We start from the raw sequence: 288,358 nt of genomic DNA, 5'->3' as shown, positions 1-288,358 counted from the left end.
CTTCTGGTCTTCGCCAAGACTTAGGGGTATGGATTACGCTTTCTTCTGAGCCGCTATAACGGAGTTTCCTTTTTTAGCAAAGTTCCTTTGGGAGCTGCAGGATAGTTTTCAAGTCTGTTACACCGGATGCACAGCTGGCTCGGAGTAGGGCTTCTGAGTATTTCATTTCTCAGGGCCATGGTGCAGGGTGTGCAGAGTGGCCATACCAGCGTGGTCTCTTCAGACCACCCGAATTTTTGAGGGACATGACTTTCCTGGAGTTGTTCCCTCTGGTGGCGGCGGTTCACATCTGGAAGGATGTGTTTTCGCTGCACCATGCAAGTTAAGTTCTGGTGTGACAAATCCAGGCTGTGGTCAGGGTGGTAAATCGCGGCAGTCCAGCCGGGTCAGGAAGCGGGTGCGATGCAGCTAGTAAGGGAATTTGTAATGGTTTGCCTGATTAATAACATCTCCTTTAAAGCTGTTTTCTTGCCAGGTATAACTAACAATACAGCTGACGCTTTTGTCGTCAGTTGCCAGGTCAGCCGCCGCTTTGGCTCACTAGCTCCTCAAGCCAGCCAATTTCCGGGAGAGGTGTCCTGATCTCATCTGTGGCTTCTTCTTTGGAGGCAGTCAATAACCGTAAGGTGTCTTATGTCACTGGCTCCAGCTACCGTCACACAGCGCGATGAAGGGGCCCTGGAGCACCTTCTTTGCTTCAGCGGCTTCCATCGGGCGCAGCCTGTTCGCACTGACAGCAGGGTTTGCTAAAGGATTTGGTGCTCCGTATTTGGTCCATTGACTTGGAGTGGACCGCCAATTGGCTGCTGCAGGACGCATTCAAGGTCCATTTAGCGGCCATTTCCTTTTTCAGCCAGGCCCCTGGGGATCACTTAGGACCACTCAATGCTGCTTAAGCTAGAAGAGCAGTGATGGCCGGTGTGGCAGCGTGCTTCCCCCCAGACCGCGAAGATAGTAAGGCGCCCCATCACCATGAGCTCTCTGGGAACTTTACTTAACGCCATTGCAGACTCAGTCTGGCTGACTCTGCCCTATGAGCTCTATTAACCGTTCCAAGCCTTGTTTACCTTTGGCTTTCTATGGGGCCTTTCGGCGTAGTGAGGCTAGCGGTCTCGGCCCACCACATCATTGGCTCCTTTGCTGCTTTTCCCAAGGGTCAGCGATGTGTCCATAGGGCTTCGATGCGGGAACTCTTTACTCATATGGTTGGCATGCGGTCCACAAGACTGGACCAGGCTGCCCAGGAATGAGAGTGACATTGGCCCCTCCCACCAGGGGCACCCTGTACCCTGTCCGTCTAGCTAGGGATAGTTGCGTTTTTTAGCTGTCCGCCTCTGAAGGGGCAGGGTCCCCTGTTTATCCTACAAATCGATGGGAGCATCAGTGTCCAGATTTCTACCCACGGCTGTGTTACGGCTGTGCTGGTTACAATTCTCTAGGACTTTAACCAGAGCAGTTCGGTTCCTAATTCGCTTCCGGGGATTTGGGGCAGGGCCTACTACGGGCCTCTCAAGAGGGCCACTCGGCAACTGGAATTCAGGCTTTAGGCCGCTGGTGATCTTTTGGCTTACCGTATTTATGTCCCGCCTCACCTTTCCTTGTAACTTTGTTCTCTTTATAGTTCCGCCGGTGGCCTGTCGTTACCTTTGTTTGGATGGATTTGGCTACAGTATTGCATCTGTTTTACTGGCTAGCGCGAGGCTATCTGCCAGTCGGGCTAGGGACAACACCTTTGGGACTGGATTAACCTCCCTGGACATTCCCTGGCTACAGGCCGAGTAATGGTGGCATGCGGTGGTCTTCTCTGCTCTTCTCGAAGTTGCAGAACTTCCGGGTGCTTCTAAAGTTTGACTTCCCAGACGTAATAGTTCTTTCATAGCCAGTGGGGGGAAAATGGACATTCAAGCTTTCAACGGAGTGGTAGCGCTGTAGAACGCCATGAGGGAAGACTTAAAAGTTGCCATTCACGCAAGATGCCGAAATCCAAGCTGTTCTGGTCATGCTTGCTGGGCCCGAGCGAGGACTTGGAGGAACGCTGTCAGGCTTCGGCCAGAGCAATAACAAAGTCCAGGTCCAAGGTTTGTTCGGTCCAGTCAGAAAGTCCGGCTGGTGAAAGTTCGAGCATGGGGAGGGGATGTTATTCCCCATGTTGGGATTTTTTTTGTCTCATGCTCTGCCAGCGGATTGTTGTTCTTGCCCGGCATCGGAGTCCACTTTATCGGATTGTGGCCAGGGACATCTGGTTGCATCGATAAGTCCGCCCATGTTCTTGCTGGAGCGGCTTCACGTCCGCAGAGATTGAGCTGGTTGAAATCTTCAGCCTCCTGCTCTTGTTGCAGTGACTTAAGCGGCGCGCACTGAGCTGAATGAGACTCTGGTCAGTTGAAGGCTGGGGCGGAGCTGCTTGGAGTGACAGCTACCGGTGGCGGTAGAGGCATAAGATAGCACATCCCTATTTGGGGGGAAGGCAGAAGCTTGCATGCCGGACCTTTCCCACCTCGGGGGCCTCCATATGAGGTCCGGCATGGGTGGCGAGTAGAGCTCTCTCAAAGCTACAGGCCTGGGGGGCTGGCGCTGAGAGCTTCAGCTACTGCCCGGGCAGGGGAGGGTGTCACAAATTGGGTTTCGCCTACAAAATGGCGCCTAGTAACTTCCTGTTTCCGTTCCCTCGGGGGGATGTGCCGGACAGGGGTTCTTCCAGTCCCGGAAGGGCTTCTAAGGGGTCAGCTGGCAGGCTGCCCTATGAACCAGGGTTCAGCGGTTTGCTACTCTGGGGGCCAGAGATGTGCTCGTGTAGTATGCTCTTCAGCTTCAAGGGCGCGGTTTTGGCTGCGTGTTATTGGATAGAATTTTGGAGCTCGCGTCGATTTCTATTCCCAACAAGTTGTGGTGTTAGTGTTCTTTTGACTCAAATGAGTCTCCAATAATATCCTTACGTAAATCAAGTACCATTGCAGGTTACAGCTCCTGGCGGCGCCAAGCAGCAGGGGAGGACGAGTGTAGTGTAGAGTTTTTCCTCCTACGGCGAGCAGGGCCGTCAACGAAAAATAAGCCACGGTCGGCCGGTGCCCGCATCGCGACAGGGCCTCTAGCAGCCTTTAAAAGGCTGGATGTCGGCAAGAGCGGGCCGGGCCTCTTTCAAGGCCAGCTCGCGGAAAAGGCCCTCCCTCCCCGCCTCCCAATTTGGAAGGAAGGGTTTTTTCGAGGGCTGTTCTATATTGTTATGTTTGTGCTTGAAGTTCACTGGAAGCGGTAGGTGCATAAGAGCACATCCCTATTTGGGAAGGCAGAAGCTTGCATGCTTCTGACCTTCTACCACCTCCTCGGGGCCTCCATATGAGGTCCGTGGTGGCGAGTAGGAGCTCTCGAAGAAGCCAAGCCTGGGGCTGCGCTTCGAGAGCTCGCTTGCCCAGCAGGGAGGTGCGGGGTGTCACAAACTGGGTTTCGCTTTCATGCTTGGCACCTAGTAACCTCACATTCCTGTTCTTGCCTCGGCTCGGGATGTGTCGACAGGGGTTCAACCAAGCGGCCTATAATCAGCTTGGGCTGCCCTATAACCAGGTTCAGCGGTTTGCTACCTGGGGGCCAGGATGTGCTCTGGTATGCTCGCCCAGCTTCAAGGGTTTTGGTTATGTGTTATAATAAATTTTGGGCTGCGGCCGATTTCTTTTCCAACAAGTTGTGTTAGTGTTCTTTTTGACGAAATGAGTCTCCACACATCCCCATGCAACTTTATCATACCGACTTCCAGGCTCCAAAAAAACTATCATCTGTACCCAGTTTTCAATAGCAAAACACTTTGGGATGATTACCTAATAGGCAGTGTTTCTTGAAACACTTTTAATAGACCCTTTTTATCACATGCAAAAGGATTTCAATGCTAGCTCAGTCTCCGGGTTCACCCTGCCATGAATCAATTTGTAGAGACATTTAGAAGTCAATAATCCACTGCAGCTTTGATGACAGGTGATTAATTTCTACATTTTAGAGACATAATAAGATTTAGCAATAAAAAGGCCTTGAAGTAACCTACCAAACAGCTTTAATCTCAGCCTTGGGACTGTTACTAAATACGAATGCTGGTACACAAATGTGGATGATTTAAGTTAGCAGTTTTTATTACGGGACTTTTCGTTTTTTCCATATTAATCAGGTTAGCCATGCAGTCTGTTTAGGCTGAGTATTTTTCCCCCATTCACAGAATATTTGGAGGAGGTGGGTCACAATATTTACCCAGAAGGCTCATATTCTACTAAAAATTTACTTTCCCAAGGTGTGATGTGGCTAGTTTTACACAGTCGGGTAAAGTAAAGTAAAGTTTCCCCTTCAGTCATATCCAACCCTGGGGTACCACTGCAAGCAGTGATTTTATAGGCAAGTCATTTTTGTGGGGTAGTTTGCCATTGCTTTCCTCAGCTATTTACCCCCTAGCTATGAGCTAGGTACTCATTTACCGACCAAGGAATGGATGGATGGCTGAATTTACCATGAGCCAGCTGCCAGGATATCTGACCCACAGGGGACTCAAACTCCTGACCATGTGAGTGGCAGTGCAAGCACTTAACCACTATGCCATGCACCACAAAGTTGGGTACAGACTGCAATACAGCTTAAATGGTAGATGGTATTCAAAAGACATGAACGGCCAGGTTTAGGGTTGCCAGATCCCAGGGTTTGAAGCCTGAGGAGGCCATGGACCCCAGTGGTGTACAATGCCATGGAATCCACCCTCCAAAGCATCCATTTTCTACAGAAGAACTGTTCTCTGTAGTCTGGAACTGAGCTGTAATTCCACGGGATCCCCAGATCCCACTTGGAGGCTGGCATTCCAAAGTTCTTCATCAATTGTACTCATTTCATCTGATTCCCAAGAGGCTTTCACCCTTTGGGAGAGGAGCAAAGATCTAACAAATAAAATAAACACAAGTACTTATTTAATGGGCAAGTCATTAAATGGTGGAATTTACTAACAAAGGACATAGCTCTGGCCAAGAGCAGAGACAGCTTTGAAGAGGGAATTAGATTCCAGGAGGAGAAATCCTTTGATGGCTGCTACTCACAGTGTCTGAAGAAAACATCTGTAGGCAAAGGCAGGAAAGCTCTGAATATTTGTGCTAAGAGATAACGTCAAGGGAGGCCTTGGCCTCTCCATGCCTTGTTTGTTGGCCCTGCAGAGCAACTAGTTGGCTGTTGTGTGAAACTGGAGACTGATTTAGATGTACTACTGGTCCAGCAGGGCTTACGTTCAGTTATACCTTTCCAGGGCCAGTACCTGGCCCATCCTCAGGCAAGGCACCCTGGCTTAGATATTGGCTCAAGCCAAAGGAGTGTGGTCAGAGGTGAGGGTGAGGCTAATTGATAGGGGCAGGGAGGAAATGTAAATAGCAGCACTATAACCAGGCCCATGATAGATTAGCATGGTCAGATCAACCAAGTCCAAAGAGTCTCATGGACAACATTATATATGACTCATACATAAGGTACAAGTGCTAGAATTTCTCCAGTTTCTCCAACCTGCTTTTCTAATAGAAGGCTGGGTCTAGAAGCACCCTGAAACTCTTCACCTGGTGCTGAATACAACCTATCATTTCCACTAATGGACATAACTTCTGTTAACAGAATGGAGCCTCCGTGCCTCCCCTCACTGCAGCCCACTCATCTCCCCAACCCCGAACCCCAGGAACATCATGGAGGGGTGGTCGAAGGTCAGCCTGCAGTTTGACATGGAATCAATGAAACCCCCTTCCTTTATTCATGGAAATGATTGGTGAGGTCCAACCCATTCTCTGCACGACATGGCTGGCAGATCACTTATTTGCGAAACATCATAATAAATTCCAAAACACTCGGGCTATTTATGCACTTGGGGGTCTGTCCTGCAGTGAGCGTACATTCCCTTCAAGTCAGATTCTCAATTGCACACACAAGTCCCTTGCTTCTGAACTCACCACGCCACAGATCAGAGAAGTGTGATTTTTCCCCCTGAGAAAGAGATGGTCATGTGTTACTTTCTCTTTTGTTTTTCTCACTACTATTCCCACCTCATTCTGCCATCTCTGATTGATTGGTAGAGATTTTTTAATAAAATTTTTTGTTGTCTAAAGATCTATCAACGGAGCAATCAACCCTTCCAGAGAAGTAACGCTGGCAAACCAAGCCAAACCAAACCAACAAAAAAGGCAGCAGGCAACAGAAACAAGGACGTGGTAGAGGGGCAGTAGTTCTGCCAGTTTCACTATAACATTACAGAATGTTCTGAAGGACACTTTTTTTTACATTAGAGGTGAAGATCTATCTCTGGAGCAATGGATCCTTTAAACCCAGCAAGAAAACACTAGGCCAAAGATGGGAGTCCAAAAAAAGTGCCAAAAAGGAGGTTGCAAAAAAACAAGGAAAATAGTGGTGGGGGGACAAAATGGCGGCTCAGCTCAGTTCGGTACCCTTCACAGCAGGGTAATCAATTCTAAACAGAAAGCTGAGGAGAAGCCCCACTGCAAAGCAAACAGCCACAGGGAAATCTGTGGATGCATAAATGGTCTCAGGCAAAAATGTTTTCCAGTCCATTGCTTTTTGTCTCCATGCCCACTTTTGAGCCAGAAATGGGGCATGAGTGCAATCTTCTCCAAACCCAAAGTTTCTTGTGTACACCCTCCTTTGAAAAACTGTTGCTCAAGAAAATGAATAAAGGTAGGAGACTGGACTCCAGAGGTGGAAAAGACAGATTAGTTGACAAACGCTGGGTGAACTACAGCCTAGGAACTGTCCATACCACAGCAAAGAGATGAGTTACAATACTGGTGCATTTCCATATCTAAGGTTGGGGGGAAATCAAATTATTCCTCTTCCTGGGCTCCAAATGCATCTAATCCAGACCTGCCAAGACAGAGCAGATATATTTTCAGATTGTCAAAGAGGAGGAGCGCAGGGCACCTTTAAATCTATTTGCTGTATTAATACCCAAGTGAAGTTTGGCTACTTGTGAATTCAAGGGTTATTACAACAGATAAATTGTGTCAAGTGCCCTTAAGTTATATTTGCCAATGGAAAAGAAAGTTTGCTCTTCTGTAAGCTACTGTTTCAGACCTCCAGGAGATCGCTTATGTGAATGAGAACACAAAGGGCTGGATCCCGCCAGCATTTCCACTGGTAAAAACAGGTGGAGGGTATCTCCAATCAATCAACCCACCTTTATTGGCATATTATACAAAGCATGAAAGGAAAAAGAAATATTCATAAAACACACTCAATAAAAGCCTGCATCCAACCACTGTTTATACACGCATCTTGATGACATATGGTAAGAATTTGGCCCTTATCTCAGTTACGTTACAGTTATAATTATTCAACAAATATACAATTTTTTGTTGGTCTCAACAGCCTTTTTCGCTGTCTGGGATAGGATGTAATAACTTGGTTCTAAGCATCATGTAACTGAGACAATACTATTCATGCTGAATACACAGACTCTTTCTTGATATGTCTGCTGTCCCCCAGTAATAACCTTCCCCCAACCTGGTTGGTGTATCAAAACTGAACATCGGGAAAAAGCTGCTCTATCTCCTTATCTCTGCCTTCTTAAAAAAAATTAAAGAAAAAAGGGTGTTATCACCAGTGTTTTAGGTCAGGAAAGGACCTAGTGATAGATCTGAAAGCCCATGTGGTGTAGTGGTTAGAGAGCTAGATTAGGATCTGATGAATTCAGGTTCAAGCCCCATAACTGTCAGCACATTCCCACAGCTCACCAACCCAGGTCAGGCAAGACGACACAAGGAAGAGACAGAGACCGTTGTTTTCTTTCCAGCAGGAAGGCTTTTTTATCTTCTTGTTGTATGGAAGCTTTCTGGTTGACATCAGCCAGCTTCATGCTCTTAGCTTAACTTACTTCACAGTATCATTGTGAAGATAAAACAGAGGAGAGGAGAATGATGTAAATTGAGAGCCAGCATGGTGTAGTGGTTAAGAGCAGGTGCACTCTAATTTGGAGAAACGGGTTTGATTTCCCGCTCTGCCACTTGAGCTGTGGAGGCTTATCTGGTGAACCAGATTAGCTTGTGCACTCCAGCACATGCCAGCTGTGTGACCTTGGGCTAATCACAGTTCTTCAGAACTCTCTCAACCCCCACCTACCTCACAAGGTGTTTGTTGTGAGGGGTAAAGGGAACGGAGACTGTAAGCCCCTTTGAGTCTCCTTACAGGAGAGAAAGGGGAGTTATAAATCCAAACCCTCCTCTTTCTTCTTCTTCTTCTTCTTCTTCTTCTTCTTCTTCTTCTTCTTCTTCTTCTTCTTCTTCTTCTTCTTCTTCTTCTTCTTGCTTTGGATTACCATCAGAAAGAAAAGTGGAATATAAATTAAAAATAAAATAAAATCTGCTGAAGGTTAGGAAGTTCTGCCAACTAAACATTTTAATGATCAGTCATCGGAGTTATGTGTGAGAGAGATTCACCACCTGGAGAAACCTGACAGGAAAGAGTTGTAGCAACTGTTGAATGGTATGGAGATGGACCTTCATGAGGAAAAGTCTTCCTATTTTTGGAAAAGCCAGAACCTTTCCCCATATGAAATACATGACATTGACTGCTCAACAAACATACAAATGCAAGAACGTTTTCCTGTTTCTGGTGAACTGAGGCATTGTTAATAAATCTGCATGATCAGATGCTCCTGCTTGCTTGGTCATTAGCTGAAACATTCACACATAAGATTATTTTTAACTTTACATTATTCAGGTTCTCTGCAGTACCTTCTGCCGTGTACATACAACTGCAGCAGCTTCTATTTGTTGGTGTATATGTATCTACCTCACTGTGTTTTACATTGTCCTCTAAATTATTATGGATTTGATCAAGCTGATTATAATTCCTCTTGGGAACAGGCTGATTTGTTCTGAAAATCAATGCTTTATTGGGAGGAAACAATGGAGTAATACTCAAGAGAGTAACCTGTTTTGCAGTTAAGACTGGGTTGGGATTTGTTAAAAGAAACATGGCCACTTGGGTTCTTTGTAGGGGAAAAATGCAAGATTGCATTATAATGTTTGATACACCTTTGAAGATAAACCACGCGTGATGCTGGGTGTTCTGTGAATGAAGCAGTCATTACACTATGGATGTGAGTGTGTCTCGTGGGGCTAAGGACTACCTTCATAAACAATAAAGGGAGAGATCAGGTTATTTTTCCTGAACTGAAATGACCCCATGTCATTATGATCTGCTGTGCAGGGGAAACATACAGATACTAAGACAGGTACCCATATTGTTGAAGGCTTTCACGGCCGGAATCACTGGGGTGCTGTGTGGTTTCCGGGTTGTATGGCCGTGTTCTAGCAGCATTCTCTCCTGACGTTTCACCTGCATCTGTGGCTGTCATCTCAACCTGCATCCAGAGATCCTCTGAAGATGCCAGCCCCAGATGCAGGCGAAATGTCAGGAGAGAATGCTGCTAGAACACGGTCATACAGCCCAAAAACCACACAGCACCCCAGGTACCCGTATGTTTGCTCCAGTGGCAAAAGCAGCAGTTCTGTAGAATAGTTTCAGGGTAGGAAAAGTCATGCAGAGGAAGGTTTAAACCCCACCTTCCTTCATACCATGGGCCTGATCCAAACTGGGCCCTATGTGCACCAGCTATTGTTCAAAAAAATAATGCTGGGCACTCTACTCTCAGATCTCCCAATGTCCCATTGTGCCTTGATGGAGGAAGTCCAGTTTTGGGGATGCACAACCTCCTGGCATCCTGGTACTTTGCCTGGCACCCACCAGCAGGAAGAAATGGGAGCTGAAATGGGGGGGGGGGGCACAATAGCAGTGCACTGGCTCTCTGACATCCAAGAAAAACTGAATGTGACATGGAATCACTGTAGAATTTACAAAAAGCTATGGTAAATTCTATGGTATAACTATAGAAGGGAGCCAGCACAGTGTAGTGTTTAAGAGCAAGTGGATTCTAATCTGGAGAACTGGGTTTGATTCCTTACTTCTCCACCTGAGTGGCAGGGGCTTATCTGGTGAACCAGATGTGTTTCTGCACTCCTATACTCCTATTGGGTGACCTTGGGCTTGTCACAGTTCTTTCAGAACTCTCTCAGCCCCACCTACCTCACAAGGTGTCTGTTGTGGGGAGAGGAAGGGAAAGGAGCTTGTAAGCCACCTTGAGTCTCCTATAGGAGAGAAAGGGGTATATAAATCCAAACTCCTCCTCCTCCTCCTCCTCCTCCTCCTCCTCCTCTTCTTCTTCTTCTTCTTCTTCTTCTTCTTCTTCTTCTTCTTCTTCTTCTTCTTCTGTCACTTCTAGTTTCTATTGGAAATGATGTCAACATTGCTGGTGCAATCTGCAAGTCAGGCCTGATGTCAACATTGCTGGTGCAATCTGCAAGTCAGGCCTGCCCCCAGTTGCTCCCAAAGGTGCCAGCTGATACCTGGCAACCCCAGTCCAACTTTCTGTACTCATGAACCTCCTCAGAGGGATGCTCACACTTGACAGTACAGTTGGAGTCATTTCACAATAAGAACTGTGCCATTACACATGGAAAATATGTGCCCCCATTCTCTCTCCCATTTCACAGTGGAGCACAAGGTCTCTAAGTTATTTGTATTCTCAAAGCAAAGATTACCACATCTGCTACCTTCTCTCCACCGAGCTCCTGCATAAAGCTCTTCCTCAGGTGCTTCACATTTAGCCAACCATAACAGATTTTTTTAAAGGCTGATGAATAGAGTCTTTTGTCTCACACGTTGCAATTTGAACTCATTCAGCCAAGTGAATAGGATCTGAGTAGCTATCCTGGCGTTTTATGTCTATGTGTGTACATTTAAATAAAGCCACACAGACCGTCAGGGGAAGAAATCCTTTTGGACACCCTCATTCCATTCAGGTCTAACTTGTATGACATTTATCTATTTCTTCCCCAAATAGGGATCTTTAAGTGGCTTACACAGTTCTCCTCTCCTCCATTGTACCCTCATAACAACCCCAGGAGGCTGTGAGAGCCAGCATAGTGCAGTGGTTAAGAGCAGATGGGCTCTGATCTGGAGAACTGGGTTTGATCCCCAGCTCCTCCACATGAGCAGCGGACTTTTATCTGGTGAACCGGATTTGTCTCCCCACTCCTAGATTCCTGCTGGGTGACCTTGGGCTAGTAACAGTTCTGTGAGAACTCTCTTAGTGTCGCTTACCTCACAGATTGTCTGCTGTGGGTAGAAGAAGGGAAAGAAGTTTATAAACCATCTTGAGTCTCCTTGCAGGAGAGAAAGGTGGGGTATAAATCCAAATTCCTCCTCCTCTTCTTCTTCCTCTCCTGAGTGACAGGCATGAGGTCCTTCAGTGAGTTTCCTTGGCAAAGGAAGGATTCAGACCTCAATCTCCCAGATCCTATTCTGACACTCTAACCACTACACCCCACAGCTCTCAAACTTGAGTTGCCAAGTCTAGATTGAGAACTTCTTGGAGATTCAGGGGTGGAATCTCATAAAGGAAGGATTTGGGAGGGGAAAGATTTCAGCAGTAGTGTAGTGGTTAAGAGCAGCAGTGACGTAGTGGTTAAGAGCAGGTGTACTCTAATCTGGAGGAACCAGGTTTGATTCCCCGCTCTGCCGCCTGAGCTGTGGAGGCTTATCTGGGGAATTCAGATAAGCCTGTGCACTCCAACACATGCCAGCTGGTTGACCTTGAGCTAATCACATTTCTTCTGAGCTCTCTCAGCTCCATCTACCTCACAGGGTCTTTGTTGTGAGGGGGGAAGGGAAAGGAGTTTATAAGCCCCTTTGAGTCTCCTATAGGAGAGAAAGGGGGGATATAAATCCAACTTTTCTTCAGTGGGGTATAATGCCATAGAGTCCTCTCTCCAGAGCAGCCAGTTTCTCCAAGGGAATTAATCTCAGTAGTCTGGAAATCAGTTGGAATTCTGGGGGCTCTCCAAACCCCACCAAGAGGTTGGCAACTCTATGGTCCCCCTGTACAATCAGGGTTCCTGGAATAGCGTGCCTAGTCCCTTCATTGGGTGTGGGGCGGGGGAGGTTCTATGTTAAAATTATGGATTCTTGCTTACAATTTATCAACATTTTCCACCTTTGCTTTATGAAAGAATGTGTGTCCAAACTTTCTGCCGCAGCTGTCACTTAAAATTTGAATGGGCTGCCTGATTCTTGATAAAATAACTTTGGGAGCACATCTGTTTCCTGGTATCTGCCATCTTCCTTATGGGCGATATTGGGGATAATAAACAGTAGCCTTTGTCCATATTCAAGTCAAATCTGGAGCTTTAAAAAAATATAATATACTTCACTTGCGTTTCTTTTCCTTCTTCTCAATCTCAAACAGCTTTAAAAACTCAGTTTATGTCCATAGTTTAATAAGCACTGAAATTCCTAGCGGGGAAAAATCACTAGGGGGGTGAACAGGGAGACAGCAGACGGCAACATGTTGTACATTCATCTCATTAATAGGCAAGAAGCAAACTGTTAAAAACTTTTTCCAAGCTTTATCCCCCTAAGCAAGCACCAAAAGAATGTTAATGTTCAACATGCTGCATTAACAGACTGCCAAAGCCTCTGGTTGCTACCACGGAAGTTCCTCGTTGAAGAAGGAGTTGCTTGAAGTTGAACAAATGGTACGCATGAAAAAAAAAACACCTTTCATATGTACATCTGCTGCTGAAGCCAGACACCACATTCTCCACAGGCCCAGTTTGAAAATGCTAATGTGCACAAGATGTTCCTGGCTAAAAAAAAATGCACTGGGGTCGTGCATCCTATTTAAAGTCAGTATTTTTTTGAAAAAAAAAACAACCCTGCTTGCTTAAAACATTTACCTTGACACTGTCAATTGTGTTTAATGGCAGAGCCACTTCTTGCAAAGTCAACCTCTATTTGAAACAGCGGCATCTGATGCCCGATTGATTTTTTTTGTTTTAATTTGCACAAAAATATGAAGCAAAATCAAATTTCGGCCCATTTGAAATTTATGCTTGCTGAGACAACCTTTGGCAAGATGCAATATTAGATGTGTGCAATATTACAAGGAGAGACCTTATAGGTATCTACCTAGTTTAGAGTCCTTCATCAGATATCCTTAGACCTCGCTTGTGCTTTTCATTCAAATTAGCTTGGCTTTTTAAAAAGTCTCCTTGCTGCATCTTCTAAAGTGAATTGATGTTTTCTGTATTAGCCTCATGTCAGCTTTATTTATATATATACTTTATATATACTCGTATGTCAAAAGTCTATTTTTTAAAAAATTCAGACTTCATTGCAGAATAATATATAGTCCTCATATCAATTGCATAATATACAATGGGGTTTCAACAGAACATTGTACAGTAATATCTGGTACATCATACTGTTTCTATGTAAAGTGGTATACAATCACAAATTCCATCCAAAGTCGTATGTTCTGTTTATCTGAGAATAAATATTTTATTTTGCATATACATGATTTACAGGTCTTCTACGTAGCTGGGGTGAACTTTGTGATTGGTTTGGTGATTCAAAGTATAGCATGCTACCAGAAAGGCAGGAATTGAAAGGCCTCTACCTAAGACCCTAGAAAGCTGTCGCCAGTCACAATATACAGTTCTGATCTTGTCAGATCCATGGTCTTATGAAGGCTGTTTCCCATCTCACCTTTTGTTGCGCAGTACTTGCAGCAAATAATCCTGGGGCCTGCTGCATTCCCCACTACCTAAGCAGCGTTCCCCACTACTGCATTCCCCACTACAACGCAGCGACTCCGATTCTGCCACTCTCCTTCCTCCTTTGCGTGCGTTATTTCGGTTCCTGTATCGTCGAGCACCTTTTTAAAAACCCCGCAGCGTATTTCGGTTCCTGTATCATCGAGCACCTTTTTAAAAACCCCGTGCGGGGGAGTGGGGAAGCGTGGGTGGTGACTCCATGTTTAAGTTTCCCGCCATTGCTGGTGATGTACAGCCATCCATCCAATTAGGCAACGGCAGGGTGTGCGCGATGCGCTCACAGCCTGGGTTTTAATTTTTTTTAATTTTTAAGGCATAAAATCCACGTCTCCACGTCGTTCTGAGCGCACATGGGCATAGACCCGTATTGTGTCTGTCCAAATAGATGTGGATTCCTCGGCACAGCGTGGGGACGTGGATTCATCCTTTTGAACATTAAAAAATATTCCCGCCCCAGAACAGCGCAGCAGCCAATCAGGACAGCCCCTGAGCGGATCGTGGGTAGTCCTGCATAGCAGCTGCGCGGCTGCAGCATTCATTTGGCCAAGGGGAGGAAGCTGCGATGGGGACCATGAGCTCGTGCTCAAAAGGTCCTGCAGCAAAGGAAACCGCAGCGTATCGACCACCTCAGTTTAATGCAGTTTAATATGTATACCTTGACCTAAATAGCCCAGGCTAGCCTGATCTCATTAGATCCCAGAAGTTAAGCAGGGTTGACCCTAAGCAGGATCAACCATGGCAAGGATTTGGTTTGGCAACCTCCAAGGAATACCAGGGTTGTGATATGGAGGAAGGATATGGCAACCCACTTCTGAAACAGGGGTCACCATTTGTCAGATGCGACGATGGTAAAACAATAAAAATGTGAATCCCCCCAAAGAGTTTGTTTCTGAGGCAAATAGCATTTGTATGGGTTAGGAGCCACAAAGTCATCTGTCCCTCGTGGCCTGGAGCTTCTGACTTACCTTTGTAGCTCTGAAGCTCGCTAACAGAGCTTCAATAAACACACTGCATCTTTCGTCCCTCGCTGCAAGTGATGTCTCAGGGTGACTGAGTGATAACCAGATAGCAAGAATGATGCCTGTTCCTGTAGCCCTGCTCACAACATCTTAGAAGAACCTTGAAAAGGGTTATGGATTAGCCTTTGTGTTATTTTCCATACTGGCTGTAAAATTTATCATAAGGCCTTTAATTATCTCATTTTCTTATTTTTTTATTATCTCTGCCAGGCCTGTGTTCTCAAATAATTCACACCGCGTCTCTCTTCAAACAGCACTACAGGAACCCAAGTAGTTTGCAAAGAGCCGTTTCTGTTTAGACAGCCAAGCTTGTAAAAACAGAATCGACACAGCCGCATCTCTGTTAACAAAAAGAAAGGGTGATAAGGAAGTCTGTTATAAAGTTCTCAGGCACCGGCTCATCTATTGTACTTTGATAAATTTGTGCTATAACACAAGGCCACTTGACTGGAAAACTCCACAACTGTCAAGAGATGGGCCGATATTTCTTAGCCCTGTATTCATGATATGACAGAGAACGAGAAGATTGTATACTATGACAAATGCTTAATGCATCCAGCTTGCCTGTTATTTTCTCAGTAATCCTCCCCGTCCAAAATAAGAAATAGTACTGATGCTGCCTGGGAGGTCGAGATGGAAAATGAGTCATGAATGTCAGAAGAAGCTATCCATGTAGTGCGAAAAATAGAGCCTTCGCTCTTTGGTGCAACCTTCATTATCGCCTTCAGGATTCCAAGGGCTTGCATGCTCAGATGATCAGTTGTTCCCTGAATTCTCTGAGAATTCTGAAATAGTCCCAGTTCAGGCAGTAATGGGACCCCAGTTTGCTTAGAATAATTGGAGTGAACCTTGTTTGGGGGATTCTGATAGAAACAAGCTCAACAAGGGCCATCATCGCTCTTATTGGGTTTGCATGTCAACCTAAAGACCCCGTTTTGCGGGCTAAAAGGAGGGATATGCTTTTTAAATCAGGTGAGAATTTTTCCTCTGTGTGAGGGTTTTTTCTGTTGGCCACTCCTCTCAGTAAGTCCACTGTGAAACAGAAGGGGCTTAGGTAGGCCTCAGAATGGAAAAGGGAGGGGTTTAACCACCTTACTCCTCCCTAAGGTTGTCAGTCATCCAAGTACCCCTTCATCCCTTTCTTGCTGTTGCTTAAAATGGAAGATAGGGAAAAAATAAAAATGGGAGATGGTGCAATGTCACTTCTGGGGGAAACCCAGAAATTGGGTCACACCTTTCTAGGAATTGCCAGAAACTCCATGATAAAAACCATAGAGTGGAGTTCCAAAAGTAATGACCACCCCCTTTCCCCACCCTCTTGTTTCCTGCTAGTGGTCAGGCCAAGCCTGACCCAGGAAAACACCTCCTGAGCCTGGGGAGTATCTGCATCCTCCTTTTCTGGCCTGTCAGAACAGCCCCCTTTTATTCCTCCCCCAAAAGACCTAACAGGCCTCTGATTCCTCACAAGCAGTTCTAGGACCACAAGAAAGTGAGGAGAACAGGCCCCTCTCATGGTCCTCACCCAGTCCCACCCCTCCCTTCCAAGCACTTATTCTTCATTGCAGCTGTGGCTTTTAAGGGGCCAGCCTCTCCTGAATTAGCTTTGCTAACCAACTGCCTGACATTTAGCTGCCCTATCTCTGTGTCTGGTTCGATTTTAACCTCAGCCAGGGCAACTGTGAGGGAGCAGACACCATTGAAGAAGTGGGTAAATCCAGGTTTACATTCTGAGCTGGACTTCTAGCAATCAAAGTTATGATAAACGTTATCCACAAGTTTACAAACTGTGCAAAAATTTCAGTGTACAGTTAAACAATGGGGTTGTGACTGTCTGCCCTTTCTCCCTCTTTCTCAATCTCTGCACTGGACAGAGTATCTGCTGAGACTTACTGCATGTTCATTCCACTTTGGTCAAGCATCGTATGCAGTAGTGGGATTCAGCAGGTTCACACCACTTTGGCAGAATCAGTTGTTAAAATGGTGCTTATAAACAACCAGTTGTTAAATTATTTGAATCCCACCACTGATTGTAACATACTCCTTACCCTTCAAGCCTATGTGGGTAGGGGTCAAAGCTTATATTGGGTTGGATCCCACCAATCATTTCCACATGTGAAAGGAGGTGATTTTAGATACTACAAGGAAAAAAGAACCAAGATTTACAAATGTATCCTTACACACAAGTATCTAGGCACTGTCCGCAGTCCCACTATCTAGTCCAGGGGTGTCCAACTCTGGCACTTCAGATGTTCATGGACTGCAATTCTCATCAGTCCCTGCTGGCACACACGGCCTCCCACCATCTGATGCTTATGGTCCCTCCATCCAGCCTGAGGTGCCCGCTCTGGGTTGGGGACTTCCTGGAGATTTGGGAGCTGGAATCTGAGGAGGGGAAGGACTCAGTGGGGTATACTCAGTGGCGGGATTCAAATAATGTAACAACCGTTTGTTTACAAGCACCATTTTAACAACTGGTTCTGCCAAACTGGTGCGAACCTGCTGAATCCCACCACTGGGTATACTGCCATGGAGTCCACCTTCCGAAGTGGCCATTTTCTCCACATGAATTGATCTCTGTGACCTGGAGATCAGTTGTAATCCCAGGAGATCTCCAGCCTCTGCCTGGGGGCTTCATCCATCCATCCATCCATCCATCCATCCATCCATCCATCCATCCATCCATCCATCCATCCATCCATCCATCATATAAATTAATGAAAGAAATTTCTTAGTTCCTAATCTTTAGTTCTTGTGTTTCCATAGCCTCTCTTTTGAACTTCCAGTGAAATAGTGTGGCTGAGCCAGCTTCAGTAGATATTCTGAAAGCCCACCTCATGTCATCACTGTCATGAGCACTAAAGCATGTACCTCTGTAGGATGGATTTTTGAGGCAGTTCAGCGAATGTGCATGTCTCATAATTCTGCTTAATTATTCTGCCTGAATATAGAGTTCTGAGCCCATTTCACTGTGATTGATATGCTTCTTCCATCTAAATTACCAGCATTTGCAATGTTATGCCTTTTATTAGCAATCCTACAAGTTTAACAAGTCGGCATGGCTCACCAAGTTATGAAGTTAGATCAAAAGACAGATGTTCCAATCTGTTTCTTACCCCCCAGAGATGGAATCATTTTTGTGTTTGCAATTCAAGAGGAAGATGCTCTATGCATCAAAAAAGAGACTGAAGAGTGCATTAAGAATGAATTTCACTCTCTTGGGTAGGAAGAAAAGGTACATATTAGCACATAGCATCAACTCAAATGGAAGGTTCTACAATTAACCACCAGGACAGCATTTTGACATCTACTGTGTATGAAAAATGGCACTGCCATTTAACAACTGGTACTACCTATTATTGTTAGTCAAATGGGATGAAAAATACATGTCGTAATTGCCCGAAAGTGTGGGAAGTATGTGACAAGGGTGGATTAGAGTCACTGCAGTATGTAACGAATGATTCCCAGCAGAGACTCTTATCAGCCTTCCTGGGTGCTTTTATTTCATCAGAGAGACTCCTTTGGGCAACTCGACATATAATTCAGATCTCAGTGGAAAGTATATTGGACTTTTGTAAGTAGAAAACAAAGCAAGAACTCTGATTGGCTAAGTCTATAACTCTTCTAGCCACCTAGTCCAAAGGTGTTTCATTAAGAGGAAGACCATTGTTCCTTTATCTATTGAAAAAATGCCAGAAGTAAGTCAAAAATAGATGTAAGATCTTGGGAGAACATCTGCCCTTCATCGTGAGTACAGCAACCAGGGGCTGGTTCTGGCATCCATGAACAGAAATGTTCAGGAGTTCATTTTTATAAAGGGATTAGAAGCTCATAGTTGAACAGCTCAGGAGATAGTTTCTCCACAGATAGCACTGTTGTCTATTGTTATGTTTATTGTGTCTATCATGTCCCTTTCTGCTGTAGTAGCTTCTGCCTTTGTAGCTCACATTCTGTATTAAGGTATGTCACTTGCTTGCCATTTGCTTCCTTTTTAGTTCTGTAATCCTAGTCTTCTGTGTGGTTGGTGTGTGTGTGTGTGTGTGTGTGTGTGCGTGTGTGTGTGTGTGTGTAGCGTGTGTTAAGTGCCATCAAGTTGCTTCCAACTTTTGGCAATGCTATGAATTAATGACCTCCCAAACATCTTGTTGTTAATACCCTTGCAAACAGAGGGCCATGTCTTCCTTGATTGAATCAATCCATTTCATGTTGGGTTTTCCTTTTTTCCTGCCTTTTCTACCGAGTATTGTCTTTTCATAATGTGCCCAAAGTATGATAATCTCAGTTTAGCCATTTCAGCTTCCATGGAGAGTCCAGGTTTGGTTTGATCTAGAACCCACATGGACCTTGTGCACTCTTTATTGGAGGTCTCTCCCATCTACCAGTACTTGAATTGTTTTTCATATTTTGTCCCAGTGAGAAAAGTACATGGAGAAAGGTACATGGAGAAACAACAATGTGCATGACTTGGGTTTTTATTTTTGCAGCTGATTGTTACTGTACATACAAAAATAGGCTGCCGCCCATATGAACCAACTTCAGTGAAAAAATTGTGTTTGAAATCATGTGAGATGATCTGACAGTTCTGTTGTGGGGTCCTACTGATGAAGACTCATTCAGACATGACTTAGTTTTAGCAGCAGGTGAAAAGCACATGTGAACCTACACACACATGATCGACCCAGATTTGAAGAATAACGTGTAGTCACAATTTTAAATAAAAGCTGCAGTATACAACGCATGCTATTTGGAATGTTTTTAAGTTTAGTTTCCTTAGTTGCTTCTTGTAAATGCTGCTAGTGCAGAGCAGAAAATAGAAGAGAGCCAAATTCAAACCTGATGTCCATTCTAATCAATGTGCCATTTATGTTCAAATTATACAGATGAGAAATGCAAAAAAAACAGCTAACAGTGCTATCCTAAACAGAGTCATTCCAGTCTAAACCCACTGAAATGAATGGGCTTAGAGTGAATAAACTCTCTTTAGAATGCCATTGTAAGAGCCACTTGTAAAAATGGCCTAAAATTTAATGAATCAAGTCAAGATAATGGCCATGGTCAAAATCATTTGTTTTGTCAATTTGTAGTGCTGAATCTATACTAAGTCTTTAGTCCTGAGAAAACAAGTCATGGTTGAGTCCCATTGGCACACATGGATGTAAGCTGGTTACTTGTCCCACTGATCCAATGGGACTCTGTCAAGAAACTGCCCTTCTTTAGCTGTTTCTTAGCCTTTCAAATGTTTGGCTCCAGCTTTTGGGCCTAGTTAAGTTACTGAAGGCTCCTCTTCAGGGAATTCATGGCCCTTTCCACACAGACACTTTGAAACATTTTCAGGCAGGAAATAAAATATTTCTTCCAATGAGTTCCACATAGTGTTTATCCCCAAATGCTTTATTTCCAACCAGGAAAAGTTTTAAATGCATCCTTGATTTTAGTGTTTTTTTGCTGAAAAGGTTTTTAAAACATTTTTACTTGCTCTGTGATCTCTTTCAGATGGTTGCCATGTCTCTCTGCAGTTCCCAGACTTCCTCCTAGGTACCATTTCCTGAGCTCGCCCCATCATTTCATCTGTTTATTTTAATCAGTTCTTTTTTTATTATTTTGATGGTTAAATCTTCAAAGCTTCGAGTGCATGACTTCTGGAGAATCACAGCACACGGCTTTCGAGCACTGAAGGTACAAATCCACCGAGAATCCCTAGGCAGCTAATTCCACTGTTGTACTGTAAAAATGTCTCCTAATATCCAGTCAGATCCTTTCTCTCACTAATTTATACTCACTGTTGTGAGTCCTAGCCTCTGCTGCCAAAAGAAACAGTTCCCTGTCCTCTTCTAGGTGACTGCTCTTCCAATACTTAGACAGAGCAATCATGTGCCCCCTAAATCCCTCTTCACCAGACTAAACATTCCCAAGTCCCTTTCCTCACAAGGCATGGTCTCCAGGCCCCTGATCATTCTTGTATTAGGCCGTTTCTGCACTTGCGGCAGAAGGCAGAAGTGGCTGGCCACCTCCGGTCTGTGTTGTTTGCTTACCTTTTCATCCCTCCAAGGCTCTGGAGAGAGGGAGGGAGGGACACGCCCACACTGCCTTCTGACCCCTGGGGGTCAGAGTGCAGCATGGGCATGTCCCTTCTCCCTCCAGAGCCTTGGACGGAAGAAAAGGTAAGCAAACAACACAAACAGGCAGCGCCTAAAAGCGGCGCCCTCACGCTGTTCATTGAGCAAGTTAGGGAAAGGAGTGTTTTCCTGCCGTTTTTTTTTGGGGGGGAAGCATAGCGCTGGGCAGCTGTATGAACAGTGCCCCGGGGACAGTGTTTTTACCATTCCTAGGGCACTCTTTTTGGCCCGTGCAGAAACAGCCTTACATTTCTTATAGTAAAGTAAATATTGATTATACTGTTTTGGTGTTATTTTGGTTTGGGGCTTCAATATGAACCTGGTACCTTGGCCTATTATGGTTACAGATATCAAGTGATTGGTAAGACTTGCAAGTGTTTGACTGACTTCTTGATTAACATCTGGTTAGGCCAGAGACTTGGTTCCTTCTGTCTCTCACCTGAGGGTTAGCTTAGAAAGACTTGTGGTGGCTTGTTAACCTGGGTACTGAAAATTCACTACCCAGTATTGTTCATTTTGGTCTTCACCTTCAGCCAAAGCCTTCTTGTGGGACAAGGGGAGCTTTGACAGATGTGAGCACAAGTCAACATTTCCTAGATTTGAACTTAATGAAAAACAATGAACTTAAAGAAATTTAAATACGTCTAATAACAGGTAGATTAACTTTAGCAGTTCTAAAGTCCTGCTGGTCTACGTGGGGATGTCAAGGAGACATTGAATTCCTGCCACCGGTGAAAATCACAGAGGCACAAAAATGCTGGCTTTAGATTAAATTGTGCCTTTTATTAGTAATTTAAAAACATGTATTTATTTTGTTTATTAAAAAACAAACAAAAACATGAAAAAATTACATGAAATCATAAAGGATAGTGAAGCAGCGTTGTCAACTTCGGGTTTAGAGAGAGTCAGTGTGGTGTAGTGGTTCAGAGCAGGTGGATTCTAATCTGAAGAACCAGGTTTGATTTTCCACTCCTCCACCTGAGTGGCTGAGGCTTATCTGGTGAACTAGATGTGGTTCCGCATGCCTACATCTCTTGGGCTAATCACAGTTCTTCGGAACTCTCTCAGCCCCACTTACCTCACAAGGTGTCTGTTGTGGGGAGAGGAAGAGAAGGAGTTTGTAAGCCACTTTGAAACTCTTTACAGGATAGAAGGGGGGGGGTATAAATCCAAACTATTACTACTCCTCTTCTTCTCTTTCTGGAATACCTGGAGATTTTGGAGGGTAGAACCTGGGGAGGTCAGGGTTGAGGGAAGGAAGGGAGGGAGGGACATCAGCAGGGCATATTGCCATAGAGTCAGTGGTGGGATTCAGCAGGTTTGCATCACTTCGGCAGAACCGGTTGTTAAAATGGTGCTTGTAAACAACCAGTTGTTAAATTATTTGAATCCCACCACTGCATAGAGTCCACCCCCGATAGCAACCTTTTTCTCCAGGAGAACTGATCTATGTTGTCTGGAAATCGTAATTCCAGGAGATATCCAGAACCACCTAGAGGTCAACAATCCTACATAAAAGTATGGAACATGCCAGTATATTGACCCTTTGCGCTGTGACGATTTCCCAACTTTGAAATGACTCCTTGGATTGAACAAGTAACAAAGGCTTTTTTTGACTGCTTAAAAACAAGGCTTCATAGTGAGATAATGACACAAACTGAGATTAAAACTTCAAAAGACAAGTGAAAATGGGTTGCAGTTGCCATGCACATGAGTCTTTTTGGGAGCATCCTTCCACACTTTCAGACCTAAATATCTGAGCGCTGCATTTTCTTCCAAATGGAAAACTTGGCCCACGTTCCATCATGCTAAAGAGACATTGCTTCGGCGTTATCACTTTGCAGACATTTCCTTCTTTCTTCTAACACTTCATTTGCGCTCCAAACCAAACTCTTTTACATATTGTGTGACAGCCCTCTAACGGGAAAAGCATCTAAGCAGTTCCCCCCTTTCCCTTTACAAAACAAAATGCATCAACTCGGTTTCTCTGACTGACACACAATGCTCAAGATAAAGGGTTTGTTTAATGAATAATTGACTTTGATACGCTAACGACGGAGGAAGAACACAAGGAAAACAGGTTCTGCTCAACTTTTATAGCCAAAAATTGCAGATCCGTTTGATTTGATATTCTCAAGAGAAGAACACAAATGAAGCACAAATGTCAAAGCATCCTCATGACTTTACGGGCATGTTTTCTGCTGACTGTTTTAGCATTGTGCTTTCATTTGTTCTATAATTCTGCTGACATCTTTATTGGTTTCTGTATGCATCTGGGGAAAGCATGCGGAGTACGGTGAGATCATAAGAACATGCTGGATCAGACCAAAGGCCCATCGAGTCCCACATCTTGTTCACACAGTGACTGACCAGGTGCCTCTTGGAAACTCACAAGCGGAATGATTGCAATGTAAAGTTGCCAGCTCACAGGTCCCTTCCGCACATGCAGAATAATGCACTTTCAATCCACTTTCACAACTGTTTGAAGTTTGATTTTGCTATTCCGCACAGTTAAATACAGCTTCAAAGTGCATTGAAAGTGGACTGAAAGTGCATTATCCTGCATGTGCGGAAGGGGCCCGAGTTAGGAAATTTCTGGAGATTTGGGGTGAAGCCTAGGGAAGTCAGGGTTTGGGGAGGGGGATTACCTCAATGGACTAGAATGCATAGAGCCCACCCTCTAGAGCAGTCTTTTTTTCCCAGAGGAACTGGTGCCTTTTCTGGAGATTCCAGATCTCCTGTCTCCACCAGGATGTTGGCAACTACTGGAACCACATCCTCCTGTTTGGGCAAATTCACTAAATTCAGGGCACCAGCTCCATTTTGAGGAAGCAAAGTATTTGATAACCCCAGCGCCGGATATAGATTTTTGAAGGGGGAATGAAGTACAAAATCATGCCTCATACATACATATTTTTCTTTACATATATTGATACAATTAATGCATATAATCAGCAACTCTTTGAAATGACAGAATAAATTACATTGATCTTGATGAATTGTTAATGAATAATTACACTTTTGCATCATGTTTGTCAAGGGCTCCCCAGCACCAAGCCAGGATTCTTCAGATGAGGAATATTGGCATGATGACCCGGCTCCATCAGAGCCTCAGTTGGCTGAATCTCCAGAGCCACAGTTGGTTGAGTCCTGTGAGCAGCCAGAAGTCACATAGGTGGAGGACAGTGCTGGCCCAAGTCACAGGGCAGACTGCCCCCCCCCCCGGCTCACCTGGTTCCATGAGGCAGCTCAGACAGCAGGGCCATCAGGCACTCCATGGGCATTTCCCCACTCACCGTGATCCTCCCTATGCCACGTGCTGCTCTCAGCGCGCGGCATCCCAGGCATGCGCCTGGGCGTCCCCACGACCCTGCGCTCTGTGCGGGGTCATCAAAAGGCGCCCTTTGCAAGAGCACCAGGGATGCCATGCGCCGAGGGGGTGCAACAGCGGCAGCGTCGGGATGGCTGCGCTGTCGCCGCCCCTCTCGTGGGGAGTGCCGGGGGACCCCGCGCTACTCTCCTCAAGTAGCACAGGGCTTAAGGTAAGTGGGGAAAGGCCCCATGCTAAAAGACACAGCATCCATTCGGAGGCCCAGGGACGCTGAAGGGATGGAAGTCAGCTCAGAATTCAGACTGAGCAGGAAGGTAGGTTTATAAGAGGCAGCTGTGAACAGCAAGAGTTGCAGGAGCAACTCTGTGAAACAGCCTGATAGTTTCTGCAGCACCTGCTCTCAGACTGAACGTTTGGTTTCATGGACCCAGACTGGATTGATTGACCTATCTTTGCTTAGTGTGTATGGCTTGCACTGAACTGCTCTTCCCCAGGAGTGTAAGTAAGCTATTTCCACTCACTGCCTGTTTCCATTGACCGGCTGTAACTTGAAACTCCTGTGTGGCCAGCCAACTGTAACAATGTTATTTATCTATAACATTTGAATATTCCCTCAATCTCTCTGCACATATAAAAACCCAACCTAAGGAGAAAGATTTTCAGCTTAGTCTTTTCCTACACATTTTTTAATGCACCAGACATAATTTTGATATGGGAGACACCAAACACATCCCACACTCTTTTGCAGCCTGATAGGGAAGCCCAAGAAAAGTTTTATTTGGTAACTATGCTGCTAGAATGACTAAAATGACTAAAGTGAAGCTACTGTACGTTAGTTACTGGAGAAGACTCACTGGAAAAGGAGGAGTCAAAGATCTATTACCTACAGCCAGCTCTTGCCCCGCTCTAATGTGAAAAGTCATGCTAGAAGTGATCTCACTTTCTGTAGGGAAAGCGAGAAGCATCGATGGGACAAGAGGAAGTATGTTGGGACAAAAAAACTTGCCCCGGGTGGATTTCGCACTCACAATTAAATGCGTGCTCATCACTCCAAATATCCAGCTTTCATGCAAAACTCCCCACTACACCAGTGCCGAAAACGCATTTGCCCTGTTTCTGCCGCTCCCCACATCCCGCTCAGGGCACATCTTTTCAGAACCTGAAAGTAAGTAGACCTTTTAAAAAAACATGCGGCAAATGTGGAGCAGTGGGGAGGAGCGGGGGGTGAATCCAGATTCAAACTACCTGCCCTTGCGAGTGACATGGAGCCTCCCATCCAATCAAAATGCAGCGGGCTGTGCGCAATGCGCGCGCAGCCATTTTAAAAAAATTTCTTGGAACAAAGATCCAAGTTGATCTGATGGGATGTGGGGACATCTTTCTGAGTAATGAAATACCCAGCAAAAGGCAGCAGTACACCTAGCATTTTGTATTTGAGGGGAGAGGGGTGGGGGAGTGTGTGCTTGTGTCCTTGCATTCACTTAAACAGTCATAGACGAAGGCACATGGAAATGGCGCTTTATTTCAATCGCCCGTTTTCCGTCCTTATGCAGTCCTTCCGTGCATGCTCGCGGAGACGTGGAGATGTGGATTCATCCGTTCAAAGATTTTTTAAAAAAATTTCCCACCCCAGCACAACACAGCAGCCAATCAGGAAAGCCCATGAGCGGATCGCGCATTTTATCCGCTGACAGTGGGGGATCCTGCATGGCTGCCATGTTTCTAGGAGCAAAGAGATAGAAGCTGCAGTGGGGAGAATGAATCCATGCTGAAAAGTCCTGATTCTTACCAAACCGGTTTGAATTGGGTTCCATTTTTGAAGTGAGGAATCAACCTCAGTGTACTTCCTCTCTCAGCACGCAGCAGGGAGGAAATGCGTCAGGGCAAGAAATCTTGCCTTGATGTGCTTCAGCTCCCAGTCTGTTCCTGGAGCCCCCTAGAGCCCCATCCATGATTAGCCAAGATGTATTTACTGAAAGCACAATTATTATGTGCTTTCATCTGTACATTAAGGGTAAGGGTATTAATTGCCAGTCAGGGTTGAAAATAACCCCAGCCCCCTTCTATGTTATTAGAAGTGCTTCAGTGACCCGTGTGTGGAAAGAGTAGGGGATTCTTCTATGCTAGAAACACTGAGCCTGATGTGAGAGAATGCCAGCAAGATCCTCAGTAAGGTCTGCTGTGGTTTGAGGCTAGCAGCTCCAATTCATATTTTTTATGGAATTTATATTTACTATCAACTGTCCGGAAACTTCAATTGATAATTTTAAGTAATGTTAAATTTGTGTCGATCTTCATCTTTCCGATATATAGAGAGACTGATTGGATCTAATTCACGATACTAGAAATAATCCACCATTTTGTTTTGGAAAAACTAAAGACGAACGTAAATTAATTAAGTTTGAAAAGGAGAAATCTCAAAATATTGTGGAAACAAATTCAGGCAGGTTGCCAATATTGGACATCTGTTGTACAATTTTCAATGAGAGAGGACATTTTCAAGGGCCGAGAATGGAGCAGTTGTGATTTTTTTTAAGAACGTGTCCTCTGTTATATCTGCACTGGGATTACAAAATATTTTTATTCCATTATTAAGAAAACATAATAAGCAAAATAAATATTGACTTTGGACTGTTCTCTGATTAAACTCTGATCTGAACTGTTTATCTGATTAAAACTAACCAGATTATTTGGTTTTTTTGAACATCTTTGTAACTTTTACTTTGTAACTTTTAAGTTAACAAAGAAAAAAGAAGAAACAAGTGAAAGGAATGTTTTTTATCTTTATTTTTTCATGTCATTTTTGCTTTAAAAAATTGGACTATTTTTTAAAAAAAGGATGCCTTTTTTCTGATTTTCTTTTAAAAGACGATCAGTGCAATTCATAAGAGGAGGCAAAAGTTTTGTGGAGCGTGTGTGACCCTAGCACTGGCATATGTGCCATTTGCACTTGCATAAGGGGTGTCTGCAATAGCACTTGGGCATTAACACTAGTGCCAGGGAGGGGCGCAAGTAGTGCCACGCACGGGGGCCAGTGAAGCCATGGCAAAAGCACATACTGATGCATCACCGGAGGAGGGGTTTGTGCTGGCACCAAAGAGTGGCATGCTCAGGGTTGGTATGGCATTAGTCAGCTCCCTGAGTCCTTTCAGCATGGTAACGCCCACATTTGCCAGCATGAGTTTACACCAGCAAAAATGTAAGTGCAGCCTATGGATCTGCATACAGCAGATTCATGGGGTTCAAGGGAGTGTCCCTGCCAAGTGGCTGTACTGAGGTTGTTTGTAGCTACCATCCCTCTGGATTGTGCAGTAAACCAAGACTATGGGCCTTTCCCTACTTACCTTAAGCCCCACACTACCCTCCTCAAGTAGCACGAGGTCCCCCGGCACTCCCAACGACAGGGGCGGTGACAGTGCAGCCGCCCCGACGCTGCCGCTGTTGCACCCTCTCAGCGCGCAGCATCCCTGGCGCTCTTGTAAATGGCGCCTTTTGATGACCCCGCGCAGACACGGGGTCGTGGGGATGCCCGGGCGCGCACCAGGGATGCCGTGCGCTGAGAGCAGCGCACGGCATAGGGGGTATCCTGGTGAGTGGGGAAATGCCCTAAGAAAATCTTTGTTGCCATCTGCTGTTTTTTCCTTGGTTTTACATTTTTTTCCCTTTCTCACTTTTGGTAAAAAGAACAGGAAAAAGTTTTGTTTTAATTGATTGCCAACTGTTAATTGATAGACAATACTATACATTTTTTTAATTTTTACTTTATCAACAGTTAGCTATATGACACATTGTGGGTTTTTGTGATTTTATATCTATTTTTAACAAACTATATCATGTATCTTCTATAACTGTATTTTATATCTTACAGGCTTAGATAATAGAATAATATTATATATCAATATTTATAACTATTAAGTTTGCAATTAAGGTTGAGGTTATTTATATAAAAGTAAGGCTGATTGTATGGTTTTATGCAAAAGTTGCATAAAGCATTTAAGCAGAGGAAAAAACAACTGAGAAAATTGAGAAAGATGGCATCAGGAACCAGAGGGGCAAAGAGAGAATTCAGCTCAGAAGATGATATAAATATAATAACTGAGAATGTCATCTGACTCACTAAAAAAGTAAAGCCCTTTCAACAGATTTAAAACTGTTGAATAAAAACATTTAACTCAATTACAGCAAACCGACAAAAGAACACAAGATATTATTGATGAAATAAAACAAGAAAATAAAAACCTCTTAACTCCATCAAACAGACAAAAGAACACAAGAGAATATTGTTGAAGTAAAAGAGGACACCAAAAACAAAAACTAAGATAGCATCTGGACTGCAGGAAATAAGCCAAAAAAACCACTAGAAAATAAGTTAGGTAAGAGATCAAAGACAAACAAAAATAAATCTATATATATAAAAATGGAACCATGTTTTTTTCTTGCTTCGAGAATAACCCCGCACCTGCTGGCCCAAACGTTCTGAAAATTTCACAGACACTTACTCATTCCCCCGATTGTGTTCTTATGTACCTCCCACTGTCAGACAACACACCTGGGCCAGGTAAAACATCTTTTTCCTGGTGCACCAGGCCATGAAGCTGCCTGTGTGTAACTGTCACCCTTAGAATATTCGTGCCCTTAGCATGTTCGCTCAGATGGCCAGATATGAGCAGTGAAAACAGTACATAGGCAATAACTCGAGTGGACGTGAAACACATACACACGCTACCATGTGAGACGTCAGGTGGGGCCCCCTGTCACACACCGGTACCTTTCACTCTCTCTGCCTCACCCACTACTCCCACACAACACACCTACTCTCATACACATTCAGCAGAGGGAGAGGGAAGGGACTGAGGGAGAGGCATGCAAGGGAAGAGAAGTGAGGGAGGGGACAGAGAGTGAGGGGTGGCATGCAAGGGAAGAGAGGGTGGGAGAGGGAAGGGATGGAGGGGGAGGCATGCAAGGGAAGAGAAGTTAGAAAGGGGAGAGAGTGAGGGTGGCATGCAAGAGAGGGGAGGGAGGGGGCACAGCATCTGGATATGATCCACTCACTCTAGCAAAGGGAAAGGGGAGGGAGGGAAGGGGGGGTGCCATGCAAGGGAAGTGAAGTGAAGGAGGATGCGGTCACACACATCAATGACATTGCACAGTATCAGCCTGCACGTTTCCATGAGCACGTACTACTGGCCTCTGCAATTGATTTGCTGCTACTGTTCCTTTCCCATTTCACCACAATAAGCCACAGCAACATGTGGCTGGGCCCCGCTAGTTAAAGATAAAAAGAAATTGACAATACAAGATCTACAAAAAGTAGTTTAATAGAAGCAAATCAAAGGATTGAAGTCTTGGAATTGAAACTCAGAAGCAATCATTTACATTTTTATGGAATCACAGAAGACTTTGAAGAGTTGGATTTAGAGAAAGGGCTTCAAAATTAATATAAAATTTTGGAAGGTGCAAAGTAACTTCCCAAAAATTTAACATTTGTTTTGGAATCAATTCAAAGTATGCAACACAGAATAAGTTACCATGTGATATTAGTCAGCTTTACTCATTAAAAATGAAGGCAAACTTAATACAACATAGAAAAAAGCAGCTCACAACTGAGGGACAAGAAATGCAGGTATTATAAGATTTATCTCTTTGCATAAGGGGGCAGGAGGGGATTTGGAAACCAGAAGCAACTGCTGCAAGAGAAAAAAATAGTATATTGTTGGAAATCCTCTTTGCTTTAACATTTTTTTTTACAAAATAAAGAAAAAAATAACATCAAATGAGCTCAACTAGCTTATTAGAAAAAATTATAAAATGTTATTGCAATATGATACTGAAACAGCAAATAGAAGAATGCATGATAAAATGGATGCAAAGGTTTAGAGGAACATACATATGAGTCAATGGGAAAATATTTGGACTAAAGAAATTAAGTTTACGGAACATCAAATATTAAGAAAGAATTGATATAAAATGTTCTTCAAATAGTGTTTCACACCTGAAACTATAGCAAGAGCTAACAAAGATTATAATGGGAAATGTGAGAACACAGAGGCAACATTCTATCGTATGTGATAGACATGTCAGAAGGCAAAAAAAATACTGGATAGAGATACATTATGAAATATAAGATATTAAAACTTGTTTGAGGCAAATGTGAAAAATATGAATATGTGATTATGGTAAAACAAACATCCCTTACACATAATAGATCGATTCCCGAATTTCAAGAAAAAGTGCCTTTTTTAATTACAAAGTTGAAAATTAAGAAAAAAGTTAAATCAAGTTAAACCTAAACAGAATAAGAAAAATTTACATAATAAGTTGACAATATGTTATTAGATATGAAGGTCTATTGAAAAGAGTAATATAACTCAAGAAAGTAAATGTAGATGGTACATTCCATACAAATTGTATGAATATGAAACTCTATGTTTTGTTTGTTTTGTGCATCAGAATAAAACATTTAGAACTCAAAAAAGAGGTCATTCTAGAAAATATTAAAGACAGCAGGAAAAGATGAAGAGCCATCTTGAGATGGACTGATTTAATAAAGGAAGCCATGACTCTCAGTTTGCATGACCTGAGCAAGGTAGTTAATGGCAGGACAGTTTGGAGGTCATTAATTCATAGTCATCCTAAGTTGGAAGCAACTTGACAGCACTTAACACATACATATAGAGAGGACTAGATTACATAACTGAAAAACAAAGTAAATGGCATACCATCTCTGCTGGGCAATCCCCTCCCTCATAGCAGCAGTCTAATTAGGGGAACAGCCATGCGCTGCAGAACAACAACAAGAAGAAGAGTTTGGATTTATATCCCCCCTTTCTCAAAGGGGCTTACAATCTCCTTGCCCTTCCCCCTCACAACAAACACCTTGTGAGGTGGGTGGGGCTGAGAGAGCTCCGAGAAGCTGTGACTAGCCCAAGGTCACCCAGCTGGCGTGTGTGGGAGTGTACAGGCTAATCTGAATTCCCCAGATAAGCCTCCACAGTTCGTGTGGCAGAGCTGGGAATCAAACCTGATTCCTCCAGATTAGATACATGAGCTCTTAACCTCCTATGCCACTGCTGCAAGCCATCTCTGCAGGTCAGGTCAGCCTCCCCAACGTCCTGCTGCTGCCCCCTCGCAGCCTGCTTCCTGGGGCACTTGCCCCCCTCATCCCCCCTAGATCTAGTTCTGGATAACGCACAGACTCAGATCTGGTTTTGAACTTCAAGGAACAACCAAAAATGGAAGACTGATCAAGCTGCTATGCATGGCTGGTGAGTTGCATAGGTTTACTGACCACAAGGACAGTTCTCCAGAAACAACAACTGCTTTCAAGACTACAGAGAGCTTGGGCTAAAGGGCAGTTTCAGAGAACGGACTCTATGGCAGCAGATCCCTATTGAGGGCTCCATTCCCTCCCAACATTCTGCTATCCCAGGGTACTACTTAGGGTTTCTAGCCAGTTACCAGTGGGAGTTGGGGAGCAGGAACCAGAGGGCTGTTGATGGTATGATGGTGTTACATCACTTCTGGGAAAGGGGGGGGCAGAAGCCATGTCTCTAGGAATGTCCATAAACTCAATGGTAAAACCACAGAGTTTTCAATTATTTATAGAGTGCAGTGACATCACTTCTGAGTTATCTCCAGAACTGCCAAAATGCTGTCAGGCCAAAGACAATATTTAAATTTATTTTTGTCCCCTCAACCAACAGGGCGGCAGCTGGCAACTCCCCAGAAATTTCCCACGCCACAATTGGCAACCTTAGAGCTGCATTCAACTTGTGGGTCACCAGTTGGGCAGGTCTGGTTTGCATGTTGTTTATTTCACCTTTACAAAATGACTGTGTCAACACACACATATCCTCAAAGCAAGTGTTAAAATATTAATGGTGCTTTACATTCCAAATGGAAACATTCCTTACATTAAATGTTCAAAGCAAGAAATGTGACACCCAACATTTTATGCAAAAGTGGTTTTCAGCTTCAAAGACAAACAATTATAATAAAAAAGTTATCTCAATTTAATCTGCAAAAATAAATACATTTGATTTTAATTGCTCCATTAATGACCAAGCAAGTGCATCAGGCTCATCTGAGGCCCAAACAATGCGTCCAAGAATAGACAGATAAAGAGAGTCTCTAAAGAGGACTCTGTTAATGAAAGTCATTCTTTTGCAAATGACTCTTCTTCTGAAGGCTGGCCTGAAGATGCTGGAAACAGAACGATGTGAGTAGAAATGGAATTAATCAATATGAAGATGAAGTACAGCAATCTATCACTGACGAGCCCTTTGATAATAATGAAATGGAACAAACAGTGAGGCATGCAGAAACAAAGGAAAGTGGATAAAATGTCAATGATAATAATGAATCTGGAGTTTTATATATAGAGATATACATGTGATAGTCAAGCAGTGTATCAGAAAACACCCAGATGCTGCTTGGCGGAACAGGCTACGCGGCTGCAGCAAAAATAAGAGAACTCTGTGGCATCCATGATTTTTCTTTAAAAGGTGGGTGGTTTAAGTTTTAAGTTAAGTTATAGAGACGGTTTAAGTTATAGAGATCCTCAAGTTCACAAAGAGATCTCATAAGCCACCTGGTTTATCAGCATGCTACAGAAATGGGTGGAACATTTACGTAGTGGATTAGCAAAGGATAAGAAAATGAGAGATGTGTCATCAGGGGGGCTGCAAATAGGGCTGTCAGGCCTAAGGTTGTAGCTGGCAACCCCCTTAGGGATTAAGGATTGGCAAGCCACTGTCATGTTAGCACACTGACATCACATTTGGTGAAAGCGGGAAGTGACATCATGGGATGTTCTAGGTTTGCCAAACATCTATTGTACTAACATAGAGCTTTATAAATCCTCTCATATCCCATGATGTCGCTTCTATTTTTCACCAGAAGTGACTTCAGTATGCAAACATGATTTTGGCTCATCCCCATTTTCCCCTTCCACCCTATAATCCAATCCCAACATATATTTTAGTGAGGGTTTTTTTTGTATGTGTGAAGCACGATATGACCAGGAAAAGTTGGTTTAAAAAAAAACCCCTCCCATGCCAATTCAGTGGCTTACCAGTGATGCCCCACAGAGCCTGGCTTGCACGTTGGGGGAGAGGATGGAAGATGGTGGGGGGAGGGGGCTTCTCCCATACCCTGTGTGGCATTGGTAGCTTACCATAGGACCTGGCTTGGTCGTTGAGGGGATGGGAGACTAGCAAGTGGGAGCAGAGGGCTTCTCCCAGGCTCTGTGATGCCCCGCAGGGCCTGGCTTGGGCCTTGGGAGTGTGGGAGATAGTGGGCTCCTGGATTGGGGGAAGGTGGGCAGTGGGACAGGTTGGAATGTGAATTGTGGACTGACTTATAACCAATGGGCATGCAGGACTGGGAGTCCAGTGTGCCCATTGGTGAAAGTGCATCATCATCACACATGTCAATTCATAGGCAATTATGTCTCAGGATACCCCAGGCAGCTGTCATTAGAGTGGATTCTCTAACAGGTGGCCTCCAAGTTGTGTCAGTGGATTCTCGGGTGGGGGATTCCCAGCTATGTGGTTCACAGGGAAACACTGTGGTTTTTTTGTGTAAATCATACCACCTCCTGCTGCCAGGATCCCACTGATCCCAGCTGGTCCCTGAACCCGCTGTGCAATGGCGCCACAGGCATCACCGGTTCATGTAACCAGTTATTGTTGCCTGTGCAGAATCAGCCTAAGTTTCTGAGATCTGACATGATCAAGCTAGCCTGGGCCATCCAGATCAAATCATTACAATCATAACATTGGCTTTATGATGCCCCCTAATAGAATCCTAGCAAATGTACTTCAGTGCCAATGCTGAAAAAGAAGGGCTCATTTCCAGGACTGTTTCCCCCAAATCTGCCCCTGGATCCAAGAATGCTTTGTCTCTTGAGGATCTGTGTATCAGTGGTATTCATCACTACCGTTAGCCTAATTTCCTCAAAATAAGAACTATTTTCCAATAGCAGCAAAATGTGGAAATGGGTTTTTCTAAAATGAAAGTTGTTTTTCAAAAGTGAAAAGGCATTTCCCCCCTAGAACACAAGAAAAGCGTTTCTTGTCCTTTGCAAATATATCTGTGAAAAGTAAGCGTCGCTGAATTTCCAGATACCGTCAAATGATTTTACTGTATGTGGAAGACAAGTAAAAACCGGTCTTGTAACTCAAACTAGTTACAGGTTTTACTAGGAAGAGTCTAGCTTCTTTCCATAATTACTGCTTCAAATGGGATATGAGCTGTCAAGCTCAGAATGAATGCTCATGTTTAAAGGAGGAAAGAAATAAACAAGATCAAAGAACACCCAAGAATTAGGAGCATGCCATTTTAATCCCTGAAAATTGCACTACATATCAAAGGCAAAGCCACATTAAAATGAATAATACAGAAGTGCGATACATAAAGTTTGAACACCATCTAGAGGGTCTTGATGACATCATTAAAATAATCTCTGGCAACATCTTAAATTCTCCCTTTGGGTTTTTTTGTTTTATATAATATTGAACAATAATGAGCTGCGGGTTCTCTGAATAATTTGACCCCCAAGCTAGTAGTGCAATCTTATGTTGAGTAACCCCATCCTAGCCTACTGAAATCAGTACATTTTGACTGGAGTAAATCTGTCCCAGATTTCAGTGTAAGTAAGTTACTGAAATGACTGTTGTGTGTTTTCCAGGCACTGGTACACCACGGCCACAAAGCCGAGAAAGCCCACCACAGTGAGCTGATTCTGGCTATGAAAGCCTTCCACAGTATATCCTCCAAAATGAATGGAATAAATGAGTAATGACTAACAATTCCTTTTTCATTCAGTGGGGCTTAGTTATGCATATCTTCAGATGGAATAGAACCTTGGAATCCTTTGACATTAACCATGAAAATGTGTATGGTAATTGTAGGGTGTTAGGTCTTGAACCTTAAGCCAATAAATGGACTCTGTGTTGTTGATCAGTAGTGTTTATTGATGAGGCATCAAAGCACCAAAGTTTGGCAAAGCCAGTTCTGACAAACCTGGCATTTGCTATCCCCTTTATCCCCATAGTGAGTCCCACCTCCCGTTTTTCCAAGAAGTTGTGAAAAACAGCCTCTGGAACGAAGGCACCCCAAGATCGGCAGCAGATAGTATGAAAGAGCCACCTGGCTTCCTGCCCCGACGAGATAAAAGATGTTTCTCATGGGACCAGGGTGTCAGGGGAAGCCTATTTATCTACAAAGTGTGTGAAGCCATAAAGTAAAGATCAAGGGAAGAATGTTCCAAATGGCAGTGGTTACATATAGCAGGTTGGTTACATTGAATAGTTGTTTCAAGCAGTTGCATGAAGGTAGGAATGCATCTCAATCCCATAGATACTATCCTCCTGACATAGGGCTAACACTGAAGGAGAGAAAACTTGTGGATCCTGGATTCATTTGTAGCTATGGTAAAATGACTTAGGTGGGTGTGGTGGACCAAAAGTGCAATCTGATGCATAATTATGTATTTATGAGCCATTAAGTAACAACAAACTCATGGCGACTTCCACCAAGGCAAGTGAGAAGCAGAGGCGGTTTGCCACTGCCTTCCTCTACAGAGCCTTCCTTGATGGTCTTCCATCCAAATATGGACTCCTGCTTAGCTTTTCAATCTGACAAGACTTGGCTATACCATACCATTCCACGTCCTTATGCAGAGTTAGGTCAGTCTGAAAGAATTAAACCAGCATGGTGTGGTGGTTAATAACAGCTGGAGTCTAATCTGGAGAATTGTGTTTGATTCCCTTCTCCTCCACATGACTGGTGGTCTCTTATATGGTGAACTGGATTTGTTTCCCTGCTCGTGCAATGAAGCCTGCTGGGTGACCTTGGGCTAGTCACAGTTCTCTCAGAACTCTCTCAGCCTCACATACTTCACAAGGTGTCTGTTGAGGGGAGAGGAAAGGGAGGAGTTTGTAAGCCACTTTGAGACTCCTTACGATTGAGAAAAGCGGGGTAGAAATTTAAACTCTTCTTAATTTTCATGGGCTTAGATAACGTTTAGGACTGCTCCTCAAATCTGCTCCAGTTTTATATTCTAACAACAACAAAAACCATCCTGTCCAGCTTCTACCTGTATTTAAGCTGCAAAAAGGCACATTTATACATATTTAATGAAATATGAAAAAGATATTGGCAGGATATTGTTAAAAGTATCAAAGAAATTTTATTATGAAGTTCCAATTAATTCTGTTGGGGCATCTGAAATGCAGTATTGTGAATAAACACAGAATACTCTTTGGGAATATATTAACTGCAGCTAGATCCGCTCTTGCAAAACAACTCGCAAAACAAATCAATTATTGTAATAGAAGAGCAGAGGATACAAATGAAAACACTTACTCTTTTTAGACATGTGGGAAGGGCAGAATACTTTCTAGCATGTTTTCCCCCTGAAAACAGAATCAAAACAATAAAATCAAACACAAACAAAAACTCATGACAAAAAAAGTATTATCAAGAGCGTTGACGCTGAAATATGTGGTGACATTATGGTATACATCATTCATCAAGCGCATGCTAAATATTGTATCCTGAAATTATTTAAATGAATCAGAAATATTGCTCCTAATGCTCTTATCTGGCAGAGTCTTTTCTTGGAAAGGCAGGTGACATTTTACAACCATTTCAGCAGATGTTTTCCTTTTCAGGTCCTTTGTCTCTGTAGTCCATAACAGAAAGAGCCCCTTTGGTATCTGTCGGTGCTTTGGAGCCGAAGACAGAGTGCTTTGAAAATTCTGATAAGGAGCTTGGCTCCTGTTGTATTTTCAGGATAATATGCATGTGGCATGGGCGCAGAACAACTGCATTTTGAAGGCGATGTCAGGAAGAAGCTGCCACTCCAACACTGAGCAAACAGCTGGTCACCTGCTGAGTCTGATGTTAGTCTAAAGTTTTCTGTCATTTAAAAGAAACCTTCTGGCTTGAAACATGACATCAAGATGCATCCTTGAAGAATCACAAGCCTGCAGCAAGGTTTTAAATCCAACTGTCAAGCTCAGGGGACAATGACGGTGAGGACTTGAGACCTTACTGAACAAGAGTGACAAATGGGAGATAATCTGACGACAGGGCCACCTCCAGGTTTGGTGAGTCCCCATAATCAAAATGTACAAGAAGAGGAGGAGGAGGAGCTTGGATTTATACCCCCCCCCCCCACTTTCAGCTGTAAGGAGACTCAAGGCAGCTTACAAACACCTTTTTCTTCCTCTCCCCACAATGGACATCTTGTGAGGTAGGTGGAGCTGAGAGATGTGTGAGAGAACTGGGACTGGCCCAAGGTCATCCAGCGGTCTTCATACAGAAGTTCTCCAGATTAGAGCCCACCACTGTTAATTACTACACCATGCTGGCTCTCAACTATATGTATTGCAGCAGAAGTATCCACTAATTTGGCTTATTTTTTCTTAGTAAGCATTTTAGTTCTTATATAAATTGTTTTTGGTATTGTGCTTGTTTTTGTGCTGGTCTTTGACGATAATAAATAATTGATGGATTGACTCTGTTCTCTGAGGTGTAACATTCTAGCAAAGGATGAGTTGGCAGACCCTTGGTTGTTCCTCAGGCCCATCGTTTGCATAACTAAGAGCTTGAGGACTCCGTGTTTGGGGGATGGATGAGTCATTCCTGGTTCTTGTCCTCTCTGCCAGCTACATACAGATTTGCAGAGGGGCTCCTATGACCTTGACCGAATTCCCACTGAAAATTTAATCTAGATACAACCAAGTTTCAAAAGAATCGGCACCTTTTCATCCAGGTTCCAACATCCTCACTGCAGCATGTTTTTAGTGAAGACATCTAGGCCTGCCCCTTGTGTGTGTCGGGGGGCAGGGGGGTGCCTGCTGTCAGGGGTGCAATTGCTAAGCTAGTGTAACCCCCATGCCCAGAATGGGTTGGCCCAGAATGGGTTGACCCAGTAAGGGGGTGGAGACTCGGAGCAGCAGAGAGGCTGCAAGAGCTCTTTTGCAGAAGAAGCAAGGCTACCAGACTTGGACCTTGATTTCTATAAGCCCTTAACACCTTGTTAAGGTAATTTCAATATTGTTGGGAACTACTGGGAAGGTAGTTGTTGTTTTGCTATGTTGTAAATGTTGGAGTTTATTGTTTCAGGGTTTTCTTGTGTGGTTGTAATGGGTGAGAGTTCTCCTGGAAACCTTCATCATGTTGCAACCTGTTCATCAAGCCCTTGGAGTCTTCAAAACCAACCACCAGCAAAGAAGAATTTGGACTTGGCAATATCAGTAGACTGTAAATAGAAGGACTTGAAATGCAACCTGAACAGGACCTTGAATTGTAACGTTAAATGTTGATGTTTTACAAGTGTTAATTGTAAAGAAAAGTAAACCATTTTGTTGTTTAAAAATTGGTTCTTTGCAACTCCTTCCAAGTACTGCCCCACAGAACCCACAAGCTGAGGTTACACTAGCAGCACCAAAATTTCAGAGTAACTTTAGGAGCCCCTCCTGATGATACCACCCAGGTTTGGTGAAGTAGATATAATGTCACCTAATGGTTGAATTATTGGGGTGAGTTCTAGGGTGCAGGGCATTTCTCCACAGCTTGTAAGGATTCTGAACAGAAACGTTGGCAATATTCTGTTTGTTTCTCAGAACAATCAGCTGTTTTGGAGACAGGAGAACCAACATGGCATAGTGGTGAAGAGTAGTAGACACTAATCCAGAGAAATGGGTTTGATTCCCCACTCTTCCACATGAGCGGCAGACTCTTACCTGATGAACTGGCTTTGTTTCCCTGCTCCTACACATGAAGCCTGCTGGGTGACCTTGGACTAGTGACCATTCTCTCTGAACTCTCTGAGCCCCCCTCCCCCCCCCCCGCACCTCACAAGATGTCTGTTGTGGGGAGAGGAAGGATTTGTAAGCTGCTTGGAGACTCCTTAACAGTTGAGAAAAGTGTGATATAAATCCAAACCATATCTCTCCTCCCCATCATCTTAGTTAGTTAAAGAATGGCTAAAATCAAATTTAGTACACAAAACAGGAACTCCACATAGGAAATACACAATTAATAAAACAGTAAAGTTAGAATTCACAAAAAAATACCATAAGTCTTTTGCCTTGTTAAACATCTCAAAGCACAAAATCTTGCTACCTTAAAGATAGTTTCATTGAAACAGTTGGCAAGAAAAAAAGAGATATATGAGGACAGAGTCAAGGACATCCAAATGGTTACAAAGATTCTCTTTCTCTTGAGGCAGGAATATCAGAATGATAGATGCCTTGGAAATATTATAAGTTCTGAAATCATGGGGAAGAAACTATCTTACCTTATAGCTTCTGACCAAAAAGGCATAATCCATGTAGAGCTAAGTTTTTACCTTGCCAAGAGATGAACGACAATGGGAAGAAAGATAATGATTTTAAAAAAATATTACAGTTTCTAGAAATACTAGCCTATCCTGTTTAAACAACATTTTGGATAAGCACGAAGGGTGAGAATATCATGTATTTTCACTTTGTTTTTGTATCCTTTCTCAGTCTGATGTTTGAACAGACCATGTATACCAGTGATGGCGAACCTTTTTGAGACCGAGTGCCCAAACTGCAACCCAAAACCTACTTATTTATCGCAAAGTGCCAACACTGCAATTTAACCTGAATACTGATGTTTTAGTTTAGAAAAAATGGTTGGCTCAGAGGTGTGCGTTACTCGGGAGTAAGCTTGGTGGTAGTTGTTGGCTTTGCTTTGAAGCAACCATGCAACTCTTCAAACGGGTGAATCACGACCCTAGGAGGGTTTACTCAGAAGCAAGCCACATTGCCAGCAACTGAGCTTACTCCCAGGTAAAGGATTGCGCTTTAGTTCTTTGCATGAAAATCAGTGGGGTTTAACAGCGCTTAACAGGGTTACCTACACTGCTTCCCCAAAACTGGGTCTTAGGTTTAATGCTAATAATCGAGCCCAGCAGCCCAGGCCAGCCTAGGTGTGTGTGTGTGGGGGGGGGGGTGATTCCCCCCCGCCCAAATTATGAACTCTGTTTGTGTGTGCCCACAGAGAGGGCTCTGAGTGCCACCTCTGGCACCCATGCCATAGATTCGCCATCACTGATGTATACTCTTTGTGGTGTGTTTATTAAACTTTATCGTATTTTTCAATATTTTATTTATTCATTTTTTAAAAATTATATAAGATACAGATATTACTTGAAATAAATATTTCATAGGATATAGATAATAGATATACATCAGTTAACTACATTAATCCATATTTCACAGAACTTAATCCATGCACTATTATTTATATTGGTACAGTTTTATATTCAAATATATTCAAACTTTTGAATGCTTTTAAGAGTATCTGTACACACACCGTACCTACATAGCCTTGCTACCTAAAGAGTCATAAAGTGGAGGAGCAGCAGATGTGCTCAGCATCCCTTGAACATGATAACTCAGAATTGCTAAAGTGTGATAGACTGTCCCAGTGGTGGGATCCCAAAATTTTAGTAACAGGTTCCCATGGTGGTGGGATTCAAACAGTGGCATAGCACCAATGGGGCTGAGCGGGGCACAACGGGGGCGTGGCCGGGCATTCCGGGGGCAGGGCATTGCTGGGCGGGGCTGTGGCAAGGACACAGCCGCTGCGCCGGTCCTTGGGCGGGAAACGAATGCACGCAGGCGCAGGCTGCCGCGCACGCTGGTGCACATCCTGATAGACTGTTTTAAGTTCTGCGTGCTACTGCTGAGGAGCAGAAGAGGGGCGTAACTAAGGCACAAATCACGTGGCAAAATCACCAATTAGTAACCCCCTCTCGGCACACACAAATAATTAGTAACCTACTCTCAGGAACCTATGAGAACCTGCTGGATCCCACCTCTGGACTGTCCTCATGTTTGCTAAGCAGGAGATGCAGCAACTAGGTGGAGCCTATAAATGGCAATGTAAACAGCTATTGTTGGCATGCTGCAGTGTCTGCCAATGCAAATTTCAAAGGCAAAGGAGCTTGCTTTCAAAAGAAGTTACCAATCTCATTCCTCTGCCTTGTTTCCAGAACTCCATTTCCAACAAACATTTGGATTATGTCACAGCCTGGTGTATCTGTCTATTAATAGCAGAAAAGGATATGTCCCTACACTTTGCTTGTTCTAATCTCAACTGTGGGAATTCTCACAGGAAGGGGGTCCTGTCTGAACAGTTATGTTCCCGCAATGGGAGGATACGGCCTCTAGGGATGGGCCTGCGGATTCCTAAGTCTCCAAGTATGATAACACAGTGAGAGGGTAAAGAACAAGAGGTCATGGAGTAGCCATGGATCAGTGGTAGACCATCTGCCTTGCATGCAGAAGGTCCTACGTTCAATTGCTAGGATCTCCAGTTAAAAAGGATCATATAATACAATGGTTCCCAACCTTTTTTCACGCATGTGATTCTAGTCATGTGACTTCAGCAGTTAACTCTCGCTTGACTGAATGAAGCAGGCACTTGTAAAATCCTAACAGCTGCTCTAGGACTCACTCATGTACCCCCCTTGGCAGCCCATTTCCCTAAAACTGTACCCCCATATTAGCAAATCCAATATGTAACTTTTTCCACTTACCCCCAAACCACTGACATAGTAGGTGATATGAAAATTCTCTACTGGAGACCATGGAGAATCACTAGCCCTGTGCAGATGACCCATCTGTGTGTTCACTTACCATGGGGAGGCAGAGGAAATACAATTGCGCTGTCTCCGCCCTCCACCTCTGCATGATTGCCAAGTAGTCAGCACAGGATGAACACACATGGAGGAAGTACCTGCACATATGCCCTCTCCCTGTGATAAGTAATATTCCAAAACATTGTCAGTTATCAGAGAGTTGGAGTGTATATACGGGCACATCCTCCATTTGCTTGTGCAGACCATTCACTGATCAAGTGGAGGTAGGGGGAGGGGCCAGTGGACTCACGCCACCTTTATTTCCCCGCATGGCGAATGAAGACAGGCAGGTTGTCTGTGAAGGCCTAGTGTCAGAGCGGGCAATACATGTTAGACCAGCAAAAGGCAGTTTGTAGCACTGTGAAATTACAATATTTTATCAGGCTTACATCCCAAGTGTGTCACATGCACCATGAAGAGGCTGTTGTTATCAGTTTCCATCTTGAGGTAACTAATTATGCTTGCTGGATCTGTAGCATGAAGTGCTGGCCACAATGTCATGCCAGATTTTTCATACCTGTCACCTGTTTTCAGAAGTGGCTGTAGGGTCACATGCACAGCCTCAGCAAGTTCTGGGAGAATTTGAGGACAGTACCTGAGAAGACTACAGTTTTTTTGGGGGGGATGCATCACCTTTGGATGACACTCTAGGAATTTCTCCCAATCTCTATGGTAAAGAATCCTAGAGCAGCTGTTAGGATTTTACAAGTGCCTGCTTCATTCAGTCACACAAGAGTTAACTGCTGAAGTCACATAACTAGAATCACATGAGTTTCTGGAAAGATCTTGTTTCTTTTTCCAGCAAAAGAGGAGAGGCAGATATACAGGCATAGATAGACTGAACCCAGACTGAATGTTTGCATAGATAGAGTTTGCTGTTCTTATATTTAGTGTAACTTCATTTGCTATCCAGCAAAGTTCTACAAAACAACTCACTTGCAACTCTACTATATTATTTGCTCTGCTAATTCATTGCAATCTAACAGCAGCACTATGAAGACCATCCCCTACAAAATGTCTCCCACTCCTCCATTTCTCAAGTGTGGGGGACTGAGGCCTAGGGTGTAGGTTTTCCTATCCAAACAGGCAAATGGGAAGCCTGAGTGGTTGCCCTGAAGCAGAATATCACGATGCTGGGCACAGGAATGATGAGATGACCAGTGCCAAATGCTATGGCTATAGTGAACACTTTGAGGCTGCATACAACATTCTGTGTAATGCAAGGGACACATCTCCAGTTTATGGAAGTCAGCAACTGAAGAGTCACATATAGTGTACCCTGCATGTATGTGAGGTTTCTGGCTTTTCCTGGAAGTAATTTCCTGGAAGTAAGTCCCATTGAGTATCATGGCACTTGCTTGAGCAGATCTGTTTAGACTCGTTCTCTTAGCTCCTTACATGTGGTGGTGGAAAGAGATGTCAAGTCACAACTGACTTATGGCAAACACACAGGGTTTGCAAGGCAAAAGATGTTCCAAGGTAGTTTGCCATTGCCTCTGTGTGGGCTAAGAAAATTCTGAGAGAACTGTGATTGGTCCAAAGTCACCCCGTAGGTGTGCTGAAGGCAGGCAGGGCATGGTCAGGTCCAATATCACAGGACAGAACAGGCGGCTGACAAGAGCGTAGTCAGAAGACTGTCCAATTGGTCAAGGCAGGTGGCAGGCGAAGGTGTAGTCACGGGTCAGTAGGCTTCATATGGAGTAGTGGGGAATTGAACCCCCCAGATTAGAATCCGCTGCTGTTAACCACTACAGCACACTGGCTCTGAGTGTTCAGAACACGATAAATAGCAGTGTGAGTGTTTAACTCTATTTTTCCTTCCTGTTACATGTTTTTTAAAAATTGAGTTCACGCTAAACTAAATTCAAGAACTAAAGTAAATTAGCTCTAACATCACAGGAGCCAGCGTTTCAATGGAAACAAGGATCAGGTAATAAATAGCTCTTCTTTGATCATTGTTTTTAAAATCTCTCAAATCGTATTTTGATTAGTTCTATTTAATATTTAACATCTGGCGAGTCAATTGGCACGGCATACTGCTGGCAAAAAAATGCTGTGCTGACTAAATACATTTATAAAGCTACAAAGCTGAAGTGTAATTGATTTTAGTTTCCATAAAAGGATTATGTTAACTTTCCTTAATCCACATATTAGTGTTTTGTGAAGTCCACTGCATTCACAACAGGAAGGCTGTGTTTATTCCTTATCAATATTTTATGTGAAAATGATAAGATTATCTTGTAGACTAAGTATCAATTACTGAGAGGAGGATCACCTCCTGCTGAAAAGTAAGTACCGGATGAGAAAACCTTAAATAGCATCAATGGGGTAATCCAATAAAGGGTCATTTGATATACTTATTTTTCACTTGACTCTAAAATTATGTAGGATCTGAAGCTAAGTGCATCTTTGTTCTGTTTTCACTCTTATACCACTATCCTAAAAGCTCAGGGCCAAACCAAGGGAGGGAGGGGGGAGAAGATACATTTAACTACTTCTCTACTTGCTGTTTCACTGCCCTCTGGGCTTCATCCATATGTTATTAGAAAGTATATTACAGCAATAATTCACAATGGGATTATCTTGTGTGGGCAAGCCAATCCAGTTGCAAATTGTTACTAGAGCACAACAATAGTGCAATATCCAGCAATGTGTGGAGGCAGTCTATAGGAGAGGTCCAGATCCCACTCAGGTTTCTTCGAAGTGTGTAGGAAGCATTCCACTTTCACCATTGCTTTCCTGATCCTGTTGACTTCTCCACAAGTGGAGCTTCCAGGTAGAGAAATATCATATGCCTCTGAGTGCAATAGCTTGCTTCTGATTCTGATGATTCCTCCCCAAGTGGAGCTTCCAGGTGGAGTAATATCATGTGACTCTGGGTTCAATAGCTTGATTCTGACCCTGATGACTTCTCCACAAGTGGAGCTTCCAGGTGGAGTAATATCATGTGATTCTGTGTTCAATAGCTTGATTCTGATCTTGATTACTCCTCTACAAGTGGAGCTTCCAGGTGGAGAAATATTTATTAATTTATTATTATATCATGTGCCTTAGTGTGCAATAGGAATGTTCTTTTGGCATGCTTGCCCCTTGAGGATCTTCTGGCACCATTTTTTTTCTGTCTTTTAGCCAACAGGCCAAAATACATCCAGGCTATTAATTGAAAGTTTTATCTTACCAGCTTTTTTAATGGTCTGCTTCTAGCCTGTGGTCTGTTGTATGGATAGTTTTTACATGGTTTTTGTCCAATGTATTAATTTTAATAGCTTGTGGCTTTATATTGTTATAATATTTTTAATCATAAGCCACCTCAAGCTGGACTGTGAAGAGACAACATAGACATAAATAAATAATTATCTCATAAAAACAATATTGCAGAATGTAGGATGAAATGTGCAAATCAAGATGAGGATGAGGATGAGGATGATGGATTCGCAAAATAAAGACACCGAAGTTAAACCATTTCCATGCCTATCAATTTTAGTGTAAAGTTGTTAAGGTCCTTAATTTTCAGCCATAGAAATCAATGAGACTTAAAAGTACTTAAAATGCGTTGGCAAATTAAACTAAGTTGACCCAAACAACAGTCTAATCAACTTCTGCTGGCTACAAACATAAGGTGATTGCAAATCATTGATCTGGGAAGCTGGCAATGGACCAAAGCCCTTAACTTGCCGAAGCAAGAAAATTTGAGATTTCTCCTTCTTCATTCTATACCTTGAAAGAACTATGTTATCAATAATGGGACAGTGCTATCATTTGATTCATTTGTTTCACTGTCCAGATGGATTACCTTTGCTCTTCATTCCTTGAAAACCACTGACAGAAAGTTGAGGTTTATCAATCATTTAAATAAATAAGCAGAGAATATGTAGGTCATTCTGTTGTTTATATCAACTTTTCTGCTTTTGGGAAGTCTTTCCATCAGTGATTTGTGTGATGAAATATCTGTTAATTGCTACTACGTCCTTTGTTCTGGAAGGTTCTGAGAAGTTTTCTGAGATACATGTAGAATATTACTGAGACTGTGGGTTAACTGAAGTGCTACATATCTCATGGGAAGAATGGTAAGAGACTAGGTGCCTTCCTTGGTCATGGAACTGACCAGGAACCTCAGAAGAACTTCAGAATTCTTTGCCACACAAGACTGTAAATCCCTGATTTATAGCAATAACAATTTAGAGTGTAAAACTGAGTGCTTCGGGCTACAAGATGCTCAGGAGAACCACTTTGAGCTACAAGATGCTCAGGAGAAAGGCGGGCATGTAGATATTTTAAATAAATTAAGTAAAAACAAATGTGAAGGTTTTCCTGAACTAAACTATATGTGGTCTGAAACCTGGGTGGCGGTGATTGGCAACTGTCCTTCTCATTAAAGAAAGGAGCAACACAACCTGAGATGGGAAATGGTGTTCACAAACTCTAGATTTATTTTTAAAGTGTTGAGGCTTCATCCATGTAGTTGGGGAAAAAATTGACCCTGAAATGACAGAAGAACCTTGGGTGGAAGATTACATCTTAAGTGAGTGGTCAGTTAAACGCCTGCAGAGGTAAAAAGGACAGAAAGCATATTTTGTATGCTAATGTAAACCTATTTACTGGAGAAAGTGACAAAAGCATCAATCATATCAGAAGAGGCTATTAAGGACTGTTAACTCCCCTTCAGATGAGCAATGATTTCTGTGGGGATGTAAATAAATATTCATGACAGAGACCAGTGCGGGAGGGGGGGGATCTGCAAAGTTACATGATTTCTAGAAGAAATCTAATCTCCAGAGTCTTTGGAGGAAATGTTGATTTGTGGAGCTCCAGAAAGGGAGTTTGTTTTGTTCTGAAACTCAGAGTGAGGGCAGTTATCAGTAACATAAATGGGGGCAAATATCCCATGAAATGAGGCTGAGGGAAACTTTCAAGCATTCACTGCTTCATTGCTTTGCAAGACAAATAGTTTGTCATAACCACGGAACTATTTCCAGATGTTCTGGAGAAAGAAATTGGGTAGCGGAACTCTTGGCCTTTATTTATAATCACACAAGACCTATGGGGGTATTTTAAATGGCGGACCAGTTGTGGGTCAATGGTAGAACATTTGCTCGGTATGTAGGAGGTCCTAGGTTCAATCCCCAACATCTCCAGTTTAAAAGGACCACGTGGAAAGTGATGCGAAAGAAATCTACCCAAGACTCTGGAGATCTGTTGCTCATCTGAGTAGATGGATCAAAAAGGTATTACTCAATATAAGTCAGCTTCATGTGTTCATGAATAAAATTGGTAATGCTGCCTGGTCTCACAGCCCAGAATTGTAGCAATGGCAAGAATTGGTTAGTTTTGCAGTTTCCGTATAAACAATGAAAAAGAGACATGTTCCCTTTCAAAAGATACAACACTGTGAATGCACTGGGTTGGATCTAGCGCAGGGCCAGGCCAGGCCCAGTAGAAGCCACTGCTGGACGCCCCCACCCGGCCCAGTCCTGCCCCACCAGCCAGGTCCTGCGGCCTGGAGCAACCTGGCGGGGCTGGGCCATGGGGCTAAGCAGCAGCCCAGCTAGGCTGCTTTTTCAGCAGGCTGCTCTTTGTAGCCGACTGAACTAAGGTAAGTTGTGGGGGCGGGGGGCACAGAAGAGCAGGGACCCGTGGGGGGGGGCTGGGGAGGCACCTCCCATGCCCCCTCCACCCCCACCCTTCCTCACTTATCTTAGTTCAGTCAGCCTAGGCGCCATTCTCCCCCACGCCATTGCTGCAACCATATTATTACATTAGCTCTAGAAATGTTCTGCTCTGCTATGACTCCCCACCTTGTGGTTAAAAAGGACCTAATCTATACATGCAGGAAGTGAAGTGGTCAACCTCTGACCTCTTTGTTCTACCAGTTTATTTTCACTTGCTGTTGTATGCAGAGCCAGGCTTTTCATCTGTGTCTAAAAAGAACCAGAGCTTAAACTTACATCTGTACCACAGAAGCTAGTACTGAACCTTTACATTAGAGGAAGTGAAAGAGTTGCTTTTTGCTGAACAAATGAAATGCTAACTGGAAGGCAGGTTTAGACACCAATGAAATCCTTCTTACATCTCATCATATAACATTTCCTATTCCTTGTGTGCAGCTGTTGAAATCAGGCAGGAAACAAATGAACAAAAAAGAATTGTCTTACATGCCTCAGATTTGTTGTTTTGGCACCTTCAGAGCAAGCTTTCATGTTACTAGAAATACAAATGGTAACGTGAGTTTTATGCCCTGCTTAATGAAAACAGGCACCTTTGTCATTTCTGGTTTTGTTGCATTATTGAAATCAGGCTTTCTGAACATGCCTTCCAAAAGAAATAAAATCAAAGCATGATAACAAGGAAAACAATCACAAATGTTTAGGAACCAACAATGAAGGACATGATTGAAGCCCATTTTGAGATGTTATTCCAGAGGGTCCCTGGGTCCCACCTACAGACTGGAATACAGCCTGGTGTGTGCCCCAAAAAATATTGACATGGAGGTTGAATCAGTACCTGAGACCACTTCCATGTGGCATTCTTGGGCTGTGTACAGAGCTACCAAAACCACATTAGAAACTCCTATGCCCTCACCTGGTTTTGGCAGAAAACTCAGAGTCTGCCCCAGGCTCCTTTTCCCTAGCTATGCCCCTGTGGAACTGACTTTGTGTTTAACACAGCGGCTAGCCAATCAGTGCTTCAGCTGCCAACCAAAAGGACAGGTTTTCCCCTGAGCTTAATCTAGGGGCAAAAATCTACCTTTATCCAAATGTACCCATAACTCAGTAAAGGAATTTCCACAGTGAGCTCAAGGCTAAAATTATGTTTGTCTGGATGAACCCTAAATCGCCAGTGTTTGCATCCAAAGTATGATAGCATCTTTCAGAATAATCAGTACAAGCATACATCATATCGCCATGACAATGTCACATTACTCATTTGTTTGAATTCCCTGAGCTTGTTCTTACCGAGCACATTGCTCATCTTACAAGCCGCTCGTCTTTCTGGACTTCATAATCAATATGAACTGGATGTCCTGCTCCGTGACACTCCGATTAACCTTTTAGCCAGGTGTCGTATGCCATAAGACATCTTTGTTGACCCATAAAGGTCTGCACCAACCGGACTCTGCCTCTGAAAAAGAAAGGCGCCCCGAGTTGCTTTTCAAACCGTGCGAAAATTCCCAAGCCAAACACTGTCCCTAATAAGCAAAGAAGAGAAACATTTGCATAGATTAACATCACCAGTTCTTGTTTGTACAAATCCCACTATTGTTGCAAAATTAGCTCTCAGCTCACCGTTAATTGGCCGCATGATATTCAGGAGCATACTTTGTCAAAACAGATTTGCCCACGTCTTATCACTGCGATTACACTGAATCGGAATTTTCTGGCAATTCTGGGCACAACGTGGATGCTCCCCGTGCTTCTCCAAAAGGGTGGCGTGTACCGGACAGCGATGAATGTTTGCCAGAGGACAACGGCTTGCATCCTGCTCTGCGAGTGCAATTCAGTCCTGAGACTTTTCTCCGTGTGAGTTCATGAACCAGGATGAGCCCGGCTCAGATGTAGAGTGCCTGCCTGCCATGGAGAAGGTCCCAGGTTCAATCCCCAACATTTCCATTTGAAAAGACCAGGCAGTAGGTGATGTGAAAGACCCCTGTCTCAGACCCTGGAGAGCTGCTGCCAGTGGGGTCTGCAACCTGCAGCTCTCCAGATGTTCATGAACTACAATTCTCCTCCCTTGTATGTCACCCCTCCCTCCCTCCCCTTGCATGTCACCCCTCCCCCTCCTCACTTCTACACATGAAGCCTGCTGGGTGACCTTGGGCCCGTCACAATTCTCGCAGAACTCTCTCAGCCCCACCTACCTCACATGGTGTCTGCTGTGCTGAGAGGAAGGGAACTTTGCAAGTTGCTTTGAGACTCCTTACAGTTGTGAAAAGAGGGGTATAAATCTAAACTCTTGTTTTCTTCAGAAGTCACTAGTTGTTTTTGTAGCCCAGATCTAAGCCTTATTGAGATGTTGCCCCCGTGGTGCAGAGTGGTAAGCTATAATATAGTACTGCAGTCAAAATTTCACTCATAACCTGAGTTCAATCCCAGCAGAAGACAGGTTCAGGTAGCCAGCTCAAAGTTGTCTCAGCCTTCCAACCTTCTGATGTTGGTAAATGGAATACCCAGCTCGCTGGGGGTAAAGTGTAGATGGCTGTGGAAGGCAATAGCAAACCACCCCATTAACATAGTCTGCCTGTACCTTGTCTCGCTGAAAGAAAGAACCTCATTGCTGAATAAATCCACAGTCACTTCCTGGACCATTATGCAGTGGAATGCTCCATTGTGGTCCTAGTGCCTGCCCAATCCTTCCCCCCAACCTGGCTCTGTGCTGACTCAAAATGGCGGGTGCAACAGGCAAGCTCTACCAATAGTCTCTAGTGGTACTAAAAATGCTATTTTATCAAGGTAGCAATCTTAATAGCATGCAGAATAAAGGTTCTGACACAAGTGGTGCTTAAAATAACTTTTTAAAACCTACCAGAGAATCAGGACTTCTTTAAATGGTGGAAAGACCTGCCGCCACGACCACATTTTTATCTTTTGCTGAGACAAGGAATAGTAGACGTCGTGATGTGACATCACCGCATGGACCAGTAATGACCTGGTGCTTGCACAAGGGACTACCTTTACCTACCAGAAGGCTTGCAACCACATCTATTGAAAAGCATGCTCTTCCTGAAATGCATGGTCACCATGTCATCTGACAAGGAGCACCATGGGTATTTTGCATGTTTACATAGCTTTGGTAGGCATGAACCAAATTCTTGGAAATTTGCTGGTCAGCTCATATACACTGCAGCTGTGTGTGCATGCAAAAAATGAAGTTGTGTCCCAACTGAGACTCGACTAGGAGGAACGCACTAATAATTCTTGCAGTCGCCGGCCTCCCAGTTCGCACGATGGTAACATCTGGAAACAAGAAGAATGGCTGCTGCCACATTGCTAGGTGATAACATTGGGCAGGAATACAAGGCAGCATTTCTGTGATTTTCTCATCCATGGATTACCTTCTATAAATTGTTAGCCGCTGGACAAGAGACAGGATCTCAAATGCACACACATATATATACCTCCGCTATTAGGAAGTCTAAACCAAGTTGTGATAAACAGGGACGATTGTTGCCGAGATATATTTTGTGAGGCAGCTGGAAGGGCAGCGTGAAAAGATGTATCATTTTTAATCTCCTAGCTTCGGCTACTGCCAACACTAGATACAGCATCATATCACAATAATTCAGAAACCTCTCTATTAGTTTCCCTCCGCTCTTAAAAGTAAATGAAGCTGTTGAAACAGGACACATTAGAAGTGTTCTCTAATTGTCCTCCAGGCTGAGACCCAAACATATTTCATGGAAGAGCTCAAAATGAGTTCTTTCACTAAATGGCATTAGTCTTTTTTTTAAAAGCTATTGCTGGTCCTTAGCACCTCTAGTGATTTCTCCCCACTAATAAATAAAGCTGCTGATCTTAGGAAACAGGAATTGCTATGACCATAATAGTTAGGGGAACCTTCATCTTCAGAAGTAGTGGATTTGTGAACACCAAGGAAAGGGAGTCGAATTTCTCTGCTTGACAGCTTCAGATGTGTATCTGGCTGGCCACCATTGGACTCAGTAGGTTGGGAAAAATGGACAACCCCTGCCCAGAGCTGGTATGGTGTAGTGGTTAAGAGCAATGGATTCTAATCTGGAGAACCAGGTTTGATTCCCTACACCTCCACATGAAGCCTGCTGAGTGACTTTCAACCAGTCACAGTTGAGTGACTTTCAGCCAGTCACAGTTCTCTCAGAGTTTGAATCAAGGTGACTGTTGTGGAGAGTGGAGGAGAAGGAATTTGTAAGCTGCCTAGCCATAAATATTCATCCACATTGGGAGCATCTCTGTACAATGCTATTTCCTCCTCGTTAGCTTCTGCTTGGGGTCGTTAGACTAATGTTTATATTTTGCTTTAGGGTTGGAGGGGACCCCCCCCCCCATGACTTACAATTATGAAATAACCTAAATGCATTGTGAAGTCCTCGTAAAATAAATAACAACCCAATAGAATGAGACAGGACAATGGAAATGCACGTAGCTGTCATGACATCATGCCTCTGCACCCCATGTGATTACAGTGGTGGAAAGTGCGGTCAAGTCACTGTTGACTTATGCCAACCTCATAAGGTTTTCAACGCAAGATACATTTGGAGGTGGTTTGCCACTGCCTACCTCCATGTGGGCTGAGAGAGTTCTAAAAAAACTGTGACTGGTCCACGGTCACCCAGCATGTGGAAGAGTGGGGGATCAAACCTTGTTCACCAGATTAGAGCCTGCAGCTCTTAACCAGTATACCACACTGACTTTGGATCAAGAGATTAGACATAGCAGAATTACCTCATCCGCGGAAGTTTGCCAATTGCCACTGTTAACCGAAGTCTCAACCTGGACTGGTGTCTTTCCCACCTGGAGGCCTCATTCAAACAATTACATCTCACAAGAAAGATACAATCCTAGGAGAAGAAGAAGAAGAGTTTAGATTTATATCCCCCCTTTCTCTCCTGCAGGAGACTTAAAGGGGCTTACAATCTCCTTGCCCTTCCCCCCTCACAACAAACACCCTGTGAGGTGGGTGGGGCTGAGAGAGCTCCGAGAAGCTGTGACTAGCCCAAGGTCACCCAGCTGGCGTTTGTGGGAGTGCCCAGGCTAATCTGAATTCCCCAGATAAGCCTCCACAGCTCAGGCGGCAGAGCTGGGAATCAAACCCGGTTCCTCCAGGTTAGATACATGAGCTCTTAACCTCCTACGCCACTGCTGCACTGATTTGCACTGCAAATCTTTTGGGGGTTCAAGTGTGAATCGTGTTCCCCTTTTTAATGAAAAGAAAAGGTGTGCCTAAGCTCAGAACTGATGAATGTATGTGTAGGGGGATAGAACTAAGGTTACTAAATTTAGAGGGCCTGGGTTGCTCTGGGGGTCTAGAAAGCAGAACAAATGCCTCTGTGTAAGAGTAGCTAGTGAGTAGAGAGGGAGAGACAGGAAGGTCGACAGCACAGCAAATGTGTTTCTTTTTTCTTTTTTAATGATATGTTTATTCCATAAATTTCCATAATATTTACAAAAGTTAATTTAACATGTGTTATTACAACTGTAGAAATAGTGAATTATATAGTAAGAGATACGATATTAGAGAAAGAGTATATTAAAAGTGCATAAGACAGAAAAAGTGCTGTTACAAATCTATGGTGACTCCCCCCCATCTGTCTAATACATATCAATGTTCTATACTAAAAAGAACAGGTAAGTAGATTAATATAGACTCATTTCAAATAGATATATTAATTACGATAATTCATTAAGCAAAGAAATCATATTTCTCCCATTCTCTTACGATTTTTCATATATTGTATCTACATTTTATATATTTATTTCAAGTCTCCCATTTTACTTCGTGAGAGTTTGATTCGGTTGATTCTTTGCTATTAGTATATAGGTGGAAACATGTTTCTAATTTGGCCCTAACATCTTACTGAGATGACCTAAGATGATTTTGGATGGACTTGGGGTGATTTCTGTATTTTCATGAAAGAACAAGAAATAGATGAGATGGACTGAATACAATGTCCCAGAGAACACCACCCCAGCAATGAAAAAGAAGAAAAAAAGGAGTTTGGATTTATACCCCAATTTTCTCAACTGTAAGAGTCCCAAAGCGACTTACGAATGCCTTCCCTGCCTCTCCCCACAACAGGCACCTTGTGAGGTAGGTGGGGATGTGAGAGTTCTGAGAGAACTGTGACTAGTCCAAGGTCACCCAGCAGGCTTCATGTGGAGGAGGGGAAAAACAAACCAGGTATTCCAGATTGCAGCCCACGGCTATTAACCATTATACCACACTGGCTCTTGCTAGTGTTAAAAAATTATGCTTTCACTGCTTGCATCTCACAGAGGGTGTGTGCGGGGTCAGAAATGGTCTTAAAGTCAAGGCAGGAAAAAATTGCTTGCCATCCTTCTACGTTTTTAAAATTTGCAACATTCGGCCTGATGAAGACTTCTGATGTGCTTGGAAAATTCGCACAGTATATCTCAATAGCTTTCAGCAGCCCCTACTCCACGATCAGAAGTTTGGGAAACGGATTCTGGGACCTATCAAAACTTAAGGGAACAGGAACTGTATTTGCAATGACTTTTTAAAAAGTCACTTGCTTTTTGCAAGCATCAACCAGCTGAATCATCAAGAACCTTTCCGAAAGAACAGCGCCGAACAGAAATCATTAAGGGTCGGAAGCGAAACAGCACCACGCTTCCCTCGGCATTGTTTGGCCTTCTGTCCGCATTACCAATCTCTCCACGCAGTTCTTATCGGTGACCTTGAGAAGGACTGCAGCTTTATCAGCTCTTCCTTGAAGATCAGAGATGACCTTCAGCCGATATCAGCGGCCCCGACTTGCCGTGCCGTGATCCACTCACGTAGGGTACATATGCTGAACAGCCAGGGGGAGTGTGCAAGAGAGAGTTGGAGGGGTAAGTGAATTATTTACAAAAATTTGAGTTGACACCTTTTATCAAATGTGGAAAGATGAAGACAAAACAGCTGCTATTGCTGTCGTAAGCAATCTGCTGGTGATTGAATAAAAGTGTCAAGAAAATGGCTGCTTGATAGCCTTTTGTTCTCTCTCATCCAGCTTGATGTTAGTTTGAGCTGTCAGTTAGGAATCACGGCAGTGTGATTTATCAATACGCTAAAATGACCTTCTATGTCAGCCAACAATAGAGTATGGGGACAGCGCCCTCCAGTGGGCAAGCGTTGCGCTTTTACAAAGACTGGCAGTTTATACATCTTTACCTTGCTGCCGTTTAACCATTTCTCTTCTTTTTCTTTTAATGATTTCTTAATGTCAAAGCTAGTTTGTTGGTCAGTCTGCCTGCCTTTCTACCCATTAATCTGTTTATCCATCAGTTATTGCGATTTTAAAAAATCAGTTTCATATTGTAACGTATTGTGGATCCTGAGATGTTCAACGTATACATATATATGTATATGTGTATGTATGGAGCCAGGGTGATGTAAATGGTTAAGGTGTCACACTATAACTTGGAAAACCCAGGTTTGAATCCCCATTCACATCATGGAAGTTTTCTGGGTGACCTTGGTTCAGCCAAACACTCTCAGTCATGACCCTGGCAAGTATTTGGATGGGAAACCTCCAAGGAATACCAGGGGCATGACGTAGAGGCAGACAATGGCAAACTACCTCTCAACCTCTCTTGTCTTGAAAACCCCATGGGGTTGTCATAACTCAGCCGTGAAATTATTATTGTTACTTTTAATTAAATTTCTATACAGAATCAGGGCAGCTCACAACATAATAACGGCATAGCTTGACAACAACCCGCACGCATACATACAAACACGTATATGGATATCCTTTATTCCTTCGTTCCTTCATTCTACCAGCTTGAGGCACATGTATCACTCCTTTGCATTTCAATCTAACGACAACTCTGAGAGGAAGTTTAAAATGGGTCAGGGTACCTGGATATTGGCAGAGATGCAGGTGGAGCTCAGAATTTGCTGATGAGATATGGTAGAAAAGAATGATGTGCTCATCCCCTTTAGCCTGCTGCTTTCCCCCTACAATGTCTCCCCCTTCTAATTTCTTCTCTCTTGCCTTGGTTCTAGAGGTGTATGTTTTGATGGTAAAAATGACTTGGAGAACGGGAGAGGACTGCAAGCGGCGAATACCCAGCAGGGAAGTGTTAAGGATTCCCCCTCAGACTCCACTTTTTTGGGCTAAGCCGCCCCACCTTCCTGCCACTGCTCTGCTGATATTTGGCAAAGACATGGATTGCCTCTAAAAGTATAAATCCAGCTCATAATAATACCTACAGCGCTGTCTCACCTTAATCCAGTTGTAAGTAGAGTTCCTCTGTGACAGCGGCTAGGACAGCCTCCATCCCATGACCAGTGCGGGAGTCAGACTGGAAGGGATCCCACACTCAGAGGCATAGCTGGGCCAAATTGCGCCCGGTGCACATTCCACATTTTCTCCCCCCATGCCCCCCCCCTTTGCGGCACCCCCCCATCCCCCGTCCCCCGTCCCCCTTCCCATATTTACCTTAGTTCCTTTTTCAGGCTTCAAAAGGCCTTGTTCTCAGTAAAAAAAAAGGCCTGATGGGAACTATACTTCCCAGGAGACCTTGTGAGCCCCAAGGTCTCCTGGGAACTGTAGTTTCTCAGGCCATTTTTACTGAGAACAAGGCCTTTTGAAGCCTGAAAAAAGAACTAAGGTAAGTATGGGAAGGGGGTGGGGGGCGCCACGAGGAAGCGTGGGGGGCACGGGGGGCGCCGCAGGGGGGCACCGTGGGGGGAAGGGGGAGGGTCCTGGGGCGATTTTTGCACCCTCAGACGTGCGCCCGGTGCACTACGCACCCCCTTGCCCCCTTGTGGCTTTGCCACTGCCCACACTGATGCGTCATCCAGAAAGATTTGCAGCTGCTCCACCACTGCTCTCTTAGTTACCTTGCCCAGAAATGAAAGATTTGAGACTGGGCAGTAATTTGCCAGATCACTAGGATCTAAAGACGGTCTTTTAAAAAGCAGGCAGACCACTACCTCCTTCAGCTGACCCGGGAACACTCCTTGCTCAAGGGAGTGGTTGACAATAACCAACAGGTGGCTGCTCACCTTATCGTTACTGGCCTTCATCAGCCAGGATGTAGGAGGCAAGTAGTAGGCCTAACCCAGTTGACATTGTCTGGAAAGTGCAGGGAGAAGTAGTCTAAAAATAGACCGGAAGACAGCAAGGAAGCCTCCAGTTCAAAAGTGGGAGGAAGGTCATGGCGGACGAGACTTTATCTGCAAAAAGGTTGCAAATGCCTCACAGCTAAAGGCCAGTTTCTCATGTTTTGAGCTTGATGAATTGTGGATGTGAAGAAGTCCCTCTTCGCATCCTTTGTTGCCATCTCATAAGCCTCCATAAAGGTCCTATAAGATGTTCTTGCACCTTCATCATGAGATTTCCGCCACATTTGCTCAAGTCGTCTCAGTTCCCCCTTCATTCCTTGCTACGTTTCAGTATACCAAGGGGCGAGACAAGAGTGAGGTCAGAGAGGATGCTGGGGAGCAATCCTGTCAATCCATATCTGGGGAACAATCCTATCAATCCATATCTAGGATGGTGGCAATTTCCAGCTCCCTCATCTAGGCATAGGAGAACCCCCTAAAAGGTGTTGTTTCTCACCACTAGTAACATCACAAAATATGCCCTGGTACCCAAACCGGCTCATACTGGCTGTGTGGAGAAGGGATGGTGTCTGCCCTACAGAAATCCTTTTGTGTGAAAACCAGAGTAGTCAATCGCCAGGTGTTGGCTGCAGGTTTACCTCTATTACAACTGGCAACAGTTTCCCTGGAGAAAACTGCTGCTTTGGAATGTAGATGCTATGGCATTAAACCCCACTGAAGTCCTCCCCTTCCTAAACCATGCCCTCCACAGGCCCCACCCCCCAAATCTCCACAGGCCTCACCCCCCACATTTCACAAATCAGATTTCTCAATCTAAGCCGGGCAACTGATGCCCTATCTGTCCCGCCTTGTCCTAGACACAGTGATCCAAGCAACGGTCACCTTCGGACATAGCTACTTGAGCTCCCTTGAGTCTACACCAGAAATTGCAACTGGTCCAGAAAGTGGTGGCATGGGTCCTTAAAAAGCACAAGTACAACCAGTGCTCCACCAGCTAAACTGGCTCCAGACTGAATTCTGGATTTGGTTCAAGGCTTTAACATTGAGTCTTAAAGCCCTAGACATTCTGGGATCATCGTATCTGTGGCACCGCCTCCTCCATTATGCCCCCTCAAGAATTCTGCGCTCAACCAGAACCAACCTGTTGGTGATCCCTGGCCCAAAATATGTCCAGCTGTCCTTGACCAGGGCCAAGGCCTTTTCAGCCTTGACTCTGGCCAGTGGAACTCTCTGTCAAGGGAGAGCTGGACCCTGTGGGACTTGGCTCAGTTTTGTAGGGCCTACAAGACAGAGCTGTTCCACCAGGCCTAAGGCTGAGGATAGTGACAGTCATTCTTTAGTTGGCTCCCTTGCTGGACCCTATGAGGATCTGTATTCCCTGTTGTTTCCTCTTCTTCCTCTTTTTTGGTGCCATCTATTAAGTTAAGGTTTTAATGGTTTTATTTTAGGTTATGTTTCAATACTCTTATTTAATCAGTGTCCATATTTTGATGTTAGCCACCCTGAGCCTGACCCTCATTGGGGAAGAGGGGGAATGAAATAAAATAAAATAACTAGATGTTGGAAAATCCAGTCAACAGCCATAACTCCTTTGTATCCAGGTTCCCTATTTTTGAACTCCTTGAAAGCCAAAAAGAATGCAGTGTAAGGAAGAGCAAAAGTAAGCATTGCCAGAAGACAGGAGGTTGCCTCCATCTTGCATTTCGCCTATGCACCTCCTAAACAGCAACTAAGTAAAAAGCACGTTGGGTTGGCCCATTATTCATTCAGCTCCTGCAGCACAGCTGGGAGATTCAAAATGGAGTTTTGCCGCTACTTTCTGGGCAAACAGGGATCCGCACAGCTCTGCCCCCCACTTCCTGATTCTCTCCCTGCCGGAGTTCCTGCTGTTTTGTGGCTAAGAATAGCTGGGGAGAGTAAGAAGACTCGCAGAGAGCAGAACGTACAGCAGAGTTCATTTCAGAAACTGTGAAGGGAGAGTCAACATCGCCCCATCAGAGGCGGGGTTAGCACGAGAAAGCTTAATGAGTGTGTGTGCAGGGGAATCCGTGCATGTATAATGTGTCATCATGTTGTCCCATTCAGTGTCCCTGAATGTGTTTGCATTACATGCCATCAAGTCACTTCCTACCTATGGCAACCCTATGTATTAACAACTCCCAAATGTCCTACCATTGCTCAGGTCTTGCAAGCTGAAACCCATGGCTTCCTTAATTGAGTCAATCCATTTCATGTTGGGTCTTCCTCTTTTCCTACCACCTCCAACTTTCCTAGCATTATTGTCTTTTCCTACTTGGGTGGGAAACCCCCAAGGAAGACCCTACTGATGAAAGGCAATGGGGAACAGCCTCTGCTTCTCATGTGGAAGCGGCTTGAGATTTGAAAGCCCCTTACTGGTTCACCATAAGTCAGTTGTGATATAAGTAGGTGCTCATTGCTTGGAGGGGGAACAGGGATATAGCCAAAAAGAGACGAGGTTCCTTTAAGGGATGAACATGTCCTCCCATGTTGGTACAGTACCATAGTCTGTCTCTGGTCGTTTTCCCACTTACCATCTGCTGTGCGCTACTCTACCAAAGTAGCACGGGGTCCCCTGGCACTCCCCACTACAGGGGCGGCAACAACGCAGCCGCCCCGACGCTACCGCTCTCGCGCCCCCTCAGTGCGCGTCATTCCTGGCGCTCCTCAAAATGGCGCCTTTTGATGACCCCGCGTAGAGCGCGGGGTCGTGGGGAAGCCCGAGAGCATGCCAGAAATGACGCACGCTGAGAGTAGCGTGCAGCAAAGCGTGGTCATGGTAAGTGGGGAAACTACCTCAGAAAAAGATGCTAGTAGGGTTGTATATTCATCCAGCACAGACCTCAGAACGACAGACCTTTTTTGTTGTAGAATGCTCCACCTGGGTCCTAGTGCCTGCCTAGCTCTGCTGGGCAAGTATTGGTGATAGTCATTCAATGAACTATAAATGCTCTTGTATCAAAGTGCCATGTTCAATAATGCACAAAATAATGGTTGCGACAAAAGCAGCACATGACAATGAATGATAATTCTCATATTCATTGGGGACTATATTCTAATGCAGAAACATACAATTTTCTTAACCGCTGCACTTCAACAGACAGTACTAACATCTTTCTCGGAGACAGAGTATATCACGTTCAGCTCCCTGCTGTAGCACTAAACACGTGAAGCTGCCTTCTACTGAGTCAGGCTATTGGTCTGTCCAGGCGAGTCTTGTCTGTTCTTACTGGCAGCAGCTCTCTACCATCTCAATGGAGGTCTTTCCCAACCTTTGTTCACTTGAACCTTTTCTGAAACTGGAGGTTCCGGGGTTTGAACCTTGGACCTTGCGCTTGGAAAGCAGGTCTTCTACCACTGGGCCACGGCTCCTCCATTAAATGCTGTTTGGAGATATTTAAATTGAACAAGCACGTACCTCCCTCCCTCCCTGAGGCCCTGAGGTCAAAAGTCCACAGACGCCTAATTAGTTTCTAATGAGACAGTGTAAATAGCAATCTGTAGCATTTCTTAATTAATGGAAAGGCAATATACAGGAAAAAGCTGTTTCCTTCCTCCAGCTGACTTTTCAGAAGCCTTCTGAAGTCCAATGCAAACTTCATTCCTGAGAATATTGATTTCAAGGGGTCAAAGTGGTCCCCCCCCCTCCCACCGCCCTGAGTTTATTCTTTCAGGCAGTTTTCGTTCTTCACGGGCAGAGCTACTTTTTCCTATCCCGAAACCCAGGTATGTCCACACCATGATTTCTTCCTAAAAGGTCTGCAGGAATGTTAAATAATATGTAAATTTTTATGTTGTAATGAATTGGGTCCTAAGATCTTTAAAGGTCAGGCACCGGATATAATACATCATGTTCTTTAATATCAAACTACAAAATAACCGTAATAAATTTTGCGGCGGCCGCCATCGCACGTCCTCACACACTGTTACCCACAAGGAAGCACCGGAGGGAATATCTCATTTGTCAAAACATGCTGGGGGAAAGTGGCATGTGTACAAGAAACTTTGAAAGTACGGCTAAGGTTAAGGCTGTGAATAATCTGTATATATTAGGAAGTCTACCTCCCAGAGAGGCACAGCTCTCAGCCAGAACCACTCGAGGAATTAAGAGCTACAATGCTGCAATTAATACAATTAATAAAGGCAAATGATGATGATCTCCAGCAAGAGTGGACATGAAGTGGCCTTACACTGTCAGGTTCTGGGTCCATCAAGGGCACTATTGACTACGAAGACTGGCAGCAGACCTCCAGGCTTCCAGGAAGAGATCTTTTGCATTAACTGCAGCCTGGTCCTAAACTGGGAATTGAATCTGGGACCTTCTGCGTGCATCTTGCCCTGGTGTGGTGGGAGCGAGGGTGGGGGCGTTCTGGTGGCATTCCATGGTGGGGCAGGGGTGGGTGGGGGCATGATAGGGGCACAGGGCACACACATGCCTCAGTCGCAGTTCCCCCTCGCTACTGGTCTGGTTAAGAGTGATGGATTCTAATCTGGAGAACCAGGCTTTATTCTCCACACTTCCACATGAGCAGTGGCCTCTAATCTGGTGAACGGGGTTTATTTTCCCTGCTCCTGTACATGAAGCCTGCTGAGAGACTTCAGGCCAATCACATTTGTCTCAGAACTCTCTCAGCCTCACCTACCTCACAAGGTGTCTGTTGAGGGGAGGGGAAAGGATTGTACGCTGCTTTGAGTCTCTTTTAGAGAAAAGTCATGTATAAAAACCAACTTTTCTTCTGGAAAAGAGGAAAGAGAAACAGGTCAGAGGGTTGGTTTGAAAGAAATAGAGGACACAGCAGGACACAGAGCAGTACAGAAGGAGGATTAATCATACCAAATTATCCTACGCTCAAGAGAGGAGTGTGTTTTTAAGCACTTCCAGAGTGACACAAAATAATAGATCTCATCCACTTTTTAAGCTTTTCTGCAATAATGACTCTACTTTTTAAAAATGTAAAGGAAATGGCACTGTATATACAGGAGATTAAAGAACGGAATAAATTAAGTGTGCCAAAAAAAAAAAAAATCAGACATAACCCAGATACAGAAAGATACAAAAAGAACTCAACCTTGAGAGTTCCTGGTAAATATGCATATTTGTATTGTGATACAGCTGTACTTCGCAAACTTCCTCTCTCAAAGTTGGTCTGCCAAGGAACGCTGAATATTGTTGAGGATTATGGGAGATGTTCTGAGGTGTATCCTCAATTTGATGTCCATGAACTGAGAGTGAATTCGGAATTGACCCACCACTGCCCGCTTCTGCCCATGGACAGGAAAGTTGAGTTGTGGTGACCATGATGCCTTTGAAGAGATTTTGCTCACCTTTGCAGATCATCTCACTGGGGACAGCCAGGTAACTTTCTGTAGAACCCCATATATCCAAGGAACATAATTTGCAAAACGTGAGTTTATAAACATGGATGGATTCACAACCTGCGTATGTAATGATGACCATAAGCACGTGTGTGTATGCGCTTGCCATCAAGTCACACCTGACTTATGGCAACCTCTTAGGGTTTTTAAGGCAAGAGACATTCAGAGATGGTTTGGGGAAGGGAGGGATCTTGGCAGTCACGCCACTGGCTGCCACAAAATGGTTGCCACAGGAGGCGGAGCCAGTCACAAAATGGCTATGGCGTCGTACCTTCAGTTGCACAGTGGTGATCCTTGTGGTGTGATGGCAGCTGTTGCCAAAGCAAAATAAAAAAAACACTGTACAGCCCATAAAATTTCCAGTGTCCAATCAGAAGCTTTCTGGACAAAAGCACCACCCGCTTTCTAAAAACACTTGGTGGGTGCAAGGAAAGGTTTTGTGGCACCCACCAGCACAATATTGGGGGCCCTTCATCTTGAGTTAGGTATCCACAATACTGCCAAGAGCTGCATCTTATTCCTGAGAGGGGCTGGAGTGACACAGGTCAAGCAGCCAGTGGTGCATTTCGTTTTCAAGCTTTGGCTCTGTTCCTGGGGTTTAAGGGGAGACACTAAAGATGCAGGAAATGGACAGCTCTGCTCAGAGGTTTCCTGGTCCAGTGAACCATTTCTGGCACATGTAACATTTTGGGCATAGCATTAACAAGCACCAGGTGGAAGCTGGAGCTCTCCTGGAGTTACAACTGATCTCCAGACTGAAAAGATTAGTTTCCCTAAAGGGCATGCTCAGAAGAGGAAATCTATTTCTATCATTTGTTAATATCTATTGGTATTAATAATGTTAATAATGTTCAATTGTATTATAATGGTAGCTTCCCTGTACTACAAAATATGCTACTAATCTTTGCTTATTTTTTATTTCTTTTCAGATAAGAAACTACTAATAAACGTCGACAAAGTATTGAGATGTTAAGATTTTATTTCTATTAAATATTATAACAAGGTTTAGTTTTATAACAACAATTAATTAAAAGATAGCTGCTCTCTAGGGGAAGTTGTCATGTGTGGGGGAGGGTGTCAGGGAGAGGGGAAAGAGGTTAGATAAGTGGGCAGATTGTTTGGTCCCCTTACTCCTTGTTTTTAACCTTAATAGCCGTCTTCTATTTCCTTACTTTAGTTTAGTTGGGGAAATGGTATAGTTAGGGAAGTACATTTAATAACTAATAATATTGTGATAATTAACTGACGTAAGGAGTTTTGTACTATGCTATTTTCTACCAAATTGTGTGAACTAGATGAATTGCTTCATAATAGCAACTAACATGTTGTTCTATGTTATGAAACTTAATAAAAATATTTTTTAAAAAAAGATGAATTCCACAGCATCATGTCTTCACTGAGGCCTTTTCCGCACAAAACAGGAAAAGCAGGTTGAAGGGAAAATAAAGGAACCCGCTCTCCCTCTTGCCCCATTTGCAGGCAGCGCCCGGAGCCCTCAGAGGCAATAGAGGCTGCTGTTGTGCCTTCGAACACAGGCACCGGTTTTTGTAAAGATACTCACCTCCCATGCTGGGTAGTCATGAGGGAGGGCAGGCATGGCCCCCTCAGCCATGCTGACATCTCACGCTGCCATGAGACATCCCTGCAACCAGAGGTGGGATCCAGCAGGTTCTCACAGGTTCCCAAGAGGAGGTTACTAATTATTTGTGTGTGCCGAGAGGGGGTTACTAATTGGTGATTTTGCCGCATGATTTTTGCCTTAGTTACGCCCCTCCTCTCAGCAGTAGCGCCCAGAACTTGAAGCAGTCTAGCAGGAGGTGCACCGGCGTGTGTGGCAGCCTGTGCCTGCGTGCATTCATTTCCCGCCCAAGGACCGGCGCAGCAGCTGCGTCCTTGCCACAGCCCCGCCCAGGAATGCCCCGCCCCTGGAATGCCTGGCCATGCCCCCATTGTGCCTCGCTCAGTCCCACTGGCGCTACGCCACAGTTTGAATCCCACCACCATGGGAACCTGTTACTAAAATTTTTGGATCCCACCACTGCCTGCAACCCCATGTGGTTATGCAGCTATGAGGCAAAACATTTAAAAACCGGGAAGTGTGACCAAGTAAAGTGTTTCCCAGGGCAGCCGTTCACTCATGAGTGGCTGCAAAATACAGTGAAACAGAAGAAACGTGAATAGCGTGATTCTCAAATATCCCATTGGCGGCGGGGGGGACGGGGACTGGCAGCATCACTTTAGGGGTGGGAGCTGTGCAAAGTCCCCACCCCCAACAGGTTTTTGACCATAAGAAAACTGAAAGAAAGTGAAATGCATACTGATTCCTTTCACTTTCCCTGCAAAGTTGGGAGAAAAGTCATGCTTCACTAAATTTTGAAAACCTTGACAAACAAGGGTGTACTGCCTATGGGGAGATGGGCTATCCCATGTCCCTGAGCACATGCCATTTGGTCACGTGGGGGGAGGCACCAGCCGTAGGCTGGGTTCTTGCATCCAGCCTCTCCTGCAGAGCGGTGACCTGCCCGGTGCCTGGCAGCTCCTTCCATGCTGGGGCACTCCTTGCTAACAGAGTTATTTGCCACAGCCCATGGAGTCCGGGGAGGGCAGGAGCCGGCCTGCCACCACAGCGCCTGCCTGAGCTGCCCACCTGAGCCACCCGCCACCAGGCCCTACCCTCCCTGCTGGCTACCGTAAGTGGGGCATGGGGGGCAAAAGGAGTCATAAGGGGGCAACGAGGAGTCGGGCGTGGGGAGAGGGTGTGAGGAGTCAGCCATGCCCTGGGCACCATTTTCACCCAGTACGCCTCTGCTGACAAGAGTCTGATCTGAGGTGTGGGGAATTCTGAAGAGGCTAAAATATGTGCGTTAGAAAGAATTAATCCCGAAGGGAATGAATGCTTGCTGCGAAACAGACCACTAGTTTATAAACTGCCTTTGCCATATCATAAGAAACATCAAGCAGAACACTATCCCCAAATGGGGATCAACACCCCAAATTTAACAGCTGTCCACTAAAGAACTCTGGGAATCATAGTTCTATAACAAGGAAGTCATTTTTTAAAAGTCTCAGTGTCCTTATAAAACTATGATCCCCAAAGCTCCTGAGGGAAGACGTGACAGTCAAACAGGTTTTGAAATTATTGGTTCAGATTTTAAGGGTGCATATACCCCACTTTCCATTTGGTGGTAAAATTTCATTTTCCTGTGCAATTCGACTGGCCCAAGCTCAACTAGCAAGCATCCGTGGCTCTTCATGCTCTTCCACTTAACATAAAGCTTGCTCCTGGGCTGTTTTAACATCCCAATCCATCCTTGGCTCCTTATTTGTTAATTTGCGTCTCACCCTTCCTCCAATGAGGATCCAAAGAGACTTACATGATTGTTCTCTCCTCTATTTTATCCCCACAATAATTCAGATGGTGCTCAGAATATGTGACTGGCCCATGGTCAATCAGCAGTGGCAGAGCAGAAATTCATTCCTGGGTCTTCCAGCTCTCCGTCCAACACTCAAGCCAATAGACCACGGTTGGTCTCTCTGGAGACCTTCTGTCAAACATCACACTGACCCAAGTTGCCAAAGTCAGCTGCAACGAAGTAATTGTTTTGGGATTGGCCCTGCACTTTGTCCAGATGAGATATAACTCATTTTTAAAAATTCTTCTTCCACCTCTGATGCCAGCAAAGGGAGTCATTCTGCATAAAAAGGGAAGACGAACCTTCCATTAGTGCCAAGCAAATGTGTGGAGCTTGTACTGAAAGGTGACCATTTAATTCTGCCATTTCATAAAGAACTCATCATTCATAAATGTTAATGACACAGAGGAATAACAGCATTTCCTCCTGAGAAGGATTAGACTTTACACCAGACTGTATATTTGTTGGACATAGTTGGCCTCTGGTTTTATTATACTCCCCCCTTCTCTCTCACACATACACACATTTAATGAGTTTTTAAAGGTGATTAACTCCTTTTGTGGCAAACATTTTCCTTTGCGGAAGCAATCTGGGTTTACATCATTCAGCCGCCTTATCTATAATTTCATTTCTTAATTTGTCACAACTAAATGGATAATCCAATGAAACGTGATTATATCTTAATCACAAAAAAGTTGTGTGTAATATGATTATGTTGAATTGAATTAAAACCTTTTGTGGCATTTCAAAAAGTAGTACACAATAGGTTTAGGAATACAAAAATTAAAAACATTCAATAAAACTGTTTAAAAATTAAGAATTTTGTTTAACAAATGGAGAACGTTCGGTGACAAATATGATTATATTACAGTAATTTCTCATTTTAAAAAAATACACATCTATCCTATTTTCTACCTCTGAAATCCAGCATCTGGCTGATCACCTCAGACCACCTTGTTTGAAGATCACTACCAGCTTGAGACTCCTCGTGCATCCTTCTCCCATTAGTTGATTTTAAATATTTGTTCATCGTCCCACGATGATTCCAGGAACTGAGATGATTCACAGGTTCTCCAGTTGACACAGCTATTGAACAGGGTGACTTTAAAGACAACTTATAACCTAAAGTGTGCTTTTCCACGAGATGAGTAATGTAGCTTATCAAAACCAGCAGTTCCATAGACAAAATAACTCTGATTATTAGATTCATATTTTAACTGCTATGGCTTTTCAGAAACTGATTGTGTTGGCTCCAGTAGAATTGTCGGCAGAAGGACATAGCTGTCAGCTACATTCCCCTTTCCCCAGCAACAGAACTGCCACTGAGAAATACCTGGAGATTTTGAAGGTGGGGCCTAGGGTTTGGGAAGGGGAGTGACCTCAACAGGGCATAATGCCGTAAAGTCCGCCTTCCAAAGCAGCCATTTTCTCCAGGTGAGGTCAGCTGTAAATCATAACAGATGCTTAGATCCAGTAGAGTTTGACAACTCTACTTGGGGGAAGCTTTATCCCTGGGTCATATGACTCTGTGAACTAACAGTCCTGCAGGTAAAGGGCTGCAGTGAAGATAGCATTATCAGCTCTGGGTTGAGAAATATCTGGAGATTTTGAGGGTGGACACTGAGAAAGGGGGGATTTGGAAGGGGAGGGACTTCAGTGGGATGCAATGCCACAGAGTCCACCTTCCAAAGTGGCCATTTTCTCCAGGAGAACTGATCTCTGTCTCCTGGAGATCAGTTGTAATCCCAGGAGAACTCCAGTTACCACCTGGAAGTTGACAACTCTATAAGAACAGGGGGAAAGAAATGGAATCACGATCGTCCCCCTCCATATTCTGTCAGTGGAACTGTGCTTGAAGAACAGGGGGCAGAGACAACTTTACATGTGTCACTGCAACCCTGTGACTTTACAGAGTGTTTTGTCCATGCGTGTCATTCTGGTGACATATTGATGACTCAATGAAATGTCAGTGACACCCAAAGTGAATTCAGATGAAAATTTGCATTTGCTCTGATTTTGCAGTGAACACTCATGTTCCATATTCAGCTCGAGCCTCTGAGTAGGAAGTACTCATTTTATTGGAAGGTACTGCAGAGAAGAACTGAAGAACATTGATCACACCAGTGGTTCATTCAGTGTTCTGCCTCATATAACCAGTCATTCAGGAAGGCCAATAACAGGGCATAGTTGTCTCCTGACAGGTATGACTATCACAACTCAGGTGAATGTGTGTGTTATGTTGCATGCCATTAAGTTGCTTTAAGCTTATGGCCATGGCTTCCTTTTTTGAGTCAATCTATTGCATGTTGGGTCTTCCACTTTGTTTATGTTCACCTTCAACTTTTCCTAGCATTATTGTCTTTTCCAGTGAGTTGACTCTGCTCTTGACAAAATGAAGGATAAAATGACGTACAACAGTCTTATTTGAAAATGGTCCCTTGTCTAGGTTCCGCCATTTTGAAATATGGCATCTTTGAAATTTATTCTATCTATAAAGGCTTATGAGCACATTGATATGATGGAACCACTCCAGAGAGAGGAAGCCAATGGATTTAGCTAAGAACCCAGACTAGGAACTTGTAGCAAAGTCCAAACATTCACTGGAAACCATCTTCGGGTCGCAGGACTTCTCTTTATCAGTCTGACTATGGATACTGAAGAAAGTAAGACACAAATAGTGAAAGTCAGAAGGTGAAGCAGATGGACCGTAAACAAGAACAAACATCACTTAATGGGAAATGGCTCTTCTCATATACTCTTTTAACACTGTAGAAAGTGTCAGTGGCAAATACTTTCACTCCTACGTTGCTCTAACACATACACTCCTAAAATATTTTTCAGCATTTAGAATTAATTCCAGTTATAGGTTTATCAGTTCCTTGTTATGGTCCAGAACTTATATTAAATTCTGTGATCCATAAACTTTTTTTTTTCTTTTTGAATGACATATAGTTTAGTTTTTCATTTAGAGGCTATTAAAGTGTTCACAAAAGTTATGCTGGGAAAAAAAATGATTGAAAGCACTAAAACACGGTACAGAATATAAAACCCTTTCATAGGTCTTTTATGACACATGAAACACAAGTCTTAAAGGTTTAATGTTACTGACTTTTATACAGGGCTTTTTAATTCTTGATTCCAGTTATGGTTCTGCAAATGAACTGTGACATTAAAAAAAGAAGCAGGCTGGAACGGCCAGCTCGGCTTTCGAGAGGTGCCTGGACTGGTCATAAAGGAGTCATACGCCAGGCTCCAGCTTCAACTCCGGTAGGCCATATTACAGATCTGGGCTTTAGTCACCCAATCAGGTTGACCCAAAAACCTATTAAGGAGTAATTGTCTCACAACAACTGCATGTGTTTATCTGAGCATTTAATCCAGCATTTTAAGAGGTCACATCACTTATATTTCCATTTTCGCATCAAGTAATGTCAACTGTGTGATTCAAGAGGAGAGCACTCGCTGTGCTTGCAGAAGGTCTCTGAGCTTTTACGCACATTTGTTGTTCTTCTAATTGAGTGTACATTCCTTTTGGGTTTGATTCTCAATTATGCACACATTTTGACCTCTTCGTCAGTCACCCTGCCCTCAGATCAGAGAATCCCCACGGTTTCCAAAGCCTGTTTAAGTGTGACTTTTTCTTTCCCTTCACAGGGAAAGTAAAGAAGTTCCATGTAGTGGTTAGGAGTGGTAGACTCTAATCTGGAGAACTGGGTTTGATTCCCCACTCTGCCACTTGAGCTATGGAGGATTATCTGGGGAGCGTGTGCACTCCAACACACACCAGCTGGGTGACCTTGGGCTAGTCACAGCTCTTTGGAGTTCTCTCAGCCCCACCCACCTCACAGGGTGTTTGTTGTGGGGGGAAGGGAAAGGAGATTGTGAGCCTCTTTGAGTCTCTTTACAGGAGAGAAAGGGGGATATAAATCAAAACTCTTCTTCTTCATTTAGACTTCTACTGACAGAATGAAAAACTCCTACGTGTCAAGCCTCCTGGGTGACGTTGGTCTAATAATAGTTCTTTCACAACTCTCTTAGCCTCACCCACCTCATCAGGCGTTTGTTATGGGTAGAGGAAGGAAAGGAGTTTGTAAGCCACTTTAACACTCCTTCTGATTGAGAAATTGGGATATTAATCCATCTCCTTCTTCATTAGTTGTACTTCAGGTTTTCTCATTTTTCCTGGTCTTCCCCCACCCCAGCACAACAATTATATCCACTCTTTGGACCACCATTTCAAAACAATCAGAAGGACTTTTTATTTTAACAGTGAAGGTCAATCGCCGCAGCTATAAACCTTGTGAAACTTACATGAAATTGACATGGCCTAACAAAGTATTGCTAGACCAAAGACAGCATGCGTGCACACACACACACAACAACAGGCAACCTAACCCGTTGGAGGTTGCACAGAAAGAACAAGGAAGCAACGGGTGGGCAAAATGACAAATCAGATCAGCTAGAGATACTTTGCAGCAGGAGAATCCCTATGTAAACAAAAAGCCGTGGGGAAACCCCCTGCGAAGTTAATAACAATGAAGTAAGTAGAGCATGCATAAATCGCCTCGTCAAGTTCTATCCTTGATGTCTCCAGTTAAAAGATCTGTGCTGAGAAAGACCTTTGCCCGAGGTCCTGGAAAACCACTTCCAATTATAGAAGACTATATTAAGATGGGCCAAAGACCTGACTCACGAGAAGGTAGCTGCATATGTGACTAAAAACAGCCATCCAGTGCCTTGCACAAATGGAGCAGGGTGATATGCAACCTCTGGTAAGGTCCAATGCTGCTTCCAGTTCTACTGGCTATTCTATGGTAGTGATGTTCATGGAAGCCATGGTGGCCAGTGATGCGTTTCCTGACATCTACCTTGCAGAGTGTCCCCTGGGCACGCTGTTTGATCTGCTGCTCTGCTGTTTCCCCAAGCCTTTCTGAGAGCTGTAGCCAACCAGTCCAACACCTCCTGTTCGGTCCTCTGCTGGCTGGGGGCTGCCATCCGACTGCTTTCCCTTGTTTCTCTCATTCTTCCTTCACTTCTGTCTTTTCTTCTTCCTCTGTTCTCTTTCTTCCTCACCTGCCTGCTTCCCTTTTATACCTTACTGGTTCATCTCCCTCTCTCCCTCAATCCCTTCTCCAGCTGCCAGCTGATTCAGCTCATTTGTGCAGCCCCCTTTCCCATTCCCCCAGAGGCCCTTTAGCTGTCAGTCAGGCTTTTCCCAGGCCCAGACTGGCTGGCTGTAGCTTGTCTGCCTCCTCTTTTAAACAGCAGGGAGGGAGGGAGGCAGGGAGGGAGGGGTAATTGCTGCCCATGCCTCTCCCCTCCCAGTTGAGGTCTGTTTAACTGGACCGCATAGCCCCTGAAGCTTCAGTGGCTGCTGGAGTTCAAGCAGCCTCGGGACTGCTGTGGAGATGCCAGCTGACCTTGGAAGCTGCTGCCTGGGCAGGAGCTGTGTTTGAATCACCCATGAAGGGCCTGGGGTCACCAGAACTTCCCTGATGTCAGCCATATTGCTGGGACCCATGACATCTTTTCCAGTTTCTGCTGCCTTGGAGAAGGTCTGGGGCCACTTCCTGGTGAGTTGGGCCCCCAATATACATCTGAGGAGTCTGGAAGGGTTGAACCTGGACACACCTGCTTCTTTCCCAAAGCAGTTCTTCTTCAAAACAGACTCAAAAGTGGCTTTCCTCCATTGCAGCAGGAAGAGGCATTACCTGTGTGCCCACTCAGAAAACACCTGCTTCCATCTTCAGAGGATGCTTGGCTTGAAACATTTTGCAGAACCTTCCGACATTCTGTGACGGCATTCAGACTCCATGGCAACCATTCTGTGATTGATTTAACCCCATGGCAATCATTTTGCTAAGGTGCCAACTACTTATTCTGAAAAGTCATAGAGTGTTCACCGGTTGGGGCCTCTGCCATAAGGTCTGGCATGGAACAATCAAGAGTCAAAGTTATGGACCTTCAAAAGGTTATGGACCCCCATCTACTATTAGCTCCCATTGAAAATAATGGGGAATGGGGGCACCCCCTTGGGGGTCCATACTTTTGGACCCCCTGAACCAAACTTCACCAAACCTGGCTGGTATCATCAGGAGTGTCGTCTGAAGGTAGCCTGAAATGTTGGTTCCGCTAGCCTAAAAACTGCACCTCCTGCTGGCCAACAAAGTAAAAACACACAAAAAAGTTTTAAAATAGATTTTAGATTTTGGCACCCCCTGCAGGTGTGCGCCCGGTGCATCGCGCACGCCCCCGTCCACTGGTAGTTTTGCCTCTGGGGTGGGTTTTCCTCAGAGAAAACTACTAAGTCACCTGTATAATACTGTGATATGGTTAACTCCAGGACCTTGGCACAGATTCCCTAGCTTAAACCTAGACCCTTAATCAGAGTAGCATAGCTCACTTTGAACTGGCCCTCAGTTACCAGAGAATGAAGCTACAACAGAACAACTGTTCACTCTGGCTGTCAATACAGTTCACATATCAAAACTCTCTGTCCTCTGGTTATAGAATGCTGTGCAGTTCTCTCAGCTAATCATGTGGAGTTCTAGATTGACCCCTTGAGCTCTAAACATTCTACTGCCTGAATGTGCTTATGTGTCTGTAGATGTTACAAGCAGCAATAGCGGTTTTCAAGTCTGCCAAGGAGCTTTTCATCCTCTATGCTCCCCATGCCACCTGAAACCCCTTAAGAGAACAGCAGTGGCGCTGTTCCTGGCCTCCATGGAATTTACAGTGCCCCTCCCCCACCATGGATTGCACTGCAAGAATGTCTTCTGACTCATTCCTTACCTCTGCCTTTGTGATCCAGGCACAAGTGAGAACATGGAATATTCAGGAGGCTGATAAGAAAAACTCTTAGTGCCAATAAACTTGTAAAATTGAACTGGGATATTACCAGAGACCCTATATTTAATTTTAGTGCTTTGACGAACAATCCTAATAGCTTAATAGCTCGATGCTGCTGTTGCTAATGTTTTCAGCTCTCTTGGCTTCCAAGCATATCAATGGTTCCTCTTATGTATCCGCTAAAGCTGTATGGTTTCAGATTACTGCCTTGAAACTAGATGTAATCCCTAATGGGGAAGAATGGTTCTAGTGAGCAAAGTCCCTGAAGTCAGCAGAAACAGCCCAGACCCCCCAACTTGTCACTGTAAAAAGGGGGAGTAAATAAGTTGGATTTAGTCCATAAATAACACACCTGGGATAATAAGCAACAATGCAAATAATCCATTTTTTGTAATTAAATCTCAGCTAAGCCATCATTTGGTCACAATACGAATTAAAACAAGGAAAGGGGCCATAAATAGTGTCCAGGGATTTGTACAGAAAATTGCCTCAAAGCATTTTTGCAAAAAAAAAAAGAGAAAGAAAAAAGAAATGGACGCATATCCAATATTGATCTTGATTTGTGTATGTTAAATCGTTGCTTCTTGGGTAAAAAATATTCTCCCAAAGAAGTCAATAATGGGCTATAATTTCACGTGACACTAATAAAATAACGCAAATGAAAATTCATTTTGTTTACTTGTCTCCTCCTTAAAAGATTGATATATTTCTTTAAAAAAAACTAGAAACAAGAACACTGTGCATGCAAAGCAAATTTATAAAACAATTCTGATTGATTTTGGAGTCACTTAAAACATACACACGCTATCGATCGCTGGAATTTGTTCCCCAAATGGACCTCTGTAGTCAACTGATAACTGCAGTGATGCTAAGAAAAGGAATAATGTTTAGTACTTAAGCTGCAAGGAAGACACAGATGGACAAACATTCTCATTTTATTGAAACCGAAGGTTATCTTGGTGTTCTTCTCACAGCTGGGAGAACTGTATTATATACTGTTTCCTCACAACCAGCTGATGTCCATCCTATGGATTCTAGCCTTTGGAAATGTGTGCTTAAGGTACACTGAAGGACCCAACATTACCTGCAAAGGATTTTCCCATTGGCTCAAGGAACCTATAACAAAAGGGATCGAAAGACCGAAGAATCTGATTCAAATTTTATTATTAACACATCTCTCTTACGGAAGGGAAGACTCTCCAGAACAGTGCCAGAAGCTGAGGCCATGGTGTTTAGGCTTTGTTCTTCAATGGAATGACGGTTTCGTGAGGATTCATCTCAGCATACACAGTTCAAGAATATGAGCAAGCTCCATTGGATGTCAACCAGTTGCTTCTTCGAACACTTCACAGCTAAAAATATTCGCGCTGATTAGTTCTTTCCCATTGCTAGAAGGAAGAGGATCTGAGAGGACTTAAAGGAGGGAAGGAGCCCTGTGATGAAAGAGAGACTTGGGGAGGAGAGTGTGAGTTACGGTCAGCAGAGTTAAAAGCCAAAGTATGACCTGGCTGAAAAGAAAATCAGTTTGTGAGAAGAGCAAGAGAAAAGCGGTCCAAAACGATGGAAACAAATTTGGTAAATATTTCCATCTTTGATTCTGCCCATCACTAAAATTCACCATCATAGGGAGATGTGTTTAGTCTTACCAAATGAAGACTGGGTTTATTATTATTATTTTCCTTTGCTTGATGTTGTTAGACAATTTTGCTTCATTTTTTTCTTTGAAGAAAAGGTTTGACTGTATCTGTCTATATCCATATCTGTCTATCTGTACACACACACACATATACATCTTTTATGAAATTGTTATAGTGGTCTGTCTGCACCCATAAGATATCTAATTATATAAACACATACCAAGATCCAAAATGAAGTGGGGAGATCCCTACAAATGACATTCCCCAAACTTCCCATGTGTCCAATATACTTTGGAAGAGGTAACCAGGAAATGCCTGCAGTTCTTTGACACGTTTATTTGGAAGCAAATTTTTATTTTTTTACATTTTTTCTATCACCACCACTAATGATGGAATCCAGTAATGTATGTAAGCGATAGAGAAATGCCCGCCACTGTGATTCTGCAATTCTGCTAAAGTTTTACTACATGGTATGGGGCGGGGTGTGATGCGGCTGCTGGTTTCCGTGACCCATCCATGTTTATTGTGATGTCTAGTTTCTGTTTGAAAATGTATTTATTGCAAGATTGTCAAAGCTCACTTTGACAAGCAGTATGGATCTGGTAGATTCCAGTGTCATCACAAATAAAAGCCAATCATGCGGGCCTGTGAAATCAAGAGAACGAAAGTTCTGTGGGTCATTGACCAAGATGTGATGCCAAATGCAAACTGGTTGCTTGAAATGTGTGCCATGATGATGTCATTTTATTGTGTTTTTCCTTAGCTGCCAACAATGCATAGGGAAATGCATTATACCATGACATCACAGTCTATATTTTGGGGATTTAATGTGATAGGAGAAGAATAAAACAACGGGGTACAGGTTTGCCCCTTCTGAAGGCATTCCTGCATTGGGCATCCCATTTGATGCTGCTCCGTGTTGACCCAGAATTACATTTGCCACACATTTTTTCCAAGCACTGTCAAACTGCATTCTTGAGGAAGATTCAAAGGTATTTCAGAAGGCAGCCACTTCAGAAACCTGATCACCTGTATTAACATTCCACCCAGCTGGATTTTTTGCGTTTCTTCGTTGCCTGAACATCTCCACTCATCTCAGGATTCTACAAATTCCGTCCTGGATCAGTCACGTTCATTAAAATACCCTCACTGTCTATTTCGTTATTTGACATCGTCCACCTGAAACAAAGGGGCGGATTGTCTGCTACAAAGCACACCTGTGGAAAGGTGCAGCACACACAAAGACTGAGATTGAAAAGAGTCCCTGGTGTAGGCAACGAGCAATTACTTTTGCTCATGAGAGCAGACTGTCAGCTTTCAGGCCTAGACATTCCTGAAGAAGATTAGTCCAAATTATATTTTATTGCAGCGGCCTCCTCGGCTGGCTTAAACTGCATCTAGGTCTTAGCTGCATGGAACTCAATCAAGGGTATTCATATATTGTTTATGATATTGTTGGGTTGCTTGTGTTATCGGCGACAGGTCTACAAGACGGGCTCCCAACGGTATCCTATTACTGTGAGCTGGGTTCTGGAGGTTGTACAGCAAAGGGATTTTGATCATCTTGGTGAGCTAATGGTGGTGACTTAAATTAAAGCGTCCAAAGAAAGCTTGCCCATGTCAGCCTGTTGACTTAAGTAATGGAACTGTTTTAAGTTGTACTACCCTATTTTTAAAATTGCTTTATCATCTGCTTTTCTTGTTGAGATTCAAGGCAAATTACAGTTACCAAAAAATAAAACTGAATTATAACATTAGAGGAGAACTTTAGAGGGGTAAAAGCTTGTATGGAGGTGGAGGTGTGTGCAGTAGGAGGTGGAAGAGAAAAGGAAATGGCTTTCAGATGTCCACAGATGAAACTATGACCCTATTTCCAATACAAAAAGTGCCCTCATGAAAGTTATGTGAAATCAAGAAAATTGACAATTAGAGGATCAAATGTTACCTAATTCAGTGCTTCAAAAAAGATATGAACATAAGTCATTGACAACCTATCTTCAAGCACATAATACTCCTTATAGGTGGGGAAATGTCATGTAAATTGATAGTTAAAAGTGAACTAAAGTCCGCTCTGGGAATCACTGAAAACTCTATGGTTATACCACAGAGTTTCTGGCAATTCCTGTTGTCATGCCCCCAGAGAAGCTACTATTATTTTCCTTATTAAGCAACAGTCATCCCTATCGTTATAATGATTTAGTTCTCTGTATAGTGTTCTAAGGGAGGGAATTTTAGTTAGACCCTGTCCCTTTTAAGAAATTTCCCTAGAGGCAGTCTTCCTTTAATTACCCAGCAATGCCATTTAGTTCAGTCAGTTTAAGGTGCCTAGGGAGTTGGAAGGCTGCAAAAATCTGTTACGTCTATGGTGCATAGACTAAAGTGTATATAGTCTAGAGAACATAAAGTTAAGGTGTCAACAGAAATTAGAATCCAGATAAAAGACTGAGAGAACCAAGAGGAAGCAAGGCCAGTGGACTTTCTTGAGAGGAGTCAAGAAAGAATAAAAGTCTACAGCTTCAAGTTTGTTAACCAGTCAAGCAAGTACCTTATCTTAGACCCTGGGAGGAGTTAGGGTCTTAATTATTCTAAGCAATAAACCTTGTTTTTGAACTGTTACACCTTGCTTGTGTGTCTCCCGCTCTGTTCCACCCAACAGGGTACCTTTAGATTGTTTTACTTGGGGAACAGAACAGGTGTGATGTCACTTCCAGGTTTTTAAAATTCTTGTCCAGGCTTTTAAAATTCTTTCTGTCATTAGTCTGTTGAGTGCTGAGGACCACTTAACAATCCTATCAAGAGTTCTAACTAAGCTTTCTCCCTTGGAAAATAATGAAGGGTTGGATCCAGCAAAATATTTCGACATGCACTAAGACTCTTCTACAATTTATGGCTACCAATCTTGATCCTCTTTGATCTGAGATTGCAAATGCCTTAACAGACCAGGTGCTCGGGAGCAACAGCCGCAGAAGGCCAATGCTTTCACATCCTGCACGTGAGCTCCCAAAAGCACCTGGTGGGCCACTGCGAGTAGCAGAGAGCTGGACTAGATGGACTCTGGTCTGATCCAGCTGGCTTGTTCTTATGTTCTTATGTTCTTAAGTAGAAACTGAAACAAAAAAACACGGAATCCACTTTAACTAAAACTTAAATCCCACCTGTGCTTCCGCAAGATGTTATGTCATCAATTTTTGTGCTCTATAACATCAGCCATTGTAAAACATCAAAAGTGTGGCCTCTTGGGGGATTTATTTGAGAAATTAATATTTCCTTCCAAACTCTTTGGCATAAATATTTTGAGGCCACTTCCTAACACAAACCAAATCACACACACAAATCCACACTCATTTTCAATGCTGTAAACAGCTCACGCTGTTACCATGATAATAGACAGGTTCTTAATCCGTGCTGCTACAATTGAGCTGTCTGCAAAACTGGTAACCATAAAGGACCGGCCATTTGCAAAACACTTGAGGCAAGTCCTAGCTCTACCATTTCGTAAAGAATAGATGAAAAAGTTCACATTTTAATTAAAGGCTGGAAGTCATAAAAAAAAAAAAAACCAGAGAGAAGCCGAGTTGCATCCATTCCAGCACCCCGATGTCTCCATTCACCAGCATGTGAGTGGAGATGCATTAATTACAGCTTTGGGCAAATTCTTTTTAAATACCGGAGAGTTTCAAGTATATAAAGGAGGCTTCATAATATAATGCAAACATCTTGCTAATGGTTTTGGTAGAAATCCAGGGGCTATTTTTTTCCCTCCCTGCCACATCTTACGGAAACAAATGCTGCTTGCATTTCATTTGTAAAAAGCATGGTTTTTCTTCTTTAGCTCAAAGAAGGCAGGATTGATCAGGCTGGAAAATAGAAGTGCACGGGTCTGCCTATAAGAAGTCAGAAATAGACCTGAATTACAGGGTTGGATCTTGGAGGCTGAGTTGGTGGGTTGGTGGGGCAGATCTTTCTCTACCTCATCAGCCAGCTGCTTTCCTTCAAAATCCTTTCTAAGAACTAGGAGGCCTTGGGGAATAAAATGCACCACAACGCAAATGCACCACAACAGCAAGCAAGAGAGATCCACATCCCACTTCCACTGGCAGCCTGTGGAACAGATCCATTCTGCAGTCTTTTTTTGACCAGCTTTTTTGCAGGATCCAACATAGGGCCTTTCCCCACTTACCTTAAGCCCCGTGCTACTTGAGGAGAGTAGCGCAGGGTCCCTCGGCACTCCCCACGACAGGGGCGGCGACAGCGCAGCTGCCACGCCCCCTCAGCGCGCGGCATCCCAGGCGCTCTTCTTAAGGGCACCTTTTGATGACCCCGCGCAGAGGGTGGGGTTGTGGGGACGCCTGGGCGCGCGCCTGGAATGTTGCGCGCTAAGAGCAGTGCGCGGCATAGGGGGGATGGAAAAGAGTGGGGAAAGGCCCATACTGGCAGATACCAATTTTTTAGAGTATGAGTGGGCCATTTTGAACAAAACTGTTCTTACAGTCCCTGTCTAAGGTTGCCAGCCTTAGATTCCCCTGGAGAAAATGGCTGCTTTGGATGGCGGACTCCACGGCATTGCACAAGTACGACAGAGTTTGTTGTCTAAGGCTGTTAGAATCAAATAGTCTCATTGGGGGACTCCACACAGCATAAATATTTCATTTCAATTATATTTGTACCCCGCCCTATCCCCAAAGGACTCAGAGCGGCTAACAACATGATAAACAATACATTAACAATATAACAATAACAAACAGTAACAGTAATAAAATACATAAGACTAAATAGAACCAATTTCAGATGGCGACTAAGCCTTTCAGGATATACAACTTATAAGAACAAAAACAGCAGCATGAACAGACAATTCAAATATCAACTAAATCCATACAATATCTAATACATTAGTATAAATCAATACATTAGCAACATCAGAGTAGCAATATAATGTCTTTAGGATGTTATAAAAAGACCCTTTTTGGAATTCTATGTTCCTGCAGTGTGGGAGAACACAGATGCTCCAGCCAAAACAGATATTTTTTTCCATCTGCTGCACGGAGCTCTTGTCAGTTTCATAGTGCGCCCACCATTTTGATGAAGTTTGTTCCCTTTTGTGTGCGTTTTGAGGGGGATGCTTGCGAAGCTACGGCAACATGAACATTCACATATTGCAGCTTCTCTAATTATATTGCTGTAGCTTTGCAAACATCCCCCTCAAAACAAAAATAAGGAAAAACGACATGGGATTGCTAGGCCAAATAAACTTTATTCATCTACTTTTTACAGCGAAATAGCTAATGTATGAGCTGCAAGGAGAGGAAACCTCAGTGGGGAATCTCCATGGAGAATCTACTGCAGCACACAAAATGGTGGGCACGAGCGGCGGAAATGAAAGTAAGAGGTTTGGGTGGGAGAAATTAAGTGTTTCCTGCCTGCTGACATTTGCTCAGCAGGCAGGAATCGTCTTCAGTCTGGGTTGAGGGGGAAAGATTGCTAGTTTAGCAATTTTTGAAAAACATGGGTTTAGAGCAAGATAAGGGACTAAACTCATTTTGGAGAAAAGAGCCGTGCAGAGTTCTTTCCCAAAATGTTATTTATAACATCCGAAAGATGTTATATTTGTGCTCTGCGGAATCCACCAATGACCAACAGTGAAATCAAATACAGGTATGGCCCAAATTAGATTAGATACAGTTCTGACTGGAATTTTCTTAGCCTGCTATTGCAACTCATCGCACCTGAAGAAAATGGCTGCTTTGGAAGACGGACTCTGTGGCATTGTAACATGTTGAGGTCCCTCCCCAAACCCCACTCTCCCCTGGCTCTACCCCCCGCCCCCCCCCCCCAATCTCTGGGTATTTACAACCCAGAGCTGGCAACCTTAGTAGAAACCTAGAAACAGCTTGCCATTCCCTCGTCTAGACAGCTTCTCCCATTGACTGTGAGGGCTTCGTCTCCCATATTCTAGAACAGTCACCAGAGGAAGTGAACAAAATCTCAATCTCTAGACTCGAGCTGGCGGGGTGTAGTGGTTAAGAGCAGATGGACTCAAATCTGAAGAGCCAGGTTTGATTCCCCACTCCTCCACATGAATGGAGGAGTTTTATCTGGTGAACTGGATTTGCCTTCCCACTTCTACACATGAAGGCTGCTGGATGAAGTTGGGCTAGTCACAGTTCTTTGGAACTGGGACTCTCTCAGCCCCACCTACCTCATAAGGTGTCCGTTGTGGGGAAAGGAAGGGAAAGTTGTTTGTAAGACCCTTTCAGTCTCCTTCTAGGAGAGAAAGGGGGATATAAATCGAAACTCTTCTTCATCATCATCTTCCAGAATTGCAGCTGATCTCCAGGCAACAGAGACCAGTTCCCCAAGAGTAGGTAGGCTGTATGGAATCATATATCCCTGCTGAGCTCCCTTCCCGCCCAAAAATTTGCCTTTCCCAGGCTCTGCCCCCAAATCTCTAGAAATTTCCTGAGCCACAGATGGCAACCTGACAGACCGGTTTGGTTCTGCTGGGCATAAGTAACAACTTGATTGTAGTTCCACTGACTTAGGTTGACTGTGTAGTTTCAATTAGGGCTGGTGTCAACGTAAGAGCCCACTGTTGTCAACCCCGCACTCACATTTGCTAGCACTACATCATGCTCCCAGACACATGTACTGCCCAGTGCCAGTGGGAAAGAGCTGCAGGTGGCTGGGTGCACAGGCAGTGGAAGAGCCCACCTGTGGCCAAAGAAAAGCCAAGCAGGTGATGGGTGTGCAGGTGGGAGGGAGGGCATATTCAGGGGTCTGGTGTGTAGAAGAGGGGAAGGGATCAAAGGAACTCGCTGCCTGGGGATCCTCCAAACCTGGAAATTTAAAAAATGAACATACTGTTAAAAATATGCTACCACATAGCACACAGCTTTCCTTCAATCACACAATAAAAATCCTTGCACTATGTAGCTAGCTGCTGACAAAAGGGGATTTTTTAAAAATGTGGTCAGCCAATCAGATCTCCAGTGGCCAGTCTCACGTGGCCTTACCCCTTTACTAATCACGTGGAGGGCACCTTGTTGGGACCCAGAACGAGACTGTAAACTAAGAGTTGTCACAACAAAACAAAACAAAACAAAGCTCCCAGAAGATACCAGTGTTTACAAGGAACTGCTCCTGGAATGTCCTACTGTTCCAGAAAATAATGGTGTCAGAAGTAACGGAGGGGATTTTTATTGGCTACCACCACTCTGGTATGGGCCCAACTCAGGAGGGGACAGAGCACGTCCCTGCTCCCAAATACCTTTTAGGTGACCAAGTGTGATGACCCAGGCAGAATACGAAACAGGTCTAATAACAACAACAATTCAAATCACGTATAGGATGAGATCAGTAAAGGCTAGTAAACAAAATAGTAAAAACCCTAACTACCTGACCATCTATCTTACCTCCCTGGCTGTTATGGATCAGTTCAACGGCACTTTCACCATAACTTGTAACACAAGTGTTGTATTATGGCTGGTGTCAGACTGGGATCTGAGAGGCTCTTGTTCAAATCCCCAATCTGCCATGGAAGCTCGCTGGGTGACCTTGGGCCAGTCACATGCTCTCAGCCTAACCTACCTCCCAGGGTTGTTGTGAGGATACAGTGTAGGAGAGAATGATGCAAGTTGCTTTTGGTCTTCCTTGGGGTGTAAAGGGGGGGGGATAAGCAAAGTAAATAAATAAATGCATTCTACAAAACTTCATACTAATATTCACTCCCAGCGAGAAGTTTTAGAAGAATTCCCACAACTTGGTTAATGTTTGATTGCCACCTAGTGGAATAATGCCACCAACACATTCTATTTACTGGCCTTTTCTGTTCAGCATAATTAAATAATAATTCCATCATTTTCTTGGCATTTCTGTATGTTTTTCAAGGTGTCACCTTTTCCACCTGCCTCCCTACTTTTCCTTTTTTCACCTCTTGGAGTCTGGGGATTGTGAATGCTAAGCTTTTTCAGTCTCTCTTGCAACAATGCTTTTGTCTCTTCTGCCACTAAGCCCCATTAACTATTGTCAGAAGTCTCTTTCTTAGCCCTCTGCTTACACCCCCTTCTTTTTGTCATCTCTCTCTTACCCCCCGGGGCTCTTTGCCCCATCTGCTCCTCTGTCCTCAGGTTTTAGCCTAAAGTGTGAGAGGTTTTCATCTCAGCCGGACAGGTTGCATTCCAATGTATCGTGGAGGGCTTTCATGGCCAGAATCAACAGGCTGTTGTGGGTTTTTTGAGCTGTGTGGCCGTGGTCTGGTGGTTTTAGCTGTTAATATTTCACCCGCATTTGTGGCTGACATCTTCTGAGGCATGTTACGCTAAGATGTGAGAGCCAACATGGTGTAGTGGTTAAGAGCAGGTACACTCTAATCTAGAGAACCGGGTTTGATTCCCCATTCTGCCACTTGAGCTGTGGAGGCTTATCTGGGGAACCAGATTCGCTTGTGCACTCCAGCACATGACAGCTGGGTGACCTTGGGCTAGTCACAGTTCTTCGGAGCTCTCTCAGCCCCACCCATCTCACAGGGTGTTTGTTGTGGGGGGGGGGGGAGGAGAGGGAAGGGAAAGGAGACTGTAAATCCCTTTGCGTCTCCTTGCAGGAGAGAAAGGGGGGATATACATCCAAACTCTTCTCTTCTTCTCCATGGCTTTCCTCTTCAACAAACAAACTCGATTGCGAATCTTGAACTGAACATTCCAGTCACAACAACTTGGCTGAACTGCCGAAGAAACTTGCTCATAAGAGCAGAATGATATCATAAGAGCAGAATGATATTGGTATTTTACCATGTCTTGTATTTCATAGTGGTTATTGGGTTTTTTAATATCTTCTTGCATATAATGACAATTCACTCATTGCATATGAAGAAGTAGATACCAGTTCCCAAAATCTTAAAGCTGAATAAAGTTTTGTTAATCTCTTTATTTTTGCTATCCTGAACACAGCAAGTTAAATGTCTCATTAAGAGCACAACGAATGCCTTAAATGCACTACCAATCTCAATCTCTTAATCTCAATACAAGCTTTATCAGTTGCATTTACTTATTGGAAACAGGATCTTATTACGTAATTTTTGCACCGCTTAATGTGTTGTGTGAATACTTGTGCTATGTTTCAGTTTTCCTTGGCTGGTTCCAGACTCCTACAGTCCTATGGATTGCTTCTTGGATGTCCTGTTATACTGGCTGAACTGATCCACTATGCATAATCTACCTTGAGTTGCTATGATAAAGGCGGACTGTAAAGAAATATTTATTATAAAACAATACCCTAACAGTGTAATCCGGGGGGGGGGGGGGGCGGCGGCAAAGCCCCTCAGGACACGAAGTGACCCTGACCCTGGCGTAAATCGCGCCTGTGCCAGCGTAAGGGGAATTTACTCCAGCACTGAGACACGCTGGGGAGCTGCGTGGGAGCTCGGTGCTTGAGCACCAGCACCATGGTGCCAGCACTCCTCCAGTACAAAAGCATGTGTTAGTGTCAAAAGGGGTATTCTTGGGGGTGGGGCTGGCTTTGATCAATTCCCTGAACCCTTTCGGCTGAGGAATGCCCCCATTTTTCTGGCAAATAGACACAGCCCACGGAATTGCACTGAGCAGTTCCACAGGGATTCAGGGAGAGTCAGGGTTGGCTTGTCGGCCACAGCAAAGCAAGGTTCTTTGGGGGCAGCGCGGCTGTGCTGGGGCTGCCCCATCCCTGGCCAAACCACAAATACCGCCTCCCCATAGGATTGCATTGTCCAACACTGAAGGCAATAAATTAGGATACTAAGAATAGTTTCCAAGATCTCTACTGTGAAAATACTATGATAGAAACACTAAGGTTGTTTTATTTTTTGCCTTTCTGCAACCTAAAGCTAACTATGTTCTCGTTGCTATAATTGTTAGAAGTGGCTCTGAGCCTACTTTGGCAGGAAGAATGGGGGGGGGGGGATCCAATAAATAAATAAAATGCAATAAATAAAAGGATCTTTATTCATTACATAAACATCAGACGAGCCATCTCTATAAATACTCAGAGCAGAAATGGTGAGGAACCCCACACTCAAGGATCAAGCGAAACATGAGAAACGAGAATGGAAAAGTACAAAATGCACAAATAATTCTTCAAGGAAGCATTTTTATCACTAAACGTAAAAAAAATGTTCTTTAGATGACCACAACTAGTACATTTCACACATTTTCTACCCCTGATTTATGTGCAATCTTTCCACTGTCATTAAATGAGCATTCCACAATGAAACAGAAGGATCGCAACCTACCCCCATAAATAAAAACATAATTTGATCTTCCCCAGCTAAGTCTGATAACCTTTTCAAGGGCCAATCATGTTCCATTATCATTGTGAAACAACAAAACAGAAAGAGAGGACATGGAAGTTATACCGAGTACAAGCTAGATTTCAGCAGAACAAACTAAAGCTCATCCCCATCCCCAAATAAACAGCAGCAAAAGTACACTATATAGCTGAATACCTCATACATTAGAAAACAACATCACAACAAATGACATCTCTCAACAAATATCCAAGATATTGTGCATAAGGAGTAAAGATTGTGTTCTTAATTTTTCCCAAATAACAACTTATTCATGCGATTACCAGCTGCTACATCAATTTTGAGTTTCTTTGTAGAGTTTAAGCACAGATGAAGCACTCCTGTCCTTCAGTGCAATCCCAAACAGAGTTAACCTCTACCAAGTTCATTGACAAGATTAGGAGGGTGTAACTGTGCTTAGGTTTGGTTTGTTAATTCTCCTCGTAATCTAAGATTTGTACAGTACAACCAAATCAGTTTCATATTACATTTTTTTTTTGGGGGGGGGGGGGGGGGGGAAGGAAGAATACATTATAACCTGATCTTTACCCAAAACAAATTAGGTAAAACCAATATGTTTTCAAAAGTAGAACGCTGTATGATTTCATTTTTGTAGATCGGAAAGACCGCTAATTGTACTACAAAGGACACATAAACATAATTACAACACTTTCCAGCTTTTGTATCTCGTGAAAAGGAGGCTCGACAGATTGTCAGTTAATAAGCATACAACAATTCTCGGCATGCTTTTGTGTTTCTTCTTTAGCTGACATTTGAGAAAATGCTTGGAAATGGACACGTACAATTAACAGTGCTGTAATTCTCAACAGACATCCACAGTTAACAGTGCAGCAAGTAAGTCTTCCCATCAAGTGCCAACCTTCCGCTTTGAGCGCGATCCCCGTCCCAAATTCTTCTGGCACAGAATCAGCTTGTCATGTTTTCGGCTGCCTAGGAAGAATAGCTGATTATAGCGGAGACACCCAAAATGAACACATAAGATTAATATAATCATTATGGACTCTGGGCCGGATCTCAACCAGCTTTTCTACTGGTGAAAAAGGGGGAAGATTCCCTCTTGCTACCCAAAAGACCTTGCTGGGGATCACTGGGAAAAAGCTGTGGGGAATGGGGGAGGATGAAGTAAGGAAAATGGAACAAGGTTTATACAAAGAAAAAGATGGCTAGATCCAATTCAATTGTCGCCTCTAGTTTTAGCAATGTAAAATGATTAGGGCAGAAGATGGCCCTAAATACAGAAAAGATCAGCAAAAATTTGAACCAGAGTTGTATCTAATTTGGGCCATACCTGTATTCACCTGGGCAGGTACACCTAACTCCTTCCTACTCCTTACAAGCAAACAGTACAGTCCAGGACTGCTGGAGAGAATCCAGGCCACGCCCTTTTGAACATGCAGACACTTGTGGAACTCTGGCACAAGGCAACGGGCACAATCTCAAAATGGATGCTACAGGTGGTGGAGCCAACCACAAAATATCAAGGAACAATGTTACGCATAACTCTAACAGAACCTCTTCAGCATTTGAGGATGCCTTTCAAAAGGAATATCTTGCTTTAAATTTTCTTGCATACACTCAGCTTATCTTCAGACATACGGCGAAGTTCTATGTGCTGTGGCTGCTCCCAAAGCAACTTCTTTAAAACCTGCAGAGCCACAGACTTCTGGTGGTCAATTAGAAGCCCTGCTGGGCAAAATCTCCACCTGGCCCCACTCAGTTTCTACAGATACTTGGTAGGCATCAAGAATGGTGTCAGTGGGGGACTAAGCTGGGGAACCCCGCCTTAGGGTCAGAAACTGGTATGTGTTTGTTAAGCAAAAAGGAACTGTTGATGCTGTTTACATCATAATGTCCTTGAGCTCTGGATGGGTTTTCCACAAACCTGCCTTACCTTTAGGGCTTCCGTGGCCTTGCGGAGCTCTTTGATAACTGCCGACAGAGCCTCGGGGTTTATTCCTTGCTCACACAGCCTCACGCAGATAGAGAGTGTCTCCATATCCAGGCCGGTGTTCAGTATTCTGGATATCTCAAACAGAACTGCAAAAAAGTTTTCCAAGCAAAAGTTGTTTGAACTGGACTACCAACCGTCTCTGGTGTGCAATAACTCAGTCCCCGTCCCCCCCATCAACAGGAGTAAGAAGTACTTTTTCACTGTGCCAAATTTCCTAATTGTTATTTTTTAAAAAAAACCTCAGCCAGGTAATTTATACATATGAATCACCGAATTGTACCCAGAGCTACCTAAGGTGACACTGTGGCAGTTTTCACAGAACCCCAGAAAGAAAATAATCACAGCGGTCAGTAAACCCACTCTATGTAAATATTTTCTGGTCCTGCAATTTATTTTTGTGCTGTCTATGACAATCGTAAACAATTTATTCATACTGCATGCACTCGCTGTTCTGCTTATTTAAACAAATATTTTAGCCAGACAGACAAAGGCAGCAGGGCTTCAAAGTGGTCAGAGTTGTCATCTTGATGGAAATCCCATAGGGCGTAAAACTGGAGTGTCATTTATAATGCTGGTAGCTCACTCCAGAGAGGGACTAAAACAAAAGTGCCTCTGAGCATGCATAGAAAGTTCCCGCTCCTCCTCATATCTTCATAACATTACCCCAGGTATTTTATTCAAAAATAGTTTGGCAAGAAAAAGACTTTGCACATCTAAATTTTCATGGCAGGCCGGAAATAAGACTCAAATCAAATTTCCCACCTCTTGGGAAATCTGGAAGTCACAGGGGACTGGATCTTGCCAACTTCCTTAGGTCAATCTCACTTCTTCCTCTTCTTACAACTGCACAGGATACATCAATGAGCAGGTTCCTTGATAATCTGCTTGGGTGGTGAAAAGAAGATCCTTTCTCCCTTTACCACCTAGGAAAAAACCGGCTGGATCCAACCTAGTATTTTCAGGGCAATCAGGGGGAAACAATCTTTATTCGTCTAGGAGCATTGGCTGTAATAGGATGTGGTAACAGATACTGGCTTAGATGGCTTTAAAAGTAGACTAAATGAATTCATGGAGGAAAGATCGATCAACCCCTGGCTGAAACAGCCAAACTAAACCTTCACATTCAGGCTGTGGACGTTCCAGAAGAGAGACAATAAAGGAACTTCTCGGAAGCATCAAAGTGGCTAACATGAAAGAGGATATTTGGGTGGATAATTTAATCATAATAATTGAATAATTAATGATCTAATTTAATAATGAAACATTTAATGATATTTGGATGGATCATGGATAACACATAGCTTTTAACAATACAAATTTCCAGTGGTCCATCAGAAGTCTTGCTGGGCAAATGCCTGGCCACCCCCACTGCCAGAAAAGGTGCCAGCAGACACAACGGCACCCACGGGCACCTTCTTCACGGGCACGGGCACCACAGTGTGACCCAGCAGCTCTTCTGAATATGTCAGTTGGCTTAGTGGAAGCAAAGGTGTCCTCAGGCACAAACTCTCATAGACCTCATTGCCCCCTCAAAGCAGAGATAACCAATGGCCTATATAGCCTCAAAGCAGAATAGGAGCCGCGCACTGGCTCAGCAGCCAGCAGTGTTAGCCATGATGGCTCAATAAAACCTCCAGCGCCAAGGGCAGTGTATCTTTGGGTTCCAAGGATGGGGAGGCCGAGGGGCGACCTTCAGCCCACCTAGACAAAGGGCAACACAACAACCAGACTCCACTCACCCTCCATGGTCTCCCTGACCGCGTTTAAATTGGCAGCGGGATTCGCCATGACGGAAAAGGGCAACGGCGGGGATTCAAAAAGGGCTACTTCCATCACCGGATGTGGAAGTCGACTCGGCTCCTCCTCTTTTATTACAAAGCGGCTACAGCTCCACTATAGCACCTATGAACACTTCAGGGGCTGCAACGATAGACTCCATTGCTAAAGATATAGAATCAGCCTCGTGAGTGGCTGAGTGTCAATTCAGAAACCGGAAGTGTTGTGTCCTTACTGCGCGACTCGCTTTTTTATTTCTTTAGCTGTCCCCGCCTTTCTTGAGACGCACATGCGCAGCCGTCACCGGGCACACTTCACCACGCTTCTTTCTCGGCGCTTCCTCGCTCGATAAGCTCCGCCTTCTAATCCCTCTCACTCCCGTTACAACCAATGAAACTGCGATTTGTTTGACATGACGCCACGCCCCCTGCCTTCTCCCAACCGATGTTCAAATGTGGGGAAAGGGGAAGGAAAAAAAAGAAAAAAGAAATTCCCGCTCTGAGCCCTGATTGGCCGTGCTGGGGAATGTCGCGCATGCTGATTGGCTAATTTAAAGATGGAAACTTTTAAGGAGTTAAAGAGCTTTAAGAACTGGGCAGAGCTTTGAGAAAGAGCTTTAAGAACTGGGCAGAGGCGCTAGGAAGGGTGAGTTTGAATGAAGGGGGCGGTGTAACCCCGCCCCCCCCCCCGGAAAATGGTATTATTTATTTTACTATATTTATTGATTTTATTATACTTTATTTGATTATTGTTTTACTATACTTTACGATTGCTTTACTATACTTTGTTTATTTTACTATATTTATATTTACGTAGATTTTAACCAGAATGTCTCTACAGATGTCGCCTTTGTGATCCTTCAGGGATTTTTTAAAAATGCATTTCCTTCTCTGGGTGGCTTTGAAGCACATGGGCAAAAGTTTCCATCAGCAGGGCTCTTCCAGTTCAGTTCTTAGGATGGTACTCCAGAGATAACAATGAAGCAGATGTCCAAAAGTGCTTTATTTCTTCAAGGCATCAGCTTTTGTGAGTCAGGGAGGTTGTGAATTTGAGGACTCAAAGATCTAAGCCTGAGTTGAAGTTGTGAATCTCTAAAAGGCCATGGCTTTCCAGTTCTTGGGACATCTGTCAGTCTGTTTTTAAAAAATACTGTTCTCCATCCCAAGGCGCTGAGAGTGATGGGTGCAGTTCCTTGGTCTTCCTTATTACCCTAACAACAACCCTGTGGCGGGTGGAGAGTTCAGTATCTAGAAGATCAAGACATTGTTTAAGGGGTTGCTGAATATAAAATTACTAAATATATTGAAATGTATTTATTACAAATTAAAATAATCTAGTAGTCGCAAACATTATACATTCAATACCGCAATCGCAATACAGAGAATGGCCTTAGGGGACACTTTTTGACCCTTAAAAACAAACACGTTTCGAAAAACTGGCTTCCTCAGTGGTGTAAAGTAATACATTGTTTAGCTACCAGACTACAAATTGCAATTACAACTCTTTTTTATGACTGAAACCAATTGTTGAAGAGTTCTAGTGCTCTTAACCTCTCCTGCTTCCCTTTTTAAAAAACGGCTGCACTGTTTGAGTGGTGGTGTTGGGAGGGGTATGTCAGAGTGTACTGTTAATTCCCGCAAGGAAAGAAAAAGAATATGCCCCAAAATCATTTGAAAGAAGAAGAGCCATAACAGTGGGATGAGTTTCCTGAAGGTAGGAAGTTTGAAAATCTCTGCTGTGAAAGGGCCCAACAAAAATCTCCCCCCTTTCTTCTTTGAAGGTGCAACTTGCTATTATGAGCAGTGCAGAAGAAATGAAAACGCAGATTACTCCAGAGACCCCAGGACGTCTCTCGCTGCAAAACCCCTTTGAAAGCCCAAGTGACTATAGCCATCTGCAGGAACCAACCTTGTCAAGCCCTTCTTTTCTTAAGTCCTCGCAGTTCTCTCTGGTAAGGTGGATGGTTTGCTACGGGTTGGGTTCTAAGAGTTTGAATTTAGCGGTCCTGAGACCCCAGTTTGTTCATTCCTCATGGCAATGAGTCTGTTACAGTTATGTTTCCTATGGCATTTGCAGAACTCCTGGTGGCTTACCAGAGCAACAAAAAGATTGGCATTCACTCTCTACATTCTGCCAAATTTTATGATATGAGTCCAGTTCTGAACTCCCATTTTAAAACGGCATGTAGTGCCAGATGAATGGATTTCTGTACCACCCTCTCAGCGATTCAAGAGAAACATTTTCTTTTTGTCGCCGGATGGTAATTCTTTAACCTGTGTAAGCTAAGCATCCAGGATATAAAAGAAAAGTGTGTTTTACTTTTCATGGGAAAATAGTGACTGCGGAGGGTGGGGGGTGTTAAGTATAAATATGTAAAATCCCATTATTCTCATAACACTAGCATTGCTGAGTGTTGGTCAAGTAACCCCAGAGGTTAATTGAAAAACAAACCTGGATTCTATTTGCTCCACCACCATAGAATGACTGTCCCCAAGTCTCCATGACTACGTAGGGCTTTGAAATTCTGTCAGTGGCATATCTGCCTAGGGACGGGGGATACCCTCCTAAAAGCTGTTGGAACAAAATGTGTTCAGATTTCTGTTTGTGTCCTCCTTTATCCCTCTCCGCCTTTTAAAATGGAAAGCTGGTTGCCACTTGAGTTGACTGTGATGTTCTCATCTCTTTTCAGACTCCAGGACAATTTGGGTGGTCTATAGAGGAGCTTGCTTCAACAAACCCAGTGGAAATTGACTCTGAAGACGTACGCCGGCAAGCCCTGTATTTAAGCCATTCCAGGTCAGTTGGGTTCCGTTGTGTAAACCAAACGTCACAACAAAATGTGAAAATGGACTTCTGATGCAGTGAACCAACAACACCTTTGTTTGTTCCCACTTCACAGGATAGATAAAGAAGCGGAAGAGAAGAGACAGAAAGCCATTGAAGAGGTGACTTTCCTTTCTGTGGTTTTCACCTTAGATAGTGTAATTTTACTTGGGATAAAGTAAATAACAGTGGACTCTATATAACTGGAACACAATCCTAAAATATGGGGGTTAGCAACCAAAGGAATACCAGGGGTGGGAGCCTGAAACGACAAACCACCCTTGAACATCTCTTGCTTTGAAAACCTTATGGGGTTGCCACAAATCAATTGTGACTTGATGGCAAACACATACACACATCCTGTATGCAGATTGCACACGTGTTCACTGCAACTTGCAACTTGCGACTAGTGTTATCGCAGCCTGGTTGCTAAACATTTGTTGTGGTCCAGGGCCCCAAAATATCTCTCACTGGTTTTTTTTTTCTTTGCCAGTCCCTCTCCTATGAATTGTCATCTGCAATCTTAAAACTTCTGCAAGATCAGGGCTTGGTTTTTGGACTAATATGCGGCATTGGCTAATGTTACGATCAAACCAAACACTGAAGGTGTTTCACTCAGAAGGAATGCCTATAATGTTGCTTAGGTATACACTGTTGACAGAACACTCAGCTATCTAAACTTTCCTTTTAGTTCTTCACCAAAAGCCTCATTGTTCCATCCCCTTGGACCGATCACAACAGAAAGCAGGACTTTCCATTTAATTCGACTCGGTGTAAGTGTTTTGCCTTCCATGATGAAATGGGCAGTGGCTGCTTCTCTACCACCCTTTCTGACAGATACTCTTGAGCTGTCCTGGCCTCCCTAGTTGTCGTGTGACCTCTGAAGAGGTTGGTGGGATTTGCTGTTTTTTTTTAATGAATGTATTTGTTTTGGCTTATGGCCAAACGGAATCTTCTTAATATCTTGCAGGCGTTGAACTGAGCAGCGCCTCACCCGTCAGCAGAGAAATAGGCGGCCATCTTGGGAAAACTAACGGTTGGTATGAGACAAAAGAGGGAAATGTGTCCAGTAGCCTAAGGTTTTGATTGTAAGCAAAGAAATGCCCCCCAGAGTTCTTATTTCACTTGGGAGTGGGGTAATAAAGCTGTTTCTGTAGAGTGGGGAGGGACTAGGGTTTTCCCTGAGCTCCCTATGCTAAGGTAGAACTCTCTCTCGGGTATTATTTTTCCCCTTATTTTTAGAGAAGGATTCAGCCAAGTGATCCTTTACCGCCAGTCCGAAGTACTGCGGTTCAAGGCTGCACCTGCTCTCTCTCATTTGCCGTTTTACAGTTGCTGACTCTGGTGTCTCCCAGCAAAGCTCTTTTGCTTTTAAGGCTGAGCTTTCTCCCAGACTAGCCTCACCAGAGCTCAGAAGGGCCCTTCCTTGAGTGGGAGACAACCAAGGTAAACTGGGGCTGCTCTGAAAAGGAAGGCAATGGCGAGCCGCCTCTTCTCATCTCTTGCCTTGAGAATCCCATGGAGCAGCAGTTCATGGTGTTGCCGTGAGCAGGTTGCAACCAGGCGACCCTCTTCAGCTTTTGAGGGAACCCGCTGTATCCTGCAATAAAGGGAGAAGCTCAGCTGGACACGTTTATGTTAATTTCTGTGCCACATAATCATAGGCAGCTGCAGGAACATTTGTTATGGGGGGAGGTTTGGTGCATCAGAACCATCCGTTTCTGGGTGAGCATGTGGCAAAGCGCACAGTGGGAGAAATATGGGTGATCTTGTGGATTCCCTGAGCAAAAAACTCTGAGTGTCTACATTCCTTCATGTTCTGGCAAAGAGAAGGTTCACCGTGCACTATGTGGGCCTGCAACAGCCCTCTTCATGAAATATGGACCTGGGGAGGAAGAATACTCGTCTTCCCTTCTCATACGTGAGCTTCTCATTCCTTAACGTTCTGCAGCGATGAGCATCTCATGTAGCTTCTGCATTTTGACCAACTCATAATTGTGTGGGGGTTTTTTTTTCTTTCTTTTGGCACACATTTGACCCCAGCGACTAATTTTATGTTTTGTTCATTGCAGCCTCTTGCCAGACAGTATTATCTCTGCCGATAGATTTTGACTTGGAAGCACTATTAGGTACGTCACATGAAAGGATGAATGTCTATACAGGATTTATGGCTATGACGGTAGCACCAGAAGAATAAATGAGTCTGAGTGATTGTCAGGGCTGCACTAGATAACAGTGTGCCCCTGAGTCTGCCACAAAGACTTTTCCAAATGCTGCTGGAGCCCAGCCCTGCTAGTGATCACAGCACAGGGAGGCGAGGAGTTTATGCCCCTCTCCACAGTTTTCAAGAGCCCTGAGTCAAACTGTGGATCAATCAAGATATGTATTTTCTAATCTGTCTAGAAATATGAAAGCATGGAACTGTAAAGGGGGAAGAAACATTTTTTAAAGACTCTTCCTCCTTCTCCTCCCGCCCCCCAGTTTTCACATGTGGCATTTTGGTTAGTACTGGAAAAAACCTAATGGTGTCAGTGGGGGAAGAAGAAGAAGAATTTGGATTTATATCCCCCCTTTCTCTCCTGCAGGAGACTCAAAGGGGATTACAATCTCCTTACCCTTCCCCCCTCACAACAAACACCCTGTGAGGTAGGTGGGGCTGAGAGAGCTCCAAGAAGCTGTGACAAGCCCAAGGTCACCCAGCTGGCGTGTGTGGGAGCGTACAGGCTAATCTGAATTCCCCAGATAAGCCTCCACAGCTCAGGCAGCAGAGCTGGGAATCAAACCCGGTTCCTCCAGATTAGATACACGAGCTCTTAACCCCCTACGCCACTGCTGCTCCCTCTGAGGCAAGTGGGCTGAAGAATATTCCCTTTCTCCCTCTGACTCTCCGTTGATCTTTAAACCCCAACTTTCCCATGATCAAATAAAAAAGGAGACACAAGCTTTGATCCAAAGGCTAATAGCATGTGAACTTTGTGTTCCCTAAAAACTTCTTATTTGGGAACCTGCTAGACCAGTGGTGGCGCTTTGGCATTCCAGATGTTATGGACTACAATTCCCATCAGCCCCTGCCAGCATGGCCAATTGGAGGAAGGCTGGGGAATGCCAAAGGTTCGCCACCACGGTGCTACACCAAGACTGCAGTTATTTATGAGGTAAGTAGACGCTGCTTTTCCATAAATATTTGACTAACAGGCAACACAGATATTTGGAAACTGGACTGAAAGTGATCCAATAAGTTTGCTTCATCCAGGAAACGCTGGAGCTGATCCGCCACCGCTCACTCAATGACCTTACCCAGAAATGGTAGATTTAAACTGGCCGGTAATTGGCCAGCTAAGTGCGGTCTTTTTTAGGAGCGGGCGGACCACTGCCTCTTTAAGCCTACCCAGGAAAACCCCTTGCTCAAGGGAGCTGTTTATAATTTCCAACAGGTGGCTCCGAAGCTCCTCCCGCTAGCTTTCACCAGCCAGGAAGGGCACGGGTTGAAACAAAAAGCGTGAAAAAAATCTGATGAAATCGCTCAGGAAAAATGGAAAATGTAGGGGAGCACTGAAAAACACTCTGAAATATGTACTCCCCGCCCCTTGAAATTACTGCGTTCTGTCTCCTTCATGTTTTTGTATTGGTTATATTTGCCATTTTACTGGTAGAAAACTAAGGCATCCATACTTTTAAATTCTGCAAATATGCCACTTACTATCATCTTTGTTGCAAAAGTAGCTAAATAGGTTTAGATTTGATAAGAAAGCAAGTATGGTATACTCAGAATGTTACCCCAGACTTTCTCCCGGGAAAGAATGTGAGTCTCTCCCTGCCTTCCCCCCGTCCCATCAACTTGGCTTCAAAATTTCCAGACCTTTTACATCTCAGACATTGGCTGACAACAGTTTTTCAGGGTCTCGGGCAGTGGTCTTTGGCATCATCTGCTGTTTGATCCTTTTAACTGGAGATTCTGGGAACTGGACCTGGGACTTTCAGCATGCCCAGCAGATGTTCTAACCACTGAGCCACAATCCCATCACCATCCATTGATGACAATGGAGCCAGTGTTACTTGGCATTCATGTATCACTTTGAAAGACCTGAAAGTGCTTCTCTATACCTGATCTTGGAGATCCTTGCAAGAATGTTATTTTCACCGGCCAGATGCGAGTCTGGGGATGAGAAGTAGTAGGCTGCGTCGCAGGTGTGCAAAAGCAAAGGAAATTGTTTGACGGGAGCTCAATAAACCAGTGACTGGTTTTGCAAACAGCCTTTTACTCATATTTGGTTTGCTGAAGCAAGATAAAAACAACCTAACTTGTGTTGGCATGCACGCAGATCCCTTGACCCTCTTGATTTCCCCCACCCCCCCTTGCTCTTGTTTAGGTGCGTATTTTAAACCAGATGAATTGGCTGATCAGTCGCAGGAAAGCCTCAGCGCTTCCTCCCTGAGAAGGAAGCTGTTTCTCGACGAGAACGGAAGCCTGTCTGAGAACTCATTGCCTTCCCCTCAAAGCTCGCACGACGTTCCTGCCTCACTTGGAGAGCTGTGTTCCACGTACATCTCCCCGGTCCGCTGCAGAAGCCCTCTGAATAGATCCAGTTCGGTAAGCAGCTCGATCCAGAGCCCTTGGGCACATGTGCTGGTGCAACACACCTGGCCATACGGACGATTGGTGGCGTTGCTGATATTGTAGCGTTGGGGGAGCATCCATTTTCAAAAGGGAGGTGGGTTGGCTTTATGATGGAGGATCCTCTTTTTTTGTGAGCTGCCTTGATTTGTTACCTGTTACTGCTTCAAGACCAGGGCCAAAGATGTGACCAGCTGTGACTTTGGCCAGCGTTTGCAGTAGACAAGGTATATGGGCTCCTGTCAGAATACCTGATCCGGGATTATTGCAGCTTCCCTCATTTGATTCTTCTGTCCATATGTCAGAGGAATTGTATCTAGGTGATTGAGATGCATTCCTACCTCGTTGTAACTGCTGAACGCTATGAATCAAATGCTTCTAAAAGATATATGTAACTATATGTTACCACTGCCATCTGGGGCATTCTTTTCTTGATATTTATGGCTTCACATGCTTTGTAGATAACAAGGCTTTCCCCTGTCACCCTGATCCCAAGAGAAACAGAGTTGTATCCGTTATCTCGTGGGGGCAGGAAACCAGGGGGCTTTCTCTTACTATCTGCCGGCAACCATGGGGCGCCTCAACTCTGGGGACTGTTGTTCACAATTTCTTGGGAATTTAGGGAGGGGACTTGCAGGGGACAAAGGGGGTGGCAAAAGCCAGGTTTGTCAGAACTGGCTTTACCAAACTTTGGTACTCTGACGCTTCTCAATAAACACTACTAATCAACTATACAGAGTCTGTTTATTGGCTTAAGGTTCGAGACCTAAGGCGACCATGGGATTCATTGCCATTCATTGCCTAGTGCCCATTGCACATTTCTGTTTGTGGGCAAAAGTCTAAAATTGAGTGGCTTAAGAGTGTCAGATTTTGGTGTTATTGAAAACAGATTTGTCTGTCTTTCCCTGATGAAGAGTTTATTTTTATATCCTGCTTTTCTCTAAGGAGGCTCAAAGAGGCTTGCAATTGCCTTTCCATCCCTTCTGAAGTAGGTGGGAGAGTTCTGTCTAGCCCAAGATCACTCAGCAGGCTTCATGAGGAGTGGGGGGGGGGGGGAGCAAACGAGGTCCACCAAACCTGGTCCACCAGATTAGAGCCCACCTGCTCTTAACCACTACGCCACACTGATGGATGAGACTCTTCTGCTAGCGATGTACCATGTATCCTGTCAGATGCTTCCAGTTCTGCATAAGTGGAAGTGAGAAGCATACTTAAACAATGTTGAATTTAGACTTGGAAGAGAAATGGAGGCCTCATTAAATTTGTAAACCCTGGGCTGTTTCTGCTGCCGAATTGTGACAACATGAGTACACCTTACGATGAACATCAACAGTGGCTTTCCTTGTATCTTGACAGGGCCAATTTTCTTCCAGCCCAGTTAAGGATGATACAAGACCACAAAGCCTGGGGAGCTTAACCACTCCCCCATTTTTTGAGAGGAGTCCTGCAAACATTTCTTCAGCCGTCTCTCCAATTGGTGTTCAGATAAGAAAGACACCACTTTCAGGTATGCATGAGAGTGCGTTGGACTGAGGTAGTTTACCAAGTGTCCTGTTCTATTTTTTAAAAAGCAAAACACAATGATTTTTGTGCCTTCTTCTGTTTGGTGCTTGTATTATTATATGTGTGTGTGTTTTGATGGTGCTAGGGCCTCTTGCTCTTTCGGGGCCGCTACTGAAAGCTGAAAGTCTTGACAACTGGAAACTGCGTGCCCATGAGCCACGTTCCTTCCACCTTTCTCTGTGCTCTTGTGGCATTGCTGCAGGCACATATCCCTATTTGCAGGCTCTGCACGAAACATGTCTGTCGGTTTGATGAAGAAGAAGAGTTGAATTTATATCCACCTTTTCTCTCCTGTAAGGAGACTCAAAGGGGCTTACAACTCCTTTCCCTTCCCCCCTCACAACAGACACCCTGTGAGGTAGGTGGGGCTGAGGGAGCTCAGAAGAATTGTGACTAGCCGAAGGTCACCCAGCTGGCATGTGCTGGAGTGCACAAGCAAGTCTAGTTTCCCAGATAAGCCTCCACAGCTCAAGTGGCAGAGCGAGGAATCAAACCCGGTTCTCCAGATTAGAGCGCACTTGCTCTTCACCACTACATTACTGCTGGCTCTCTTTGGCTCTCCTTGGCTTGGCTCTCCTTGGCTTGGGTGCCATAAAACCTGAAATCAAACATGATAAGGTTCCTTTTGACTTGTTTTCTACACCTGAAAATATTTGCACAACCTATTTAGGAAAACGTGTTACCCGGATACAATAGATCCCTCTAAGGCAGTGATGGCGAACCTATGGCACGGGTGCCAGAGGTGGCACTCGGAGCCCTCTCTGTGGGCACGCGCACACAGAGTTCGTCATGTGGAGGGCGAAAAATCACACACACACACACACACACACACATCTAGGGTGGCCTGGGCCACTGAGCACAACATGCGCGCACCGCGGTGAGCAGGGAGGACTCGGCTGGCGGGCCTGGTGTCTGTGCTCCAGGTAGCTGCTGCCCGAGGGGGGGGGGCACAGAGGAGGCAGAGATGCTAGAGAGGCGCAGAGCGGTGCGCGCGGGACTTGCTGGAGGCTAGAGCAGGCTGGCCCCTGCTCGAGCGGGTGGGGCAGAGGGGAAGAGGGAGCCAACTGGTTTTTCTAAACTAAAACCTCAGCATTCAGGTTAAATGGCCGTGTTGGCACTTTGCGATAAATAAGTGGGGTTTGGGTTGCAATTTGGGCACTCGGTCTCAAAAAGGTTCACCATCACTGCTCTAAGGCTTCTTGTTCACTGCATGGAAGTTCGTTCTCGCTGGCCGGAACTGAGCCACTAGTGAGAGCTCCCCCTGCTGGGCGGTCACCCAACCTGCACAGAACCAACATGTATCTCCATCTGGCGGATGATTTGATTTATTATGTGTGTCTCCCCTCATCTTCTCCCAAACTCAGGACGGTTTACTTTTCGCTCGCCGGACATTCCTTCCTCATCAAACCCCCGTCGCCCAACTCCTCCCACCAGAAGTCCTTTCATGGAATGTTCACCATTGAAGAATTGTTCCCCCCTGAGGCGGGTGGCTTGCCGCGGGGTCACTGCCTACCAGACCTCCTTTGTCCACCTGCCTTCCACCCCCGAGAGTTTCGACGAAGAGCAGGAAGAAGAAACCAAGGCTTCCTCTGCAGACATCTCCCTGCCAAAAGTCAGTCTGCACCAACTGAAAGGACGCAACTTTGCCCACGGCCAACGTTTGATGGCTGCTGGAGTGTCTTTATCGCCAGACCATCCTGGAATCGACGCGGAAGGATTAACCTTGTTCCACAGTCCCAATAGCTTGAACGACAACCACATGCCGGATATGGCGGATGCAGAGGAAATGGTGGACGTCAACTCGGTGAAGGGGTCAGCGGAGAACAGCAACCTGCCGGTAGCAGGCTTGAACATAGAAGGGTCTTGCATGTGCCTCTCGCCACTGGCCGAAAGCAGCGCCACTCCCTGTGAGGGCAGTAGCATCCAGGTGAGGCCTGTACTTTAGTGATAGGCCAGTGTGGCTTAAGCCCATGAGGATTGCGGCTACCTGAGAAGTGCCCCAGGCCCATCAACTTAGATGCTCTCTTATGTTAGTTACACATTGTTTGGAAACCATGAGAGTATGTATCATTACAACATGAGCACAGGTCAAAAAGAACCACAGAGCTGTAGCATCTGTGGACTGCCAAACAGACCGCAGTCCAGGATGTCTAAATGAGACATTGTCCCCTTTGAGGTCTGGGACCAAGGCCTTTCTCTCTTTGAAAGGGACTTGGGGGAGCTGAATGGGGTATGGGAATATATATTCACTATTTCATTGACTATGGAGCTGAATATCTACCAGGTGTCTTGAAGTTTTGACGAGGGCAGTCATTTATCTGGATTCCAACCAGCTCTATGGTTCTTTTTGACCTATGTATGCTTCAGAGTCTATATGTTGATTCATGTTTGTGTGACTGCTTATGGAGGATTCATTGATGTACTGATGCTGTTCAGGTACATACTCTCACAACACTGCATGGTTTCCAAACCATTTGTAAATATAAGACCAGAGAGTGTACGTTAAAACATTTACTTTCGTGTTTTGAGTTATGCACCTTTCGCACTACTAGCCACTTTCAGTTTAATTAGCGTATACAGTCGTGGTACCCTGACCTTCCAATTGATTGCTGCTATGCTAGGTCCATCGATGACAATTATCCAAAATAGTTCAGTAGAGCCTCTGTAGGACGTTGCTCTTCGATTTGTCATGTTCAGCTTGTAAGCTTCTTGGCGCCATCTGGGAACGCCAGACTGGATGGGGTTTTTCCTGGTTCAAGTGAGCTATTCTTGGGTCCCTTCTAGAGATTTGTCACAGCACTGAGGGACCTTTGTTACCTTGAGATGGGCACATGGTTGCCTGAATGTGCTTTACCCTTGCCCCAGAAGACTATATTAGGTGGTTATGAACCTTGAGGATTCCATTCTGGCCGAGTCCTGGTTAGCTAAAGCACCACTGGAGAGTTAATGTGTTGCAGTAGCTAGAACATTGGCTTAGGCCGTGATGGCAAACCTATGACACACGTGTCATAGGTTTGCCAGCAACGCACCTAATGGACTATTGGAGTTTTGACTGGGTGTGCAGATTTTTTAGAAACGTTACATTGGGCAGCAGCTGCCCCCAAAGCACAAGGATCAGCCCTGTTTTACTGTAGCAAAACTGTGGCAATCATTTTGTGACTGGCTCTGCCTCCCACAGCAGCCATTTTGTTGCTGTGCCCAGAATTCCAAATGTGCTCAATAAAGGTTGGGGCCCTTTCTCCAACGGCTTAATAACATCTCAGTTTCTAAATATTTGGCTACTTTTTCTGTTCCTGAAATAGAAGGATGCCCTGGCTCTCTGGGATGAAGGGAGAGGAACTGCCCAGTATTTCCAGCCCTGACTGGGTGATGGAGAGTTCTCTAATGGACCTCTTACAGAGCCATTCTAAGCAGACCCTACACCCTTCCAAGTCCATTGACTTCGGTGGACTTAGAAGGTAATTAACTCTGCTTAGGACTGCACTGTTAGTTCCCTGCCATGGAGGAAGTTTAAGAAGGATTTCTGCTGCAGTACATCCTAGAATCATAAGAATTGGAAGAGGCCATACAGGCCACCTAGTCCAACCCCCTGCTAATAGCAGGATCAAGCATCCCAGACAAGTGGTTGTCCATCCCCTGCTTAAAGACTGCTGGTGTGGGAGAGCTCACCACCTCTCTAGACAGCTGATTCCACTGTTGCACAACTCTTGCTGTGCAATTCCCCCCCCCCCCCAACATACAGTTGGTACCTTTCTCCCGGTAATCGACATCCATTGTTACAAGTCCTATCCCCTGCTGCCAAGAGGAACAGCTCCCTGCCCTCCTGTCAAGTGACAGCCCTTCAGGTACTTAAAGAGAGCAATCCTATCCCTCCTCAATCTCTTTACCAGACTAAACATTCCCAAGTCCCTCAGCCTTTCCTCACAGGGCTTGGTCTCCAGGACCCTGATCATTCTTCTTGTTCTCCTCTGCACCTACTCCGTTCTGTTCACGTCCTTCTCAAAGCGAGGCCTCCAGAACTGCACACAGTATCCCCCCAGTGTGGCCCTGTGTAGCGGGACCATATTTTGTAGTTTAGATGTGATGCCTCTGTGGAGACACCCGAAGATTGTATTGGTCATACCTATCCATGTGTTTCATGTTGGCTCCAATCTTACGGCAGGAGGTGTCAAGGGCATAGAAGGAATCCTTCCCACCTTTCCTTTCTATCTCTGACCCTCTCTGCCACCTCAAAACTGCTCCTGAATGTTTTCTTCCACCAATATCCAGCTGGAACCTTTCCGCCCATAATTTAACCGCATGACGCTTACATGATACTGTTGTCTTTTCTGGCCACTTGTAATGTGGTATTTCTGACTTCCAACTGCTGATACAAACTGTTCATCTTCTCTTGCCGTTTTTCTCCACCAGGTGGACAGTGGTTACAATACCCAGACGTGTACCAGCAGCCTCTTGGATGCAGTGGAAGTCTGTGGTCGGGAGACTGATTCTCACGTTTGCGAGACTCAGAACAAATACAGTCTCTTCAGAGCAAAGGTAAGATGCTCAGGGCTCCTCTGTAAATGTGCGTTAGCTCAGGAAAAGCATAGGGTGGATATGCTCTGCTTAATTCTTTATCAATAACTATGAATATGCAATAAAGAAAAAACTACCAGCTACTGTATGGCTTGAAAGATACTTTTTCCAAGCCAGGCCCTGGTTTCCAAAATATAAAAAGGCGTGTGGTGGTGGTGGGGGTTGCTGTGGGGGGAGAGGGGGGGGAGATTAGGGAAGGCTAGTCCCCAAGGAATGTTTAGTGGCTTGGCAATCCAAATTTTGGATCTTGACCAACAGGTTGGGAAATATAGTTGTGTGGGATGCAGAGAAAAAGAGCAGCCTGCAGTTGCCAAAGCTGTGGGATGAAGGAAGAGCTGAGAGGGGGAAATGTTGAGATGCAAAGGTAAATGGACTTGGAAAATGAAAGAAGGCGATCCTTAAGAAATGGGGTGAAAGAAAGGCTCATCAGCAGGAAAAGTAACCAAATGCAGTATGATGATGCGCTCTTCAACCTTAATTTTAATAAAGCTTTTTAAAAGCTGTTCACCTTCCCCATTCCTGCTGTCGCAATTTTTTGTGCGGCTTTTTCATCGACCTCTCTGATCCATGAGGCTTCCGCTGAAAAGGCCACCACGAGCTAGAGGTTTTCTTTACTTGAGGGGATCCAGAGCTGTTCATAAAGATGTGAGAGCCTTGCTGCATCAGGCCAGCAGTTCACTATTTTGTCTTAGTGTCCAGTTGGTTCCTCCGGAGAGCACAGAACAGAGACTGAGGCCGTCCCCAATGGTGCCTTCTGGTGCTGGTATTTGGTGGTTTCCTGCTTCTGTGGAGACTGCCTTTAGTCACCATGAGCCGTACCCATGACAGACACACTCCTTCAACAATCTGGCCAGTCTAAGCATCAAAATAATTTCATTCCTGGTTCTAATAAATCAGGAGTGTCAAACTGGTGCTTCAGATGTTCATGGATTAAAATTCCCATCAGCCCCTGCTGGCATGACCAGTTGTGGCCCTGTGTAGTGGGACCGTATTGGCCATGCCAGCAGGGGCTGATGGGAACTGTAGTCCATGAACATCTGAAGCGCCTGTAATAAATCGTTGGAATTATGACAGTGTGTATTTTTCTCTGTGTGTCTTCAGCAAGGAAAACCCATCCCGGGATACTGGACTGAATCTGAGCCTGTCAATCAACCTAGCTGCTGCCTTATGGAAAATCCTTGGTCAAAATGAATATGCGTCGTCATACCTTTTGTTGCGGTTGTTTGCCCTGGACCTGAAGCATTGTTCTTGAGAAGCTTGTGGAAATCTGGAATCGGCCAAATTGCTCCCTTTTTGGAAGGATGGTTATTAAAGCAGGTAATAGAGGAGTTGGCTTGTGCCCAAGACCTGCCTTCACAGCTTGGGTTTGATTCTGACCACGCGGTGGCTCCGTTGGGAATGTGTACCCACGGTGGCAAGACTCGAATCCATGCATGCGTACTCAAAAGGGAGAACAGATCGCAGCTGTGTTAGCAACTATTGGGCTTTTTCCCTTGTGCTTGGGCAGAGTGAGAGATCCACAAAGACCTGCGCCTGTGTGGAAATTATTGTTCTTATTGTTCTTGCAAAAGGTGCCCTCTTCAAATACCGCTGAGTGCAAGACTTCAAGGGCATTAAGTGTGAGAGTTGTCACTGATCTGACCAGGGCAGCAGATGCACAAGTAACTATGCAGTAAAACATAAGAGGGATTATTTTGATCATCTGAATAGTATTTATACTATTTAAAAATAGTATTTATAGTCAACAAATGCAATTATTCTCTCCTGTCATCGTTGGGAGATTGCATGGAAGCATCTCTCGACATTTACAACTTTGGTAGTGTTCATGATGTCCTTCCTGATTCATTTTCTTTTTTAAATGAACTGTTACCATTTTAGGCACATGTATTTCTTAAAGAAAACTGCACTGGACCTTGAAATTACCACAGAAGATACAGAGCATCCCACTGCTCTTTTACTTTTTTAATACAAGCAGCCACCCTTGGACACTAACCGTTTCATAGTTGCTTTAACTTGATTTTTTTAAAAGATGTACACAATAAAGATGTCACATCTGAACTAAACTGAGTCTGCAAAATTTCAAAATGATTGGTAAAATTCTGAAGATATTGCATTGATAGAATTGAAGATATTCACCAATGTTTTTCAAAGGTGGTTTAAGAAGTATGGGCAAGAAGAGGAGCTTGGATTTATACCCTGATTTCCCCAACTGTAAGGAATCTCAAAGTGGCTTACAAACTCCTCTCCCCACAACAGACACTTTGTGAGGTTGGTGGGGTTGAGAGAGTTCAGAGAGAACTGTGACTGGCCCAAGGTCACTGAGCAGGCTTCTTGTGGAGAAGGGAAACAAATTCAGCTCACCAGATAAGTGGCTGTCACTCATGTGGAGGAGTGGGGAATCAAACCTGGTTCTCCGGATTAGAGTCCACCTCTCTTAACCACTACACCACAGTAGCCCAGAGAATCAGGGGTGCTACTCACACCCATCCAGTTAATGTAAAACCAGAAGCTTCTCAGTTTTCCAGGAATTTGGGCAGGAAAGAAGATTTATCAGGTGTCTTCCTCTTTTAAAGGGTGAGCATTTGCATGAATGCTAGAAGTTATCTAGCTTCATGGTTACCAGCAGGCACCTAGTCAGAAGAAAAACAAACTGGTTGCTCAGAATCTATAGTTCAATTCTAGGGCCATTGTTGGGATGAGTGGTACAAAGCAGGTACAGCTGTAATACAGGTACCATCAGTATTTGCTGTATAAAACAGAACTGGGTTTCACTCTTGTTTTTTCCATGGAAAGGATGCCATTGAAGAGAGAGATGCCATTCTGCATCCATAAACAGTAATAGCCAACAGTGGCTTTCCACTGAGTATGTGATATGCAGATTTTGTGTAACAGTAGATTCTCCCCATGAGTGGCTCTGAAAAACCTTCCACGTCTCTCACCTGTCCCCACTGATCCAGCCTCTGGCTAGATATTAACTGAGAAAGAAGGTTGCTGTCTCAAAGAGGACCATCAGGAATTACCCACCATTTGGGCTAGCAGAAAATTAAATCTGGATTCAACCCTGGATGTAGTGTTTTAGCCCAAGTCGTTGTTCCAATCTAAGGTGGTCCTAAAATAACACTGCTATCATTGGCTATGTTTGTTTAGAGGAGGGTGATGGGAAATTGCAAGAGGGGACAGGTAGAACAGGGGAAACAGAAACACACACGCAATAGAAAAAGGGACTCGGAAGCAAGTCCCATGTTGCTGACTGAGGTTAACTGTGGATCTAAGCTTTGAGAAGTATTGTAGACTGACCACATCAAAAGTACTAAGTAGCAGCTTTTAAGGACAGACGATTCTTGATCAAGAAAACACCTGCTCTGTACACACATCCACAGATTTCAAGATGTTTATCTATTGGAAATCACAACAGTTTTAAAAATTATGATTTACCAGGCAACAGTATTTTAAAAAACCATTTAAATAAAGCATTTAACATATATCTCTAAAACTATAAAACTGCTTGTACAATTGGTCTCAAACAATGACGTTCATGTTTGAGTATCGTAGTGGAATGAAGTGGAGCTATTCCCCCAGTTTCTTCTTCTTCTTCTTCTTCTTCTCGGGTTCATTATTACTGCTCGGTTGAATGGCTTTGCCAGGAACGCTGTGGCCTGTGATCTATCAAAAGAAAGATTTAAGAACAATTGTCAATCAGTAAGATTTTTTTGCAATCCAATATGTTGCAAAACTTCAAAGAAATTTCTCTGAGAAGAATTAGGGGAAACAGAGGCTGTGAGATCGCTTTCAAGAGCATCTGTCCATCCTACCTAAAACAGCTCCTCCTTTGGGAACCACTACACTATGCTGTTCCTGAGTGCCTGATGATCCCCAGCAATTAAATTGGAGAGGGCTAAGTGGGCTACAGCAGAAGACCTGTTCAACTAACACCATGGATGGTAAGAGGTCCTCTAGGGGTCCTTCCAAAGGTCCTCCATCTGCACACATTCCACAGCCATTGTGAGAGACAATCTCCTAAGGAAAAGCCAAGTGACCTTCATTCTCCTTCATACCCACACAAACGCCATTACATAGCTCTTTTCTGTTTTGTCAAGGTTACAGGAGAAACCCCAGGCCAAATGGGAGAAGTTTAGTCTATGATACCTCTGCCTAGAAACTGGAAGCAGTGCTGTTATAGAGCCACGCTGAGCGAGCACAAGTTCTTCACACATGGGATTTATACCCTGCTATCTCCACCATCATTGAGTCTCAAAGCAGCTTACAGCTTCCCCTTCCTCCTCACCATAGAAACTTTGTGAGGTAGGTGGGGCTGAGAGAATTCTGAGAGAACTGTGATGAGCCCAAGGTCACACCATCAGGCTTCATGTGTAGGAGCAGGGCAACAAATCTGTTTCTCCAGATTAGAGTCAACCTGCTCTCGACCATAGAATCACACTTGAAGAGAACATTAGTGGAATGGCACAACAAAACAGCTCAGCTTTCAGTCCAACAAAACACACACATGCTGCAATATTTTAACTTTGCTACATGTTCTATTTTATTCTACTGCACTGGTTTTACGCTCAAGACCTTTGGGTGAATAAGCTTATGAATGAAAAAGAAGGCTTCCAACTCATGAAGGATCAAGATGTGCATACAGAGGAATAGCTGGGCCAAACTGCGCCCCGTGCGCAGTGTGTTTTTTCCGCGCCCCCCCCCCCAGCCCCCCTGCCCCACCTTGGCACTTCCCCCTTTCCACACTTACCTTAGTTCCTTTTCTTTTTCTAGTACTTTTTCAGGCTGAAAAAAGCAGCCTCTTCACAGTTCAGGCTAAAAACTGCCTGAGGAACTATACTTCCCAGGAGACCTTGTGGCGAAAGGAGCCCCAAGGGATGCTCCTGGGAGACTGTCAGTTCACCTCAGACCGCTTAGTTCTGAGCCTGGAACTGTAAAACAGGCTTCGTTTTTTTCCAGCCTGGTAAGAAAGTAGTAGAAAAAAGAAAGGAGTCAAATCTCAAGGTATGGGAAGGAGGAAGGGGGGGGGTGCCCGTGAGAGGAGCTTTCTGTGCATGGGCTGGGGAGGGTTGCAAGGAAAAGGGGGAGGGGCCGGGAACGAATTTCCACTCCCCAGGCATGCACCCGGTGCACGACACACACCCCTGCCCCCTTGCCGCTCCGCCCCTGTGAATAGCACGCTGTTTTATTATTTAATGCAGAATTCTTCCTGGGGACGGGTCATTAACAAGAGGCTACTTTAAAGCCACTTAATGTATGAAAAAGATCGTGTTGCCAGTCTGGCATGAAAGACAAACTTGCTTTCACTAATGTTCTTCTAAAAAATTTAAACCACCCATATGTATTCCCATACCCCACCCAAAGAAATAAATAGTCATACTTCTTAAAACTAGGAATACATGCATACACCTCTTCCACTCTGCCAAAAAAAAACAACCCTTGTAATTTTCACTTATAATTTTGTTCTAAAATGGTACCAAATTTGGGAGCAATCCTAAACAGCTCTACACAGAAGTAAGCCTCATGTTAATCAGGGGTGTTTACTTCTAGGAAACCATCCCTACATTTGCAGCCTTCGCTCCATTTATCTTTAGCAACTTTCAAAAAGTTATACAGAACATTTTGATTCCCTCATGCCGCCCGGAATGTTCTTCCTTGCCATGCAGGCAACCTTACCTTCGGTTCCACAAGGGCCATGCGGATTTTCTGATGCTGAACGTTGGACGCGTCTAACATGATGTTCACTTTAACCTTGTCAAAGGTACAGAAGGTTATGCCTTCTACAGCAAGGGATGGAATCTATTAAAAGAAAGAGCACGATTGATTTTTTTTCAGTTTTAAGGTTTGTAGTCCATGATAAAGCAATGCTGCTCAAGTGTGTCATATCTTTGCAGTTTGTATTTAATACATACCTTGACTAGATGAAACTAGTATCTGTAAGATCAACTGTCCAAATACGCTCCCCAAAATGCTCCACGCTCAGCAAACAGTAAATAACTTATTGGCGAGCCCTAGCCTGAAAGTGGTTCAGCCAGTTTCAACCAGGGCCGTGGCCCCAACCGGGTGGAACGCTCTGCCAAATGAAACCAAGGCCCTCCCTCTTCTCCTTATATTTTATTATCCACAGCAGACTCACAGTCACAGCCCAGAGGCTGCCAAATTCTACCCTCAATATATATTCACAGTGACTCACAAAATTTACATAGAAAGGACCTAGGAGGGCTTGAACTGGGAGAGAGTCCAATAGACATTCTGTTACTTTTTCACTCCAATCTGGAATCGTTCAGTTATAAACAATAGTCTGTTAATGACTACAGCCCATGCATCCTTTTTGCTTCAGTATATAGATAAAGCTATCTGGAGGAGCAAACAATGAGGCTACTGCCTTCCCCAGAACTCCAGAACCAGAAGCATGAATTAGTCATTGCTGCTTGGATCTTCTTCAATGACCAAATTGCTTAAAAAAATTCTTCCTGCTCCACAGTTAACCAGTTTCCCTTTACACAACTTTTTGATACCGTTTGAAAACTTCCTTGGAACTTAGGGAGTTGTGTGGCAGACAAGTTGTGGACTTTACTCTCCAACATCATTTCACGCTTCAACTTAACTTTGGCAGCAAGATATTTTCGTACCTCGTCATTGTACAGAAGTGATGGCTTGGGCTTATCCTTTTCTTCAAAGAAGACAGTGCCTTCTAAGCCGTATTTGGGAATCAGAACCACGATTGCATTCTTCCGTACAAACAGAATGTAGGCCTCTTCGTTCACTACGCCTTTGTTCTTGAAAAACAACTGCAAAAAAGGATACACATAATACACTGCTTAGTGTTTAAACTGTGAAGTGAGAGATGCCAGAATGGAATGTCTACTTTTGAGCGAAAGCATCCAGGAACCATAGCTCGCAAACTGAAGGGCCAAAACTCTCCAATTCCCGAGTTGCCACGTTCTCACTCTTCTTGATATAGAACCCCCATTTACACCTCTTTAAGCTTCCGACCCGACTGCCCAGAAGGAAGGGAGCACAGCCAATTCCCACTGTCTCCCAGTCCTGAATCTCCAGCAGCCTAAAACAGCAACCCTGTGAAGGGGTAAGCAACTGAGACCTTTTTAAAAGTTGTACTTTAGAACAGCAGCATCCTAATTACAGAATCAAAAGGAAAACGAACAGGTCAACTCTGCCTAAGCATCTCTCCCTGCTCAGGTTGCTGGCAATATAAAAAAGTCACCTGGGTGTGAAAGGCAACTGATGCCCTCTGTGCATACTGAGCCATTTTATGTCTGTAGTTGAGATTGTTACACAGTTCCGCCAGTTTGTGTTTGTCAGTGAGGTCAGGGTATGTACAGTCGGCCCCTATAGCCACAGCCAGCAGGCGATGCACTATTATATCGGCGTACCTGAAACACAAGAAGAATCAAGGATGCAGGTTAGAAGATGATCACATGAAAATGCTTTATGCTGGACTAAATGCCCTACTCTCCCTTGAAACCTTTTGAGCCTGTGACACATCTGGAATTCTGACTGGGCACGGTGGGCACAGCAACAAAATGGCTGCCACAGGAGGCGGAGCCAACCACAAAATGATTGCCACAGCTTAATTTTAGTAATACAGTACCGATACTTGTGCTGTGGTGGCAGCTAATGCCAAAGCAGCATTTTAACAAATCTGCACAGCCAATCAAATCAAGCACAGGAAAAGGGCTGCTTTGGAAGATTGACAGTACAGAACGCTGACCATGGTGCTGCAGAAAAAGCCACTTTAAAAATGACAGTTATGGTCACAAACTCTGCTGTCAGGAGAACCTTCTTTTGTTAGGTCAACATCACTGGCAGAAAAGGGGTGGGGTTTAGTGCTTCACTTCCCTTTTGCCACTGCGGCTGCAGGAATCACAGAATGTGACTCACACCCCTCAGTATCACCTTTCTGGGGGTAAGAAGGGACGGCTGGGATGAGGTGAATGTGGCAAAGGTGGACAGTTGCTACAGGTGGCACTCTGGATCCAGTTCCATCTCATCTTCTAAAAGTTCAAGCATTTTACATTCCCTAAAGCGAGATAAGACCCCTGTGGCGCAGGGTGGTAAGCTGCAGCACTGCAGTCAAAGCTACGCTCATGACCTGAGTTTGATCCTGAGGGAAGTCTGTCTCAGGTAGCCAACTCCAGGTAGATTCAGTCTCTCATCCTTTCAGAGTCAGTAAAATGAGTGCACCTCGCTTGCCGAGGGTAAAATGTAGGTGACTGGGGAAGGCAATGGTAAGCCACCCTGCAAACATAGTCTGCCTAGTAAATGTCATGACGGGATGACACCCCATGGGTCAGTAATGACCGAGTGCTTGCACCTTAATCTTTCCAGCCAGGGTCTCTGCTTAATATGGCTGCCACAGGAGAAGCCTGCCACAAAATGGCTGCCACAGCTTAACTCCAGTAACTCCAGGGCATATCCTTGTGCTGTGGTAGCAGCTGAAGGAGAAGTATATTTCTATGTAGATTTTCATGTATAGTTTTTTATTATTAACAGTAAAACACAGTGCAATAAAATTTACCTGTAATATACTTTAATAGATAGCTCTTAGACTTCTCAACCTCTTTGCTTCCTAGCTTGTTTTTCAGGTTGGGGTTGGATATTCTTTTTCCTTTCTTTAGCTGCCAATAGGATCTGGGAGGCCCAGGTTTAAACTCTCCTTTTGCCTTGGAAGCTTGCTGAGTAAGCTTAGACCACTCTCTATCAGCCTAACCTACCTCACAGGGTGGTAATTGTGGTATAAAATGGTGGAGAGGAGAATATCGTAACTCGCTTTGGGGGCACATTGGGAAGAAATGAAGGGCATCAATGAGTCAAACGAATGATTTTTAAAAAATGCAGTACCTTCTGATCGGCGAAGTAAAATGTGTGTAGATAGGCGACGCTAAACCATAGTGGTGGAAATCGTTATCCATTCCGGAGCAAAAGTAAACGGCTTGCATCATGCATCGAGTAGCCAAGATACGCAATAGGGTGTTCAGGTATGGGAAAGAAGGAGACTCTGCGCTGTCTAGGGAATCAGCCAGAGCTTTGGCAGAATCTGTTTTGACTTCCAAGCCCTGGAGATGGGGAAAAAAATAATCAAAGAGGTCGCTTTGACGGCTTCAGGGCAGTTCAGTACTGTTTGATTTTACCTTACCGACATGCTCCACAGCTCTGACACACAAGGCTTCGAGCGGTTTGGAAGAAAGTGACAAATCCCAAAAGGAAATGGGCAGTCTCCATTCTAACTGCACTGAATCAACTTCTTTCAAACCTGGCAGGCAGTGCTGCTTTCTCCGGCATGCTTGTAAAGTCAGTGGGGAAAAAGAGATGATTGAACTATGGATATTATTACTGTGATATAGCCACACCTCAAGACATTCCTGATCTTACAAAAGAATGACCAAGATTTGCAGGTGCACATACAGAGCTCTCCTAGGTGGATGGGCAGGCCCTTTCCCAGTCCACCAAATGCTTTGGGGGGGGGGGGGGCAGGGGGGGGGATTGGCACAGAGGCCAGAAGGGAAACCTGGAAAACTCCAGTGCAGGGCTCCCAAATACGGTGCCTGTGGGTACCATAGTGCTTGTGGACACCTTTCCTGCAGCCCTTTAAGTGTTTTTAGAAAGTGTAGGGCTTCTGCCCAGCAAGTGTTGATTGGCTAATGGATATTTGCTTGGCTGTGCGGTTTTTTATTTTCAAACATTGCTTTGGCAGCAGCTACCACCACAGCCCAAGGATATTTCCCACGTAACTGAAGGTAGGCTGTGGCAGCCATTTTGTTTCTGACTCCGCCTCCTGTGGCTGCCATTTTGTGGCTGTGCCCACCATGCCATGTCAGAATTCCAGAGGTGCCCGCATGCTCAATAACGTTGGGGACCCTACTCCAGTACATGCAGCTAATACTGCCTGGGGTCCTCAGCAAAATCTCAAAGGGAGACGTACAAAACCAGATCACAGCACAACCCGTTGATCCATTTCAACTGTTGAGGGCTTGCCTTAGACTTGGCTGCCTTCACAAGGATGTCATAATTGGATGGAGGAGGCGCCGGGTGCTTTCTCAGCAAGGCGTGTTCTGAGAACTCCTCATAGATCTTTTGTGCAACGGAGATGTTAGCCAGCAGCATGAATTCTTCCACCATGGAGTTGGTTTCTCTGTCAACATAAAGCACTGGGTCAGAAGAAACAACAACCTAGATGTGGAATGGAGATCTCTATGCACACAAACAGCATTGCTCTTGGTTACACTTGGAGAAATCAAGAACCAAAGGATTCCCATAAGAAACCATCATAGTCAGTATCTCACCAATGCACAAAGGCAGCATGAGGGGCTAGTGCAGGCGTGTGCAACCTGTGGCTCTCCAGATGTTCATGGACTACAATTCTCAGGCCTCTGCTAGCATACACCACTAATCTTGGGTGTGTATTGATGGGATTTGTAGTATATGAACATCTGGAGAGCCACAGGTTGCACACCCCTGGGCTAGCGTGTATAGTGGTTGAGAGTTGGCGTGATGTAGTGGTTAACAGCAGCAGACTCTAATCTGGAGAACCAGTGACTCCCCACACCTCCACATGAGCAGCAGACTCTAGAGAACAGGATTTGTTTCCCTATTCCTCCACATTAGAAGCTTCCCATGAGCCTACTCAAGACATTTCTCTCAGAATATCTAGTTCATTCCCACCTCTTCTGCTACAAGGTGCCTGTTGTGTGTATGCTGTGTGGGGGCTGCATTGTAAGCCACTTTGAGACTCCTTAAAAGCAGGGCATAAAAGCCAACTCATTTTCTTCCTCTGTGCATGCGGCCTCTCCCATTCCACCATCCTGCTCTCCTCTCTAGGTCATACAATGTATCCACGAGCATGAGTAGCTTATTTGGTACATGGGAGGGAAGAATGGCTTAGGAGTGGGCACAGACTTCTCACTCTTAAAAAAAGGCCTCTTCACTGACTATTTGAGGGGAACAAAAGAATAGTTTGGATTTATAACCTACTTTTCCCAAGTATAAAGAGTGCCAAAACAGCTTACAATTCTTCCCTTCTCCTCCTCATAAGAGACCCCTTGTGGAGTAGATGGAGCTGAGAATTTTTGGAGAGCTGAGACTAGACCAAGGTCACCCAATAGGCTTCATGTCTAGGAGTGGGGAATTAAACCTGGTTCTCCAGATTATAGAGATCACCGCTCTTAACCATCACACTGCACTGAGGCAGACAGGGCTGTATTCAGTGCTTGGGAAATTCTTCACGAGCAGACATTATGCCCACGGGCTGGATTGGAGCCCTAAATACTAGCACTTAATACAGTCAATAATTCTCCCCATGGAGAATGGGCCTCCTACCATGGGGAAGTCATAGTGAGCTACTTGTCAGGTGGTTGTAAGCCAGGCAGCAGAGATGGGGAGGGAGATCCCTGTGCTGGGTGCTGAAGCACTCCTTGACTAGCTCCCACCCCTCCAAGTGGCATTCCTAACAGGAGTGGCACTAGGGAGGAACAGGAAGGAAAGTTCAGAAAAAAAAGCAGGAGGATCGAGAGCAGGGTGTCCCACTCTGGTGCTTCAATATTCATGGACTACAATTCCCATCAGCCCCTGCTGGCATGGCCAATTGGATCTAGAGCATTTCGATTCCTCAGAACATCAAGCTGCAGAGAGGACCGGAGTGGCTGGGCTACAAACTGGCTGGGCTACAAACCCATGAGCAGGGTCTTGCTGGCAGCCCTAGTGGGAGGAGCAACTCAGCCTGGATTTCCACCACCACCAGAGAATAATTAACACTTCCTGGCAATTTCCCCTCCCCGCCAATACTGCACCCACCCACATTCCCAAGGGCCTCATGAACCTCCAGTAGAAAGGGAGATGTGGGTGGCACAGCCGCTTCCTCTGAATGTCGCTTGTCATAGTTCGTATGACCCATGCTTTTAAAAACTAACAAAACTACACATGCAACTAAATGTGCAATGGAATGGAAGCCTCAAGCATCGCTTCTGTGACCCCCTAATTTCTGAAACCCCTCAGCTGAGATGGGTGTGGAGAGAGCACAAGGTTTTGCCGGCTTCAGAATCAATTGTAGAGCAATGCCCCATCCACACAGTATGACTGGCAAGTGCAAAATGAAGGCACGGCTTTGGACACTTTATATCTTCTTTAAGGAATGCAGAGAGCCGACAGCCTTTCACTAGACAGAACCTTCCATCCCAGCAATCTGGCCTCAACAACAGACGTTTTAAAAAGAACACATTAAACTTACTTGAGCTCTTTTGTCTGTAAATCAATAGGGTCGTGGGTTTCACTATCCATGTGGAAGCGAACTTCAGGCGAAGAAAGAGTTAAAGCCCTGGAAGGTGAATGTATCTGCATAAAATACACCTGCTTTACAGACCCCACACGGTGCAAGCAAGCAAAACGTTTTATTGTGTTGGCCACAGGCCCTCACTGTCCTTCTCACACAGAACAACAAAACCCCATAAATATGGCGAAAAGGGTGGGGGGCATCAAATGCACCCTAATAGCTAAAATCCTATAAAAACATTAGCAACTAAATGGACTAAAATGAACATAAGGTAAATTTTAAGCAATGATAAAACAGGCATCTATAACAGTAAAATGATATAACATTTAGGCCTCTTTGCAATATTTAACCTAATTTAGACAGGCCACTGGATGTTTGACTGGCTGAGCAGATTTTTAAAATGTTGTTTTGTCAGCAGCTGCTAACACAGCTGACAGCAAGCTGTGGTGATATTTTAGTTTCGCCTCCTGCAGCAGCAATTTTGTACAGTTCTGGCAGCCCCCACCAAACTAGGTCAGAATTCTAAAGCCCTGCAGGCTCAAAATGGTTGACCCCTGTGCTATATAATAAAACCCCAGCAATATTTTCCTTGCAATCCAGTAAAATGAAAATCCACTCTGCCACAAGGCAGGTGGCTGCAGCCAATTTACAAAAGTGAAAAAAAAACAACCCCAGCAAAACAGAGCATATGTTCATCTGTTCTACCCACATTCATTCACACGCCTTCTTAAGAATTTTAGCCATTCATTGAGTCCAATAAACTGGGCGTAGCTGCTACCGCTTTATGTTGGTGGAATCTATCTTCATTTGTGCCTCAGCATACGTAAGAGAAGCCTCCGTGGGAAAAAAACAGAAATGAGTAATAAATTCAAGGCCTATCAAGACAATCCTGAAATGCAACAGCTTTGAACATGGCAGAATTCTAAGCCTACTTCTAAGACACTGGATTGGATTCTATTGGCAAAGAATTTGGGCGGGGGAGGGGGGACGACGACACCAAAGACCTGTTCCACCAGAAATGGCTAGAAAGGCCAATTTCTTGACACTAGGGCAGGGGTAGGGAACCTCCGGCTCTCCAGATGTTCAGGAACTACAATTCCCATCAGCCTCTGTCAGCATGGCCAATTGGCCATGCTGGTAGGGGCTGATGGGAATTGTAGTTCCTGAACATCTGGAGAGCCGCAGGTTCCCTACCCCTGCACTAGGGGAACTGGGAATTCACACCTAGTAAGAACAAGATTACCCTTATCTTAGAGATCGGGTAGCTGCATGTAGCTCATTTCCGATCCCTTTCCAGAAACAACTAAAGTGAGACAGCAAGAGCAATGATAACTGGATTGAATTCACTTCCAAGTAGAGACACATGTAAAAACTGCAATTTTTCCTCAAAATAAATGCTATAGCTGTATTCTGTGAGTACCTCTAAAATTCAGGGGATACTTAGTATGGTGTAGTGTTTGGTAGGCAGAGCTAGTCCTGTAGTGAGTCAGGCAGATTCAGCATGGGTCAAAAATAGTGGTGGAAAAACAGTGTAAACCCTTTTACACCATTTTCACACTGCTGTTTTTGGCCCATGTGGGATCTGCCTCAGATTCAAATCTCCATTTGCCATGGAGCTCACTGGATGACTTCAAGCCAGCTAGTCTCTTCCAGCTGTCCTACCTCATAGGGGTTTTGTGAGGATAATATGGAAATGGGAAGAACCACAATACTCTGTCCCAAGCTCCTTGGAGAAAGGGCAGGATAAGAATGTACCACCTCAATAAATAAATCTTGGCAGATAATCCATTTCTTCGGTTTCCTAATGATTAAAATATCATTTTGGAGATAGTCAGATACAAACCCAACACATAACTTAGAAATGTTCTGTTTTTAGAACAGGTCTCCCATAAGAATGATATTTCCCTAACGTGCCAGTTCTATTGTATGGTGACCAAGAGATCAAAAAATTTCCTTCCCCATTTCTTTTTTCTAAACACCAATATAAATGTCAATCCTACCTTGGAATTAATTATACTTTTCGCAAATCTGGTTTTCAAGATGTCAGCAGTGGGAGTCATTTCCCAGATACATGAAAATGCCAACCTTGGTAGGAGGGAGAGAAAAAAAACACATACTGATGAAATCAAGTAATGTACTTGCAGTTGCTGTGAATATCTTAAAAAACCTCATAACTACATGATTACCTGTCAACGTTGGATCTCAGAGAACACAAGTTGGAACTCAGCAACTCTGGGACCATATCAATCCTCTGCAAGACAAGGGAGAAACCAGTAAGCATAAAGTATGCCTCATTCCTTTAAATCACTGATTTTCTTTCACGCCTTCTCCCATAATGCAGATTTATACATCCGTAGTTAATTTGGTTAAGATCATGTTCATATCTCTGTGACTGCAAGCTGCTCTTCTCCCATTATAGGTGCTAAAAAGGTAAAGCTTCCCCTTCAGTCATGTTCAATCCTGGGGTACCACTGCAAGCAGTGATTTCATAGGCAAGCCATTTTTGTGGGGTAGTTTGCCATTGCTTTCCCCGGTTATTCTTTACCCCGTAGCTGTGTGCTAGGTACTCATTTACCGACCAAGGAATGGATGGATGGCTGAGTTGACCATGCACCAGCTGCCAGGATATCTGACCCACAGGGGGCTCAAACTCCTGACCGCGTGAGTGGCACTTAACCACTGCGCCACGCGGCTCCTGTTATAGGTGCTAAACCATCACCAAACTCAGGAGAACCAGTGCAGTGCAGGCGTTAAAGAACCAGACTAGGATCTGGGATACCTAAAGTTCACATCCCAACTCTTCCACGGAAGCTTTCAGGGCGACCTTGGACCAATTACATACTCAGCACCAAGCCTACCTCACAGGATTGCTGTGAGGGTAAAATGGAGAAGAGAGCAGTGAAAGCGGCTTTGGGTTTCCATTGGGGAGAAAGGTGGGATATAAATAAACTAAGTAAATATGTAAATGTATGGAAGACTCTACTGAAGCATCAAGGAACCTTCCCATAACTAAATTTCAGCCCAGCAGCGCTTTATAAAAATACCGAGCTTTCCCAGGGTACAAGCTTTCATGCGTCAAAGCTTACTTCGTTAATAAAATGAACATTTGACTCACAAAAGCCTAGAAATGTTCTTTTTAGTCCATAAGGGGATATTAGATCGGAATTTAATTCTACTATTACAAACTAAAGTGGCAACCCACCTGAAGTATTCCCACAATTAGTGGAGGACAGGCCATGCTAAATTTCAAATGACCTCATTCTACACCGCAGAAGAATCCCCTAAATACGCAGAAACACCTTCCTTATCTCCAGCTGGCCCCAATTCACTACCCAACAGAATTAGTCTGTGAAGTTCACTCTCAAGAGTAATGATAAACTGTACTTATACAGAATTTCAATTGCCTTCACCGCACGAACATTTCTGTAATATTCAGATTCTCTAAACCCTCCTTACAACTATGAACATTTTTAAAAAAATAACCCTTACAGCTGAACTCATTCCACAAAGAAAGCGTTATGCATCATCCATCACATGAGTGCAAAATATCTGGATGTAGTTCAAGGTGGGAATGAAACCAACTTTGAACAGGGCAACCCAATAGACAACAAGTATAAAAAAGAAACTCACTTTTTCGCACAGATACACAGTTGTCCCCCTTTTTGCTGATTCTTGGTCCAGAGCATTTCCTGGTCGAATGAAATGGCTGACATCTGCGATGTGTACACCAACCTAGTGAATATTTAGATTGTTCAGCATTTTCAAAAGTATACTTTTAGTAGAATGCCTCTTGGTACCAAGGATAACATACATGTATTTTCTCTTGCATGTATTACATTAGCGGGAACCTACCGCTTTGGATCTTCCAATTTGTTTCTGGAAGCCATGGCAAGCAAATAAGTTTGTTACTGCTACAGCTGCATGGTAGCAGCAACACCTCAGATGATGTCACACTTGTAACTCGTGAAGTATACATCCCTCACCCTTCCCTGAGGCCCGGAATGAGCTCCGTCGCTGTCCTTGAGTTTGGAACACATAACAATACTGTTTAACCATTGTCCTTTTCTTATGCTGTCTATTGTGGGAACCAGTAGGAGGAGGGGGAACCAAGAAGAAGGAAAAGTTTGCCAATACTGTGTTTCCCTGAAAACAAGGCAGGGTCTTCTATTATTTTTTCCTCTAAAAGATGTGTTAGGGCTTATTTTCAGGGGATGTCTTTTTTTTTTCAATGATTTTGCACCCCTGCCCCCCACGTGACCAGGTCAGCTGCACTGGGAAATCTGTAATTAGGGCTTATTTTTGGAGTAGGGCTTATATTTCAAGCATCCTCCAAAAATCCCAAAAACTTGTGCTAGGGCTTATTTCCGTGGAAACAGGCCTGAGCCCCAGCTCTGGCTTCCTGCAGCTAAGGTCCTGACACAGTTCAATAAAGCTCTTGAATCTTTCCTGAGTCTCAATTATTGACTGGAGTAATAGACCCTTACAACTGAACACTGATTTGCTTATGGGAAGGATACAGCCATAAGGTTATATACAGCAGATGGAGCAGATAGACTCCAATTTTCTACCGGATTGTGAACAGTAATAGTCATGCTTATTCTCCTCCTTTGATACTGATTTACTGCAACTATTTTATATAGGATTAATATCATTATCTTCCTGAGCATGCTGACGCAAGTGCCAGAAATACTAAAACTGAAGAGTAGCTTTCTAATAAGCCCCGAGCGGAACTTGCCTCCAGATTGCCATTTTCTAGCTCTCTACAGTGCAAGGCATCGTCAATATCAGTACAGCCAGGAGGATCGACGCTACACAATGCACAGGTGCCTCAAGTCTTCTCTGCGTTTCATATCCTGAAAAAAAAAGTATTTAAAACTATAGTAATCACACACACATACACTAATGTTTACACTATTTAAGAGAATCTTAATTATAAAATTGTAATTAAGGTGATGCCAAACACACAAATAGAGAATTAGGTATAGATTAGTCAAAGCAACTCAAAACTAAAAAACACTACATGGCTACCCAATATATTAAGCAACATAAAAACAGTGCTGTCAGTGACTTGTAAATTTAATCTCTACTTCAACATTTAACAATAAACAAAAACCACTGACATCATGCGATTAGACATGCGATTAAATAATTCTCAAATGTAAAACCGTTCAGACGAGCTTTCTGGTTTCTTTTTTTGCTCGTTTCGTGGGATAGATTTGTGACTACTTCTTCGAAGCCCTGCCAGTATTTCTACAAGATCACCTTCCCAGTGATATAGTTAATATTTATTGTAGCATTCAAAATGGAGGCACCTCATCAGATGCGTGGCTAAGCAATCTTGCTTAGCTACATGTCTAATGAGACAACTCCATTTTGAACTACTGTATATACTCACATATAATTTGAATTTTTCAGCACATTTTTGTGCTGAAAAAGCCCTCCTAGACTTATACGCGAGTGAGGTATATTTTAAAAAATATTTTAGGGGGCGCAGTTTTTAGGCTACCGGCACCAAATTTCAGGGATTTTTCAAGAGACTCTCCTGATGATACCACCCAAGTTTGGTAAAGTTTGGTTCAGGGGGTCCAAAGTTATGGACCCCCAAAGGGGGTGCCCCCATCCCCCATTGTTTCCAATGGGAGCTAATAGTAGATGGGGCTACATTTTGAGGGTCCATAACTTTGGACCCCCTGAACCAAACTTCACCAAACCTGGGTGGTATCATCAGGAGGGTCTCCTAAAGATACTCTGAAGTGTTGGTACTGCTAACATAAACATTCCTCCCCTGACCAAAAATCCAGTTTTGAAGGATTTTAACTCTTGTGTTTTAGCTTGTTTGCTGGTTGAGCTAAGGTTTTTGTACTTTTAAAGTTATTGTTGAGACCATATTGTTTTTGTCGACCCTCTTTTCCACTTACAGAGCTAGTTTACTGTTTTCTTTGAAATAAATATTCAAAAACATTTAACCTACTGATGCCTCAATTTTATTGGTATCTATTTTTATTTTTGAAATTTACCAGTAGCTGCTGCATTTCCCACCCTCGACTTATACGCGAGTCAATAAGTTTTCCCAGTTTTTTGTGACAAAATTAGGTGCCTCGACATATGCAGGTCGACTTATACATGAGTATATATGGGTACATCAATGGGAAGGTAATTTTGTTGAAATGTTGGCAGAATACTGAAGAAGCGGACACAAATATATTCCATGAAACGAACAAAAAAACTAGCAGATAACATTGGCTGCTCTACTTTACTCCAGTAAAATTTGTTTTCAAGATCAAGATTGTATACCTAATTAATAACTGAAGAAGCAGGGATGGAGGGTGGGATTTAAGTTCCCCATCTTTATAGTTTAGTGAGTCTGGACTGTTATTTTCCTAATTCCACTACTGTTCTATCCCTCCCTGCTTCATTATGCAAGTGCTACAGAAGACAAAGCATTTGTTGTTGAGCCGTGCCTTTATCGTACCTGCTCAGTGATGCTCCACGGCATTTTGGGGAGGAAGCTGAGCACAGCTTGGGAGAAGGGCTGGTGAGGGACGTCATGCTCCAGCAAAAGGACTTCGGTCTCAGTTTCCTTATCTCCAGCAGCTCCTAAATTCTTTACAAAATGGCCCTGGACGAACACACATGTGTGCATATGATGAAATACGGCTGTTAAAAGATGACTGAAAAACAAAGACTGTTTTTGGCTGCAATTCAAGAAACCCTCATTTGAGGTGAAGCTCAACCCTCCTTCATATGAGTGGCAGACTCTTATCTGATGAACTGGATTAGTTTCCCTGCTCCTATAGAAAGTCTGCTGAGTCACCTCAGGCTAATCAGTGTTGTACCCCTGGACTGTTCAATAACGAGACTTCACGTTCAAATGATTTCCTTTATTGAAAACAGCATCAGGATTAAGCATTCACAGAGAGCAGCAGTGGTGAAGTGGTTAAGAGTAGGTGAACTCTAATCTGGACAACCAGGTTTGATTCCCCGCTCTGCTACTTGAGCTGTGGAGGCTTATCAGGGGATCCAGATTAGCCTGTGCACTCCAACACACAACAGCTAGGTGACCTTGGGCTAGTCACAGTTCTTTGGAGCTCTCTCAGCCCTACCCACCTCACAGGATGTTTGTTGGGCAGGGTGGGGGGGGGGAGGAAAGGAGATTGTAAGCCCCTTTGAGTTTCCTTACAGGAGAGAAAGGGGGGATATAAATCCAAACTCTTCTTCTTCATTTAGACTTCTATTGACAGAACGAAAGATTGAGCGGCAAAACAGCTTCCATTACACCCTCAGGCCATTCCCTCCCCTCTCACATCACTTGACGCCACCCTTTAGCACCAGTTCCCAATGGGGAACAGCCCCATTCTCATGGGAAAGTGAAGGCCGTGCAAAACAACCCATACTCCCTAATTCTTTGTAGTGTAGAAGTCAGCAAATGCATAACGAGCTGATTAGCCTGTGCCTAAAAGCGAAACTAAAAAGCAGGCAAGAGACAGCATTCCTGGACAGAGGATCCCACATCCCAGCTGGGAGACATGAGAGGGTTGTGCCGGAACATGGTCAGTCCCCTCCGACCTGTCTCAGTCCTACCTACCTCACAAGGTGTCTGTTGTTGGGAGAGGAAGGGAAAGGAGTTTGTAAGACCCTTTGAGGCTCCTTACAGGAGAGAAAGGCGAGGGAGAGGGCCCCTCATCAGGTCGTGGCCCACCCACACTGGGGTAAGGGCAGGGAGGGGAGGAAACAATCCAAACACCTCTTCTTCTGAACAGGGATCATTGTGACGTTGGATCAGGGTGAGAGGCCATTGTGCAAACGGAATGAGAGGATGTAGAAGAGAGTCCCTGCGGTGGACATCTCTGCCAAGCACACCTCTGGAGGGAAAGGAGGGGACATGAATTCAGTACAGGAGAAAAGAAACAGCTCATCGGGCACATTTGACAGGATATGCACATTGGATACAGCTGGTTAGCCGCATCCGCAAATGGTGAGGGTGTGCTATTAGGGCTGCAGGCAAGAATGGCGTGGGGAAGAAACACACACTCATCATCCCAGGTAGGCTCAGTTGCTGGGGAAGAATTTAAATATACAGCAACCCAATATGACCAAACAAGCAAAAGCTGCGTCTACAAGAAAGAAAAGCTGTCTTATTATAAAATTATACCGGTATGTTTTTTCCAGGCCAAATACAAGAACAATCATGAACCAGAGTTTTATTTCACTCTTAAGGAAATAAAACTGCTTCAAAACACTGCTCTGAGAGTCCTTATTAAGGTAAATTGCAAGTTAAAGTCCACAATAAATTCGAAAAGCAAAACGTTTTAATACTTCTCGGTACTGAAATCAAAATCTTTTTTAAGCTTCTCAATACAGAATTAACAGTTCAGGTACTTTGTGTAATCAGGGAATGAGCCGCCAAAACACCACAGCAACTGATGTAAATTACAAGCAGAACACCAAAGCAAAAAAACCCAAAACTTCTTTAGCTCCACGATTTTGAGTTTACAGTTGCTGTAGGCCATGTTATTAGGGCATATAAACCTTTCAAAGGGCTTAAATTATTTATCTGTAAGAGATAACAATACGTCTTTTAAAAAGGCAGTTGTGGACAGGACTTGAGAGACAGAGCGCAGGAGACACGGGAGACAGCAAGCCAGCAGCACACGATAATATGACAACATCACTGGGGAATTATGGAATTGCACCCTGTCTGGATATGTGGAAGGCAAAGGCACTCAATAGAAGGTTGCACTCCTTTTATCTGCACTCTCTACATCTCCACCCTCTCTCATGGACAATGATGTTTTACCGCCTTCTATCCTCTTGCAAGCTTCCATGCTGCCCGTGCCCCACTGCAGTCGGGGGGGGGGGGGGGGGCAAACAACCAAGTCCATGGTCCCACATGTTGTCTACCATGGCATGATACAAAAAAGAAGAAATCGTTTTTCCTTCACTTGTAAGAGTCTGATCATCAAGCTGGTTTAACTATTTAGAGAACTACTTAAGTCATCTGTCAAATTTTCATTCCAGACTTACGTTAGGGTATCGTGAATTCCTAGGCCAGCCGTCGATAGCGACAATAATTCGTTGCCCCTCGAGAGTGGAAGCTTGTCTCGTTTCTATCCGGATTCGAGGGATCCGACGATCGGCTGGGGTAAATAAATGCCGTCTTGACTGTGAAGGGAGAAGAGGGATAGATACTTTCAGTAAATCAAAAAAGGAAGCAATGAGGGAAGGGTTCGATTGCAGGAGCACTCACCTCTTTTATCTGTGATTTGCAAAGCATGCCACAGAAAGGCCTCCAGTTTCGCTTTATAATGCCCACCACTCTGCCTGTCGGTCGTAGCATTCTGCCGCTGGCAGAACTTTTCAGCTGCGTTAAAAAAATAAATACAAAGGCATCAACACAATCTGAGTTTAACACAGTTGGACCGAGGAGCACAACTGTTCATGCTATAGAAGAATTGCCATATTCCCAGTCTCAAGCTGTTTATGACATCACAAGACAGTCTGCATAAACTTCAAGCTTGCCAAGCGGAATACCGCCATGGTCCAGTCCTGATCAAGGACAGCCTTGTCTATTCTGCAATGGGGCACAGAATTTGTCAACAGGTGCAGGATACGGCAGCCTAAGAACTTGGGCACCTAGACTAATAAAGCAAGTTTCTACCTAAGGGGCAGAACACAAACGCATGAAGACAAAGCCAGGGAACATTGGCTAAAAAACCAAAGGAAGACAGGACAAGATCCATAGGGGCTTCAGGATCCTGTGGAATTCCTTGCCTCTTCCCGGAACCAGCAAGAGTAGGATACTCACACCCAGCCAGTGGTCAGCCAGCTGCATTGGCTCCAGGTGGAACACCAATCAGATTCCAGATTTTGGTGCTAACCTTCAAAGTCCTGAACTGTCCAGGGCCTTCCTATCTGAGGGACCACCTTTCCCAATAAGTTCCCCAAAGAGCACTACTCTCAGTAAACAACAGCTTACTGGTGGTCCCTGGCCTGAAAACTGCCTGGGGCCTCAACCACGATGGCCCCGGCCTGGTGGAACAGTCTATCATCTGAGACCCGAGACCTGCATGACTCAGTCGTTTCACAGGGCCTGTAAGACAGATTTGTTCCACCAGGCATATGGCTGAGGCAGCAATAGTATCTCTCCATCTATCTGGCCTCTCTTTCCTATCCCTTCCTTGTGTGAACGTGGATTTTATGGGGGTGAGGGAGAATAATCTTGTTTATCTGTCGGAGATTAATGGTGCTACCATATAGAATATTGATTTATATCTTACTGATTTTATTGTTATATTTTACTGCTGTAAGCTGCCCCTGAGCATGTACAGGGAAGGGTAGCTAATGAATTGAATAAAAGAAAAGCAATGCAAAACTGTACACAGTTGAGTGCAGCAACTAGAAAGCTGCAGACACAAAATACAGCTGCATGAATGTTCCCATTTACTCTGAAATTCTGCCTTACACCTCACCTACTGGAAATTTTACTAAAATCCCTTTAGATCTGGATAATTAATTAAGCCATGCTCATACTTCCAAGGCAACCACTGCATCTCTGAAAGGTGCTTCTAAGAATGAGATTTTTAGGACTGCCAATTTTCACAAAAAATTATTATATTTTTCCCCACACTTGCGTTAAACGATGGAATATGCATGGCCAACTAATAACAGACCACTAAATAGAGCCAGCATGGCGTAGTGGCTGAGGTGTGGAATTAGGAACCGGGAAACTCAGGTTCGAATCCCCACTCTGCCATGGAAAGTTACTGGGTGACCTTAGGCCAGTCGCAAACTCTCATTCTTGACCCTGGCAAGTATTTGGATAGGAGACTGTCAAGGAAAACCAGGGGCATGAGGTCGAGGCAGGAAATGTCCATCTCTGAACCTCTCTTGCTATGAGAACCTTATGGGGTTGCCATAAGTCAGCTGTGACTTGATGGCAAACACACTGCATGTGGATTGCCCACACATTCCCTGTAACTTGCACCAGGGCCATTGACTAGTGCAGCTGTTATTGCAAGCTTGTTGCTAAACAGCTGCTGCGGTCCAGGGCCCTAAAACACTTCCAAATATCTCTTGCCCTATGGAGTCACCATAAGTCAGCTGTGATTTGAAGGAAACGGAGAACGGGAAAGGAAGGGAGATGAGATGCCCCAAAGACAAAATGGCTAGATCTAATTGAAAGACTAAGACAGGCAAGTATGGAAGAGGAGATACATCTGTCATATTCATATCATACACTGTTTTCTTTCTCTTCTTCTTGCTCCACGTCATCTTCGTCCTGATTCGCATCATCATGCAAGACCACAGAGGATGGTGCGGCCCAGGCATCTTTCGGCAACAGTTCCACCGCTACGACATCTTCGTGCACCGCTCGGTTCAAGTTTCTAAGCCCTTGTATTATTATCTATTAAGGTGAAAGCACACAAATGTTTTAAAACAACTATTAAACTCTGAGAAACCATAAAACAAAATGATATAAATGAAAGGGAACTCTCTGACTTCAGTCAAGCGAGTGTCTAGAAAAGGCAGTTATCAAAGAAGGAACTCCAGGAATCCCAACAGAGGGCAAAAATAACAAAGGGAAATGTTCAAAACAGGGGTGTTGAACTCATTTGTTATGAGAGCCGGGGATGAAATAAATGTGCCTTGGTCGGGCCAGACCCGGGGGAGGGGGGGTGTCTGCCTTGGTTGGCCCCAGAATGGCACGGGGGAGGGGGGTGCCTGGATTGGTGAGCCTGCAGAAGGGTGGGGTGGCTTCCCTGAGAGGGCTTATCAGGCCTATGAGTCAGCTGAGGCAACCTCCCTCCTCACTCCCAGCTCGCCAGGCCTCATTGGAGGCAGTGTGTGTGTGTCTGGAGGGATGCCTGCTAAGTCCCTCCAGGGGGATGAATCCAACCCCATGCCACATGTTTGACACTTCTGGTGTAAAAGCTTGTTAGTTTAGAAGTAATGTAAAACAACAAGTTCTAACAGTGTTTTGGTGCTTTACACCTAGGTAAGATCCCAAGTGTGCAGCAAATTATGTTTCATAGTTGACACATATAGGAAGTCATCAGTGAAAACTGTTCATCGCCTGTTGGAAAAAGAAAACAAATCACGCAGGTGTGTTTTCCTTTACAAAACAAATTTGAAAGGAGAACACAATTAGGAACAACATAAAACAATGGTTTGCATCCAAAGAACTATGCCTAGAATTCCTACTGCCCCTTTGAGCCTATTCTAAAGATGATTTTGAAGGCTAGAAAGATTGTCCCTTCAATATAGAACAGGAAACTGCAGGGGAAAGGGGGAGGGGATTCATCAGTACCCCCCCCCAACTTACACATGAATTTTGTCCACAACCCAATAGCACAGGACCAAAATGTCATTCCCCCGCAACCCAAGGCCTTTATTTCCTTGACCTTTTGGTCAGCCAAAAGCATTCACCATATAACTATTCCAGTAACTATTTGAAAATAGGAACATCTGTTTTCTGAGATTTGCCAAATTCTGCAATACATCAATGCTAATGTTAAACAGACCTTTAAATGGTAAATAGATGTAATCCCTGAAGTATAGATTATATTTTTTTCTGACAGCCTCTCATTCAAGGAAACTTTAATTGAAATACTGGTTCTGGTGGGTTTTCCGGGCTGTGTGGCCGTGGTCTAGTGGATCTTGTTCCTAACGTTTCACCGGCATCTGTGGCTGGCATCTTCAGAGGTATATCACAGAGGGAAGTCTGTTATACACTGTGTCCAGACTGGAAAACCCACCAGAACCAGCTGAATCTGGCCATGAAAGCCTTCAACAATAAATTTAATTGAAATACTTTACCAGTAGCATTTAAAGTCATATAAACTAGCAAAAATTTGCAAAACTCCTCAAAATATACATTGGTACTTTAAACTTCCCAAAGCAGACTTTTTCACATGTAGCAACCTGAAGCTTGAACGTATCCAAAGTCCCACTGAAGTCAGTGACGTGGTATGACAGCATTCAGTGGAAGTCAGTTCCTGGTAAGTGTGCTTAAGATTGCAAGTGAGATTGGCTAAAACCTTAACAGTACCCAAGCATGATCACAGAAATGGTCCATCTAGTGTAGCACACTATATCCAACCATGGCTGGTCAGACACTACAGGGAAGCCTCCAAGCAGCTTCTGCCGGTGACAGCCCTCACCTACCGATTACTCCCCAACGCCCATCTATCAGGCATCCTGTCTGAGCCCAGAGGAGACAAGCAAGCAAAAAATTACTCTTTTTCAAAAAGCCACACAGAGTCACTATGGCCCTTCTGGATCTTGACAATCTAAAATGACCTTAAGGATATGGGCAGTCCCAAAGACACAGTATTGCACATTTTAAAAATGCATCACAACAAACCTCTCTTTCCTCTGCATCTCCATGAGCCCAAACCGTAGCTTCCAGGTAATTATCCCTGTTGGCTCTGAATGTTCCCTGAAGGTAAAGGTTCGACTTTATGCCTTGCTGCAGTTTGCTGAGGGGTAGATGCTCGGAGAAAATGATCCTTCCAGTTTCTATTTCATTCTGTAAGAGCCAGATGCACATGTAAGGGACAATTCACTGCCTTACCGCTCCTGGTAATTAACTCCTGAGTCTCAATAAAACATTCAGATGCAATAGCTTATAAGAATGAAATCTCATCAAACATGACGCAGATTGGAACTTGCAGATCAATTTTGCTAGCAGAGGTGCTTTCCTCCAAGAGATAGCTTCTTCTGTCAGAGGAGAGTGCCTCTGCTAGCAAAACAGACTCAGGGGATCCGACCCAGTGATTAAAATGCGTTCCGACAGCACACGGAAACATGACTGTGGCTTCAACCTCTTGCTGCCAAAGGACTTGGTCAAGAGAACTAAATTTTGGACAATCCATACTTCCAAGAGAATCTGGGATGGGCAGATACTTTAAGCATTTAGTCACATAACTACGTCAGCACAACGCCTCTTAAATAACACAGCCAAAGGGTTGTGCAAAGGCTTTATTATTTATCTGCTATTTTGTCCATAGCCTTTTTATACTTATGACGAGCAAAAGAAACAGTAATTCCCAGTGGGCTTTCTGGGTAGGGAGGAAAGCCCAAAAAAACCTCCCTGTCACTGAAAGCCCTCCACTGGACTCAGTTCAAGGTCCGGGCTGCTACACACTTCCCCATAAACCCATGGTGGAAGCTAGCGTCAGCTCCACCCCTTGTAAGGCCCCCACTACACTGATGGATCTGGCAGCAATATAGGAGTATGGACATGGCAGCACCCCGCCAAGCCACCCCGTCCAGCGTTTTTGCCCCTCCATCAGGGTAAGTGCCCTGGGGAGAGCAAACCAATGGTGCAGCCCTGCGATGCCTCCACAGGACAATTCGCGTCCCTCCCCTCTTCACACGTACTATCTGGATTGGGCCATTAGCTGTGAATTTCTACCCATGCTTAGCTTCACTGAAAACCATTCACATTCTGGAGATTTCAAATTACAAATTCGAAACATACCCCTTCATCATTTAAGGAAGCAAGTCGATCCACAAGTTCAGGATTTGCTATCAAGCTCTTTATGTATTCTTCACCTAAAAAAAAAAATCACAGAGAAATCAATGTTCTCAGTATAAGCCAAACATTAATCCTTTAAATAATATTTTGCAATTTCTTTCATGAATATTTCGCTTTTTACTATTTGTATTCAATAATACTTTACTATTTGATTAACAATATTTTATTATTTGCTTTGAGAATATTTTACTACTTTCTGTTTGAATCATAAGCCTTACATGTATACGCAGTTATTCCTTCTTCCACAGCTCTTGCTTTATTTTTTCTGTCATTTGTGAGCAAAATAACTTGTATTTTCTCTTCAGTTTGCAGCTTCTGCAAGTGTTCGTTGTACCATTTCACAGCGACTCTGATGGCTCGGTCATTCCGGTCGTTGGAATTTTCACCTTTTTCCTGTTCTATATATGTGTCTCTGGAAACAAACAACCAAAAAAGGAAACACAAATTCAATGGCACTAAAATGCATCACTTTGACAGTGAGAGAAGTAACAAGATTCTCTTCTGCATGGGTTCCAGTGGAAAGACCCCCACCCCCCCACCCCCAGCATATACAAAAATGGCTATTCTGGAAGAGCTCTGGAATTTGATTGATTCCAATCAGACATCTGGGCTCAGTATGGAGCTCAGAATGGAGTGCAAGCCATTACATGTGTGAATAGAGGCGACCTACTCTGTCACAAGGTCGGATCCTCTACAGAGCTGTCCATGTACAACAAGGCCTCCTGCAGTGATCAGGCACCACTAAGCTTCCATGCACATCCACAACAACCTAAACTACACATATGATGGGTTGATTATATGCAAGGGGCTTACACTCAGCATGAATTTCAAGTGCAGTGGAATCTCTGAATTAGCAACTTGAGCACAATATTTTCTAAACCAAACCCAACAGACCCACATCTCGGCTCAAGCATTTCCTTCCCAAATACCTGATTTTCTATTCTGCTATCCTTGTCCACCCCATTCCGAAACATCTATTCTAGACTGAAACCAACACAATGGAACTAGCCTCCCTTCCCATGGTAAAACACATAGGGTGCAATCCTTTCTTGCAAGTTAAACACTACTGAACAACTTTAGTTGATCTGGTTAGGAATGTTTCCTCATAGTGCAATCCTATACAGAGTCACAACAGTCTAAGCCAGGGGTCCCCAAACTACGGCCCGGGGGCCAAATGTGGCCCCCTGAAGGCATTTATCTGGACCGCCAGGCATGGCGGCGATGGCTCCATTCATGTGCAGTGGGGGCTCGAGGGAGAGGAGGAACTGGCCCCAACGGCTGTTGATTGCAATTACATGATGGCACCCCCAAATCTCCATGAATTTTCTGACCCAGAGTTGGAAACCTTACACGAGGCAACTCCTGCTCCGCCCTTCCCTCTCGGCTACTCCATGTGTTGCTCTCAGGCTTTCTGTTCCGCCTCACTTCCATTGGCATCAGCCAGGCTGGTGAATCGCTCGCTGGCTGCTAGGGAGGAAGAACCCAGGAAGATACCTAATCCTGGGTTAGATGGAATGCTTCATTGGGAAAGTTCTGCTTTTTTTACAGGGGAAGGTATTCCACAGCCTCCCCAACAATATTTGGAGCCCACCCTGTACTTGACATACTTTGGTCACTGTTCTAAAAATAGACCATGACAGAAAGGCTGAAAGGTGAAATCAAACATTTTACAATCATTTGTGCATAGGAATTTGTTCATAGTTTTTTTTAGTCCGGCCCTCCAACAGTCTGAGGGACAGTGAACTGGCCCCCTGTTTAAAAAGTTTTGGGACCCCTGGTCTAAGCCCATTAAAATGAATAGGCTTAGGCTGAAGTAGCTTTCCTTAGGATTGCACTCTTAGGTGTCTTTAAAGCTCTGAGACAGTGGTGGTGAACTTATGGCACTCCAGATGTTCATGAACTACAATACCCATCAGCTGATGGGAATTGTAGTCCATGAACATCTGGAGTGCCATAGGTTTGCCACCACGGCTCTGAAAGTTAGTAGGCAGGGAAAACCTATAATTGTTTAACCAATCCAACAATTTTTAGAACTATGGAAAATGATATGACTTGTTTTCCTTAGCAAATACTATTACTACACTATTATTCAATCAGGTTTTCTAATGAAGCTATTAATCAAATACACATTATTTGATTTTAACTAAATGTTCAGTGTCTAATGGAAGCTTTCAGAGAGCAGCCATGTTGATCTGCAGTAAAACAGTTAGATTCAAGTTCAGCAGAACCTTGGAAACCAATAAGATTTAAATGGTATCAGATTTCAAGAGTCAAAAGTCTTTCCATCAGATACTTGCTCATCAGTTAGCATTAACCAGATGTTTAAAAGTGCAGTAGATCTGCTGCCAGTATATACTCACTTATGATGTTCATTAGTGAACGAATAGAAATGCTTTTCCTGGTTAGTGATCACGTCTTTTATTCGCTTGTATACTGGTGCACTCCGACTCCTTACTTCCTGCAAAACCGTCTGAAGGATAATCACATTTCTAATGACAGGATCCTCAAGTATATCAATCTGGAAAGAAAATAATACCTTGTCAGCAAATCCTTGTAAATTATTCAAGTGGGATAAGACACTCAAGTCTTCAGCCTCTGGGAAGGCAACCCCTTCACCATGCAGTCTACCAACAACGTGAGAAATTAAGGCTACAAACCCTAAGCGTTCTTTCAGGAAAATTCAATTGAAAGCAGTGGGGTTTACTTCTGTGTGACACAGAAACAGCCTATGACAAACCACCTGTTTGTTGCCTCTCAAACTTATGGAGTTACAATAGGTCAGTTTTAACCTGAACAGCAAAATAAAAGGGTGGGGGGCTTCAATCACATTTATCAGTTCCGTACAGGGTGGTCAAAAATCAGGGCAATGTCCACACCATAACTACATGTCCCTGGACTGTAAACATTCCAGTAGTTTAACCTCTGCCTTTCAGAAGAGACGTCTGTCACTCCCTGTTCTGAAAACCATATGAGCTGGATCAGATAAAGATTCACCTAGTGCAGAATTCTACTGCCATAGCACCCAGAAATACATGTCATAAGATATGCCAAATGGTGTATCGATAGACGGTCTGTCCTCAGTGCTTGGTATTCAATTGCAAACAAGGGAAGGCTGGTGTGTAGGTAAAGAGAAGCTTACTTTGTAAATTAAGCCAAACTAACAATACCTAACCATCTTGGTGAGGATGGAACATGTCTCAGACTAGGCTGACTGATCAGTGTAGGTATATGTGTATGTTAAATGCCATCCAAATGCTTGGGACCCTATGACTTGATGACCTCTTAAACGTCCTATCATTAACAGCCTTGTTGAGGTATTGCAAACTGAGATGTGGCTGAGTCAAATAAAAGGAAAAAAAGGAAGGGAAGCTCAGGCTGTTTAAACCATCAAAAGTGTAAAGAATCCTACATTTGCAGGCAGGCTTCCAAACTGTCCACACAACAAACATATCAATGCCACCTTGTGTTGACAATCTCCAGGTGGGGCCTAGAGAATCTCCAGGAATTCCAGCTCTGAAGGTCCAGGGAACACACACACGAATCCAAAAAAGGAGACTAAGAGAGGCTTAGGTGAAGGCAAGAAACGCCTCTCTCCCACACCCCATGTGAATCTCGACCAGCCAAAATGAGAGTTCAGCTTCTCCCCTTCTGAACCACGGTAGCCATTTTGCAATCTCAATTTAGGGGTGCGGTTGATAAAATGCAGATTAAAGCGGACCCCCCACCCCCATCTCCTCTTCGTGGACTCCCGGACCTGGTGCAGCAGGAGGTTGGTGTCGGGCAGCAGGTAGTGAGGCTCGGGGCAGAGGCTGCTGGCGGCGCCGAATGGCTGGGCTTCCAGGAAAGACCGGCCCGCTCCACCCTGCTCGTCCTCCTCGACGCAGAGTGAGCAGCCGGCCGCCCCGCACGAGATGTCGTCGCGCAGGTAATGTTCGCGCACCACCTTCCGCACGGCCCCGCCGCGAGTGCGCTTCAGGAAAGTGCGCGAGGTCAGCATCGCGGCTCCCACAATGCACTGCGGCTTCGCGTTCGCGGGACGCCTTCTGGGCCGCCGTAGAGGAAGGACGTCCCAACCGCTCCGCGCGTCCGAGTCCTACGCGATAAGGCCTACCCGAAGACGCACGCCTTTCGCGCCGTCGCTCTCACTTCCGGTTCCCCAGCCGACGCATCGCCATGTGCGTGGCCAGCGGGATTGAGGGGAAGTTGTTCTCTTTCCTCCCTAGGAATTCCCGCGACGTTGATTATCTACCTGCTCAATGCAGTAGATATGAAAAGGGAGGGGTGCCAACCTCCAGGTAGTAGCTAGAGATATCCTGGGTTTACGGCTGATCTCCAGGTCCCTGGGAGGAAATGGAAGATTAATTTTATGGCATGACTCCCCATTGAAACCCCTCCCCTCCCGCTCTCCTCAGGCTCCTAAAAAATGTCCAGGTATTTCCCTGGCAACCCTAAAAGCCGCAGTGCGATTCCCCATATATAGGCGGCTTTCGGTTGGGTACCGGAAGTTTGAGTTTTTCTTGCCCCTAACAGCCCTCACCCTTTCGCCTAAAGTGACTCCCGGCATGCCGTGCGCAAGGGCGGGAGACCGAGATTAGAAACTCAGCGGTGACTGCAAGTGGAGCTTTCCTGTGTCCGGCGTCGGTTGCGTTGCTATGGTAACGCAGTTTGTAGCCCCAGACTGGGACGGCTAGGGAAAATACGCGCGCGTGCGCAGTCGTCAATTTGAGGATCCGGCTGGGCAGTCCTGTTTTATGGTGTGGCGGCTGAGGTGGGTTGAAGTCCTCTTTTCTTCCCGGGGCTGAGGTGGTGGGGAGGGGGGCGTAGTGGATTCCCATCCCATCAATTTCCCCCTGCCTGGCTGTTAGGTGTCAGAGCCTTAAGCCAATAAACGGACTCTGAAGTGTTAATCAGTAGCGTTTATTGAAAAGGCATTGAAGCACCATGCTTGGCAAAGCCAGTTCTGACGAAGCTGACATTCACAGTCCCTTTTATTCCCCATAGAGAAGCCCCTTCCTGTTTTCCCAAAAGTTTGTGGAAAAACAGTCTTTGGAGCTAAGGTGCCCCAAGGTTGGTGGCAGATCACAGGAGAAAGCCACCTGGTTTCCTGCCCTAAAGTTAAAGGATGTAACACAGTTCCCATGGGACAGGAGTATCAGGGTTATCTACAAAGCATGTGAAGCCATAAAGTGAAGATCAAGGAAAGAATGCACAAATGGCAGTGGATACATATAGCGGGCTGGTTACATGTATTTCTAAAGCAGCATTGATTTATCTTAAGTGGTTACACAGAATTGGGAAAACATCTCAATCACATGGATAACATCCCCCCGACACTGGCATCCCTCCTCCTATTTATTGAATTGCTCCGGGTTTTTAAAAGAAAAAATTGTTTACTCAATTGCAAGACAAGAAGTTTTTCCTCATTAAAAAAAAAGGGGGGGGGAATCCAGTGTGTACTAAAGTATAAGATAAATGACTTTTTTCCCAATAAAAAAGAGAAGCAAAGTGTGTATTCAAATGCAGGATAAGGGGTTTTTGCCCCATTAAAAAAGAAAGCAACAACAACAGGGTGTACTCAAATGCCAGGCAGAAGTTTTCCCCATTAAATGAGAGAAATTGGAAGACAATTTTTCCCCATTAAAAAAGTAGTGTGTATTCAAATACATGACAAGAGATTTTTTCCCTTTAAATAAGGGGTAGGAATGTCTACTCAAATGCAAGATAACGGGTTTTCCCTCATTAAACAGGAAAAAAAGTCTACTCAAATGCAAGACAATAGCTTTTCCCCCATTAAAAAGAACAAAAAAGTGTGTACTCATGTAAGAAAAGGGTGTTTTTCCCCATTAAAAACAAAGAAAGTGTGTATTCAAATACAAGGCAACAGTTGTTTCTTATGTTAAAAAAGAAAAAAAACAACAGTGTGTATTCAAATGCTAGTCCAGAGTTTTTCATCCATTGAAAAAGAGAAAACACTCTTGCATTCTTATGCAAATCAGTTATGTCCAATAATATTTTATTTCTGCATTTAACACTTTTTTTATAGTGGTCCTCTAAAATCCAGCCTTGTCTTCCTTTTCCATCAATGTATTCTAATCTCGGAGCCAGCATCTATAATTGTAAGAGTAGCCTGCGTCTGTCACAGCAAAAATTGAAGAAGGCTGTTGTATTATGCTTAGCACAATTTTTACTCCTCCACAAGCTGTTGTGGTCTAGCTCTAGTTTTTTCAGATTCAGTGTGAGGCTCCTCACTAAACAGGCATTTATATCTGAGATGCTGGGGGGGGGGGGAATAAAGCAGGACAGATCACTCAGGTGTTAACAGGTCGCCCCAGCCGTGCTTCTATAACTCTTTTTTGTGTCTGCTGCTCTTCATCCTTCATCCAATACTAGACTTTAGATTTTCACACACTTTGGTCCTGCTGAGCGAGCTGGTTAATCTTTGGAATGGATCTTGTTTTGAACCAGCTTCCAAGATGGCTAACCCTGCTTGGGGGAACTCCTGGAGATTTTGGGGGTAGAGCCCAGGGAGGGGAGTGTTTGGAGACAGGAAGGACCCAAGTGGGGGTATAATACCATGGAGTCTGCCATTTTCTACATGGGGAACTGATTTCTATAGTCTGGAGATCAGTTCTAATTTTAGATGATCTCCAGGAACCATCTGTAGATTGACAATCCTGGCTCTGACTGATAGAAACTTATAAAGGAATACATTTTGTAAGTCTTATGGGAGCCACCAGACCCCTGTTTCATTTAGATGTTACTGCGGCTTCCCTAGTTTTACTAGTTCTCAGCAATTACAGCAGTTGTGAATGGTGTAGTGGTTAAGAGCAGGTTCATTCTAATCTGGAGGAACCAGGTTTGATTCCCCGCTCTGTTGCCTGAGCTGTGGAGGCTTATCTGGGGAATTCAGATTAGCCTGGGCACTCCCACACACGCCAGCTGGGTGACCTTGGGCTAGTCACAGCTTTTCAGAGCTCTCTCAGCCCCACCCACCTCACAGGGTGTTTGTTCTGAGGGGGGAAGGGCAAGGAGATTGTAAGCCCCTTTGAGTCTCCGACAGGAGACAAAAAAGGGGGGATATAAATCCAAACTCCGCTTCTTCTTTTCACATAAGCTTAGTGGTAAAAAAGAAACTGTGCTTCTTAATGCATGAAGCTTTTGGAATGCATTAACGTAAAAACATGAAAGGGAAACCTGCCTTAAAGAAGAAGAGTTTGGATTTATGTCCCCCCTTTCTCTCCTTTAAGGAGACTCAAAGGTGCTTACAATCTCCTTTCCCTTCCCCCCTTACTGCATTAGATACTGTAGAGAGTGATGTGTTTTATGATATGGGGCTGACTGACCAATTAAAATTTGGTAAATACTAGCAATCTCTACAGTGTTAGCATCACAGCCTGTAAGCTCATCCTCAGTACACACCTCTGGAGTATCTTGTTGTAAGGGCACGTGCAAAAAAAGTCCACTTGCAAAATATTAGCCAGTATATTTGAAGCTTTTGGTTTTGAATTAAGTTGTACGCTTGTCATGTTTCAGACTGTGAACAAGGCATGATGAAATATACAAAAATTACGCCGTTTATACAGCTGTCTTTATTTTTCCACGTGCCTAAACAGTGAGCAGAAAAATCTTTCAACGGCGGCGGAAGAATGTCACGAAAGAGTTCCAAAGAAACGAAAAAAGCGAACATTTCCAGCTCCTTGGAGTCTGAAGATATTAGTTTGGAGACTACAGTACCGACCGATGACATCTCCTCCTCAGAAGAACGAGAAGGCACAGTCAAAATTACCAGGCAGCTGATAGAGCGGAAGGAGCTGCTTCATAATCTCCAGTTGCTGAAGATAGAGCTTTCCCAGAAGAACTTGATGTTAGACAATCTGAAAGTGGAGTACCTGACAAAAGTAAGGACTCCCTTTGTGGCTGTGGTCGGATAAATACCTGGAGATTAGGGAGGTGGAATCTGAGAAGGGCGGGATTTGGGGAGGGGATGGACTTCAGTGGGATATAGTGCCACAGAGTCCATCATCCAAAGTGGCACTGTTCTCCAGGTGAATTGATTTTTGTCTCCTGGAGATCAGTTGTATAATGGGAGCTACCGGACCCTCGGACCAGCTGAGCAAGGACTGCATATAGATGTTAAATAACAGAGAGAACCGCCCCCTGAGGAACCCCACAATCTAGGGGGATGCGAGAGGACAGCTGTCCTCCCACTGCAACCCGCATTGCCCGACCCCAGAGGAATGAGTCCAGCCGTTTCAAAGCTGTACCCTTCATGGATTCAAGGCGGGGTGACAAGATGTCAAAGTCCACAGTGTCAAACTCCACTGAGAGATCGAGCAACAACAGCAGCGCTAACCCGGCTCGATCGAACTGTCTCTGGAGCTCGTTTGTGAGGGCGACAAGCACCGTCTCCGTCCCATGCAGGCTGGAAGCTGAATTGGAATGGATCCAAGAAAGATGTGTCATTTAGGAATGCCTGCAACTGCTCCGCCACCCCTTTCCACCTCTAGCCACTGCTTGCCACCGTCCATCTTTTGCCACCTTCCCAACACCCCTCCCGACCACTAGCCATCCCTTGCAACTCTCTACAAGTGCCTGCTTGCCACTCTCACCCACTTCTAGCCCTCCCTTGCCCCCACCCCTTGCCATTCTCCCCCACCCCTAGCCATCCCTTGCCACCCTCCCTCTGCCCCTCCCCACCCCTTGTCAACCTTCCCCACCCCTAGCCATCCCTTGCCACTCTCCCCCACCCCCAGTAAGCCCTCCCTCCCTGCCTTCCCCCCCCCATCTAGCCCTGCTGTATTACCGTGCAGCGGACTTTACTGCTAGTGTATGTATAATATACATTTCATTTTTACTTACAACATTTAAATGCGGACTTTCTGCTCTGTCAAGGATGACATGAATGCCTGTCATTCAAAACCACAAGTTCCATTAGGTACACTTAAAATCTTTGTTGAACCCAAAACAACTACTTGGATCCCAGCTGGTAATATTGTGTGGTTTTCACAAGGTAATTCAGCCGTAAGCAGGCTTTTTCATGGTAGGGTATGTATATATGAGTGAGGGTAAAAATGGTTTGAAGTTAAGGCAAAAGGTTTCTACAATGTCAAAGCTAAAGCAGAGATACATTAGAAAAGGCTGCATGACTGTTTGTTCCACAGAGTTCTCTGATTTGTTTTTTGTTATTTATTTGCTGTTTTGTTATTTATTTGCTGTTATTTTTGTTATTTATTTGCTGTTAGATTGAAGAACTAGAAGAAAGGCTTAATGATGCTCTCCATGAAAAGCAGCTGCTATCTTTGCGACTGGATAATCAGTTGGCATTACAACAGGAAGATGCTCGGTATGAAAAGAAAGGATTCGGGATCAATGTATTCTGATTTTGGAGGCAGCAATAAAGTATAACAGGCTAACAGCGTTTTCTGCAAACTTTGTATTTTAAAACATAACCTATCAGTTGCAAATACTTGAGTGGGTTCTGATGTACACATGAGTATTTATGCCAAGGTCAGTAAAACATAATGAGGGAATGAAAATATGTTTCCAGAAACTTGATCCTCTGATGTTTCTGACAGGATAATGTTTTATAGCTAACGTAATCACAATATTGAATTACTCTTACAAAGCTCTAAGAATGAGGCTTTAATTCACTTTCTGGGCAGATTTAGGTTACCAAGAGTCTCGATGAAAGAACAAAAACATGCTATTAGCTCAGATGTAATTCTGAACAGTGATTTGGCACTGTGCTTATGAGGTAATTATTCCGAGGAATTGTCTGAGAGAGTACATTCTTGTTTAATTTGATTTATAAACTGGAGGTAGGGTATAAAGTTGTAGAAAGTACTGACAATCATCAAAATAAAAATCATAACTTACAGAAATAGCTATTCCACAGATCCTCTGATGAAGTAGCAAGTGAAATGCATCGGGATCTGTAACCATTCCTAAAATGTTTTCATACTGTACCTTTTTTCTTCTCTTCCTGGACTCAGTATCAGTGCGGCCCTCCTCTTCTGCTTGCTAGCATTTGTTTGAACATGCATAAAAATAAACACGCTAAATCAGCTCATGTTCCGTGGAGGGCATCCGATAACTGTCTGTGAAGATTACCAATTGTAATTTTTCTGGAAACCCCACAACCCAGGTTGGAATGGAAGCTGACTGGGTTGTTGAGCTTCACTGGAAGAGCCATTACAAAGCACTGGCTAGCCGCTAGAGGAATGCACTGAAAGCCATTACAAAGCACAGAAGCAGGAGGGACGCTACCGTATTTCTCCGAAAATAAGACAAGGTCTTATATTAATTTTTGAAAATCTGCATAATATTTTTTGGCCTTTCGTACCGGAGAATTAAGTCTAAATTCTTTTTTTTTAACTTTTAAATGCAAATTGTGTGTGTTTAAAGAATTTAAAAAATTAATATGTTGCTGTGACACTATACTATGCATATATTTTATGCATTTCTGAGTTTTTAAACTTTTCTGTGTCATTTGCCGGCCTTCACTTGTTGTCTGTGGCTTCCCCAAAACTCCCATTTAATTTCTTACGCCGATCCGTGATATATCAAAACTGTGGTGGGGAGAGTCATGATGTGGAAAGGATAACTGTATCTTTATTATTTCCATAGAAAACATAAAGAGTTAATGAAGCAGGAAATGGAAACCATCTTGTTGCGCCAGAAGCAACTGGAGGAGACTAATCATCAGTTAAGAGAACGGGCAGGAGATATTCGTCGCAACCTGCGTGACCTTGAATTGACCGAAGAATACTATGCCAAACTCAAATCCCTTCCTGAGGAAGAACTTTCACTTCCTGAATATGTGTCTGTAAGTATTGTAGTTGCAATGAGATTTGTAATTTGAATAATACGTGAAAAACATGAATTGATAGCGAAAATGATTGAATGAATAAATGCAAAAGGGTGCTTAAGAAGGCCCTGTTAGTATCTGTTAGTTAGTCTGTATGGGGTGACTGATTTCTCTATAGAATGATCTATATTGTGTTCTGTTAGGACTATAATTTTGGAGGCACCGTCAATATAGACATGTGACAAAATCTGTTTTTGTGTCACATAACTGGGGAACTGAAGTATTGGGACTGACTTCCGAAACACATAATTTAATATCATTGTATGGTAGACAGCTAGCAGGATTGTAAAGTGGACAGAGAACGCCTCTCTAAAACCTCTTCAGATTTTTATCTTCAAAGAAATACCATTGCATCTCATGGATGGACATCCACTGACAGTTATTTTTGTAATATTTAAAACCATCTAGAAATCCCTGGTTTGGCAACGGAGAAGTAATTTTGAAGTTTATTCTTCAATCCTCAGCTTTGGGACCTTAAATAAATATTATGTGCTTATGATCTTATTGAAAACATTTTGAAGTTGAAAGAGGTTTTGTTTTTACAACTGATAATCAGTATTTGGGTTTCTAAATAGATTAAGATGTCGTTGTCAAAGCGTCAGACTAGAATTTAGGAGATCCAGGATCAAACTGTTATCTCCCTTGAAGCTTGCTGCATGGCCGTGGCCTGGCTACTCCCTCTCTTCTTGGCCTGCCTCACAAGATTATTATGAAGCTAAAATGGAGGAGCACAGAACAATGGACTCCAGCCAGAGCTTCTGACAGGAAGGACAGGTTAAAAATGTACTATGCAAATAATAAATTAATTTATTTAACTTAACGTTTAAACACCTGATCCTTTGTAGAATGGTATTTATTTTTATTATTTATTTTGTTGAACTTAATGCCCCCTTCTTCCTTTCACTCAGAATAGCTAACAAATCAACAGAATTCACAAATTAAAACAACATTCAAACCTTCAAATCCTATTGCAGATGGCAATTTCTTTAGATGATATAAAGTGCCAATAACCATCCAGATACGATCAATCAAAACACTCCTATTCCACTTTATACCAGGTCGAGGGGGAGGAAGCAGAGGCGTTCCTCCCATTGGGCAGCTGCCCAGGGCACCACCTTGTGGTGGGTGACAAAATTGCAGGTTCGTTTGGGGGGGGGATTTTGTATTTTCAGTGTTTTTTCCATTTTTGGCCTGCAGGGAGCGCAGATTTTAGGCTAGCAGCACCAAAATATCCAGGATTTTTGGGGAGACTCTCCTGATGAGAGGAGCTCCTTGGTTTGGTGATAGCTTGGTTTAGAGTCCAAAGTGCTATGGACTCCTGAAAGGAGTGCTCCCCCATCCCAATTAAGTCCTCCCAAATGGGAGCTAATAGGAGATGGGGGCTATACCTTTGAGGGTCCATAACTTTGGATCCCCTGAACCAAAACTTCACCAAACCTGGGTGGTATCATCAGTGGGGTCTCACGAAACTCTGAAATTTTGGTGCTGCTATGTTATTAATTGCACCCCTGACAACAGGCACCCCCTAAATTTCCCCAGATTCTCTTTTTAAATCCACTCCCTTCTTGCCAATGCTTGTTTTCTTTCTTTCTTTTATTCTCTCAATGCCTAATAAAGATTGTTGTTGTTGTTGTTGTTATTATTATTAAATGCACCCCCTTCGGCATGGATTTAAAGGGAGAAACTGAGGTCCCCAGTTTTAACATTGAAAGGGATGCTGTTTCAGGGTGGGGGAGAATCCACCCCAAAATAGCATCACTTTCAATGTTGTTTAAACTGCGGACCACAGATTCTCCCTTTAAGGTGGATTTTAAAGGAGAATCTGGGCTCCCTAGTTTAAACACCATTGAAAATGATGCTGTTTGGGGGTGGATTCCAGTATCACTTGTTTAAATGAGGGAGCCCAGATTCTCCTTTTAAATCCACCTTAAAGGGAGAATCTGCGGTCCCCAGTTTAAATAACATTGAAAGTGATGCTGTTTCCCCCAGTTGGGGGGACTGGATACAACACCATAAAATGTTTTCATAGCAGTAATAAAACATTTTGAAAATGTTTTCCAAAAATTATTTCTGCTGTGTGGCATGACCCATTGCTATGTTCGGATTTGTGAGTTGGGGGATGTTCTATAATGTGATGGTGACTTTGAAAAGACCTGGTGGAAAAAAAAATCATTGTTTGGTCATGGTGGGGGAGGGTGGCCACCCATGGGGGGAATCAAACTCAGGTTTTGCCCAGGGCTCCAGTTTGCCTATGTACCCCTCTGGGAGGAGGGATGGATTTGGGTGGCCAGCAAAGCTCAAAAGAAAGCTGTTGCTGGCCTCAACCAAAAGCCTGTTGGAACATCTCTGTCTTACAGGCTGTGTGGAACTGAGCTAAGTCCCACAGGGACCTGGTCTCAGCTGACAGAGAGTTCCTCCACATTGGGGCCAGGGCCAACTGGGCATTCTTGGAGCCAGGGACCACTAAAAGGTTGCTTCTTTGACATAGTGGTTTAGAGCAGGTGTACTCTAATCTGGAGGAACCGAGTTTGATTCCCTGCTCTGCTACTTGAGCTGTGGAGGCTTATCTGGGGAACTAGATTAGTTTATGCACCATAACACATGCCAGATGATTGACCTTGGGCTAGTCACAGTTCTTCGGAGCTCTCTCAGCCCCACCTACCTCACAGGGTGTTTGTTGTAAGTGGGGAAGGAAAAGGAGTTTGTGAGCCCCTTTAAGTCTCCTATAGGAGAGAAAGGGGGGATATAAATCCAACTCTTCTTCTTCTTCTGGCCCAGGGGTCCCCAAACTACAGCCCGGGGGCCAAATGTGGCCCCCTGAAGGCATTTATCCGGCCCGCCAGGCATGGCGGCGATGGCTCCATTCATGTGCAGTGGGGGCTCGAGGGAGAGGAGGAACTGGCCCCAACGGCTGTGGATTGCAATTACATGATGGCACCCCCAAATCTCCATGAATTTTCTGACCCAGAGTTGGAAACCTTACACGTGGCAACTCCTGCTCCGCCTTTCCCTCTCGGCTACTCCATGTAAGTTGCTTCCTCAGGCTTTCTGTTCCTCACCACTTCCCATTGGCATCAGCCAGGCTACGGCTGCACTGCTCGCTGGCTGCTAGGGAGGAAGAACCCAGGAAGATACCTAATCCTGGGTTAGATGGAATGCTTCATTGGGAAAGTTCTGCTTTTTTTTACAGGGGAAGGTATTCCACAGCCTCCCCAACAATATTTGGAGCCCACCCTGTACTTGACATACTTTGGTCACTGTTCTAAAAAATAGACCATGACAGAAAGGCTGAAAGGTGAAATCAAACATTTTACAATCATTTGTGCATAGGAATTTGTTCATAGTTTTTTTTAGTCCGGCCCTCCAACAGTCTGAGGGACAGTGAACTGGCCCCCTGTTTAAAAAGTTTGGGGACCCCTGTTCTGGCCGATACTTGGCAGAGGCATACTAAGTGAGGTGGTCCCGTAGATATGACGGTCCCAGACCACTCAAGGCCTTAAAGGTTAAAACCAAAACCTTGAACATGATCCAGAATTCAACCAGTAACCAGTGCAGTTGGCGAAGCACAGGTTAAAGATGCGTTTGTATTGTGGTCCCTGTAAGGACCCTCACTACTGCATTCTGAACCAGCAGTAGCTTCCAGAGCAGTGCCAAGGGTAGACCAGCCTAAAGCGAGTTACTGTAGAACAGGGGTAGGGAACCTGCGGCTCTCCAGATGTTCAGGAACTACAATTCCCATCAGCCTCTGTCAGCATGGCCAATTGGCCATGCTGGTAGGGGCTGATGGGAATTGTAGTTCCTGAACATCTGGAGAGCCGCAGGTTCCCTACACCTGCTGTAGAAGGTGACCTTTTCAGTAATTGTTTGTTCTTTATTTGCGATTTTTATGGTCCCGGCCAGTCTTCAGTGACTTATTTCATGGGTGCATTATTTTTCAGAAAGGCACTTGTGTAGCACTTAGCTTTTAAAAAGAGAAGCCAGTGCCTCAGTGCTCTCCATTTAAATGAAGACAAGGCAGATAGAAAGGTATGAAATGCCAGTCATTATTTTATTGACTGTGAAGAATAATAACCTTGTTGGTCTTTACTTGTTATTTCCAGATCCGATTCTATGAAGTGGTGCATCCCTTAAAAAAAGAACTAAGCGAGCTGCAGGTGAAAAAGGAGCTGTTGTCTGAAGAACTTAAGGATTACAAATCTCAGCTGAAAGACCTGACGGAGGTTGGTGTGTCAATGTGTGTTTTCAAATGTATTGTTTCAAAGGAAATATGGTGCATTTGAGTGCATTGCTTATTGTTAAAGGTTGGCAAGCACCAGTTTTTTCCTGTCTCCTCAGTTCTTTTGACATATACAAAGTACAGTGTGCTGGACTGTGCAATTATTTTCTTTGTGGGGCAGGTGTAGCCATTTGTACTGGTTACCCTCTCAAAATGTCTTGCTGTAAACTGTCAAATATTTGGTCTTGGTAGACACTTGAATAGATTCATAGTGCCCCTCTTGCTTCTGTGCTGTGTAATAATGGCTTTCAGTGCATTCCTCAAGAGAGTTACTGCAGCCAGTGTAATGGCTCTTCCAGTGAAGCTCAACAACCTAGTCAGCTTCCATTCACAAAAAAGTCTGACGTCATTTTAAAATGCATCTAGGTAGTCATGTCCAGCCAAGCAACGCTTGAGTTATATAGCAAACAAACTTTATTGGGGAAGTTTGAACTGCGAACTGTCAGTAATATCAAGAAGGTTTCTGTGCACATAATCTCTTGGGTATCTCTTGCAGTAAACTTTTCCATCTCTGAATTTGTTTCTCTCCCTCACTCAGTGGATGTTGCAGCATCTTTTTAAACAACTTTTTAGAAGAAGAAAAGTTTGGATTTATACCCCTCTTTCTCTCCTGTAAGGAGACTCAAAAGGGCTTACAGTCTCCTTGTCCTCCCCCCCCCCCCCAACAACAAACACCCTATGAGGTGGGTGGGGCTGACAGAGCTCCGAAGAACTGTGACTAGCCCAAGGTTACCCAGCTGGCATGTGTTGGAGTGCACAAGCTAATCTGGTTCACTAGAAAAGCCTCCGCAGATCAAGTGGCAGAGTGGGGGATCAAACCTGGTTCTCCAGATTAGAGTGCACCTGCTCTTGACCACTACACCACATTCGTGGTACCATCTTGAAACATTTTTTTAAAAGGCTAGCTTCCCACAAAAGACAGAGCCATTCAAGACTGGAGGATGTCAATCAATGAAGACTTCTTCTCCCACCAAAATTATCAATATCATCTGAGTATCCAGAAAGGGTTGCAATCCTGCAGGTGGGGCCTGGAGATCTTCTGGTATGACTGCTGATCTCTGGACTACAGAGATGAATTCCCGTGGAGAAGATGACTGCTTTGGAGAGTGGACTCTCTGGCATTATACCCTGCAAGAGAGTCCACATCCCACTTTAAACCCCACCCACCCTAAAAACCCACCCTAAAAAACTCCTCACCCACCCTTAAAATCTGCAGGTATTCCCCAAACCCAAAGCTGGCAGCATTGGAATATAGAGGTTCCAATGTTCCAGTTAGCAAGAATAGAGATAAAATAAATACTTGCAATGTTTCTACATTCAGGAGCCAAGAATGAGTCCTAGTAAAGCCTTTAATCTGCTCTGAGTATTTCTATAATGTATCAAGGACTCTTCCTAAAAAGTAGTGTTTCCATAGAAAATCAGTCTCTGGCAAGCAAGCAAGTACTGTTTATTTGGACCAGGTATCATTCAAAATGCACCAGTTTCTGGGACTGTGGAAGTTTTGCATGTGGGAGTAATCCCACGTTCAGTCATAGGCATTCCAGCAAAACAGCACCTGGAATAGCCTGGGTGAATCCCAGTTAAGGATTCCAGTTGTTGGGATTTCATTTATACAAGGTGCCAATTCTGATTTTGTGACTAATGAAAGTTAGCTTGAATATCTGCATCTTCAATTCCTTTGTACTTTATATGAGTAGTAGGTAAAGTGTTAATTGTCAGGCACATACCAGGTTCATAGCTGCCAAGAATAAACAGTTTTTAATGACATAGACACATGCAGTTGGAAATTGGTTTTGTACCAACGCCATCTAATCTAAAGCAACAGCACCTGCATTTAAGGTCATTATAAACTGCAAATTTGGGGACTCTTCTCTGTGACCTGAAACATCCTTTTTTTCCTTCTCTTCATCTTCCACCTCCATTTTATTTTTGCTGACCATCCATTCTGAACAAGAGGTTTATAGAAATTAAAGTTTCTCGGTTGTTTTTCTTAGCTTGTCCTAGTTGAGCTTTTTTTAAATGCATCAAGTGCCTGCAAACTGTTCTCATTTCTTTTTGTCACAAAGGCTGAATCGAAGCTTATACTCTTACTTACCACTTGATGTCAGTATCTGCCCAGCAATAATACTCTTCCTTTGGCTTCTAGAACTAAGACACAGCAGTGATTGAGTGGGATCCTGCATAAAGATGGTGTGAAAGAGTGCGTGCTGAGCGGGGTCTGTGCTTGTTTAGGTGTTCAGTTTCTGGTGAAAGGTTAAACATTTGATGTCATGATCTTCAGAAGACAAATGCATCTAATCAGCTCTCAAGCTTGTGAGAGCAGACATTTGTTTCCACCCTGGTCTATTTGAATCAATACTTTTATAGTCTCCTAACAAAGTTTATCTTATTGAAAACGTATTGGGATTCTCCCCCCCCCCGCCCCCCCCCAATTCCCTGGCAAGTGTGCTGGCTTAGCTCCAGCACTTCAATACGTAGAATGAATTGAGCTATATGTTGAAAATGCACCTGATGTCTAATTGCCAAACCGGGAATAAAACTATAAATATTTTATTTATTTATTTCGATTTATATGCCGCCCTCCCCACAAGGGCTCAGAGTGGCTTACAGTAATCAGTAACACATAGCATTCAAATAACTAACCAATTAAAACAGTTATAATAGTTAAAATCATATCTCATCTAGTAAAAATACATTTAAATTTAAAATCAACTAAATCTTAAAACTTCAAATAGAATTAAAATAAAACGTCATTTAAAGCATAGAGGGTTTAAGGATTAGGGCCAGTAACAAGTGTAACTGAGAATAAAAACAATTACAATTTTGATTTAAGTATCAGCCCTTAACCAAAAGCCTGGCGGAACAACTCTGCCTTGCAGGACCTGCGGAATTGCATCAAATCCCACAGGGCCCTGATGTAAGGTGGCAGAGTGTTCCACCAGGTAGGGGCCAGGGCTGAAAAATAGTATTTTGGAAGGCACTTGTACGTGCTTGATACATTTGACTTGCCATTTTCCTTTTTTTCAGCACCTGAAAAGTTTGCCTGAAGGCAGTTAAAGAATTACTGAGATGAATTTCAGACCATTCGGATTACTGGTACTCTGCCTCGCAGCCATTCACTGCAGGCTTTTCTTTCTGCATTGTTTTTACCCCTTTCTGAAGCCACCAGGAAAACTAGGTTGTGATATCCCATAGAAAGCCACAAATACTTGAGGGCTCCTACAACCTATCCATAGCATACTGATAGCAGCCTAGTAAGGCATGCCTGCAAACTTCTATAGCTAAAATGTAGTCATATGATGACAGTCGGGTTTCTCGTTATCCTACAATCTATTAGACTGTGGCAAATGTAATACCATTTACACAATCCGTGGTGTGGTCACATTCATTATTTTGTGCGGGTTGCTGGGCACATCTTCTCAAAAACCATATCCCGTAGCCTAAAAGGGGGAGGGAGGGAGGCAAGGTTACATAGGGAAAATATAACTAAAATAGGTATTAGAACTTTCTAGCCCTGTGGCGAAGAAGTATGTTTTCAGACCATAACGAACTAATGGAACTGGTGTTGTGTGCTAGTTAAGAGGCCATTTTACTCAATTTTGTGTTATGTTTTCCTGGAATGTGTTGATAAATAGTTGGGTTTTTTAAAAAGGGGTACACGAAACATTTGCTAGATTTTTTTAAAAAAATATTCATTTTCTTCAAAAAACAGGGAAAACCCAAAACCTTTTGGGGGGAAAAAGGGATACACTTGGTTTCTGAATATTTAGCAGTAAGTCCATACTCAGTTTTTGACTACATGCCATGCATTTAGATATTGATAAAGTAAGGTCCTCAACCCATTGATTTACCAGAGGTTGGTTTTTATTTTTCCACGGTTGTTATGTGAGTCTTTTAGCTGCTGTAAGGGCACGGAAGGTCCATTTTTGTTGACCACTGCTCAGCCTCCAACAGAGGCAAAAAGTTTAAAAGTATCTAGACATCTGCAAAACTCAGTGAACATTCTAATAGAAAATTGATATGAGTACTACCTTCTTCCCAGAAAAATCAAATGATTGGATGCACAGCCTTTACTAGACCTGTTCCCAACTAACATTAGTCACGGTAGTTAAATAGAAACTCCCTGTCTGGAGGCCATGTGCCTCTCTGAAGGTCAGGTGGCAGGTATAGAACAGGGGATGTTTGGTTTTGTGTGGTTTAACAGTTCGTGTCATTTCTCTGTAAGAGGTTCATTGGTCAATGAGACAGGGGGACCTGTGCTGTTTGGGGTAACAGTTTTGAGGTCAGTGTCTGAAGTAGCGAAACACTTTTGATTAGAAAGTCGGCCACGCTGATAGGGGTTGACTTTTTTTAAAAAAAATAATATGTTTGTAAATGTAGCTGCTGGCATTGTAGCTGCTGGCATGTAAATGTAGCTGCAGGGAGGGTTTTAATGGGGGGAGGGGGTTGTTCTGTTAGGAGCTGAGTTTCTTCCTGTTGCTCATTCCCTTCTGGCTGCTGCATCTGTATTTAATTGCATTCTGATTTTTAGATTTTTCTCCTGTTGGATTGTAAGCCACTTTGCATCTTGCTTTGCAGGAATCAAATATCTGAATAGATAAACACTTTCCTCTCTTGCTGCTTTCTTGCTGGGAAAAGCTATTCTAAAGCTATTTTCACCTGGTTCTTCCCTTCCCCCATCTCATTTTCCTCCTTTAAAAGGAAAGCTCCATCTCTCTCGTCCTGACTTTTTTCTTTAATACAACGATCCTGACAGCTGACATGCGGAAAGAAGTTTTTTTTAAAAAAGCAGAAAAAACCTTATATTTATGCTTGATTCCTGCAGCATGCATTATGGAATATAGATTGTTAACAGTTCCAGATTTTCCAGAGTAAACTGTTTGGAATTTGAGTTGGTTTTACTTCAGCATTTTTTAAAGGCCACTGAAAGAAGTGGTTTGATCATGGGGTTAAGGACAATACCAAGAAGTTACCTTTTCAGAAACACCTCCCACACACATACACACAGTGGTTTTCTGGGAATTTAGCTGCCTTGCTTCCTTCTCCAGAGTTGGAGGGGAGCCAGTGTGGTATAGTGGTTAAGAGTAGCGGGCTCTAATCTGGAGAACTAGGTTTGATTCCCCACTCCTCCACATGAGCAGCAGACAGTAATCTGAAGAACTGGGTTTGTTCCTCCACTCCTCCACATGCAGCTTGCTGGGTGACCTTGAGCCTGTCACAATTCTCTCAGAACTCTCTCAGTCATCCCCCACCTCACAAGGAATCTGTTGTGGGGAAGGAAAAGAGATTGCAAGCCACTTTGCATCTCTTTAAAGGTAGAGAGCCAGTGTGGCATAGTGGTTAAGAGCAGGTGCAGGAGAGAAAGTGGGGATATAAATCCAAACTCTTCTTCTTCTAGAGAAAAGCAGGATACAAAAACCAACTCTTCTTTTTGAAGAGTGGTGTTAACATGTTTTCCGAACCTGTAATTACTGAACTAGTTTTCCATTTTTATGCCAAAGCATAAAGGGTTCAGGCTTGGCTTTAAGGCAACAGATAGATTTTCAATTAAGACTGATTTCTGATTGACCTGATTAATTTTTTTAACGCCCTATCTGACCTGGTTCTGTTCATCTGCCTGGTTCCATCTAATTCTGTTAATACCGATGTGTGCTGTACCCCCAAACAGTGACCTTTCCTGGTGACCCAGGGTAGAAATTTGTGAGGCTTCTTGTTGCCTGCCAAGGTGATGCTCCTGAAGTTGGAGAGTCTTCCTTGTAAATTAAAAACATGTGAAGTACAAGAACTTGTTTTTCAGGGTTTAATAAATCCACCTGTTTTAATAGTGATCAGCCTGGACAAGGGTGAAATTATCTGTACCTAGCTTAAGGGCAAATAGTATTGTGTGACATCAGTGTTTTGTTTTTTTACATGCTGAACAGAACATGGATTTTACATTTGCAATCTATTAAAATGTTGCTAAATATATGAATGATTGTAGGGGATCAGGAATAATAGGCTCCTTGGAGTGAACATCAAAACAATGTGTGATCTAATACGAGGGATAGAGTAGGGGAATTCCAAAGTCAAGATATATTACAAGAAAGCTAAATTTGCTTTTTTAAAGGAGTATTTAGAACCGGATGATGATTTTGGTCTGATTGGCTGCATCTTATTGGGAAGGAAAGGATCTGAAATAAGGACTTTAGTAGATTCTCTCAAGTTTAAATAAAGGCAAAAGGTAAAGATGCGCAAGCACCCAATCATCACTGATCCATGGGGCAATGTCAATCATCTAGGCAGGCAGAATTTGCTGTTGCCTTCTCCAGTTGTTTACACTTTATCTCTAGTAAGCTGAGTACTCATTTTACCGGCCTCAGAACGATGGGAGGATGAGTCAGCCTTCAGTGAGCTACCTTCAGCGGGACTTCTGTCAGGATTGAACTTGGGTCAGAAGCAGAGCTTTGCCTCTGATGCAGTAGCTTACCACTGCGCCTCAAGTCTCAAGTTTAAATATCTGGCAATCAGTTATTCCAATCAATTTGCCATTGTTTTCAATTTTATATAACTATCTGTTTCAGTAAAGGCTGTGGAGATGGATACCTTTAAACCCCAGAAGGCATTTGATTCCTGAATCTCATAACATTCAGTAAAAAATGGTATGGTCTTATGACCAAGTAATAAATTGAATGAGTGATGTAACTTAGAAATGTTTGTGTGTGTTTTTTACTTCGAAAGAATTATGAAGCTTTATGGGAAAACTTATCATTGGAAAACAGAATGAACTGTTTAGTGAATAGATTTCATGATCTGCTTTAAGGTCCGAATGGGACTTATTTATATTAAGTATTTACATAAAGAAGTGGAAGAAAGAATCTGTTCCAATTTCCCTAAAGATGTTAAAGCCAGACCTAATATGAATGCTATCCAATGAATGTCATCCGGCCAGGGGCGTAACGAGGCAGCCCTGGGGAAACTGTAGCCCTGGGAAAAACCTGAGTTGGATGCCCACCCCCCCATGGGCGGCCACTCCACCACGACCAATTTTTTTTGCACCAGGACATTGGTGCCTGCAGGGGGTGCATTTATAGACATATCAGTACATGTGTCTGGGAGCATGATGTAGTGCTAGCAAATGTGAGTGCGGGGTTGACAACAGTGGGCTCTTACGTTGACACCAGCCCTAATTGAAACTACACAGTCAACCTAAGTCGGTGGAACTACAATCAAGTTGTTACTTATGCCCAGCAGAACCAAACCGGTCTGTCAGGTTGCCATCTGTGGCTCAGGAAATTTCTAGAGATTTGGGGGCAGAGCCTGGGAAAGGCAAATTTTTGGGCGGGAAGGGAGCTCAGCAGGGATATATGATTCCATACAGCCTATCTACTCTTGGGGAACTGGTCTCTGTTGCCTGGAGATCAGCTGCAATTCTGGAAGATGATGATGAAGAAGAAGAGTTTCGATTTATATCCCCCTTTCTCTCCTGGAAGGAGACTGAAAGGGTCTTACAAACAACTTTCCCTTCCTTTCCCCACAACGGACACCTTATGAGGTAGGTGGGGCTGAGAGAGTCCCAGTTCCAAAGAACTGTGACTAGCCCAACTTCATCCAGCAGCCTTCATGTGTAGAAGTGGGAAGGCAAATCCAGTTCACCAGATAAAACTCCTCCACTCATGTGGAGGAGTGGGGAATCAAACCTGGCTCTTCAGATTTGAGTCCATCTGCTCTTAACCACTACACCCCGCCAGCTCTTGAGTCTAGAGATTGAGATTTTGTTCACTTCCTCTGGTGACTATTCTAGAATATGGGAGACGAAGCCAGGGGCGTAATGAGGCAGCTCTGGGCAAACTGTAGCCCTGGGCAAAACCTGAGTTGGATGGCCACCCCCCCATGGGCGGCCACTCCACCACGACCAAAAAATTTTTTGCACCAGAACATGGGTGCCTGCAGGGGGTGAAGTTTTTAGACATATCAGCACCAAAATTTCAGCATATCATCAGGAGACTGTCCTTATGCTACTCCCCAAGTTTGGTGAGGTTTGGTTCAAGGAGTCCAAAGTTATGGACTCCCAAAGGGGGTGCCCCATCCCCCATTGTTTCCCATGGGAGCTAATAGGAGATGGGGGCTACAGTTTTGAGGGTCCATAACTTTGGCCCCGCTGCACCAAACTGCACCAAACCTGGGGGGGTATCATCAGGGCAGTCTCCTGATGAGACCCTGAAAGCTTTGAGACTGTGCCTTCAGAAATGCCCCCCCCCCCAGCCTGCAACCCCCATGGACAGCAATACAGAAAACTCAATGCAGAACAAAGATTCTTGGGCAAATTTCTGGGATGTTCCTGCAGGGGGCGCATTTTTGGATGTATTCGCACCAAAACTTCAGGGTATCATCTGGAAACTGTCCTTATGGTACCCACAACGTTTGGTGCAGTTTGGTTTAGGGGGTCCAAAGTTATGGACCCTCAAAGGGGTGCCCCGTCCCCCATTCTTTGCTAAGGAGATGGGGGCTACCCTAGTTATGGACCCCCTGAACCAAACTGCACCAAACCTTGGGGGTGCCATCATGACAGTTTCCAGATTTTTGGTTCTGATACGTCCAAGAATCCCCTCCCTGCAAGAACACTCCAAAATTTGCCCAAGAATCTTTGTTCTGCATTGAGTTTTCTGCATTGCTGTCAATGGGGGTTGCAGGCTGGGGGGGGCACATTTCTGAAGGCACAGTCTCAATACTTTCAGGGTCTCATCAGGAGACTTCCCTAGTGATACCCCCCAGGTTTGGTGCAGTTTGATTCAGGGTATCCAAAGTTATGGACCCTCAAAACTGTAGCCCCCATCTCCTATTAGCTCCCATTGGAAACAATGGGAGATTGGGGCACCCCCTTTGGGAGTCGATAACTTTGGACTCCCTGAACCAAACCTCACCAAACTTGGGGGGTAGCATAAGGACAGTCTCTCCTGATGATACGCTGAAATTTTGGTGCCACTAGCCTAAAAACTGCGCCCCCTGTAGGCCAAAAATGGAAAACCACTAAAAATATCCAAAAACGAACCCAGCATTTTGATGCCCCCCACAAGGTGATGCCCTGGGCAGCTGCCCACCTTGCCCAATGGGCATTACGCCAGTACATCCGGCCTGACAGAATTTTTATTAAGCTCCATAGGTATTTGACTGAGTAGTTATGTTAATGTCTTCTTTAACGCTTGCTTACAGCTGTTTTTCTGAGTTTCTCTTGTCTTAATGACCAAGAAAAGGTTGTTGTAATGAACATTCAGACATGCATTCAGCTAATAACACAACTAGTTGATGCCCCTGGTGGGGCTCTGTCCTTGTGTTAGTGGAATAGTGGCCACACTATTTATATCAGGGGGCTCCAACTCTGGCACTTCAAATGTTCATGGACTAAAATTCCCATCAGCCCCTGCTGGCATGGCCAATTGAGGCTGTTGGGAATTGCAGTCCATGAACATCTGAAGTGCCAGAGCTGGACACCTCTGGTTTACATGTTGCATAGTTGTTTTAAAAGTGAGGGACATTTCAAAAAGTCAGTTTGATATGAATTGGTGGTTAGCTGAATCAAAGAAGCAAAGTTGGAAGGTATACAGAAGCCTTTGGGCACATTTAATGTATCTCTCCACCCAATGGTAACTCAAGGCCTAGACCCCTAACACACACCTTTTCTTGGAGTTCAACATGATCATGATGACATTGGCACAGATGTGACATTTTTGCAGCCCTGGTGCAAGTGATATACCTTGTCATTAGTCCATTAGCATCAGTCAGCATTTTCTAAACTAAATATTCGTTTTTCTCATCGAGCAGAATTTATAACTACACAATCAGAGCCTCAGTTTTGTTATACGGTCAAAGACCAACATACACAATTAAAACACTGCTTAAAATTTTGGACCAAAATGATAAAATAGTTATAAAGTACAGAGTGAAGTACAGTAAAACATAATTTGCAAATATTAAAACCAAATCGATTCTCAAAGCCCATAAACACTATTTGGAATTTATGTGTCAGTGCATTTGACAAATTTTACTGGCAATTGCACAGAGCTTAAGCAGCTGACACTGTAATGATTGGGTTGGTGTCTTCCAGTAAAAATCTGGCCTGAGCCGAACACTGGCTTCTTGAAGATTATAAGAGTACTATTAAGATGGAAGTTAATTAGCTTGGTTCACATTGTCAAGAGTGGTGAAAATGCTTTTCAAACTCAAAATGTCTGGCAGAACTAGAATTTTTATATATACAACTGACTAACCAGGATAGTACCATAATTACTGGTTTGTCTCTGACCTGAAACTAACCTTGGTGGCTCCACCTACTTTTCAAAAGTATTGTTTAAAGTATTTCATCGGTTTTTCACTGTGTTCAGTATTGAATCTCTTCCTGAACCTGACCCTTTGGATGGTTTCCACTTTAACTTCTTATTTCTGAGGTTTTTGGAGCTGGGACTGCAGAGGATAAAATGTTTTAAATGTATAGAAAAGGGCCAAAAAATGGGGTGGGAGGGACTAGTGGCCAGAATTAAAAGTAACAAGCTGCTTGATCTCCATTCTCAGGGGCCATTAGAGTTATGTGTGCAGAGGAGAATGGATGAGCATAGTAAGGTTAAGTACCGCTCCCACCTGCTTTCTGATTCTCTGGTGTAAAGAATCTCTTGTACTTCTTAAAGTTGACAGTGTAAGGTACGGCTCTTTATTTGTTAAATGCTCTTTCCTACAAGAAAGCTTACAAGAATCTATGGCCCAAACTGCTGAGAGCTGATGATGGTTAAATAGCACAACGTTCTAATAAGTCAAGGCACAAACAAAAAACTTGGAGTTTTCAGCCCTTCCCCATGGCTAATCCCCCTAGGTTTCAATAGGTTTCCAAAGAGGGAACCCCCCCCCCCCCGAATACTATTGGGCTTATCTTTTAGTAGAACTGCTTGGGATTGCTTTATAAATGCATCATAATGTTTCTGATAGTGTTCTTGGTTTTGAACACGTTTTGCCATGCCGTATCAGTCACACCTGTTTGAGAAACACAAGGCCAAAGCCCTTGTTTTTTGTGAACAGAGATAGTCGCATTGCGCCTCAGTTCCAAACCATGTCCAGGAATAATCTATCCTTTGCAGGCCACAGGAATTGGCCATTCCCCCCCCCCCCCCCCATGATCACAGGAATTAGGAAGTGGTAAGGTAAAACAGAGAGAAAAATCACAGCTAACCAAGAGGGATGAAGCATACAAATGCACCATAGATGGGAAGCAATATTTAGTTCTGAGAAATTAATGAAGTGGATCATTAATAATTTGATGGATTTTGGATTTTTTTCACAAATAGAGGGTTGGCTCCAGATTAGTGTTGCTGCCCAGACAGTGCGATTTCCCCACCTATCCTCCGCCCTCCTGTGGGAGCCCAAAATGTCCCCAGGAATAGGTTGCAAAATTGCGCTTTGTAGGTGGAGGCTTTTGTGCCCATGAAAATGCTAGTCCAGCTCCAACTCAGTACCCTGCTATAATATGACCAGCTCACTTGGATATAATGCTGCACACCATGTTAATAACAAGCCTTTGCTGGCTATTAATAGACTGTGGAAATTAAAATAAAGTCTAGCAAGAAGAACATTTTTGAGGTGGGCAAATAATCATTGTCACTACTGCTGTTTTAAATGTTGTTTTCCAGAGTTATGAAACAGAGAGAAGAACTCGGTCAGAACTAGATGTCAGATGTCAACGTTTAACACTCGAACTAGCAGATACAAAACAAATGGTGCATCAAGGAGACTATAGGCAAGAGAATTATGATAAAGTGAAATGGTAAGTATATCTCATTATGGTTTATAATTGCTGGAAATTTCAGTCAACTTGCTTAATCAGTTCCCGCCAAGCACCTTAATTGAAATCTTCCTGTATTTAAATGTATGTAATTAATAAGTTCTGTCAAGTAATCAGTTAAAATCTTTATTTTCTTGATTTGGTCAAAAGTGTTAAATGTTTGAAACGTTTAGCCTGGGGAATGATTTTGGCCCCTTGAGAGGACTTAGCAGGCTTGTGAACTAGCTGAGGCACCCCCCACCCCCCACCCCCCGCTCCCAATCTGGTCTGTCACCAGATTCTCCCTATCACCATCCTCCCTGAATTTGTGCACTCCCCTTTTTAAAGCCTTCCAAGTTGGTAGTCATCACCACGCCCTTCACAGCGAGTGCCAAAATTTAACTGCATGCTGGCTGAAGAAGTACTACTTTTATGTCTTTTCAGACTCTCCCACCATTCAGCTTCAGCAGATGCCCCTCGTTTCTAATATTTTTGAAAGGAAGAAAAAGTTCTCCCTGTCCACTCCTTCCACAGCATAAATAATTTGGCTGGAGTATATGGCCTTTGTCATCCCATTTTAGCTATCCACCAACGCTGCAGGAATATAACTGGCCCAGTCACCAGTTAACTTCATGACTAGATGAGGAATTGAACATGTATCTCCTGTGTCTTAGTCTGACCACACCACAGAGATAAAGGAAAGCATATGAGTTGTATAACATCATTCTCATATACAGTGGAGTTTCTTTGAAAATTAGATTACAGATAGAATCAAAGGCTGGGGATTTTTGCAGTTCTCGATCCTCATGTATGCTTTTTCATTCAACAGTGAACGGGATGCATTTGAACATGATTTGTCGGAACTCCGAAGAAAACATGAAATATTAGAAGTGTCTCACACAGCGCTAGCTAAAGAAAGAAACGATTTGTCAAAAGAGGTGGAAACTTCATAACTTGTTTAACTTTATTTAAAAAAAACAATTAAGTATAATAAAGCTTAAAATTAACTTCTTTCAGATCCCCAAACTGATGTTACATCTGTAGTTTGGTCAGTGTTTAGAATGGTTAGTTTCTTTGCAAACCTTACCCCCTGCATCATACACAGCTAGTCAGCCTTACCTTGGTTATGAACTGGCCTGCTCAGTGAATGAGCTCAGCATTGTCCTGCCAGCATTCCTCCCCTCTTTGTCCAGCTCAGTTTCAATCTCAGCTCCATCTGATCATAGTCTGTTTCATGTGACATGCTGCTGTGTTATTCTACTTTTTGGAAGCAGTTTCATCTTTCAAAGCTATGCAATATTCATGATTTTAAATATATGTGCTATCTAGATCAAGAGTCCTGAAATCTTTGAGCTTGTAGGTGTCTTTGGACTTCTAAGACAGAATGGTGGGCACAGCCACAAAATGGCTGCTACAGAGAGGTGGAGTCTCTCTGCAACTTATCTTCAACTTATCTTCAGGCACACAGTAAAGATCCTTGTGCTGTGGTGACATCTGCTCTGAAGCAACATTTTAAAAACATCTGCACAGCTAATCAGAGGATCTGCTAGGGAAAAGCCCCACCCACTTTCTAAATTGAGACAGCCCACTTTCTAAAGACGATTGATGGGCACCAGGAAGGTGTCAGAGGTCACCATGTTGGGCGCCCCTGATCCAAATAAATGTGCTTTATTCTAATGTTTAATTCATCCCTTACTTGATACACTGTAGATTTGGTAAACAATATACTATAACCTTATGAGGACATATTGGTGATTTCAAGGAGAATGCATTCTCCTTAGACTGAGTCTAGTGAATGATAGTAATTTCCCAGGATGGTGTGGTTTCAGTAGTAGAGGTTAAAGGAGAAGGAAACTGGCTGGTTTCCATACTCTTGCCATCTGAAAGGGAGGGTGAACAAAAGAACATAATAATTTCTGAATGATAATACAAAATGATATGCTTGTGATTAATGCAACAAACTTTAAACATATGGCAATTTTACAGTTGTCCCGGGGACACAGCTTTATAATATGGAACCTGGAGCTCATCCTGGATGCCATGTCTCCCCACAGCCGTGCCCCCCTAATCCCTTGGGGCAGGTCAAGTTCAGGGGTCAGGTGAGCCTTGTTGACTAGCATTCAGCTTGTGCCTCTGCTGTTGCAGTGGTGGCGCAGCCCTGCAATATGCTCCTTCGGAAGTGGTGCCTGGGATTCCAGCCCCTATGTCCCCCTCTCGCTATGCCACTGAGTGGACCACGTGCAGAGAAAAGCATAAGCATGATGCCATCATAACAAATGGACTAAAAACGTAGAACAGGTGTAAATCTGAATCCTGGTTGTTCAGCAAGTAAGGTGTGATCCCCTTTGAGGAAATGAAGTCTTGTTTCTGCTGCTCGGAAAACATTATTTGCCGACTTCTAGTGTGATTGTCAGTTAAAACAGTCTGCCTTCTTTATATCACCATCATTTTGTTCATAGGTTGCAACTTTACAACAGTCTGTTACCTTGCTACAAAAGGATAAGGATTATCTCAATCGTCAAAACATGGAGCTCAATGTTCGTTGCGCTCATGAAGAAGATCGTCTTGAAAGGCTTCAGGTTCAGCTAGAAGATGCCAAAAAGTCTAGAGAAGAAATGTATGAGAAATATGTGACATCCAGGTACATAGTTCTAGTCATGTTTTCAGCATCACCAGACGTTTCATTACATCAGAGTACCTTTGATCAGAGCTCTGGATGATAAACCTAAGGAACAGTTAATGGTCATTTTGTCAGAATTAAGTGGACCCATGTAATTGAAATTAGAATCTAGTTTAATATGAGGATTTGTATTTCTACATACTGAAGAAATCTTAGTGCAAGCAAACCTGTCTGCTCAAAGGTTTAATTTGCATTTCCCCAAGTGACTGATCTGGAGTGTTGAAATTGCTACAAATAGTTGGATTCAATAACTAAACATGACATTAAAAGAGAAACAAAAACCTAAATACTTAAAAAATGTGATATTGCAATTTTAAAATTGTTTTTCAGGGACCATTATAAAACTGAATATGAAAACAAACTGCACGATCAACTAGAGCAGATAAGGCTAAAAACAGCACAGGAAATAGAACATCTTCGAACAGCAACAAAGGAAATGTACGAACGTGAAAACAGGTAATTGTTTTAGAAATAATGGTGCACGAGATGAAGGTTATTTTATTTGTTGGTTTTTAAGATGTTTGGTGCTTGAGAGCCAATATACTAGGACTGGAGAAAATCCAGTACAAATCCCCTCTGAGCCCTGAAGTTCACTGGGTAGTTTTCCATTCTTTTCAAGTAAGAAAGTCAAGCTCTCTCGGTCTCGCTTCATAACAGTGTCGTAAGGATAAAATGGAGAGAACTGCTAAGGCCTCCCTGAGCTCCTTGAAGGAAAGGAATAAAGATGGAAGGGTTATGAAATGAATTATTGGGGACCCTTCCACTTTTCCCAATATGGACACTACTCCAGCACAGCTTTTCCCATGCTTAGGCAATGTTGGGAACTTTAGGCAAGATGGTAGGATGCTCTCTGTGGAGCCAGCTCCGTGAAGCCCACGTGGTGTAGTGGTTAAGAGCAGGTGCAGTCTAATCTGGAGAACCGGGTTTGATTCCCCGCTCTGCCACTTTTGCTGTGGAGGCTTATCTGGTGAACCAGATTAGCTAGTGCACTCCAACGCATTCCAGCTGGGTGACCTTGGGCTAGTCACAGTTCTTCCGAGCTCTCTCAGCCCCACCCACCTCACGTGGTGTTTGTTAAGGGGGAAGGGAAAAGAGATTGTAAGCCCCTTTGAGTCTCCTCATAGGAGAGAAGGGGGGGAATATAAATCCAAACTCTTCTCCTTCTTCTCGTAGTGGTCCGGTCATGGTAGTGTTGCCCAATTTTCTAGTAGGGTCAATAGTAGTTTAGGAAGAAGACCACTACTTTTCATGGAGTCTTTTCATGTTGCCGGTAGCTTCTGAGGTTAATTTTCATGAGAAGGATCTCTTCCACAGCAACTCTCCTCTCAAAACTGAAGTATGAAAGTTCTTTGTCATGATTAAGTAGAGTAAGAGTAAGAAATACTGTTTTCAGCTTAGTGGCTGGTTTTCTTTGCATTGCCTCTTAAAAATATTCCTGTTAAGCAAGCATGATGAAATATGTGTTGGAACCCAACATCGGTAAAATATTATTCAATCCTTGAAAAATAACAGCTAGCCCAGGCTAACTTCTTCTGATCTGGATGTCCCATTTCTGTTAGCTGCGACATATTGTATCTTCATCATCTAGACAAAGTCCTTTTGTCTGAACCAGTGAAAAATCTCACAAGCTTCTGACATCCCTACGTCTTTCTTTTTCTTTTTTCTTTTTTGTCAAATAATTAGTAAAAGTAATGGGGCGGGGAGAAATGGTAACATCTACAAGTTGCTTGTAACCGTTAACATGACATACAAAATGTATTCTGCAGATTTAATCATGTCAACCAGGGTTAGATGCAAATCAGATTTCAGATTCCATTGAGGTAGACGAGAAAGGAATGTTGATGGTCCCTTTCATAATTTAAACGCAAGCATTAACTTGGATCTGCTTCTAGTGCTTATGAGTCACATGGATCACTTGAAAGCCAGAGAAAAGAACTTTAAAAAGAACTTTGCTGTCTACCCAGATGTTTATCTGTTTAATTTGTAACTGTATGTATTTTTATTATAATGCTTTAATTTCATTGTTCTGAGCACAGTGATTGTATTAAACTGTCAGCCACTTCAAACACTGTTGAGGAGATAAGAGAAAAATCCGTAATGAAGAAGCTTCACCAGGCGTTAAGATCTGTGGAGCTGGAGATCTTTTGAAGTGTGGGTTTTTAAATGAGTGATAACTTGCAGCTTTAGCGTAAGCTGGAACATTGATGCAAAGAGTCCTCAGGCCAACATGTTCATGTGAATCCGCTCCATATATATCTTCTCATATATGGTGTAAATGTTGGCCTTCAGAATGCCTTTTTCTAACTCAGCTAACCCATCCACCTTCTCAAGCCCATTCATTTCCTAGCATAATTTCAGTCCTTCTGAGCCTCAGCTCTTTGCTCACCATTTACATTTGCCCAGTGGCATACCGCCCATGGGGACAGGTGGGGTCAAATTACCCCAGACGCAACAGCAGGGGGGGTGCAAAATCACCCCACTCCGACTCATCTTGGAACAGCTGGGTCGGTGTGGGGAAGACGCCTGAAGACAGAGCCGGCCTGCTGCCGCTGCAGTGCCCATCCAAGCTACCCCAGAGCCCTGCCCCAGAGCCCCACTTCCGAGCGCGGGGTGTGTGCCCGGAGCAGGTGTTGTCCCTAGGCGCCATTCCCCCTCCCCCATACGCCTTTGCATTTGCCTCAAAGTATTTTCTTGTGTGACATCATTTTGAACTATCATACTTCGTAAGGGGAGAGAGAGCCATAAAAGAGAACCATTCTTTGACCATGCTTTTGCATAACAGGGCTCAGCAATTTAAAATACACTAAACAAATACATAGATCAAAACTAAATTAAAACAGTACAATAGATGGAGTACAATAAAACAGTACAATAGAATCTGACAGTGTGCCTAGAGCATAAGATGGAGGTTGGGGAGTCTCCAAGGTTCAGGTATACCGTAACTGCCCCAACTGTATGACTGACTGAACAGCTCCACCTTACAAGCCTGACAAAACCAAGCTACATCGTTTAAAGCTCAAGCCTCCCTAGTCAGAGTGTTCCACCAGGTGGGGGCCAAAGCTGAGAAAGCCCTGGCCCTAGTCAAGGACAACCAATCAAAGTAAACCGTGTTGAGGCTGAGAAACAGCTTGTGACAAAACTCATCATTTATACAGCTACTGGCTTTGACTATAATGAAAATGTTGAAACTCACAACCTCATATGCTCGTTCCATAAAACTGAAAGTAAACACTGTGTTGTTAAATTCACACTTGTTTGCTTCAGTCAAAACCTGCCAGATAGCCTTCAGACCAGAGACCACCAGTAGACTTTCGGATTATGGCCATAAGATTCTACTGGAAAAGGCGATCCCAAAGATAAGATGGTCCTAGGCCAGTGATGGCGAACCTTTTCAAGACCAAGTGCCCGAATTGCAACCCAAAACCCACTTATTTATCGCAAAGTGCCAACACAGCAATTTAACCTGAATACTGAGGTTTTGGTTTAGAAAAAAACGGTTGGCTCCAAGGCGCATGTTACTTGGGAGTAAGCTTGGTGAAGCAACCGTGCAATGCTTCAAAATGGATGAATCACGACCCTAGGAGAGTTTACTCAGAAGCAAGCCCCATTGCCAGCAACTGAGCTTACTCCCAGGTAAAGGATCATGCCCAGGCCAGCCTAGGGGTGTCTGTGGGGGGGGGAGTGATTTTCCGCCCCCCACATGATGAACTCTGTGCACGTGTGCCCACACAAAAGGCTCTGAGTGCCACCTCTGGCACCTGTGCCATAGGTTCGCCACCACTGTCCTAGGCCAGTGATGGCTAACCTTTTCAAGACCTCAAGTGTCCGGTTCAAAACCCAAAACCCACTTATTTATCGCGAAAGTGTCAACACAGCAATTTAACTGAATACTGAGGTTTTGTTTAGAAAAAAACGTTGGCTCCAAGGCGCATGTTACTTGGGAGGTTATGAAGCTAACCGCAGCAATGCTTCAAATGGATGAATCACTTAATTCAGAGAGTTTACTTCAGAAGCAAAGCTCCCATTGCCAAGCAACTGGAGCTTTTACCTCTGTAAAGTGGATCATGCCCAGGCCAGCCTAGTGTCTGGGGGGGGGGGAGTGATTTTCCGCCCCCCACATGATGAACTCTGTGCACGTGTGCCCACACAAAAGGCTCTGAGTGCCACCTCTGGCACCTGTGCCATAGGTTCGCCACCACTGTCCTAGGCCATGTAGGGCTTTGAAGGTCAGCTACTGAAACTTTAAACTTGATATGGTATGCAGCTGGAAACCAGTCCAGCTGTCGAATCGCAGACTAGATATGTGTACCTTGTCTGACCTGGACTTCTGCCTACCTAGCTGCAGGACCTCCATTTATTGTTGGATTTAGCATCAGGCGGTTCTGTTTTGAAGCAGTGCCTTTCATTTGAATCACCATACATTCTTGGAAATTTGGTCACATTTTTAAAATTTCTCAGTGTGGAGTAGCAAAACTGATCACTGCTAAAACAGTCACAATCTATATCTCCAATTTTGAACATGGACTCAGAGGGCAGATCCGTGCACTAGACTGAATGAACTTTTCATCTCACTCAAGGTGCTTCTGTCAGTGGAACAGAACGTTCCTGCCTCCTCCTGATTTCTTGGAATACTGTTCCTGAGGGACTGGGCACCCTTGGGAACAGCATAATGAAAATTGGCAGTCTGCAGCAGGAAGAGGACATAGCTGGAAATTACCTCACCCCATCTGTTAGTGGAAATATAGTCTGGTTCCAACTTAATAGGGCCAGGTCAAAAATGGGGAGAGACATTGCTACAAATCTGAGTTTGTAGACAAATCTTTCAAAATAGTAAAGGATGGAATTAAAATGAAGTTTTAAAATGTTGTGATCTTGATAGATTACCTTGTAGAATTTAGGAGGAGCGTATCTGTGTGTGGGGGGGCAAACGGCCCAGGTGCCTGGGTCACATGGGAGAGGCGCATTTTGGCCACCCGCCCCCTCTGTCTCTCCCAACCCCTAGCCTGCAGCAGAACTTTCCTGCGCCTCCCTGCCAAACTCCCCTCCCCTGCCTGCCATGGTGCCACTTGGAAGGATGGAGGATAGCTAACTACATTTTTAAATGCAGCTAGCTTTCCTCCATCCCTCTGAGTGGTGCCGTGGAGATGAGGGGAGCAGCGCTTGTGCTGGGTTAATGCTTGGCCGGTGAGGTCGCAGCGGCAGGCCATTCTAGCTTTCTAACAATCACTTGGAGGGGAGGCGTAACGAGGCAGCCCTGGGCAAACTGTAGCCCTGTGCAAAACCTGAGTTGGATGCCCCCCCACCCATGGGCGGCCACTCCACCATGACCCAAAATTTTTTTGCACCAGGACATTGGTGCCTGCAGGGGGCGCATTTTTAGACATATCAGCACCAAAATTTCAGCATATCATCAGGAGACTGTCCTTATGCTACTCCCCAAGTTTGGTGAGGTTTGGTTCAAGGAGTCCAAAGTTATGGACTCCCAAATGGAGTGCCCCCATCCCCCATTGTTTCCAATGGGAGCTAATAGGAGATGGGGGCTATACCTTTGAGGGTCCATAACTTTGGATCCCCTGAACCAAACTTCACCAAACCTGGGTGGTATCATCAGTAGGATCTCACGAAGATACTCTGAAATTTTGGTGCTGCTATCTTAACCCACTGAACCATGGCCATGACAGAGGCTCGTGCACAGATATGAAAACAAATTTAAGATTTTAAACCGTTTTGCGTTCTGAAAGTTACCAAACTAATCAGCGTAAAGAATGTATTTAGTCCTTATTTTTCTTCTCCTTCCCTGCCCCTAATCATCCAAATTATGCCAACCACAAACGGCATTGCTGAGGCCAACAGAAATCTTTGCCTTCCATGTACAGACTTGTGTAACGTTATGTAAAACGGCTTTCAAGGGTCTGCTTGTTCACAAAGTTTGACAGATATAAAATCAGTTGCATGCAATGCTGCAAAGAATATTGGTCTGGAACCAGCTGGCAGAAATTGTATTCTCCATGAAATTATGATTTATTTACTGCCAAATCCTAAATGTCTTTATGATTTAAAGAACATTTGCAAAGAAGAATCTTTCAAAAACAATACTTTTATTTTTATTCCTGCTGGGGGAAGACAGGGTGTGGTGAACCGGTGAATCACTCAGGCTTTTCTTAATGCTTCTGTTTTGAAACTTAGGCATTTTTGTTTTGTGGCTTGAAAAAATGGACCATGCTTCGAAACTCAAATCGGCAGTCTCTGCTTGTGGTCTCCAGAGCAACTGAACTGAGTTTCCCACTGGTATGGCAATCTCACCTGTTTTTCCAAAAATGCGCCTACTTAACAATACGTTTGATTGAAATCAGTTGGATTCGCACTTCTGCTTGGCATTCTTTATGAGGAAAGGCAGGCAAAAAGCAATGCAAATAAATAAATATAATTGAATTTGAGCTCTGGGTGTCTGTTGTTCCCTCTTATTCGTCTGTTTCTAACGAGACAATTACACACCCTATTTTTCCCACAGCCTAGTGTGCTGCCAGGAAGCGTTTAACCCTGAAGCGAAATAGGAGACTTGTACAGCACCAGTGTGTGGTGTAGTGGGTAAAAGCAGTAGACTCTAATCTGGTGAACTGGCCTTGTTTCCCCACTCCTCCACATGAAGCCTCCTGGATGACCTTGAGCTAGTCCTCTCAGAACTCTCTCAGCCCCACCTACCTCACAAGGTGTCTGTTACGGGGAGAGGAAGGAGTTTGTAAGCCACTTTGAGACTCCTTAAAAGGAGAGAAAATGGGGTATATAAACCAACTCTTCCTCCTCCTCTTCTATACTGGCACCTCCTAGATCCAGCCTTCAACTTCATAATTGCTTGTACTTTCTGATGCAACCTGGTTGAAAGGGTGGCACATTTTTGCTTAAAGATCCTCAATTCTATTTCCCTCTTTATGACTTCTTCCATAAGCTGATCCACATTATTTATTATTGGCAGTTCCTACAGCTTAATGGGCTGTGTTCAAAAAATTGTATTGTGGAGGCAAAAGGCCATAGGCAGCCATGTTGAATGATAGGAGAAAAAAAATCTAGAAACAGAGGCCTCGAAGAGTTATCGGGGTTAACCTTTGGCCAAGTGTACAAATTCCCAAGAGTTCTTTCATCAGCCTGGATATTCATTACAACAAAACAGACAGGGAGGAGAAAAATAGATGTTTCCGGACAGCTTTTAATCTACAATTGGAAATAAGGAAAGTATTGCATATTGAATTAGGGTGTGTGGTGCTAAACAGACTCCAAAATTCTAAGACTCCAAGGCTACTGGGACCAAGATCCGAGAAAACATGTAAGTTAAGAGTTGATCAGATAGCTGCCCAACAATAATCAAGGCACCCGTCCCCTTGTCTGATAGATAGCAGAACATATTTGTTCTTACACTAACAAAGTTGGATGTTAGTTTGTAGATGATGCCAAGGCTGGCAGAAAGAGCACGCCAAATAAATAATCTATTCAAAGAATAATCACTCTCAAAGAGAAAAGGGCAACGTTAGTTTGATGTAGCAAAAAATAAAAAGGACACAATTCTGGTACTTTAAACACTGCCCACTTTACTGTGGTATAAGTTCTCATTAACTGTGTTCATCAGATTTGTGAAATGTCACCCTCAGTTAGCACACATTTATCAAAATGTGCAAGTGTAAGAAAGCAATTGGGAAAAGTGTGGCTTGAAGGGCCACAGAAAAACAAGAGATAAACTTTGTGATTGTACGTTTTGCATTTCACAGTCTTTGCATCCCACGATTTATATATTTTTGCTGGACATCCACAAATTGTGGCTGTGGTTGGAAGCCAGCTGTTACTGGTCTGGGGTACAATCCAATCCCACCAGTGTTTCCTGTAACAATAAAGTTAATTCCCAGGCTGGTACAAACTTTGTTTGTTTATTTATTTACATTTTTATCCTACCATTTCTCTTAAAAGGGAAACTGTTACATAAATGTGAAGTAGGAAACCACACTGTTTATGTTTACTGTCTTCAGTGTTGCCCAAATTATTGAACAGATTAAATTGTTTTTTACTTATGAACTGTTTTTGTACCATGTGTCGCTTTCCAAATTTTTTTTGCTTTGTCAGCAAATACATCATTTTTACAACTGGCTTAAATACTGCACATTTTCTGGTGAATAGAATCTTTTTTCGCAGTATGAAGCAGTTTGGGCAAACCTTTACAACTGGGATTTTGTCTGGACTGTGAAATGGATGTGCTGTTAAACAGTTTCTGAGACTGATATAAACACTACATATTTACTGTTAAAGGGGCTAATATAATGCTTGGTTTAAATCCCTGTCCATGAGAATTTATTGCAAAAACGAAGAGGGCTGGTACATTTTCCAGGAAAGTTCTGTGGCACTTAAAGACCGCCACCTTCTGGCGTAAAGAGTTTATCGAGTATAATCCAGTTTTTTACATACAGAAGTTGCATTTTTTTAGATACAGCTTTTCCAGATAAAAAGAGGCCATAACCTTAAATAGTTGGTAGAATGGTTTAATTACTATGAGACCTAAGGGTGGAGGGGGGGAAGTTGCTTTCTTTCTAACCTTAGTGTCTGCAAAAACCATCTGGCATCATTGCCTTTTAACAGTGTTTGCAGTTAAGGAGATTTCTAATTTGCATGGGCAGCATTATCTCACATGCTTGGTGATAAAACTCCCAAGGTCTGCATTCAGTAAGCCTTTTTTCTATGGCTACCAATCTTGATCCTCTTTGATCTGAGACTGCAAATGCCTTAGCAGACCAGGTGCTCGGGAGCAGCAGCAGCAGAAGGCCATTTCTTTTACATCCTGCATGTGAGCTTCCAAAGGCACCTGGTGGGCCACTGCGAGTAGCAGAGTGCTGGACTAGATGGACTCTGGTCTGATCCAGCAGGCTCGTTCTTATGTTCTTTGGACAACTTTGTGCTAGCTTTTAGGGCAGATTCAAGACAGCCATGTTAGTTTGTTACTGCATTTCTATTGTTTTCTTTACTTGTATCATTCTTTTCTAATTGAGACTCAAAGTTGAATTACTGCATTGCCTATCAAGTCTTGCCCTCTATTGTCTGGGATCACAGTATTATTGGACATGGAATTTGTTCATAGCAGATTTATTCTTACAAAATGTGTCCCATCAGTGCAAGGCTAGGAGTCAAATTGCATGAAACTGATGGGACACATTTTGTAAGAAAGAAGCAGGCAAGACGATAACCAACACTGAGGAAGTGGATTTGATGTTTCCATGAAATGGGCATAGAGTTGGGGGGCTCATCATACTCCATATTTTTCTGGAGGGTACTTGATGTAGGAGGTTGGTGGAAACTTAAGTCAGTCTGCATCTGGCCAGCTTCTGGATGGGAGACTCCTGATCTCTCCTTTTTTTACATCTTGGTACATTTTTACCTTTTTATGCTTTTTGAAGGTTTTTAAATATTTTATGTTCTTGCTGACTTTATATTTGTTATTCTCCCTACCCTCGAGGTTAAAAAGGGAAGGGTGCCATTCTGTACCAATTGTAATTTTTTATATTTAATTTAATTTTAATTGTATATATTGTTGTGTACTGCTCTGAGCCCTGCTTGTCAGGGGAGAATGGTTTATAATTTGAAGGATTTAAATTAAAATAAATATCCCCGTGTATGCTACCTGGCTTGAAATACATGGTGGAAGTAAAATAAAATGTAAATGTGATCCCTCTAAGAAATCATAGTCACCCTTACCCTAGGCAAAACAGTACTTATTTTTCTATGGTGTAAGTTTCTTTTGGTTGTTCTTTTCCAGGTGTAACCGTACCCTCTATAGCAGGAGTTCTTAACCTGGGATCCGTAGACACCCAAGGGGTCTATGGATAGATTTTAGGAGGTCCATGAACTTGGGCTGGAAAAAGAAGGACATCTTTATATTCATTAGCCCTACCATCTTTATTTTCATTAGCCCTACCATGCTACTGTTAGATGGATTTGCAGTTTGTTGACTGACTGAACCCAAAGAGGGCTCACCAATGGCTCATCTTCATCCTGGAGAGAAGTGACTGGTGGGGTGTCACAGTGTCGGTCCTGGCCCTTGTGGTCTCTTCCAACTTTATGATTCTCCTCTAACTGAAATTTAGCTTAACTATTTTTCATTCATTCATTCATTATTTATTTATTTATTTATTTATTTATTTATTTTTATTCAATTTGGTAGACCGCCCTACCCCCGAAGGGCTCAGGGCGGTTTACAGAACAATAAAACACAATACATCGAATAAACTCAGTTAAAACATGATTGGTTTCCTTTATAATCGTTGAATTGTAGAGTTGAAAGAGACCACAAGTGCCATCCAGTCCAATCCCCTGACATGCAGTAACACACAATCAAAGCACCCTTGACAGATAGCCAACCAGCCTCTGTTTAAAAACCTCCAAAGAAGGAGACTCCACTATCCTCTGAGGTCATGTATTCCACTGTCAAACAGTGCTTACTGTCAGGAAATTCTTCCTAATGTTTAGGTGGAATCTCTTTTCCTGCACTTTGAAACCATTACTTCTTTTCCTCGTCTCTGGAGCAGCAGAAAACAAGCTTGCTCCCTCTTCACCATGACATCTCTTCAAAAATTTAAACATGGCTATCATGTCACCCCTTAACCCTCTTTTCTTCAGACTAAACATATGTAGCTCTTTAAGTCTCTCCTCATAGGGCATGGATTCCAGACCTTTCACCATTTTGGTCGCCCTCCTCTGGACCAGTTCCAGTTTGTAAATATCATTCTTGAATTGTAATGCCCAGAACTGGACACAGTATTCCAGGTGAGGTCTAACCAGTGCAGAATAGAGTGGTACTATTACATTCCTCAGTCTAGACACTATACTCCTATTGATACATCCCAGAATCACATTGGCTTTCCTGGCTGCTGTATCACACTGCTGACCCATGTTTCATTTGTGGTCTACTAAAACTCCCAGATCCCTTTCACATGTACAGTTGTCAAGCCAGGTGGCACCCATCTTATATCTGTGCATTTCATTTTTTCTGTGTAAGTGTAGTATCTTACGAGGCCATTGCTCATTCCCCCTGGCTGCTCATTTAAGGTTTTTTCCCTCCCACTGTTGGGTTCTTGAACTATTCACTCAGTTCTCTCTCTAACCTTTGGAATATTATCTCTAGCACTTGATGAACTCCTGCCTGCTTAAATACTGTTTCCCTCCCCCACATAAATCAGTTTAAAGCCCTCCGGATCAGGTTTGTGAGCCTCCTAGCAAAAATGTTCCTACCTATAGTCATGAGGTACAGCCCATCCCTTGCCAGTAGTCCATCTTCATGAAATTGGAGACCATGGTTCAAGAAGACAGAACATTCCTGACAGCTCCACCTGTGAAGCCAGTTGTTCACTTCCACTATTCTTCTTTCCCTTCCCTAATGGGCAGTGGGCTTCACAAGTCTTATCAGCCTCTCTGTGACATCACGGATTTTTTTTTCTAGGGAGCAGCGCACCTTTCGAGACATCTTGTCAAGCCGGCAAATCACTACTTCTGTTCCCCTTAGCAGGGAGTCTCCTACCTCCACCACAGATCTTCTCTGAGATTTTGCAGGGGCTATTCCATGGGCTGAACCTTCTGCCACTCGTACAGTCTCCTAGGACTGATTCTGTTGCTCTTGTGGCTGTTTCTTATTTTCATTGACAAGGAAGAGAACTTCAAATTGATTCGGTAGCTTCAAGCTCACAGCATGTTTCCTGGTCCTTCGACTTCCATGTGTCACATTCGTCCAAATGCCCACCTCTTGTGTTTGAGAACTAATTTCCTCCTGAGAAAACTTTGCAGTGTGTTCTCCACCCAGTACCATCTGTTCCACTCTGTCCAGGAGACAGTGGCGGAGCTATAAGGGGCGGGGGGGTGCTTGGAAAATCGCCCCTACTCCTTTCCCCCACCCCCCTGCGATGCCCCCCCTTCCCACATTTACTTTAGTTCCTCTCCTTTTTCTAGAACTTTTTCAGGCTGCAAAAGGCCTGTTCACAGTAAAAACGGCCTGAGGAACTACAGTTCCCAAGAGACCTTGGGGCTCACAAGGTCTCCTGGGAAGTATAGTTCCCATCAGGCCATTTTTACTGTAAACAGGCCTTTTGCAGCCTGAAAAAGTTCTAGAAAAAGGAAAGGAACTAAGGGAAGGGGAGGTGCCGTGGGGGGGGCATGGGGGCGGAAAATATAGAATGCGCACCGGGCGCAGTTTGGCCTCTGCCAGGAGACCCTCATTCTTCTTAATATGTTGAAGAGTGGATACTTGCTCCTCAAGCTGCTGGACTTTCTCTTCCAACAGAGCAACAAACTTACACTTGCTGCAGGTATAGCTACTCACATCTTCCCACGAAAAAACCAAACATACCACAGCTGTTGCAGGTGACTGCAGCAACTCCCTGACTATCCGTATTTAGTCGTCTTAAATGGTAGCCTTAGATAAGCCTTCCTTCCAAAAAGTCTACTAAACTCTTCCATAAAATGAGTGTTAGCCTTGCCTGTTAGCCAAGCTTCTGCTCACTCAGCTCAAGGAATGACTGAAGCCTCTGCTCCCAATCAGGTCTCCAGTTCGCCTCCTACTCTGTGCTGAAAGATCGGTTATGACTGATTTAAGGACACCCCCCCCCCAAAAAAAAAACAGAGCTCACCTTTTGCTCTCTGTTCTGATCCCTTTTGCTGCCTCTCAAAGATCCTTTGCCTTTTGGAGCAGCAGTGGCATAGTGGTTAAGAGCAGGTGCACTCTAATCTGGAGAACCGGGTTTGATTCCCCACTCTGCCACTTGAGCTGTGGAGGCTTATCTGGGGAATTAGGTTAGCCTGTGCACTCCCACACACACCAGCTGGGTGATCTTGGGCTACTCACAGTTCTTCTGAGCTCTCTCAGCCCCATCTACCTCACAGGGTGTTTGTTGTGAGGGGGGAAGGGAAAGGAGTTGTAAGCCCCTTTGAGTCTCCTACAGGAGAGAAAGGGGGTGTATAAATCCAAACTCTTATTCTTCATTTAAAAACAATTTTTCTGAGAATGCATCCCTACACTTCACCAGTCTGCCAAAGGGCTCCATGGCATAAAAAAAGAGGCTAAGATCCCCCACTCCGTGGTTTATCTTGGTTTATCCTTGGATTCATAGATGGCTTTTGAGCCATCCACAAAGTGCAGCCCACAGTACGCTTACAGAGAGCTGTAGCAATTCCCGCCCCCCACCCCCCACCCCAAGCTGCATATCATGTTTGCACTTCATATTTCAGGTGCGAATTTAAAACGTCCTAGATGTACCGTTAAAAAATATATTGCCTTTTAGGAGTACACTTAAATTGTGTGTAGAGTCACTTTATGTGTTGCTTAACATCTGACGCAACTTCTAGTTGATAGATTTGATGGTGTTTGATCATTGCTGCGCTGCATTGAAAACCACATCAGGCCTTTCACGGGGAAGAGAATACTCTTTCCCTGTTGCCTCCCACTCCCTATTTTTGAAGTCTTTGGCATTTTTTTAATGACTGCTTGCTGCCTCTTTCCTGTTGCAGCTGCTCACTGGCCTTGCTTTTGGCTGTAGTTTCTCCATTATTATTATTTGGCAGATGAACATCATCATTTGTTCAGTCGAAGAAAAGTAAAAACAGGGATCGCAATCTATAATTTTTATATTGGCCATAAAAGATTCTCCCTTGAGGAATGGAGAATTTGGTTGTTGTTTTTTTTAAAGGCTATGGACCATTTTAAAACGGCAAACTGATAGGAAACATGTGCTCGTGGAACAATATTTTGAGGGCTAGTGCTACATTCCTGTGTTGATTGTTGGATTGTAGATAAGGGCAGTGTTTTCCATCCTCTGCAAGTGTTGGTTGGAAAGTGTTGCGCTTCTGTTGTTTTAGAGGTGCTGGTAGGAAACTCAGCTGAGAGGCGTGGGTGGACTGGATACCAGAGGTTTACCTGTGGGACCCTGCAAGAGGGAACTGCCCAAAGCTGAGACAGGATAGATTCTGATTAGGTTGAGTGGCTGAGCATAGCTGGACCCAAGGACTTCATCCTACTTTTGAATTCCTTGCTGTGCTCCAGAAAATTGGGGGAGCTTGCCAAGCAGCATCCTACACAGTGCGAGATGCTGCAACCAGACCAGGAAACCAGCATAGCATCTCATTGACTGGAAAAAGACTTAAGGCAGGGCCACTGGCCAGTGGCATAGTGGTTAAGAGTAGGTGCACTCTAATCTGGAGGAACCGGATTTGATTCCCCACTTTGCCACTTGCGCTGTGGAGGCTTATCTGGGGAACTAGGTTAGCTTGTGCACTCCAACACACGCCAGCTGGGTGACCTTTGGCTGGTCACAGCTCTACAGAACTCTTTCAGCCCCACTTATCTCACAGGGTGTTTGTTGTGGGGGAGGAAGGGAAAGGAGCTTGTAAGCCCCTTTGAGTCTCCTACAGGAGAGAAAGGGGGGGATATAAATCCAAACTCTTCTTCTCTTTGAATCTAATGAATGAATAATGTTCCCTTGAGTCACCACCAGCTCACAGTGACCCCGTCGGTGCTGCATCGAAGGCAAGAGATGGGCAGAGGTGGTTTGCCATTGCCTTCCTCTTTGTAGCAGCCCTGAACTTCCATAGTGGTCTACTATCCAAGTACTGAATATGGCTGACCCTGCTTAGCTTCTGAGATCTGCCTAAATACTTGGGTTTAAATCTCTACGCTGCTGAGAGGCTCACTGACTCTGTTCTTTTTTAATTACAACGTTCTTCCATTAAACATTCTAATAGATGTTTTAAGTTGAGTGTTTCTAGGATAGCAAATAAGCAAAAATGCTCTGGAACACTTAATAATCCAGCAGATGTCTGCATTTTCTTTAAGAGTTAGTTCATGGTCAGCCATGTGGTTCACAAAGCTTGGGTGTACTTAGGTTTTCTTTAGACTGCGTGGCCTTTCCCATCCCATCCCTCATCCCACTGTAGATCCAAATTTCAAGAGGTTCACAGAGCTGCAGTGGGAGGAAGGAAAGTCAGAAATCATCGCTCCTATTTTATTCTTAAAACCATGGTTTAATACAGGCCTGTAACTTTAGAAAGATACCAGATTGTGGATGAAAAATTAAAGGAAGCTTTTGTGCTGGAAGGGGAACGGAGCACAAAAACAAGTGTATGCGTATAACAAGGTGATCCTATGTTGGAGATGAATCACAAACCAAACTATTACTACCACAGCTTTCTTGAGTGTATATTTTAAGAGCGAAATGAAAAATTCTTTTTTCAACACTTCTGTGTTTCAGAAATTTGAGAGAAGCAAGAGACAATGCTGTGACTGAAAAAGAGAGGGCAGCCGCCAGTGAAAAAGATGCATTTGGAAAATATGAGCAGCTATTAGAACAGTAAGTCGTTTCTACCTTTCTCCTTTTGCATATCTTTCAAGCAGCTGATTAAAGAAAATTAAGACAAGCAAGAATAAGCGTAAGCCACCCGAAAACATTGACAAGTTTCAATCCTGAACATAATTCAAACCAGAGATAAACTAATGTGTATAAACACTGTCAAGTGGTATGTCTACCAGGTAGACGTCCAAATCTAAACTTCCCAACAAATGCATTCATTTGCCTGAACCGTAGTGCAGTTGCTGTCTGTTATCTGTACTGTAAATCCATTTGCTGAATAGATATTTCCTTTGGCACATCGTGCTGCACTGTAAAAGATATTCTGTGGGAAATCAGAACATTTTGCTCCGTTTCAGTCATCAATTTATCTCCATCACAACCTTTGTTAGGTAGTTAGCTATCCATTTATTTCACCGCTTTCCTTCAGTCACTCCGCTTTGTGGCTTCCTGTTTGTAAGCCACGTGTCCTCTTCTCATTTTGCTTGCCTGCTAGAAATTCAGGCATCGATCACCTGTTGCCACATTCATAGAACTGCTAAGTTAATGTTGAATTTGCATATGTAGTACAGTTTTAGAAAGGTAAACTTTTACTGTCTGGGGGAAAAAAAAACCTCAGCAAAGCACTCTTGTTTTATCATTAGTCATTCACATACATCGTGGGATTGTAAGTGATGACATAAAAATGGAAACCACCTGGCTTAAAGTGTCTCTGATTTTCCCAGGATGCAGTGTGCTGTCTATTTTAAATGTTTACCTTTTCTTAGAATAGAAAGAGTACACAGAATAAACGAAGAGTTTATAATGTGGCCATAAATTTAGGTCAAAATGTAATTAAGACCTGGATTAATATATTGGTAAACTGTGCCACCTAGCTGTTCAGTTGAAAATCAACATTTTGATTTGCTTGAACCAGGGTGGATATGTGCTGTGCCTTTAAAAAGTAAACTGCTCAAAATAAGTTCAGCATCCGTTTGATCCTTTGATAGTTGGCATAGTGCTTACTATTTGGCAGTGGTTCTATCATCAACCGAAAGAGAGATTGCAACCAAGAAATCAGAAGGAGATGGAGACTGGGAAGGGCAGCTGGAAAAGATCATTCAGCGTAAGGATGCGTCACAGTCAACCAAGATTAAGTTAGTTCGGGCCATAGTATTTACTGCGCATGGGTATGAAAGCCAGGTAGTGGAAAAGGTGGCTGAAAGAAAGTAAATGTCTTTGAAATGTGGTGTTGGAGAATAGGTTTATGGATACTGTGAACTGCCAAAAAGGCAAATAAAGGGGGTTCTAGATAAAATCATGCGTGAATCAAGCTAAGAAGACTAATGTATTGTCGAAGGCTTTCACTTTATGAATGTATTGTCGAAGGCTTTCACTTTATGACTTCTTATAGACTTCAGTCTATAAGAAGACTAAACTGAGGCTATCGTACTTTGGTCACATTGTGAGAAGACGGGAGTTACCCGCAAAGACAGTAATGCTCCGATAAGTTGAAGGCAGAAGGAATAGAGATGGATTGACTCTGTAAAGGAAGCCGTGGCCCTCAGTTTGAAGTTACTGCTCTCTCCGTAATCACGTAGTTTATACACTGCATATTCTTTAAAGTAAACGAGAGAGAAATGCTGTCAAAAAGCTGTTCACCATTTTGACCAGGTAGATACAGACAGGAGGGGGAATGAGGCCACCACGAAAGATTTAGAATTATTGGTTGTTGTGGGTTTTCTGGACTGTGTGGCCGTGGGCTGGTAGATCTTGTTCCTAACGTTTCGCCTGCATCTGTGGCCAGCATCTTCAGAGATGTATCACATAAAGAAGTGTGTTACACACTGTGTTAGGAACAAGTTGTACCAGACCATGACCACACAGCTCGGAAAACCCACAACAACCAGTTGAATCCGGCCGTGAAAGCCTTCGACAGTACTTTAAATAATGTTTTGTCTCCCTATGCTAGTATAGTAGGCAGAGTGGCATATGTTCAGTTGAATAAACATTTATTATTTGACAGTGAAGATGGGCTTTTGGGGACTGATTACACAGACACAAACTATATTGTGCATGCTAGCCCCTAGTTACCAGTGTTAGTATGCTCTGAAACTTCCCAACATATTTGTTTATACAAAGTGTTTGGAATGTTACCTAGCCTGAATGGCAGTTAAGAAATGCCTCTGGCAAACCTTGTGATGAAGAGTGGAACTAACACCCAATTTTCAAGTCAAGTGCCATTATTATACCTTCATTCTCAGTGGTGTTTGGTAGTTTCCGTTGCTATCCTTAGGAAAGTGTATAAAATGCTGACAAAAGTAATAAAATATCTCAGACAGCAGTCCTTTTGCTTGTGGTAAATAAAAACAATGTTTTCAGTCCTAAAGTCCAACTTTTTTGTGTGTGTTGTACAGCTAATAGTTCACCTCAGTCTGAAAAGCTGTCTTCTAGTACTAGTAATTTCAGTGATGACTTCTAAAGTGAATCTTAAATCTTAAAGTGAGGGAAAATGAAAACATTAGCCCATGGATATACTGTGACCTCTTGGGTCATTGCTATTGATACAGTGTGTTAATTGAGATTTTAACTCATCTGCTGGGTTGTCCCACGTTATGTATGTCTTTGCAGTGGGCACCCTGTTCTCTAGGCAAGGAACTGAAATGTCATGGACATTGCCTCTTGGTGAGTGGTCAAGCTGTACAGTAAAGTTGGCAGTAATTGGCAGAGGTACAGAAGCAATTGTTAGGGGAGGGGTAGAGCATCCGCTGCCCTCTTGCACGCACACCTTAAAGTGGTGAGAGGATTTGCTAGCGTCAGCAAAGCTGAGAGCAATACTGTTAGGAGTTTAGATTCTGTCAAGAGGCAAACCTCATAGCACACAGGAGTTAGCTTCAGTACTGCAGTCAAAGCTCTGCTTGTGACCTGAGTTCGATCCCAGCGGAAGTTGGTTTCAGATAGCCAACTCAAAGTTAACTCAGCCCTCCATCCTTCTGAAGTTTGCAAAATGGAGAACCCAGCTTGCTGTGGGTAAAGTGTAGACTGGAGAAAGCAATGGCAAACCACCCTGTAAAGCATAATCTTCCTAGTAAACATCATGATGTGACGTTGCCCCATGGATCAGTAATAACGTGATGCTTTGCCTTTTATCAAGAGGCTAAACTCCTAGCAGAATTGCTCAAGGTGGAACTGTCACAGCTAAGACACCAGACTAAGATTATCTACCGCCTTCGGGAATCAACAGCCACATCAGCAAAAGAGAACAGGGAGTTCTGGTGGTGATGGGGGTGGAAAGGTACTTGAAGCATAACTGCTGGGCTGCAGCAGTAGTGAAGCTGACATCGGTGGGGGATCTTTCATAGACAGCGGCAGGGCCACTACAGCTAACCCTGGTTAGTACTTCTCAGGAGATCAACTCTTACCTCGAAAACCTTCTGATGAGACTATCCAAAATGAAAGAAGATCAAATGGTGGAAGACCATCCAAACCCCTAGTTTGCATGGCACTCCATCAGCTACTGGGGAATACCTGAGGACAAGTACAGGTAGCACTATTCTTAATGTGGTAACTTGGCTAAAGCTGAAAAGATGTTCAGTTGTTGACGTGAATGGATGCCAAAGGAAAGTCCAGAGCTGTTCAACACATATAATAAGAACAGAGAATGTGAGAACTATATATCAAGATAAATTTGAAATTGTAGGAGTAGAACATTTGAACTCTGCAGTGCTGAGATGAGTGAATGGAAGTGGACTAAATTAGTACTTTTCAGTCATAAAATTACCAAGTGTTTTCCTCTGGAAAAAACACCCTCTCCCGCACATGCAGAATAATTCACTTTCAATCCACTTTCAATGCACTTTGCAGCTGGATTTTACAGTGTGGAATAGCAAAATCCACTTGCGAACCATTGTGAAAGTGGATTGAAAATGCATTATTCTGCATGTGCGGAAGGGGCCAAAGAAGAAATGGAGTAGCTCTAATACTGAGGTGAGACATAGCACAAACAATCAGGGGCAATAATATTGAGTCAGACCAAACAGATAGTATCAATCAGACTTCTTGGAAGGCCTATCAGCATAATTATCATTCAGGTTTACGTCTCACCTACAGAAGCTGATGAGAAAGAAATTGAATGTAGGTTTCCAGGAAGACATTGATCACACACCTAAACAAGATGTGCTAATAATCATAGGTGATTGGAACACAAAAGTGGGAAACAAAACAGAATCAAATATTTTTGGAAGATTTTGGCTGGGAGCACAAAATGAAGCAGGAGAGAGGCTCATAGAATCCTGTGAAGACAACTATTTGTTCATTGCGAATACATACTTCAGCAACTAAATAGACTATTGTATACATGGACATTACTAGATAGTAATATGAAAATCAAACAGATTATATAATTAGAAGCAGAAAATGGAGAAACTATTCTGTCTGCTTAAACAAGACCAAAAGCTGATTTTGGTACATATGAACTGTTCGGATCAAAAATTAGAATTAAAGCTGAAGAAAAACACCAGAACATTCATAGTGCTGAAATACAATCTCGAAAATATTCCCAAAGGATTCAAAGACCATATTTGCATATACCATCAAGGAAGACTGCACAAAGAATATTCCTATGGTCAGAAGAAATAACAATTGCTAAAGATTGTTTAAAGATTGGCCAAGGGATTCGACAAAGCCCCTGTGATGTTTTGGTGATAAACAGGTTAAAAGCAGGTTAGAGAACAGTGTAGTCTCCCGGATTTGCAGCTGTTTGTAAAACCATACAAAGAAGGCTTATCAGTGGCATTTCATTCTGAAAGAAGGCCACAGGTGGATTATTGCGGGCTTTTGTCCTGTGCTTGATATCTCTGGAGGTGGTGCCTCATTTCATGAATTTCACCCTGCAACCGTTCACCTGGTATAGAGATATGACGTTCTAGGGGCAAGGGGATTTGGGGTAAGAGGTGTGTTTTAGTGGTTTGCCTTTCTCCACAAATACTTTTTCAACAGAAAAAAAAGGAAGTTTTTCTGAAACTCTGAAAAAACCACCTGTGATTTTTTTGTTCTTTTGGAATGAGTGATGCCTTTTAAGACAGTGTTTTTGCTCAAACAGTGTTTTTGCTCAAAACAAATCGTGTAAATGTGAGACAGACTACAACACTAGGTAATGTTAATTCCCATTTAGGCATATACCACATAACTTCCAAATATTGTTTGTTGCTTAAATGTGACACATTTTGTCCACTACTAATGTACAGTAAAATTGTAATATGTTGTTGAAGAGTAGTGTTAAAAGGTTTAATCTGATATCCAAATATGCCCCTGACCCTATTAGGATAATATGAGATTAATCTATCAAAAATACACTTCCTTTACACTAAAAAAAAGTGTTTTCTGTTTTGTACTTTTATTTTTTCGTGTGAAAAAACCCAAGCTATATGTGCTGAGTTAGCATAGGGCGCAGCAGTTTTTAAATTTACTCACTGGTTTTAGGAGCAGTCACATTTTGGCATATTTACGACATTTAAAAGTATATAAATGCCTTAGCAAAATGCATATTTCTCTGCTGACTAAATTTTAAATGTAGCTTGGGTCGAACTGAAAACTATTGGTGATGAAAGGATTTCCATCAGCAGAGCATGCCTTTCTCTCCTCTTCCAGTAACCCCAAATGTCCTCTGAAATGTTGTTCGTTGGGTACAAGGGGCCCACTGGGAGGGCATAAGCATATAAGCATATGCAATAAGCATAACAGCTCCCTTTCCATCAGCACAAATGTCAAATGGGATCCAACCCAATTAAATTTATGCTAAAGAAGTAAAATAAGTTGGAGTTCAGGAGGAAATAAAATATTGCATGATTTTCATTTTTCCCCCATGGCTTAAAATGTTCATAATGGTGTTTCTCTAGTCTGGTCCCTCCCTGACTTATGAAATATTTGTTATGTTAAATAATTCAGTGTTTTTGTGAGCTAAGTGTACAATGGTTCTATTCTTAAAGGTGGATTCCTAGAGATAAAAAATAAAGAGAGGTGGGACTGGCAAAGTGTGTGCTGATTGGTTATGGAGGAAGAGAAATCTGATTGGATGAGAGAGAAAAAGAGTGGCAAGAAGGGTCTGCAACCTGTGGCTCTCCAGATGTTCATGGACTACAATTCCCATCAGCCCCTGCCGGCATGGCCATGCTGGCAGGGGCTGATGGGAATTGTAGTCCATGGACATCTGGAGAGCCACAGGTTGCAGACCCCTGGGCAAGGTGGTTGAGGAAGGAGATTTGAGAAAGTTTCTTGGGAATGGTTTGGACGAAGATTTGGAGAAAAAACTCTGAGGAAGGTCTTGGTGTCTTAGAAAAATATACAAGGACTGAGAGTTCGTGTGTGGAACATAGCAGAGTATTTACTGCTCACTGAGAGTGGGCCTCATACAAGTACAAAAGACAGAATCCTAGTAGGATGTGTGAACTGTGGTGTGGAGGCAGTGAGTGAATAGTAGAATTCTGAGTGGATTGGCTTACACCTCACTTACTACCTTAGGCATGTTACCGTTGAAATATTTGGCAGCACCATTAACTGGAACTTTACTACGTGACCTGACTGAAACCACCCAGTGTACTGTGGTGGTGGAAAGTGCCATCAAGTTACAGCAGGGTTAGGGTGACCCCATAGGGTTTTCATGGCCAGAGACATTCAAAGGTAGTTTGCCATTGCCTGCCCTCACATGGAGTGAGAGAGTTCTGAGAAAGCTGTGACTGACTCGAGGTCACCCATCAGGATTCATGTGGAGGAGTGGGAAAATAAACCCAGTTCTCCAGATTAGAATCCACCACTCTTAACCACTATACCACTGGCCAGCACAGTGTACAAGGGGGAAGAAGGAGAAATAAAGTACTAATGTTTAGTTCAAACATGTCTGTTTAATTTAGGCAGGGATATTCCGGGAAATCCTGCTAGCCCCACCTATGTGCTGACTGGTCTTCACACTATTGTAAGGATGCCAGAAACCATGTGGGACCCCCCAGAATTACAGCTCATCTCCAGAGTTCATTGATTAGTACCCCTGGAGAAAATGGATGCTTAGGAGGATGGGCTGTATGTCATTGTACTCCACTGAGGTCCCTGTCCTTTTCAGCTTCCACCCTTGTGGAGTACCCCTGAGGTGGCCCAGGGTTGGGCCTGTCGGCTGTCCCTCCTTCCCTTCCTGGGAAATCTTTGGCATGTTCTGGACACTTGGTGGGCGGGTCTTAGGCTCTGTGGAATGCTCGTGTCTACCCCTCTGGGCTGTTGACTGCCTGTGGGGGCATGGGCCATCCTCCTCTTTCCCTCTCTCTCTCTCTCTCTCTCTCTCTCTCTCTCCATACTTTTGCTCTGCCGTCTCTTGCCCTTGGACTTCTCTTCCTTCCTTCTCCACCACACTCTTCTGCTTCTCTTCCCTTTATATCTTCTCCCATTTCCCTCACCCTATCCAGGCTTGTGGGCCTCATTCCCAGGCTCCTATTGGCCCCTGGGCTACCACTGTGGCTCTGCTGTGCCTCTGGCAGTCCCTGCTATCCAAGGGCCCACCCAGGGCTTTAAGGCACTTTGGTTGGGGTGGAGTCACATCTTCTTTCCTCCTCTACCACCACTATGTCTGATGGTGACCACCCTTACCTGCAAAGCAGAATGGGTCGAGTTTCCCTCATTGCCTCTGCTGCTTGCTGCAGGCCTGTTGCCACTGTCTACATCTGTCCAAGCCTTCCCTGGCTCACCCAGGCCACGGGCAAGGCCTCGGAGGCCCACTGCCACCCCTGGCTGATCACTGTGGCCTTCCTGTCTGTGTATGTGTGATGTTTCTCATAGATTGTTCAGGATTCACCTCAGAATTCAAAGTTTGAGGTGATAACAGACCCCCTAAATGAGAAAGGTGGGCTGTAAGTAAGTACATCCCTCTGAACCAAGATGGTCATCTTTGTCCTAACACTAGTCATCCAACAGCAGCTGTGACAGAAACACAGCAACAGAAACACAGAAAGAGAAATCAATCCAGAGAGAGATCTGTCATTTTCAGTGGGTAGCTATAAGCAGTTGTGCACAAGAGACAAAAGGCATTCCTAATCTCATGTAACTTCTATGGACCGTGGATTGATTACTCTTCTGAAGGAAAAAAACACGGTCAGCATTTGAAATGTTCTATTTTAGTTTTTAAATGTCTATTTCTGTGCACACAGTTGGGCATTTGAATAGCTGTTAAACTTTATGACTTCAAACAGTCACAGAAACTCTTCTGCCCAACTGGAAGGCTGCCGAGACGATGGCCCCAGATAGTAGATTGTAAGTCCTGTGATGTGAGATCTTGCGGGACTGATGAGTATCCCATGATTTTTAAGTGACTAAATTAGAATACAGTTATGCCATTTAAAATAGCATTGTGGCATTATATGTCTGTTAACTTTAACTTCTGCAAAAATAATGAATGTGTTTGAAGAGTATTCAGTTTACGTTTGTTGATTTTAAATTGCTTAGGAGATTTTGGCAAATAAAATATTTTCTAAAAAGGGTTTCTGACCTCAATATTGATTATACAAATCTATTTAAAAACCTACTGTAGTTATAAAAACCAGATTCGTGCTGCAAATGTTCCAGTTTTATTAAATATTTTTCCACATCTCTTTTTTAAGAAATCAGTATTATTTGTTGCTTTGAAAAGTTTCCTCTTTTTCCTGTGAGATTTTTGTGTTAAGCAGTAAATAAAAATGGTTATTTCTTGTCCCGTAAATGTCTGCAGTTGTGAATTCTAGAAACTTGCATTGATGGTCCATTTCTTGTTCCTGGTATTTTATGTCTCTGTTTTTAATGGGGGGGAAATAAAGCTCGGTCATTATGTAGTTGGTAACAGACTTCCACTGCAGTGCTTTGCACTCAATTCAGAGAAAATTTAATTGAGTTTAGTTGCGCTTACAAATAAGTCTGAAGTTGTTGACAGTAGCTTGAAGTTATCCATGTTGTTTGAGCTCTTTATGTGGTAATTTCACACCATTCTTTATTGTGTTATAAGCCTTGTTCCAACCATGTTGCCCTGTTTTGGCTAATTATGAAAGAGTTCCAGCAATTTTTTGTAGAGCCCCATGATCTGATCCCTGACCAGGGCTGGACCTTAATGATGTTTTATGTTGCTGCTTTTCACAGTCCTTGAAAGCAATCATTCTGTCAGCCTGCAGGCTCTGTTTCATCTGGCGCATGAGAAGGTACAAAAAAAAGTGACCAAATTAGGAACTGCAAAATGTACGTGCTAGCTCCGTGACTTTGAGAGCGGGCCCAGTAGATACTGGTGTGCCTGAAATGACATAGAACCAATGCCTCACATTCTGTAAAGGCGACACTCTGTCCTTGTTCACAAATCCTAGAGCAGGGGTCCCCATGGTGCCCACCAACACCGTTCTTGGTGCCCACTGAGTGTTTTTAGAAAGTTGTTAGGGCTAGGTGGAGCTTGTGCCCAGCAGGGCCATTGATTTGATTGGCAGAACAGATTTTTTTTTAAAAAAAATTGCTTTCACCACAGCACAAGGGTTTTCACTGCATGACTGAAGGTAACCTGGGGGCTATACAACAAAATGTGTTTAAACAATATTTTTGTTTTCAAAAGGCATCCTGTTAAGCAAAGCTTCTGATTGAAATGTTAAAGTGTTACTATTATAATTATTGATAATCTCAGTTCCCAACATTTTGTTGTGGGCCCCGCCTCCTGCAGCCTCCATTTTGTTGTAGGGTTTTTCTCCTGAAACAGCCATTTTGTGGCACCAACCCCACACTGTCAGAATTCCGAAGTTTCTCAAGAGTTCAAAAAGGTTGGATATCCCTGTCCTAGAGGCATGTGTGTTGTAGAAATAGGACAGACACTGACCCTGTCCACAAAATAAATGAATATAATGGTTTATTTCAATATGGCCCTTGAACGGAAAAGTTTGGATGCTTCTATTGTATACTGTAAGAATGCACAGCTTGTGCCTTTTTGCAACTTTCCCTGAGTTTACCACATGCTGGCAATATCTCTTAAACTTTTTATGTTATATTTTCAGTCTTGCTTTCTCACATGAACCTTGGGCTCTCCCAACCCATTTTATCGGCCACACTCTCGTTAGCAGTGAATAGCAGACACTAATACTTATATGAAAAAGTAAATATGTACGTTGAAGGACCATGGAATAGGCTGAGCCTGTGTTGAGTGAATCAGGTTTCCCATGTGAGGGGGAGTTCATGCTATTCTTGTCTCCCAAATAATGTTCTAATTGCAGCCTGTTTTCTTTTTCCTATAAAACCAAATGGAAGCCACTGAAGTGAAGTCTTGGGAAGCCAAGAAGGGATTAATAGCTGGCATGCTAATTTTAAACAGCTTCAGACCATGAAATTGCCTTGCGCTTCTTTGGGGTCTCTGTGCAGACCCACATATAGGATTCTGTGCTGGGAGAGATCACCTTGGAAAAGACCTAAAGCTTCTCTCCTGATTGCCCCACCATTAAAACTGTGAAGACATAACAGTCAAGAGGCAAACATAAGCTTTCCTTGTATTGTCGAAAACTTTCACGGCCAAATTCAATTGGTTGTTGTGGGTTTTCTGGGCTTTGTGGCCACGGTCTGTTAGATCTTGTTCCTAACGTTTCGCCTGCATCGGTGGCTGGCATCTTCAGAGGTGTATCACAGAGAGAAGTGTGTAACAGACTTCCCTCTGTGATACACCTCGGAAGATGCCTGCCACAGATGCAGGTGAAACATTAGGAACAAGATCTACCAGACCACGGCCGCACAGCCCGGAAAACCCACAACAACCAGATAACCTTTCTGATTACTAAAACAGCTCAATAAATTGGTTTACTTTTACTAGGTTATGTTTTATTTGCGAAATGTGTGTGTGTGTGTTCACAGTGATAAAAGTTTTGAATTTGCAGTAGACTCAATACCAAGGAAGAGGTGTGTGTTCATATGTGTGTGTTTGGGGGGGGGGGAGCAGTAGGGATGTGGCCTGGGAGCCAAAAGGGCAGCAGCCTGAAAAAGTTTGGGAATCACTGTCCTAGATCTACTGGCACTATGGACGTTATGATCAGCATTGCCGTGATACCAGAGCTGCAATGTTGTTACTACATCAGTAACCCATGGTGCTGACTCCTCCAATTCCATGCTTGTCTGGGTACCAGCCCAGTACAGATTCTGAGTACAAAATCCACTTCCCAGTCTATTGTACAACCCTATCTCAATGTCACTGTTCCATCATTTGCTTTTCCCTCACTGACACAGGCACTTTCTACAAGGCCAAAGCTACCATATGACACAGTATTCACCAATGGCTTTGGTCTCAAATATCCATCCCATTGCAACAGGCTCTGTATTGGCCAATCTCCGGTTCAAGGTCATTGGGTAAAAATATTTGCAGTTCACCACTGAACTGTCACAGTACCATGTTAATTGGAGATCAACCTGCGATCATAGAATCATAGGATTGGAAGAGATCACAAGGGCCATCAAGTCCAACCCCCTGCAATGCAGGAACACATAATCAAAGCACTCCCGACATATGTTCATCCAGCCTCTGTTTCAAAAACTCCAAAGAAGGAGACTCCACAACATTTCGATCAGTGACTTCCACTGCCGAACAGCCCTGAAGGTCAGGAAGTTCTTCCTAATGTTCAGGAGAATCTCTTTTCCTGCATTTTGAATCCATTACTCCACGTCCTAGTCTCTGAGGCAGCAGAAAACAAGCTTGCTCCCTCTTCGACATGACATCCCTTCAAATATTTAAACATACGGTAGCTATCATGTCCCCTCTTAACCTACACTTCTCCAGACTAAACATCCACAGCTCCCTAAGCCTCTCTTTGTAAGGCAGGGGTAGGGAACCTTTAACACTCAAAGAGCCATTTGGACCCGTTTTCCACGGGAAAAGAAACACTTGGAGCCGCAAATAATTTTTGACATTTAAAATAAAGATAACACTGTATATATTGGGTTTTTTACCTTTTACTTCGCTCATTCTGAGAAGGGCATGGATGCGTCTGCCCTGCTGCCTGCAGGGCGGGCAAGGATGGGGCCAGCAGCTCGGCCTCGCCGGCTGACGGGAAAGCGCCCACCCCGCTCAAACGGGGTGGGCGAGAGAGGAAGCCCGCGGTGCGGCCCAGCCGGCCACGGGCAATTGGTGCGCTCGCTCTGCTGCCTGCAGGGCGGGCAAGGATGAAGCCGGCGGCTCGGCCTTGCCGGCCACCGTGAAAGCGCCCACCCCGCTCAAACAGGGTGGGCGAGAGGGGAAGCCCGTGGTGTGGCCTCGCCGACTGCCAGGAAAGCGCCCGCCCCGCTCAAACAGGGCGGGCGAGAGGGGAAGCCCGCAACACAGCCCAGCCAGCCATGGGCAGTTGGTTCGCCTGCCCTGCTGCCTGCAGGGCGGGCAAGGATGGGGCCGACGGCTCGGCTCGTGGAGCCACAGTGCAAGGGCAGAAGAGCCGCATGCGGCTCTCGAGCCGCAGGTTCCCTACCCCTGTTGTAGGGCATGGACTCCAGACCTTTTACCATTTTTGTTGCCCTCCTCTGAACCAGTTCCAGCTCGTCAATATCCTTCTTGAATTGGGGTGCCCAGAACTGTACACAATATTCCAGGTGAGGTCTAACCAATGAAGAATAGAGAGGTACAAGTAGCTTTAAAAAAAATTCTAAAGTGGAAACTTTGGAAAAACAGAAGCGACATCATCTGTGAATGAAAAACATCAATGGAAAGCCATATTTTCCAGAATTATTTTAAATCTGATATTTACTGGAACGGAAGTTTCGTGAATTACTGTCAATGAAGTGTGAGTATGTTTCTCCCACTTGTAAATGAGCTCTTATTTTCTCCGGTACAGATTCTGCTGCTGCAGTGACTCATATTATGCATGTTTTTATTTAACTTCTAAAACATTCTCAACCTTGGCAGTAGTATGTGGATGTTGTATCCTGATTTAGAAGCTTGACAAATTTATGCATTGCAGCAGTAACTGACATTAAAAGCCTGTAGCTTATAAATAAGGGTTATATGAATATTAAAAGGATTGTGTCGTTTTTGTAAGTGTTGAGCACACTCAAGAATATAGTGTTGACAGTGTTTTATGATCTGTGAGCACTGGGTACTGTTAATTTTCAGATAAGAAAAAGCAGCGTTCCATTCAGTGACATGTTAGATAATTGCGCTTGAACAATGGCAAATTATTGATCGAGGTAATGTAAAAGAAGAAGCTGAGTATAGGAAACATTTTTTGGTACAGTCAGAGTAATTTAGAGTGGAGCTAGTGAGCAACTGACTTAGTTATGAGAGAAGTTTACAAGTCTGTTGGCCCTTTCTTCTCTTCCCTTCCAAAGTTCAGTGCAGTTTACAACAGTATATAATAAACTAGAGACAATAAACTCCAAATTGCACAGCAAACAACTTCAAATACAAAGGCCAAAGAAATTTGCCTGCTATACAGATCTAAGGCCGTTTCCCCACTTACAAAATGGTGGACGATACGCTGTGGTTTCCTTTGTTGCGGGACCTTTTGAGCGCGGGCTCATGGTCCCCACCGCAGCTTCCGCAGCTTCCGCCCCCTTGTTCAAATGAATGCTGCAGCCGCGCAGCCTTTACGCAGGACTCCCCACGATCCAGTCAGGGGCTGTCCTTATTGGCTGCTGCACTGCTCTGGGGCGGGATTTTTTTTCAATGTTCTAAAGGACAAATCCACGTCTCCACGCTTTGTCAAGGAATCCACCGTTTTGAGCACTCAAACCCACTATTTCAGCACTCAAAATGACGTGGAGACTTGGATTTTTAGCATTAAAAATTTAAAAAAAGAAAGCCCAGGCTGCATGCACACCTCGCCGTTGCCTAATTGGACAGATGGCTCTACATCATCAGCAACGGCGGGAAACTTAAACCCGAAGTCACCCCCCGGTTTCCCCACTCCCCCGCGTGCCCCTGCGCTCGGTGCGGGGTTTTCAGAAAGGTGCTGGACCATCCAGCAGCAGAAAAGATGCGCACTGAGGAGGAAGGAGAGCGGCAGAATCGGGGTCGCTGCATTGTCGCCACTGAGGAAGTGGAGAATGCAGCAGTCCCCCGGATTATTTGACGAGAGTAGCGCGCAACAAAAGGTGAGTGGGAAAACGGCCTAAGAAATCAGACCGTGGTATGTCTTCATAGTGTGCATTAGATGTTGGGCTTGTTGACTAATACAGGAAACTCAAATTGACTCAAGAATACTTTCAGACCATCCAACTTTAATTTCACAGCACCTCAGAGAAAAGTCCAGTCCAATAAGATAGCCTTATTATCTTTCTGAAAGCCTGGTAGAGGCAGTCTTTGGGGGCCTTGATGAAAGAGTAGGGAGGGCAACAGTAGAAAAAGTTCTCAAGCGGGTGACTGCCATCCTTATGGAGAAGAAATTGCAGTGTTAACAAATCTAAAGCCCTCCTGCTTACACCACCATCTCATCCACGCATGGAAACTCTCCAATTGTGCTTGTCTAGCTGGTCCTGTGTGTGCAACAGGTAGCATCTCAGACAAAGCTACCTTGGAGGGCATGACTCTTGGTCTCCTGCCTAGCAACCTACAGACTTCAGACTACACTTCCCCTTATCATTGGTGCTAACAAGTACCATGCCCCCGGCTCCTCCCCAGCACTATCTACCAAACTATCCAACGGATGGATTGTGTCCACAACCTTCGCACCAGGCAGGCAAGTCACCATGTGGTTCATGTACCTACCTCAAACCCAGCTGTCTACATGTCTAAGGATTGAATCTCCCTCTACAAGAAGCTTCCTTTCTCTCAGTGGCATATCCTCAGGATGAGAAGATATTTGTTCATCCACCAAGGAAGGTATCACATCCTCTTATCTCAGAGGGATGACCTCCTTCACCAACAGCTTCATCATCCATGACTTGCAGGGAGGTGGGATGCGACCACTATATCCCCAGAGCCCTGGCCCACTGCTCTTTTCCTTCATCAGTTCCTCTAGCTGAGCTGCCTCGGTCTCAAGGAAATGAATTCACTTCTTGAGAGCTAGGAGCTCTTTGCACCTAGCACAGACCTATGACTTCTGTCCAGCAAGCAGACAGTTATACATATGGCACTGTTGTGTTATGTGAAAACATCAGCTGTGTAGTTTCTTGTTCTGTTTCTCTTGGGATTTTAATGAGGGCACTAGTCATAAAATTGCAGTCCTGGCTGTACTAGCAAACTAGTTCTGTTGTGCTTTACAATATCTTAACAACGCGCTTGGGGAAAATGGAAAAGGATAAAGAAAAATAGTTATTCCATGGACGGAACTGTAAACCATGTCGATGTAGAGAAGGAAGAGAAAGCAGCGCACCAGATATATTTTTCTTCTGGCTGTCTTGAGCAATACAGAACCTGCTTTTGGAAAATGGGTTTTATCCTTTCAGTCCACACCCATCTTAAATTGAAGTTTTTGTATTTAAGAATCTGGATGAAGATTAAACAGAGCTGGTTTGGTAATGTAGATGTAGCCACGTCCCAGTGGATTCAAAGTACAACTTTGCACTTATTAAACAAAAAGTTACTATATGTTCTGTTTGGGAATTGAGTGTTTCGAGTTTCTTTATTGATCAGTGCAGATTCCTTGATGGACCAGATGTATTTTTCATCAGAAGTATGTGCTAACATCTGGAGGCCATCAGTTTTTCTGAGCATCCCACTGGCTTTCAATCTGGGAATGGCCAGTTAAGTATTCCTTTCATTTACTGATGTGTATGGGATTTACTTCCTAATTACTTCCTAATTAACTTAGAGTTATGCAGTGTGTTCCTGAAGCTTGTCAAATAATGATAATGTCCTATTCCCTGGAGACACAGCGTGATGTAGTGGTTAAAAGCGGTGATCTCTAATCTGGAGAACCAGGTTTGATTCCCCTCTCCTCCACATTAGCAGCAGCCTCTAATCTGGTGAACTAGATTTGTTTTCCCACTCTTACACATGAAGCTTTCCCACTCTTACACATGACCTTGGGCTAGTCACAGTTCTCTCCGAACTCTCTCAGCCACACCTACCTCAGAGGGTGTCTGTTGTGGGGAAAGGAAGGGAAGGAATTAGTAAACTGCTTTGAGACTCCTTATGGTTGAGAAAAACAGGGCATAAATCCAGATTCCTCTTCCTCTTTTCTTCTGTTCACATGAGCAGGCATCCTCAGCCTAACTTGTCTTACAGGGCTGTCGTGAGTTACAAGCACTGGTGGGATTCAAATAATTTAACAACCAGTTCCCGTGGTGGGGTTCAAATAATTTAACAACTGGTTGTTTACAAGCACCATTTTAACAACCAGTTCTGCCGAAGTGGTGCGAACCTGCTGAATCCCACCAATTTACAAGCCTCTTTGAGTACCCATTGGCAAGAAGGACAGGGTATAAATGAAGTCTCAGGGAACAACAACTTATCCTTAGGTAGCAAGGGGGCAATGCCTGTGACAGCCTCTGATGGAACAGCCTCAGGAAAAGCCACACAAAAGATAATTCTGGAGGCATAATCCTGGAGGCTCTGGCCAGACTCTCCAAACCAGGAGGCCTCGGCCAGGGTGGGCCTTGCCAACAGCCTCACTAGCTGTAGTTCCCACCTCCCTTGAGATTGGCCAGTTTCAAGCAAGGGAAGGCTCCAAAGGGGCAAGATGCACGGTATGATTTTGGAGGATGGCCTGAAGATGATGCCATGAGCCTGCACTCAGGTGTAAGAGGCAGGCCTTAGTCTAAGGTCCAGGCTAGACCAGTAGGAGATAGACTGGAGGAGGCTGGCAAAATGGAAGGGACCAACCATCAGCTGCCATGGAACAACCTGGTGAGGCAGCAGGGTGGGACCTGGGGACCACTTACTCCAGCAGAGGGGCAAACATGCTGGCGGGCAGCTGTGGTGCTCCTCCAGAATGCCTGGATGTGGCACTGAGCACCGCACCAGCACTTTTGTGCCACCACCAGCCCCATCAGTGCAGCAGGGTTTTTTTTCCCAGAGGCTGTGTCGACCTTAGTTGGCTTCCACTTGGGGTTTAGGGCCGGGAGCGCAGTACCCTGGCCTTTGGACTTACACCACCCTTTTGGGTAGTGTAAGTCCATTGAGCCCTTTGGGTAGTGTAAGTCCATTGAGCCCTTTGGAGCGCTTTCCGGTGACGGGGTTTGTTTTCTCCCTTCCTGCGCTGTCTGGAGAACAATGATAGTATAATTTACAAGGGGATGATTAATACACAAGAAAAAGTTAAATCGTGGCAAGAAATGAAAGATGAAGGAAACAACCTGCAATGGGGTGTTGTGTGGTTTCCGGGCTGTATGGCCGTGTTCTAGTAGCATTTTCTCCAGACGTTTTGCCTGCATCTGTGGCTGGCATCTTCAGAGGATCATGCAATTGTTAATATATTTTCAAATAGCTTCAAGATTAGGAAGACAAGTAAGGGACAGGAGGTATTCTATGTGAGTTCTCAGAATATGAGACAGAAAGAGGTGGTTAGAATGATTAAGCTTTTAGTAAAATATGAGACTGAAACAGAACAAGTGAAAGTATGTATAATAAAATGGATGCAGTATTGCCAAGAAATTTCATTTACAACAATGGGAATCTACAGATGTAAAAAATTTACAACCTCCCAAATGCTGAGGGTACACTGGAACAAGATGTATTATAGAAGATGCATCACTCTGAAAGACATTGCGAAGATGAACAAAAAATTGAAAGGAACTTGTTGGAAATGTCAAGAAAAATTTGGAACACTTTACCATAAATGGTGGCCCGATAAAGTGAAAGCGTGCTGAAAAAAAAAACACCTGCCCAAATCCCAAAAATATTGAAAACTAAATTTCAAATGGATGCAAAGTCTTTATTGTTGGGAAGTCTACCCAAGAACTTACCAGGAAGATTTCATGAACTATTCCAGTATTTATCAACAGCAGCCAGAGTGATATTGACATATAAATGGAAAGCAGTAATTTGCCCAGGCCGGGAAATATGGGAAGAGAAGATGAAAATATTCTACAGTGGCAAAGCTCACCAGCCTTGTAAACAGAAGACAGAAGCAGAATTTAATTAAAGTGAAAATCATATTTCTAGTGCTGATACATCTTAGTAGTATTCTTGTAAAATAAGAAAGGTAGCTAAAAGACATGGAGTATAGTGCCTTATACTGATATTGATGCTTACTGGTGAAACCAGCTATTGATTTGTAGTTAATGTAGTTAATATAATTAATATTTATCAAGTATTTTTTGTCTTTTAAGGACTATATTTAAGAATTCAGTCATTTAAATAATATATTTCAATGCTTTATATATGTATAAAGCATTCTGCTTTTTTATCTGCAAAGACCTATTTTATATCTTTATATTTTGTTATATTCTATTGATTATATTTTTAAAAAAATATTTAATTTTTTAAAAAAGATCAGATAAAACCTGTGTGTCATTAATGCACCATGATACTGTGGTGAAGCAGAAAAGAAACCTTGTTCACAAAAAATATTGAGCTTGGGGCAAATAACCCATGTGGAAACGGTCAGTATCTTCCCTTTATTGTGCATTTAACCTTTTCCACTTTAAAAAATATTAAATTTTACTTACATTTTAATACATTTTTTTAAAAAAAGAAATAAAGAATGTGAGAAATATTTGTCCCTGTCAGTCAGAACTGATTCAGTTAATCCATTTTTTATACCCTTTACTGAATCCGTAATGGTGCATTTTGCTCCGTTTTCTTTGGTTTCCTCTTCCCAACCTGCTTTTTTGTTGTTGGTGGTGGTGGTGTGTTAACTTTGTGTAATATAAAGTGGGAGGCAAGAAACCCAAATACAACCATTTCTTTGGTGACCCAAGTGAGGGGAAAGCACACGGAATCCAGGGATTCCTCGCCCAGCTGAGAAAGAGGGGGAGGGTGCAGGAATGACAGAAATGTATATCCACAATAACAGATTGTGCGGCGGAAAGGAAAGGTCACAGTGTGTCTAACTAGCACTGAAATATCCCTAATTTAATCTTTCTAGGTTTGTCTTTCAAGAACGTATTCAGCCAAAAATATGCAGTAGGGATCTGTTGGTTCTTTTTTGAGCAGCAGACTGAAGTTCTTTGGCAAGCTGGATGTCTGAGGCATCACGGAATGCACAGGAGACTATTTAATATAGAGGTCCTTGATTGAATTAAATATAGACAAATAAATAATACTAAAATAATTAACTCCTGAATATGTGGCGTTGCCTTTGGTGTGTTACTGCAATTAAAGCATCTGGTTGGATCACAACTCTGCCTACTAGATGTGAGGGTTGACAGTGAGTTGAAATGTTGGAAAGCTTCCAGTAGTCTCAGGAGGAAGCCATTTCTGACCACCATTAGGCAATGCTTAACAGTTCTGCCTGTGGAGAAATGGACCATGTTATCTACAGTAGGGTCCAATCTATGTTGCCCTTGTGAGAATTTGCTCTGTGACCACCTTGAATTTGTAGCATCTGTCGCTTATCTTCGTAAGAATGAAGGGATAATTTAGAAGGTAACTGGGAAGTAGTTTTAAATTGACATTAGCAGTTTCAAATTAGTGATTAAAAAATAGGAATTAGTTGTTTAACATTTGGGAGAAATCTGACATGGTCTATAATGAGAGATATTTAATTAAACTGAATAATTGTACACATTATTTTTCTACTCAGGAGCCTAGTTAATAGATGTATTGTACCATCACCCCATACACTGAAATAACTTTTATCGCGATGCCTATCAAGTACACATAGGTTGGACTACAAATTTTGACTTTGTTTAACAACCTTCTGTTGATCTTCCTTTCTGTCTCTTCTATCCTTGAACTTTCTGAGAGTGCAGAGAACCCGAGACAGGGTTTGCAGTCTTTTGTACTTCCTGTGTGTTTGGGAAAGTAGGAAACAATGTGAGTTTCTCACTATTTCTGATTTGCCCCAGGTCTGGCACAAAGCGAGAGGCAGTCAGTCTGGGCTAGTACTGACCAAGGTCCAAAGCAGAAGAGGGACTTGTATTGTTTCTGCCTTCTTCCTGGCAGAACGAGGGGGGAATTTAATAGTTGGATTTATGGTCTCCAAGGGCATCTCTAGCTGTCCCTGTCCAAATTATACCCCAGAAATGATCCCTGAACTCTGTGATAGGATATGAGGGAGAGTGTGTGGATTCTTTAGCAGTATGTTTGAAGCAGTTCTCAAGTTATGCTGTCATCCGTGTTGTGTCTTTATAGTTCCCATACTGTAAAATCAGATGCCTCTTCAGTTTCTGTAGGTGCTGCGTCCATTTTACTAAGTATGCCATATGACTACCCTAGTTTTTGTGGGTCTTTTTTCAGGGCTTCGTCTAGGCTTCTATAACTTTTTACCCAACCTTTCTTGCTAAGGAGCTTATCAAAGATTCTAATTTCCTAAGTGAATCATCGAATATTCTTCTCAGAGTTTTGAAAGAGCAAATAACGTAGCAATGAAATAAAAATAAGTTTGGTATCTAGACTGCAGAATTCTTTCTATTCTCAAGCACTTTGAACTTATTTTCTTGGAGACAAGTTTCTCTTCAACCCATATGCCAGATAGCATTCCACCTTTTGAAACTGAGGGAACGTTTACAAAATAAAAATTCCACTGGGCAAACCTAAACTCTTTAACTTGCTGAACTAACCAGAAACTTCTGGAGGCCCTGTCATTGGTTAGGTGTTAGAGCAAGAAATTCATTCCATATTCTTCTGTTATCTCTTATTAACCCTCTATTTTTAATTTACATGATTTACAATGCCCTTTTCTCACTGTTTCAAGGTGAGTTTCACAGTGTAAGTCAATTCAGTCAATAGAGCGGGACATTCAATTGCTAATATCACAGCTATAAGGAAGGGGGTGAGGGGTAGCATGTAAGGGAGGGAAGGGAAGGGGTCCGGCATCTGGACATGGCCCACCCACCCTCCTGCTCCTCCTTTGCATGCCACCCCTCCCCCTCCCTCCACTAGGGACATGGCCCATCCACCCACCCCTTCCCTTCCCTTGCATGCCACCCCTCACTCCCATCCCTTGCATGCCACCCTCCTTCTCCCTCTGCTAGGGTGGGTGGGCCAGGTCCAGATGCTGGGCCCCCTCCCACCCCTCCCTTGCATGCCACCCCTTCCTCCACTAGGGAGGTTTGTGGAAATCTAACACCCAGCCAAAATCTAAACAAGGTTGAAATAAAGCACAAATACTAACATGACATATTGAAAAATGCACAAACTCCATACATGTAGCAGTATAGTACACTAGCCCATTCCCTTTATTAAGGGAACCATTTTGTTTTAATGTAGCCCTTTTATCATATTTACACGGGTTCTGTATAGAGCCTCTGGAATTGGGCAAGCTAGAATATCTGAATATATTTTACCAAATCTATAAAAACAATTTAAGTCAGCTAGCTCCATCATTTCCCAGCCATATCTGCTTGATTTAAATTTATTACGCCTAGCGATAAGTATTATATAGTACTTTTTCCCTCTGTGAAATGTTCAAACGCTGAGCCCTAGTCCCTATTTTATTAATCACATTGCATTCTCTCCTTTTTTTGACCATGATGACAAAGATGAATTGAATTTCTTTAAATGCATGGTTGGGATTCCTGTAACTCTGTCGTACAGTTGCTGAGTGTACGAGGCATTTTCAGTGATGCCAAAAAAAAAAAAAAGCTGTAAAAATCTTGTATTCATTCAAGGTACCCAGCCAAGAACACAGTTGCTGTTGAAGCCTGAGATGTTTCAGTGCTTAACCAGCCATTCCATGGCATTGGATTGTAGCAACAAGTAGATTGTAGCAAAAAGTAGATTCTTTAACAGATACAGTAAAGGGTCTCATGATGGACATTTAAGTTGTTGCAAATATTTCTAGTTCATCTCACTGCTAAGGAAAACACAGTTGTTTATAGCCTTCCAGTAGGAAATCTTTTTTGTTGGTGATGTGTATGCTTAGAATTTTTAATTTTGGAATATGGAATGAGGACAGAAAAGATAGTTGCTGTTTTAATTCATAGTATGGCCATAAATTTGTTTATATTAAAAGCTGCAACCTTCAAACTCAATCTGCATAGGTTTGGGGGCCAGTATGTAAGTGCAAATATAGAGAAGTTTCATTGTTAGTTTGCTGGGTCTCTCCATTGTTGCTTGAGAGCCATGACATCATTCGGAAAAGATTTGACTGTAGTCCGTGTCTTCCTATTTGCAAGAGCTGTGTATCTTCTAAACTTCTCCCATTTTCCCTGCCTTAATTACATTGCAACACAGTTCTGTTGTGAAAAAGGAACAGATATTTCTGTCAAATGTGGGTGGAGCTATGTTAGACGAATGCCACCTGGAACCAAGTTTTTCAAAGTGAAGGATAAGTTAAATAGCCAGGTTCCAAGTTTTCATACCTCTGTCGTAATGCAAAATTCTTTGGCAGTGACAGTCATTATGAAGTGTCAAAGCAACATATTTCTGCTTTTATTTTCTGTGTGACATGAACCCCAGAAGTCTTCAAACATTTGACACGAGGTTATACAAATGTTGACAAACCAGTCTTTTCAGCAAGTGTAAAATGCAATCTGTAGACAAAAACAGCTTTTCATAATATTTTTAACAGCTTGAAATAGTTTCAGAATATGAACATTTTCTACTTGAATACACTTGAGGAAGGACGGGCGGGAACTGAGAGTCTCCAACTAAATAAGACCTGGGCTGCTCATTGGCCTGTTCCTTTTTACAGATCACTTCAGTGGCTGGGTTTGGCCAGCAGCTCTTATTTCTTGTCTTGCACCCAGTGGTCCTGTGTTACCTGTGCTGACAGCATGAGCACATGCTCAGGATGCTTTGATGGCTCGTCACCTGTTTAAAGATGACTGGATTGTACATTTCTGGTTGCGTTTTTGTTGTGTGCATGTATTTTATTTTGTAAGCCCCTTTGAGTGCCCAGGATAACATTTAAATTAATAAATAATGTCATGATACATCGATCAAAGATATCTAGTATTGTCATATTTAATCGCTTGGGTCCTGGAGATCAGTTTGAGAAGAGACTAGCGTACACTTTTTCTTTCCAAGTTCACTGAAGCAAAACAGATCCAAAATAGGAGATCCACTGTACCTATGTTTATAATCATTTCTTCAGAGAAGAGGTCAAAGACTTCTATTACTCCATTTTTTGCTGGCTTTCTGCCTCTTCAGCTTATAGCCATAACCTTATATATAAATTATATCTTTATCAAATGGTGGTTTACAGCACCTTATAGAACCAGGTGTAATCCACACCATGGAACATACAAAGCTGGGGGGCCGGCGGGGGGGAGGGGGAACATTCCTAAATCCCTCTCTAGATGACTGTCCCAATTGCAGACATTGTTTCAGTCCAGTTTAACAGTTTTCGTGCCCATTTTAAACAAGAAGGCCCTGAAATGACCCAAGTACCTTTGCTGAAATGGGAATCTTCTGACTTATTCGGGGAGTCTGAGGCATTACAAAGAAATAATATTTTGAGCTGTGGCCAATCGGAGAGACTTCAGGGACGGAACACTCCAGTGAGTCATAGGAAGATGGATTGACACACAGGCTCATACCAAGAAAAGTGGTCCTTCAAGTTTATGTGTCTCAGAACATGTTATCTAATGCTATCAGGACAAGCATCATCTTGAATTTGACCCAGAAATGAGTAGGCCAGGGATCCACAGCCTTTTTGAGCTTGTGAGCACCTTTGCTGACCCAGGAAGCTGGGCTGCAACTGCAAAATGTCTACCACGGGAGGCAGGCCCAACTACAGAATCGCTGCTGCAGGGCCCCACACACAAGTGCAGGCGACAAGAGAAATAATATTTAAGGATAGAGTGCAAGAGAGGAATGAGAGAGAGGAAAACCAGCACTGTGGTGGCGGCAGCGGCTGAAACACTGTTAATTTAAACTGCACAACCAGTCAGAAACACTACTGGTCTAAAAACACCTTTTAAAAAGTCTAAAAATACTTGTCAGGTGCCCAAAAAACAGTATCAGAAGGCACCCATGGTTCCAGAGCACCTTGTTGAGGATTCCTGGAGTAGCTAAGCAGTGTAGGATAGGATAAATGAGGACGACGTGATCATATATCTTAGCTTTAGTTAAGCAGCTGCATTTTATATCCACTGAAGCTTACGAAGGTGTTGCTTCCAGGCAAAGGCTTTCCCCATCCCTGTTACAGATGACTGACAATAGAAGTGCCATCAAGTCCCAGCCAATTTATGCTGACTCCATAATAGGGTTTTCAAGGCAAGAGATGAACAGAGGTGGTTTGCTTTTGCCTGCTTCTGCACAGCAGCCCTGGACTTCCTTACTGATCACCAATCCAATTCCTTACTGATCACCAAGCCATTTAGTCACGTGGGGGTACAAAATCACCTCACACCCCTCCTCCTTCCCCCTGGGTTCGTACACTGACTTCAAGACCTGGTGCAAAAAAGTTGTTTGGTTGTGGTGGGGGGAGGGTGGCTGCCCATATGGTGGGGGGAGGGGTGGAAAACTCAGATTTTGCACCGGGATACATTTTCCCTCAATAAGCCTCTGAGTTATCAGGAGTATAAAATTGTCAATTTTCAGTGGCTCATTTGATTCTGATAACTTTCCTTGCAGTTATTGTGATGGCTACCACTTGGAAGCTTGATTCTAAAACCCCATAGCTGTCTAAGACTTTCCAGTAGATCTTGATTTGACCGTACATAATTAATCCTTTGTTGCTTCAGGATTCATTTTCAAGAATATAAGAGGAGGCCATTAATAACATCAGCGACATCATCTTGGGCTCATCCACTTAAAAATCAATATGTGTATCATGTGCAAATGATTCGCTTCTGTCTACCCTGGACAAACATCTATCCCTACATGAAAAAAATCAATGCAAAGAAATTGCAGCATGAAGAAACCAGCAGGGGGTTGGAAATTTGTCTATATAAATTTCCTTATATTTGTTATATTTGATATAATATAACATTTTATTTGATATAATTGATATAAATTTCCTTATATGTGTTATGACAAATCTAAAAGTCAGTGTTCTTCAAAAGAGAATTTCAGTGAGAGTGTACAACGTGAAGGTGCTGAATTAGAACTCAAGAATTTGAGCCGTATCTGTCATCCTGGCTTTAACAGCAGCTTGGGGTTTGTTATTTTATAATTTGTGATAGCACAATAGGATCAGCTTTGTAGAAACTTGAACTGACACTTCTTCACAAGGTTAGCTCACTGTAACTCAAACTGTTTCTTCCTTGGTAAGTTGTTGTTAATCGATTTCCAGCTGTGAATGGACACATTAAGCTTTGCCTATTGACCACATTTGATTTAGTGGACCATACCATCTAGTTGGTCATTTAGAACAGGGTGTTGGAATATCTGACATGGCTTTCTGTTGGTTTAAGTCCTTTGCACATAGTTGATGGCAGTTTCCCCCTCTGCAAAGTAGATCCAGCACTCTGGAAAGTTTCTCACTTTCTGCTTTATTACTACACTTCATAGCTATATGAAACCCTTGAATGAGATCATCCAGAATTTTGGAATGGGTTACCATCAGTATCCCAACTATACTTATATACCCAGATGCTTCTGTCCTGAATCCGTTTTGGAGACTGTGGTCCACTGTATAAGACAGAAAAGACTGAAATTTAATCTCAGGTAAAGAAAGAACTGATGCTGGTTGGAAAAGCCTTGCGGGGGGTTGATCTGCTTACTCTAGACACCTCTGACAGATCAGTTAAAGAGTTGGGTGTGCGGCTAAACCTGCCTTTGGTTCTAGACTGGCAGGTTGCTGCTGTTGTAATTTGAGTGTCTTCTGTGATTTGCAGTTTAACAGTCTATTTCCTTATAGACTCTCCTGATTCGGCCTCCTTATGCAGACTTCTGTGATTTCCAGACTAGACTCTGGTTTAGGAGCCTCTGTGAAATACAGTTGTCTGAGTGGGCATTTGGCTTCTAAGGTCTTCCACTTAGGCCTCTGTACTGTTTTGAATGAGACGAACGTGTGCATCTGTTGATTTCCAGGGCAATAAAGTGCTCTTCTTTAAGTGGTGTATTAATATCGGAGAGAAATGTTTTATGGATTATGTATATGGTATTGTTTTATGGTTGTATTGTTGTGTTTGTACAGCGAGCTATTTTATGTGAAGAAAAGAGGCAGGATAGAAAGCTTTATATAAAAGCATAAATGACGTGGAAAGGGCAAGGAAATAATGACCCATATTGTAGTCTTGCCCACGAGGCCCCAAGGAAGAGACGAGACGTGGAGATTCCATCTGGTGGAGAGCGCCAGCGGCAGGAAGCGCGGGATTCCGTGATCCTGGCAACTCTGCCGTGTGCTAGGCTCTGCCTCCTTTTATTAGGGTTTACAAGAGGGGGGGCAATGTGGGCGGACCGGGAGGCAGGAGAGCGGGAGATCATCATGTGATGCATGATCTCATCGGGCTACTACGTGCAGGAGGAAGCATCCACGTCTGGGTCTAATCCACACCTGGAGGGCAAGAGCCCCTTTGTCCCTTTGTCTGGGACATCTGGTGACCTTGAGTCAGGCATCTCATGACCTGTGACTCATGGGGGACTGGGGGGTGGGGGAGCTTGTGCGCCCAGAAGGCCGTAGCCAGCACCGGCATGCCAGGCGCTCTTTCTACGGTTCTGCTGGGTTCACGGGCTCACCCCTACACCATATATACTATGCAAGTGGAAGGGTCTTTTCAACTTGTACAAGTACAACTCTGGGTTTAGTGCTTCATCGAGCTCTTATTGGGATGATAGTGTAACTTCCAGAAATACTATCATAATCTGGAGGAACGGGGTTTGATTCCTCGCTCTTCCATTTGAGATGTAGATTTTTATCTGGGGAATTCAAATTAGCACTCCAACACCTGTGCACTCCAACACGCGCCAGCTGGGTGACCTTGGCCTGGTCACAGCTCTTCAGAGCTCTCTCAGCCCCACCTACCTCACAGGGTGTTTGTTGGGAGAGGGGATGGGAAAGGAGATTGTAAGCCCCTTTGAGTCTCCTACAGGAGAGAAAGGGGGGTGGGATATACATTCAAACTCTTCTTCTTCTTCTACAACTTTGAAAGTATTGCACAAATACTCTCACTTTTATTTTGCAGATACTTGATACTCTCACTTTTATTTTAATTGATAAACAACTGTGACGTGCCCCGACCTAAGGTGGCTCACATCGGTGGCACCACCATGATTCTCATTGCCTTTCTTTTTGGGAGAAGGTGCTTTCTTAAGACCAGAAAGAGAAGCACTTGGGGAAAAAAGAGAGCCTATTTATTTACTTATCAGTATGGCATTATTTCGGGTTCCGGAGCCATTTAATCCAATGCGTATCCTTCAGTACATTTAAAATCTCAGTAGCTTAGAATATGAATACAATTTTAAGATGTAGCTCCAAAGAGAGCCTTAAAAAAGGAACATGGAGACACACACATCTTGGGGTGGGGGAGGAAGAAAAATGGGGATGGGAAAGTTGAACCTGTATAGTAAAAAAAAACAAATTACAAGCAAGTCCCATTGTGTATGTGTGTGTGTGTGTGTGTGTGTGAAATACTGTTAAGTCACAGTTGAATTATGGCAACCCTGCAGGGCTTTCGAGGTAAGAGACTAAAGGAGGTGGTTTGCCATTGCCTGCCTCTGCATAACTACCCTGGATTTCCTTGGTGATCTCCCATCCAATTACTAAACAGGGCTGACCCTGCTTAGCTTCTAAGGTGAGACAAGATCACGCTACCTGGTCCATTAGGGACAAATGTTATTGGAGGTATTAAAGATGTTGAAAGCTACTGTTCTGGATCATGTTTCGTTGTCTCCCCAGAATATTTCTATGAACCCAAATTAAAAATGTGAATTTTAAGTCGTATCTGTTTGAAAACACTTTCTTGGGGCTATCTGAATCTTGATGTGTAAACCTCAGCTATAGAATCCCCATTCTCTGGAATAACGAGGCTGATCCCCATAAGACAGATTTCGTTCAGGGACATTGCTTTTGTGTAATGTGTTTGCTTTCATTTTAAGTGCATGAAATTATTATTTGATATTACGTGTGATTATACTGTGTGGGGATTTCACTGCTTATATCCTGGGGAAGCCAGCTGGCATGTGTGGGAGTGCACAGGCTAATCTGAATTCCTCAAATAAGCCTCCACAGCTCAAGTGGCAGAGCAGGGAATCAAACCAGGTTCCTCCAGATTAGAATGTACCTGCGCTTAACCACTACGCCACTGCTGGTTATGGGCCCACTATGCCACCCTGGTTATAGGCCCAGATGAGGCTATGCTAGCTTTTGCTATCCAAGTCAAGGCAAAGTGCCAAAGCCCACCTTTGGACATCTTTTGGAAATGCAGTTTCTTTTGTTGGGAATTGCTGTCATCACCTCAGCTTTATGGAGTAGGGTACGATAAAAATGTGTTAAACAGATACAGGTACTGAGGTGCTGTGTGGTTTCTGGGCTGTATGGCCGTGTTCTAGCAGCATTCTCTCCTGACGTTTCGCCTGCATCTGTGGCTGGCATCTTCAGAGGATCATCCTCTGAAGATGCCAGCTACAGATGCAGGTGGAACGTCAGGAGAGAATGTTGCTAGAACCCAGCCATACAGCCCGGAAACCACACAGCACCCCAGTGATTCCGGCCGTGAAAACCTTCGACAATATATAGATACAGGCACTCCTTTAAGTTCATTTACTCTAGTTTTGTGGGGCTATAAGAGAAATATACCAAATAGCTGACAAGATTTGTTACTGTTTTTAATTAATCTTTACAGTCTTGATTCCTAAGCCCCACTTCTGTTCACGCCCCTCTTTGTCCTCAACTGCGCAGGACTTACCTCTGTCATGATGAGGTGCTTTTCAGCTCACTGACAAACTGTGCTTGAATGGCGGCTTCTGGCACCAGAGTAATGTGCATTGCACAGAGGAAGGCCATCTCTGCAGCTGTAGGAAAGCATGCAGTGCAAGAAAGTCTCTAAGCCCCAGTATTTATATAGTCCAGTCATAAAACTTGGCAGCAAATGAGTTGAGAGCTGATTCTTCCAGGCAGGTTTTTTGATGTTTCATGGATCTAGGGCAGGGATTAGGGTTATTGGCCATGGTGGCAGGGTCTGGTGGGAATTGTAGTCCATGAACATCTGGAGAGCCGCAGGTTGCAGACCCCTGATCTAGGGGAAAACCCACACAACGTAGTTTGCGAACTTAACTAAAGAATATTAGCCAGATTCTATGCATCTTTACTCAGAAGTGAAAGCCATTGAGTTCATTAGGTCATACTCGAACGTGTGCATGAATAGAATGGATTACATCCTGTAGCTTAGTTATTAGCACTCCCAAGATCAGCACAATAAAATCTCTTAAGAGAATGCTGGTAAACACAAGTCATTGTTTCTCAAACTCAGCCACCATTTTTGGGAGGAAACCACCCCAAAGTTCTGACCGAGTGTATCGAATGTTAGTTACTTGATTGAGTTGAGCTCCTTGTTTGACACAGTACCTCCTCGGATCTTTTTCAGGTATAGGCAGCTGCAACTCAGCACCGAAAGCAAAGTGGCTGAACTTCTTCATCAGAATAAATTAAAGTCCTTTGAAAGTGAGCGAGCACAGCTCGTCCAAGAGGAAACGGCCAAGAATCTTTCGCAGTGCCAGCTGGAGTGTGAAAAGTACCAACGAAAACTGGAAGTAAGTACTTTTCAGTGAACTGGCATGTCTCAGTCAAAGTAACGTGTCACGAAATAGGGAGAGCATAATTAGTTAGCTATCAGTTTGTTACTTCCACCAGACCAGGCTCAGTGATACTAATGCACCCATAAGGAATTGGTCCTGTACAGCTTTTCCATTTGTAAAAAGAATGAAAATCCTTGTGATTATGGGGAAGGCTGGCTGTGTTCATTCATTTGTTAAGAGGAGCATTGGGAGAAAGGAAAAATTAGTTGGATCCAGTGATACATGTGGGATTTAGTACAGTTCCACAGGGCCTGCAAAATGGAGATGTTCTGCAAAATGGAGATGTTCCACCAGGCTTATGGTTGAAGACAGCAACGGTATTCCATTTGTTGGCCTCCCCTCCTCCCTTTTCCCTGTTTTCCCTTTTCCTTCCCTTTCCCTTGTCCTTTTCCTTCCCTTTAGACCAGTACGTGTGAGTTTGGGGATAGTCTGTTTTAATTACGCCCCCCCCCCCCCTGGATTTTTTGAAGCCTGTATTGTTGAGAATGTACAAAATTTTATTGTATGTTGTTGTACTTTATCATATTGATGTTATATGATGCACTTGAGCCCATATGGGGAAGGGCGTCTCATAAATCTAAATAAATAAATGTATATATGTACGTTGTGGATCTTTCCCGCCTTGCCTTTTGCTGATGGATTGTTGAATCCTGTCCAACATTATAGTTACCTAAAGTGCAACTTGTGTATGATTAGCATAATGGGACTTTCTTTTCTGTAGTTTCTTTTAACGTTTGTGTCCGGAAGCTGTGTTGGCAAAGCCAGCAATATATGAATGATCCATCTGGGCACTCTCTGGGTTGGTAAGGAACCATCTCATTGTAATGTGGTGTAAGAAAACCGTGCCGCTAAAGTAGAACATCTCTTGACTCATCTCTTATAAAAAGGACAAACTTTGCTCATGTACAATAGCTTGAAGGAACTAGGATCATAATCTTGCCATTCTATTGTATGTTTTATGGTTTTATATGTTGGAAGCCACCCTGAACCCAAGAAGAGAAGGGTAGCATATAAATTAAAATAATAATAACAATAATTATTATTGTTTTTATATTGTGACCCGCCCTGAGCCCTGCAGGGAAAGGGCAGGATATTAAACAAACAAACAAACAAACAAACAAAATAATTCTAAGGCAATTCTTTTTTCCCCCTGAGAATATTCTGATGTGCTTTATTACCAGTAGCCTTGAGAAATTTATGTAGGAATTTTGTGGATCACCAAATCTGAACATCATGATACAAATTTACATTCAACATCTGCTTTCTAACAGAGCACAGGAACTGAGCCTGAGTTATGTCAAATACCTGTTTAATAAGTATACAGATGCTTTACCTGCATGCACCTTCATGAGTAATTTATAGACCTGGGTATAGTTAGCTTTTGCTTTCATTTATATCACCATAGGTTTTAACCAAAGAATTTTACAGTCTTCAAGCAGCCAGCGAGAAGCAGATTTTGGAACTTCAGTCACACAATTCTGACTATCAGTCGAGGCTCGGTGCATATGAGAAACTGGAAAAAGAGCTGGATGAAATAATAATGCAAACGGCAGAACGTAAGCCCACCTGCATTGCTCTGCTTTCCTTCTTGTACTACGCTGAGGATATATTTATTATCTGATTGTACATATTATATCACAGGAATATGAAGTAGGCATTTAATATGTAACACTAATAATATAAAATTAATATGTCTATATTACTATGTCTTAATTTGTAGCCAAGGTATATATTGCATTTTGATTACTTGCTTAAACTACTGTATACACACACTATTTACTGATCAGAATCCCTCAGTTCATGCATGTTAGAGCTATATGCAGATGGAGTTTATATATATGGGTGGGCCGGGTGGAGGGGGCAACGCATTGGCGCAGCCCTCAGCCCCTCCTGTGTTTGTTCGGCTCCTCCCCATCTGGATCAAACTGCCTATTTCTCCTCTGTGTTACAACAACTGGTCATCTGCAAAAGCAATGGGTTTCCGCTCACAGATCTTTCTTATTTTTATCCCACAGACCTAGCCTTGACTTCAGTGAGGTTATAATTCTGGCTCCCCTTCTTCCTGTGACGTGACTATGTCACATAATTACAATTCAGTCGTCCCTTGTTGCTTAGGAATCCAAACTGGGTCCCAAGTCTAGAAACGTTGAAGTCTGTGGTTATACAGCGAGAGGTTCTACATTTTTTATACTGCTCTTCTCTATATATCTTCTGTAGCAGATCTAAACATATGCAGCACAAGTCAGTCACATACCAATCTTAGAAATTTTCCCAGAGCTCTTTCACGCCTCATATTTCCAAAATGCCATGAATTGTTCATTCATGTTCTTCAGTTTGAATGAGGAGGCATAAGGCGCACTATATACAACAGTACACTCTCAGTTGATCTTAGCTAAATGAAATATTTAAATATTTTAAAACTGGTATTTATACCAGTCTGTGTATAAATATACGAGAAGAGATTCTCTGCACAGATCATCATAATTAATGGATTGTGCAATATTGTTTGTTTGCAATTTAGATTTTTGCATATCTCCAGAAAACACAACAGTATAAATCTGTTTTGAGAATTTCAATATGAAAGGTATGTTTCAAAAAAATTCCATCCCAATTTAGATGCAACAGGTTTAGAATGCTGGCGTTGCTGTGATTTTGTTTAGTTTGAAATCTTAAAGAAAATGACTTACTTTTCTTGACTACTTCCACATTTTTAAGAAGCAAAGAAGGCCTTTGTTCTTGTTCAGCTCTTGATGTTAACTGTGTTTGCTTTTGAATTGTAAGCCTGAGTATAAGAAAATCAGTGGCCCTTTCCGCATGGGCCAAAAACGACGGCCTGGGGGCGGTAAAAACGCCGCCCCCAGGCCGCCGTTTGCACAGCAGCAGCGCCGACCTGACTGCGCTTCCTTCCCCCCAGGGCGGCGTCAGGCCGCCCTAAACAACAACCCTTTAAAGGGTTGTTGTTGGGGGGAAAGCGTCTTCCCGGTGGCGCGGTGCGAATCGCGCCACCGGGAACATGCTGTCTCCCTGGCCCGTCCCACTCACCTTGTCCCTGTCGTCACCTGCTGGCCGTTGAAGCCCCGCCCACGCTGTCCTCCGACCCCTGGAGGTCGGAGGGCAGCGTGGGCGGGGCTTCGACGGCCAGCAGGCGACGACGGGGACAAGGTGAGTGGGACAGGTCAGGGAGAAGAGGCGGCTCGTCGCGGAGCCGCCTGCCGTTTGCCGGCCTCTGCTGCAGCCGCTCGCATGCGTGCATGCGAACGGCCTTCGCCTCCACGCCAGCGGAATTCTCGCCGGCGTGGAGGCGACAGGGAGACCGTGCGGAAACGGCCAGTGTGATCAGGCTGAACACATCTCATAGTGATATTCCAAGGTGTAGTGGTTAAGAGCAGGTGCATTCTAATCTGGAGGAACCGGGTTTGATTTCCTGCTCTGCTGCTTGAGCTGTGGAGGCTTATCTGGGGAAGTCAGATTAGCCTGTGCACTTCCACACACGCCAGTTGGGTTTTTTGTCACAGCTTTTTGGAGCTCTCTCAGCCCCACCCACCTCATAGGGTATTTGTTGTGAGGGGGGAAGAGCAAGGATTGTAAGCCCCTTTGAGTCTCCTACAGGAGATAAAGGGGGGATATAAATCCAAATTCTTATTCTTCTTAAAGGAGCATGGGTAGTGCAGTAGTTGTTGCCAGGCAGATAATCCATGTGGGTCACGTCAGGGCTTTCAGACTGATAGCCACCCAGGTTGTCCCGATGGATCGAGTTGCCACTTTCCATCATTACTCCTGTGACAAACAAATTTAGCAAGTAAAATTTGCCCAGGTGGAATATGAGAGGAACAGGACAATGTAATAATGGATAGAAGGATGGACTTCGGACCAGGAAGATTTGGGATAAGTTCCCACTGAAATTGAACTTGCTGGGTTATCTTGGTTTGGTTTACTGTTCTTACCTGCTCTGCTTCATATCATTGTTGTAAGGATTAAAAGGGGGAAGCATCACATATGTCATCCTGAGTTCCTTGGAGGAGAGCTAGGATGTAAATGCCATAGGGAGATCATGTAATATCAGGACAGAGGCCAATCTACTGGTGATCCCTGGCCCCTCCATGATACGGCTGGCCTCCACCCGGGCCAGAGCCTTTACAGCTCTGGCCCCAGCCTGGTGGAACGCTCTACCTCCAGCTGTCCGGGCCCTGCGGGACCTTGCTGAGTTCCGCAGGGCCTGCAAGACTGAGCTGTTCCACCGGGCCTTTGGGGAGACTAGCCGTTGATAGGGGCCCCCTCCCTCCCTCCCTCCCTCCCTTCTTGTTTCTTTTATGAAGACCTATAAAACCCACTCTGTGACTTCTGTGGGAATGATATTAGGCGCCATCCAGCTTTAGAGTATTAATGCTGCATTTTAACAGAGTAAGGTTTATTTTTACCGGAGCCATCCTTATTTATATTACATTGTATTTTAATTGATGGTGCTCTTTATACTGTTCACCGCCCTGAGCCCTTCGGGGGAGGGCGGTTTATAAACCTAATAAATAATAAAATAAATAAATAATAATAATAAATGGAATCTGCTAGCCAGCTGTGACCAGTAATGGCATTATTGTGTGGTAGAGATCCCTACCATTCCCAACCCTGAACAACCGGAAAGTTTCCCTTCAACATGAAAACATGGTTGGCTTTTTAGCACGCTTCTCGGTATTACTTTGTTGAGCCAATAATCATTAAGGCAATTACCTGACAAATTTTTATTTTTAAGGCCTTATTGTGCCATATTGTAAATATCTTAAAAGAGAGCTAGGATGCTGACATATTAGCGGTGACAATATACTGACATCTGATTTGCAACAATTTACTTTGACGTTGTGGTCCCTAATTCTGGTTCCTATTCATGGATTTCCACACCAGTATTTTCCATTTTGACCCCAAATGATAACAACCAGGAGCTTGAAATATTTACAGCACCTCGTTAGTTCTGTTATGTATTTTGCTAACGCATTTTACAATGAAGTGAAAGGTGGGGGGGACATACAAAGAAAATATTACACTTTCTTTGGAAAAGATCCATGTATGTGTCTTTGAGTTCATTAGGATCTGTTGCTTCCTATCCTGAATGGGACAAAACCTAGAACAGTGGTGGCGAACCTATGGCACGGGTGCCAGAGGTGGCACTCAGAGCCCTCTCTGTAGGCAGCGCAAACAGAGTGTGCCCCCCCCCCCCCCGCCACATCTAGGCTGGCCTGGACCGCTGGGCTCGATTATTAGCATTAAACCTAAGACCTAGTTTTAGGGAAGCAGTGTAGGTAACCCTGTTAAGCGCTGTTAAACCCCACTGATTTTCATGCAAAGAACTAAAGCACGATCCTTTACCTGGAAGTAAGCTCAGTTGCTGGCAATGGGGCTTGCTTCTGAGAAAACCCTCCTAGGGTCGTGATTCACCCGTTGGAAGAGTTGCTTCAAAGCAAAGCCACAGACTACCACCAAGCTTACCCCTGAGTAACGCACTCCTCGGAGCCAACTGTTTTTTCTAAACTAAAACCTCAGTATTCAGGTTAAATTTCCGTGTTGGCACCTTGCGATAAATAAGTGGGTTTTGAGTTGCAATTTGGGCACTCCGTCTCGAAAAGGTTCGCCATCGCTGACCTAGAATGGATTACCACTTCTCAATATTTATGTTGTGCTTGATCTCAGCTAGTTCAGAAATCCTTAGAAAAGCATTATATGGCCGGGCATTAGGATTGCCAGTGCCGTATTCAAGCCGCAAACATGGTTTGCTTAGGTCCATAAGAAGTTCTCAACAGAGGGAAGTTGAGAATCAGCTCACTTTTACCCTTTGCGCTATAGTACCTCTCACAGTCTTATTTTGTTCAGAAACAATCAGTTCTGTTGTTCCTAATTCTGAACCTGGGGCCCCATGCTGATCAAGAAAGCCCCGGGAATAGGGCCATGAACAGATAGGGGACATTTTTGCACAGACCTGAGGGACACATGCAGGCAAGTGAAGGTGGGAGCAGGAGTCCAGACTCTGCAGAGGGGGTCAGGAGGGACACTGCCAAGGGATGGGTGGGGGGTTCCCACTGTGAGATGGTTTCCCACTGTGGGTCTTGTGGATCCCTGTTACTGTACAGTGTACATAGTGCTGCAACATAGTGCTGTCCCAAACAGCAAGCGGCCAATTGACATTTCGACAACAAGGAAGACACTGGAGGGGTGAGGAATGGAAAAGGTGGGGGTTAAAACAGTTGAGCGTGAAAGAGGCACAGGGCTAGGTTGAAAGCTTCACAAAAAAAGAGGTGGGATTTTGGGAGAGAAATATGCAAAGGAACTCCTGGGTTGAGGCTAAGTTCCTGTGTCCAGTTGCAGTGATCATGAACCGGTTCTTTTGATATGGACAATCAGTTGGGCAGTTTGTTTTCTCTAATTCCAGAATAGCTAAATCCATAATTCTACCCCCTTTTTGTCTTTTCTAGTCCCTTTTGATTGAAAATATTAGATATCTTTTCAAATGTCTCATTATTCAAGCTATTTTTAAAAAAAAATTAAATCATTTCTACAAGCATATAGAAGTAATTGTTGTTTTATGTTTTGATCGTGTTTCCCAGCACTTTCCGAGAATATATAGGCTTTTTTGCTTTCAAATTTGAGCGACTGTTGCCAAAAATATTTTGTCCTGTACATTCTGTGCTCATAATTATTCTCTTTACCATGTATAATTATGCTGTTACCATTGCTGCCAGGAAAAAAGGAACATTCACTTCTTGCGCTACACAGTCTTTGTTTGCTCCTTTATATCACAGATGGGGTGGGGGGATTTTATATATTTACTGCTGAATAAATCTTTCGAGGGGAAGAATGCAAATGATCTTTTGAAAAGACATGAGCGATGCTGCTGAGACTTTTATACTTCCAGTATGTTGTTGTTCTTATTTGAATTTGATTGCAAGAAGCAGGATCTTGCTTGTCCCTCGTGGAGGTCAGGATATGCAGGCATCATGCAGGAGATCAGACAAGACTGGCTCACTCCTCCCCACCGCCTCCCCTCCTCCGCCCCTGAGTCTGGCTGGCTGTTCCCCACTCCATTCACAACTTTCCAGCCTCCCCTCCCTTCCCCTGAGGCCCATACTGAAGCACAGATAGAGTATATCCCAGCCCCCAATAGAATTAACCTATATTTAGCAACCAGTGTGAGTTTTCTAACTTGGGATTACATCAGCCCTTTTCTACAAAGATATAATGAAAACACTAGGAAGTGTTGCGCAAACAAAATTCATGCATGTCTCGAATGGCCCGGGATGGGATGGATTGGGACTCCACACTTTTATATTTTATTTATATGAAAATTGCAGTGAATTATTTGAAAGGTGCATTACATAGTCTATTTACTTCATTATTGCATATGTAGCTTTCCCTTCAAAGAGTGGATTCTTTAATATATTTAAGCATACTTTTTATTATTTCAAGGGCAAAATAAAAGAATCTCTAATAGGCCCTACTTTTGCTGCTCAGCCAGTGATGAAAGTAAAACCTTTTGGAGCTCAGCATTGTCAAAATTCTGAAAATGCCCTGAACCGAGCTCTGCCAACATGTCATCCCTCCCCCACCCCATCCATTCCTCTGAACAAAAGAGAAACAGTTTTTTCCATAATCAATTTGATTTAAACATGCCGACCAATCTCGTGTGTATTATGTATTATATAAAGAAATGTCAAATAATAACAAAAATGACTCAAACTCAAACAGGGACAATAGTAGCTGTTGGGTTTTGGTGAAGGCTAGCGTGTCACCCAAAAAAGTCATGGTGAACTTACTTACGGAGAAAGAAGAATATAAGTTTCTGTCGTCAGGAATACAGTGTTAGAACTGAAGACTTTGGGTATTGATAGAGACTGGTACAGTTGTATAAAGTGAAGATAAAGTTTCCCCTTCAGTTGTGCCCGACCCTGGGGTATCGCTGCGAGCAGTGGTTTCATAGGCAAGCCTCTTTTGTGGGTTAGTTTGCCTTTGCTTTTCCCGTTGTATATGCGGTTGTTTATTTCTTTTTGATGCAGGAAAGTAGTCAGTATCTTTGTTTTATTTATATCCATAGATTATAAATAAGGATAAGGTATTCTAGCTGGACGTCATTTTATTTTATATCAAATCTTACATATGGGGTATATTTTGAGTTGTTTTATTGTGAATAAGTTTCTTTTTTCTTTGACAAGTTGAACAATCTGTTCAATATTGTAATAAAATGAAATTAGAAAAAACAAAACATGGCATGTGACCTTTGACACACATGACATAGGTTCACCATCACTACCCTCGTCATCACTGCCCTAGCCACTCCCCACTGATTTATCTCAGCCTACTTTTGTACCCATCCCAGATCCTTCCCTGAGGTTTGGATCTCTGGAGTTTATACATGGTATGGGAAATGAATACCACTTGCCTCTGGGTGACTTTTTCAGGAAAGAATTGGGGCTGTGGGCAGGTCATATATGCAGAACGGGCTGGCTCCAAAAGGCTAGATGGCCTCTGTCGCTGGAGCGGAACACCCTTCCAACAGTAGCTGGAAATGCATCCTTTAAGCAACTTGCTTCAGGAGGAAGAGCAGCTCATTGGGAAGCAAATGAAGACGAGGTGACTCACTTTCGCACGCCCAGTCAGCTGCAGGGAGAAATGAATTGAAATGCTTCCTGTCATCCAGTATTTTTAGTGCTTGTTGAAGCAAGCCTTGTTTGTGCATATAATTGAGAGAACATGCAGAGCTTGGAGCTGGAATTAAGTAAGCTGGAATAGAAGCATGTAAAAAGAAAAGACCAAATGGGTGTGTGGTGTTGTGTCAAGAAGAATACACCTGCCCACATGAGTGCTCATTTTGTTTTTGTACAGCTCTCTAGTCAACTTAAATTTAGCACTGTGGCCCCAAAACCTGCAGTGAATTCCTTGTTAGTTGCCTCATCAAGTATACTTTACAGTGAGTCCACACGTGTCCTTTGATTTGCATAAACCCATACATTCCCAGTTGCCTGAATATATAGAGAGTTCTGATTTGTCACCCTATTTATTTTCAGGCTGTTGGCTCTTCACTGGTTCAGTCAGCAACACACCAACCATCTTTTTGCAGTTTTACACCGGCAAGGATTCGTAACACAAAGCTTTATTCTTCAGTCCTCTTCACAGCCTCTGCCCTACTTCCTCCTCCATCTTCCTTTTTCTCCTCTCCATCAGCTTTCTCCTCTTTCACCCTATAGGATCTGGTCTGCCCAGCAACAGATTACAGTGTGCCCAATGGGAAACACCAACAATGAAATAAATTACAGCTATCAAAACACAACACACCTGTTCTTCATGGGAATCTTTGCATATCCTTCAGCCTTCCTTGCTGTCTGCCATACTCATTAAGTAGAACTGGATAAAACTGCTGATGATCAGCTCCAGGTTGGGCAATTCCTGGCAGCCTGGGGAAGGTGAAGTTTAGGGAAGAGAGATACTTCAGCAGGAAATAATGTCATAGTCACACCTCCAAAGCAGCCATTTTCTCCTGAAGGACACCTCATATAGACACACATCCAAGGCAGTCATTTTCTCCTGAAGGACACCTCATATAGACACACCTCCAAAGCAGTCATTTTCTCCTGAAGGACACCTCATATAGACACACATCCAAGGTAGCCATTTTCTCCTGAAGGATAATCTCATATAGACACACATCCAAGGCAGTCATTTTCTCCTGAAGGACACCTCATATAGACACACATCCAAGGCAGCCATTTTCTCCTGAAGGACACCTCATATAGACACACATCCAAGGCAGTCATTTTCTCCTGAAGGACACCTCATATAGACACACATCCAAGGCAGCCATTTTCTCCTGAAGGATAATCTCATATAGACACATATCCAAGGCAGCCATTTTCTCCTGAAGGACACCTTATATAGGCACACCTCCAAAGCAGCCATTTTCTCTGAGGGAACTTATTTCTGTAGTTTGAGGACTGGTTGTAATTGCAGATCTCCTAACCCTCCTGGAGTTTGACAACCTTACCAATGAGTTCTATGTTATTTTGGCAACTGTCCTAGTGGAATTGCATGTTTGTAACATGATTATTTGTTCCTCATTTGCACCATGTATGCATACATACTTGACAGATGAAATAGTTTAGACTGGACATGACTAAGGGAGAGTTCTTATATTGAGATCTGCTTTTGTATGTTTCCTTATGAGTAGGAGAGGCTTGAGGATGAAGCCGGAGGCCGAGATTCTGCTACTCCTCGAGGACGGATGCATGGAGCTAAAGATTCCCACAGCTGGCCAAAGAACCCAGATGGAAACAAAGGTAAAAACCTGTCAGGTTGCAAACATGTACCTTTATGCTGTTGTGAATGGTTGGTGGAGGAGGAGGAGGTGGTCTGAGAAAATCCGCTGAGATTCTTGCCGTGGAGTGGTGGCAGACTTGGGGCTTTGAGACAGCCTACAAAGCCACGTTTCTGCTCATAGAAGGCACATCTGCCAGTGGAACAGAATTTTCCTCCCTCCCCATTTTTCACCGCAGCCCACTGAGCTTCCCGAGACGGTCCTTTTGGGGGCAAGGGCTATCAACAAGAAGAGGGGTATCTAAATTGGGAGGAGGTAATCTATTAACATCTCTTCTTCCTCCCCCCAATAGAAAACAAGCTATGAAGTTCAGTACACTGTTCTTTTTTTTAACCCCCAAACTCACAGTGCTGCTTTTTTAGAATATTTTGTGTACACAGTGAAGACCCGTGTACATGTGCAGGGGAATAAGGCAATATAGCGGCCTGTACCATTTCAGCTTGCATGTCAGGACATTCTTAACATTCCCCAATGCAAAATCACCTTATAAACAAGGGAGAAAGGTTCTAACCTGGCCCTTCACATGTAGTGCTAGTTTTCCTGTTATAGAGAATTATCAAAGTAGGGCTGTTCTGAAAGTCATAATCTAACCCTGGTAGTTAGAAACTGCACAGCCTGTTGTACTATGGAGGATCTTCTGTTTTACCACCATCTCATTCTGCAGCGTGCTGAGATCAGGCCATAATTAAAATAAATTCTACGATATGCAGTTTTGTGTTTGTGTGTGTATGTTTATTTTTGTCAGATTCACATAGATTGTATGCAGTTTTAATATAAATTGCCTAGATATCTTTGAGCATGTATGTGTGTAGTCCATTGTTGCTGCAGCATCTCATCCTGTGGTATATTGTGCTTCCAAGAATCTCCAGATCCTTGGAGAGAAATTTCAGGATAACTGGCAGGCTGCTAGAGGAAGGTGAGGAAAGGACCACAATGCCACCTCCTTCTGTGAATTCTTCTACTGGATACAAGGCTTCATTTATTTGCTTCATTTGTACCTTATTTTTCACCCCACTGGGGACCCAAACTATACTTGCTCCCAACGTAAGGCTGAACATGGTTAGCTACAAACTATAGTTTGCAACTATGATGAGAACCAGTACTGCAAACTCTGGTCTGAGGTAATAATCATTAAACACTAACTAATGTTAGCTTTGAAAAGAGGGTTCGTGAGGATTTGCAGGAAAGGGAAAGCAGTTCCGAAGCTCATGTAGCACCCCAGTCATCTATCCATGATTAGTCGATCAGAAACCAGAGGCGAACCAAGGGTAAATGGCGCCCCCTGCAGGGCTCCGCCCCCTCACTGCTGCCCTGCCCCGTGCCTGGGGGCGGGATGGGGCTCTGCCCCCCTCCCAGCCGGCAGCCTGCAGTCCCTTATGCTCTCCCCTCCAGGGAGCCCAGAAAAGACTGCGGTCCCTGGCCTTGGAGAGCTGCTTTTATAAGCACTGAGGCCAGGTGGTGGGACTCAGGGTGCAGGGCCATGCCCCCACCCCTGGGGACTTGGCCACATCTTCCCAAGCCCCACTCCCTGGGGCATTGCCACACTTCTCCAAGCCCCACTCCACCTCCACAAGCCCCACCCTCGAGGCCAGGGATCGCAGTCTCTTCTGGCCTGCCCAGAGGGGAGGACAGAAGGGGCTGCCAACTGGGATTCCAGCCGGTGGGGCGGAGCAGGGGGGCGAGCAGGGTGCCCTCAAGTCTGCCCATGTCGAGGATAGGGTCATGGGTGTTTGGAAATGACCAGGCAGCAGGAAGTCCTGCTGAGGCCAGGTGGTGGGACTCAGGGTGCAGGAAGTCCTGCTGCCTCATTGTCTTCAAGCGCCCTCGACCCTGCCCATGTGTCATCGACATGGGCAGGGTCGAGGGCACCCAGCTCTGCCCCACTGCCGTCTTCCTGGTCTCGTGTGTCAAAACAGGGGCGATTTTGTGCCCCCACGTGAACAGAAATGTGGCGCCTGGGAACAAGGGACACCCCTTGTCCCTAGGCAAATACGCCACTGCATTATACCTATACAAGGACTCAGCCCTTGCATAGTATGAAATCTCCTGAGATCATAAATTGAATGGAAATTACACAAGGTCCTGGACTGGTAATCATATTCAGCAAAGTACCTCCATTCCTGAAATCCTCCAATCCTGTTCCTGAGGTTCCACTGGGTACATAATCCATGATGTAATTGCTGAAAAAGAATGCTGCGTTTTGTTCTCTTAACAGGGATAGGCCACAAGCAGCATATTAATTCAGTTCTTTCCCATTGATTTCCTGTCAATTTCTGTGTCAATCTCAAGGAGCCAGTTGTAAGTCTCGATCCAAATACCTCAAGTAGATACTTTTTTGCTTTTAATTTTATTTGCTACTTTGATAAATTTGCTTTGCATTATCCTGCATGCAAAAAAGGGGCTGAATTACCTAAATGAGACAATAATGGCATAGGATTCAGCAAGTAATTGCTGAGATCTCTTATGCAACCATAATGTTCTGCTGAAAGAGGTTGAGGTCCAGGAGTCAAGGCAGGAGCCAAGTTAACTGGAACCGGAGCCAGCAGTTCTGTAGTTTGGATATAGTTCTAGCAAAGGCTTAGGGTGAAGCACAGCTTTAAATACTCTTGTGAGGAAGTGGAATGCAAGCCCGCCCTTCCAGGAGCAAGCTACTCAAATGTGCCAGGCCTGCTTATGGCAGCATGGCTGGGGTGGTTCTTGGCTTTGGGTGGCTTTGGGGGAGAGACATCAGGTGGTGCGATCAGCATTAGGGTGGAGGGTTCAGGGTCCGAGTCTGAATGTAGGACTGTATCCCAGTGCGAGAGTGTTGACACAGATTCCCAGGTCTCCTCTTGCACAACAAAGGAAGTCCCTGGAAGGATCTCAACTACTTCCTCCTGTGGTAGAGTCAGGGGCTCAGTCCCTTCCTCATCTGAGTCTTTGCTTTCTTTCTGACAAGGGAGAGCCAAAACTCCCATCTGTGACCCATAACGACTTGTGCAGCACCTCGGAATACAGCGGGCTTCCAGTGTTTGTGCCAAAGGTTATTTGCATAAACTGTCTTTGGCAACTGCAGTTTTAAGCCAACCTTGTCCAACAATTAGGACCTCTTGGTTCAAGTCGATCCACAGATAATAAGCATGGAATGAGCCTCACAAACAAGATGCAGATCTTTGCCTGAGACCGTGCATCTCTTCTGAACTCCCGGGCTGGGGAGGTTCCACTCCAGTGTCCAACTCCGGTATCAGCAACCTCTTGTCACTGAAGAGCTGAGCTGCATCGGTTTTCAGAGCAAGAGATCAATAAAGAGCCAGTAACAGAAAAGTCCATTTCACCATAACTTTGAGCGTATATGGCTTCGAACATGGAACCCATTCGGCAACTGACATGATTGATATTAATAATCCATAAAGGTTTTTTTACCAGTAGAAACGATGGTTTATATTCCGATTCGGAGGTGCTCACTGAGACCAGGGGTAGGGGAGACCCTGCGGGCTCTCCAGATGTTCAGGAACTACAATTCCCATCAGCCCCTAATAAGGCCTTGGCCAATTGGGCTGGTATGGGAATTGGGCAAAATGATAGGAAGTGGGCTGATTCAGAGATTGCTAGTTCCCTGAACATCTGGAGAGGCGGAGGGATTCCACTACCTGCTCCTAGACCTTGGTCCCAACTCCAACCATGATTTGTTTTTCAATTTGCACTGGCATAAATTTGCACATGGATCACAACTGGATTACTAGCAGTTATTAACATCTATAACAGGGAGGCCAAACTCAACTCTTGAGCCACATTTGCCACTTAATGTGTGGCTTGCGGCCAGGGAGGCTGGTCAGGGGAGTGAGCCTCTTCCTCCGCAGATCTGTCTCCCTCTATGCCCATTCTTTCCTCTGGCAGCACTGCTGTACTTTGCTATGAAACAGCAAGGCTAGGGAAGAAGAAAAAGAGTTGGATTTATATCCCCCCTTTCTCTCCTATAAGGAGACTCAAAGGAGCTGACAATCTCCTTTCTCTCCCACCCCCACAACAAACACCCTGTGAGGTAGGTGGGGCTGAGAGAGCTCTGAAGAACTGTGACTAGCCCAAGGTCACCCAGCTGGCATGTGGTGGTGTGCACAAGCTAATCTAGTTCACAAGATAAGCTTCCACAGCTCAAGTGGCAGAGCGGGGAATTAAACCCAGTTCTCCTGATAAAAGTTCACCTGCTCTTAACCACTACATCACACTGGCGTCTGAGGTAGAAGTGCCTATTTCACAGAAATTGATACAGTCAGCTGACAGCAATTTATAAAATTGACTCTTCAGCCAGCTAGTGACCTGGGTGAAATCTGGACTGAGAGGACCATTTCAGGCCAGGGAAACAGCATTTGGGGTAAGTCTAAACTCCCCTTTTTTTCTCCCCACCCCACCCCCGCCACATCTGCCAGGGTCTCAATGCAAATTAGGCTCCCAAGGACCCCAAAATTAAGTTTTTAAAAAAAAAATGCTGGGAGGGTGGAACACAAAGACTTCTCAGCATGTCTGGTTTCATCCTGAGGCCACAACCCAAAGACCTAACAACTATTATAAGCAACTGTTACATGTACTCGGTGAGCTTTTGACTTTCTGTGTGTGTGAAACAGCAGACTCCTGAGTTTTAAAAGTGGTTTACCATATAGCATATGTAGGTAGAGGGACTGGTGTTTGAAAAATACAATCCCCAAGTTCCTGATGGACACAGAAAAAATCCTAGCAGCCATCTTCTAAGACCGTGGTGGCGAACCTTTGGCACTCCAGATGTTATGGACTACAATTCCCGTATCAAGCCCCTACTGGCGTGGCATGGGTCCAAGTTCTTGAGGGGCTGCATGGGAATGTGTAATCCCTAACCTATCTAAGTGCCAGAAGACTCTCCTATCCACTATTCAAGCTATGTAGCCAAATTAAGTCCAATTGTAAGCCACTTTGAAATCGTCCTTACAAGGTGAGAGGGAACAGAACAGGAGGGATAAAAACTCCTACTCTCCTTCTTCAAATTGAATTTATTCCCATCTTTGCTGCTCATTCTAATATTTTCAAAACAATTTAGCAGATGCTATGTACAGAAACAAGATGCAAACAGAAATTAATTCTAAAAATATCCTGGCAGAAAAAGTGTTCCTTGGAAACAGCAATCTCTGGCTATCTTTGCAGAGCCCTTTTCCTGGTGTTTAAAAACCATAGAGCAGGGGTCTCCAATGTTTTTGAGCCTGCAGGCGCACTTGGAATTCTGGCACGGTCACCAGGTGGAGGCAGCTTAGCAACAACATGGCTGCCGCAGGGGGTGGAGCCTGCCGCAAGATGATTACCCCGGCTTAACTTCAGTAACACAGCGCAGATCCTTCCACTGTGGTGGCAGCTACTGCCAAAGCAACATTTTAAAAAATCCTCACTGACAATGAAATCTCCAATAGTCAATCAGAAACCTTGCTCACAGCAAAAGATGGAGACTCACAATGTTTCTACTAGTAGCAATAGCCAGTAACTCTAATTTCCGCATGCATTTTTTTCCCTCCCTGTTCCGAGACCAGGAATACTTGGAGTTTTTGTAGCCAAGAGAAGTACCAAAACCCAGCAACATCTGGTTTTGCCCTTTTGTTTTTTTATTTTTTGGCTTGAGTCTCATTGAATGTGAATAGGCCAAAATTACATTCATGAATTAATTATTAAATGTGTATTCCTTCCCTGTTTATAGAAAAGGTTTATAACAGAACGTGCATGTAGGATAAAAGAATTGTGTGATATTTGCGTCACGTCTTGTGGCTCTCGACCTCTGAAAGTGTGGCTCCTTATATTGAACAGGGGTTTGATTCCACTTCCCTGCTCTATAATTCTCTCTTTCTAATACCTGTAGTTTCAGGGGAGGGAGAAAGCACACCAACCAATTCTCTGAACACACTGGTTCTGCAGATTCCTAACATCCAAGCTATCCTTTTTTTGAATATTTTTTTGATAAACTTGCTTTGGAGTCCACTTCCCAAGCAGGAATGCAGAATTGCGGAAACACATCCTAAGTTCACCAGATGAAAGCCTGTGCCACTCGAGGTGGAGGGAGTGGGGAATCAGAGCCCTATTCCATCAGTTTAAGAATTCAACGTGACAGGTGACAGGTTCCATTGTGCCAAGTTACAACTTCCCCATGGCAGTGACCCATCTGCTCTGAGCATAACCCCTCCAAGGGGAAAACATCAAAGCCGTTCTACTTTGAAAGCTTGGAATGTGCCTAGGCATCTTTATCTATGCGTTTAAGATTCAAGAATTCACAATATGCCGAATAAATCAGCACAAGATTTGTTCTGGAGGTAGTGTGGGGAGAGAGAAAAAATTATGCCCTGCTTTCTATGTTGGGGATCTAAATCAACTTCCCAACAAAGTTCCTCCCTCCCTTTTTTAATCCCGATTGTAACAACCTTGTGAAGTAGGTTAAGGAAAAGGAGAGTGTGACTGACCCAAAATCACTCAGAGAGCTTCTGTGGCAGAGCCGTGAGAGTTTGGAAGACTTCAGTCTCCCAGGCCCTATTATTACAAAAGAGCTTACTTTACTACTGGAGGCAGGTTCAAAAGCTCTCTCCAGACTACAGCTCTCCCCATTCATTTTGCTCCCTTTATATATTCCAGCACTATGCCACTTGGTTGGCTCTCCTTTCTGGTAGCACTGTCTTCAAATTTTGCACTGAGCTCCTTGGCAAGGCCATTAGATTGAGATCATACATGGAAAGGCATTTGGAGGGTTTCATCCAGCATCTACTTTGATGACCCCAGCTCTGTACTCCATTCATCAAGCCCCCCAAAATTGCCATGCCTGTCATGGGCCCTTGCAGCGACGCTGTGGTCAGGTGGTTGTAGGAAAACCCTCGGAAGTTAAATCCAAGCAAGGTAGGGGTGCAGTCTTTTGGAGAGAATTAATGCTGTAGAGCACAGGTGTCAAACTCATGCCCCTCCAGATGTTATGGACTACAGTTCCCATCATCCCCCTTCTAGCATCATGCTGGCAGGGGATGATGGGAACTGTAGTCCATAACATCTGGAGGGCGGCGAGTTTGACACCTATGCTGTAGAGGTCATCGCACTGCCTACTCAGATGGCTTGAGCCTCTCTAGCATAGGTGTCCCAGTCCTCCTACTGGAGAAACAGGAGTGAGTCTTTTCGGCTGCATTTAGCACCTCTTGCCATCCATGCCAAGCTAACCTCAAGGCCTGGCTACTGCAGCACACTCTGCATGGGGCTGCCCTTGAAGGCAATTTGGGAAACACAGTTGGTCTGCTCTAAAAAATTTGTTTTGGTCAAATTGAATTGCTTTGTCAATGTAATGCCTGTACCAAAGACATTGCAATGGAAACTTACTCATTTCTAGGTTGAGTTCAAGGTGCTTGCAAGCCCCTTCATGATCCTCACCGTCCCCCCCCCCCCCCCCCCCCATATGAGGCTTCCTTGTGCAGCCCTTTTGCACTCAACACAGCAAAGCCTTTTTTGGTGAGGGATTTCCCCTCCAGGTGAATCAGTTTGCCGCTATCGGGTCTTTTGGCGTGGTTACCCCAACATTGTGGGATCATCTGCTAGTTCAGGTTCAAATATGCCTGTTCTTCCCGGTGGTTGGTCTTTTTTTTAACTCTGTAAAATAGAACTTCTTAAAGAAGCTTTTGAAGGCATTTAAAGGGCATGTGTCAATCAGTTGAGCTGCCTAGTCAAGTTGACGGATAATCTTCATTGCATGTGCAGGCTTGCAGCCACCAGAGGATTTTGGTGAATGGAAGGAAATCCTTTCTTCCTTTGGTGAATGGAAAGGAACTCCTTTCTTCCCTCTGCAGTCCAAAACAGGTGATTCTCTCCAGAACCCTCCCCTCCCCCCCCCCCCACACCAGTTATATGAAGTATTCAGGATGGCGGAAATTTGCAAAGTACATCCTTTCTTGTTATCTTGTTTGCATAATATTTTTGCTTTTATGAATATGATAATGTAATGTGTCGAGCCTCTTCTTAAGTCTCCCTGGCTCTCCGTTGGGGGAAAAGGCAGGATAATGGTTCGTAAATAACTTCGGTGCCACAAAGGCCAAATAGCCTGCCACCACCTGTCACAACGCTGGTTTTGCCCCGAATGCAGACAGCAAACCGATGCACCAAACTGCAGTCCCTGTGTGTCTCCCTGCCTCATCTTCCTGGAATCCTGATTACCAATTGAAATTAGCGGGACTTAAGCAACACATTTGTTTTCACGTTGCATCCAAGAGATCTTTATAAGGTATCATGGTTGCACAATAAAACACACCCAACTTTGGGGGGGGGGGGGAGGAGAGAGCTCAGTGATAAAATGAGATTTGTAGAGAGATTCTTCCGTTATGCAGTTTTAAACCTCTTAAAGAGTGCTAGTGTTTAAACAAGAAGATGTTGGCATGCCCTCCTTAGCGCATATAGAAAATATTCTCCAGCGTGCATCCAATTCAAAACATTGTAAGAAGCCTAAATAAATTGCTCAGTGTTGTCATGAACCTGTATCGTTCGGGGGGAGGAATGTGGACTAATAAAAGGAAACATTTCTTCACGCAACGCACGATTGGTGTTTGAAATATGCTGCCACAGGAGGTGGTGATGACCACTAACCTGGATAGCTTTAAAAGGGGCTTGGACAGATTTATGGAGGAGAAGTCGATCTATGGCTACCAATCTTGATCCTCATTGATCTGAGATTGCAAATGCCGTAGGAGACCAAATGCTTGGGAGCAGCAGCAGTAGCAGGTCATTGCTTTCACATCCTGCATGTGAGCTCCCAAAGGCACCTGGTGGGCCACTGCGAGTAGCAGAGTGCTGGACTAGATGGACTCTGGTCTGATCCAGCAGGCTCCTTCTTATGTTCTTAACCCCCTCCCTGCCCACAAAAGCCCTGCATGTTATCTATCAAGCAAGCATCATAGTATACCATGTTTTTTTCTTTGCATGTTTACTCCAATGACTTTATAATTTACTACAACTTAGGGAAGGGCAAGCGAGAGAGAGGCTTTTCTGTAATGATTGCTTGAAGATAATTTTGTGGTCCGTGGATGCTTTCCAATAATTATCTAAAGTGCAGCAGATGCTGGAGAACTGAGTACTGCTATTGCAGCCCAAACATGCAGGTTTCAGACTTGGAATGATCGAATCTGGACTCGTCCACTTCCACTTTCTCCAATTAAGTCCTCAAAATATTTCTCAGCAGGTCCGTGCATGTAATCTTCTTTACTGCAGTCTTGCAAACAAGTACACCAAAATTATGAGCCAACAACCAGCCAGCCCACTGTCCCACAGCTTAAAAGAAAAGCAAACACGTTTGTTAAGTTTCCTGGGGGGATTCTTCCAGGCCGCAGGTAGCTACGCCAGTTACCTTTGGCCGGTGCATTTCTACCAAAAGAAAGAAGGAACACCATGTGCTGTATCAGAGTTGCCCAAAGGCCAGAAGTCATAAAGACATCTTTATTAGTTTGTCTAATCAGCTTTGTTGTCCAATTCGGTAGGACAGACTGTTTGCATTCTGTTTGGGGAAATATTCTGTCTGAGGTCATCCTTTTTCTTTGTGTGCCCCCCCCCCCCCGCCCGCCCGTTGGCACAGCGTCCATTTGGCAAGGCGGCTGCTGCAGCTAGAGAAGCAGAACTCCCTCCTTGCAAAAGACCTGGAGCATCAGAAGGAACAAGTAACCCAGATTTCACAAGAGGTAGGAGACCTGCTTCCCGAATAAAAGAATAAAAATACATAATGAAGCCCCATGTCATTAATGGGCGGCCTCTTATACTTCTAAGCCGTATTTAACGGGTTTTTTCATTACCTTTATTAGGCATAGATAAAACAACAGACTAACAACAGCATCAATGTATTTCTTATGATTTGATCATTTGGGGAAAATGCGTTCACGCTCGCGTTTTTCCAAGCCATTTGTGCCATTTTAGAGTCGAGATCAAAAGGCAGATTACTTTACAGACTAAACAAAAAGTGCAGACGAGACAGATAAGTCTCTGTTTTCTGAACAGGCAAAGAACTAGCAAAACTGGTTCACGGTTCTTGAGGTATTTTATGTTTTTCATGCACCACCTCTCCTTTTTTATCCAGTTGCTTTAGATTCCTTATCTGCTGGGATGTATTTACCTGAAAACTCGCCAGTTTTCCTAGGCTGCCCAGTCGTCCTGGGCTGTTCAGCATGCAAAGCTCATCAACTTCTTACATCACTAAAAGAAAAGCAAAAAGCAAAATTCATTTGTTTTGGTTTTTTTAATCTGAATTTTGTAGACCATCTGTGGAGAGTGGTTTGATTGACGCATGGAAAATGTGTGATAAAGTACAATATAATAATAACGGGAAGGGAACTTGAGGGTCATCTAGTCCACCCCTGCACAACACAGGGAATGCACAACGACCTTCCCCTCTACCCACCCAGTGACCCTGCTGTGTGTCCAGAGGTACAATACAGCATCAGTTCAAAAGACGAGTGGAAGCAGATTTTTCCACCTCTCCCTTCCTTCATCAGTCACTTGTGAACCACTAAAAGGCCATGCTAACAATTAGGCAACACACATCACCCCAAATGCTGGGGACACACTGCATGCTTCTGAGGCTCGCAGGTGGCTCCTGAGGGAGGAAGAGGACATCTATTTTTGATCTCCTCTGCTTACAGTGTAGCCCAAGTTATCTATAGAGAATTTTCTTCAGAAACTTCAGTGTAGCTGTTAAATAACATGTTCTCTGTTCAGCAATCCCTCTCCGTGATGGCAAGCAGGCTTTTCTGTCACCTGCCATACTATGTCAGAAATGCAAAGGGGGCCACAGGCTGAAAAATGGTTGAGGACTTCACCTCGTTAAGTGCTGCCACAGTATGGTGGGGCACAGCCCCAAAATGGCTGCTACAGCAGGCAGGGCCAGAGATAAAATGGCTGCCACAGCTTACTTTCAGTCACACAGTACAGATCCTTGTGCTGCAGTGGCGTCAAACTTGTGGCCCTCCAGATGTTATGGACTACAGTTCCCATCATCCCCTGCCAGCATCATGCTGGCAGGGGATGATGGGAACTGTAGTCCATAACATCTGGAGGGCCACAAGTTTGACACCTGTGCAAGTTTAGCATGTGGCACAACAGCTAAAGAAAGTGACATGCCCAGGGTGCCCCAAAGAGGGCAAGCTGGCTGTGGAGAAAGGGGGATAGAATCACTTCTGCCCTACTGTGGCCAGCTTGCTGTGGTTAGCTACCATAGTGATTGATTTTTTTTACCAAAGGGGGTGCCCCCATCCCCCATTGATTCCAATGGGAGCTAATAGAAGATGGAGGCTACACTTTTGAGGGTCCATAACTTTGGACCCCCTAGAACCAAACATCACCAAACCTGGGTGGTATCATCAGGATAGTCTCTTAAAGATACCCTGAAATTTTGGTGCTGCTAGCTTAATAATTGCACCCCTGACAGCAGGCACCCCCCCCCCCAATTTTCCCAGATTCTCCTTTTAAATTGATGGATTTAGAGGGAGAATCTAAGGTCCTCAGTTTAAACATTGAAAGTGATGCTGTTTCAGGGTGGGGGAGAATCCACCCAGTATCACTTCCAATGTGATACTCCCCCCAGATGTGATACTCCCCCCAGATTCTCCTTGAAGGTCAATTTAAAAGGAGAATCTGAGCTCCCAAGTTTAAACACTATTAAAAGTGATGCTGTTTGCCGGTTGATTCCAGCATCACAGTGGCCGCCCATGTGGGGGGGAGGGTGCAAAACTCAGATTTTGCACCGGGCTCCATTTTCCCTAGCTACACCTCTGCCCGGAGGGGAGGGCAGAAGGGACTGCCGGCTGGGAGCCCAGTCGATGGGGGCGGGGGCAGGGGAGTCTGCTGTCCCTGTCCTCGGAGAGCTGCTTTTAGAAGCACTGAGGCCGTGGGCGGGGCTTGGGGAGGCATGGCCACGCCCCCAGAGCCGGGTGGGGGCATGGCCCCACCCCAACCCCCCCATAAAAAATCTATACCTACATCACTGTTTAGTTCTCTTCCTGAGCGAGGCCTACAGTTGCTCATCCTCCCTCCGTCAGTTGCAGCTTCAAGGTGTGAACAGCCTGCCCAGCCACAAGCCCTGCTGGTCAGTGGACTTGCCCACGTTCCTGGACCCTGTGGCAGATACCAAACTGGGGAGTAGTATTCAGAAGAGCCACAGGTGGCCTTTCAAAAAGCCACAGGTGGCTCCTGAGGCCCTGAATTAGTCTAAGCTGCCGCTGGGAATTCTTCCTCTCCCAGTCTCAGGATTTGTTAAAATATTATTGTTTTCATATGTGTAAAGGTTTGGATGGTGTTGCCAATGCAGTTGCCAATGCAGGATCATAAACAGTGGGGCTTCCATCAGATAGGTTTCCCCGCAGTTTCCCTGCCCCAGTTGACCGTCAGAGGCCCTTCCCTAGGCCATTGTGGCTTTTTTTAAAAAAAATCAGCAATTCATTATCGATATCACATTATAACAATAGGTGTGACAGGTTTTCAAACTTCCCAGGTTTCATTTTGAAAATAAAAGAAAGTCTGTCGCCTATTCCATGTCAAGAGATGCCTTTCCCTTTATATCTGCACAATGAAAGAAGCTAGGGACTTTTTTGTCATTAAAGTTGGAAAGTCAGAGGACCACTTGCACATATTGTCGTACCTGGCTTTTGCCACCTCTGTGCAGCTCATGTCACACCCTAATCTATAATCAAATAAACCCAGATTATCCAAATCCAAACCAGTTTTGCTCATTATAGTGTTAATGGGACTCTAAGATTCTGTCTACCTATTTTGGCTTAACTGATCTCTGAATTGGAGTGCAGGAGGAATTTGTTAATGCGCTGTATTTAGTCTCTGGAGTGGAAGCACATACATTTTTCTGATTAAATTTTCTGGGGGTTGTGAGAGAACTCAAAACTAATGGTGCCGAATTGTGGGTATGAAGACTGATTTCTGGATAGCGTTGCTTGTTATTTATATTGTTCATTTATAGTCATCTTTCATGCTGAGATCTAAGGCAGATTACAAGCTGAAGCAATGCAATCAGGTTGCATAAGGCAACATATCAAGAATGTAATAGGACTAGGAACTGCAGAAATGGAGAGCGACCAAACAACAAACTATCAAAGGCAAGGAATACAATAACAATGCTGACAGTGGATCACTATATAGATAGTGCAGTAAAAGACAGGGGGATGCTACAGTAATCACAGCTGTAGACTACAGTCCATTTCTGTTGTAAAAGGGCTAAAATCTGCATACTGCACACAAAGCTGGTAACATTTATTTACATCATTAGCCCCGTGCCTGCCTCCCTGAGACTCAAAGCAAGTTTACAAAATACAGAAAACAATGTGATCAGATGGCACAAAATGTCCAGTCACAATTCGTTAGGACTGGACTCATGAAAACTGGGAAACATGGCAAAAAGAAAAGTGTCTAAGGAATAAATATATCACAAACAAGGCCAAGAATGGATTATAAAGATATGAGGCAATGCCGTAAAACTATATTGTATATACCAAAAGCATTGCAATAGACTGCCATCCTACCCTCTATAAAAGCAATTCTGATCTCTTTAGCAAAGTACCATTCTGTTCATTCCTGTTGTGTCGTATTCATGTCTTAAAAGTATTTTATTCATTGCAAAACAGAAAATATTCCATGGGGTTTTTTTTTTCCGACTTGAAGTGTGGGGGCGGGAGGCTCGCAAAAAAAAGGCATATTTCTGATTTTTTATGGGGCTCAGAATACTTTTTTTCCATTGGCAAGGAAACCAAAGGCGTTATGTGATATAAATATAATATAGAAAAATTGTCAAGGCACAATTGAACAGAATGAGCATACGTGGTCTTTTCTGCCTCTGAATGCAACATTTAAGGGCATTCCAGTTAGCAATTGCTTACTAAATTTGACAGTTTCAATGAACTGCACAGGTTTGAAATGTTCGAAGAAATGAAACCTTGAAAGGACCAAGATTAACATCTACTGCACTGATTGCTCTCTAAATAACTACCTGTACATTTAAGGAGCGTTGGTATATGTATAAGTCTCAGAGAGACGGCACAACAAGAAACAAAAGGATCTTTATAAGAATAAAAAGCATCTTAGTTGAATGTTGGAGGTGACAAGAGCCTTATGGTTCACTCTGAACCTCTTGTAAATGTAGAATTTAAGATTAATCACAGGTTTATTCTTTTTTAAAAAAATGTAAAAGTAACATAAAGTTCTCTTTCCTATCATGTAATGAATTGTATTCCTCCCCCCACTCCCCACCCCAGCTGGACAGAGCAAATTCCTTGTTGAATCAAGTCCAGCAGCCTTATAGATACCTGATTGAATCTGTGCAGCAGAGAGACTCTCAAATACTTTTGCATAGAGAACACATTACACAACTTGAGGAGGATGTGAGGTAAGTGTCACACGTTTTTCTTTTTGTTTGTTTAGTGGCCTCTTAGCACTCTATTTACCTCCTCCCGTTTTAATGGCAGGACATCTTCTGCTTGCTTGTGAGCAAAGTTTATATTCAGCTGAAGCCATTTATGCACTTGTGGTCTGATTCGCATTGAGCACACAATCCCTTTGGGTTGTTGTACCCTCTCCCAAACTCACCACGCCTCCAATCAGAGAATCTCCACAGTTTCTAAAATCTCTGACAGCACAACTTTTCCTTTCACTTTGCAGGGAAAGCAAAGGGAGACAGCATTCGTTTGGCTTGCATTGGGTTTTCTTGCTCCTCCCTGCCTTCCCTCACCCATCCAACAGCAGTTCCTTCGACTCTGGGGTGCAATTCAGAGCGATCGGAAGAACTTTCAATGTATTGTCGAAAGCTTTCATAGCTGGAATCACTAGAATGTTGTGGGTTTTCCGAGTTGTATGGCCATGTTCCAGTAGTATTTTTTCCTGACGGATCCTCTGAAGATGCCAGCAACATATGCAGGAGAAATGTCAGAAGAAAATACTACTGGAACACAGCCACACAACACGGAAAACCCACAACATCCTAGGAAGAGTTTTCTTCTTTAAAAAATTAACGTTGCCGATCTGTTGCTGGAGCAGTTGACCGGTGAAACCTACATGAAATTGACATGGTCCAGCAAAATAACACGTAGACTGAAGATGGCACACACATGCACACAACCGCAGCAGAGAGCAACCTGAAGTTTGCACAAAGAGAGCAGGTAGGTAAAATGGCAAGTTGGATTGCCTGGGGACAGTTCACAGCAAGAGAATCCCATCTAATCTAACGTTGTTTGTCCCTGATGGTCTCCCTCAGAAGCTGCTGGACAGATCGCCCCCAAATTTTCACAGGACGTCCCTCCCTGTTGCGGGCAGGTAATTGGACCTTCAAATCACCGAAAGTCCATACCTGAGCCAGGTAAAACATCTTTTTCCTGGCGCACCAGGCCATGAAGCTGGCTGTGTTTAACTGTCACCCTTAAAATGTTCGTGCAGCCTGTCTGTGGCCTGAGGGCTTGGTATGAGGGCTTAGAATGTTCGCGCAGATGGCCAGAGATGAGCAGTGAAAACAGTAAATAGGTAATACTGTTAGGTAATACGAGTGGAAGTGAAACGCATACACACTTTGCCGTGTGAGACGTCAGGTGGGGTTCCCCCCCTCACACACAGGTAATTTTCACGCCCTGTGCCTCACCCACTGCTACCACACAACACACATATTCTCATACACATCCAGCTCATCCTCACACACCTCACTCTGCCCTCCCTCACATCCAACCACCACTTACCCACTTCCTCACCCATATTCGCCACAGCTCTCTTTTACTAAAAGCGAGCTGGAGTTTGCCTTTTTCTTCTAAGAAAATCCGTGGGGTGGGGGCGAACCAACACTACCGGCTCTGCTTCTTTTGTACATGGCCCTTTAAGAACCCAGGGAGCTGTTCTCAATCTGAGCACCTCACCACCCTGCCTCTGCTGCCTGACTGGGATAGCATCCTTGCCCTAGTTCTGCCTTACCCAAGCCAGGACTGTGCGTGTCAACCAGCCTCATGGACAGCGGGATTCGCACTCTGGACAGTTCTGTTGTGGAATGGAAAGGGTTACCTTATACTAAAAAAACAAGACAGCACCATATAATGATGTGCATTGAAAAAGGAAAGAGGGATTCCATTTGACCACCCCAAAAGGCTATGCTGGGGATCATTGGCCTGCATGGACATCTGTGTGGGTTGCAGACTGTGATGAGAAGGACAATTGCCACAGCAACGCGTGGCCGGACCCGCTAGTTTAAATTTTAAAAAGCAGGAAAGGAAGCCCTCTGTGGTTTTGACATCCCGAGGGTGGCACTGCATAAAAGGCCTGAGAGCTTTTATCAGACTGCTAGCATGATCACACCTGTTGTGCTCATATTTTTACTTTCTTGCTTGAGAAGGGCCTTTTCTAGAATCTGGGAAATTCAAGGCTCTAATCCCCAATCTGCCTTAGAAGCTTGCTGGACCATTCAAACACAGGCAAGCTTACCTCACAGGACTGTTGCAAGGGCAAAGTGATGGAGAACAATGCAGTGGCGAAGCTACAAGGGGAAAGGGGGGTTCACTGGGCGCATGCCTGGGGGTGCGGAAAATCGCCCCCAGGTCCCTCCACCTTCGTCCCACAGTCCCCCCATCCCCCTTCCCACATTTACTTTAGTTCCTTTCCTTTTCCTATAACTTTTTCAGGCTGAAAAAAAAGGCCTGTTCATAGTACAGGCTAAAAACGGCCTGAGGAACTACAGTTCCCAGGAGACCTTGGGGCTCACAAGGTCTCCTGGGAAGTATAGTTTCCATCAAGCCATTTTTAAGCCTGAACTGCGAATAGGCCCTTTTTTTCAGCCTGAAAAAGTTATAGGAAAAGGAAAAGAACTAAGGAAAGTGTGGGAAGGGGGGGCGCTGCGGGAGGTGGGGCGGGGTGCCGCAGGGGGGGGGGCATGGGGGTGGAAAATATAGACTGTGCACCGGGTGCAGTTTGGCCCAGCTACGCCTCTGGAACAATAAGTCACTTTGGCTCCCTATGGGAAAGAAAGGCAGGGTATAAATGGATGGGTGGCATTTCCAGTTCTTGTTAGTTGTGTTTCGAGCCAACAGGCAGGCTTACGACCTGTTGAGCTTCATTTTATTGCTCAACACTGTAGCCTCATTCCACCATTTTGCTGCAGTCTCTCAGTACTGATACTTTTTTTTCCAGCAAAGGTTCTGTTTCAAGCAAGGCAAGGTGTGCTATTACCTTCTCCATGTGTAGCTTAGAATTGATGACTAGGTATGCTTTTCGGAGGCGTCGTTTATAGAATTTAAAATGAGCAGTGCCTTCGTTTTGTAAAAGAGAAATTGCAACTGCAGCCAGCACAAAAGCAAGAGAGAACAGCAAACTGCGGCACCCTATTTTATCTTAATGCATTTCACTCATTGTAAAGGGATGGGGGAGATTAACAGGAACTGTTCTGGGGGCGCTGCAAAACTGGGAGCAAAGGTTTTGCAGTTCCTGAAAAATTCCATATTTTTCTACCCCAAAATTGAAAAAAAGTCCTCATATTTTTTATTTATTTATTTATTATTTAGATTTTTATACCGCCCCATTCCCAAGGGGCTCTGGGCGGTGTACAACATAAAATACAGCTAAAACACTGGTTAAAACAATTTAAAGCAGCGATAATAATAAGAGGCGTCCAGCAACCCCACTTTTTAAATCCTCCTTAGGATATATTTTCTTGCTATACCTTTTGAACGAGTAGACTCTTTGAAAACATTGGAGTGAATAAGATGTGTTCCCCGTGCTCTTATGCTCTTTCTCTCAGAGGACTATGGCCCAGTATTTTACGAACTTAACAGTCCCTTTCTCTGCATCAAGCTTTCATGTGGACCAAATTGAATATCTTCCTATCTGCGGTGGTTAGTGGCAGATATATCAATATTCCTCATGAAGAAAGACTTTGCGTTTCCTAGTTCAGAGAACCTGGTACTACTGTACACATCCTATTGCACTGTTCACGGCATACTCAGTTGCATCCTCAATTGATTTATCCTTTCTGCAAGCCCCAACCAGATTGGATGGGGGAAGTATTAAATTCCTTGTAGCTGATTATAATTCTGAGGTGCCTGCGAAAGTGTCAATTTTTTTAGCTATTGTACCTTTCAAAAGAGTTTTACAGGATGAACGAGTTGTCAACAAATTCATTAATTGATGAAAAGTGGTAAAAATATTTTATCTTTTTGGAGTGCCAATAAAGATTTGATTGACTGATTGACTTTTAAAATGTTTCATTTATGTCAAATGAAAATATTTCATGGGGGTGTTCAATGCTCCCCCCCCCAAAATCCAAGTTTTTTGCATTGGACATAATGATCCCCACCAGCACTTACCTTGGCCTCCACCAAAATTTTCAGAAGGCGGGCAGCATGTTTGTAAGGCAGGGCTTGTTATTGGCTGCCCTCATTCAAATGAAAGGTGGAGGATTCACTGGAGGATCAGGTCTTCTAAAGATGTGAACTTCCTTTAGTCACTTGGTGGCTCCTTTCATCTTTCAGGTTTTTCTGCTCCCAAAGAGGTGTTGTGGCTCCCTCCTCCCAAAATTCCAAGGGGGCACAGAGGCTTAGAAATCATAGGGATTCCTGTCTTAGACGCCCCCCCCCCCCAGTCCATTTTTGCAGATGTCTTGAATTGAGTTAACAGCTGCTTCCCAATGGACAATTCCGGGGAAATGATTTGTTCAGTACAAGCCCCTTTGCTTGTGAGAGAGAGCATCCCTAGGCTCAGAAAGCTTGCTATCTTGTCCATACATCTGCAATCCTGCAGTTCGTCTGACAAAGACAATGGATCCAGGAAGTCTTCCTTGTTCCTTAGTTTTAGCTTAATGACATCAGCAAAAATTTGAGCAGTCACTTTGAGGAGGCTGAGTGTGATGAAACACTGAAGAAATTCTTCCCTTCATCTGTCACTGCCCCAAATAATGCCCGTCCATTTTTTCCCCTGATGAATATAACCTGTTTAAAGCACAAACAGTCATGTCAGCAATTTCCTCACAGGCCTTCTGCAACCTCCACAATTCGTGTTTGAATCCTTTCCAGTTTACCACAGCCTCCTTGAAAGGTGACAGCCAGAACTGAACACCATGCCTTGAACAATGCTATAAATCTAGTTCGTACTTAATTTACTGTTTCTGTTTTTTAAAGGAATATCAAAGAAAATTAACTCAACTGACTCAGTGCTTTAATTTGATTGATAGTGCAAGTACATTTAACTTTTACAATGGATTCATCCCATTAATGTCATCGGAACCTATATAGGAGGTTTAGATAGTAGTTTAAATGGTCTATAGATCATAGTCTTTAACAAAAGTATTTGCAGATTTGCTGTTGCTTCAGCATATGCTCATGGTTGCCAACAGTTTACTTCAAAAATTCATGTTGTAACCAGAATACAAGATTAGAAGAGATAATTCCTTGCTATTACTTTATTTCCTAATACTATTCTTTTTTTTGCCTACCAGCCTTTTAAATAAAGAAAAGACAGCTTTGCTGCGTGTCAAGAATCAAATGGCAGCAGACTTAGAAAGACTTTTAAATCACCGTGAGGTAATCTTCTTGTTTTGAACAGTCATTATCATGTGTGTTCCCCGCACCACCACCACCGTATAAGTCATGGTTATAGTTTATTTTCGTTCTCAGTTAGTTTTATAAATGTATTTTAAATAAACACCTAGCAAAGTTCACACTCCTACCTCCCCACCACCACCACGCCTCTCCATAACCCTGGTACTGTCTCCCCCTTCCACCTCCATCCACCTCATATTCCTCAAATATATCTGAGCAGGTGATAACTTCTACATGACATTCACCTCAGCCACTGCCCCCACATGTCATTTGCGCTGACTTCACTGGTCCTCAGCACCCCCTCCATCCTAAGGCTGTGCCTTTGCCAGGCCCCTGGCAGGATGGAGCTGTTCTCAGCAATGCTGAGGAGGAAATCCCCCCCCCACACACACACACACACCATCTCTCCAAATGTTCTGAAGTTATTGAAGAAAGAAATAGCTATGGAGGCAAGCCAAATCAAGCATGGTAGTCTGAAACTTTCCCCATCTTCCTTGGGAAGGGAAGCAGTCACCTAATAAGATTGTATGCGGGAGGAACAGAGGTAGCATACCTCAGAAACATTACCTTCCTCCTTGATCTGTGTCTCTGCCTTGATCATGCTCAGGTGAGGCAGAATACGAAGAACTGGCTTTTTGTTTGATCCACTAGTATTTGGTGCCATTCTGGTTTTATTCCCCTATTTATTTCTCACTTTGCAAAACTGAGTCTATGCTGTTAATTCCCACCCCGCACACACCTTTAATTGTTATATTACCTCGATTCCATTTCATAGATTGGTTTTTAGTTTAAAAGTTGAATGAGTGTTTCCAGGTGCTAAGGTGCAAAGTTCTGTTAAATTACAAAGTACTGTTCTTTGTCAAGAACCCTTTATATGCTAACTTCCATAAATGCCACCAGCTGTCTCCTAACACTTTTATTGACTGCCATTGTCTGAGGTGTGTAACTTCCCTTGACAGTGAATTGTTAAGTTGTGACACATATGCTATTAAAAGTGTGCTAGTATTTACACTAGGTGTATTATACCTTTTATTATGTCCTTAATTCATGGTGTCACACAAAGTTAACACAGGACTCATTCATTCCACTGTGTGTGAAAGAATTATTTCTCAAGGAGGAAATTTTACATGCATGCAAAGACAAAGGTGGCCAGTTTTTACATTAATGAAAGAACATAATATAAGTCAGATTTCTTGAATGTTTTCCCTCACAGGTAAGAAATTTCAAAGAAATATGGTGGTGGTTTTCTAAATGTATCTTGCAAACTGTTAGCTGTTCATATAGTGTTCCTTTTTTGTGACCTTTCTAAACATCTTTTCCCAAAAAGCTGTGCATAAAATCTCTTCCAGCAACTGTCACTGCATGTCTTGTGCAAGAAGTGGATGTCTTTTTGTGTCAGGAAATGAGTCAAAAACTCAGACTTAATGGATATCAGTAGTTGTAGAGAGGAGAACACTGTCAAAAGCCATTTCCCTCAGCATTCCCTCATCATCTTCTCTGGTTTGTGTGTGATGAACCCTTTTGGCTGATCTGATAGTCTTTCCAGCTGGTTTTAAAATAACCTGGATCTTATTGTTGCCCCTAAGAATTTGGATCACTCACCTCCAAAAGAGTATAGAAAAATGTAATAGCTTTCTCCATCCTGCATCAATTCTATATTTTCTCTATCGGTGCTGGCATTTGGTTAATCTGTGGTTCTTCAATCCCCTCTACCATAGAGGGGTGGGGGGTTTTTTCATTTGATGGGCTGGAAGAGCATTGAGGTCAAACCCTGATTTACCTTTAATAATAAAAGGCATTTCTTTATCTATTTATCTAAACCTTAACTCATTAAAAAATGAAGATAGGAGTCTCAAAATTGGCCACCACATTCAGGATGATTGTGGGAAGAGAACAGAACCAAACATAGAGGAGATCAGAACCTTCTGGCCCATGTTATCTCAGGAACGCCCCCCTCCCCCTTGCTACTTCCAATGCAAGCGAAGGTTCTTATGGGACAGTCTATGACTCAGTGGTAGAGCATCTGGTTAGCATGCAGAAGGTCCCAGGTTCAATCCCTGCGTCCCTAGTGAAAAAGGATCTAGTAATAGAAGAGGCATAAAACTCTGATATAAGGCCCTGGAGAGCCACTGCCACTGAGTAGACAGTACTGATATTGATGGAGTGATGGTGTAATGTGGCAGGTATAACTCATCAGAAAGTAAAGCCAGGTGCTTCAAAACCGATCACCAGCTTTCAGTGCCAAGAAGGAAAGGATTGGGAACACCCTGGCCCAGATTAGCATCTGAACAATCTCTGGGATTCGCAGTGAGAGTTCATGTTTACTCACGAGAGGCCAGGAAGGTGCAGGCAGCAAAGACCTTTGGTGGCCCTGGGCCAGGGTGAGTGGGCCACAGGCAGATGCTGGCCTCTCTTCCCCCTCCCTTTTCCTTCCCCCAGAATATGTGGGCCTCTGCCACATGGGTCCCTGTTGGGAACTAAGGCTGGTTCTGACATTTGTTCTAAATCTGATTTTGAGTACAGTCTGCAAAAAACCACAAAATTGGGCGATTGCTCTTGCTGCCGTTTCATCGGGTATAGCTGTAGCTCTTTTAGCATGAGGTGGAACTGCTCGTTCAGTATTCAAACTACCATTCAAGATTGTGAGGGCAGCGAGCTGTGGGCTTGGCAAGTGGACACACCTCCAGTATAAAATACTGGGGGCACAGATTGAAACATGTCCAAAAACTGAACGCATAAATGTTTCTGCAGTAGGGAAAGAGGCTCATTTACCTTTGCAACATTGCTTTTAATTTATATCTCCTGGACATGGAAGGAAAAATTGGGTAAGAGACTCTGGGACCTACTATATGTACTAGATTCCGAAATGTCATCTTTGGGTATTCGAATGCCTGTGCTGCAAACGGTCCCCCAGAATACTGTTTCTGCATTAAATTGGAGCCATTGTGTACTGGGTTTTTAAAGAAACATTATTTGGGTCTGGTTGTGGTGGGTTTTCCAGGCTGTGAGGCCGTGGTCTGGTAGATCTTGTTCCTAATGTTTCACCTGCATCTGTGGCTGGCATCTTCAGAGGTGTATCACAGAGGGAAGCAGACTTCCCTCTGTGATACACCTCCGAAGATGCCAGCCACTATGCTTATTGTTAGACTGGAGGTCTCAATCTGCAAAAGCTTGCCTTCAAGACAGCCTGTGAACCTCTTCCCTGTATCCTTTTCTCCTTCCATGCTGTCCAGCAGATAAAAACATTTGCCCAAACACGCCTGGCCAAATTAATTACATTTTATGTTGTTCCTCATTAACAATTTAGGAGCTGATTCAATTAAATAAAACCTTGCAAGGCGAGACCCACAAGTGCATCTTAGGCTTTATAGAAATTGTTTCCCCCCCCTCCAAGACGTGTGTGGTCTCGGATCAGTTTCCAGTCAGTCATTTCTCCTTTTCTGTCTTTTCTTTTTTTTTAATTGAACCCTTGAAAGAATACTTTGTATTTTACAGAAGTCCCAGGAAATGCCTTTTTATGAGGGCCAATTCATGTTCAGAACGCAGTGTGCGAGTCTTCAAGTTGTTCAGAACTCCTCCTCAGGCGAGGAGGCAGCTTCCATGGCTGATGCACTCTTTCTGTGGTTTCCTTCCAGATTACACCCCCCCCCCCAAAAAAAAGTATAACTTGCACTAGAATCATAGAATCATGGAGTTGGAAGAGACCACAAGGGCCATCAAGTCCAACCCCCTGCAATGCACAATCAAAACATTCCCAACCTATGTTCATCCAGCCTCTGTTTAAAAACCTCCAAAGAAGGAGACTCCACCACTCTCCGAGGCAGTGAATTCCACTGTCGAACAGCCCTGATGGTCAGGAAGTTCTTCCTAATGTTTAGGTGGGATCTCTTTTCCTGCACCTTGAATCCATTATTTCATGTCCTAGTCTCTGAGGCAGCAGAAAACAAGCTTGCTCACTCTTCAACATGACAACCCTTCAAATATTTAAACATGGCTATCATATCCCCCCTTAACCTATACTTCTCCAGACTAAACATCCCCAGCTCCCTAAGCCTCTCTTTGTAGGGCATGGACTCCAGACCCTTTACCACTAAATTCCATCTTTATCTAGTTCTCATTGCACCTTGTTTAGTCCTTGTACCAATATCTATTTTCAAGTGTGTGTTTTTGTCTTTATTTTTCTTTTGACCTACTTAATCTGACAAAATGTTTGGAGGAGCTATTTCAACTCGGCGTGTTGCATTCCGAACACTTCTCATTGTCGGTGTCTCTTTCTTGGTGTTCGTGGATTACTACCGAGACTTTGCCCTGATGTGTATTCATTCTGATTGGCTGCATGCCAGTTTGGATCATCTGTGTTAAGGCCACTGGAGACCTCCTACTTTATCTGTTCCTTTGTGAGAAGTGTGTGGTTAGCATTGTTCTTGCGTGTTCTTGTGTGTGTTAAGCCCTGTCAAGTCACTTCTGACTCACGAAGACCCTATGACTCAGTATCCTCCAAAACATCCCATCGTTAACAACCTGGCTTAGGTCCTGCAAACTGTGGGCCATGGCTTCTTAAGTAGAGTCAATCCATCACATGTTGGGTCTTCTTTTTCTTCTACCGTTATTATCTTTTCCAGTGACTCTTGTCTTCTCATATGTGACCAAAGAAGAACAGCCTCATTTTAGCTTCTAGGAATAATTCAGGCTTGATTAGATCTACAGACCACATATTAGTCTTTTTGGTGGTCCATGGTGTCTACAAAACTTTCCTCTGACACCACATTTCAAAGGAATCTACTTTCTTCCTGTTAGTTTTCTTCCTTGTCCAACTTTCATACCCATGCATAGCAATGCGGAATATTGTGATATGAATTGTCTTAATCACCAGCTAGACTTCCTTATACATAAGATTCATTTCTAGCTTCTTTGTGGCTGTCCTTACCAGTCTTGCAACCCAATTCACAGGGTTCTGATAGCCGGATACAACACCTCTGCTATGCTGCCGCGTTGCTTCCACTCCACTCCACTCCAGAGGACTTCCAGGCTCCACAAGGAGGCAGCAAAAAACAAAACAACACCCCACACCCCCTGGGAAAGCCCTCTATAAAGCAGAACAGAGTCACACCAGCCTTTCGGGTGGTGTAACTCCAAGGCCTGCACCATGGCATTCTTTGCTCAAAAACCCAGGTGGAAACAACTAAAGTCAGCTCTACCCCCAGGAATGCCCCAGCCCATCCGCCCCCTGCCCTAGCGTCTGCTCAGTACTGTGGGGCACCTGGACACTAGCATCTTTGCCCTCTCTGCCAGCGGGTGTTCCCCTTATGCCAGCAGAGGAAGAGTTGAGTCTGCACAAGCCATACCACACCCAAGGCCTGTCCCCCAAATTGGGCCATCAATCAACTTCTGATTTCTTGGTTGCAATCTCCTTTTTGCTTGATGATGGAGTCAAGGAATGAAAAACCTTGACTGTATTTAAATTTCCCCAAATTGCAGAAGGCATGAGAAAAACTAGTGAGTGAGAGAGAGAGATCTGGTATTTAGAAGCTCTGCTTTTCTGACTCCAGAGCATTGGGTTATGATGTGTTTCCTGTTCAGTCAGGGGACAGTAAAGATTTTTCTTTTTTTCTTTTGTTTTGTCTTAAATGAGACAATTTCAGAATTAAGCTGCAGAAATTGCTTCCCCCTTATTGCATATGTGCTATAACCGGTTTGAATCTTCTTAAAAACAAAATCACTGATGAACAATACTTAGCTCTTTTATACCTTCAAGCCACAAGGTAATCATCATTTTTCTTCTGCTACATTACTGTTACTGAGATCCTGGTAATGGTCTTCGTGGCTTTTTTCAGTAGATTACAGGGACATTTCTGTATCACCGGTAAGCCCCGCAGCTATTTCCATCCAAAGCTTGGAGAAGGAAGGAACAATTACACTTTTAAGTGATTGTTAAGAGTTTCTATTTCCCACTGTGCTGTTTTATCAGCTTTGCTCATTTTGGTTATCTGCTGAGTTCTAGAATTAACTAAACAAAAATACAAAAAAGGTTACTGGATTTAAAGCAAAGGGAAGCTTTTAACATGAAGTCCATTCATGCATACCTGGGAGAATCCCCCCCCCACACACACACACACACACAGTTTTGAATAGCTTACTGCTGTCTGTATTCCCCTCTTCTCCAAGAACAGCATTTATCTACTATGGCATATCATTTTTTTATTTATTGTGGGTTATCAAATAAATATACGCTGAATGCAATTTGGCTTTCAGGAAATACAGTTTGCATATGCTAAAGAAATAAGCCAGGAAGGCTTATAGTAATGTAAATTCATAGGAGGGCAACCTGAGCTCTTCATTTTGAAGGAAAAGTTTCTATAAAACATAGGCATTTTCTTTCTTTTTTTCCTTCTTTTTCTTTTTTTGTTTCGACTCCAAGCATATGTACAATAAACCTACTTTGGAGAGGGCCGGATTATATTTATTTGTTTATTTAAAGACAGGAATTTCAGCAAGAAATGGTTGGCAGGCAGCGTATCCAACTATTTCATATGGTACTTAATTATATTCATGTTTCTCCTACTGGCTGTGAATCTTTCAGTCATATTGCAGTAGCTAGCCAGCTGTGTAAACCTTTTGATTTTCCTGAACATGACTTTAGTTTTGACATCAGATGGGAAATATGAACGGAAACAGCAGAAAGCAGTTGGAGGAAATATTTAACCGGAAGAGAAGAGAAACAGACAAACGCTGTGACACGCTGTTGGAAAGGCTCAGGCATACATACTTACCACCCCCAAATGCTTGCTTTTTAACTGAGAATTTAAAGCACAGGGGAACTTTTTTCTGTTCGTTGCCTCTTCCCCACGTGTCAGGTGAGGTCCCAAATAGAACGTGCTTCTTGTTACGTTGGTTGCATTGGCAGAACACTATGCTGTTTTGTTTTGGAAAGAGGGTAGAGTTTCCTTTAGGGTAGGAAACGCAGCCCCTGAAATCTTCGCTGTGCGACTTCCTAGTTGTAGGGAAATGGAGAATATTGTCGACATGCACCTTTTTTAAAAAGAACAAAAAATGCAGCATCAAGAAATTATTACAGATAGAAAGAAGATGCTTTTGAGCTTGTACGGTTGAGGTGGGCTATGTTCAGTGACCAGGACCCAAAGAGCAACTTTAGACATCATCCAGGTCCTTGAGCATATCAAGTGAGTTTTTTATTGCTAAGCAACAAGCCCCATTTGCTTTTTTAAAAAGCCTCTTGCTGTGTGGCAGGAGGAACCGCTGTTCAAGAGGCACTATTCTAAAGCCTCTGTGGGCATAGAACTGAGTTCTCTGGATCTCAGCCTTTACACTGAAAAGCTTTGAGGCGCCCCACAAAAAGTGGGATATGGCCACTAGCTGTCATTGGCAGTTAGACCTTCACATGGTTTTTGCCCCTGAAAATTATGTTCATATGTGGTAGTAGAAAGTGCTCTCAAGTCATGGCTGACTTATGACAACCCCATAGAGTTTTCAAGGCAAGAGGTGGTTTGCCATTGCCTTGCTTGGTTTAGCAACCCTGGACTTCCTTGGTGATCTCCTATCCAAGCACTCACCAGGGATGACCTTGCTTAGCTTATGCGATCTGACAAATTCGGACAAGCCAGGGCCATCTAGATCATGTCCATTATGTCCATCTGTGTCCATTATGACCTGGCCATCTAGGTCCATTATGACCTGCTTTAGCGTCCATCCTATTCTACTGGTTCAAGGTTAACAGAATGTTTTCTGCATTAGCTGACAGAGTAAAGCATTTCATTTCAGCCACTGGTCTGCACTGTAGGCCAACTATCTACTTTTTTGCATAAATCAGTGTTATACCAAATTCCTGCTGTGCTGTGTGCTGCTATTGGGGTGTGTGTGTGTGTGTGTGGTTTCACAGCTGTCAGCCAATGAAATGGCTGACACAATGAAATGGTTGACTCAGCTGTCAGCCAATGAAATGGTGTACATATGACTCTGCAATACTGTTTTTTCTCATCACCTGTTACATTATTTTTTGAAAATTATTGCTGGGGACTACAGGGATTGATTCAGGACATTCATGGTCCCAGTGCTGCAGTATGACTTAGTTTGAACTTATCTGAGATGGTTATGTCCTTAGAGCCCTGTTCATTTCAAAATGGCATACACCCTTCCCTCCCCAGCCCAACATCACTCTCTGTTTGAAAGTGTGGTTTGTATTTTATTTGCTTTCAAATATTTCAAAGAAGACAAAGAAGACACTTGTAATCTCTACTCTTATTAAGAAGAGTAAATCTCACAAACTCATGCTCCAGACTTTGCAGGAAGGGTGATTTTTAACAGATAATTGTTGGACAAAACAGGCTTAACTGTTTCAGTGCCTCCCAATTCTTCTTGCCAATACCCTCTCCCTTCCAGTCTATTTTGTCCTGTGTGGTTATTTGCAGCTTTGAGCCCAACTGAGTTGGCCTTGAATCTCAGTGAGAAAGATGGACAATAAAATAATGTAAATCAATCAACGCGGGGGAGGGGGGCAGGTGAGGAACTAGCCAAAACTAGTTTGCATGAAGGGTAGAGATGCTAGTGACTCTTCCTCCACTAGATACAGATCACTGATGACGACTAGAGGGTTATTTCTGGTCTCTCCTGGAAGATCTATTTCTACCACATCAATGAACAGCATATGGACATACATGAGCCATCCTTTCAAACCTTCAGAAAAAAAAGATGCTCCCTAATGCACTCACTCTGATAGTCAAAATTCTAGGCTACGCTAATACTTAGAGTCCTTCTGTCATCTTGCTTGGGCAAAAAGTGTGAGCAAGCAGCGTCATTTGCCCCGGTGATCTATCCTTGAAGGGCATAAGACCAACAACACTGTCAAAAACAACTCTGGCATTATTACCAAGAGGCTGTCAAAGGCAGTGATTCCAAATCTATTCACAAAAAGGAGGCAGAAGGAGCTCTTTCAACACCATTTTCCATGAATCTCTGTCTTCAGACCCTACTGAAGAATTCCACAGGGAGCTTTTTAACCCATTTAGGAAACTTCATGTAGGGGTAGATTAGCAAATATTTACAGACATATCCCAGGATATGTCCTTTACAAATACTCAATGGACATTCACTTGGACATTCAAGCACCATTTTATACTGGAAACTGATGGGACTACTGCACATAACCCTATTTGCTTCCGGGTACTAGCCCGAACACTCCACCAAATCCATTATGTACAGCCAACCCCAGTCTTTCAGACCAGGATGGGCACCTAACAGGCTTAATGTCAAGCATCCTAGAAAAATACGGTACCCCACCTGAAGGAGGCGGAGAGAGAAACTGATGGGATTAGACAGGTGTCAAGGAGTCATATTCTCTTACAGACTCAAGAGGATACAACTGGTTGTCACAGCTAACACCTCTGCAGTGCATTATCAGGGACTCACAGCCTCTTCAGGAAGATTATCCTTAATTTTAAAAGGCTATGAGGGCATAGGCTTGCCTTTGTTTACAAACAGCCCCCTCCCAATATCAAGCAAGTAACAGCCACAATAGAATACACAGTGGAGGTAAACAAAATTCAGCGTCTGTAATAAATGTGATATTCCCTCAAGTAACACTATCATAGACCTTAATAATATCAGCCAGATTTTTGGGGACTTATTCACCTGTGAGCCTGTACTCTTTTCCCATTTACAGTGATTGCACTTAGTTGTCTCTAAGCAAATGTACACAAAACCAGACATTAGAAAGGGAAATGCTCAAAATTTCAACCTCTTTGGACTCTTCTTTTTTTTAAAAAAAAATGCAGATCAACAAAAGCCAAAGAAAAAGTAGCTCTCAAGTTTCAGAGACACCCAGGGCAAGAAATGTCTCTGCCTGTCATCTCAAACCAATAAAGAAGTGAAGGGAGTTCCATAGTTTTCAGATCCGCTTTTAAGAAGGTATTGTCCTCAGATGAACGATCTGACAAAGATCAGAATTCCAAGTAGATTGTCCCAGAAGGATCCTGAACCCAGACCACTTAGTTTTTGAAGACCAAAAATAGCACTTTGAATTAGACTTGCAATCTGTTGGGGGTCAGTGAAGATGCTACACAATTGGCCTTAAGTGTTCCATGTTTTAAACCAGCTGTTATTTCAAAACACTTCCCAGAAGCCATCTCAGAGAATGTTGCCATAGGCTAATCTATACCACATTATCATGGCAGGGCCCTTTTTAAAAATAACTAGCTTTAGCTAGTAAAAGGCACCTTTGACGATTGCCAGTCCCTGGGCCTCCAAAGAGAAGCACCTGGTCCAAATGGAACGATAAGGTTCACACTTGAGGGTTGGATCCTGACTAAATTTTCCTTCCCCGCATAATGGGACTTTCCTGCCTCCCACTTCAGCCCAGAGATCTTTACAAAATTCTGCCCCTGGCAAATAGGAGATTCCCAAGGAATGACATAAGCAGCAAACGGCAACAAGTGGAAATTGCCCATTTAATTCAGCTCAAGTCCTGGGTCCTTGGGGGAGTGCTCATCTTAACACAGATAGATTTTTTTTAAAAAAGAACCAGGTAACTTCACAAACAAGGTTCCCTGGAAAGGTGGCACGAAAATAAATAACCACACCTTGTCAGGAGTGATTTTCAGATGGTTACCCTCATCACTGAGCTCAAACTCTGGTTCAGCATCTCAACTGCTCCCTGGGATTAGACAGAAATGACAGGCAGCTGGTTATCAGCTGTGTACTGATGACTGCAGCCCAGTTCTCCAGAATATTTATATAGTTGTTAAAGTGCAGGGAGACCAGATGGAGTTTCATTGAATGCTCCTAATTTTCAAGCACTGGAAATGAGCAGAAATAGTCCAGCACCACCTTCAGGAATTTATCCGAAGAAAGAATCAGTACCCCTCCAGCAAGGCAGCCCAGAAGGATACAGTGTTTTATGGCATTGAGAGTCATTGTAAAATTCAAGACAACCAACAGAGGTGTACTCACCTGTTAACTTACTGGCAATGGCCATCGAATGTTTCAGTTACAAGTCCAGATGCAAAACAAGGTGGAGACAGATTTAGATCATTAGTTTCATCCTGCGGTCTCTGATGCTGAGATATCGCAGTACACTCTAGGCCCATACGCAAAACTGGGAGATTTGAAACTGGGTGTTTTCCAAAACAGCAGGATCCAGTGAGCAAGTGCGGTTCTGGTGCAGCCTCCTCTAAAGCTGTGAGGGCCACTCCCTAGCTCCCAGTATTATTAGCTGCTTCCATTCTCTGCTTGGCTAGAACTCCTGTGGCCGATGGTCTGAAAAGGCAGGTATCCAAAGCCATGGTGGATCTCTCGTGTCCAGGGATCTTATCTCCATCAAATCGAACAAACTGAAAAGTATCCATCTATCATAACAGGACAAACAGAATCCCAATTCCATACAGTGTCATCTTGTAATTCGTTTTGCATCCAAGTTAGGGCAGATTATTTTATGTGCCTGGTAAGCTAATCTTTCTGCCTACTTAGGGTTCCTCTGTTCAATGCCCAAGATGTAAAATGATGCTGTCCATTTGGAATTCCTCTGCTGAATACAGAGGTTACCTGGGAAGTATAAAAGTAAGCGTTCTTCATCACCACCAAAGGGTGGGCTCTAAAATGAGCTCTCGTTTGGTGAAATTATTCAGAAGGCTTCCCTTGTTGTCGTGTCAGCTGTTGTTCCTAGAGCACAGTTCTAGATCACAGTTGTCAAACTTCTAGATCACAGTTGACAAACTCAAACTGACAACTGTGATCTAGAACTGATGCTGGCAGGGGATGATGGGAACTGTAGTCCATAACATCTGGAGGGCCGCGAGTTTGACAACTGTGATCTAGAGCTCACATTGTACTTTAATGTCAGTTTAATTATTATTTACGTTGGTGTTCTTGACAGTAGAATTTTGAAGTTTTCCCCAGAACGTATGCACAGAAATGGCATACACATGGTTAACAACCTACTTAAAGTCAGTCTTGACTGCTCCTGGGGGCAACCTAGAATCTGACATGGTAGCGGGGGTGGGGTGGGGGACCTAGAATCTGGCATGGTAACCAACTCAACGCAGGATACAGAAGTTGCCTGCGCGCCCAGGCCCCCTCTCATGCTCCCGTTGCATCTTCTGTGTCTTTCCTCGCACATTCCATCTCAAATCACTTCCTCGCAGAGCCTGTTCTCTTGCAAATTGTTGGCGCTGTAATGTGTTCCTGATTCCCCATGTGCTGACCAGAGCTGGCGGATCAGGGGACCGAATGACAGCGTTACATAATTAAAAGTAGCTGAAGGGATACAAACACTTGCCACATTTGTTCTGCACATGGTACAGTTCCATAAAAAATGAGCAACTCTGTTTAGATGGGACATGTAATGAAGAGTTCAAAAAGGAGAATGTTTGAATTGTACAGCCTGTGGGATTTGCACTTGTGTCGTCTATTCCGGTTCTTTCCTGCTGCATACGGGTTAGGGCAAAATGCAGAGCTCAGAATTACCCTATTTGCCCCCATTCCTGTCCACTGAAAGCTATTAAAAGGGTGTTACGTCACTTCCAGACAAAGTCTAAAAGTTTCTTTGTTAGACTACTCCTTGTCAATGTTTGCAAGGATAAAAGATCCCAGTCTTTTGTTGTTTTCCTTAAGAAGTTTTTATGAGTAAAAGCATAGACATGGCTCCCATTTTCCAAATGTTTGCTGGTTTGGATTGCTAAGACCTTCTCTGATACAGGAGAGTGCTAGTTTATAACAAGTGGATGTCATGTTGGCAAGGGAGCAAGCTTGTTTTCTGCTGCTCCAGTGACTAGGACCAGGAGTAATGGGTTCAAGGTGAAGGAAAAGAGATTCACCTAAACATCAGGAAGACCTTCCTGACAGTAAGGGCTGTTCGACAGTGGAATGCACTACCTCAGAGGAGTGTGGTGGAGGCTCCTTCCTCAGAAGTTTTTAAAGAGAGGCTGGATAGCCATCTGTCAGGAGTGCTTTGATTGTGTGTTCCTGCATTGCAGGGGGCTGGACTTGATGGCCCTTGAAGTCTCTTCCAACGTTATGATTCTAAGGAAGTTCAGTCTGAATTTCTGGTGGGCATTCTCACTTTGCTTCACAGCCTTTGGGCTCCCAAATATAGGACCAAGTGAATGCTAAAATATTGTTTTGCCTCACCTGATACTCCTCTTCATTCTGAGAATTTCTCACCACTGTCACTTGAGAGAGAGTGTGTGGTGTTGTGGTTAAGAGCAGGTGGACTCTAATCTGGAGAACCGGGTTTGTTTCCCCACTCCTCCACATCAGCAGCCAACTCTAATCTGGAGAACCAGGTTTGTCTCCCCGTTTTTCCACAAGAAGCCTTCTGGGTGACCTTGGGCCAGCCACAGTTCTCTAGAACTCTCTCAGCCCCACCTATCTCACAAGATGTCTGTTGTGGGGAGAGGAAGGGAAAGGAGTTTGTAAGTCACATTGAAACTCTTTCACAGGAGAGAAAGGTGGGGTGTATCTCACATGACCCAGTGAAGCTCTGCAGATTCACAAGGATTGCTTGTATCAAAATACTGCCTCGAAATGAGCTCTGCGTGCCCACTCTCAACCTACCGGTAGTTACCGTACTCAGAAGGTAAATTAACTCTGTTTCAGTAGCCTTTGCTTCCAAGTAGGTAGGGAACTCCGCCTGGGTCCCTTCAAGATGAAGCGTGCGCTCGTCATGTAAACGTCCCGAGTTATTTTCATCGAGAAATTTGGTCTATGCATTGCTTTGGCAACATCTTTGCAAAGTTTACAACTTTCAGCAGCACATTGGTATCAGCTATGCAGGCCTTTGAAACAGCTGCTCTGCAGCTGAGCTGTTTTGACATGCCACTGCACATGGCCGAATTATGCAGATAGTTACAATATTAAATGACTGAGCAATAAGAAGAATTTACCCAGCAGATGAAAAGGTTTGGTGTGCTTGAAGGCTCGGGGTGGCTGTAGAAGGAGCTCATAGCTGAAATGCTGGACGTTAATTACGCGGACATCATCATCGCTACAACAAAGCCGGGCTAATATTTTTACCATTTGAATCAAAGAATTTACATCCTGTGGCATTATAGAACTGTTCAGAAGCGGTAGCGTATGAGGAATTGTATGCTTTCATCCTTTAAGGCATATTTTTCGTTATCATCGTTACGAGAAATCAACTACTGCAGGGATCTCAGTGCTTGCTGGTCTTTTGGCATTAAACCATTTCTTGAACTTGGTGATGTCCAGTGACTCCACGCCTCCGTGTGTATCCCTGAAGCTCAAATGGCTGTGAGCAAGTATGACCTGTATACCGTAGGTGAGAAGCGACAGACCAAACCTCAAACGAGCCTGGCAGAGAACAAACATGTAGTTTTCAGGAATTGTTCCTAAATGCAGGAAGGCCCACCACTTGATGTTGTTACTCCTCCAAGTAGAACCGTCTTCTTCTTCATAATGTGCCCCTTAACCCAAGGGTGTCGATCATGAGGCCAGGAAAGGGCTTCTCAGGCCTCTGAGACAGCCCCGGACCGGCTGAGTCACATATATGTCATATCCATCCCTCATAATAAATTACTTCAACACCCCTGCCTTACCCTGTTCCATTGTCTCAGATACGCTTTACCATCATTCTCTGATGTGTCCTGGCAGCCAGTGCTGGTGACCACTTTCACTTTAAGGATGAAGCCATTTTTTAAAGGCCTTAATCCTCTAGCAGTCCACACTCTGATCCCAAATTCTCCAACCAGGCTTCAGTGGAATCCTCATTTGGGTTGTTTTGTTTTGAGGTTTTTTTGCAACAGCTGAAATCCACCTTTGAACCTTTGGCAACATGGGACCTCCATCCCTTGGCAGTGGAAATAGCATTTCTAGTGGCCATAAATTAAGCAGGGTGGGCCAGTGAACTCTCTGCCCTGCACTTGGCTCCCCGATGCCCCCCGTAGAGAAAATCTGCCCAAATGTATTTTGTGCATTGGATAGTTTCCATGTTTCAGCTGAACTGGGAACTTAATCTGTTGCTGTCCTTTCCAAATCTGTTGACAACTAGAAAGAGCTCTCCTTAGTTGTCTAGACGAGTCTGGCCTCCCACAGAAAGGATTCCATCTTATTTGTCCATAAACATGATATATGGAAGTGCCAGCGTGTTTCCTCCCAGAATCTGTGCCGCTGAATCACTTTAGTTATTCAACTGTGCTGTGAAATAGCACATCTCTGCTTCCAGCCAGTGGTTAGGGCACACTTGGCTATGACCGTTACTATTTCCACAGCCTTTTGCAAGGTCTCATTCCCCCTCCACCACCCCAAGGCCCTGTAGGGCCGATTCTGAAGCTCCAGACATGAAAGCCAGAATCCATACAGAACATATTGTCAAAGGCTTTCATGCTAGAACCAACTACAATCTCCTAGGAGCTAAAGCTGCCAGACCACAGCCACACAGCGCAGAACACCCACAACAGCCAGTCAGTAGAGAACCCTTGATGTTGAGGCTTGATGCCACCCTGAGCCAGCATGGTGTAGTGGTTAACAGCAGGTGCACAGTAATCTGGAGAACTGGGTTTGATTCCGTGCTCTGCCACTTGAGCTGTGGAAATTTATCTGGCAAACTGGATTAGCTTGTGCACTCCAACACATGCCGGCTGGGTGACCTTGGACTAGTCACAGTTCTTCAGAGCTCTCTCAGCGCCGCCTGCCTCACAGGGTGTTTGTTGTGAGGGGGGAAGAGAAAGGAGTTTGTAAACCCCTTTGAGTCTCCTTACATGAGAGAAAGGGGGGATATAAAGGTGAAGGTGAGCCCAAGAGTCGTTTGTGGAGTCACACAGGTATCTGCTTAAAGCATGTGAGCCATAGGGAGACAACATGCTCCTCCCAAACTAAGATTCTGGTGAAATTGACAGATGTCATTGTATGAATAGGCAATGATGTACTAACTAGACCTAAAAATTAATAGCATTTCCCCAAGCCTCATCAACTGTGGTTTAGTCAATATCATAAAGTAGTAGCAGTATAGGGACAGAGATGTCAGAGACTGAATAATAGGAGAGCATGCTGGCCATCCTGGCAGGGGCTGATGGGATTTGTAGTCCATGAACATCTGGAGAGCCACAGCTTGCAGACCCCTGAGATAGACCATACATTCCTCATGTTTGATCTCAGAATGCGCCAAAAGCTCTAGAGTCTCATCCAATATAAGCATAGGGGAAGTGTATTCTGTCCAATGGCACCTGATTCTTCACAGACTATACTGCAACTCAGTCCAGGTAACAAATTATCTCGGTATTCCGAATTTCTCTGGAGCATGAAGTAGTTTTTGGCCAAGATCCAAAGTCATGTGGAAGCAGAACATACTTTCACTCACTGGGGAGAAGAGGAAGAGTTTGGATTTATATCCCCCCTTTCTCTCCTGCAAGGAGACTCAAAGGGGCTTACAATCTCCTTGCCCTTCCCCCCCCCCCCAAACAACAAGTACCCTGTAAGGTGAGTGGGGCTGAGGGAGCTCCGTAGAGCTGTGACTTCTCCAAGGTCACCCAGCAGGCGTGTGTTGGAGTGCACAGGCTAATCTAGTTCCCCAGATAAGCCTCCACAGCTCAAGTGGCAGAGTGGGGAACCAAACCCAGTCCTCCAGATTAGAGCGCATCTGTTCTTAACCACTATGCCACTGCGAAGCAAAGAAGAGTTTGGATTTATACTCTGCTTTTCTCAACCACAAGAAGTCTCAAAGTGGTTTACAAACTCCTTTTCCCTTCCTCTCCCCACAACAGATACCTTGTGAGGTAGGTGGGGTTCTGAGAGAACTGTGGCAAGCCCAAGGTCCTCCAGCAGGCTTCATGTGGAAGAGTAGGAAAAACTAACCCAGTTCACCAAATTAGAATCTACCGCTCATGTGGTGAACTGGGTAATCAAACCCAGTTCTCCAGATTAGAATCTGTTGCTCTCAACCCCGCATCATGATGGAAGAGTTAAATTGGCTTTGCTTTCTGGCTGCTCTCCTTTACACCAGACAGCATCCCACTCTGGGAGACTCACCAGTCTTCAGAAGCAAATCCTCAAGGTGGGATGTGGAGCAGCTTACACGGAAGAGACAGCGGTGCACAAGAATAGTACACAAGAGCAGTACTCAAGATCTGACAAAATTGGCCCCTCTGGACCATCCAAGTCTGGGCTTTCCAGCATCTTAGGAGCATCCTTAAGACCTTTGCTGCTGCAGTTGTGTCCTTTGAAGCTAAACACCTAACGGGCTGGGGGGTAATCACATTTTCCTATCATTGCTATTAAGGTGAATGTAATGGTTAAAATTCATCAATAAATGTGGATATCGTGGCATATTTTTACCATAAATTTCGTGTTCTGCGAAAACTGGCCAAAGATTCAGTGGAAGTTGCTTTTTGTTAAACTGAATGGTTATTTAATTGAACAAGAACGTCTGTTCCTGAACGTCCCCTCTTTCCTTTTTCATTTTTCCAGCCAGCTCTCTCTTCCTTTTCAAATACTGTTTTCCATTGTAAAGTGATTCTATCCTCCTTTATAGTTCTTGTGTTATTTTTTTTTTAACTGCGGCTTTTCCAATGTGCACGTTTTCTGTCTTCTGTATGTTTTTCCCCCCTACTTTCTGGAAATAATGAATCATTTGAAACACGCACACACACACACACACACACACACATATACAATCCCAGCCTTTGGAAGACATGTTCTCTTATCCCAGCCATCTGACTGTCATTTGTAAGCATACAGATTGGATTAAGTGAGCTGCTCTTCCTTTTCAAAACAAGCCTTTAGGAAAAACAGCTTGAAAATATATGGCAGCTGAAATGAAAAGGAGTTTGTGGGATGCTTCATGGTGCCCTGTAAATCTTTTTCTATTACAGCATTTCAGAAATGATGGCCTTGTGTTTATATAAATCTCACATGTGTGTGTGTGTTTTTTTAAAGTTTGTTTTATCGCTTCCTTTATGAAGCGGTTTCTAATAAGCAATCAGTTCCAGAGAGAGAGCTATCCTTATTACAGAGCAATGACCCTGTCTCTATACTCTTGGTCGATAACAGAGAATGCGTGTTCAGTGACTAGTGCTTGAGTCGTGAGATTTTGTTCTGTTTCTAGGAACTTGCTGAGATGAAACAGATGTTGGTTAATCTTCATGGTAAACCCCATGGTAAACCCCATGCAGACAGTTTACCTCAGAAAAAGGTTAAAAGTCAGCCAGCAAAACCTCAACCGAGTTCCTCTGTCAACTTGCCTTTGGAGCGAGAGGCGGAAAATGTGTTTGCGCCTAAACCAACGTTATTTGTAAGTGCAATACTTTTTTAAAATACTTTGTTTAGATCGTGACCCTCGGGGATGGGGCGGTCTAGAAGCCCAAAGTATAAATAAATAAATAAATAAAAAAGTATCAGGCTTGGAGTAGAAGGGCAGAAGAATAAAATGAAGGAGGGAAGAACAGCGTAATCTACGCAGGTCCCCATTGGGACAAAAAGGGGCGGGTATAAATGAAATAACCAAATTAAAAATAAACTTGTATCAATACCCTGCCATGGATCACACTGGACTACTCAGTCTCTCTCAGCCTAACCTATCTCTTAGAATAGCTGTCAGGATAAAATGAGTGGGGGATTTATGTACACTGTATTCTTCATTCTTACTGTTTTCCTGGATCAAAATATTTGATTTTGGCCAATAGAAATAGAATGCAATATCCCAATAGGCATTAGGAGGTAAGTTCCATGGCCAATGCCCACGAGCAAAATCACATCACAATAAACATAGTATGTTATGGGAAGATAGGGATGTGTCAACTGAACACACAGACGTCCTGTCATTCACACAATACACATTTGTATTTGTTTCACATAAGAGGAATTTCTTACTTCTTTTCAGAATGCTCCATAAACACTGCCAGAGAATGAATACACAAAAAGCCTACCTCACTGTGTGAACTGGTGGCACAAAGTGTGGGCTCTTAGCCTATTTCTTCAGGCTGTTTATGAGGAGTTGGATCTATCAGTGCCTTTCATGGAAAGGCACTATGGGATTCAATTTGTGGGGAGATACATATGAGGGGGTCACACACAGGTTTTTTTAAATTGCATTGGCAGCAGCTACCACCACAGTGCAAGTACTTGCGCTGTATTACAGAAGTTAAGCTGTGGCAATCATTTTGTGGCTGGCTCCATCTCACATGACAGCCATTTTGTGGTCACCATAACATGTCAAAATTCAGAGTGTGCCTGCCAGTTCAAAAAGGTGGGGACCTTAAGGGACACAAACAGTATGATCAGCCTCAGATTCTATTGATCCATTCTGTCAGGGCAGCTGTAGTTCCTCCAATGGGCCCTTTTTCTGCCTGCAGATTAGGGAAGATCTATTTTTGCCCATTCTGCCCCCTTGTCTCCCACTCCCAACTTGCCCATCTCACATTTCTGTTGTGGACAAAGAAGCCTGCAGTAAGGAAGAGGACCAAGATGTTCCATGACTCTGTTTGTACTGTTTGAGATCCAAGCCACAGTTTCCTATTCGAACATGACGATGAAACGGAAATTCTGCTGGCCCGAAGCATCGTGGGGTTACATTGAAACATTTGGACGTAGCAAATAAACAAAACCCCTATGGTGGGAAATCATTTTGCAACTACAAATACAAGTAGGAGAAAACTGTCTACTGAAATGGGCAATGTATATCACTGAAGAACATGTTATTGTCAACAACAGTGTCTGGACAGAGTGAAGGTGTCACAAATAGCAAACATCAGTGCTTCTTTTGAAACGTGCCCATTGAACTAGGGAACAAAACTAAGTGGGTGTGGGTGTGATCTTAACCACATTTACATGGCATGGCCCCATTCAATGGTCAGTTGAAGGTTTAGAGCTATAAAACCCAGAAATGTTTTGTAGGGTGAACAGGGATATCTGGGAGGAAAAATTGGGTGGAATGCTACCCAGAAGAAAATGGTAGCAATGTAGAACTTTTTGCCTAAGTTGTCTTGACTTTATGGCCCTTTCCACCACCACCAGAGTATGGATAGAGAACCAGCAAGGTGTTGTGGTTAACAGCCCGTTTCAGGGGAATGCTCCTCCCAGGGCCCTACCCCAGCAGAAAGGCAAATACACTGAACCCAGCCACTGCAGCACTCTGCAATGGTCACCCACAGCGCCCAGCCTCACATCGACACTCCCTTACCACCACCTGCTAAATATCAGTGTTGTGGGGGTGAGCCTGGGGTTGGAGCCGACCTCAGTCAGCTTCCACTGCCTGCCCAGCCCCTATGCGTGGCAGAGGCTGGCTCAGAGGTTCGCCATGTTTTCAATGGCGTCTCTCTGCTATCTTCTATGGGGGATTCTCTGGAGGTGTTTTTTTTTCCTGTTTTGAGCTTCCTGCTCCGTGAGAAAGAGCTTTGTAGGGGATGGGATGGTTTCGTAGTGGTGCCATCATCTCTCTGGATTGGTCTGTAAGAGCAGGTGGATTCTAATCTGGAGAACAAGGTTCAATTTCCCACTCCTCATGAAGCCTGCTGGATGAGCTTGGGCCAATCACAGTTCTCTCAGAACTCTGTCAGCCCATACCAATGCAGGCAACAGCAAACCACCTATGAATATCTCTTGCCTTGAAAACACTATCGGATTGCCATAAGTTGACTGCAACTTGATGGCGCTTTATACACAGTATGGATGTAATGTTCATATCAGGACTGCGATGCCATTAGAAGTAGAGAAATGGTATCTGAAGAAGTATTCTTCACAGAAACTTCTGCCCAAGAATTAAGAACACAGGTAGAGGTCTTCCTGACTGTCACATCAGTCAAAGGAATTCATTTGGTGGATACACAGGGGTGGCCCATTTTCTGTGGCACCCCCACAATTATGGAACAGCCTTTTCAGGGAGACACACCTGGCCCCATCGCTTCCGATCTTGAAGGGGCAGCAGAAAATAGTTTTATTTAGAATACCATTTGATAAAAGAAGTCTGAACTTGTGACATTAAATGCTGGTTTTATGTATTGTTAGCCTCCTCGAGTTCCATAAGGTGTATGCCATTAAAGGTTGAATTGAATTGAGTTCCATAAGGAAGAAAGGTGGCTAATAAATGTTTTAAATAAATTAAATTAATATACACGTGACATTCTGCTGCAGTCTTACTTTACTTATCCTGGATGTATTTTTAATTTTTATAGACCAATAAAGCCCCACCACAATGGTTGAAGAAGGTGAAGCAGAAAAAAACACAATAAACTGAAGAAGTAAATGTTGATTATGATCATGCCAGGAACACTTTTTTTAACTACATACTTAAACAGCATCGATGTGAGATTTTGCATTTTTGCACTATAATTGCTGTTAACTGTGTTGAAAAATAAAGACACAAGTAAACCATGTTGTCATACCTGGTTATTACACCCAGCGTTGTCAAGAAAAATTCTGAACTGGATCTTTAAGATTGGTAAGTTAATTTGCATGCTTCATTGATGACACATTATGACCTCACGTCCCTCCTAAAACTGCACACTCAGTGGAAGAGGCCAACCATCCCAGATGGTAGAAGACTTTCCCTCCCCCACCCCAACAAACACCCTGTGAGGTAGGCGGGGCTGGGAATGCTTGGAAGAACTGTGACTAGCCCAAGGTCACCCAGCTGGCATGTGTTGGAGTGCACAAGCTAATCTAGTTCACCAGATAAGCCTCCACAGCAAAAGTGGCACAACGGGGAATCAAACCTGGTTCTTCAGATTAGAGTGCACCTGCTCTTAACCACTACAAACTACAGATGACACAAAGACCTCTGAATATAGAAAAGTCCTGGGAATGCACAATGTATTTTGTGCTTTCTACTAACCTCCTTTCCAAGAAGAAGAGTCAGCATTGGGCAATGTGTTTTATTTAGTAATTTTTTATTAATGTCCACAGTATAATTAACAGACATAGAAGAAATATATGAAACGAAAAGAATTTGGAACAGATAGAAACAGAGCAAAAAAAAAGAGAACATAGTACATTTATCCAAAACAGCATTAATATATTCATAACACAATGGATCCCAATGTAACATTCTAATTCTATCAGAGAAACCATCACAAAATCTTTAATTCACTATCTTCTGTCCACCAACTCTACAAAGTTTTTACTGGTCAGTCTCATATCTTAATCATTATCAAATTAATAATCTCCCAGTTGTTTTTGTTTTTACATGATTGATTCAGCTTCATACAAGAAATAAAGCTCCCATCTCTCATCAAATTCGTGATTTGCCCGTCTATTTACAAGGTTTGTTAATTTAGCCATTATAGCATATTCTCTGATTTTATCTTCCCGAAGTTCTGTATTAAGATCTTTATCGGATTACCAACAGGATGTAATTGTTTTTCTTGCTGCAGTTAAAAAATGCCAACATAGTTCATTAAGCTTCTTAGGAAGGTATTCCGGTAAGATAGCCAATAATGTTTTAGCAATAAGAGGAAATTCAAATTTAATTATCTGTTGCATTTTCACGTGTACTTCTATCCAGTTGCTTCTTGATTTTTTTTACAAGCCCACCAAATATGGAAAAAGGACCCGACATCTTTATGATATCGCCAGCAAAGACCATCATTTTATTTGATCATCTTCTTGATCACTTCATGAGTTATGTACCATCTGAAAAACATTTATATCAATTCTCTTCTAGCATTTGGTTTGCAGTAAGTTTAATATTTTTAGTCCATAACGTATCCCATTGTTGAAACGTTATCTCTTCTTTAAAGTTTTGCATCCATTTAACCACGCATATCTTTACTTGTTCCATTTCTATTTCAGTTTTCAGCAGAATCTTAGCTATTCTTCCCATCAAATGTTTCTGTGTTGTAATCTCTTTTTCAAAATCTGATAATTCCTGTCAAGTTCCTTGTGGTATTAATTCTCTTCTAAGTCTGGATGTTATCTGGAAATATGTCAACCATTGTATTTTTCTACCCTCCTTTATCTCTTGCCATGATTTGATTTTCCCTTGCTTACTGATCGTTTCTTTATGAAGTATATTGTCACTCTTCTGTATTTCAGTATCATAATGGGCTTCTGTGGGAGATTTTAAAGGTGAAGTTGGAGGGCTAAATCGTAAATATGATTTTTTTTCCAGATTTCAAAAAGTCCTTTTCTTGTTCCATGAGAGTCCTTTCTTATCGGCATCAGGCAATATGCTTGAGTTGAGGTGCAAAGACAACATCGACACTTTCTGCTGGGTAATAACTTTTGGATCGGTCAGGGTGCCCCATTCCTCGAGAGCAGGGCGGTGGTCTGAGAACAGCTGCACTGTGGGCATAAATTACGTGTGCAGCTTTTCCATCACGCTGCCTCCCTACTCGAAAAGGCTTGCCTTCAAAACTCTGCAGCTGTGAGAAGCAAACAGGGCCATCCTTAAGAAAGTCTACTCAGAATCTTACTCAAATCCATGCAGTGGGGCTTCCTCCCAGGAAAAGCATTCTTTGGAGTGCACTGGAAGAAATCCATTGAGGGGAGGCATTTAAGGAACCAAAAGAGAACTGCTACAAAAGTGAAGATTTTGTAAATCAGAATGTAGACTGAACCTCGGTTGACCTACCTACAAGAAGACAAAACTCCTGTACTTTATGATGATGGATACTGGAGGGCATTCTGGCATACCTGGATCCCATCTCGACTGACAGCGTTTTGAATTGGACACTGATACCCTTCAACAAGAGGCTGGGGTTGCTATAGCAATGAAATAGAAGCCTTTCTCCAGTATGTCACTTTAAGTTCATCCGGAGTGTTGTTTGCCTCTGATTTCCATAGTGCAGTTTGAAGGACACGTTTTGGATATTTAAATGAAGTATTTGCTGCTTCAGGGTGAAGATCCCAGGCAAAGCAAACGCATGTTGTTCGTTTTCCGTTTCTGCCTGATTTTTCAGTTGTTTGTTCCCAAGGTACCATACATACCTACAATACATCGCTGCTATGCTCTGGGGACGCAGCTATAAAAAAAATTATTGTGGTTGTAGATTACTTGTGTTACTTTAGTCCATGCCAAACACTTCACAAGCATGACTTTATTTTATTTTTATTTATTTCCATTATAGCCCACCCTGCTTGCTGTGGCTCAAGGTGAGTTACAATGTAATTGGAACAATGTAATTGGAACTATAGACAGCAAACTGTATAATATAAACAGCATGCATATTAACAATGCAATAAAAATGGATAGGGAAGTTAGAGAACGCAGTGGGGAAAGGGTATAGTATGTGCAGTAAACCAGGCTCACACAACTGAAAAACAGTTCTCAGCAAAAACAAGAAGCAGCCCAATGAGAGCCAGTGTGGTGTAGTGGTTAAGAGCCGGTGGATTCTTATCTGGAGAACCGGGTTTGATTCCCCACTCCTCCACCTGAGTGGCAGAGGCTTATCTGGTGAAGCTACATTCCTGCTGGGTGACCTTGGGCCAGTCACAGTTCTCTCAGAACTCTCTCAACCCCATCTGCCTCACAAGGTGTCTGTTGTGGGGAGAAGGAGGAAAAAGAACTTGTAAGCCACCTTGAGTCTCCTTACAGGAGAGAAAGGTGGGATATAAATCCAAACTCTTCTTCTTCAATTAAAATGCTTACATTTTTACTGACGATGGGTTGGATCCAGACTCAGCTGGCGATTTCCTGTGATTCCCAGTTCCTTCTGTAGATGCCCTCCCCTTTGTGCCATTTCACAGGGTCCCCCAGGAGTAGCATTTCATGGAGGACCACAGGCTGTAGCAGAAAGAGGGAAGGCAGGCAAGATTCATTTAGGGTTACCAACCCCCAGGTGTTGGCTGGAGATCTCCTGGAATTTCAGAGATCATTTCAATCTGGAGGAAATGGCCGCTTTGGACAATGAACTCGATGGCATTGTACCCCATTGAAGTCTCTCTCCCCAAAACCCACTCTCCTCAGGCTTCATCACCCAAATCTCCATACTCCCCAACCTGGAACTGGCATCCTTATTGTTGGAAATCTTAGTGTGGGTCCAGCCTAATAGCTACACCTGTTCCCTTTTGCAAAATGCCGTCCTGAGCCACTGTTTTGTTGCCAGTTATCAATGGAGTCTTCAAGGCAGGTGAGGTAGAATAAAAATATAGTTATCAGCTTTCATGAGATTCCTCTTCAAATACATGAGATTCCTTTCCCTATGCTGGGAGAAGTCCAGGAGCAGCTCTAGTCTAGAGTGTATGGGTTTCTCTGGATAACAGAGTATTGGAGTTGTGGAGTGTCTTGGCAATACCTATTTACATATGCAGAGAATAGTGAAAGCAAATGGATTCCTGCAAAATTGTTCCTGTAACAGATTCCCCATCAGTGATTGCACTTCAAGGGTACTTAAGTTTCAACCAATCCCAAGTGAAAACTTTCATCTCTGTCTGGCACAAAAAAAACCCTGCTCCTGTGTGTATTGCTTGAGTTAAAGGCTGTCCCCTCCCCAGGTAAAGGGAGATAGATTTTTACACATCAAGGCCATTAAAATGCCTGATGATAAAGACCAACCCATCCATGTTCAGAAAGCCAAACATATAACAGGCCTTGAAAATGGTTATTGGGGATGAATAAAAACTGTTTGATCTATTGCCACCCTGCCTAGCTTTGTCTCAAGGCAGATAACAGGGCAACAAAAGGTTTCAAGGCACAAAACAATAACAGTCCATTAGCAAAACAAAAGCCAAACCTGCCACAACAATGTGACTCATTCTTCTTTGGGTTATGGTTACTGTGTCTTCAAACCCAGCAAGCTTGGTCTGCCTGCCTACCCATGTACTTCATGTGTAGATCTTCCTTAACTCAGTTAGGTGGGGGAAAGGGCATGTGAAAAGGACACCATGTACTGATTTGATTCCTTGAAAGAAATTCATGTATGCATCAGGCATGACTCAGCTGAGTGCACCTAGGTACATCTATCAAAAACACAGGTACGTTGAGGTTCCTATTCACTAAGCGAGCTCCAGATTTCTCTGGATTCTGTTATTCCCGTGAGGTCAGAATTGTCTCAGGAAGAACAAGAAGAGGAGGAGGAGAGTTTGGATTTATATCCCCCCTTTCTCTCCTGTAAGGAGAGGGTGGCTGTCTCCGTGGGCTCACCAACCCAAATTGGCACAGGGGATGGCTCACCAGCCCAGAACTGGAGGAGGTGGTCAGGACTGGGCGGGGGTGCCTGCCACAGCTGGGGGGGGAGTGGTTCACCAGGCTAGATCATGAGCCAGATTGGTGGGTACTTAGACTGATGAGTCTGCAGCAGGGAGGGACTGGCAAGCCCACAGTGGGGTGAAATGGGTGTCTGGACTGGCAAGCTCACAACAGGCTTCCCAGTCTGGATGAGGGGTGCCTGGACTGGAATGCCCACAGAAGACTTGCCAGCCAGATTGGGAGAAAGGGTGTGGTTTCCTCAACAGCCTGATAAACCTTCTCAAGGGGCTGGATCCAGTTCCCACGTAACATGTTTGACACCCCTGCTCTAAAGTGTGTGTTGGAAGTGGCCAGAAATACGTCAATTTTTCGATCCACGTCCAGTAGCACTTTAGAGACCAGCAATACCTTGGGGTTATGAGCTTTCAAGAGTCAAAGTTCCCTTCATCAGATGACTAGAAAAATCCAACTGTTCCACTGCAGACCCAGCGCAGCAACTCTCTGAAGCTGCAACCATTTTTGTTTAACATTCATATCGTTCCAACCATTTGCCTACTGCTCTATCTCAGTCCCTATCTAGAAGACTGAGGCCCCTTCCACACATGCAGAATAATGTACTTTCAATGCACTTTGCAGCTGGATTTCACTGTGCGGAATAGCAAAATCCACTTTCAAACAATTGTGAAAGTGGATTGAAAGTGCTTTATTTTGCATGTGCGGAAGGGGCCTGACAAGGCTATAGGAGATGGATATAAAGGAGGAGGATAGGTTATGATAAAGGTGTTTTTAAAATACAACTAGGACTGTCGGATTATGTTACTTGTTTAGAAAATGTAGGTGCCTGTAGTAGTGCACTGCCGACCCAGCAGTGCCGTAGTAGAACGTTGGGACGCCAACGGACCTGCGGCCTTGCCGGTCGCATCGCACCCCCACTCCTCATCCCCCCATGAGTCACGGGTCGTGAACTGTCTGGCTCAATCACCGGGCGCAGGGACAATGGTCTTGCCCCCAGGTGAGGATTAGGCTCAGACGCGTACGCTCTTCTCCGCACGTAGCCAGATGAGATCATGCATCACCTGATGATCTCCCGACCTCCCGCTCTCCCCGAACTCCCCCCAGTCCTCCCTCCTACACTCCCGGAGCAGAGTAACAATAAAAGGTGCCAGGAACCGGCAGACGGGAGACTCGCTAGGAACACGGACCTCCGTCTCCCCGCTGCTTTCGGCTGCATCTCCACCCAGATGTTATCTCCGCTGCTCGCTCCGCTTCTTATCGCTTTCGACCGCGTGGGTCGACTACAAGCTGGTGCCGAAACCTGAATCCTCGTAACCTCCACCCTGCTCACCGTCGCTTCGGGGAAGGGGTCTCGCTGATAATCAAGTCCGCTGATCGGCGATCCAGGGGACTACCGTTTCGCATCATCGCCTTCTGTCCTCTGGATCGGGCGCGATCCAGAGACACGCTGGCCCTAGGACACTCTCTCGTCCGGACGGAACACCGGTGGAGTATGGGGAGCTTGCAAAAGCAGGGCTTATGACAAGCACGCTTGAGACCTAACTGAAAGCTGCTAACGAAATGCTGCGCAGGGTCCCTGTAAAGAGAAGGGAGCTGCGCAAATTGGGATTGAGGAGATTGAAGCTCAGTGCTCCATGGTAATTGCAGAGTGGGGACATTGAATCTATAATGACTGGGAAAACATCGGGCGACTTTCCCTTTCAAGACAGAGCCTCGCTACCGATGTCGCTGCTACTGACGTGGAGACAATGTTTTGTCGCCATCAGCCTGGGCAGACCTACGTACCCCTTGCTGTAGGCCCTCCTTTCGATCTTCTCACCTTCAATTTCCCAACCCCGAATTTTCTCTATCCACTAAATTGGACGCCTGGTCCTCCTTCTGCCCCTCGCCTTCACCCAATTCAAACTCTCCCGCCGCTCAGTCCGCCTCCCCTTGTCTTCGCTTTCATTTTCCGAAGCCACTGCAGACCTCCGCCAGCCATCGCAATGGCGCTGGTTTCAAAACTCTCGCAGGAACATATTAGCCAATGCGATCTGCAGAAGAAAGAAACTCCTGACGGAAGACGCATGCCGAGATTCTCGTGACATTGTGCCCCATCCACTTCATACAGATACCGAGGAGGATGGCATAGTTCGTATGGTTAGTCGAGTACCAGCAATCACTTCGAGCTATAATATCTCTTACCGAAGTCTTGCGCTTAGCAATGCGGGACGAGGGGAGCTCACTAGCCCCTACGCGAGAGGCATGCTGGAGTTAGCCATCGCAAGGAACCACCTAATGGTTCCAGATGACTGAAACCACCTTTCGGGTGATGCCCTGGAGCCCTGCACACAATTTGTGGTCTGGGAAAGTGAGTTCCGCCAGCAATGCTTCAACAGAGCAGCCACCTCTGGCGGCGCTTCTACACCGCCAGCCTCAGCTTTGTATTACGGGCTTCGACAGCATTTGCCAACCCCAACGCATCATCAGATTAGTACTGCTCTGAGGGGCCACCCTACGGTCGCCTCTGAGTGCTCTTCTTTATAAGGCATTTGTATCAAAGTCCCCAATGCCGCCAGCCAACCCAGAGCTTCTATCCGGCAAAAACCCCAAGAGCCCTATGCTGAATTTGTGAACAGGCTCCAGGAAGCCAAGAGGCAGGTAGATAGGCGAGGAGGCCCAAAACGAAGCTCCTCATGCTCTCGCAAAGCGAGAACGCTTCCATGGAGTGTCCGCGAGGGGCAATCACGGGCTTCCAGGGCAAAAAATCCTGAACTGGCCGACATGCTTAAGGCTTCTGCCAGGACATTTCTGGTCCTCCTCGGCCTACCACCGTTAGCTAGCCTTCCTCGCTGCAGAACACCTCTCCCACCGGCGGGAGACAGCCTCAGGATGACTGCTTTAACTGGCGGCAGGCAGACCCGACACTTCCGAAGAGGAGTGGTAGGGCAGCCCGGGTGGGGGGGCCTACACCCCGGCGCGAGGAGGGTCCTCCCCCAGGAGTGAGAAGGCCACCTAAAACCCTCGTGCCCACGCTAAGCCAGAAGCTGGGCTTCCCATTGGGAGAAACGTGACTGCTCCGCCGGGAAACTTCCTCGCCTCGGCTGCGCCTCCCTGCAGCCCAGGACCAAGGAGGGAGAGTACTAGCAGCAGACTCCAAAACGCCAAGGCCCCTGCCAAAACCACCCCTCCTCTGCAGGCGGTGGCATCTCGGCCCGCATGCACCTCCAGCCTCCATCTCCTTAAGTTCCCCCACGCAGGTCCTTGTCGCCTCCAACTCCAGTATGATTTGCAGCTCCATCCCCTACCGGGACAATTGGGCTGGTGCTGCCAGTGTTGCGTCTTCTCTCAAGCCGGCTGAACAGGGACTGTTCATCGCCCCCGGAGTGATCGACTCCACGCACTCAAGGACCCATCCACCTCCAGGTCTGGACAAACATCCCACAGGAGCTGCTCCGCTGGAGCCGGGGCTGGGCGCCAGTTGATTCTTCTTGCCCCATGCGCTGCCCGGGCTGCCGACTCCAATAAAGGCCACGAGCCCCAGCGCAGCCAACATGGCGCAGCGCCTACACCACCGGGTTTCGCAGGGCGGTGGAGACATTACCTATCGGGAGCTCCCGTCCATATCTGGAGCTCGCCATAGAAGGATGTAAGTTCAAGGGCCTGGTGGACACCGGGCGCTTGATGTTACCGGGCTATCAGAGCAGCCGAGTGGCCTCGGACCAGTGGCTTCGACCGGTAGGCTTCTGCCCGCGACATCTGGGGTGGGGGGGAGACAAACCCATGAAGACGGAGCATCCGGGCCCGCTCACGGCTCAACAGCTCCCCGACTCGGAAGCTGCAGCTTCACAGTCCGGGCTTCCCATCGCTCTAGACATCCATGTCAATCTCTGGGGAAGAGACTCTACCATGAGCTTCAGGTTAAACGACTCTGGTCTTGATGGGTAAAGCCGCCACGGATCATTGATTCCAATCGCCTTCTCGGTTGCCTCCTAATTTCCACAGGAAAACTCGCTTCCCTCCCTCCCCTCCTCTTCTCCTCCTCCTCTTGTTTTTCGGACTACTAGAGGCGGAGGGCCAATTGGCTGGACTGGCCTCCTCCCTGGATTAAAAATCTGGGACCGCCCGGCCCTGGATACCGTGCAGCACTGTCAGGACAGGCCCCAAACTTAGGGGATGCTGCCGCACCACCCACTCCATAAACCGGGCTTTGGGCACTCCCAACAATGTTGCCCCTCCCTGTTTTCGTTGATCTTATTCCAAGGCTCCTTTGCTTCCAGGTCGCCTCTTAAGGAGCGGGTTCTCGGCGGGCGGCGATTCCCCAAGATAATTCGGGATCACACAAAATCTCTAGCAGCACCATCCGAAGCTTCCTGCATTAGCCACCAAGGTCACGTAAGTGCAACTCCCTTGCAAAGAAACCCCTTCCCTTTCTCCTCCTTTGTGTGTGCGAGGAATTTGCCTTCTAATTGCCTTGATTGCTTCTATTCTCCTCGGATGCACTCTATCCCCCCAAAAAAGGTGCTTCCCCAAAAAAAGCCCCCTTTGTGTTGCTGATTAAGCATGCATACCCATAATCCCCCCTAGCGACCCGCCTTCTTGTTCCCTTCCTCAAGGCTCGACTCCTCAGCCTTTGACGCTTTAAATTCCCTGATGACGCTCTGAAGCTAATTACAGCCAGGGTCGCCTTTACCTCAGCTGCCCTCCCTGTCAAAACAACTAAAGAAAGAGGGAGTGTAGGCGGCCCCCAGGAGGGTTGGTATTGTCAGCTAAACCTTCACAGGCTGCAAACAAGCCTTTCTTCCTTCCCATATTAAATCTAAACACTAACTCGCATCCCAATCTCCCCGCTTCTCATCCGCCTAGAACTGAGCTCATGGAGCGGGATTCCTCGGGCCTACCAGAATCTGGGAAAGGGGTGTTTCAGTCCCTCTTCCTACAGGTTCCCGTGGACTCCGGGATTCGCCATGACAGGGGCTTTCACAACCCATGGAATGTGGCCAGGAGAAACTTTAAATTCCTCATCCCGGAGATGGAACGCATCTCTCTAGGAGGATCCCGCCCTCAGCCGCATCCTCCTGCAGCAGGAACGCTTCAGCCGCCAACGCCCCAAAGACCAATAACGAATGACTCTGGGGAGACGCCAAGGCATCACTCAACCAGCCAGGGCTCCCAGCGCCCAAGCTGCAGCCAGCAAGCACCACCCCGAGACACCCCGCCAGAACCTCTTGTGCCACTCTCTTTAAGCATGTATCATCACCACCAACTCAGCGACACTCACCATCCTTCTTGCCTGCTCTGCTGCCCTCCTGCCGTATGGGACGATCGGCCACCCCCTGGCAAGCTTTCACTCAGACGCCAAACATTCTGGGAGCAGTTTGCTGCCGCTGCCAACGCCTTCATCCTTCTGCCTGGGCCAGTACTTCTAGGGAGTCGGGAGCCTGCTGAGTTCCTGCCTGCTCCCCGCCTGCAAAGCACTCCCGGAGACTTCCTAGCGGAGTCTGGGCTTCGAGCCCCTTCTATGAATGCCTCTTAATCCATCAGGATATTCTATGAGCTGCTCGACTGGGGACCTCGCCGTCCAAACTCCTCGCTGGCTTTTCCCTTTGTCACCAAGACGGTCGCTAACCACGCAGTCTCCAACACCTGGCGCGCTCGCATCACCGGGCAGAGCTTCTAACGGGGAACCGACTCCGGGCCCATTCGTCGGCTCGCCAGTTGGAACTTCGCACTTCACACATGGAGGACATTCCCCCTGTTCGAAACATCCTGCTCCCCAGGGGCTGGTTCTGGACTCCGCGGGAGAGGACGCTTAATCTAGCATCCCCGGCCTCGAATTTCCCCTGCCGGAACTTCTTGTTGCCTCAGCCGCCTTCACCATTGCGTCCTACTCTCTTGTGGCTCCCACCCCGGGAGCCTCGGACGCCGGGCCCGGGGCTCCGCCCTCTGCCTAATTCGACCTCCTCCTGTCGGAGCCATGCTGGTCGCCTTCTCCGAAGCCGGGAGTTCGCCTCCCTCGCAACCTCCCCTAGTGGGGTCCCCGGACCTCGCCTCCTACAATGCTAAGACTATCGGGCTCGCTGGCCTGTGCCCCATGCGAAGTCCATCAATCTCTACCTCCACCGCCTGGATGCCCTGGCCTCCGAAAGCAGCAGGAACTTCGCCAAGCGTTTACCCTTGTAACAATCGTGTGGCCGCTTATTGATTATTTGTTGTTGTTACATCACCAAGGTTGTAGGGAGGAATGTACATACATGTGTTGTTTTAATCTTTCTGATAATTCCCAGTTGATCCCATTCACATGAAAAGTGCGTGAGCTGCAAGAAGTTGTATCTTAATCTGAAGTATGATGTTTTGCTCCCATTGGCGGTCATCAGCCCTCTGGAGCTGGCTGCCGAAAGGGGATGGTTGGAGTGCTATTGTACAGCTCCCCTTGCATTGGTTTAATTGTGTGCCTTGTTACCGGATCTTGTTTCTGTTTCCAATGCGCGTAGTCTAATATTATTGCCTGTAACGCGGTGTAAGAAACCCCTCAAGCATTTCCCCTTTACTCCCGCAACCAAGTTCTCCTAATGTTGCACAAGCTAGCTTGGCCAACTTGGACTAAACGGGCGGAGGAGACAAGCGTCCCCTTTTAAATCGCCCCTTAGCTTCGGCCCCCCCCCGCTTTCTAAAATGTAAAAGGAGGAGATGTAGTAGTGCACCGCCGCACTCCAGCAGTGCCGTGAGTAGAACGTTGGGACGCCTAACGGACTCAAGGCGGCCTTTGCCGGGTCGTGACGCACTCCCCACTCCTCATCCCCCCCCATGAGTCACGGGTCGAACTGTCTGGCTCAATTCCACCGGGCTTAGGACAATGGTCTTGCCCCCAGGTGAGGATTAGGGCTCAGACGCGTACGCTCTTCTCCGCACGTAGCCAGATGAGATCATGCATCACCTGATGATCTCCCGACCTCCCGCTCTCCCGGAACTCCCCCCAGTCCTCCCTCCTACACGCCCCCGATAGAGTAACAATAAAAGGTGCCAGGAACCGGCAGACGGGAGACTCGCTAGGAACACGGACCTCCGGTCTCCCGCTGCTGGCGATCTCCACCAGATGTTATCTCCGCGTCTCGTCTCGTTCTTACGCTGACCGCGTGGGTCGACTACAGGTGCCGTCTCTTTAAAAAAACGTTTTTAACGTGGCAGCCCCCATGTTTGCTCAGGTCTCAATAACACCAAAGTCCATTTACAAATGACCACTTTCTTGCCCCTCTCTTGATCAGGCTGTCGTAGGTTGTCTGGGCTGTGTAGCAGTGGTCTGGTAGTTTTTGCTCCTAACATTTTGCTCCCATCTGTGACTGGCCTTTTTAGAGGCACGTCCGGGTAAGATGTGTTTCTCTCCATGGTGCACTGTGGAGCGATCGTGAAACAGGGTATACAGAAGAGAGAAGAGTTTGGATTTATACCCCACCTTTCTCTCCTGTAAGGAGACTCAGGCTGGCTTACAAACTCCTTTCCCTTCCTCTCCCCATAGCAGACACCTTGTGAGGTAGGTGGGGCTGAGAGAGTTCCAAAGAACTGTGACTAGCCCAAGGTCACCCAGCAGGAATGTAGGAGTGCAGAAACACATCTGGTTCACCAGATAAGCCTCGGCCTCTCAGGTGGACGAGTGGGGAATCAAACCCAGTTCTCCAGATTAGAATCCACCTGCACTTAGCCACTACACTACGCTGGCTCTCAATTTCATATATTTTGCCAATCTCACTTTTTTAAAATCATGGCCAGGGCTAGAGGGTGCCAGAGGCTGCAGACAAATTAACATGATCTGGGAAACTCTCCTTCGCAAGACCCAGGAAACTTAATTGCAGTTATGTCTGGGGGAGGGAGGAGGGGGTCTGCATTACATGGAGGTTTGTGCCTGAGAGCGGCCTGGAGCAGTCTCTCGTGCCTTCTGGGTATAATCACCTTTTCCCCATTTCCTCCCCCCCCCTCCCTTTGCTGTGTTCTTTCAGATGAGAGAGTTCTATCTGCGCATGAGAACGCAGCTGCAGTATCAGATAACTTCTGGTATCAGATAACTTCTTTGATCAGCGTATATGCAAATAGAATGGTGGGGATCCCCCCCCCCCCCGAAACAGGAAAGTTTTGTTTTGTTTTGTTGCAGGTGATCTAAAAAACGAAGCTGTCTTTTCCAATGCTTTATCTGAAACTCTCCAAAACAATGATCCATCTTCTCCTGTGATTCGTCCCAACTTGCGCAAGTGAATAATTTTACCTCCAGGCAAGGTTTAACAAGGCCTTTGGCCCTTCATAAGCAAAAAAGCACATTTTATCCCTGGACTAAACATCGCAAATATTGAATCAATGCATATGTGAGGAACTGCTTGAGAATACGTTTGTGGCGTGACTTGTTCATGCTTCCAACACTGAAAGTCTTTCGTGCACAAACATCCCTGCAGCACAGTTTCAAAGGATAGCCAGATTGGCCCGCAGTACAACAGATACATTTGAGTCCAGTTAGCACCTTCAAGACCCAGAAGATTTTCAGGGCATGAACTTCCAATAGTCAAAGCTTCCTTCATCAGATACTTTTAGGGATGGAGAACACTGAGTGCTCTTCTGACTGCTAGTCTGAAGGTGGGAAGGGTGTTGCATAGAATGGAGTCTGGCTGCACAGGTGCAATTCAGCAAGCAGCTTGACCTTCTAATATCACAGCTAGATTTAAGTCCACTTTAGAGATGAGCAAGATTTCCATAGTATAAGAGAGCCAGAGGCCCCTTCTGCACATGCAGAACAATGTACTTTCAATCCACTTTCAGTGCACTTTGCAGCTGTATTTTACTGTGCAGAATAGCAAAATCCACTTGCAAGCAATTTTGAAAGTGCATTGTTCTGCATGTGCAGAAGGGGCCAGAGTGATATAATGGTTAAGAGTGGCGGACTCTGATCTGGAAAACCGAGTTATTTTCCCATTCCTCCACATGGACCCTGCTGAGTGACCTTGGGCCAGTCACAGTTCTCTCAGAAATCTCTCAGCCCCACCTACAGAGAGAGTTTGGATTTATACCCCATCTTTCTCTCCTGTAAGGAGTCTCAAGGTGGCTTACAAACTCTTTCCCCTTCCTCTCCCCACAACAGACACCTTGTGAGGAAGGTGGGGCTGAGAGAGTTCTGAAGAACTGACTAGCCCAAGGTCACCCGACAGGAATGAAGGAGTGCAGAAACACATCTGGTTCGCCTCGCATCACAAGGTGTCTGTGTGGGGAGGGGAAGGAAAGAAGTTGTAAGCCGCTTTGATAACTTTTTACAGTTGGGGAAAGTGGGTTATATGTCCAACCTCTTTTCCTTCTTTTGAGAGTCAAAGCTTTCTTCATCCAGTGTATGATCTTCCCCCTTTCAATGGAGATCTGTAGCTTTGAAGGTGGGGACGGTGTGAAATAGAGGTTTACCTAAAGTGTGAGGTCATAACTGGAATGATATTTGAACCCAGAACTTTCCGGCACTAAGTGTTAGTCACGATTCTGCTCTCCGACTGATCTATTCCCCTGTTCTGAAGATTGACATGAAAACTAAGAGACCATCTAAATGCTGAAAAGCAGTCAGATCAAAGTGGTGGTTTCGGCGAGGGAACCATTATCATTACTCATTCAGTCTTCCCTTTTTCTCCCTCTGTGTTATTGATAGAATTCTTCTGCTGGAGTGTGTGACTCACAGCATAGATACCGATTCCTAGGTGCATTTGGAAAACATTTTTCCTAATTTATGCATCTTTTTGAAAGCCACCCACACCATTTACACCAGAAGGGCCTTGTTAAGCCACCCACGCCATCTAGTACACCAGAAGGACCTTGGGTGCAGATAGTGCATACCTCTCTCACAGGCCTTCCAAATTCATAGCCCCAATTCCAACACCTGTTCCGTGTAAAGCTGAAATTGTGTTAAAATAAAATTACACACACCCTTTCTAACTGGATATATTACAGGTTGTGGTCTGGTATCTTGTTCAGTAGTGAAAATGAAATCATTCTTGTCCCCTTGATAAGTGATTATTCCATAGTTCCATTGACATACTGTCAATACTAAAGTAAGCTAGGCTTTTGAGTTTTCCTTAGGAAATTACTTCTGATAACTAGTCTGGGAAGGTTTTACTTGGGGACAGAGTGGGAGGGGGTTGTTCACAGCTATTAATGGGTAAATTGAGTTTAAGAATCTATAAATTCTCAACATTATGGTGAATCTGATTCTAGGGTGGCTAGCAGAATCCAGATTGGAGCTGCATATGACAGGAGTGACCTCGACATTTGGCATAAGAAGATTTTCAATGTTTGGGTACAGTACCTTATTCTACCTTTACCTCAGCAGCTTCCCTGAGATCACTGAATTTCCTCACTTTCACATAAGTGAATAATTGCCATTTCCTCTTATTAGTAAAAACAAAGGGCTGCCATTTGGGGCTACTGGAGTAAATCTAAGGCCAGTTCCAGCGTGGTGTAGTGGTTAAGAAAGGTAAACTCTAATCTGGAGGAGCAGGTTTGATTCCCCACTCCTCCACATGAGCAGTGGACTATTATCTGATGAATTGGATTTATTTCCTGGCTCCTATACATAAAGTCTGCTAGGTGCAGGGGCAGAGCGAGGGGAAACTGCATCCACCCCCCACCCCGGAACGCCCCCAGAATGCCCCGGAATGCCCTCTCCATGGCTCGGCCACACCTCCGCTGCTGCTCCATCCGGGGCGTTGCGCCCCACCCAGTCCCCTGGGTGCTATGCCTCTGGCTAGGTGACCTTGGGCTAGTCACAGCTCTTCAGAGTTCTCTCAGCCATACCTACCTCAAGGTGCTGGTGGTTGGGAAAGGAAAGGAAGAAGTTTATAAGCTGCTTTGAGACTCCTTACAGAGACAAAGACAGGATATAAATCCAGACTATTCTTATTCTTCTGGTCTAGACATGCAGGGCAATGAGGAAGAGAGCTGGATTGTGGGGGGACGATAGAGTTGACATTACCACTTCAGAAGGAATTCTTCCCACCCTCCAAAATTACCTTGTGATAATCTAGTCTAGAGTAATAAAAGAAGGCATCTGTCCATCCACCTGTGGTAAGCATAGCTCATCAGAACCACAGGAGGGGCAGATCCAAAGATTAACCAGGACTCTATGCTAAGTTAGGGTCCTCAAGCTTTTCGAGCCTGCAGACATGTGTGGAATTCTGACGCAACGTGGTGGGCACAAAAGGGTTGTCACAAAATGGCAGCCGCAGGTTCTTTTCAGAAACACAGTGCAGATCCTTGGGCTGGGCTGGCAACTGCTGCCAAAGTAACATTTGAAAAAATGTGAACAGCCAATCAAATTTGCAATAGCCAATCAGAACACTTGCTGGGCAAAAGTCCTGCCTGGCCCTGTGCACTTCCTAAAAAAATAAAACATGGCAGGCCACAGAAAATCAGTGAGCACCATTGGTGAGCACAATGTTGGGGTCCCCAGGATTGAGTGATTTTGTTTTGCCTTGAAAAGCAGGGGAAACCATCCATTACAACATAATGGTTTTTACACTTCCCTTGGTTTTGAATCTGTTGGATACACAGGATGAGGAATTCAGCAGATATGAAATAGCCGACATTTGTCTAAATAGGTAGGTGCAGGAGGAAAGTTTCATATCCGTGCAATTCAGGAGAGCTGAAATATTAAATATCTAGTTGTAAGTAATGCCTGCCTACTCCGACTGTTACATGACAGCGCAGCTTGTGTGCGTGTGACCCTTAAAATTCGCCACTTTAAAAGAGTGCTTTGATTTCAAACAGAAGAATCATCTTTCTTCGACTAAATAATCAAAGCCTTTCTATTAAAGCCCTTCTTAAAGGCAAATGCAACTTAATTGCAGGAAAGTTCTCTGGGATGGAATCTTTGACCACATTTTTCTAAAGATTTTTCCTTCCAACATACAATGCAGGATTCATTTACAATAAGCCAGTACAGGAGCTAGAACGGATTCTCTCTTCTGTGTTCTTTTAGCAGTTATTGATACATGTTGTCTGGGTGTACAAGTTGACTGTGCTTTGTTTCTCTAGCACAATCATTCCCACATTGCGTGCTGTGACCGGGACACACTGTATGCTCAAAGAGAACAGCCAGCATGCAGCAAAAAGAAAAGGGAAAAAGCTAAAGAATGAAATCTCCCACGAACTCAGAGTAGCTATAAGAAGGAGGGTGGCTACCATGTCTCTGTATGATTCATGGCCTTACTGTCTTCCACTAATTCACCACTACAAATAGCTAATGGGGTTAATCCAGCATGTTCTCCTGAGAGCCTCAGGCTCAGTTTTAATGTATAGATTGCTGCATCTTTGCTTAAACAAGTAAGGTCTTTTAATAATTTTGCTGAATACGTTTGAGTTGCAGACTTTCTGTCAAAACTACAATAACCAGATGAATTGTTGCATTAAAAGTGCCACTAAACCCTATTAATTTTGCTGTTTAAAAACAAAACTGTAGCGTAGCCTTTGGATAGATGGTTATGATGGGATGGAAGGAAACCAGCACAATGGCATTTTGTGTCCCTTTACAGACTTGTCTTTTTAGGATCAAAATGAGGCTCTCCCACTCTGCTTTCCACCCTAATGCACCTTTTAGAGCACAGGTGTCAAACTCGCGGCCCTCCAGATGTTATGGACTACAGTTCCCATCATCCCCTGCCAGCATGATGGGAACAGCATAACATCTAAAGGGCTGCGAGTTTGACACCTATGTTTTAGAGACTTGCAAAGCAAATTCAAGCTCTAGCACTGTGTTCATTTGCTCTCTAACATCATTTTTGAAAGGTATCCCCATAGGGCTGGCTATGGGAAAACAGGCACCCTGGGAGTACGTACATGCATACATATGCCTTTATTGGCATTAAATATATATAAACCATTCTAATAATGAAAAAGAGGCACAGTTGATTTAACATTAACATTCACGTTACGAATAATATAAAATAGAGTAAAAACAAAATTAGATAAATGCATATATTATATATTTACAACACCCTAGGCCCCTTCCGCACATGCAGAACAGTGCACTTTCAATCCACTTTGCAGCTGGATTTTACTGTGCGGAATAGTGGATTGAAAGTGCATTCTTCTGCATAGGCAAGAAGGGGCCTAAATTAACACTTGTTCCTAACAACTGGAAACTAGCTACCCTTTCATGCCGAAATGCGGAAAGACTATTTAATAAGGATGTCAAAGCTGCAACAGAGCAGCCAGCTCTCAGTGCAAGAATAGGGGTTAATTACCTAGCCCAAATCTCAGCACAGAATGAACAGAAAAATAAAATATATTGTACTGTTTCAACAGGATAGAAATGTAATAAAATTAAAATCTCACCTCCCGCCCACATACACACATTATTTGCTTAGGATAAGCCTGACCCATCTCTAACAATAACCAGGGGCTGGCAGCCTCGTTTCAATGAGCAATTTGCAGGATTTTCTCTTATTATACCCGGCATTTTTAGCTTTACCAAAGAGCATTCCTTCCAGTCAGCAGCAGGAGAAGAACAATGATGGTGTTTACCTTCACCAGGAGGGAGCTTACCTTGCTCTGTTATCTCCATGCCTTGCCAAGCTAATCCCCGTGCTCTCCCCCACAAGGGCTGACCAGTGAAAGCCCCTACCTCCCCACCCCCCAGGGCCAGCTGATTAAGATCTCTGTCCTGCGCATACGAAATGCTCTCGGCCGCAGGACTTCCCACTCTAGCAGGTGTGCTTCTTTTCCCGTGAATATATTTTAAAAGCTTGCGTACTGGAAACAATCCTTTGGAAAAGCTACATTTTGGGTTTGTTTGATGATTTGGTCACTCACTCTTCCAGGCTTATGGCAAACCCTCTGATATTTGACAGGAGAAAACAGAAATGGAAGAAAAAGAATTAGTTGCCAGGCACATTTAAGGCCCTAGTCTAGGGTGGCCTGGTTTTCTCTGGCCACTTGCAGGGGATGGGGAAAGGAAGGGTCAGCAAATCTAGGTTGGGAAACTGTGGGAGATTTGGGGATGGAGCTTCAGGAAGACAGGGACCTCAATGGGGTACAATGACATAAGAGTTCACCCTCCAAAGCACAGGTGTCAAACTTGTGGCGCTCCAGATGTTATGGACTACAGTTCTCATCATCATGCTGGCAGGGGATGATGGGAATTGTAGTCCATAACATCTGGAGCACCACAAGTTTGACACCTGTGCTCCAAAGCATCAATTTTCTCCAGGGGAACTGATCTCTGTAGTTGTAATTCCAGGAGGATCTCCAGGTCCCACCTGGAGACTGGCATCCCTACCCTAGTTTCACTGCTCTCACTCTGCCCCTTCTAAGTTTGTTTTAATGGCATTGGAGCAGTCTTTCACAATTCAATTATTCTTTATGGAGAAGCCGACCCAGTTATGAATTATTGCTATAGTACAATAATCTCCATCAGTGGTAGAGTGTGTAGGTGGGCAACCATGTTGGTTTGCGGTAGGAAAGCAAGGTTTGAATCTAAGAGCACCTGAAAGACTAACAAAATTTCCAGAGTGAAAGCTTCCAAGACCTCCCCTGGCCAAATATGCACAGTAAACAGATCATTGTAAGTCAAGTACATGTGACATTCTAATAATTTGTTTAGAGTAAGGACCAGCTTGAACCAGGGTCTAGGTTCTCAAAGTGGGTCTGGGCTTCAGGGTCCTCTTCCCTCCTTCCCACTTCCCACCATTGAGCTGTCCCTTTCCATTGTCTCTTCACACCACCACACACATTCCCTGTTGCTGCAGCAGCTCCAGACTCCCCCTTTCCCACTTCCTTAAATACCTTCTGCCCTCTCATTCTTCTCCCTCGTCCCATGTTCTTCTCCAGCCCATCTTCTACAGCCGCCTCAGCTGTGGGCGGGCGGGCCCTGCCTGGTCTGAGCTGCTTCTCAGCTGTGGGCTTGCTGGGCCTATGCCTCCTCTCTTCCCTGCCTTCCCCTTTGAACAAGGCCTCTGAGGCCTCTAAGGCCTTCAGCCTCCCTGCAAGAGGCTCCTCTGCCACCTTCCTATCTCCCGCAGTGCCACCTGGTGCGGGACTCAGTGGGGTAAGTCCGGGCGCTGGAGCCAAACCCGGACACACGCCATTCACAACAGATATCTTCGGGGTTTGGTCTGCTGAGTTTGTACATTTTATCTGGCAGATTGTGTTTGAATAGAGATATTTAATAAATAATAGTAATCTAGCATCGAATACCATCTCTGTTAATTTAAGCCATAGCAGCTCTCTTGCAATTGAGTCAAAGGTGCTTTTCAGGTCCAAAAAGGCATCAAAGAACTTAGATTGCCCCCTTTTTTAATCCTTTAGTAACAGAAGATTGAGGGTCATACAATGGTTGAGTGAGTAGAGCAACTTTTTAAAATCCTGTTTACTCCGGGTGTAGAATTTTTCCATCATTGATCCAAGTACAAAGCCTATTCAACAGGTGTTTGACATAAAGTTTACTCTGGTTAATATTTGGATGGGAGACCACCAAGGAAATCTAGGGTTGCTACACAGAGGTAGAGAATTGCAAGTCACCTCTGAGCATCTTCCCTTGAAAACTCTTTGGGGGTCACCATAAGTCAGTTGTGACTTGTCAGCATTTTCCACCATGAAGCTGCCTTGATGGAAAGATGGGATATAAATATTTTAATAAGTGAATAAGGACATTTGGATTGGACCATCCTGAAAAAGCCCCTCTGTCCCCACCCAAATGGCAAGAAGGCGGCTTGCATTCACCTTATGCAGGTTTAGGGCCACCAGCTCATCACATCTGTGACTTGTACCCATCTTGTACCTAGCCAAGTTGGCCCTGATGGGAGACTGACCCCCAAGTTCCACTCATTGGGACTGTTCCCAGTGTCTTATATGTCCACTCCACCATTGAAAAACACATGTCATTGGTTCCCCAAAATATGGCTTGCTATAAAGCAGAAACGAGAGCTGACAAGTGTATGGGTTTGCCATTCCATCTAACCACCTGCGATGTATCATGTTTACAGGAGCAAACAGTTATTATTACAGTAGCCTTTTAGAACTTGGGTTTGTTATGCTTGTTATGGGAGATCACCAAGGAAGACTGTGGTTGCTACGCATTGTAGGGGGTTGGACTTTGGGGTCTCTTCCAACTCTATGATTCTATGATTCTACACTGGAGAAGGCAACAGCAAACCACCTTTGAATGCCTCTTGCCTTGAAAATCCCTTGGGGTCACCATATATCAGTTGCAACTTGATTGCACTTAGTTGTGGTTATGAAATGATTCGTATTGTTTCCATCCGATTGCTTACACACCCCTTCTTCAGCGGGAGATGGCACAGGCTTTGCCTATGGGCAAGTGATTGCAGTCCAACATTTCTTTTTCTTTTCACTGTGTGGCTCCCTGTGGATTCTCAGTGTGAAATCATTCTGTGTGGGAAAGAGGCTAATAAAACCAATCCACAAGCCCGCCACTTGTTTTCTAGCAACTGTCATAAATATCGGTTTATTCATGCAGCGGGGGAGTCTTGCATCCAGCATGCCTGAATCTCTTTCCCAAAGGCATGAATATTGGAAAGTGCTACCTAATGCTAAACACTATTATTATTTCTCTCTGTGTGAGAAAGAATGATGGAGCGCTTTTAACTCATTGCAGCTCGTCTTCCTGGTAGTAATCTCCATTGAACAGACTTAGTAGGATTTTGAGTAGACTGCTCATGGATTGCTTTCTTGACTGTGGAGGCCAGAAGTGGCAGAAGGGTTACCAGGTAAATGAAAAGGAGTCTATCTTTCAAGGTCTTTCCATTGGAGTAGTGTTGCTACGGTGGATGTCAATGAATTAAGTGAACAAGGACTGACTAAGCTTTTGTCAAAGGCTTTCACAGACGGATTCAACTGGTTCTGGTGGGTTTTCTGGGCTGTGTGGCCATAATCTGGTGGATTTCCTTCTCTCTGGACACAGTGTGTAACAGACTTCCCCCTGTGATACACCTCTGAAGACGACAGCCACAGATGCAGGCAAAACGTTAGGAACAAGATCCACCAGACCATGGCCACACAGCCTGGAAAACCCACCAGAACCAATTGACTAAGCTGTTGGTTTCCAGTTATTACATTGAATGTCTGTCACTTCCAGGTCTGCCCTGGCTAGCCTGCCCTGGTCAGATCTCAGTCCCACTTTTCTCAACTATAAAGAGTCTCAAAGGAGCTTACAAACTCCTTCCCTTCCTCTCTCCACAACAGACACCTCGTGAGGTACACGCGGCTGAGAGAGTTCTGAGAGAACTGTGACTGGGCCAAGGTAATCCAGCAAGCTTTGTGTGTAGAAGTGGAGAAACAAATCTAGTTCCCCATGTGGAGAAGTATAGAAATCAAACCCAGATCTCCCAACTAGAGTCCACCACTCTTATCCCCACATAGGTCTACCCTGGTTAATTGTTATACCAGGAATTCCAAGGAATTCCAGGGTTACTACACAAAGGCAGGCAATGGTTCATCTTGCCTCGAAAACCTCATGAAGGGTCTCCATGTCAGATGTGACTTGATGGCACTTTCTACCACCACCATTTTTACAAGGGTTCCTATGACAAGTTAGAAGAGACGAATCACATATCCTGGAATGCAGGGGACACCACCCAGCCAAAGAGAGGCTAAATTCCAACTCAAAACACGCAGCACTGATTCTCTCTCCAAGAACCTCTGAATGTTGGGTGCCCTGGGAAGTCACCTGGCATGTTTCGAGGACTAGGCTGGCCTTGGTGGAAGAAAGCAGGCATATTTCCCTTCTCCAGATTCTCCAGCTATCCTCAGAGTTTTGAAAAATGTGAATCTTGTTTCATTTTTTTAAAATCTAGTGACTGGATTAAATTCCACCATTCAGCACACCAGCAGCCTGTTTCGTCGTGGCTCCTTGTGGTACAGCTTATTTTGAGGGAAATGACATTACAGTGGTTAAAGCACACCACTTTGCTCTTGGATTAAAGACAGAGCTGTTTCTGTTCTTTTTTTGCTGGTATCTAATTTAAGTGTAACTGAGTTTCCACTCGGCCGCCGTTCCAGACTTTGAAACAGCTTCATTGCCACATACCGGGTTTTGTAGTGCAGTCCCGGCAGCTTCTGCCTCCACTGCAGAACATGCCCTTGAAGGCCGAATAAAGCTCAGCAAGCAATTCTGTGAGGCGTCGTTTTCGGTAGAACAGTGAGAGCAACTTGGCTGTTCACTTACCATGGTGGCATAAAGAAGAGTCTCACTAGAAAAAGTATGACTCTTAATTTCTCATTGCAAACCCTGCCTTTTGTCTCCTATCATCTGAAGGAATCTTGAAACTGACTAGCTCAGATCACCAACCGTTTCCATGCTCATCAATTCCACTATGCTGGAGAGGCGGGACAGGGGGGAAATATTCTGGAACGTGTGAAGAGAAAGGAAAAGGGGGAGTGCACTCTGCCCCAAGGAAAATCGATTGTAGACTCAGCAGTGGTGGGAGTTTGGTCTGAAGGAATCTTGAACTGTTTGGGGTTTAAAGGGGTCTATAATAAATAATGAATCTGTAAGGGGTTGGCTGAAACTTCTCCATTCAAATCCTTGATGGCCGTCTTGGAACCCATGGGTCACCTTTGGTCCCGCAATGCCCTTCCCTTCATTTCTCCTTCTGACTCCTCTTTTTCTTGAAAATATTCAGAAAGAAGATGAGTTAGTTTTTATATTCCATTTTTTTCTGCTGAAAGGAATTCTCAAAGCGGATGACAATCATCTCCCCTTCCCCCCCAATTCTGTCATCACAACAGATACCTTGTGAGGTAAGTGGGGCTGAATGAGTCCTTCTGAGAGACATGTGACTAGCCCAAGGTCACCTGGCAGGCTTCTGGTGGAGGAGCAGAGAAATCAAACCCAATTCTCCAGATGAGAGTCCACTGCTCTTAATCACTACACCATGCAGATTCTGTATGTAGCTCAGGCATCTTTGTGCAGAATCTGTGTGGTAAACATGTTCATAGGAAAGAGTTGTGCTTGATTATGTCCAGATTGGTTGGACCTTCCAGAATCTGGAGTATGGACAGCTGGGGGAATTTTGAAATTGTATTTAATCATTCCCCATGCTGCCTTTGAGTCACAGAAGACTTGAGAGAATTATGCAGGGACATACACAAGTGTTCCATTTGAATTTATGATTCCACAGAAAATGCATGCACAGGCCTCTGTGAAGACATGTTTATGTGAATAATCTATATTTGGGTCATGTACAGTGCAAGCTGTACCTTTACATCTTGGCTTGAGTCAGAAAAATCTTTACCTGCAGCTGTTAAGGAATATTAAGAAGCCGTTGTAAACAAGAGGCATATTCCAGGTTTTCTCTTTACCTCTCTGTTTTTTTGTTGCTACCTCCAGGAGAAGATAATCTGGGCAAGGAAAATGGACATAGTGCAGGGATGAAGACCGAACAGTACAGAAATCCACTGATTTGGAGTCTGCACTCTGTGAAGTCAAGTAACATACCCATGTCTGGGTTTTCCGTCCTCCCTTTGTAATAACACAGCACACATGGAAATGCCCACTAGTTTGTTCTCCCGTGTATATACTTCTGCCCACGGGAGAATGATGCAAAGTGTTACACTTTGTGGATTTGGCATGTCTGGAAAAGGAAAATACGTCTGGCTCAACAAAACTTATGGTACAAAATTGAGCCTTCAAAGTGGGCCAGAAGATGTTGTATTGGATGTAACAGAATAACATGATTATGCTTTGGAATGTTTACCAGGGGTGTCCAACTCTGGTGCTTCAGATGTTCATGGACTACAATTCTGCTGCAGTAGGGGTGGATGGGAATTGTAGTCCATGAACATCTGAAGCACCAGAGTTGGACACCTCTGGTTTAAACTATTCTACCCAGTCCATTTTTTTCCCTTGATGGACCTTTTTCATAAATTGACCACTTGCAAAGCATCTGAATTCAACAGATGGTCCTATACTTTCCCTTTCAACAGGGAGCAAATCTATTTTCTGGGACCTCTCTTTGGAAAAACTACTATCACCTTAGGGGATATCTTGTGGGAGCCTTTTGTACTATTAGTTTGTACGCACATGTGTTGTAAAAGCTCTGTAATCTTCAGACACCGCATATCTAGAAATGCAATCTTAACGCTGGGTGATCTCAACGCTGTGAGAACAGCAACAGATGTGTGACCTTATTTTATCTGTGAAAAGTTGATGGGCTTGTGTTTCAAGTCTCAAGGCAACTTTCAATTCACAAGTGTTAAAAGACAACCCACCAATGGTCTTTGGTGTGCACTCTGAGTCAGAAGTCAGCAGAAGAAAGCACCAAAACAAATCTTGACGTCTTTTCCCAGGGCAACAATCCGCTTTCCAGCCCAGTAGCATTGGACGGCCTTGTATGCTTGTTGGGATCTGTCCAGATTCTGTTAATAGCCCGTCTGTCTATGAGCAAACTTGAAATTCAGGCATTTTTCCTGCCTCTGCTCATTAATAAGTGAAAGTGGAACAATAGGGCTGGTCATCTGGGTGACCTTCTGAAACCAAACAGATCTTCCCATAGCTTAAGAAGGCACGATATGTATAGAGTTGGGAGGGTGAGCTGAAAGTAGGCCTACTGTTCTGTGTTGGCATGTTGAATCCTCCTCACCAGAGCAAAGCTCTGGAGAAAAAACACGCAAAGTTGCCTTATACGCTGATAGACCATTGGTCTGTGTTGGACAGTATTGCCTATTGTGATTGGAGGCGGGTCTCAGGGATCTTGGGCTGAGGTCTGTCATATGACCTGTTGTCTGGGTCTTTTAACTGAAAATACTGAGAGAGAACCTGGGCCCTTCTGCATGCAAAGCAAGGTGTTCTTCTGGATTAAGTAAAGTTTATGACACTGAGTTGCAGCAACCTCCTAAAGTTCCATCTTATGGGATTTTCAAGGCAGGAGTGGAGCGGGAGTGGTTTACCATTGCCTTCTGCTGCATATCAGCCCGGGTCTTCCATGGTGGTCTCCCATAGTCAACCATGGTCAACCATGCTTAGCTTCCAAGCGCTGTTGAAACTGGGCTAGTCTAGACTAGTAGGGCTGCTAGAAGACAGAAGAATAGCTTGGATTCATACCCCACATTTTTCTCCTGTAAGGAGACTCAAGGAGGCTTACAAACTCCTCTCGCTTCCTCTCCCCACAACAGGTGCCTTGTAAGGTAGGTGGGGCTGAGAGAGTTTGAAGAGAACTGTGACAGGCCCAAGGTAACCCAGCAGGCTTCATGTGGAGGAGCGGAGAAACAAATCCAGATAAGAGTCTACTGCTCATGTGGAGGAGTGGGGAATCAAACCTGGTTCTCCTGATTAGAGTCCACCGCTCTTAACCACTACACCATGCAGGATGCTCTGCCATGAACTAATGGACCCCACCAATAACAGATCTCATTGTACTTACTATAGAGAAACTGTAACTGAGTCCCTTCCTCTGCTGGCTCCAGCTTTGTGGGATATTGTAGAGTGGAATTCACTGCCTCAGAGAGTTGTGGAGTCTCCTTCTTTGGAGGTTTTTAAACAGAGGCTGGATGAACATATGTTGGGAGTGCTTTGATTGTGTGTTCCTGCATGGCAGAGGGTTGGACTTGATGGCCCTGGTGGTCTCTTCCAGCTCTATGATTCTAGGGTTGCCAACTCTGGCTTGTGAAATTCCTGGATATTTAGGTAGGCCTAGTACCTGGGGAGGGACTTTAGTTTCTCCTAGACTGTACAGAATACCAAACAGACTGCCCTACAAACCTGCTATTTTCTCCAGGGAAGATGATCTTTGTCGTTTGAAAAACAGTTCCAGTTCTTAGAGGATGGCAGCTATAGGCATAAATGTTCTGCAGGCTTCAAGCAGAAGCTGGCTGTGAATTTTTGGCACTGATCAGATGCTTCTCCAAGGTCCCCTGTGTTACTGAAATTGATTTGCTGTATTAGAGAAGGCGTGACAATTCGGGAAGATCTTTTAAAATGATACTTCTTTTTTACAAAAGTGCTAGTCTTCACCAAACTGCTGTTACCTACCTTGTAATCATGATTAGTGCAGCAGCATTGGATTGTGATTTAAAAAGCAAACAAAATCATTCTGAGCCCCAGTAGTGATCCAGAGTGTTATATAAAGAAGCAGTCTGGGAACCTTCAGAGACTGGGATCGAGACATTGACCCGTTCGGCACAAAATGTTTTGAGGCAGGAAATAAGGTATTTTCTCCATGGAGTTCCAAATGGTGTTTACCCCAAAACGTATTTCCAGCCTCAAAAGTTTAAAAAGATTTGAACGAACGAATGAATCCCCTTTTTAAATGATTCTCTGGCTGAAATGTTTTGAAAACGTCTTTAGTTGCTGTGCGATTTATTCACTACATTTCCCGTACTTCTCTGCTTCCCTGAATTTCCTCCTTGGGACAATTTTTTGAGCTCATTCAGCCCCCCCCCCCCCCGTTTATTTGCAGCATTTATCTGTTTGTTCTTTTATTTGCGGGGGGGAGGGGATCTTCAAAGCATCGAATATACAAGGAGTATAGAATGGAGCAAGAGGCTGCAAAGCATTGAAGCATTAATTCAACACAGAATTCCAATAAAAAAGGGAAAATCATGTAATGGTGGCTGGGAATCGTTTCAAGGGAGTGAGTGCAAGCATACATTGTTGTAAAGGGGGAGACTGAAAACATTTTAGAAATGTTTTAGGAGGTTCGTGCAGAAAGGTCCTTGCAGAGTGAGGCAATGCTTTTCCTCAGCATTGTGTTTTTATTATGTCTTTTGGTGCTGTTGATTGCTTTAGTGCTCTTATTGGTTGCTTATGCCTGCCACTGCTGCTGATTTTTTATACTGATTTTGGAAGGAGTTTTTTGTGCCTTTTATCTTTACACAGCCAATGGAGAGCAGCACACTAAAAGCAATTTAAAATAAATAAATGGAATTTGGGGATGCCATTCACATCACTTGGCAGCTGAAGATGTTCATACCTTTAGAAACTAAAAATAAAAAAATAACTTTATTATTCAGTTTGGGGGTCAACTGGCCCTCAAAGCCAGCCATGGGAATTTGACTGAGGATGCAAAGAAGACAATAAAAACTATGCTTGATAAAATATTTTCAGTTGGCAGCATAGGAGCTGAACCTCAGCAAAGGCCTTAGGAAAAACATAATTTGGTCAATGGCATCTTACAGGATCATTTTACTTTCCCATTCACTAGTTCTTGTGGTAAAAATGGCTCCATATTCAGAAAATGGACAAGGGATGCCAGCCTCCTAGTTGGTCTTGGGAATCCCCTAAGTACCGGTCATTTCCAGACTTCAGCGATCAGTTTCCCTGGAGAAAACAGCTGCATTGGAGGGCAGCCTTCATGGCAAGATTTCGTGGAACCTAGGTTTCTGTGAGAGGTCACTAGGAGTTCCTTGGGAGATCACATGCGGCTCTTTTGTCCTTGTACTATGGCTCCATGCGGCTTGGGTCCTCCCAGCCTCCTTCGGAGAGTTGCCCTAAGGGTTAATGGGGAAAAGTCCCCATTCCTAGAGAGGCACAGCCCGAGACGGCTATCCCAAGCCACCTCCGGCTTCCCTGTCCCAGCTGCCTGGTTGGCTGATGCTGGTGATGATGGCGCGGGATGGGGGCAGAGCACCGCTGGTGGATCCTCTTGAACAGGTGAGCAGCGAAGGGTGGGAAACGGGAGGGAGTTGCAAAGGCGCATATTTTCAATGCAATCCTAACCTCAGTCCGCCCCCCTTGAATGGAGGGTCAGGGGTAGACCCTGCTTTGGGTGGCCTCATTTCCCCCCCTCAGGGTCCTTCTTGGGGGGTGGGATCACATGGGGAACCCCAGCAGCAGCACCCTGGGTTGCAGACCCCCCCAGCAGCCCCACTGAGCTCCAAGGGCTTTCCTGGAGGATGGCAGCCTGGCTGAGTCCAGGTGAGAAAGAGGATGTCAGGTTTTAAAGGAGTAATTACCTGCAGCCCTGTAAAATTGCACTCGTCGGGGCTGTTTGATGGGGAGGCGGGGGTGGGTGGGAATTGTTTGCTTCTGCATTGCCAAGGAGGGCAGGGGCGCATGGGGAAAGCCTTGCACGTAGATCTTGGAAGGTTTACTTCAGAGTAAGCCAGTGGAGGGTAAGTTTGTAGATCGTGGAAGGGAGGAAGGCTGGGATCATCCTCAGCCATGGTTGTCGCAGGTTGCCAACTCCCAGCGGGCAAATCCCAGGACATTTGGGGGTAGATTCCCAGAAGCTGTGGCTTTTCAGACCAGGGCAGGGGCCATGTTCAGTGAGGAATATGGCTGTCAAGTCCACCCTCCATGGCAGACATGGAGGTCCGTTATTATTTTTTAAGAGTTCAAAATGTTCAAAATGTGTTCTTTAGATAAATAAAATATAATTTTTCTCTGTAGCACTTCATGGATTTCATAAGCAACACACTATAATTGTTTATACAAAGTGTAAAGGTAAAAAAAACCAATATATGCAGTGTTATCTTCATTTTAAATGTCAAAAAGTATTTGCGGCTCAAAGTGTTTTCTTTTCCATGGAAAACGGGTCCAAATGGCTCTTTGGGTGTTAAAGATTGCCGACCCCTGGCCTCCGCTTTTGAAGCCTGCATAAGGAGTTAGTATTTCTGGCTGCTCCAAGTGAAGAGGGTTGCCTTCATAGATTCCAAACCAAACTGACAGACTTTTCCAAAAGCATTTTTGTGGCAGCGGAAACCAAATAGGGTCGCCAGCTCTGTGCTGGGGAATTCCTGGAGATCGGGGATGGGGAGGATGGCGTCTGGGATGGAGGCTCATTGTCATGAAGTTCACAGTCCACCATCTGAAGCTGCCATCTTCTCCATGGAAACTGACGTGTGTAGTCTGGAGATCAGTTATAATTCTGGGAGCTCTCCATGTTTCACCTTGAGGCTGGCAACCCGAAAGCAAAATGTTCTTTCCTTCCCTTAGGCTCCCCAAAATGTTTTCAGTTCAGATAAGGAAAAGAGGCCACACTGTGCCACAGAGAGGAAGACATCTTACTGTGACATGCCTCTGAAGATGCCAGCTGAAGATGTGGGTGAAAGGAGCTAAAACCACCAGACCACGGCCACCCAGCCTGGAAAACTTACAACAACCAGTTGATTTCCAGCCATGAAAGCCTTCAACAGTATATGGACAGGGGTGTTTAGTTTCTCTTCGATTGTTTCAAGGTGTTCCTTGGACATTTGACTTTTAATAGCAACTACCATTACCACACACGACTGCCAAGAGTTGAAAACGGGAAATGTATTTTTCAGAACTGGAGGGTGGTCTCTTCTGGAAAGTGGATACCTGTCCCTGCAGAACCATTTTAGAAGACCAGTTCCAAATTGCACATCTGTGTATCTATAAAACCAACTGTATATTTTCAGCCTTTCGGGTCCCCGGGTCAAATTTGCTGTCAGGTTCTCATTCTCTTCCACAGATGTACAGAACAAGTGGATTCGAATGGGAGGCCACAATTTTGCATGAGGGAGCGAGACAGGTTTCCACGGTCTAGATAGTCAAAGTTCTTGGCTAGGGAAGACGGAATCAATTCAACTGAGCTTCGTAAATATGTTAAGAGCCCTTAAACGACCTTGGGAGGGTTGGATGTTCTTCATCTGTCTACAGTAGGAATGTTCTCTGATCTTTCCCAAAACTTTGAACCGAAGCAGGTTTGGGAAAGATTGGAGGACAGCTGGGGAAACTCTGGGTGGTGCACCAGTACACCAGGGTGTTATGAAAAAGTGTGAGGTGATGAAAGTCGGGTGGGGGGTGGGCCCAGATTTCCAAAAGCACTCAACCTGAAAAAGCTGTATGGAAATGACCAATTAAAAAAAGACCATCTTTAACATTTTCATTCCTCTCAAAGTCGCTGGATGGTTTCAGCAGTCTGACTGATTAAAACTTGCTTCTGCTGATAAAATAACTAACTTTAAACCTATCAGAACTTAGGTTTATCACAATGGTTAATCAGTCAGCCAGTTTAACTGTGTTAGTGGAAAGCACAGCTATCACTCATTTAAGCTTCTGGCTTTCTAAAAATAATGCTCTGTTTTGAAGGTTCCATGTGGCCAACATTTCTTTCTCTCACAATAATTGTGATTGTTGGAAGAGTGTCGATAGTTATGTTGGTCAACAAAAAAACTCCAGAAACAGATCTGGCAGACATAAATTTGATCCCATGGTGCTGCATGCAAACAGACATTGGGGTGCGCAAAGGTTATTAAGCAGAGAGGCACACATAAACAAAATAAAATTAGCAACACTTTCTTATATAATCAAAGGCAATAAAAATACTTGGAATTCAACCAGTAGATTAAAAAAGCAGCTCTGCTCAAGTCTAGTCAGAATCATACTCCAGGATATTTGGTGGAGCTTACTTCCAGAGAAGTGGTATAGTGGTTGAGAGCAGCAAACTATAATCTGGAGGACCAGGTTTGTTTCCTCGCTCCTCTACATGAAGCCTGCTGGGTGACCTTGGGCCAGTCTCAGTTCTCTCAGAACTCTCTCATACCTCACAAGACTCATACCACACAGTCTCAGTTTTCTTCTCTCAGAACTCTCTCATACCTCATGAGGTGTCTGTTGTGGGGAGAGGAAGGGAGATTGTAAGCCACTTTAAGACTGCTTAAAGGTAGTCTAAAAGTAGGGTATAAAAACCAACACTTCTTCGCTGTCTAAGATGGAGATGCACAGTTTCCTCGAGGTAAGCCCACCAAACAGACTTAAGTAGTACTCTGGTTACCAGTACATCAACTTAGGACTGATCTTTTAAAGTCTTTTAGAGTTCTTCATATACATTTCCTAAGAACTCATTTCAACCAGTTTTTCAGCAAGTCCATATGATATAGAGTTGCCAGCTCCAGGTTGGAAAAAAAAATCTACTACAGAGCTGTATTAACAGTGCAATCCTAAAGACAGTTACTCCGGTTTAATCCCATTCATTTTGATGGACTTAGGCTGGAATAACTCAGGCTGGAGGGAGTCTGCATGGGACTACACTGTAAACTGGAATCTTCTCTATTACCCAGTGACCGTGCAAAGTACCCTCTGTAAACATGGAACCCTCTGCACATTCTCACTTGTAGCTTGTTCCTCCAAAGGTTAAGCGACCGATTCCCTCCATGCAAAAGCAGTCATCTTTGACCTGTCCACACCTGTGTCTCACTATGAGCTCACATCCCAAAAGCTGGAGTTTCCAAAAGGTTCCATGAGCGGACATTTCAGTCCTAAGGCTAATGTTTTGTGCTCCTCTGACTTTCAGTCAGCAGAGAAGTGAGTCATACAGGAAGCTTCTTTGGCTCTAATTAATCAGCATTTGTGATTATTTATTGTCAACAAATACTTCATTCTGTGAAGCTGGAATACGTTATCTACTGAGAACATTAGGGGAAGGGCCCAAACTCCTTTTTTTCTGTAAGGCCCAGCTGGGTGACTTTTCTGCATTTCAATCAAGCTTTAGTAAACCACTGCAGAGTTCAATGGTCAGGAAGTTCGAAATAGCTATCTGCATCCATTCATTATATACCTAATCAGACCTGGGACGTTTAGCTATCTTCAAACGTCTGCACTCCTTTTGTATGTCTCTGAATAATTCTCTGTTCCCGGCCCTCCTCCCCAAGGAAAGTTTTGAAGTTTTTTGTAGCTTGTCATCAGTGACTAAACAGACTGGCAGGCATTCCTCACATATTCAGATCACCATACTTAAGAATTTAGCAAACATTCTCTCTCTCTCTCTCTTAAACATACATCTTGCTGTTCTGCTCCTCGCTACTTATATCTTAGCAAGTCACTGATACTTTTATGCTTTTTGTATTTTTTTCCTCCTGGGTGGAGAAGCTATTGCCGTGAATGCCAGCATGAGTGTTCCAAATGTTCTTGTCATTAATAAATCCGTGGTTTGAGTTTCAAATGACTTTCAGATATCTTCCCCCACCTCCAATGGATCGACTGATGACAAATGACAAAACTAATCCCATATTTTTTAATTAGCATAATGATTTAAAGAGATGGAAATAAGCTTGGAAAAATGTGGGGGGGAGGGATTCCAGGCTGTGTTAAGTCGATCCCCGCAAAAATAAACTGGAATCTAGCAGCACCTTAAAGACTGAATGTGTCTTTTTTCAAGCATTTGTCTGAAAGGTGCCCCAAGGATCCTGATTCTGGGAAAATAGGTAGCCTCAAAAGATCTATCTTACTGCTTTGCTAAGAATATTATTAGAAAAGTTTTATCTAGGCTAAAGGGGAAAGATTTGACAGTGTGTTGTAAGAGTATCAGACTTGTATCTGAGAGACCCAAGTTTGAAATCACAGAATCATAGAGATGGAAGGGGACAGAAAGGCCATCAAGTCCAACTCCTTGCTCAATGCAAGATCTGCCTGAAGCATCCCTGACAAGTGTTCCAGTTGTAACCTGTCTTGGAGCTTGTTTGGTGACCTGGGGCCTGCCACTCTTTCTCAGCCTAATCTACTTCACAGTATTGTTGTTGTGCTGATAAATATGGTGGTGGAAAGTGTTGTCAAGTTGCAGTGAACTTATGGAGACTTCATAGGATTTTCAAGGCACGAGACAAACAGTAGTTCTTTGCCATGGCCTGCCTCTGCATAGCAAACCTGGTATTCCCGGGTGGTTTCCCACCCAGGACTAACCAGGACCAACTCTGCTTAGCTTCTGAGGTGTAATGAGATCAGGCTAACCTGGTCCATCGAAGTCAGTGTGATGATAAATATGGAGGATGGAAAAACAATTGTCAAGCAACTTTGGGTCTCCATTGAGGAGAAAAAGCAGAGCATTCAATAAATAAATAATCTAACCTGTCCGATTGCTGCAGATGGGAAATATAGTGTGCCCCTTACTGGCTCTCCTAAGGAAGATGTTATCATGGGGTTCTCCTGTGTCATCTCAGGATAAGAGGGTAATTTTCTCCACATTTTCTCAGGATAAGAGGGCAATTTTCTACACTTTCATTTCCAGAAAACAGCCCCTAGGTCATTCCTATACAAACCATGATCTGTTTGCAAGCCCATCAGCCTGGGTGACATTTCAGGAGCATACAGCCTTTCTTTTTCCCTTTGTGGGGAATGATTTTTCAGGAACACTTATGCTTCTATCCAACTCACCAGCTGTTCTCACAGTTACTTACTCTAGGTATGCAAGCACAACAAATACTTTCAAAACCCAGAGCCTTTTGAGGGGTGTGTGTTGAAATTTGATTTAGGCTTGATGTAAGTGGAAGCATTGATACCTTGCCCCCCCCCCGAAATATCTTTGCCCACTGTGCCTGACATCAAAATGGCCTCCCTTGCCTGCCTCACAGTGTAAAAACAGGAGAGTTGTTATGCCTCCTGCAGGCCCCGGCTCCTGAGTTGCATTTGGGTTGGTGGTAGGGTTGCTGACCCAGTGCTGGCAACTGGTGGGAGACTGGGACAGTGGACATGTGGTGAAA

At 44.1% G+C, this 288,358-nt stretch overlaps 4 protein-coding genes across 6 annotated transcripts; 2 read left to right on the top strand and 2 right to left on the bottom strand.

Moving 5' to 3' along the window:
- Nucleotides 1–83,841: 83,841 nt before the first annotated feature.
- MZT1 (mitotic spindle organizing protein 1) lies at nt 83,842–88,178 on the bottom strand. Of its 2 annotated transcripts, none has more exons than XM_048494858.1 (3): nt 87,917–88,178; nt 86,118–86,263; nt 83,842–85,152 (listed from the first exon to the last, which is right to left on the bottom strand). In XM_048494858.1, exons 1-3 carry the CDS (start codon nt 88,008–88,010, stop codon nt 85,141–85,143), a joined length of 252 nt encoding a protein of 83 aa, XP_048350815.1. In that variant the 5' UTR covers nt 88,011–88,178; the 3' UTR covers nt 83,842–85,140. The 2 variants fall into 2 exon arrangements, with proteins under 2 accessions (XP_048350815.1, XP_048350814.1); XM_048494857.1 differs by having other exon boundaries at nt 83,842–85,156; nt 87,917–88,164.
- A 71-nt stretch (nt 88,179–88,249) lies between these two features.
- On the top strand, nt 88,250–103,592 carry BORA (BORA aurora kinase A activator). Of its 2 annotated transcripts, none has more exons than XM_048494856.1 (12): nt 88,250–88,598; nt 89,734–89,904; nt 90,643–90,749; nt 90,853–90,898; nt 91,468–91,549; nt 91,747–91,812; nt 92,849–92,905; nt 95,147–95,367; nt 96,748–96,898; nt 98,319–98,881; nt 101,365–101,490; nt 102,631–103,592. In XM_048494856.1, exons 2-12 carry the CDS (start codon nt 89,749–89,751, stop codon nt 102,718–102,720), a joined length of 1,665 nt encoding a protein of 554 aa, XP_048350813.1. In that variant the 5' UTR covers nt 88,250–88,598; nt 89,734–89,748; the 3' UTR covers nt 102,721–103,592. The 2 variants fall into 2 exon arrangements, with proteins under 2 accessions (XP_048350813.1, XP_048350812.1); XM_048494855.1 differs by having other exon boundaries at nt 88,250–88,650.
- Nucleotides 103,593–104,906: 1,314 nt separating this feature from the next.
- Nucleotides 104,907–132,423, bottom strand: DIS3 (DIS3 homolog, exosome endoribonuclease and 3'-5' exoribonuclease). Its single transcript, XM_048493638.1, is given in 22 exon segments — nt 104,907–105,192; nt 107,203–107,325; nt 108,159–108,317; nt 108,752–108,920; nt 110,389–110,603; nt 111,523–111,679; nt 113,771–113,874; nt 114,536–114,646; nt 115,813–115,897; nt 115,999–116,063; nt 117,443–117,544; nt 118,548–118,625; nt 118,627–118,665; nt 120,285–120,431; nt 122,837–122,974; nt 123,060–123,173; nt 125,049–125,216; nt 127,176–127,340; nt 128,295–128,368; nt 128,570–128,763; nt 130,712–130,869; nt 132,106–132,423. Coding segments are annotated over 22 exon segments (2,904 nt in total). The 5' UTR covers nt 132,349–132,423; the 3' UTR covers nt 104,907–105,096.
- A 251-nt stretch (nt 132,424–132,674) lies between these two features.
- On the top strand, nt 132,675–254,208 carry PIBF1 (progesterone immunomodulatory binding factor 1). Its single transcript, XM_048494119.1, has 19 exons — nt 132,675–133,119; nt 135,965–136,249; nt 137,594–137,694; nt 138,978–139,176; nt 143,319–143,438; nt 155,146–155,279; nt 156,106–156,214; nt 157,736–157,917; nt 158,287–158,412; nt 173,220–173,318; nt 202,764–202,929; nt 204,380–204,530; nt 212,019–212,091; nt 213,246–213,284; nt 222,900–223,002; nt 227,572–227,702; nt 232,773–232,857; nt 250,943–251,128; nt 254,007–254,208. Exons 2-19 carry the CDS (start codon nt 135,998–136,000, stop codon nt 254,061–254,063), a joined length of 2,313 nt encoding a protein of 770 aa, XP_048350076.1. The 5' UTR covers nt 132,675–133,119; nt 135,965–135,997; the 3' UTR covers nt 254,064–254,208.
- Nucleotides 254,209–288,358: the final 34,150 nt, after the last annotated feature.

The sequence above is a fragment of the Sphaerodactylus townsendi genome, linkage group LG04 (genome assembly GCF_021028975.2).
Source record: "Sphaerodactylus townsendi isolate TG3544 linkage group LG04, MPM_Stown_v2.3, whole genome shotgun sequence".
Classification (NCBI taxonomy): Eukaryota; Metazoa; Chordata; class Lepidosauria; order Squamata; family Sphaerodactylidae; genus Sphaerodactylus; species Sphaerodactylus townsendi.
This window is presented reverse-complemented; position numbering and strand designations above follow the sequence as displayed.

Bases quoted from the DNA above. Each gene is read 5' to 3' on its own strand.
- MZT1 (XM_048494857.1), bottom strand. From the start codon at position 88,010: ATGGAAGTAGCCCTTTTTGAATCCCCGCCGTTGCCCTTTTCCGTCATG. The intron at 86,264-87,916 runs GTGAGTGGAGTC...ACTTTTTTGCAG, and splicing joins GGTCAGGGAGACCATGGAGG to TTCTGTTTGAGATATCCAGA. The intron at 85,157-86,117 runs GTAAGGCAGGTT...TATTCTTCCTAG, and splicing joins AGGCCACGGAAGCCCTAAAG to GCAGCCGAAAACATGACAAG.
- BORA (XM_048494855.1), top strand. The intron at 91,550-91,746 runs GTAAGTGTTTTG...AATATCTTGCAG, and splicing joins TCCATTTAATTCGACTCGGT to GCGTTGAACTGAGCAGCGCC. The intron at 91,813-92,848 runs GTTGGTATGAGA...TGTTCATTGCAG, and splicing joins CCATCTTGGGAAAACTAACG to CCTCTTGCCAGACAGTATTA.
- PIBF1 (XM_048494119.1), top strand. From the start codon at position 135,998: ATGTCACGAAAGAGTTCCAAAGAAACGAAAAAAGCGAACATTTCCAGC. The intron at 155,280-156,105 runs GTAAGTATATCT...TTCATTCAACAG, and splicing joins AATTATGATAAAGTGAAATG to TGAACGGGATGCATTTGAAC. The intron at 202,930-204,379 runs GTAAGTACTTTT...ATATCACCATAG, and splicing joins AGTACCAACGAAAACTGGAA to GTTTTAACCAAAGAATTTTA.